The 243,793-nt window shown below is 42.4% G+C and overlaps 2 protein-coding genes and 1 long non-coding RNA gene across 4 annotated transcripts; 1 reads left to right on the forward strand and 2 right to left on the reverse strand.

The window, feature by feature from the left end:
• Nucleotides 1-15,913: 15,913 nt before the first annotated feature.
• Nucleotides 15,914-20,995, reverse strand: LOC117520602. The gene is made up of 3 exons (XR_004563701.1): nucleotides 20,703-20,995; nucleotides 16,942-16,947; nucleotides 15,914-15,924 (listed from the first exon to the last, which is right to left on the reverse strand). It is a non-coding gene; the product is annotated as an uncharacterized LOC117520602 (long non-coding RNA).
• Nucleotides 20,996-60,381: 39,386 nt separating this feature from the next.
• gabrp (gamma-aminobutyric acid type A receptor subunit pi) lies at nucleotides 60,382-118,422 on the forward strand. The gene is made up of 10 exons (XM_034181935.1): nucleotides 60,382-60,444; nucleotides 61,577-61,656; nucleotides 64,228-64,340; nucleotides 64,478-64,545; nucleotides 64,649-64,866; nucleotides 90,808-90,890; nucleotides 91,089-91,226; nucleotides 97,047-97,199; nucleotides 117,427-117,620; nucleotides 117,696-118,422. Exons 2-10 carry the CDS (start codon nucleotides 61,598-61,600, stop codon nucleotides 118,038-118,040), a joined length of 1,371 nt encoding a protein of 456 aa, XP_034037826.1. The 5' UTR covers nucleotides 60,382-60,444; nucleotides 61,577-61,597; the 3' UTR covers nucleotides 118,041-118,422.
• Nucleotides 118,423-125,292: 6,870 nt separating this feature from the next.
• Nucleotides 125,293-243,588, reverse strand: afap1l1a (actin filament associated protein 1-like 1a). Of its 2 annotated transcripts, none has more exons than XM_034181228.1 (19): nucleotides 243,552-243,588; nucleotides 174,009-174,134; nucleotides 168,426-168,509; nucleotides 163,972-164,051; nucleotides 161,821-161,956; nucleotides 161,413-161,508; nucleotides 161,114-161,328; nucleotides 160,854-161,033; nucleotides 159,139-159,222; nucleotides 156,843-156,918; nucleotides 156,598-156,717; nucleotides 156,306-156,517; nucleotides 156,078-156,223; nucleotides 155,909-155,966; nucleotides 155,321-155,435; nucleotides 150,183-150,350; nucleotides 127,536-127,711; nucleotides 127,329-127,451; nucleotides 125,293-126,158 (listed from the first exon to the last, which is right to left on the reverse strand). In XM_034181228.1, the coding sequence occupies exons 1-19, from the start codon at nucleotides 243,571-243,573 to the stop codon at nucleotides 126,132-126,134; spliced, it is 2,244 nt and encodes a 747-aa protein (XP_034037119.1). In that variant the 5' UTR covers nucleotides 243,574-243,588; the 3' UTR covers nucleotides 125,293-126,131. The 2 variants fall into 2 exon arrangements, with proteins under 2 accessions (XP_034037119.1, XP_034037118.1); XM_034181227.1 differs by lacking the exon at nucleotides 243,552-243,588 and adding an exon at nucleotides 186,853-187,030.
• Between the last annotated feature and the right edge of the window lie 205 nt (nucleotides 243,589-243,793).

The following is a 243,793-nucleotide window of genomic DNA, read 5'->3' on the forward strand; positions in this document are numbered from 1 at the left end:
GAAGGAGCACCTGGTGGCTAAGGACGAACCGCGAGATTTAGATGGGCTTATCAATCTCGTTATACGGTTAGACAATCGGTTGGAGGAACGCCGTCGGGAGCGAGACGAAGGACGTGGCCGGGTACGCGCCGTCCCTCTCCCTTCCGGTTCCGAAAGGGTTCTGCCCTCCCCACGCTCCACAGCCGCAGCGCTCCGTGTGGCAACAGCTCCCCCTGCTGACGTTGCTAGGGAAACGCACAGGGCCAAAATGAGAACAAATGACAGAATGAGGAGGCTGGTCCGCGGGGAGTGTTTTCTCTGCAGCTCAAAAGAGCACATACAGAAAAACTGCCCCAAATGGCCAAAACGACAACACTCGCCCTTAGAAACTGGGCTAAGGGGGGGTCATAACATTCATGTGGGACACACACGTATTGCCACACGACTCCCAGTTACAATCCTGAGCGGGGATTTAACCCTTCAAGCCCCAGCACTGGTGGACACGGGGTCGGAAGGGAATCTGCTAGACAGCAGATGGGCTAGGAAGGTAGGGCTCCCTCTGGTGGCGCTCCCTTCGCCATTGCAGGTGCGGGCACTAGATGGCACCCTTCTCCCTTTAATCACGCACAAGACACAACCAGTAACTCTGGTGGTGTCTGGAAATCATCGGGAGGAGATCGAGTTTTTTGTGACTCCTTCTACCTCCCACGTGATTTGAAGTGGACGCCTCTGACTCAGGGATAGGAGCCGTGCTTTCCCAGAGCGGAGAGACTGATAAGGTTCTTCACCCGTGTGCCTATTTTTCCCGCAGGTTGACCCCGGCCGAACGGAACTATGACGTTGGTAATCGAGAACTCCTTGCGGTGAAAGAGGCTCTTGAGGAGTGGAGACACCTGTTGGAGGGAGCGTCTGTGCCATTCATGGTTTTCACTGACCATTGGAACCTGGAGTATATCAGGACTGCCAAGCAGCTGAACCCCAGGCAAGCCCGCTGGTCACTGTTCTTCGGTCGTTTTGACTTCCAAATCACTTACCGCCCCGGGACCAAGAACCAGAGATCGGATGCCTTGTCCCGGGTGCACGAAGATGAAGTCAAAACTGAGCTGTCAGATCCACCGGAGTCCATCATTCCAGAGTCCACTATCGTGGCAACCCTCACCTGGGACGTTGAGAAGACTGTCCGGGAGGCCCTGGAACAGAGCCTGGACCCCGGAACTGGTCCGAGGAACAGACTTTATGTCCCACCAGAGGCTAGAGCTGCAGTTCTGGATTTCTGTCACGGTTCCAAGCTCTCCTGTCATCCGGGGGTGCGAAGGACCGTGGCAGTTATCCGGCAGCGCTTCTGGTGGGCGTCCATGGAGGCCGACGTCCGGGAGTATATCCAGGCCTGCACCACCTGTGCCAGGGGCAAAGCCAAGCACAAGAAGACCCAAGGGCTTCTCCAGCCGTTGCCAGTGCCTCATCGCCCCTGGTCCCATATCGGCCTGGATTTCGTCACGGGCCTCCCGCCGTCCCAGGGCAACACCACCATCCTCACGATAGTGGACCGATTCTCCAAGGCGGCCCACTTTGTGGCCCTCCCCGAAGCTCCCTACTGCCCAGGACGCTGCTGACCTCCTGGTCCACCACGTCGTCCGGCTGCATGGGATACCAACTGACATTGTCTCGGATCGTGGTCCCCAGTTTTCCTCTCAAGTCTGGAGGAGTTTCTGCAGAGAACTGGGGGCCACCGTGAGCATCTCATCCGAGTACCACCCACAGACAAACGGACAGGTAGAACGGGCCAACCAAGAGCTGGAACAGACCCTTCGCTGTGTGACATCCGCGCATCCGACGGCCTGGAGTAACCATCTGGCCTGGATCGAGTATGCCCATAACAGTCAGGTGTCTTCTGCCACCGGCCTCTCCCCATTTGAGGTGTGTCTGGGGTACCAGCCCCCATTGTTTCCCGTAGTGGAGGGAGAGGTCGGTGTGCCCTCAGTCCAGGACCACCTGCGGAGGTGCCGTCGGGTGTGGCGCACCGCCCGTTCTGCCTTGTTGAAGGCCCGGATGAGGGCTAAGGCCCATGCAGACCGCCGGCGGACCCCGGCCCCTGCATACCAGCCCGGGCAGGAGGTGTGGTTGTCTACGAAGGACATTCCCTTACAAGTGGACTCCCCGAAATTGAAGAACAGGTACATTGGCCCCTTCAAGATCCTCAAGGTCCTCAGCCTGGCTGCAGTGAAGCTCCAACTCCCAGCTTCACTGCGGATCCACCCCGTGTTCCATGTTTCCCGGATCAAACCACACCACACCTCACCCCTCTGTGCTCCCAGTCCGGCGCCGCCTCCTGCCCGCATCGTTGACGGGGAGCCGGCTTGGACCGTGCACCGGCTCCTGGACGCCCGTTGGATGGGCCAGGGGTTTCAGTATCTGGTGGACTGGGAGGGGTATGGACCCGAAGAACGCTCCTGGGTGAAGAGGAGTTTCATCCTGGATCCGGCCCTCCTGGCCGATTTCTACCACCGCCACCCAGACAAGCCTGGTCGGGTGCCAGGAGGCGCCCGTTGAGGGGGGGGTCCTGTTGTGTGGGCCGCCAGAAGAGGAGGTACTGCTGGCCCACCACCACCAGATGGCGCCCTGCCTGGAGTGCGGGCTTCAGGCTCGAGAGGGCGCTGCCGCCACGGACACAGCCGGGGGTGACAGCTGTTACTCATCATCTCATGACAGCTGTCACCCATCTACACTTCATCATTCTCCTCCATAAAAACCGGACTTCATCTCCACCTCGTTGCTGAGATATCATCTACCAGTAGAGGTAACTTTCTCAGCCGTTGTTTTTGTCTTTTCAGACAGTGTTTGCTTCTGTATTGTTTGCAGTCAGTTCTGTGAGTGCTCGCAGCTGGAGGCTGAGTTTGTGATACGTGGAGAGCTGACGTCTTCGCTCCCCATGCCAAACTGTTGATAAGTACTCATTACTACTGCACGTGCCAGTTTTCTGGATTAGAGGTGGAGGTGGAATTCCCACCATTTGTTATTACTGGGTGTGCACACACCCACCTTTGATTGTTTCTGCTCCTCACCAGCAGTACCAGATCCGACGCTCGGAGACGGTGGCCACCTGGGGACTCGGGACTTGGCGGCTCCAGTATTCTCCAGGTTCAGTGGCGGAGGAAATCATGTGGTTCCGGTTCTTCTCAGGACAGACGTCTTCTATCCTTGATCCTGCCCACACGTCACCTTTGTGATTGACTGTCTTACATTCTGTAATCTGTTGTATTGTGGTTGTACTCATTCACAACAGTAAAAGTGTTCATTTTTGACTCGATCATTGTCCGTTCATTTACGCCCCCTGTTGTGGGTCCATGTCACGACACTTTCCCAACAGTCTTTGCAGTGCCTTCTTTATCAAATGTGTGGTGTTCCTGTCCCATGTCAGTTTCTCCTCTGTGCAGACTCCCAGGAATCAGAAGTCCGTGAACCTTTCCACCCTGTCTGTTTTGTTTCTCCTGAAGTCTATGATTAGCACCTTGGTTTTGGATGTGTTCTGGAGCAGGTTATTTTCTCTACACCACACCGTCACCTGTTCCACCTCATCCCGATATCTCCTCCAGTGATACAGCCTACCACTGTGGTGTCATCAGCATACTTAATGAAGGTGTTGCTGTCTGAGGTGTAAGGGGTGAAGAGCAGTATGCTCGGCACACAGCCTTGGGGGGAACCGGTGCTGAGTTTGAGAGCTGTGGATACAAGGGCCAATCCTGATTCTCTGTGAGCAATCTGACAGAATGTCCTTAATCCAAAGACGTGGAATGAAGGAGACCGAGGTTTCAGCAGTTTCCTCACGAGGCCAAGGAGGAGGATGGTGTTGAATGCTAAACTATAATCTATGAAGAGAAGACGGGTGTGGTTACCCTGTTGCTCCAGGTTGGTCCATGTGATGTGGAGGGCAGCAGTCATGGCATCCTCTGTTGACCTGTTGGCCTTGTAAGTAAATTGGCTGGGTCTGAAGTGGGGGTTATGAATGACATAATGTGACATCTAACCAGAATTTCAAAACAGTTCATCACCACCGGTGTGAGTGCAATGGGCCGGTAGTCATTGAAGTTGGTTATGGGGGATTTCTTGATTAGGGTGACTATGGCAGAGGTCTTAAGACATGATGGGACAGCAGACTGTGTCAGGGACCGGTTAAAGATTTTCATGAAAATCCCAGCAAGCTGGTCTGCACAGTCTGCACCCATCAAGAGATGACGTCAGGGCCCATTACTTTGCATGGGTCAACACCCCTCAGTGTGCGCCTCACCTCGTGCTCCCCCACCATGAAGTTGCTCCTGGCCACTGGCGGTGACGTGGCTTCTCCTGATGCCACAGTGTTGAAGCGAGCAAAGAAGAAATTTAACTCTTATGCCAACACAACCTCACCTTCAGCAGCTCTGATGCCGGGTTTGTAGTTGGTGAGGTGCTGGACTGCCATCCATGCCTGCCTGCTGTTCTTGTTGGCCAGGTGGTCATAAATCCTCCTCCTGAAATCCTCCTTGGGCTTCCTGATGCCTCTTTTCAAGCTGGCATAGGCTGTGCTGTAGAGAGCCCTATCACAAGCTTTAAAGGAGTTTCTCTCTTTCAGCAACTGCTTCACCTCCATGGTCATCCTTGGTTTCTGATTAGGGTAGACACAGATGCTTCACCTTTCAGTTTGTTTTTTTTAATTATTATTATAAATTTGCAAGAATCTCAAAAAAAAAACAAAAAAAAAACGTTTTCACATTGTCATTAGGTACTGTGTGTAAAATTTTGAGGGAAAAAATTGATTTATTCAATTTTGGCATAAGGCTGTAACATAACAAAATGTGAATACTGTCTGGATGCACTGTGTGTGTATGTTTTTTAAAGCATCTTCTGATGGCCTCACTTTGACATATCATCAGTATTATTTCCTGGAATCATTGGGTGCTTTGGGTTTTGTTAAAGACACCCTCGTCCAGCTGACCTGACCAAGGCTGGTCAGACCTCGGCCTGTGTCCAAGTGGCCACTAAACCCACTGCTCCCCCTCAGCCATAGTCATCTTGTAGCTTTTTCACCTGTCTCCACGTTGTTGTGGATGGCTCTTCTTCTGCTGAAGCCAGGTATACCTATGGTTCCATAGGCCTTGTTCAGGTATTTGCCAGTGAAACCCCAACTGCCCACCTCCACTGGCACACACCTCATCTTCCATCTGTTCCTCTGACAACCTTCCACCAGCTCTTGATACGTCTCCCTCTTCCTTTCTTGAGCTTCCTCCATCTTTTCCTCCCAGGGCACCGTTAGTTCCAGCAGGATCAGCTGCCTTTGTAGCCTCTGAGACTAGAATGATGTCAGGTCTTAGTGCGGTTTGGATAATGTGTGGCGATATGTTTAACTGCCTTTCCAGCTCTACTGTCATCACCTCATCTCAGGCCTTGAACAGCAAACCGGGAAAGAAGCCCTTTGCTGTTTTGTTTGGTGTCTGCTCCTCCTTGACAAAGTGTATATATATATATATATATATATATATATATATATATATATATATGTAGGTACAGTTTTAATCCCACAATCTGACACATTTGATAAATACACCAAAGTGAAACACTTGGAAAACTATGAAAAATGCAGGCTGTTATTTTTCTTTCCTGACAGAAACACTTTGCCGACTTGTAAATTGAATTTTAACATTTAAATTGATTTTGGTTTGCTGAGATAATAGAAAAAAACTTTCAAAACACTTTGAAACCCCACAAGTGCATGGTGGCGAATGAAATGTTTTAGTTGTTTGATTGTTTTTTGTTGTTGTTGTTTTCTTCTCCTTTTGTCCCTGGAAACCTTGTAGTTTGTTGAAGCAGCAGAAATAATAGACCACCCCAGCGACATGTGAAAATATGCTCATTTTCTCATGCCGTCTTCTCTGCATTCATTCATCTCTACAGAAATGGAATTGTTGTAAAGATCAAGAGGGCCTTGACAGTGAGTATGTGAGTTTTACTGCCCATTAGTCAGTAACGGGCTTTTTAGCTGTAATTCCCTCAGATGCCATTACACATTCACGAAAATAAAACTGTCGTCCTAATTATTCGTACTGCAGCAAAACACGGCTTTTCCTCGATACAGATGCATAGATTTGTCCTGGTGAGCCTTCATCTTCTTATTGGGCTTTCCTGCAATGCCTGAGTAGATCAACTGGTGCATGCTAATCGGTGTGCCTTTATCCCTATGGCAAAAGCAGGAACTGTGCATGAGTGTGTTTCAGAGGTTGTGCAGGAGTGTCCACTGGACCAGGCACATCAGGTGGGTCCTGCAAAAATGTTTCCTTCAACAGTGCACATCAGTATAGCGTATCTGTTAGACAATGATGGTGTTTGCAGCTTGTGCTGAATCCACTTTTTCTTTCTGTAGTACAAAATAGTACTTAGTAATTGCATGTTGTGATTTACTGAAACCCAAAGAATATTTAAAGGCATAACTGAGCTACAATGCACCAACCAAACAACACAATCATTCATTTCAGACTGTTTAACTACAGACAGTCAACATATCATCTGTTTAATTACAGCCACTTGTAGGAATTTTATCCACCTGGAACTAGAGGTGGGTGATACAGGGAATTTTGGTATTGATCCGATACCAAGTAAATACAGGCCCAGTATCGCCGATATCGATACTGATACTTTTTCATATTTAAGCTTCATAGATCCAAAGGATCCAAACGACCTAGGATAGAATTTCGCCAAATATTGTGCGTGACAACAAAATACTTTATTATCACAATCAACATGTTTGTTTAAAAAATATCACTCAACACAACTTAAAACAAAATTTCCTGAGGTAAAGGAGAGCACTGAGTGGGCGGGCCAGGCTGAGCCTACCTGCAAGGCTGTTGGCTGGTGCTGCTGAGCCACATGACGGCACAACAACAAAAGACCAGAGGGGGGAGGGTGCGCTGCTCCGTGTTGTGTGGCACAGCGCAGCGCTGCTCTTACATACAGCAAGTAGACTTTGATGAATCTGTGTGCACAGCAGTCAGTGCGTGCGGGAGAGAAAAAAGATTGAGTATCGAGGATCGTTCAATATCAATACCAGCGTTGGTATCGATATTATCGATATTAGGATCGATCCGGCCGCCTCTACCTGGAACCTTGACATTTGTACTCCAGTTTCTGTTGAAGGCTTTGATTCAGTGAATGGAAGATACTACGAGGTCTGTTAGAAAAGTTTCCGACCTTTTTATTTTTTTCAAAAACTATATGGATTTGAATCATGTGTGCTTGCATCAGCCAAGCTTGAACCTTCGTGCACATGCATGAGTTTTTTCACGCCTGTCGGTTGCGTCATTCGCCTGTGGGCAGGCTTTGAGTGAGCACTGGTCCACCCCCCTCATCGGATTTTCATTGTCAGGGAAATGGCTGAGCGACTGCCGCTTTGCTCCATGAAAATTTTTTCAGAAACTGTGTGAGACAGCCAGGTGGAAACCATTCGGAAAATTCACATGGCTTTTGGTGAAGATTCTATCGGCGTTACACAGATTAAGGAGGATTACAACCGGATTAAAGATGGCCCACAGCGGCAGAGGGCGCGCTGTGCTTTGAGCGGCCATCGACAGGCTGAAATGACCAGATCATTTCCAAAGTGAAGGCTGTGTTGATCCGGGACGTTGTGTGACTACCAGAGAAATCGCAGAAAATGTGGACATCAGCACTTTTGCGGCACATTCCACTGTTACAGGAGATTTTGTAATGAAAGAAGTGTGGAGGAATTCGTGTGTCGGGACGGAGCCGCTCATGGCGCACAACAAAAAACACCGTGTTGGAAGTCTCACAGGACATGTTGTGGCATGCCCAGCTGTTACACAATTTCTCAGATACTCACTCGACTGAAAAGCCACCAAAAGCTGTCTGAATCTTCCGAATGGTTTCCAACACGGAGGTGTTTTTTGTTGTGCGCCATGAGCGGCTCCGTCCCGACACGCAAATTCCTCTTTCTGTGATTATTATAATTACAGTATGAAATAATAAGTTGACGCTAAACCGCTGAGCACATTTTCAGTGGCTGTCCACACAACGTCCTTGCCTTTCCCACCACCTCTTTGTCACATGACTGTCACACCTTCTAGCAAACATCTCGTCACTTGTATCGTCATTTAGTCATTCATTGTTTCCCTCGAGTGTCGTGTTCGTCAGCCTCAGATTCCACCTTCGAGTCAAGTTGCTAGTCCTGCTCTCTCAACCTTGTCTTGACCTTGACATTTGGCTAACCTCTGATACAGTGTTTGGTTTTTGCCTGACCTCAGCTTTATAAGATCTTCACCACAATCATGGTCCAAGCAAGCTCAGGGCTGCTCCCAATGTGCAGCTTAGCTCCTTGAATGGTGGCTCCTAACTTTGATATATATATGTGTGTGTGTGTGTGTGTGTGTGTGTGTGTGTGTGTGTGTGTGTGTGTGTGTGTGTGTGTGTGTGTGTGTGTGAGAGAGAGAGAGAGAGAGAGAGAGAGAGAGAATGTGAGGCAAATGTAAAATGCTTTTTACATCTACCATAGATGGAAAAGTGCTATAGAAATGCAGTCCATTTACCATTTAGTTTTGCCTGCAGCACAAACTGGCCCAGAATCAACTATAATGGACCAAGTGGATTATGCAAGTTTTAACTTTCCCAACCCAGAAAATCTCCTGGAGGCAAGAATAGCAATGCATGAGTTTAGTGAATTCCTGTATTTATTGACCTGTGGCTAATCAGAGGTTTATGTACGCTCGTAAAAAAAAAAAACCAAAATGGGTATTTGTTACATGAACCTAAGTCTAACATGTAGCTGCTATGATATAAAATAATGTTTTATAGTTGAACACTTTCAAATCATGTATCTTAACCATATCTTAATCATGTGTGATGCACTGTTTCTTTCTCTTTTTGCTCTGTATGCACCACTCTGCATTTAATCATTAGTGATCATTAGATCATCATTAGATGACCTCTAATTTCCTGCTTTTAAACTCAGATAAAACTGAAGTTATTGTACTTGGCCCCACAAATCTTAGAAGCATGGTGTCTAACCAGATCTTTACTCTGGATGGCATTTCCCTGACCTCTAGTAATACTGTGAGAAATCTTGGAGTCATTTTTGATCAGGATATGTCATTCAAAGCGCATATTAAACAAATATGTAGGACTGCCTTTTTGCATTTATGCAATATCTCTAAAATCAGAAAGGTCTTGTCTCAGAGTGATGCTGAAAAACTAATTCATGCATTTATTTCCTCTAGGCTGGACTATTGTAATTCTTTATTATCAGGTTGTCCTAAAAGTTCCCTAAAAAGCCTTCAGTTAATTCAAAATGCTGCAGCTAGAGTACTGACGGGGACTAGCAGGAGAGAGCATATCTCACCCGTGTTGGCCTCTCTTCATTGGCTTCCTGTTAATTCTAGAATAGAATTTAAAATTCTTCTTCTTACTTATAAGGTTTTGAATAATCAGGTCCCATCTTATCTTAGGGACCTCGTAGTACCATATCACCCTAATAGAGCGCTTCGCTCTCAGACTGCAGGCTTACTTGTAGTTCCTAGGGTTTGTAAGAGTAGAATGGGAGGCAGAGCCTTCAGCTTTCAGGCTCCTCTCCTGTGGAACCAGCTCCCAATTTAGATCAGGGAGACAGATACCCTCTCTACTTTTAAGATTAGGCTTAAAACTTTCCTTTTCGCTAAGGCTTATAGTTAGGGCTGGATCGGGTGACCCTGGACTATCCCTTGGTTATGCTGCTTTAGACGTAGACTGTGGGGGGGTTCCCATGATGCACTGTTTCTTTCTCTTTTTGCTCTGTATGCATCACTCCGCATTTAATCATTAGTGATCGATCTCTGCCCCCCTCCACAGCATGTCTTTTTCCTGGTTCTTTCCCTCAGCCCCAACCAGTCTCAGCAGAAGACTGCCCCTCCCTGAGCCTGGTTCTGCTGGAGGTTTCTTCCTGTTAAGAGGGAGTTTTTCCTTCCCACTGTTGCCAAGTGCTTGCTCACAGGGGGTCGTTTTGACCGTTGGGGTTTTTCATAATTATTGTATGGCCTTGCCTTACAATATAAAGCGCCTTGGGGCAACTGTTTGTTGTGATTTGGCGCTATATAAAAAAAAAGTTGATTGAGTTGATTGATTGAGTGATCGATCTCTGATCCCCTCCACAGCATGTCTTTTTCCTGGTTCTCTCCCTCAGCCCCAACCAGTCCCAGCAGAAGACTGCCCCTCCCTGAGCCTGGTTCTGCTGGAGGTTTCTTCCTGTTAAAAGGGAGTTTTTCCTTCCCACTGTAGCCAAGTGCTTGCTCACAGGGGGTCGTTTTGACCGTTGGGGTTTTACATAATTATTGTATGGCCTTGCCTTACAATATAAAGCGCCTTGGGGCAACTGTTTGTTGTGATTTGGCGCTATATAAAAAAAATTGATTGATTGATTGATGTGTCTTAACATAACATGTAAGAACTTCAAAGTTAAGTTGCTCAGTCAACATAATAAAATTATGGACAGTAATGTCACCCAAGTAAAATGCATTAATTTAGCCAGAAACAATTTTGCTGAGTGAACCAAATGTAAATTTGTTGGGTCCCCATGGTGAATATGTGTTACTATTACTTAATTACCATGGGTCAGGTCAACTAGATTTGTAAGGGTAAATGTAAGGTCCCCTTCACACATAGTATGAATAAATACAACTCAGGATGACTCACGGTGAAACAGCTCGTATGAGCGAGCCACGAAACATCGCGCCGACGGGCAGGCATGCACGATCCTGGTGCGACGGTTCCTGCATGCGACGTTGTCTTTTGAGCAGGAACACAGTGCGAGCAGCTGCACCACATCATGCCGGTGATGTGGAGAGCAATAAAATAAAAACCAACTGTATAATTAGTGAATATCACTGGGTTGATATAAATAATACATAAAAGGGGACGCAATACAGAACACCGCAGTTAAATGACACTGGTTAAAAAAATGTCACTCACAAGATTCAAACCCATAAGCTCTGATTACCAGATGGAAACATTATCACTGAGCTATCATCATAGGATCACTGGCCTGTAATCAATGCTGAAAAATGCCTGAAATCAACAACGACATGGAGGAGGTACGCTGTGTGCATCCACTGCAGCCCGTCGCACAGGTGAAAGGTGTTTTATGTATTTCCACATGAGGACAGCAGGCAAGACACTCACCTCACGGAGGAATGTTGCCAGTTCATGTCCTTCCAAACACGGAACATGTTCTCAAGCTGGGACGTCCAGGAGCAGAGATCTTTACAGTCGCAGCTGTGAGCGGACATGCCCCCCCCCCCCCCGCCCGTTCAGTGCCCAGACCGTGTCACTCTCTGTGTTATGTGGTCATTCATTTTTGTTCTGTGTTATGCAATTGCATATGTAGGTATTGTCGTAATTATTTATATAACTGTCCTGGCGGTGGACATGTAGAACTTGTTTCATCATGAAAACACAGGGAGGGGCTGCTGTTGTTGAATCCTGGGATAACTCCCCATCCTCTGCCATGGCTCAATCTCCATAACACTCGTGTCACAGTGACAGTTGTTTTGATGAAGTATGTTCCACAAATCTGTTATGTCCTTATTGGGATTAGTCATTTTCAGAGTAAACAAACTGACCCACGTCAGGTCAAGATGGTGCCAGAGTGGCCTCCAATGTCTTTTGGGAAGTTAGCATTCAGAAATCTGATGTTCTCTGTGGTGCTCTATGCACAGTTTCTCCAACCACAATCACAGAAATCAATAATTCCTTCAGAGTTGTCTTGGTGCCTTGGTGGCTTACTTCACTAGTCTCCTTCTAGCAAGGTCACTCAATTTTTGACAGTTGTCTGCTTGGCAATATCATAGCACCATACTGTGTGTATTTCCTGACAGATTTAAATTAAGTCAAAGACATATAGAGTTACTTAGAAATGTCCACATGTCTATCTCCTGGCTTGTCTCAAGAAACCTGGCTGTAAAAGTCATAACTTAATCCTAATATTCAGAATAAATGGCCCCAGTCACAAATTTTTGAATGTATTGCAGGCCTTAAATGCATAAATGGATACATATAAATAAATGACATGAAGCTGAGCACACAAAAGATGAAATATCTTGGGTTCATAGTGTCTGCACTGAAATAGAAGTCAAAGTCTAAGCAGTCAAACTCTTGATATCTCACGTTACTCCTTAAAGTATGTATTCATCAATGCTCAATTTGAACTCAATCAATCAATCAATTTTTTTATATAGCGCCAAATCACAACAAACAGTTGCCCCAAGGCGCTTTATATTGAAAGGCAAGGCCATACAATAATTATGTAAAACCCCAACGGTCAAAACGACCCCCTGTGAGCAAGCACTTGGCTACAGTGGGAAGGAAAAACTCCCTTTTAACAGGAAGAAACCTCCAGCAGAACCAGGCTCAGGGAGGGGCAGTCTTCTGCTGGGACTGGTTGGGGCTGAGGGAGAGAACCAGGAAAAAGACATGCTGTGGAGGGGAGCAGAGATCGATCACTAATGATTAAATGCAGAGTGGTGCATACAGAGCAAAAAGAGAAAGAAACAGTGCATCATGGGAACCCCCCAGCAGTCTACGTCTATAGCAGCATAACTAAGGGATGGTTCAGGGTCACCTGATCCAGCCCTAACTATAAGCTTTAGCAAAAAGGAAAGTTTTAAGCCTAATCTTAAAAGTAGAGAGGGTGTCTGTCTCCCTGATCTGAATTGGGAGCTGGTTCCACAGGAGAGGAGCCTGAAAGCTGAAGGCTCTGCCTCCCATTCTACTCTTACAAACCCTAGGAACTACAAGTAAGCCTGCAGTCTGAGAGCGAAGCGCTCTATGGGGTGATATGGTACTACGAGGTCCCTAAGATAAGATGGGACCTGATTATTCAAAACCTTATAAGTAAGAAGAAGAATTTTAAATTCTATTCTAGAATTAACAGGAAGCCAATGAAGAGAGGCCAATATGGGTGAGATATGCTCTCTCCTTCTAGTCCCCGTCAGTACTCTAGCTGCAGCATTTTGAATTAACTGAAGGCTTTTTAGGGAACTTTTAGGACAACCTGATAATAATGAATTACAATAGTCCAGCCTAGAGGAAATAAATGCATGAATTAGTTTTTCAGCATCACTCTGAGACAAGACCTTTCTGATTTTAGAGATATTGCGTAAATGCAAAAAAGCAGTCCTACATATTTGTTTAATATGCGCTTTGAATGACATATCCTGATCAAAAATGACTCCAAGATTTCTCACAGTATTACTAGAGGTCAGGGTAATGCCATCCAGAGTAAGGATCTGGTTAGACACCATGTTTCTAAGATTTGTGGGGCCAAGTACAATAACTTCAGTTTTATCTGAGTTTAAAAGCAGGAAATTAGAGGTCATCCATGTCTTTATGTCTGTAAGTAATGGTTTAATTACTGCCACCTTAAAAGCCTGTGGTACATAGCCAACTAACAAAGATAGATTGATCATATTTAAGATCGAAGCATTAAATAATGGTAGGGCTTCCTTGAGCAGCCTGGTAGGAATGGGGTCTAATAAACATGTTGATGGTTTGGATGAAGTAACTAATGAAAATAACTCAGACAGAACAATCGGAGAGAAAGAGTCTAACCAAATACCGGCATCACTGAAAGCAGCCAAAGATAACGATACGTCTTTGGGATGGTTATGAGTAATTTTTTCTCTAATAGTTAAAATTTTGTTAGCAAAGAAAGTCATGAAGTCATTACTAGTTAAAGTTAATGGAATACTCAGCTCAATAGAGCTCTGACTCTTTGTCAGCCTGGCTACAGTGCTGAAAAGAAACCTGGGGTTGTTCTTATTTTCTTCAATTAGTGATGAGTAGAAAGATGTCCTAGCTTTACGGAGGGCCTTTTTTATAGAGCAACAGACTCTTTTTCCAGGCTAAGTGAAGATCTTCTAAATTACTGAGACACCATTTCCTCTCCAACTTACGGTTATCTGCTTTAAGCTACAAGTTTGTGAGTTATACCACGGAGTAAGACACTTCTGATTTAAAGCTCTCTTTTTCAGAGGAGCTACAGCATCCAAAGTTGTCTTCAATGAGGATGTAAAACTATTGACGAGATACTCTATCTCCCTTACAGAGTTTAGGTAGCTACTCTGCACTGTGTTGGTATATGGCATTAGAGAACATAAAGAAGGAATCATATCCTTAAACCTAGTTACAGCGCTTTCTGAAAGACTTCTAGTGTAATGAAACTTATTCCCCACTGCTGGGTAGTCCATCAGAGTAAATGTAAATGTTATTAAGAAATGATCAGACAGAAGGGAGTTTTCAGGGAATACTGTTAAGTCTTCTATTTCCATACCATAAGTCAGAACAAGATCTAAGATATGATTAAAGTGGTGGGTGGACTCATTTACTTTTTGAGCAAAGCCATTAGAGTCTAATAATAGATTAAATGCAGTGTTGAGGCTGTCATTCTCAGCATCTGTGTGGATGTTAAAATCGCCCACTATAATTATCTTATCTGAGCTAAGCACTAAGTCAGACAAAAGGTCTGAAAATTCACAGAGAAACTCACAGTAACGACCAGGTGGACGATAGATAATAACAAATAAAACTGGTTTTTGGGACTTCCAATTTGGATGGACAAGACTAAGAGACAAGCTTTCAAATGAATTAAAGCTCTGTCTGGGTTTTTGATTAATTAATAAGCTGGAATGGAAGATTGCTGCTAATCCTCCGCCCCGGCCCGTGCTACGAGCATTCTGACAGTTAGTGTGACTCGGGGGTGTTGACTCATTTAAACTAACATATTCATCCTGCTGTAACCAGGTTTCTTTTAGGCAGAATAAATCAATATGTTGATCAATTATTATATCATTTACCAACAGGGACTTAGAAGAGAGAGACCTAATGTTTAATAGACTACATTTAACTGTTTTAGTCTGTGGTGCAGTTGAAGGTGCTATATTATTTTTTCTTTTTGAATTTTTATGCTTAAATAGATTTTTGCTGGTTATTGGTAGTCTGGGAGCAGGCACCGTCTCTACGGGGATGGGGTAGAGACGGTGCAATGCAAATCTCCGTTGCAAACAAATACAATCACAGTGTGTGTGGTAGGCTTGGTGGGTGTGATGTATTGATGGTGGCGCCACATCACATACAGTAGGTGTATGTCAGTCTGACATGAGTGATGGATGATGGAAGTGTCCAACTGACCAAACCCATTGATTACTTTTAGCAACTGACAACCTCGTGTTGACCTTGATTTTTAGCTAATCTCTGACACGTTGTGTGCTAATCGCCCGACTACATCCTGTTTTTGGGATTTATTTATGTTTGCCCACCAATGGAGTGAGAATGAGCACCTGTTTGCAAACTGATATGTTATGTCACTGAAGACTGTTTAAATTTAACGTCCGGTTCAGAGTCTGTGAATATCAATGTTTGATTTCCAAAACAACAAAACTGACTATACAACCCCTGGCAAAAATTATGGAATCACCGGCCTCGGAGGATGTTCATTCAATTGTTTAATTTTGTAGAAAAAAGCAGATCACAGACATGACACAAAACTAGTCATTTCAAATGGCAACTTTCTGGCTTTAAGAAACACTATAAGAAATCAAGAAAAAAAGATTGTGGCAGTCAGTAACGGTTACTTTTTTAGACCAAGCAGAGGAAAAAAATATGGACTCACTCAATTCTGAGGAATAAATTATGGAATCACCCTGTAAATTTTCATCCCCAAAACTAACACCTGCATCAAATCAGATCTGCTTGTTAGCCTGCATCTAAAAAGGAGTGATCACACCTTGGAGAGCTGTTGCACCAGTTGGACTGACATGAATCATGGCTCCAACACGAGAGATGTCAGTTGAAACAAAGGAGAGGATTATCAAACTCTTAAAAGAGGGTAAATCATCACGCAATGTTGCAAAAGATGTTGGTTGTTCACAGTCAGCTGTGTCTAAACTCTGGACCAAATACAAACAACATGGGAAGGTTGTTAAAGGCAAACATACTGGTAGACCAAGGAAGACATCAAAGCGTCAAGACAGAAAACTTAAAGCAATATGTCTCAAAAATCGAAAATGCACAACAAAACAAATGAGGAACGAATGGGAGGAAACTGGAGTCAATGTCTGTGACCGGACTGTAAGAAACCGCCTAAAGGAAATGGGATTTACATACAGAAAAGCTAAACGAAAGCCATCATTAACACCTAAACAGAAAAAAACAAGGTTACAATAAGCTAAAGAAAAGCAATCGTGGACTGTGGATGATTGGATGAAAGTCATATTCAGTGATGAATCTCGAATCTGCATTGGGCAAGGTGATGATGCTGGAACGTTTGTTTGGTGCCGTTCCAATGAGATTTATAAAGATGACTGCCTGAAGACAGTATGTAAATTTCCACAGTCATTGATGATATGGGGCTGTATGTCATGTAAAGGCACTGGGGAGATGGCTGTCATTACATCATCAATAAATGCACAAGTTTACGCTGATATTTTAGACACTTTTCTGATGTTTAAGGATGATGAATCATTTTTCAAGAAGATAATGTATCTTGCCATAGAGCAAAAACTGTGAAAACTTTCCTTGCAAAAAGACACATAGGGTCAATTTCATGACATAGGGTTAATGTCAATGAGCAGATGTGATTTGATGCAGGTGTTAGTTTTGGGGATGGAAATTTACAGGGTGATTCCATAATTTATTCCTCAGCATTGAGTGAGTCCATATTTTTTTCCTCTGCTTGGTCTAAAAAAGTAACCGTTACCGACTGCCACAATCTTTTTTTCTTGATTTCTTATAGTGTTTCTTAAAGCCAGAAAGTTGCCATTTGAAATGACTATAGTTTTGTGTCATGTCTGTGATCTGCTTTTTTTCTACAAAATTAAACAACAGAATGAACATCCTCCGAGGCCGGTGATTCCATAATTTTTGCCAGGGGTTGTATTAAATAAAACAGTGAAACCAAAAGACTGTTCTCTATTAAAAGTCCATATTGGTTCACAGATGCTTGAACTGGCATATTAAAAAAAAAATTTCAATGCCCTTAGCCATTCATAGCTTGCAGGGTAAAGGTGACGCTGCAAAGTGTCCCCTCCTCACCTTTCCTCCCTCTTGTGGAATTAAGAGATGTCACCCAGGTTGAGACATTAACCACTGCTGACACTAGCTGCCCTGATCTGAATTTCAAGTAGAAGGCAAAAGGGACAGAACGTGCTCTGGGGAAAAAGTAAATCTGGAAGAAGGTACTATGGGTCAGTAGACTAATTTGATAAAGGTAAGGAGAGATTAAAGCCAAGAAATTACACTGGATTTAGGTCAGGGCAAAACCTAATGCCATAAAAATAGAAAGCTACATGGTTGTCCAAAAGAAAGGGCAATGTTAAGAGGAAAAAAATATGTGACTGGTAAAAAAAAACATTAAGTACAAAATAAGATTCTCACCATTATGTAATTTCATAATCACCCAAACATAGAACTGCAAATATTCACATTTACAGGGATGGCTTGTCCTTTCTCCTGGTTTTCAGCTAATTGAATTGGACTTTGTAGATCAGTGAACCCATGAGAAACACCAAGCTGGCTGATGGATTCACACATTCAGGATCTCGAGAAAATCAGACTGAAGCACTCAGAGCAGCATGGCAAGGGACAAGATTCTTCTTGATTGACACAAAGAGGGATGACGGATGGAAGAGTGGTGAGAATGTTTTTTTCAATCGTTTAATGGAAAAATACTTCATGCGGTGAAAGACGGAAGATCTCATCTTTCAGCTCATGAAATATTCTTACCATTGCACTCATAAGCATTAATTATTTGAATAATATCACAGCAGGAACTGACTTGCTGTGTTCTTAAAATAACTTTAAATTAATTCCTCTGTTCACTAAAATATTTGAATATTTTTATCATCAGTGTTTGTCGTCAACCTGAGAATGTGAAGGCTTGAACCCAATTAATTTCCCTGATTTTATATATATATATATGGAAGACATCTGTGTGATGATCCTCTGAGATTGGACTAACAAATCTGTTAATCCGTGTCAGAACATGACACCTTTATTATATGTTCAAGAGTCAGAAGCCTTTATATTTGGGAATATTTGAGGGGAAAAGTTCATAAAGGTCATGAAATCCAAGCGTGCAGCCTGTAACTTATTTTGGGATGTGTCTCCACTGTCCACTAGGTGGCACAGTCATAGTTTTTCAAGTATTTTGAAAGTGAATAATTTCCCTCTCATTTAGTGTTTAGACTGAGCTTTGTGAAATAACATAATTCTTTAGTTTACTGTTTCTAGCATCTTAAAACAATGAATCACTTTCTTAAGCATTTTTCTTTATTTAGATTTTTTTGTTGTTTGTTTGGTCTTTGGGAAAATAGTGAATTATTTAGTGACAGAATTGTTTGACTTTTTGAACATTTGAAAAACTAAGTTATTTTCCTAAAACAACAGTGTTAATTGGGGTTTCAAGGATTTTAAAACAGTGAATCACATTCACAAATCTCACAGCTGTTTTATTTAATTTCTTCAGCATTTGAAAATGGCAAATTATTTTCTAAAGCAACAAAGTTTTGAGCATTTTGGAAAAAATATATATATAAAACAAAACATAATTTCCTATTATGTGTTTTACTTTTTCAAAGCATTTTATGATTGAATAGTTCCCCAAAGCATTTATTTCATTTAGCGTTTTAAAACCTGAACTTGAAGGCAAAATTTACCGTTTCAAGTGTGTCTCACAGGGCCACATATAGACAAACACATTCCCACCCGCCTATGGACAATTTAAAGTTTCCTATCCACCTAACCTGCATGTCTTCAGATGTGGGAGGAAGCCGGAGCACCCAGATGGAACCCACGCAAACACAGGGAGAACATGCAAACTCCACACAGAAAGGCCACAAGTCGTAATTGATGCCATGACCTTCTTGCTATGAGGCAACAGTGCTAAGCATTAAGCTGCCATTTCACCACATAACAAGCCACATAATTCCAGTTGTTTGTAATAAATACTGCAAACAGACACAACAACAAAACAGCGAGTGGCTCTGTTACGGTCGGAGGTGGAGTTGAAGGGCACAGCCCCTGTCACTCAAAGCATCCACACAAACATACTGAGTTTTATAGATTCAAATGTCTTAAACCAATAAGTTAGAAAAAAAATTCACCCTCTGTACTGTTTTCATGGAGGAAGAAACTACCTCTCTGTTGTTAAAAAAAAGGTGGTTCCCATGCGAATTCTGTAAAAAGTACAGTGAATATGTAAATGGTTTTGCATAAAATATGTAAATTTTTCAGTGTAAACCTGCTGTAATTTCATTGCCTATTTAGAAGATAAAATCTCTTTCAAACCCATAACTATCAATATTTTACCGTATTTCTGAAAATTCTCATCTGTAAAGTCTAAATGTATTAGTTTTTCTGTGTTTAAACTGTAGTCATTTGTAAATTTCACAATGGCATATGAATATTTTAATATATTTATACTGTTAAATTCACAGTTCAGTTTCCTTCCACATTTTACACATTTTGTTATAAATTAAACACCACTCCATTGTTTTTCCTTTTACAGGGTTTTTTATGTTGTGATTTTACAGGATTTCGCTATTAATTTCACAGACTTTTTGTTACTATAGTACGACGGCGTTTTAGGGCCACATAGATTTTTTTTTTTTTTTTTTGGTAAGACTTCGAGAATAAAGTCATAATATTACGAGAATAAAGTTGTAATATTATGAGAGTAAAGTCATAATATTACGAGAATAAAGTCGTAATTTTATGAGAATAAAGTCGTAATATTACGAGAATAAATTCGTAATTTTACGAGAATAAAGTCATAATATTACGGGAATAAAGTCATAATATAACATTTTGACTTTTTTCTTGTAATATTACGACTTTTTTCTCATAAAATTACAACCTTATTCTTGTAATATTATGGCTTTTTTCTCGTAATATTACGACTTTATTCTCGAAGTCCAAAAAAAAAAAGAAAAAGAAATTCAATGTGGCCCTAAAACTCCATTGTGGTGTAGAGACCAGAACAGTTTTTTTTTTGTTTTTTTTGTGCCAGGCTGTAAACATGTTTATTTCTTCTCTAAAGTTGGACAGTTTAACCCCTTAACGCCTGAATTTATATAGCTGTATATAAAAAATGTTTTGTGTGTTTTTGCCTTTAAGTAGATGGTAAATAATGTTGAGATTATTAATTTCACTTTTGCACAAAAAATAAATAGTGATTTTGGTATTTTGGTAATCTTTATGTTATAATGTTATAATAATAATAATAGTATGTTGCAAATTTGTGACAACAGGCATACTGATCAATTTGGTATGTTGCATATTTGAGTCAAATATTGTAGCATATATGCGACAATAAGCGTTAAGGGGTTAAAATGGGCTTCTATGGGAATGTGCTCTATTTTTGAAGCCAACCTCAAGTGGCCAGTCAAGGAACTGCACTTCCGAGTTGAGGTCAAAATGCAGGATTGAATGTTGCTACTTGGTGTTTACCTGGCCTTTTCCAGCTGCTGGAGACTTCAACGCTGAGTTACCTGGAAACGCACTACATGGCCAAAATGCCATAGAGCTGACATTCCCTCACAATTCTATAAGCACAAGAATTACACAGTGGTCAAAATTTTAAATGCCCCAGTCATATTGAAAAGTACACCACATTATTTGTCTGGTCATAAAAATTCCCAAAAAATATTCTCTGTATTATCTATGACTGAATGTTATGGAGTAAAAACAGCAAAAATGGTGACAAACGTCAATTTCAGTTTGGATAGGGGTCAAAAGGTGAAATTGCTCTAATTTTGGTAAAAAGTGATGAAAATTATTGGTTGAACTAATAGGATTAATAAAGGGGGTAGTTTGACCGCGTTGAATATGTGGTCTCCAAAGTAAATGTCAAACAAGGTCAATGCCCATTGGATTACATGACATATGCTACCCCATAACTTAATAACTAAGTATAACAGATGGTCCAGAGTATTCTTTTTGAATACTATGTCAGCTCAACCAATAATTTCCACCACTTTTTGCCATACCTGGAGCAACTTTAGTTTTGGACCCATGTATAAACTGAAATTGACCTTTGTCACCATTTATGCTGTTTTTACCCCATAACATCTAGACAGGGGTATAATAAACTATACCTTTTTGGAATCTTCATGATCAGAGAAATAATGTTTTATACTTTTCAATATGATTGGAACATTTTTCAATTTTGACTCCTGTGGAATTCTTCAGGCAGCACAGTGGCTTAGACCTGGAACAGTTACTTCATCCAAACCATCAACTTGTTTATTAGACCCCATTCCTACCAGGCTGCTCAAGGAAGCCCTACCATTATTTAATGCTTCGATCTTAAATATGATCAATCTATCTTTGTTAGTTGGCTATGTACCACAGGCTTTTAAGGTGGCAGTAATTAAACCATTACTTAAAAAGCCATCACTTGACCCAGCTATCTTAGCTAATTATAGGCCAATCTCCAACCTTCCTTTTCTCTCAAAAATTCTTGAAAGGGTAGTTGTAAAACAGCTAACTGATCATCTGCAGAGGAATGGTCTATTTGAAGAGTTTCAGTCAGGTTTTAGAATTCATCATAGTACAGAAACAGCATTAGTGAAGGTTACAAATGATCTTCTTATGGCCTCGGACAGTGGACTCATCTCTGTGCTTGTTCTGTTAGACCTCAGTGCTGCTTTTGATACTGTTGACCATAAAATTTTATTACAGAGATTAGAGCATGCCATAGGTATTAAAGGCACTGCGCCTGCGGTGGTTTGAATCATATTTGTCTAATAGATTACAATTTGTTCATGTAAATGGGGAATCTTCTTCACAGACTAAAGTTAATTATGGAGTTCCACAAGGTTCTGTGCTAGGACCAATTTTATTCACTTTATATATGCTTCCCTTAGGCAGTATTATTAGACGGTATTGCTTAAATTTCATTGTTACGCAGATGATACCCAGCTTTATCTATCCATGAAGCCAGAGGACACACACCAATTAGCTAAACTGCAGGATTGTCTTACAGACATAAAGACATGGATGACCTCTAATTTCCTGCTTTTAAACTCAGATAAAACTGAAGTTATTGTACTTGGCCCCACAAATCTTAGAAACATGGTGTCTAACCAGATCCTTACTCTGGATGGCATTACCCTGACCTCTAGTAATACTGTGAGAAATCTTGGAGTCATTTTTGATCAGGATATGTCATTCAAAGCGCATATTAAACAAATATGTAGGACTGCTTTTTGCATTTACGCAATATCTCTAAAATTAGAAAGGTCTTGTCTCAGAGTGATGCTGAAAAACTAATTCATGCATTTATTTCCTCTAGGCTGGACTATTGTAATTCATTATTATCAGGTTGTCCTAAAGTTCCCTAAAAAGCCTTCAGTTAATTCAAAATGCTGCAGCTAGAGTACTGACGGGGACTGGAAGGAGAGAGCATATCTCACCCATATTGGCCTCTCTTCATTGGCTTCCTGTTAATTCTAGAATAGAATTTAAAATTCTTCTTCTTACTTATAAGGTTTTGAATAATCAGGTCCCATCTTATCTTAGGGACCTCGTAGTACCATATCACCCCAATAGAGCGCTTCGCTCTCAGACTGCAGGCTTACTTGTAGTTCCTAGGGTTTGTAAGAGTAGAATGGGAGGCAGAGCCTTCAGCTTTCAGGCTCCTCTCCTGTGGAACCAGCTCCCAATTCAGATCAGGGAGACAGACCACCCTCTCTACTTTTAAGATTAGGCTTAAACTTTCCTTTTGCTAAAGCTTATAGTTAGGGCTGGATCAGGTGACCCTGAACCATCCCTTAGTTATGCTGCTATAGACGTAGACTGCTGGGGGGTTCCCATGATGCACTGTTTCTTTCTCTTTTTGCTCTGTATGCACCACTCTGCATTTAATCATTAGTGATCGATCTCTGCTCCCCTCCACAGCATGTCTTTTTCCTGGTTCTCTCCCTCAGCCCCAACCAGTCCCAGCAGAAGACTGCCCCTCCCTGAGCCTGGTTCTGCTGGAGGTTTCTTCCTGTTAAAAGGGAGTTTTTCCTTCCCACTGTAGCCAAGTGCTTGCTCACAGGGGGTCGTTTTGACCGTTGGGGTTTTACATAATTATTGTATGGCCTTGCCTTACAATATAAAGCGCCTTGGGGCAACTGTTTGTTGTGATTTGGCGCTATATAAAAAAAATTGATTGATTGATTGATTGATTGATTAGTCGTTAGCACTGCTTCCTCACAGCAAGAAGGTTGTGGGATCGCTTCCCACCTGATGGCCTTTCTGTGTGGCGTTTGCGTGGGTTTCCTCCGGGTGCTCTGGTTTTCTCCCACATCCAAAGACATGCAGGTTAGGTGGCTTGGAAATTTTAATTGACTTTAGGCGGGTGTGAATGTGTTTGCCTGTTGTGTAGCCCTGCGACAGACTGGTGTCCTGTCCAGGGTGTACGCCACCTCATGCCCTATGACTGCTGGGATTGGATGGATGTGGTGAAATGTCCAACCAGACCACCTCTTATTTAATGTTGTGTACTAACGGCGTTGGCACTTTTTGCAGCTGTCCGTAGGCCCACTTAACGCACAAAATATATGGCTCATAAATTTTACTGTCTACACCAAGGTAAAACATTAGGAGAACCACTGCGCAGTCCCCAAAAATATGAATTAATAAACATCTAAACTGAGGTTAGCCTATTAGCTGGTGGTTTGGACTCAAAGAGAGGGGCGTATTCAGGCTTTTTCATCATACTCCACCCCTTTATGCATTAATGAGTTCATCGTGTATCAGTGCAGATGGGGCTCTCAACATGGCGACACCCAGACATGGGGGTCATTTCGGCTGTTCCAGGTCTCTATAGAAAACCAGCGGGTGGCGTCACACATGCTTTGTCCAGTATAAATACAGTCTCTGGTGCAGCCTATGTATCACCTGGCTGTGGCAGATCTCCGGTGGGGATGGACTGATTGTCCACAACTCAGGGCAGTTCCTTTGTGTTGGAGATCCAGCAACGTGCAGCACCAGTGCATGATGCCAGACTTGGCCTGACTTTTGAGTATTTTGAAAAGCTGGACAATTTTCAAAATCTGTTTACATATTTTTAAGCAATCTATGATTTCCTGAAGCAATTGTTTCATTTGTTTTAAAATCAGTTTAAACAGTGGCCTTGATAACCAGCGGCTTTGTTGAAGTCTGTGCTCAGGGAGAGCGAAAACTGAGTTTTTGATATAGGAGGAAAATATGAAGAATTTCTTTCTTGGTAAGTCCTGATTTAGTTTGCCCACAGACACGCTGTCAGACATTTCAGCTGCTGACAGCTCTAATAACAGTCCCAGTGGATTTCAAAGCAGACAGGAGGTATGTGGTCTGAAAAAAATGCAGCTGTAGTGGCATCCTAACTGCATATTTATTCAAACCCTGAGCACAGATCAGTTTAAAATAAATATTCTGTTATTAATATTGAATTAATACAAAATCTGTCTTTTCCAGAACATGCAGTTCAATGGATAATGGGTGGATTGAGAAGGACAGAAGATTTGGTTAGCAGTTTGTTAAAATCGTACAAATTTCCTCTTCCCTACCTATCAGCTGTATTTCAGATTAAAGGCTTGCTTGGTTTGCTTTGTGTCCAAGATATGCAGCTTTACTGTGTGTAGCTCTCTGCAGTGATTACATTGTATTGTTTTGTGGACAGCTGGTTTACTCTCTGCAGACATGATGGTTCACAGTTTGTAGACTTTAAGGGTTTAAAACTGGAATACCCCAAACAAAAGGTGTCTGAAGACCTGCTAGAAAATATTAACAGCAAGAGAGCAAGCAATGTATTTAACACTGGATAATGTTAGTTTCAGCAACTCCAGCTAGGATTTTAAATCCTGAAGCTACAGCAATCCAAGAAGCTTGACAAAATTTCAAGATGACAGATCCCAATGCAACTGCATAAAAATTTAATTCACATTACTAATGTAAAGTTACACTAGTAGGCACACAGTTAGATGATTTATAGAGTCTTCAGGGATTAGCAGTATTCAGAGAGTGCTCTACCCACTCCTTATGGGTTTGACACAGATTCATATGTGCTCATATCATATCACATTCATATCAGGTGCTCCTGACATGACATTTTTGCCAGATGTCGGTAACAACCAAAGTAATCCACATATACAGAGAAATCAAACCATAGATGTTCATAAATTATGTGTAAAATGACACAGGGAAAAGTATTGACCACCTGAAGAAAGGGAGGTACAGAAAGGCATGGGAAGCCAAGACACCAGCTGAAATGTATCAGTAATAAGAAAGCAATCCTGCCACCTGTCAGTGCAAATTGATATCAGCTAGTTTAGTCCCAATTGGTGGCCTGTAAAAACAGGTGTCATTACCAAGGTGTCACACAAGAAACATCTCATAATGGGTAAAAGCAAAGAGCTCTCTCAATGTCTTCACAACCTTATTGTTGCAAAACATACTAATGGCCTTGGTTATATGAGGATTTCTAAACTTCTGAATGTTCCAGGGAGCACAGTTTGGGCCATAATCTAAATGAGAATCATTTTACCATAAAGCAGCCACGACCAGGTGCTCTTCACAAGATTACTGACAAAGGAATGAAAAGAATTATCAGGAGTTGTCCAACAGGCAAGGAACACATCAGAAAGTCCTGCAATTAGCAGGTGCAGTTGTTTCAAAGAAAACAATAAGTGATGCACTCAATCACCATGGCCTGAATTCATGTTCACCACAGAATACTCCATTACTGAAGAAAAAGCATGGTGAAGCTCATTTATTTTATTTATTTATTTTTCTTTTCTTTTCTTTCTACCTACCCCTGTCTGCATATATGGTAATGGTAAATGCCAGACTGGCAGAACCATTTATATACATATACGAGGGCTGTCAATAAAGTAACGGTCCTTTTTATTTTTTTCAAAAACTATATGGATTTCATTCATATGTTTTTACGTCAGACATGCTTGAACCCTCATGCGCATGCGTGAGTTTTTCCACGCCTGTCGGTGACGTCATTCGCCTGTGAGCACTCAAATTGTGGGAGGAGTCGTCCAGCCCCTCGTCGGAATTCCTTTGTCTGAGAAGTTGCTGAGAGACTGGCGCGTTGTTTGATCAAAATTGTTTCTAAACCTGTGAGACACATCGAAGTGGACACGGTTCGAAAAATTAAGCTGGTTTTCAGTGAAAATTTTAAGTAATAATAATAAATCAATAACACTAACAACACCGTTAAACTAAGATAAACCACAATAACAACATTTAAAACCTCAAAACCCTGAACTCCCATGGTGCATTGCAGCACAGCATCCATTGTTTATTGGTTAGCCAAAATTGCTAATTTCTCCGTAACTATTTGTCCTATCAGCATTCCGTTTTCAGAGTGTTAATCCTTGACCCAAAATACATAAGCATGCCAAACGGCAAATGTCAGCTGTCCCCGGGTTTTGTGTGATCAAAGCCAAACACACACGCACAGAGGCCACTTGGCTATTATGAAATAGATTTACTGAGAAAAATAGTGACATGTTCAATACTTCATTTACCCGCTGTATATAAGTACAGAAATCTGTTCTTATTCAGTGGCTTGTCTCTTGTATTCATTAAATGGAGCATCTCATGATTCCTAAGTCAGGGTAGTATATGCTGATCCAGTAGTATATCTTAAAAACTAGAGCCAATCAACAATTTCAAACATCGTTTTCATTTTCAGTGGCTAAAAGTTTCAGTAAATGAATTTCGGAACCACTTTGCCTATAGACCAGTGTTATTGGGCACAGTGGTCTTGTTTGAGGGTGGGTGATAAAGGGGTTAAATGAAAAAGCATATGATGCAAAAAAATATATCTCAGGGGACAGCCTCATTATCACCCATTCACTCGTCTGTCCCCATCGGAAATATGGCACTTTCTCTGAGACACTCCGAAATGATGCATGCGCAGTGAAGGCAAGGGGAATGCCCACATTATATCCAACACCATCAGGAGCAGCACAGGGGCACCACAGAGGACTGTCCTGTCTGCCTTTCTGTTCAAACTCTGCACCTCACACTTCAGGTTCTGGTCACAGTCCTGCCACCTGCAGAAGTTTCTGGACGACTCTGCCATTGTGGGCTGCATCGGCAGGGACCAGGAAGCTGAGTACAGGAAAGAGGTGGACAGGTTTGTGGAGTGGTGTGGACTCAACCACCTATAGCTCAACGTATCTAATATGAAGGAGCTGGTGCTGGACTTCAGAAGACGAAAGACCCGTCTGAACCCATTTACCACTAATGGAACTGAGGTGGTCATTGTGGGCTACTACAAGTACCTGGGTGTCCACATAGACAACAAACTGGACTGGACTGTAAACACAGATGCTGTGTGTATAAGAAAGGTCAGAGCTGATGTTCTTCCTCAGGAGGCTCAGATCTACAGAAATATGTTGTTTCTTTCTTTCTTATTCTTATTGAGACCTAATACAATGCTAACGGTGCTAGCATGTAAATTAAATAACATGAAATTTCAGTTGATGTAATTATTGGAGAACATACTTCTTCGATGGTCCTTTAGTACAATTAGCCACACAGGAAGTCAGATATTTCTAATATGCTCACAAATGACAAAAGCATTAGGTCAGAGCGCTTCCGCCCATAATTATTCAGAACTTTATGGATTAAAAGATGTTGAACTGGTGTTTTTATTAAACCACTCCCTGTACATTTGCCGTGAAGGTGGAAACTAGACTGTAAACATGTTTATTTCTGCTCTAAATTTGGGGATTTTAACATGGGCAACTATGAGGAGCAAGATTTTCCACTGCTGTGTTTGCTTCATTAAAGAGGACCGGAGGTTGGAGCTTGCTGAGGTGTTGTGTGATACACAATGCCACTCAGGTCCAAAAGTGTTGTGGCTCATCTGGCAGACACCTGCGATTTTATTTTTATCAAATCATGTAAAGCATTTTGTTGTATTACTGTTACTAGTTGGTAAAGAGGTGCAGCATGGAGCAAAATTACATTTGAGTGTTGATTTTTTTCTCTTCTGTTAGTACTGCAAGAGAGTGCATTTTCATGAAGAGAGCCACCAAAAAAACAAACAAAAAACTTCATGATGTTGAACAACGGCAATGTGGACTGGAGTTAATATGGTAGAAGAGCCTGTTGTGCCAGGACAAAGGGATGCATGTAGAAAATTGGCAACATGACGTGACTGTGTATCGATTACAATGAACACAAATAAATTAAACAAAACAGGTCTTGTGTGAGTGGAGGTTTTTTTTGTCCTCCAGCGGTTCTTTTCTCAGGTTCGTGTTCCTTTGGTGGTGGTGGGGGGTTACTTTTAATAAGGTGCTTTCTTGATGTATGAAATGTAGTTTTGCTTCACAGTGCTGAAGGCTGTTTTGTGCTTGCGGTCCCGTTCCCAAACAGCAGGGTGTGACATGCTTTATGATTACACTGTTGTCAACATGTTTAATGACACTACTGAGAACATGTTATTCTTGAGGGATCAGGTAGCTCAAAGCACCAGTGGCCAAAGGTAGGAAAGGGATTAATTATATATATAAATTTGTAACAACACAGGATTTACTGCAGTACTGATGTTTCTCTGTATCAAAGGAGATGAGAATAGACAGAAACTGACAGTTTATAGTCGGCCTGGCATTGCTCTCCAGCTTTTGTCACTATGTATTTGTTATAGGGGAGCACAGTGGCTTAGTGGTTAGCACTGTTGCCTCACAGCGAGAAGGTCATGAGATCGATTCCCACCTGTGGCGTCTCTGTGTGGAGGTTGCATGTGTTTGCGTGGGTTCCCTCTGGGTGCTTCAGCTTCATCACACATCCAAAGACATGCAGGTTAGGCAGGTTGTCTGTAAGTGCGTGAGCAGGTGTGAATGTGTCAGTCTGTCTATATGTGATCCTGTGACAGACTGGCGTCCTATCCAGGGTGTACCCTGCCTCATGCCCTGTATCTGCTAGGATAGGCTCCAGCCCCCCGCTGTGACCCTCAGTTGGAGTAAGCTGTTGATTGACTATTTGCTATAATGTGGTAATGTGGGGACATTCTGAACAATTGTTCAGAATGTCCCCACATTACCACATTATAGCAAATGCTCACTCACTCACTCACTCACTCACTCACTCACTCACTCACTCACTCACTCACTCACTCACTCACTCACTCACTCACTCACTCACTCACTCACTCACTCACTCACTCACTCACTCATTATTCTTCTTATGATGTCCAGTGTGGCTTTAAGCATGAAGACTTTGCAACTGGTATCACAGGTGGTGGTACTGCACCTTTATGTACATTACTACTAGCCATTCAATAAAAAGAAGACTAAATGTTGTTTGTTTGTTGTTTTTTTTAAGACTGAACATTACCAAGTAAATTGCAAACACCCATCAGTAGCTGTTTTGCACCTAAAGCTTGACCAACATGGGGCTTCTTTAAGCAAGTAAGGGACTCTACCCGCTGCATGAAAAATCAAACTCCACAAACTCGAACCTTCTGCAGGCTTAACCCAGTACAGCGCAGATTCTGGAGGTTCATCAGGATGACGCTCACTAAACTATGCACCAACAAATCACTGTTTAAATGTATTGATATGTGGCCGCTTATTTTGATCTTTTATCGGGAAAATCTGTGAGAGAATACATCGATTCTGATGACAGTGATGTCAGTCCTAGTTTAGAGTGCAGCGGGGATCTGAATTAATCTTTGAAATGTTGGTACAAGCACCAAATTTGATTTAAATGCTCCTTAGAGATTACACTTTTGAGAAAGCCCACTTGCCCTCAAAATATGAAAATGGCCACCATTCTGACAGATGGGATTGCATGGGACTAATTTTAATGATCTTGGCATCCATAAGTAGGTTTTTGACTATGAAGACATAAGTCTGATACGGGATTAGAGGCCCGTTAGACATCAGTGACAAGATAAAACAACGACTCAACGACGACTCTCGATAAAAAAATGACAACTGTGCAGGAATTGCAATCGGATGGCTTTGCACCCACGTTTTCAACAACGGAGACCTTCAACACAAGATGAAAATCCTCGTCTACAAAGCTGTTGTCATGCCAACCCTGTTGTATGGATCTGTGACCTGGGCCACCTACCACCACCACCACCTGAAGACCCTTGAACAATTCCATGAACACTGCCTGAGGAGTGAACAATGAGCCGCACTGGAGTGGAAGTCTTTGAAAACATGTGGACGAACAACACAGAGGAGAAGGAGAAGTGAAGAAAGAAGAAGGAGAGAGAACAAGATCCTGACTGACAGAAACTTTCTTCAGCAACTATGTGCAGCGTCAGAATCAGTGCACATCAAGACTGGGCCTGTTCAGGCATCTCTGCATCCACCATCCCATCCAGGAATCCATCAACAGACAATCTTCCTCGCCACTGAGGGATTGCAATGACAGGCACCACAAGTTACTTCGTCAGTGAAGGATGGTGACCATTTACAACTGATTGATTGTGCAATGATGTCCAAGGACACAGGCTGGTAGTGTGATTGGGAACTGAAACCAGGTCTACATAACAGTAGGGAGATAGTGCTACATGACATAAAGAATGGCTTATGGAGTTCTCTTTGGATTTTACATGGTTAAAGCTATAATTTGATGTTAGGATCATCAATATTTACCAAGTCCATAAATATTTATCACCAAAAGAAACATTTCCATACCAAGCAACCATCCTGGAAAATGGCTGTCATTTAAAAAAAACATTGAGTAGTCTGTGGGCATTTCCAAAAGAGTAATATCTGGGGAGTATTTTATTTAATTCCATTTTTTTGCCTAATACGGTGCTCGTACCACCAATTGAAAGATCCCCCTGAAATATTGTTTCAACATTCCTGAAATGAACTAATTTTGCAAAATATGGCATTTTTAGAGATGTTCACAGGGAGAGAGACAGCTCAAGCAAACGGGGAGGGAACCAAGAAACAGGAACAAAGAGTTTAAGTTCAAATGCAAATGACAGAGAGTGTAGTTTATTTTATTCAGAGTTGGAAAGAACAACGGTGAGAGGCTCACAAATGAAGATGTAGGAAAGGCCTAGGGCATAATCTAACCATCTGGGTGAGTAGGCATGCTGGGAAATACAGAGCTGCGAGGAACGCTTAATTACAACCTCATGCACGGTGCAGTGCTTAGAGGAGATGGCGAAGACAACTAGTCTGTTTCCTCATTCACATGCAGACAACAAACAGTTACGGAGCAGATGATAACTGCTGGCACAGCAGGGGCACGGGCACGTGGCCGAGTCCATGCCATGTTTATTCATACGTGCTGGTTCTGGACGTGGCAGCCATCACAGTCATTTAGCAAAGATTTATCTCTGTCGCTCTCGTGGGTTTCTGTGTGGCATTCCCGTTTGTCACATGAAGATTTACCCACATTACCTGACATGTGTTTGTGTGTGTGTGTGTGGTGGGGTGGGGGGCATATGGTTTGAAGTTCTTGAGGGACAATGGTGTGTTCAGTTATGTGTAAATTGTACAAAAAGAGCTGGTGGATGAATGAATGGACAGAGAGACGGGAACAGAGGAAAGCTATTAGTTGGGGGAGCTTGGGGGAGGTGATGGTCGAGTGGTTGAGGTGTTGGGCTTGAGTTCAGAAGATCATGGGTTCAAATCCCCGCCTGACTGGAAAATCACTAAGGGCCCTTGGGCAAGGCCTTTAATCCCCTATATTGCTCCCGGTGTGTAGTGAACGCCTTGTATGGCAGCACTCTGACATCGGGGTGAATGTGAGGCATAATTGTAAAGCGCTTTGAGCGTCTGATGCAGATGGTAACGCGCTATATAAATGCAGTCCATTTACGATTTAGCTGGTGTGGCTGTGTTTGGGAAACTGTGCATAGTGCAACATTTGTCACAGCTTCATGGTGGAGTGGCACACAGAAGGATTTTAATACAAGAAAACAGATCCAACCTATGTTCAAGTCTATGTGCCTTCTGGAAAACTGTAGCTGAAAATTCATATTGTTTTTGGAAAATCCTTCTCTGTTGGGTAACTGGTGAAGAAATAGATAAAAAATGCACTATGTGCAGTTTCTCCAATCACAACCACAGAACTCCTTCAGAGTTGTTAAAGCTGGCTTGGTGGCTTCCCTCACTTGTCTCATTGCCTGGTCATTCAGGTTTTTGTGTTTTTGTTTTTTTGTACTTTATTAAAGTGTTTGTATTTCTTAATGATTGATGTTAATGTTAAGTCCAAGGCAAATTAAGTGACCTGGAAATAAAAAAGGATCAAGTTTATTTATCCCAAAGGAAATTATTTTGCCAGAGTACCGAAACAGTGACTTTTTTTTTTTTTTTTTTTTTAGACATTTGCACAAGATGTTCAATAATATTGCACATAAATCTGAGTAACTGAATAACACTGAATAACTCTGTTTATTATGTATTCATCCTGCAGAGGGGGAGGAATTCTGACTTTAGAATAAATAATTAGTTTTAGAATAAAATTAGTTTTTCCAATTACTTGTGGGCTCTGAAAATGCAGGGGTGACAAATTAAAACATGTCCGAATTCCTCAATGGTCAACTCAACTCCACTGTGGTTAAGTACAAATGCAAAAAAATTAAAAGTCATTAAATAAAAGTGGTCACTATCCAATCAGCTCTTCCCACAATTCCCTATATGGGCTAAATCCTTCAATTCTTCCAGGGAGATCCTGAGGCCTACCCAAGCCAGCCGGGAAATATAATCTTGCCCAAATAAATAGCGGAATAAAATATTGCTTTAAACCCAAAGCATGTTCCCTTAAAGACAGCAAACAGGACAATAATAAACAAATAATGAATTTATCATATTAGAGGGTCGCCCCTTTGAGTCTGGTCTGCTTGAGGTTTCTTCCTCAAATCATCAGAGGGAGTTTTTTCCTTACCACTGTCACCTGTTTGCTTGCTCTGGGGGTTGGTAAGGTTAGAATTTACTTGTGTGATTTACTTGGCGCTATATAAAATGAAAATAAATTGCAATTGAATTATCAGCATGATGTCCTTGTAAAAACACAGGACAGCTGACCCAGTATAATTTGGTTATGAAGGCAATAATCAGCTGAATAAGATCATTTTATTTGGTCTTTATTCCTTATGGATCTTGATTGTAAATTCTTTGATATTTATAAGCATTTTCTTATTGTGTAGTGTCTTATCTTAACAAACTTGGCTTTTCTATCACGCTGAAGATATTTTATCATTATTTTGTGTGTGTGTGTGTGTGTGTGTGTGTGTGTGTGTGTGTGTGTGTGTGTGTGTGTGTGTGTGTGTGTGTGTGTGTGTGTGTGTGTGTGTGTGTGTGTGTGTGTGTTATTTTTATTTTATCTGTTACATCATAAATCGCCCATGGTATTAGGGTTTTTCTTGTCAAATATGTGTTTGGAAAAACCGCTGTAACATTAAAAAAAAAAAAAAAAGAAAACCTCCAATGTTGACATTTCCTGCCAATGCTGATATTTGTCATAATTCATAATTCATAATTCATTTTATTATGTGAAATAGTATATACATAGTATAATAAAAGCATCACATCAGTACATCAGTACATTAAAATACAATATTAAGCACTCATAAAAACATTAATTTAAAATCCCGGCAATATTATAAGGTTAAAAAGAAGCACACATCAAGCCTCAAGTAATCTTGATATAAAAATACAATCTTTTGTACCATATAAACTTAAACTGAGGTGGTATAATATCTGTCATAATTAATTTTAAAAGAATTTGCATCAGGTGAGAGTACAGTGTGATCAGGGAGGCTGTTCCAGAAACATACAACTCTATTACTAAAACTAAACTTTCTAATATTAAGACGTGATCTTTTCACTTCCACAGTGAGTTCATGGCCTCTAAGGCCAAGATACCTTCATCTAGAAAATAAAGTATTGGGGTCTATTGCCTCAAAACCATGTAGAATTTTATACATTTCAATTAGGTCACCCTGAACTCTTCTATCCTCAAGAGTTGTTAAACCTAATTCACTTAATCTTTCCTCATAACTCAAATTTTGCAACCCAGGTACTAATTTGGTTGCACGTCTTTGAACCTTTTCCAGTAACAATTTATCTTTTTCAAAATATGGTGACCATACTTGTACACAATACTCAAGATGTGGTCATACATAACTTTTATACAAAACTAAAAATGACTCTTTGTCAATAAATGTAAATGCTCTCTTAATCATACCTAGAACACTATTAGCCTTAGCGGCAGCTTTGGCTATGTATTTTGAGAAAGACAATTTGTTGGTAATTAAAACTCCTAGATCTTTTTCCTCACTTACAGAATTTAACATACTACCATTCATAAAGTACTCGACATGGATTTTGATGACCTACATGTAATACTTTATACTTATCTTCATTAAAACCTAATGACCATTGTTTTGATCATAACATTAAATTGTCGATATCTTTTTGCAAATTTTCTGAGTCATCTAGGGACAAGATTGGATGATACACCTTGGTGTCATCTGCAAAGAGTTTACATTTAGTTGATATTGCACCAGGCAAGTCTTTAATTATAGTAAAAATAAGACCGGCCCTAGGACCAATCCCTGAGGCACCCCACTAGTTACACTTAACCATTTTGACTTTGCACTGTTAACACATACCCGTTGTTTCCTGTCTCTAAGGAAATCTTCAACCCAATAACAAAGTTTACCAACAATACCATAGGTCTGAAGATTATAAATCAATATGGCATGAGGGATGGAATCAAAGGCTTTTTTGAAATCAAAATATAACACATCAAATGGTAAGCCCTCATCATAAAAAGTGGTCCACTCTTCTAGTGTGGTAAGCAAATTAGTGAGACAGGATCTACCTTTTCTAAAACCATGCTGCTCATCATACAGCTTATTAATAGTGTGAGTAACAATGCTATCTCTAACACGTTTTTCACAAATCTTACATATCTGAGAAGTGAGACTTACTGGTCTATAATTTCCAGTTATACACTTGTTGTTGTGTGGGCCGCTGAAGAAGAGGTACTGCTGGCCCAACACCAGAGGGCGCCCTGCCTGAAGGCAGGCTTCAGGCACTTCTTCTCTGGACAGGCGTCTCCTATCCTCGAGCCTGCCCACACGTCACCTATTGTTTAATTGACTGTTACCTAAAGTCGTATCTGTATTCCGTTGTGCACATTTCACAACATTAAATTGTTATCTTTGGCATTTTCATTGTCCGTTCATTTACGCCCCCTATTGTGGGTCCGTGTCACTACACTTTTCCAACAGGATTTCTCGGCCAATCGTCATGGATCTCGAGGGGCGTCAACCATCGAGTGAACCACCAATGGAAATGCTAGGTGCACAGGCGCCAGCAGGACGCGTATTAGGTGAGCTGCAGCAAATCTTAACCACCTTCACTGCTCGGTTGGACTTAGTAACCGAGCAGAACATTATACTCAATCGGAGGATGGAGGCTGTCACCGCTCAGGTGGAAGCGCACACGCAGGGCGCTGCTGCAGCACCTCCTCCTGCTGACCGAGTGCCGAATACAGACATTCCAGTGGTCGCTCAACAACCCCCGCCCCCCTCCCGTCCCCTGAAGCATACATAAGCCCTCTGGAACCGTACGGAGGTTGTGTCGAGACGTGTGCAGACTTCTTGATGCAGTGTTCGCTCGTCTTTGCACAGCGTCCCATCATGTACGCGTCGGATTCCAGCCGGGTGGCTTATGTTATCAATTTGCTTCGAGGTGAGGCATGCGCCTGCGCTACGGCGCTTTGGGAACAGAACTCACGGCTTCTATCAGCATTCACTGAGTTTGTATGGGAGTTCAGACAGGTGTTCGATCGCTCTAATAGAGGCGAGACCGCTTCAAGTGTGCTGCTGTCGATAAGGCAGGGGTGTCGGAGTGCAGCGGAGTATGCAGTCGACTTCCGCATCGTGGCAGCGTGAGCCGGCTGGAATACTGTTGCGCTCCGCGCTGCCTTTGTACACGGACTGTTTCTGGTCCTTAAGGAGCACCTGGTGGCAAAGGACGAACCGCGGGATTTAGACGGGTTTATCAACCTGGTAATACGGTTAGACAACAGATTAGCAGAACGCCGACGGGAGCGAGACGAAGGGCGTGGTCAGGCACAAGCCGTCCCTCTCCCCTCCGGGTTCGAAAGGGAGCCGTCTTCCCCACGCTCCAAAGCCAGGGCACTCCACGTGACGACAGCTCCCCCTGCTGACGTTGCTAAGGAAATGAGCAGGGTCAAAAGAAAATCAGATCAGAGACAAAGGAGGCTGGCTCGTGGGGAGTGTTTTTACTGCAGCTCAACCGAGCACACGCAGAAAAACTGCCCCAAATGGTCAAAACAACAACACTCGCCCTTAGAGACTGGGCTAAGGGTGGATCACAACACGCACGCAGGGAATGCACGCAAATCTGCACGAATCCCAGTCACGATCCTGAGTGGGGATTTAACCTTTCACGCCCCAGCACTTGTGGACACAGGGTTGGAAGGGAATCTGCTGGACAGCAGATGGGCAAAGGAAGTAGGGCTCCCTCTAGTGGCCCTCCCTTCATCATTGAAGGTACGGGCACTAGATGGCACCCTTCTTCCACTAATAACACACAAGACACAGCCCGTAACATTGGTTGTGTCTGGAAATCACAGGGAGGAGACTATGTTTTTTGTAACACCTTCTACCTCCCGAGTAATTTTGGGTTATCCTTGGATGATAAAACACAATCCCCGGATTGATTGGCCGTCTGGGGTTGTGGCTCAATGGAGCGAAACCTGCCACCGGGAGTGTTTAGGATCCTCGGTTCCACCTGGTGCGACTGCTAAAGAGGAGGTTCAAGTCCCCCCCAATCTGGCGGCGGTGCCAGCCGAGTACTACAATCTTGCTGACGTCTTCAGCAAAGATCTGGCACTCACGCTGCCCCCGCAACATCCGTACGATTGTGCCATTGATTTGATCCCGGGCGTCGAGTACCCGTCCAGCAGGCTGTACAACCTCTCACATCCGGAGCGCGAATCAATGGAGACCTACATCCGGGACTCTTTAGCTGCTGGGTTGATCCGGAACTCCACCTCCCCGATGGGTGCTGGTTTCTTTTTTGTGGGCAAGAAGGATGGCGGACTCCGTCCATGCATTGATTACAGAGGGCTGAACGAGATCATGGTTTGCAACCGATACCCGTTACCTCTGTTGGATTCAGTGTTCACGCCCTTGCATGGAGCCCAAATTTTCACAAAACTGGATCTTAGGAATGCATATCACCTGGTTCGGATCCGGAAGGGAGACGAGTGGAAGACGGCATTTAACACCCCGTTAGGTCACTTTGAGTACCTGGTCATGCCGTTCGGCCTCACCAATGTGCCCGCGACGTTCCAAGCTTTGGTTAATGACGTCTTGCGGTACTTCCTGCATCGGTTCGTCTTTGTATACCTTGACGATATTCTCATCTTCTTCCCAGATCCTGAGACTCATGTGCAGTATGTACATCAGGTCCTGCAGTGGTTGTTGGAGAACCGGTTGTTTGTGAAGGGCGAGAAGTGCGAGTTCCACCGCACTTCTTTGTCCTTCTTGGGGTTCATAATCTCCTCCAACTCCGTCGCCCCTGATCCGGCCAAGGTTGCGGCGGTGAGAGATTGGCCCCAACCGACAAGCCGTAGGAAACTGCAGCAGTTCCTCGGCTTTGCAAATTTCATAAAGGGCTACAGCCAGGTAGTTAGCCCCCTGATGGCCCTAACCTCCACTAAAGTCCCCTTCACCTGGTCGGATCGGTGCAAAGCCGCGTTTAGGGAGTTGAAACGCCGGTTCTCGACTGCACCAATTCTGGTGCAGCCCGATCCCAATCGCCAGTTTATTGTTGAAGTGGATGCCTCTGACTCAGGGATAGGAGCTCTGCTGTCCCAGAGTGGGGAGTCCAACAAGGTTCTCCATCCTTGTGCCTATTTTTCCCGCAGGTTGACCCCGGCTGAAAGGAACTATGACGTCAGCAATTGGGAACTCCTGGCAGTGAAAGAGGCCCTTGAGGAGTGGAGACACCTGTTGGAGGGAGCTTCGGTGCCATTTACGGTTTTCACGGACCATCGGAACCTGGAATACATCCCAGGGCATGACGGCCATCTTCACGATAGTGGACCGGTTCTCCAAGGCGGCCCACTTCGTGGCCCTCCCAAAGCTCCCGACAGCCCAGGAGACTGCAGACCTCCTGGTCCACCATGTCGTGCGTCTGCATGGGATTCCTACTGACATCGTCTCCGAACGTGGTCCCCAGTTCTCTTCGCACGTCTGGAGGAGTTTCTGTAGTGAACTGGGGGCCACCGTGAGCCTCTCATCCGGGTATCACCCCCAGACCAACGGGCAGGCAGAGCGGGTGAACCAGGAACTGGAGCAGGCCCTCTGCTGCGTGACCTCCGCGCACCTGATGGCCTGGAGCAACCATCTGGCCTGGATCGAGTACGCTCACAATAGCCAAGTATCATTGGCTACTGGCCTCTCCCCGTTTGAGGTGTGTTTGGGGTACCAGCCCTCATTGTTCCCGCTCGTGGAGGGAGAGGTTGGGGTTTCCTCGGTCCAGACCCACCTGAGGAGGTGCCGTCAGGTATGGCGCACTGCCCACTCTACCCTGCTGAAGGCCCGGATGAGGGCCAAGGCCCATGCAGACCGCCAGCGTTCCCCGGCCCCTGCATACCAGCCTGGGCAGGAGGTGTGGCTATCAACGAAGGACATACCCCTCCAAGTGGAATCCCAGAAATTGAAAGAGCGGTTCATCGGACCCTTCCCGATCCAGAAGATCCTCAGTCCAGCCGCAGTGAAGCTGAAGCTGCCAGCTTCACTGTGGATCCACCCGGTTTTTCACGTGTCATGGATCAAACCTCACCACACCTCCTCCCTCTGCACCCCCAGACCGGCGCCGCCGCCTGCCCGGATCATCGACAGGGAGCCTGCATGGACGGTTTGCAGGCTCCTGGACGTCCGTCAAAATGGCCGGGGGTTCCATTATCTGGTGGACTGAGAGGGTTAGGGACCCGAAGAGCGCTCCTGGGTGAAGCGGCGCTTCATCCTGGACCCGGCCCTCCTGGCCGACTTCTACAACCGCCATCCCGACAAGCCTGGTCGGGCGCCCGTTGGGGGGGGGGGGGGTCCTGTTGTGTTGGCCGCTGAAGAGGAGGTACTGCTGGCCCAACACCAGAGGGTGCCCTGCCTGAAGGCGGGCTTCAGGCACCAGAGGGCGCAGTCGCCTACCAGGACCACCAGGAGCCCGGAGCTGAGAGCTGTCACCACTCACTCATCATCACCATCCACCATATAAGCCTGGCAAAGACATCACAACCTTGCCGAGAAATCAGCTTATCCGACAGGTAAACCTCTCAGCTGTTATCGTGCTGTTTGCACATTTCTTGTTTCTAAGTTTGGCAGTCATAACCGTGTATACTCGCAGCTTGGAGCTGGGTGGTGGAAGTTGGAAGGAGTTGGCGTTTCCCACTCCTCACTTATCACTTAACTATACTATTGGTACTGCACGTACTTAGCGTTCCTGTTTCCTGGGAGTGGTGGATTATTCCCTCAGGAAGGGACTGTGAGTTTTGCTGACTGTTTGCTGGGTGTGCACACACCCACTTGATCTGTTTGTTCTTCCTGCCAGCAGTACCCGATCTGACAGCCGGAGGCAGTGGCCACCTGGGGACTCAGGACTTGGCGGCTTCGGTGTGTTGCAGGTCTCCGCTGGCAGTGGAAATCGTGTTGGGCCCGACTCTTCTCTGGACAGGCGTCTCCTATCCTCGAGCCTGCCCACACATCACCTATTGTTTAATTGACTGTTACCTAAAGTCGTATCTGTATTCCGTTGTGCACATTTCACAACTTTAAATTGTTAGCTTTTGCATTTTCATTGTCCGTTCATTTACGCCCCCGTTGTGGGTCTGTGTCACTACACTTTTCCAACACTTATCCCCCTTCTTAAAAATGGGAATTACATTAGCAAACTTCCAAATATCAGGTACTTTACTTTGGTCAAAAGACTGTCTAAAAATACAAAACAGAGGAAAGTATAACTCATCTGCACATTCCTGAACGACACGTGAGTGGATCTCGTCTGGACCCATAGCTTTGTTAGGATTGGTTATAAGTGACAATTTCTTGACATCATTAGGTGTAAAAAATATGTTTTCAAGAATGGTTTCATAACTCATTCTATTATCAATCAATCAACTTTTTTCTTGTATAGCGCCAAATCACAACAAACAGTTGCCCCAAGGCGCTCCACATTGCAAGGCAAGGCCATACAATAATTATGAAACACAGTCTACGTCTAAGCAACATAACCAAGGGATGGTCCAGGGTCACCCGATCCAGCCCTAACTATAAGCCTTAGCGAAAAGGAAAGTTTTAAGCCTAATCTTAAAAGTAGAGAGGGTATCTGTCTCCCTGATCTGAATTGGGAGCTGGTTCCACAGGAGAGGAGCCTGAAAGCTGAAGGCTCTGCCTCCCATTCTACTCTTACAAACCCTAGGAACTACAAGTAAGCCCGCAGTCTGAGAGCGAAGCGCTCTAATGGGGTAATATGGTACTACGAGGTCCCTATGAACAAAACAAATTATGAACAAAAGGTTCTGATACATCATCTCCATATATACAATGCATGAAATCGTTAAACCAAATCAAGCTTTTATAGTCCTCATGGACAAACAGACTGAAAAAAACTGTTCAGTTAATCTGCTATATCACAATCGTTATTAACATCATCACCATTTGTATTTCTCAATTTGGCAATGGATGATCTAGATTTTGTCTTACTATTTACATACACATAGAATGCCTTACTGTTTTTCTTAACACGTTTATACAAATTCTTTTCATACTCTCTCTTTACCTTCCTTACTTTCTATTAACAGAATTTCGTTCCTTTACAAACTCTTGGTATCTAACGTATGATCTACAGTTCTGATATCTCTTCCAAGCAAAATATTTTCTTCTTACTGTTGGGAAAGTGTAGGTACACGGACCCACAACAGGGGGCGCAAATGAACGGACAATGGATGAGGTCAAATAACAACACTTTACTGTTGTGAATGGGCACAACAAATACAATCAGATTACAACAATAGACAAAAGCCAAATCACAAAAGGTGTCGTGTGGGCAGGCTCGAAGATAGGAGACGTCTGTCCAAAGCAGAACCGGAACCACACGATTTCCTCCGCCACCAGACCCCGGGAATACTGGAGCCGCCAAGTCCCGAACTCCCAGGTGGCCACTGCCTTCGCGTGTCGGACCTGGTACTGCTGGCGAGGAACAAAAGAACAATTAAATGTGGGTGCGTCTGCACCCAGGAATCCGCACGGCAGGAAAACTACCTCCACCACTCGTTGGAAAAGGAGTCAGCTAAACAACTCACAAAAATCACAAAAGATCACTGTTAACCAGTCAGCTGAGCACGTTACCTTCCAGGTAGAACGATATCTCAGCAAAGAGGTGGAGGCGTCGTCCTGCTGATATTCCCCTGCTGATCAGATGATGGGTAACAGCTGTTGCAGGTGATGCGTGACAGCTGTCACCCTGGCTGCTCCTGTGAGGCGACTGCGCCCTCTCGTGCCTGAAGCCCGCACTTCAGGCAGGGCGCCCTCTGGTGGTGGGCCAGCAGTACCTCCTCTTCTGGCGGCCCACACAACAGGACCCCCCCCTCAACGGGCGCCTCCTGGCGCCCGACAAGGCTTGTCCGGGAGGGCCGGGTCCAGGATGAAGCTCCTCTTCACCCAGGAGCGTTCTTCGGGGCCGTACCCCTCCCAGTCCACCAAATACTGGAAGCCCGGCCCATCCTACGGACATCCAAAAGCCGGCGTACAGTCCAAGCCGGCTCGCCATCGATGATCCGGGCAGGAGGCAGTGCCGGACCCGGAGTACAGAGGGGTGAGGTGTGATGTGGTTTTATTCGGGACACATGAAACACAGGATGGATCCGCAGTGAGGCCGGAAGCTGAAGCCTCACTGCGGCTGGACTGATGACCTTAAGGATCTTAAATGGGCCGATGTAACGGTCCTGTAGCTTGGGGGAGTCCATCTTGAGGGGAATGTCCTTTGTGGATAACCACACCTCCTGCCCTGGCCGATACGCAGGGGCCGGGGCCCGCCGACGGTCTGCATGGGCTTTTGCCCTCGTCCGGGCCTTTAGCAAAGCAGAACGGGCGGCACGCCACACCCGACGGCACTTGGGCCTGGACCGAGGGCACACCGACCTCTCCCTCAACCACCGGAAACAACGGGGGCTGATACCCCAGACATACCTCAAAAGGGGAGAGGCCGGTGGCTGAAGACACCTGGCTGTTATGAGCATACTCGATCCAGGCCAAATGGGTACTCCAGGCCGCCGGGTGCGCGGCAGTCACGCAGCGCAAAGCCTGTTCCACCTCCTGGTTTACCCGTTCTGCTTGCCCGTTGGTCTGAGGGTGGTACCCGGACGAGAGACTCACCGTGGCCCCCAGTTCCCGGCAGAAGCTCCTCCAGACTTGCGAGGAGAACTGGGGACCGCGATCGGAGACGATGTCTGTTGGAATCCCATGCAGCCGGACGACATGGTGGACCAGGAGGTCCGCTGTCTCCTGGGCTGTTGGGAGCTTCGGGAGGGCCACGAAGTGGGCCGCCTTGGAGAACCGGTCCACTATCGTGAGGATGGTGGTGTTACCCTGGGACGGCGGGAGGCCCGTGACAAAATCCAGGCCGATGTGGGACCAGGGGCGATGAGGCACAGGCAGCGGCTGGAGTAGGCCTGGTGCCCTGTGATGGTCAGCCTTGCCCCTGGCGCAGGTGGTGCAGGCCTGGATATAATCCCGGACGTCGGCCTCTAGGGACGCCCACCAGAAGCGCTGCCGGACAACTGCCACGGTTCTTCGCACCCCTGGATGACAGGAGAGCTTGGAGCCGTGCCAGAAGTCCAGGACTGCAGCCCTAGCTTCTGGTGGTACGTATAGTTTGTTCTTCGGCCCAGTTCCGCGGTCCGGGCTTCGTGCCAGGGCCTCCCGGACGGTTCTCTCTACGTCCCAGGTGAGGGTGGCCACGATAGTGGACTCCGGGATGATGGGTTCCGGTGGATCCGACAACTCCGCTTTGACTTCATCTTCATGTACCCGGGACAAGGCATCCGATCTCTGGTTCTTGGTCCCGGGACGGTAGGTGATCCGGAAGTCAAAACGGCCGAAGAACAGTGACCAGCGGGCTTGCCTGGGGTTCAGCCGCTTGGCGGTCTTGATATACTCCAGGTTCCGGTGGTCAGTGAAAACCGTGAATGGCACGGACGTTCCCTCCAACAGATGTCTCCACTCTTCAAGAGCCTCTTTCACCGCAAGGAGTTCTCGATTGCCGACGTCATAGTTCCGTTTGGCCGGGGTCAACCTGCGGGAAAAATAGGCACACGGGTGAAGGACCTTATCGGTCTTCCCGCTCTGGGAAAGCACAGCTCCTATCCCTGAGTCCGAGGCGTCCACTCCAACCACTAACTGGCGACTAGGATCGGGCTGCACCAGAACGGGTGCAGACGAGAAGCGCCGTTTCAACTCCTTAAACGCGGCATCGCAACGATCCGACCAGGTGAAGGGGACTTTTGGTGAGGTCAGGGCTGTCAGGGGGCTAACTACCTGACTGTAGCCCTTAATGAACCTCCTGTAGAAATTTGCAAAGCCGAGGAACTGTTGCAGCTTCCTACGGCTAGTGGGTTGGGGCCAGTCTCTCACCGCCGCAACCTTGGCCGGATCAGGAGCGACGGAGTTGGGGGAGATGATAAACCCCAGGAAGGACAAAGATGTGCGGTGAAACTCACACTTCTCGCCCTTCACAAACAGCCGGTTCTCCAACAACCGCTGCAGGACCTGACGTACATGCCGGACATGAGTCTCAGGATCCGGAGAAAAGATGAGTATATCGTCTAGATATACGAAGACGAATCGGTGCAGGAAATCCCGCAAGACATCATTAACTAATGCTTGGAACGTCGCGGGGGCGTTTGTGAGGCCGAACGGCATGACCAGGTACTCAAAGTGACCTAAGGGGGTGATAATGCCGTCTTCCACTCGTCTCCCTTCCGGATCCGAACCAGGTGATACGCATTTCTAAGATCTAGCTTAGTGAATATTTGGGCTCCATGCAGGGGCGTGAACACTGAATCCAACAGGGGCAACGGGTATCGATTACGAACCGTGATTTCGTTCAGTCCCCTATAATCAATGCATGGACGAAGTCCGCCGTCTTTTTTACCCACAAAAAAGAAACCTGCACCCATCGGGGAGGTGGAATTCCGGATCAACCCGGCGGCTAAAGAGTCCCGGATGTAGGTCTCCATTGATTCGCGCTCAGGTCGTGAGAGGTTGTACAGCCTGCTGGACGGGAACTCAACGCCTGGAACCAAATCAATGGCACAATCGTACGGATGGTGGGGGGGAAGGGTGAGCGCCAGATCCTTACTGAACACATCTACAAGGTCGTGGTACTCCACCGGCACCGTCCCTAGATTGGGTGGGACTCTGACCTCCTCCTTAGCCTGGGAACCGGGAGGAACCGAGGAACCTAAACATACCCGATGGCAGGTCTTGCTCCACTGAACCACTACCCCGGACGGCCAATCGATCCGGGGATTGTGTTTTAACATCCAGGGGAACCCTAGTATCACGCGGGAGGTAGCAGGAGCCACAAAAACTCGATCTCCTCCCGGTGATTTCCTGACACCACCAGAGTTACTGGTGGTGTCTTATGTGTGATTAGAGGGAGTAGGGAACCATCTAGTGCCCGCACCTGCACAGGCGAGGTAAGCGCCACTAGAGGGAGCCCTACCTCCCTGGCCCATCTGCTGTCTAACAGATTCCCTTCAGAGCCCGTGTCCACCAGTGCTGGGGCCTTCAGCGTTAAATCCTCATAAAGGATTGTCACTGGGAGTCGTGTGGCAATATGGGTATGTCTCATGTGAATGTTTTGGCCCACCCCTAACCCAGTGTCTAGGGGCGGGCGTTGGTGTTTTAACCGCTCGGGGCAGTCCCTCACTTGATGCTCTATTGAGCCACAAACAAAGCACGCTCCGCGGACCAGCCTCCTCTGTCTATCTGGTGCCCTAAATGTGGCCCTGCTCGTGTCCATAGCTTCGTCAGCAGGGGGAGCTGTCACCACACGGAGCGTAGAGGCCGTGGAGCGTGGGGAGGGCGGAACTCGGTCGGAACCGGAAGGGAGAGGGATGGCGCATGCCCGGCCACGCCCTTCGTCTCATTCCCGACGGCGTTCTTCTAACCGATTGTCTAATCGTATAACGAGATCAATAAGCCCGTCTAAATCCCGCGGTTCGTCCTTGGCCACCAGGTGCTCCTTCAGAACTAACGACAGTCCGTTTACGAAGGCGGCGCAGAGGGCAGTGCTATTCCAGCCGGACCTCGCAGCCGCGATGCGGAAGTCGACTGCATAAGCAGCTGCGCTCCGGCGCCCCTGTCTCATTGACAGCAGCACGGTTGAAGCGGTCTCTCCTCTATTTGGGTGATCGAACACAGTTCTGAACTCCCTCACAAACCCATCATATATCAGAAGGAGCCGCAAATTTTGCTCCCAGAGCACTGTAGCCCAAGCGCATGCCTTGCAGCGAAGCAGATTAATCACATAAGCTATCTTACTAGCGTCAGTCGCATACATAACGGGACGTTGTGCGAAGACGAGCGAACACTGCATAAGAAAGTCCGCGCATGTCTCCACACTACCCCCGTACGGCTCTGGAGGGCTTATGTATGCTTCAGGGGAAGGTGGGAGGGGTCGTTGAACGACCTGTGGAACGTCACTGTTGCGCACAGGATCGACAGGAGGGGGAGCCGCAGCAGCGCCCTGAGGACGCGCTTCCACCTGCGCGGCGAGAGCCTCCACCCTGCGGTTAAGGAGGACGTTCTGCCCGGTCATCTGATCCAGCCGAGCCGTAAAAACGGTGAGGATTCGCTGCAACTCACCGATCATTCCTCCTGCAGACGCCTGTGCGCCCTGCTCTTCCATTGGCCGTTCAACAGCCGGTTGACGCCCCTCGGGGTCCATGACGTTGGCCGAGATATCCTGTTGGGAAAGTGTAGGTACACGGACCCACAACAGGGGGCGCAAATGAACGGACAATGGATGAGGTCAAATAACAACACTTTACTGTTGTGAATGGGAACAACAAATACAATCAGATTACAACAATAGACAAAAGCCAAATCACAAAAGGTGTCGTGTGGGCAGGCTCGAAGATAGGAGACGTCTGTCCAAAGCAGAACCGGAACCACACGATTTCCTCCGTCACCAGACCCCGGGAATACTGGAGCCGCCAAGTCCCGAACTCCCAGGTGGCCACTGCCTTCGCGTGTCAGACCTGGTACTGCTGGCGAGGAACAAAGAACAATTAAATGTGGGTGCGTCTGCACCCAGGAATCCGCACGGCAGGAAAACTACCTCCACCACTCGTTGGAAAAGGAGTCAGCTAAACAACTCACAAAAGTCACAAAAGATCACTGTTAACCAGTCAGCTGAGCACGTTACCTTCCAGGTAGAACGATATCTCGGCAAAGAGGTGGAGGCGTTGTCCTGCTGATATTCCCCTGCTGATCAGATGATGGGTAACAGCTGTTGCAGGTGATGCGTGACAGCTGTCACCCTGGCTGCTCCTGTGAGGCGACTGCGCCCTCTCGTGCCTGAAGCCCGCACTTCAGGCAGGGCGCCCTCTGGTGGTGGGCCAGCAGTACCTCCTCTTCTGGCGGCCCACACAACACTTACACTCCTCTTAAGTGCTACATTAAACCATGGAGGATTAACTATACCACCACCGTTTATCTTAACCAAAGGTACACATTCGTTTACAATTTTAACAATATGGTTATGAAAACAATCCCAGGCTACATTAACATCAGTGGAATTTATCACTGATGACCAGTCAGCCTCTCTCAAGAGCCTTCGTTGTTTCTCAAAATCTGCCTTGTTGTAATCATACTTATATATATCTTCCTTACATGATCTATTTATACTTGTATGGAATTCCCATGTTATCACACTGTGGTCCGCTTTACCCATAGCCGGCGCCACGAGGGGGAGTTTGGGGTGACGCCCCCTCACGTCATCAACCTCGCCCCCTCAGATGTTAGAGTTATCAAAAAAATAAAAAAGAAAGAAAAAGAAATACTGGAAAATATAGCAAAATATTAGTTATTCAATAATATCACATATTTAACAAATAAACCAAATTAATTAACTAAAGTAATTAATTTTAAAACAAACGGATATGGCGTGTGTCTGTGTTCAAGGGATTTGATAGGTTGAGGGTTGCGCTTGTCAGTGCGGCAGAGGGCGGTGCGTTTCCAACGCGTCGTGACGTCAGACGAGTCGCTTCGGAAGCGGCAAGGGGAGATTGCTACGTCACACTCTGGCTGTTTCCACAACCTGAATAAAGTTCAGCAATCATCATCTTGAATTTGCGTCGCCTGAACCACAAAAAACCTTTAAAAAACAGCTGTAGAACAATTCTCCCATCACCCTGTTGGGAGAAGCTTTTTTCAGCTACTTTTCGGAGTGACACCAACCAAGGGAGGTCTGACGTCTTGGTGGGATATCAATCGAACCGCAACAGCGGGCCGACTTGCACGGAGAAGCCAGCCTTCAGGCATCATCACTGGGCAGAGCGATCCAGGCCGCCGAGGTGATGGAGCAAACCCACTCAGTCCGAAATCTTCCACTTTTTGGATATATGCGAAGTCCCAGTTTGCCCAACGGAGTTTAGTTCTGCAGCTTTACTGAGGTGAGAATAATGTAAAAATAAAAAAGTGACGTTTACTGAACTGTGAAGGTTTAATGATCGGCTAACGTTAGCTTAGCCCTTTAGCACAGTTGATCTGAGTGAACACTTTTAATTTGTAAATGGTCTTTTTTATTTTTACCAAATAAAGCTACAGCTTTTTTCAGACACCACAAAAGCTCAGCTTTAAATAACTTATTTTTTCGGGCGTTTTTTTTTCCATCATTTTTTTTGCCGTTTTTCCCCCTTTTTTTTATGTATAAACTGTTTAGTGTTTCTTTATATTTAAAGAAATATTTTTATTTGTCCCAATCAGGAACATTTGCTGTGCAGACAACCAAACTTCCATTGATGAGCTGAACACCGCGAAGTCCAGTCAAAAGAAAACATCTCTGCTTTTCAGCAACACCACCAGTTAAAAACTGCAGAAGAGACCTTCATCTGGTCCTGAGAATCCAGCAGAACATCACCTGCTTCTAAATAAAAGGCTCTTTGAACAGCAACTATTTTATTATTTTTAAAAAAGCTGTTTCATTATATATTTTAACAATAAATGAACGGATAATTAAAAATGTCCACGAATCAAAGTCAAAAGACATTTGCACAAGTAGAAACTCTCCACTTATTGTGCTCAAATTCATAATTTAGAAATGACTCTGTCCTGATAACATTAAAGGCAATTACATATTTTGACGAAATTACAAGTTTAAATGACTATAAAAAAAATTCATCATGAGGTTTATGTCACAGAAATCCTACAATCACACTGCAGTCATTGTTAAATTATTACCTTTTGCATTTATAATAAACATTTGTATTTATTTAGTGTTTGTTTTTCTGGTTGAAATGAGATATAAATAATCTACCAGACTTAAAAAATATACAAGTTTCCATGTTATTTTATTTGTCTGAAAAATAAATGTCTGAGGTTGCTTATGTTAAACAAGAAATTATCTTATCTGAAATAACAGGTGGTTTTAATTTACAGATAAACGGTTTCTAAAGAACCATTTATTGATTTATTTAGCTATTTTAATTACAAGTGTTCTAAACTTTTTTTAACAGTAAACAGAAATTTTGAGGTAACAAACAACAACAAAAAAACATTTCCAATGATTTTTCTTCAGAAAACTGCTCTCTAAATGAGCAGTCCTGTCACATGTTAATGTTTTGTACAGATCAGTGATTTCTGCACCAATCGGATTGGTCCAATCCATTTTGTACACATCAGTGGTTTCTGCCACGAGGCTTCCGTGTTTTGGCCCAACACGTCGTTCCTATTGGACAACACGAAGTTACGTCACAGCTCAGTGTCGAAAGTTGCTAGTGGGTTCTTGGACATGTTGAACCAGGTACAAATCACACATTTTGTCAAAGAATCTATGAGAAAAAGCATTATCACCATCATTAACCATACAGTTAACTCAATCAATATTAGGCAAATTAAAATCACCATTTATAAGTAATTTACCTTTACAAATATTGCATGCAATATCAAACTGTTCTAATAATCTTTCATTGAATTCGTCATTTGCATCCCCTTTTCTATACACAACTCCTAACAGATCATCATTAGAATTATTGTTTTTCAACCAAACCCATAAGGTATCTTTAACGTTCATATCATTTAGTTCATTGCAAAGTTTAACATCAATATGATCTCTCACCATTAATAAAACACCACCTCTGATTTCGTGAGTATCCTTATGCAACATTTTAAAACCAAGCACATTTAAAATACAGTCATTAAAATCAGGTTTCAACCAAGTTTCGGTTCCAAAAATAATGTCAGGCTGCAGTTCATTAATACGAATTTAAATTCGTCAGGTTTACTCTTAATACTCTCAAAAATAGTTGCCATGCACCTCACATTACTAGATGCAATGGTATCACAGTTAAAGTTATAGTCAACAAGAGTTGGATGCCTGGGAGGCATGTGGGTCTCTGGGATAACATGTGTGGCACGATGTATGCCAAGGTCCTATGCAGGGCCCTGGGCAGCTGTTGATGCGTTGCCTTGTTCATCTCTGTGGTTTCTTCTGTCAACAACCACTTTAAAATTCCTGATGGTTAAATTTGTTTCGCCTTGATTCCTTCTGCGTTTAAGTTAATCTCTGGCTGATTTATCAAGGTCTCTTTGTGCTTTTGTCAGATCTGGGTTGACAAAAACCCTTTTGTGCCATTGAGTGGTTGACTGCTTCAGCTGTTTTGCACTGGGGAGTAATCGTCTTCTTGTCTCGAGATAACAGAGTTTCGAGCATATCGGTCAGGGTTTGCCATCATCCCTGATTACTCCTATGCGAAATATGCTGTCTATGTCCTGTTCACTCATCCTGACGCTAGGGTTATTTGTACCAATCGACAGTAGTTTAGTCCTATCCTCATCCCGTCTCTCCTGTCCTGTAGTAGCTCTAGTCTCACCATCTGCACTTTCTGTTTCAAATTCAGGTTCAAGCAGACCATGGATAATTACGTTGAACTTCCTCTTCTCGATCTCGGCTTGCTCACTAAAGTGATCCTTGACACAAGCTTCAACCATAGTCTACTGAATTTGCATCAACTAATCTCTCAAGGGCAGACAGTCTTCCCTTCATGTCAGCTAACTCATTAGCAAACTGGATAATGTTTTTGTCACTTGACTTGCAGAACCACTGGACTACTATTTGTCTCTATCAATATTACAGTGGGCAGCACGGTGGATTAGTGGTTAGCACTGTTGCCTCACAGCGAGAAGGTCGTGGGTTCAATTCCCGTGGCCTTTCTGTGTGGAGTTTGCATGTTCTCCCCGTGTTTGCGTGGGTTTCCTCCGAGTGCTTCGGTTTCCTCCCACATCCAAAGACATGCTGGTTAGATGGATTGGAATCTTTAAAATTGTCCGTAGGTATGTGTGTGGGTGTGTCTGTGTTTGTTTGTCTATTTGTGGCCCTGCGACAGACTGGCGTCCTGTCCTGGGTGTACCCCGCCTCGCGCTCTATGACTGCTGAGATAGGCTCCAGCCCCCGCGACCCTTAATTGGACTAAGCAGTAGAAGATGAATGAATGACTGAATATTACAGCATGGGTGAAGATGAAACCAGGCAAAACATGCCTCACATTGCATACTGGGGGTCAGATCGTCAATGCCAGTATTACACTCACCACATTGTGTATCATCATTCTAGTGATCGTTCTGTTATTCATATTGCTGTTGATTCTCTGCTGATCTTGTCTATTTCCTCCTGTCCTCTCGTCACGAGCTTCAATTATTGCTGCGCCATTACGTACGCCACCATCTTGTTCCCTTGCAGCCGCAAGGCACTTGAAATAACACACACCTTCGGCATTGAGTTTTCGTGATTTTCCTCTCCCACAGCGAACACAAGCTCCTTTTCTGTCACCAGCCATTCTTTATCTTGTAGTATGTACACAGTCACTTTTCTTGCTGAATGGATGGTCCAACACCACCCCGCCAGCTAGCTACCTAGCTAGCCGGCTCCTTCGGTGCCAGTGACCAAGGAGCTGGCGGCTCCCGGCGGCAGGCAGAGCAAGTTCTTCTCGTTCGGCTCTCACAGTCTCTGGACCTGTTCGCGGAAGCCGTATCCTCTGGATTTGCCGGTCTGTCTGTCCGTTATGACCACCAGTCTGATGTTATCTCTATGTTTATATTCCTTCTCAGTACGTCCGGGTACAGAGTTGGTTATACACGTTAAATTTGGCGTAGATTGTTGTTTTTAAAGTAATTTTCTTCCTAAAACTTACACTCAGGACACAAGTATGCACAAATGTTTGTAAAGGTGTCGACTTTCCGCGGATCGGAGGAAACTGTCAAAATGGCTTAAAAAAGTATCCTCACTCCCTTAAACTTACATACGTCAAGTATAATATTCTCATTGCTGTGAAACGTTTCACATTTACATTTGGCTGCCTTGACACTTTCATCAGATTTAACTCATTTTCTGAAACATCCACTTTGAATTTTCTTGTTTGTTTGTTTCTGCTACATTTTCAGTTTCCCAATCTTAAAACAAAAGTTGTGGGTTTCCAGAGAGACTGATTATTGCAACCTCATTCTACAGTTGTGTTTCACTTTCAGCCAATATTGTGGCCAGTATTTGATCTTTTTTTTTCTTTATTATTTGAATTTGATATATGTACTGTATTCACCTCTATGTCATGTTTTCTGTATTGTCCATCCTCAAAATTTAGATGATTAAGGTAAAGGGATTAATCCTGCTGCATAATATATAATAACAAGCTTATACAATAATTAGTTCTAACCACAACCCTCCATTAATACAGCATTCAATGTGATGCATCAATTTTTTTTGGACAGCTCATTCGTTGACCTGACCAAAGGTAGGAAATGACTGAAAAGGAAATTATCACATAATCTGCCACAGGATGAGTCACAAAGAGACAGGGACGAAACTATTTACAAAGGAGGAGAGACTAAGGTGGATGAAATTTATTTCATTTCAACTCATTTTCAAGACTGTTTGTAGAGGATCAAATTGGGTGTAAAAGTCCAACCCCATCTCCAAGATGTAGCAGCCGGGTAACAAATCGAGCAGGGGATTGCCTGTTGGGGTGAAATACGGTGGGGACCTTGTGTGCCCTGCGGCCACTACAGTAACTATGAATGCCCAATGGGAACCCTGCACACAAGATGGCTAATCAGGCTCTGGTGAAACAAGAAGTCCTCAACAGCGGATTAGGGCGGAGGAAGTGATGGCCTGTAACCAAAGGGCTGTGGAGGCAGATGAAGGCTGCCGCAGGGCCTTAGAACCCAATCATCTGGGATTTCCCAGCCATGGGACCACTCTAAGGGTCTGTCAAGGACCCTGCAATAACATGACCATGTTAAACAAACAGACACACAGGCATCACTAGATTGATCCTGGATGTACGGTGCATCCAGAAAGTATTCACAGCGCTTCACTTTTTCCACATTTTGTTATGTTACAGCCTTATTCCAACATGGATGAAATTCTTTTTTCTCCTCCTCAATATTCTACACAGAATACCCCATAATGACAATGTGAAAAAGTTTTTTTTTTTTTTTTTTTTACATTGTTGCAAATTAATTAAAAAAAGAAGAAGCCATATGTACGTAAGTATTCACAGGCTTTTCCTTAGGTGCATCTTGTTTCCACTGATCATCGTTGAGATGTTTCTCTAGCTTAATTGGAGTCCATCTGGAATAAATTTAGTTGATTGGACATGATTTGGAAAGATACACACCTGTCTACATATAAGGTCCCACAGTTGAAAGTTGAAAGCATGAAGACAAAGGAATTGTCTGTAGACTTTTGAGACAGGATTGTCTTGAAGCACAAATCTAGGGAAGGGTACAGAAACATTTCTGCTGTTTTAAGGTCTCAATGAGCACAGTGGCCTCCATAAATAGAAGTTCTGATCCACCAGGGCCCAGTTTCATAAAGTGGTCTAATCTTGTTAAGTTGACCAAACTCACTTAGTCGACTAATCTTTTGATGTTAGTCATTGCACAAAGTGCTGAGTTGGTTAAAGTTCCGCAATAGTCGACAAAACGTCAGTGTCTTACTTCAAAAATGGCAGCTGTAATGTAGCACCAATTGATGGAGCAGAAAGGAAGCAGAGCCTTGCGGTGGAAACGGGTGTTCCAGGACCGGAATAATCCATTGGAGATGTTTACGGATGCCATGGCCGGGAGTGCTTCTCCTCTGGTGTTGCGGGCTCGGCCATGTTTGTAGCAAACAACCAACCCGGAAATAAACAAAAGATTTAACTCATTTTCTGAAACATCCACTTTGAATTTTCTTGTTTGTTTGTTTCTGCTACATTTTCAGTTTCCCAATCTTAAAACAAAAGTTGTGGGTTTCCAGAGAGACTGATTATTGCAACCTCATTCTACAGTTGTGTTTCACTTTCAGCCAATATTGTGGCCAGTATATGATCTTTTTTTTTTCTTTATTATTTGAATTTGATATATGTACTGTATTCACCTCTATGTCATGTTTTCTGTATTGTCCATCCTCAAAATTTAGATGATTAAGGTAAAGGGATTAATCCTGCTGCATAATATATAATAACAAGCTTATACAATAATTAGTTCTAACCACAACCCTCCATTAATACAGCATTCAATGTGATACATCAATTTTTTTTGGACAGCTCATTCGTTGACCTGACCAAAGGTAGGAAATGACTGAAAAGGAAATTATCACATAATCTGCCACAGGATGAGTCACAAAGAGACAGGGACGAAACTATTTACAAAGGAGGAGAGACTAAGGTGGATGAAAAAGATGAGCGAACTCGGTTATAAAGAAGCGAGGAGCTCGACAGACATGTTGAAAATGAGAGAGATAAAGGGGAAGGTTAGAGTTAGGGGAAGGGAGAGGGTTAGATTGTTGTTAGAGGTAGGGAGAGGTTTAGGTTATTGTTAGGGTTAGGGGAAGGGAGAAGGTTAGGTTATGGTTAGGGAGAGCGTTAAGTTGTGTTTAGGGAGAGGGAGAGGATTAAGTTATTGTTAGGGGAAGGGAGAAGGTTAGGTTATGGTTAGGGAGAGTGTTAAGTTATGTTTAGGGGTAGGGAGAGGGTTAGATTGTTGTTAGGGGAGGGAGAGCGTTAGGTTATGGTTAGGGAGAGGGTTAGAAATAGTGAAATAATGAAAATGTTGCTTATTTGTGAAAGTAAAATCCAATTATTCTCTGACATATTTACAGTTTTATGAAAAGTTTGGGCACCCCTGATAATTTTCATGATTTTCCTTTATAAATCATTGGTTGTCTGGATCAGAAATTTCAGTTAAATATATCATATAGTAGACAAACACACAGATATTTGAGAAGTGAAATGAAGTTTCTAGTATTTACAGAAAGTGTGCAATAATTATTTAAACAAAATTGGGCCGGTGCATAAATTTGGGCACCCTTGTCATTTTATTGATTTTAATACATTTTGCACTAATTATTGGAACATAAAATTGGTTTGGTAAGCTCATTGACCCTTGACCTCCTTACACAGGTGAATCCAATCATGAGAAAGGGTATTTAAGGTGGCCTTTTGCAAATGTTTCCCCTCTTTGCATCTCTTGTAATGAGCGGCATCATGGGAGCCTCTAAACAACTCACAAATTACAAAAAATGTGCCACTATCAAACTCCTTATACACCTGACTTTACAAGCCTGCAACGGATAAATCATGGACACACAATTTCATAAGGCGTTACTGAGTGATATACGAGGGTAGGCTGAAAAGTTCTAAGGCTCACCAAGAAGGAGAAATGCCATTTCAATAAAACTTGGCATGCATTAAGTTCAACTCTTCTGATGACTAACTGTGTTTTTTTCTTCCAGGTTGTGAGGTAGTTTGTGGTTCATAGCCAAGTTTGAAAGTTTGTGGTAGAGGGAAACGGCAAAAATGGACAAAATCTGGCATTGCGGTGTGACTAAGTACCTGCATAAGAAGGGGTTAAAGCCCAAGGACATTCATGCGGATATGGTTGCTACATAAGGGGATGAAGCTCCCGCCATATCTACAGTGCAGAAGTGGGCAGCTGAATTTAAGAAGGGCAGAGAGAGCCTTGAAGACAACCCAAGGTCTGGGCGGCCTGCAACAGCCACAACCCAGAAAAACATTGACCTTGTTCATGAAATGGTGATGGACGACAGACGATCGATGATTAATCAGCTAGCAGATGCTGTGGGAATATCCCGCGAGAGAACTGAACACATTCTGCATGAAGAACTTGGAATGTCAAAGGTGTCAGCTCGGTGGGTGCCACGTCTTCTGACGCCTGATCAGAAATGCACCAGGCTAGTCATGTCGAAGGCAAACGTGGCACAATTTGAAGAGGATCCAGCCAATTACATGGAACATTTTCTTACCCAGGATGAATGTTGGGTTCACCACTTTGAACCAGAGACAACAAAACTGAGACAGTTAAGTGAGGCTATCAAAAAGAAGCGACCAGGAAAGCTGACGGAAGGGGTGCTGTTCCATCAAGACAATGCCCTAGCTCACAAGTCAACAGTGGCCATGGCCACTATCCATGAGTGTGGATTCGAACTGGTAGACCACCCACCATACTCCCCTGACTTGGCATCCACAGACTTTCATCTGTTCCCAAACCTGAAAAAAAACTTGGCTGGGAAGCACTATTGGAGCAATGATGAGGTGATGGCTGCCGTTGAGGACTATTTTGACTCTCAAGATGAAAGCTTCTATGCCAAGGGAATCGAAGCACTCAAGCACCGCTGGAAGAAGTGTGTGGAGTTACAGGGAGACTATGTAGAAAAATAACCCTGAATTTGTTCAATTCGACAACTGCATCATAGTCAGCCTTAGAACTTTTCAGCCTACCCTTGTATATCCTCCAGGCTTTGCCATGCGTGCCGATTCCAGTAGTGGGCTGTTAGAGGTCATGCGAAGTAATTAGTGTTGAAGCTCATTCTGAGGAGCATTAACAAAGATTAATCTCACTGTGTCACAACCTCTGGAGGTGAGTGCCCGACCATTTAACACAGTAATGTGCTTGCAGAGCAACTGATGGCTGAGTGTAGATGAGAAAAATAGCTGTTGTCATCATCATCAGTAATGTCAGAGTGCTGTCAAACTGCTCACCAGTGCCACAAAATTGATCTGACAAGTCCCTATCATCATATCTCAAGAATGTCTGGCTATGTGGTCTTAATTTATTTCATTTCAACTCATTTTCAAGACTGTTTGTAGAGGATCAAATTGGGTGTAAAAGTCCAACCCCATCTCCAAGATGTAGCAGCCGGGTAACAAATCGAGCAGGGGATTGCCTGTTGGGGTGAAATACGGTGGGGACCTTGTGTGCCCTGCGGCCACTACAGTAACTATGAATGCCCAATGGGAACCCTGCACACAAGATGGCTAATCAGGCTCTGGTGAAACAAGAAGTCCTCAACAGCGGATTAGGGCGGAGGAAGTGATGGCCTGTAACCAAAGGGCTGTGGAGGCAGATGAAGGCTGCCGCAGGGCCTTAGAACCCAATCATCTGGGATTTCCCAGCCATGGGACCACTCTAAGGGTCTGTCAAGGACCCTGCAATAACATGACCATGTTAAACAAACAGACACACAGGCATCACTAGATTGATCCTGGATGTACGGTGCATCCAGAAAGTATTCACAGCGCTTCACTTTTTCCACATTTTGTTATGTTACAGCCTTATTCCAACATGGATGAAATTCTTTTTTCTCCTCCTCAATATTCTACACAGAATACCCCATAATGACAATGTGAAAAAGTTTTTTTTTTTTTTTTTTTACATTGTTGCAATTAATTAAAAAAAGAAGAAGCCATATGTACGTAAGTATTCACAGGCTTTTCCTTAGGTGCATCTTGTTTCCACTGATCATCGTTGAGATGTTTCTCTAGCTTAATTGGAGTCCATCTGGAATAAATTTAGTTGATTGGACATGATTTGGAAAGACACACACCTGTCTACATATAGGGTCCCACAGTTGAAAGTTGAAAGCATGAAGACAAAGGAATTGTCTGTAGACTTTTGAGACAGGATTGTCTTGAAGCACAAATCTAGGGAAGGGTACAGAGAACATTTCTGCTGTTTTAAGGTCTCAATGAGCACAGTGGCCTCCATAAATAGAAGTTCTGATCCACCAGGGCCCAGTTTCATAAAGTGGTCTAATCTTGTTAAGTTGACCAAACTCACTTAGTCGACTAATCTTTTGATGTTAGTCATTGCACAAAGTGCTGAGTTGGTTAAAGTTCCGCAATAGTCGACAAAACGTCAGTGTCTTACTTCAAAAATGGCAGCTGTAATGTAGCACCAATTGATGGAGCAGAAAGGAAGCAGAGCCTTGCGGTGGAAACGGGTGTTCCAGGACCGGAATAATCCATTGGAGATGTTTACGGATGCCATGGCCGGGAGTGCTTCTCCTCTGGTGTTGCGGGCTCGGCCATGTTTGTAGCAAACAACCAACCCGGAAATAAACAAAACTCTCACCCATTGGAGATGTTTCTTGACAACTGCATTGATGAGGCTGCCAAACATTACATGGCTAATGTACACGTTTAACCGTCAATATGAAATGGAGATTAGACGACTAAGTTGGACTACTAACCTTAGTCGACTAAGTGCATTTAGTAGGCAAAAAGATTAGACTGCTTTATGAAACCAGGCCCAGGACTCTTTCTAGAGCTGGCCACACGTCTAAACAGGGTGATCAGGGGTGAAGGGCCTTAGTCAAGGAGGTGACCAAGAACCTGATGGTCACTCTGTCAGAGCGCCAGCATTCCTCTGTGCAGAAGGACAACTGTCTCTGCAGCAATCCACCAATCAGGCCTGAGTGGTAGTGTGGACAGATGGAAGCCACTCATTAGTAAAAGGCACATGTCAGCCCACCTGGAGTTTTCCAAAAGGCATCTGAAGGACTCTCAGACCATGAGAAACAAAATTCTCTGGTCTGATGAGATAAAGATTGAACTCTTTGGCATGAATGCCAGGTGTCATGTTTGTATGAAACCAGGCACCATCCCGACAGTGAAGCGTGGTGGTGGCAGCATCATACTGTGGGGATGTTTTTCAGCAGCAGGAACTGGCAGACTAGTCAGGATTGAGGATTGAGGGAAAGATGAATGCAGCAATGTACAGAGACATCCTGGATGAAAACCTGCTCCAGAGCGCTCTTGAGCTCAGACTGGGGCGACGGTTCATCTTTCATCAGGACACTGACCCTAAGCACACAGCCAAGATATCAAAGGAGTGGCTTCAGGACAACTCTGTCAATAATGTCCTTGAGTGGCCCAGCCAGAGCCCAGACCTGAATCTGATTGAACGTCTCTGGAGAGATCTGAAAATGGCTGGGCACCAAAGCTCCCCATCCAACCTGATGGAGCTTGAAAGGTGCTGCAAAGAGGAATGGACAAAAGTGGGCAAAAAAAGGGACGTCAATCTTGAAGCATCATATTCAAGAAGACTTGAAGCTGTAATTGTTGCCAAAGGTGCATCAACAAAGTATTGAACAAAGGGTGTGAATACTTATGTACATGTGATTTCTTAGATTTTTATTTTTAATAAATTTGCAAAACATTTCCAAAAAATTTTTTTATCTTGTCATTATGGGGTGTTGTGAATAGAATTTTGAGGTGAAAAAAATTACTCCATTTTGGAATGAGGCTGTAACGTAACAAAATGTGGAAAAAGTGAAGCGCTGTGAATACTTTCCGGCTACACCGTAGATATCCCAACCGATCATGACACGGTCTTCCTCACCACAGAGGGATTGCTACGGCAACAACGACTGAGTGGAACATCTTGGAAACTAATGCCATCATGGTCGCACATCAGTTCCATTCGGGGTGATAAAATAAAGTTGAAGTTGATGGTCATGGCCAAAACCAAAAGTCACCCATTACTGTAGACACTGAGGCTAAAAAGCAAATTTTCACTTAAAGTACTTGGAGACCACAAGTTTTGATCCAGTTGAATATTTGACTTTCTCTACAGCAACATTCAGCTCCAGGTCTGTGCTTTGCTCTGCCTCTCTGTGTCCTGAGACAAGTCTATCCAGCTGTACCTGGTTACGGGTTATGACTGTGGACGTTACCTGCATGGTGCTGGCGTCCTATTCAGGGATTGCTGGAGACTCCCATCCACTGCATGCTATGTTATTGAGGGATAAGCACCAGCCCAATGGGCTGCAGGACCTTCATCTGCTACTTCCTTAACTGTTACAAAATCACCCTTGACAGGTCATTGAAGAGATGGAATCAAAGGGGATTCCATGGTGATGTATTGCAGAAGGGGAATAATTAAGTATGCTGGGAATAGTTTGACACCAAATCCAAGACACAGCCTGTCTAAAAATTTGCTTAGGGGCATTTTATGATTAGTCATTATCATCAATCTCTTCAATGTCAGTAGTTAGAAGAAGTATGAGTTGGGTTTGATTTAAAAAAAAAAAGAATCAGAAATTAGCCTGTCTTAAGGAATCAACCATGAGACCTCTTTTAAATAACTTGTAATGACACGTATAAAGAGAAAAGTTGCAGAAGTATGAAAATTATCCTTTAAAGGTACATGGAAGACACTGCAGATATTTCATGGCTCTAAAGTTATGGACAGCAGGGCAGGGACAGCAATCGATTGGGATGATGACATTGATGTAAAGGAGCGGAGTTAGTGGTGATGAGTGAGGCGAAGAAGAGTGTAGAAAACCAGAGGAGGTGCAGTGTCGGTGCAAATTGGCACACGGGGAACTACATTGAGATTAAGGGAGAAAAGAATGCAGGCAAAGAGTATTATGTGACATAATCGTTCTGACAATAGAACCCTAGAAAACATGTTCGATTTATCTGTGGATTCAAGTTATGTATAGAAGTGAGTCGATAGGTGGGGGGCCGGGGGGAGCAGGGGAAAAGAAGACATGCAGTGCAAATGAAATGCAATAAACGGTGATAGAAAGAAGGGGAGGGGGCTGCACAGCTGCAGCCGCCACCACAGCAGGAGCAGCAGGAGCAGTGCTATGGGGAGATACAGCTGTGGAGCGAGAAGATGCAACACTGAAACAGCCAGCGTTCAACACAGCAGGACCAAATAATACCAAGAAACTGTGGTGGTTTTCTTCATTTTCTTAAGTAAATGGAGTAAAACCTGGAATATATTACGAAATAACCCAGGAGGAAAAACAGTCTGTCCCTGGGAGCAGAGGAAGAGAAGAACAAAGCAGGGAGAAGACTTTTGCAAGTGGTGCAAGACTAAACCGGGTAAGAAAAAGATGCAATAAATAGAATTAGAGAATAAGGAAATAGTTCATTAAAAATAAATTTAAGAGTGTGTGTGTGAGAGCTGTAAAGATTACAGAAAGCTTATTTGGAAGTGCATTCAGTGAGAAAGAGAAACAAAGGGAAGATGTGCTGCAGACCGCTGCATTATTCTATATAGTTCAATACATGGCTGCAGGCGGTGAGGTGCTGAATGAAGAGTAGAATGAGAGAGGACTGAGAGCGTGAAGCCAAGCATGAAGGGAACAGATGTAAAAACATTACAGAAGAATTGAAACCAAGCTGCAGGGGTAACAAAAAAAAAATCAATGAACAAAACTAATGAAAAAATCTGTGATTGCATCAATTACAAATGTGCTTCCTTAATTTTAATGCTGGAAAGGAAATCAGTGGTGTTGCATTTTTTCAGATGTTTCATCAAAAGGGTCTTCTATTCCTTTTTGCACTCGTTCACTATCAGTTTGCAAGTGGAGATTGCTTTGGGAGAAACAAGCGCAATAACATGAATGACAGAATAAGGAGTGATGAAGACTCACAACCGACAGAAGGATTGGAGGAGGGGGATGCAGTGGTGAGCAGGGATGATGGTAACTCCTGAGGGATAGACAGGATTATACTCCGAATAAATGGAGGGGGATAGTAGCCACAGGAATCTACGGGTGACAGAGCTTCTGCGTGTAGGGTTAAAGTTTCCAGAGCATTTTCAAAGTAACCGAACAGGGAGGGGGAAATAAGCGTGCAGTTTTTAAGCATCAAACAGCAAGAGCAGCTTCTGTGTTGCACATTACTCCTCAGGCTTGTAGTCACCCTTATCTGCTGCCACCCTATGGTGGAAGACTTATGCCATGCAGTATGCTGGCTTGAGACCAGAGGATCCTCGGTTCAAACCACTGCCTGCCCGGAAGATCACTAAGGGACCTTGTCAGTGTGTGAGTGTTTGAATGGGTGAATGTGAGGCATTACTGTGAAGTGCTTTGAGCTTCTGATATAGATTAAAAAGCACTGTATAAATGCAGTCCATTTACCATATGTGCTGCTGCTGCTGTAGAACTATTTGTGAACAGTGCATTGAGGTGCTCACCCTGTGGCTCCTGTGGCATTTCCCTGAGCTCAGCTGCTGGCCTCTGTCTGCTGAATGACAATGTTTGACCATCTCCAGCCCCTGCTGATCCTCTGCCTGACCTTCAAACACAGGTGAGAGGCCATGTGCAGAAAACAAATAAATAAAGTACAACCCCAAGTTTCAGGGAGACTCCCATTCATTTTCCAGAACATGAATTCAATTCTGTTTATTTATACAGTGCCTAATCATACCCTACAGTGAGTCATCTCAAAGTGCTATACACATGGAACATCCACACCTTGCCCAACCTATAAGTAAGCACACTGGTGATAGTGGTATGGAAAAACTACATTAAGGATTTTGATCATATGAAGAAAACGTAAGCAGACTAGACTCTGTGGGGTGACCATCTGCTATGGCTAAAACCAACAATAGAGCCCTATGTAGACACCCCAGATACCAAAGCATGAAGCTGATGAGAGCCTACAACTCCCCCTAGACAGAAAGCCAATCCATCGTAGGTTACTTCTTTTAACCAAAGGTGGCACCCATTTAAAGGTGGTTAGACTAGCACAAAGATCAAACAAAAACACAACACAACACTGACAGAGCATGCAATGACAGAAATGTTGCAGATAAACAACCAAATATTAGCCAGTGTTCACAATAATGGGGCAGTTGAAAATACATCAACAAAGTGAAGATAAGAGGTCCAGTGAAATAGACTGTATAAGTAAGTCAACGATTGTGTTGATGCCCGATCTGTCACTGAAGCAGAACATTGCTCATCCTAACACAAATGTATCCCCAAGATGTCCCATGATGCCTCCTCATCCAGCAAAGGGGGTTCTCAAGTTCAAATGACCCAAACAGTAAACGTACCAGTGTCATAGACTGAATAGTCCCCCCCCCCCCAAAATTGGTCCGCCCTTCCTCCACTGAGCATGCTTCATTTCGGAGCAGCTCGTCTAAGACAGAGTCTCTTCATCCAAAGCGATCAAATGGATTCATGGGATTATTAACCATCAGATGACAAGGTAAAATGTCTTATTCTAAAGTCATTTTTAAGCATAAACAAGGTGATACTTGGTGATGCTTTGAAATGACCGACGCGCAGTGAATGCATCAGCTAGCCGCTCATATAGCCATGGCGCTCTGATCACTTGTACAAAAGCTTCAAATATCTGTTGCTGAGATAGATGATAACTGGAGTGCAGTTTTAAGCAGAAACAAGGTGGTAATCCATGAACCGCGGCTAATGACGCATGCCCAGTGAAGGCGGGGCAGACTGATTTTTAGGGGGGACCGTTTGGTCGATGACACTGGTATGTAAGTACACTCTCATTCAAACATGATATAACCATGAGTTCATCCTACACATATTAGGAATCCTTAATTCTTTCAAGGGGAGGTGATGGTCTAGTGATTAAGCGTTGGGCTTGAGACAGAGGATCCTTGGTTCAAATCCTAGCCTGACTGGAAAATCACAAAGGGCCCTTGGGCAAGGTCCTTAATCCACTAGTTGCTCCCATTGTGTAGTGAGCACCTTGTATGCCAACACCCTAACATCAGGATGAATGTGAGGCATCATTGTAAAGCGCTTTGAGCATTTGATACAGATGGAAAAGCGCTATATAAATGCAGTCCATTTACCATTTCAATGCCTATCCAGTCACTTCATGGCATGTGAAGCTTGCATATAGTATCAGCTGAGATGACACATGGTGTATTGCGTTCAACAGACCATAATACACCATGGATAATACTAGAAACAAATTCAGCTGACTTGGGGAGGCAGATGTTGATGACGTAATACATTGTGGTTTGATTTTGCCTATATGTGATAAGGAGAACTGACCCGACTTATCCTATCCGAAAAGCAACATTAGACCAGAAGAAAATATACAAACCCCAGTGTCAATATTAATCTATCCTTAACCTCCCCACTTAACAAAGCACGGGTTGTTTCTCATGGCTGTAAAACCTTTTAATTATTATTATTTGTCATAAATATGCAGAAGGCATGTTGCAAAATTGGTCAACTAATGTCCCATAAAGGTGCAAGGTCCAAATGTACAATGTCTAATACACCCAGAGCAATATACACTGGTCTTCAAAATTATTGTGTCAAAACAAGAGTAGGTGCAAATGTGAGTCCTGGCAGCTGTTCAGTGTCCCACTTGCCACATTTTATGTGTCCATGTAGTCAAACAAATTCTGTCGAGGTGTTTGTGAGTCTCCAAGCTTAAAGTTGCACTCCTTCATAACTGCTCAAATGCACAACAGTGCCCTCTAAAGGCAACATTTTGAGCTCCCAAGCATTGTTTTTGTTTCCAAATAGTAAACAAAACAACAACAAAAAAACAAGAAAGAAAATGAGAGAACTCAAAGAGACTCCATCGATGCCCAACATTCCACACTTTAAATTAGGAAAAAAGGCAGATAGGCGCACTGTTTTGCCAAAGTGTAAAAACATATTAAAAATTTATATGACTTAAAAAATGAATATGAATCTGCCTCAAAATCTGATCAGTGACACCAAATTTCATTGTCACCTGTTTATTTCCCCAGTAATGTCACCTCATTGGTGACTTTGCACATTGGGGTTCCACTTGAACACTTTTGGTGGAGTCTCAAAGTTCAGGATGCTTATTAAAAAACCAACCCGTGACTGAATTTGTTTTCCTGGTTATTGTTGTCAGTGATTGTATGCATCATACCCACCACTGGGGGGACTGGAACGATTCTCAGCTTCATCCAACGATCCAGAAGCTGATGAAAGGTTACAATCGATACCTCAGACCCAGTTTCAATGGTAGGGTGGTTTTATTTAATATTCATTTACAACAGCAAAAAAACTTTTGAAGAAAAATTCCATATTTCTGCTGGATGTGTGTCTCGTCACACTGCATCCATATTCAAAGCCCTATACTGTATGTCCTTATCTGTCAGAGGGTCCTGTGGAAATTGGAATGAGTCTTGATATTGCCAGCATTGATGCCATTTCCGAAATCAATATGGTAATCCAAAACGTTTTCTAAAAGTTTGTGAGTAAATTCAAAAGTTTTGTCTTTTGTGAGACATCAGCAGATTGAAATAATTTCTTTCATGTCAACTTCTCAGGACTACACAGCAACTATCTTCCTACGTCAGCGGTGGCGAGATTCCAGACTGGTGTTTCCAGGAAATGGGAGCGTTAGTGTGGATGGACGCCTGGTGTCATTGCTGTGGATTCCTGACACCTTCATCCCTGACTCCAAACGTTCCTTCCTGCATGACGTCACAGTGGACAACCGCCTCATACGTATCTTCAGCAATGGGACTGTTCTCTATGCCCTAAGGTACATTCCAAAAATTCTGCCATTTGAGTCCTGCAGTTTATTCTGGTTATTATAAATGTAACAGCAATAAAAAAATAACATGAGCTTACAGACGCAGCTTTTTAGGCGCAGCCAGGGTGTAGAGGGGGTCTGGTTTGGGAACCACAGAATCTCGTCTCTGCTGTTTGCGGACGATGTGGTTCTCTTGGCTTCGTCAAATCAGGACCTTCAGCGTGCACTGGGGCGGTTTGCAGCTGAGTGTGAAGTGTCCAGGATGAAAATCAGCACCTCCAAATCCGAGGCCATGGTTCTTGACTGGAAAAAGGTGCCTTGCCCTCTTCAGGTCGGTGGGGTGTCCTTGCCTCAAGTGGAGGAGTTTAAGTATCTTGGGGTCTTGTTCACGAGTGAGGGATGGATGGAGCGTGAGATCGACAGATGGATCGGTGCAGCATCTGCAGTGATGCAGTCGCTGTATCGGACCGTCGTGGTGAATAGGGAGTTGAGTAGGGGGGCAAAGCTCTCGATTTACCGATTGATCTACGTTCCGATCCTCACCTATGGTCATGAGATTTGGCTCATGACCGAAAGAACGAGATCGCAAGTACAAGCGGCTGAGATGAGTTTCCTCCACAGGGTGGCTGGGCGCTCCCTTAGAGATAGGGTGAGGAGCTCGGTCACTTGGGAGGAGCTCGGCGTCGAGCCACTGCTCCTCCACGTCGAAAGGAGCCAGTTGAGGTGGCTCAGGCATCTTTTCCGGATGCCCTCTGGACGCCTCGCTGGAGAGGTGTTCCGGGCACGTCCCATCAGGAGGAGACCCCAGGGAAGACCCAGGACACGCTGGAGGTACTACGTCTCTTGGCTGGCTTGGGAACGCCTTGGGGTTCCCCCGGAGGAGCTGGGGGAGGTGTGTGTGGATCGGGAGGTCTGGGCAGCTTTGCTTGAGCTGCTGCCCCCGCAACCCGACTCCGGATAAAGCGGTAGAAAATGTATGGATGGATGGATGAGCTTACAGACCTGCAATTATAGACAGCTGCAGGGGAGATAGTGGTTGAAGTAGGAGAACATGCCAACCAGATGAGGAAACAGTTTGTCTTGTGTAAATTCACTGCTTATTTGGAATATGTCAGTTTCCAGAAGATGCCGTATCATGGTGACGATCAGAAACAATTAGTTTTGCCTGCAGTTATAACGTGCTTTTACCTTTTGACTCTGCCAAAATGCAACTGTATACACAGGCTGGTGGATAGAGCTGCTGATATTTTTTGTTGATCACAATAGGTTTACTGTCTTTATCTGTGGGTAGTCTGCCTGTGAGACTGAGAGATGCCTGGGTAGAGCATATATTTATGGAAATACTGGAGGAGTGGGGTACAATTAGTTATACCTAATAGCTAACGTTAGCTTATCTAGCCGGCTGTAGCACCGTTTATCGTAGCTTACAAAATAATTGGTTCTTTTCTGTTTGATAACCCACATTCATACTTTTGTCTACATTTATTTTTATATGTATTTGTTAATACCCTTATTGTAGGTTTAACTACACTATTATACTTTATACACTAATTACCGTTTTTGTTTATCTTGTTAGCTTGCTAGGTACGGTTGGTTTATTAACAGCTAATTTAGCTCTTCTAACTAGAACTAGCTTATTTTTGTTATTTACAATTTTATCTTACATGGTGTAGATTTTTAATGATTCATCAGTTTATGTGTTCTTTTTAAAGATATCAAAATATAGTACCTAAGTTCTTAGGTTTCCATTTGATAACATATAGTTTATGCTTTTTATTTTCCTATAGTATGCTAGCAGTTACTTTAGATAGATAACAATACACATTACATCATAGCTTCTGTTTCTGTAATAAAATACCATGACCATGACCAAATCTTCTCCTGTATTAATATTTAGGTTTTAATACCTACTCCTGTATATTACCCTTAATATTTAAATATATAAAACTATATTTAAATATATATATATATATATATATATATATATATATATATATATATATATATATATATATATATATATATATATATATATATATATATATATGATATATATGATGTCTTATCTTTCTTATGTCTTATTATTTATCATTATATATACTTTTTTCTTGAGCTGCTTGGGTGGGTAGGGAGAGTTCCCATGGGATAAAAAAGCTTTTCAGCCTACTATCCCTGGTTGTCAAGACCAGGCACCTATGTGGCTCTACTCTACTCTTTTCTACTCTTCTATTTTACTCTTCCGTTTTAGATATTTAGATAAACCTTAGTATACTAGCATAGTTACATCTTAGAATTAGAATATAATATATGAGATATACCTACTGAATTTTCATGAGACTGCTGGACAGAGGTGTTTGGCGATGTCGATACATATGCAGAGGAATGAAGTTCCAACTCTTTAGGGGACTTGTGGTTCTAGTCTTAATGTGTGGTTGTGACAATTCTTCCCACCACATATCGTCACATTCATTCAAATACAATAACCTTGCTATCTCTCTCTCTCACACAGACACACACATCACCTGTCATCAATGCCAAAAATGTATGTATTTATCAATCACAGCGTACAGTCACTGTAAAATGCAAGGGCGCAATTTCGAACTAGAAATTGGGGGGGAGAAAGTGCGAGGCCCGCAGGGCCAAAGGCCATAGGCCGGGGGTCTGGGGGCCGCTCTAGGCCCCCAGGAGCCAGCGGTCTCTAGATAAGCTCAGATGCATTCTGAGCATCCAGAACAGTAATTTTAATGTTTTGAGAAGACCATAAAGTGGACACCATTTGACTTATGCAATTTGAAACTGTGGATATAAGTACTTCATTCTGAGAATAGCCAACACTGATTTTATTAACATCCTGGTGTAAATAAGGTATCACCACATGTGTAGAACTCAAAAAGAATGACAGGTTGAGTTTTCATTAAACAAAACAACTGCAATGTGGTAAAATGTATTCATAAATATGAAAGAACAGGCTCTTAACAATTATTAACAATCACATACTGTATATTTTTCTCAAGATTTGTTTTTGCATAAGTTTGAAAAAACAACAGATCATAAGTTTAGGATAAATTACTTATCATGAATTTAATTTTTGAAGTGGCACTAATGACAACACTCATACTGAACATAATTTTGCTTGCATAGACTGATTTTGGAGATCAAGCAATAATTGCAGATGGGCTTTCTGAGGTCCCAGATAGCTTTTCTGATTTCCTTTTCTAACTTTCAGAATTTAGTAAATTAGCATATGGTCCACTGATACTCATGTGTAGACACTAGTCCCTAGAGGCAGCTATTTTTAATTGGTTTCAAATCTGGGCAAATGCAGTCCCAGAAAATTCCGAATGTGACAAACAAGAAACAGGTGTTGTAAACAAGTCAATGCTGATAAAAGTACAAACTTGCAGAAACAAAGATACTATTCTGACATGGTTTTGCACATAAGACTGACATGGTTTGCACATAAGACTGGCATAGCATGTTTCAAGTACACACATATATGACAGAAGGTGGGGGGGCATACATATTCTGTCCCCCCTGGTTGAAAAGGTGGGGGGGCATGTCCCCCTATCCCCCACCAAATTGCGCCCATGGTAAAATATTCAGGCGGCCTTTCAGTGTTATGTGTCGGACGCGGTCGGAGCACCGACCCAGCGTTTGACAGGACCCAGCACGAAATAAGCAGAGCACGGTTCAAAAGATAACAGAATTTAATAATCATAATAAGTGCAGTGATAAACAACCAAAAATGTCCGCGGTCTGGTGAGGTGAAAACACGGCGCGCTCTCAGCAGCACAAACGGTCCGGAGCCACAGCAGTTCGGACCCAGGGACCCCGCCGACACGCCCCAGGTGGCCGCGACAAACCGAGTCTGTGAAGAAAGAAAACATGAGGTGAGTCCAACACTCTCCACCCAGAGAGACACAGCTCAAAAGGTGCACACAATCAGCAAACACTTCCTGGCTTAAATATACGAGGGCTGTCAATAAAGTAACGGTCCTTTTTATTTTTTTCAAAAACTATATGGATTTCATTCATATGTTTATACGTCAGACATGCTTGAACCCTCGTGCGCATGCGTGAGTTTTTCCACGCCTGTCGGTGACGTCATTCGCCTGTGAGCACTCCTTGTGGGAGGAGTCGTCCAGCCCCTCGTCGGAATTCCTTTGTCTGAGAAGTTGCTGAGAGACTGGCGCGTTGTTTGATCAAAATTTTTTCTAAACCTGTGAGACACATCGAAGTGGACACGGTTCGAAAAATTAAGCTGGTTTTCAGTGAAAATTTTAACGGCTGATGAGAGATTTTGAGGTGATTCTGTCGCTTTCAGGACTTCCCACGGTGTGAGACGTCGCTCAGCGCTCTCAGCCGCCGTCGTCAGCCTGTTTCAAGCTGAAAAACTCCACATTTCAGGTTCTATTGATCCAGGACGTCGTGAGAGAACAGAGAAGTTTCAGAAGAAGTCGGTTTCAGCATTTTATCCGGATATTCCACTGTTAAAGGAGATTTTTTTAATGAAAGACGTGCGGACGGATTGCAGCGTCGGGACGCAGCCGCCGCGACGCTCCGCCACAGGAAAAACACCTCTGTTGAAAGCCTTAAGGACAAGTTGGAACATGTCCTGCCTGTTAAACAATTTCTCATATACTCACTCCACTGAAAGCCATCAAAAGCCGCCTGGATTTTACAAATGGTTATCAACACGGAGGTGTTTTTCCTGTGCCGCCGCACAGCGCCGGCTGCGTCCCGACGCGCGGATCCGTCCGCACGTCTTTCATTAAAAAAATCTCCTTTAACAGTGGAATATCCAGATAAAATGCTGAAACCGACTTCTTCTGAAACTTCTCTGTTCTCTCACGAAGTCCTGGATCAATAGAGCCTGAAATGTGGAGGTTTTCAGCTTGAACAGGCTGACGACGGCGGCTGAGAGCGCTGAGCGACGTCTCGCACCGTGGGAAGTCCTTAAAGCGACAGAATCACCTCAAAATCTCTCATCAGCCGTTAAAATTTTCACTGAAAACCAGCTTAATTTTTCGAACCGTGTCCACTTCGATGTGTCTCACAGGTTTAGAAAAAATTTTGATCAAACAACGCGCCAGTCTCTCAGCAACTTCTCAGACAAAGGAATTCCGACGAGGGGCTGGACGACTCCTCCCACAAGGAGTGCTCACAGGCGAATGACGTCACCGACAGGCGTGGAAAAACTCACGCATGCGCACGAGGGTTCAAGCATGTCTGACGTAAAAACATATGAATGAAATCCATATAGTTTTTGAAAAAAATAAAAAGGACCCTTACTTTATTGAAAGCCCTCGTATATCAGCTTCTAACCCTGCAGGCACAGAACAACTCAGTTCAAATCTCCACTGCAGCAGAAGCTGATTAGACAATTAGCATAACGTGACAGCTCAATAACACAAGGTGTGAGGGACACCAAATCCACTGTCATTACTTCATAAAAGTCACCAAAACCAAATTACCTCAGGAAGTGTGCTGAAGAGCGTGAGACCTCACCCAATCCTCCTTCACAGACTGTGGCGTCAAACCTGGAGCGGTCTCTGCGTCCGTAATGGTGAGATTGTTCTCCTGACGTCGATCTCACACGTCTGCTCACAAGGCCGAGTCTCTGGCAATCACACACTGCATTCAAGGTTTAAATGCAGCAATCTCTGATCAAGACAGAATACACCACAGCTGTGAGTCCTGATGACCTGCACATGAAAACAAGCCTCAGGTGTTCAGGGTGAGGTCCTAATGCTCAGCCACTCAGTCCTGAATGCATACCACCTGGTGGGAGAAACAGAAAACAAAAACAAAGCCAGCCATACACCCCAGCCCACAACAGCACCCCACCCTCACGGGAAGCCTCCCGGCGACCACATGAACCTGGGCCAGGAAAAACACCCCCCTCCAGGGACCATGGCTGGAATGTCGGCTGGGAGCAAAAAAAAAAAAAAAGAAAACACACCTCCTGCAGCTTCAGTCTCAGCTCCGTGTGCTGACAATCCAGCTGGGAAAGCCTGTCTCCAAAAGCCGAGCGTTACTGCGCTCTGAAGACAGCTCCGTCGTCAGCTGCTCAACCTCATGTGAATTTCATCATGCGGTCATTGACCCTCTCAATGTTGAGCTTCTCTTCTAGTTTTTCCTTCAGCTGGATGATACGAGCTTCCAGCCGCCTCTTCTCTGTCAACAGGGAACTCTGTGTTGAGACTATAGATCTCATCCTTTCACTCCCTGAGCCTGTCTGCAGTAGACAGCTCCTCCTGGATGTGTAACATGTCTCCCTCCATGGCTTTAAGCTTCTTATCACTGTCTTTAGCATCATTAACTGCTTCATCCCCGAACATTCACAGCTCTTCCAGTCCTCTCATCTGGTCTTTCATTCGGGCCTGCAGTTTCTTCAAGTGCTATATGACATTATCGCGATTTTCAGTAGCATCTTCAAGATGGCCTTCAAGCCCTCCCAGATCCAGCTCCCATTTCTTCTTGGCAGAGTGGGCCTGGAAACATTACCTATATACATCCCCCAGCTGAATCTTCATCTCCTCCAGTCGCTGCTCCATGGCACGGTTGGACCTCTTCAAACTATGAACTCTTTCCAAAGTTATCCGTCTCGGTCTTGAGCACTTTATTAAATCAGTCAAGTTCATCTTTCAGGTCTGTAAGAGTCTTTAACTCTCTTGCCAGGGTCAACACTTTTGTCTCCTCCCTGGCCTCCGTTTCGGCATGATCATACTCCTCTGCATGTAGAGTAGCAATACGTTTCTCTTTGGCCCACATCGGGTCAGACTTTCTTTTTTTTTTTGCTTCCTCTCCAGATTGGAGACGATCTGCCGAAGGTGGTCCTGGTCCACCAAGAGGTCATCCATTTCTCTTGCTGCAAACGGATTTCTGTCTTATCCAGTTTGTCCATAGGCTGAACTTTTCTACTCCAGCTGCTGCTGAACACCGTCCAAACTCCCATTGGACTCACTTGAGGCCCTCTTCAGCCCCCTCTACTGACAAGGCGTCCTATCCTGCCTTTGTCTTCCTTTCAGCCAGCTGAGTCTAGAGAGTAGAAACTGGCTTCTCCACAGTCTTCCTGCTCTCTTCCTCTTCGTTCAGCATCTCCCACAAAATATTCCCCTCATCCTCCATCTGCCCTAGGCGGATGGAGAAGGAAGGTGTCCCATGGATTTCCTCTTGGAGCAGCTCCTGAGTATCCTGCAACTGAGACTCCAGTGCAGAGATATCTTTTGTTGAATTTGATGATCTTGCCTTCTGCTTCAGTTAGCAGACCTGTTAGAGTCTCCACCTCTGACTGCATCTTTGCATTCGTTTCTGTCAACTCTTGCTTCTGTCGTTCACTTTGCTCAATTTTGGCCAGGAGTTCTTGAACCTGTGCATTCAGCCATCTTTCGACTATGTTTTAAAGTCTGCTTAGTCATAAAACAAAAGAAAAAAAACCTAACCCCCCCTCCCCCGGATGACATGTAGGGACCAACACCCCCCAGAGGACATCCCGCCAGCTCCAGGAGTAATAACCACAGCCGAGGTCCCTCTGGGATCCAAAAATCACCCACGGGGGCTCCCAGCGCCTCCCAGAGGACCGTTCCATCAAACCCCAGGAGACACCCCCCCCCCCATGACTAACAGACCCAGCCCCGGCCGTCTACGGCTAGATGGTCCCACAGTCATTTCCCCCCCAGAGGACACCACAGTCACACCCTGAGGGCGGAAACTGGGGAAAAACAAACAAACAAAACAAACAAAACAACAACCCCAACCCTACCCCCTCAGCGCAGGGGAAACTGGAAGTACGTCCAGTGTCACCAACCATGACTATACCCCAAAAGTCAACCGGGAGGAGTGGAACAGCGGTAATGGCGTACGGCACAAAATGGCACCACCCCTCCGACTTTTAAACCAGCCACCAGCTGTGGGTATATTCCACTGCCCCAAACCTCAGCTACGCCAATGGCGTACGGCTCAAAGGTGCGCTGAAGCCAGAGGTGGAACAGGGAATTAACAAAATACACCCCTAAACCCCCCCCCCACCCAGGTGCAGAGGTTACCTGGGAAACGCCCAGCATAACCGAACTGCACCACCCCAGCAACGCCAATGGCAAACGGCACAGAGGCGCGCCAAGGCTGGAGGTTGTAAAGGGAATTTAAAAAAATAAATAAATACTCCAACCCCCCCCCCCCCCCCTCTCGGGTGCAGAGGTCATCTGGGAAACGCCCAGCATAACCAAACTGCACCACTCCAGTAACGCCGACAACTTACGGCTCACACGGCTGGAGCCAGAGAAGAAGAGAGGGAACAACAAAAACAAAAAAAAAAAGAAAAAACCCAATTACCCCCCCCCCCATCACCCCCCAGAGGACCGTCCCATCAAACCCTGGGAGGTGAAACCAAAAGAAATAAAAAAGAAAGACCAACAGACAAACATAAAGTCACCTGGGTCAAACTATGCTCCAGACAGCCTGCATTTTCAACTCCAGACCACAGACAGTGCTTTAAACCCACAAAAACAACAAATTAACTCCTGATAAAAACACCTCATACTAAAACAAGAAACAGATAATAGACCAATAAAAAAAAACTAACATTGGCCTACATCATCAAGTGCAAAGAATGGAAAAACATTGTGTTTTCCATCCTTTGAACCTGGATGGTAATGTGACTCTGTCACCAGAGGGAGCCAAAGTGCCAAATAAGAAAATCCCCGTGGTAACAGAGTAAAAACCAATTCACACTGCTGTTAACGACAGCAGGTTATAACAAACAGCTTAAAGTGCAAACTAAATACCACCGGGGCTGCTACAACAGGCGTCGGAGCCAGCTGCACGGGAGGAGACGGGGCTACAGCCATAACAGCGGGGTGCAACGCGACCCAAGCTGTGAACTCCGCCATGCGCGCACCAACGCGCACAACCCGGGCGGAGAGCACCCAACACTGATCCCGGATCAGCTCCAACATCTGCTGCAGCCTTCCCGGCAAAAATACCCTCTCTGCTTCTGCTGGTCCATTGTTAAATGGCCAGAGACTACTGTTATGTGTCGGACGCGGTCGGAGCACCGACCCAGCGTTTGACAGGACCCAGCACGAAATAAGCAGAGCACGGTTCAAAAGATAACAGAATTTAATAATCATAATAAGTGCAGTGATAAATAACCAAAAATGTCCGCGGTCTGGTGAGGTGAAAACACGGCGCGCTCTCAGCAGCGCAAACGGTCCGGAGCCACAGCAGTTCGGACCCAGGGACCCCGCCGACACCCCCCCAGGTGGCCGCGACAAACCGAGTCTGTGAAGAAAGAAAACATGAGGTGAGTCCAACACTCTCCACCCAGAGAGACACAGCTCAAAAGGTGCACACAATCAGCAAACACTTCCTGGCTTAAATATATATCAGCTTCTCACCCTGCAGGCACGGAACAACTCAGTTCAAATCTCCACTGCAGCAGAAGCTGATTAGACAATTAGCATAACGTGACAGCTCAATAACACAAGGTGTGAGGGACACCAAATCCACTGTCATTACTTCATAAAAGTCACCAAAACCAAATTACCTCAGGAAGTGTGCTGAAGAGCGTGAGACCTCACCCAATCCTCCTTCACAGACTGTGGCGTCAAACCTGGAGCGGTCTCTGCGTCCGCAATGGTGAGATTGTTCTCCTGATGTCGATCTCACACGTCTGCTCACAAGGCCGAATCTCTGGCAATCACACACTGTGCATTCAAGGCTTAAATGCAGCAATCTCTGATCAAGACAGAATACACCACAGCTGTGAGTCCTGATGACCTGCACGTGAAAACAAGCCTCAGGTGTTCAGGGTGAGGTCCTGATGCTCAGCCACTCAGTCCTGAATGCATACCACCTGGTGGGAGAAACAGAAAACAAAAACAAAGCCAGCCAAACACCCCAGTACACACAACACACAGTGTGTTATTATGTATGCTGCAAAATGTAGCCGAACCATGGAAATTCTTTAAAACATACTGATTTGTGAAGCTGTTGAAGTTTGGCGAAGTTGCTGCACACCACTAACCACTGGCTTCTTGTTTTAAATTCAGCCTGTAAGACTAGCTTTAATTCAAAGCTTCAATTCAAGGCTTCTATTCAAAGCTTCAAATACTCCAGAGTGCTTCGTCTGTGATCTTTGCTTTGAACTATGTGTTATTCTACGTTGATATTAATCTATAACTAGGTATCGTAGCTTATTTTGTCTGTGTTTGGCATCTTGTTTAGAATTCAGGCAGCAAAACATTTCGAGTCAAAGTTTTAAGACTCCAAAGACTGCTTCATGATGATCTTTGCTCTGAATTATGTGACGTAACAATCACAAAGCACATGAACAAAATAAGAGAATGTAGCTGATGGTTGAACGTGGATAAATAAAGGCCACGTGGTGGTCATCAGTGTCCCTGAGGAAAAGTTTGATGCTCAAAATGAAACAGCCTCAGTCCACATGATTGTGGAAAGTCTACGACCTTTCATATGAGCAGTGACCCAACCAGGAAATGGGTGTTACTCGCAGTAACTGAAAAAAAAAAAAGAAATTAAACCACTGAAATGACGTGTTGGAACATATTTACATAAATACACATCAGTAAACCATACTTGTTTCTCAGTTATGTTGAGTATATTTTCCTTTCTCAGTATTTTGATGGGGTGCCCTGGTGCCCTCTAGTGACCAGCCTCCTCTGTTAAAAACACATCAGGATAGTTAACAGCCACATTGTTTCTCTGATTATTGTGACGTTGCTTTTATGGTATTATAGATTCAGATGTAGTAATTACACATAAATTGACCTGAGATTAAAAAACAAAAACAAATGCTGCATGTTTCATCACTCGGTCATATAACTGAAGGGGATGGCACTCAGTGTGTGTCGTCATGGTTTGGCCATGCCCTTTAGATCAGCTTGTGCTGGTGAAGATTCATGCTGTCCCCTGAGGCCACAGTTAAAACGTGCCCTGAAGTTTGTGCACCACGTCACACCGATGCATTGAATTATTATGATGAGTCAACTTTATTGTGGACAGAAACAGCAGTTTTATGCAGTGCACTGAAAGAGTTGTGTGATATGTTTTTCTTTCTTTTATATGGTGGCCCTGAAGTGCAAACCACAACAGCAAATCGCACAGCACAACAGCAAATCAAAAAAAGCACAACAGCAAATCACACAGCACAACAGCATATCACACAGCACAACAGTATATCGCACAGCACAACTGCATATCACACAGCACAACAGCAAATCAAAAAAACACAACAGCATATCACACAGCACAACAGCAAATCAAAAAAACACAACAGCAAATCACACAGCACAACAGCATATCACACAGCACAACAGCAAATCAAAAAAACACAACAGCAAATCAAAAAAACACAACAGCAAATCAAAAAAACACAACAGCATATCACACAGCACAACAGCAAATCAAAAAAACACAACAGCAAATCAAAAAAAACACAACAGCAAATCACACAGCACAACAGCATATCACACAGCACAACAGCAAATCAAAAAACACAACAGCAAATCACACAGCACAACAGCATATCACACAGCACAACAGCAAATCACACAGCACAACAGCAAATAAAAAAACACAACAGCATATCACACAGCACAACAGCATATCACACAGCACAACAGCAAATCACACAGCACAACAGCAAATCAAAAAAACACAACAGCATATCACACAGCACAACAGCATATCACACAGCACAACAGCAAATCACACAGCACAACAGCAAATCAAAAAAACACAACAGCATATCACACAGCACAACAGCATATCACACAGCACAACAGCAAATCAAAAAAACACAACAGCAAATCACACAGCACAACAGCAAATCACACAGCACAACAGCATATCACACAGCACAACAGCATATCACACAGCACAAGAGCATATCACACAACACAACAGCATATCACACAGCACAACAGCAAATCAAAAAATCACAACAGCAAATCACACAGCACAACAGCAAATCAAAAAAACACAACAGCATATCACACAGCACAACAGCAAATCAAAAAAACACAACAGCAAATCGCACCGCACAACAGCATATCACACAGCACAACAGCAAATCAAAAACACAGCAGCATATCACACAGCACAACAGCAAATCACACAGCACAACAGCAAATCACACAACACAACAGCATATCACACAGCACAACAGCAAATCAAAAAAACACAACAGCAAATCACACAGCACAACAGCAAATCAAAAAAACACAACAGCAAATCACACAGCACAACAGCAAATCACACAGCACAACAGCATATCACACAGCACAACAGCAAATCACACAACACAACAGCATATCACACAGCACAACAGCAAATCAAAAAAACACAACAGCATATCACACAGCACAACAGCAAATCAAAAAAACACAACAGCAAATCACACAGCACAACAGCAAATCGCACAACACAGCAGCAAATCACACAACACAACAGCAAATCACACAACAGCAAATCGCACAGCACAACAGCAAAAGAGAAACGACAACAACATTAACCAAAACGGAAAAGGTAGGTACCTTCGGGCGACACGAATCGTCGCTGATTGGACGGTGGTCCGTCCTGTCCTGTGAACCAGAAGGTTTACATGTTTTCCAAATATGAGTGCCGCTAGTGAAAACGTAAGTGCTCTTAAACTTGAAGGTCGCGCGTGAGTGTCATCACCGTCTTCTTTTAGCCTTTTCCCACAATCACTGCAGAAGTTTGTTTTTTTCCTCGAACTCTTTGCCACAGTTTTGGCAATATATCGCGGCATGTTCATTTGTTTCTGTTCATCTGGCGCCTGAGTATACGGTCTTCCGGTTCACAGGACAGGATGGACCACCGTCCAATCAGCAATGATTCGTGTTGCCCGAAGGTACCCACCTTTTCCGTTTTGGTTAATGTTGTTGTCGTTTCTCTTTTGCTGTTGTGTTGTGCGATTTGCTGTTGTGTTGTGTGATTTGATGTGTTGTGTGATTTGCTGTTGTGCTGTGCAATTTGCTGTTGTGTTTTGCACTTCGGGGCCACCATATTCTCATCAACAGCTTTGATTCCAAACTGCAAAGCAGAGTGTGAAATATTGAATGAACAGCAGTCAACACACGTACTGGTTTCAAGGTGTTTTGGACGCATTCAGTTGTCATTTTGTGTCATATACAACTTTTCAACATGCTAATATAGTTCACTAAAACGATTTATATTCAGGTCCAGAAGTATTTGGATGACGATGAAATTTTGCCGCTGTACAACAATGCAGCGGTGTTGAAATGAAACAATAAAGCTGTGCTTGTACTGTGACTCTGAGGTTTAATTCAACTGCTTCAACAAAAATATTGCATTAACCATTTGCAGTATAGGTATTAGGATCATTTCTAAACACAATTACTCCTTTTTCAGAGGCCATAATTAAGAGGACAAACTATATAGGTACATTATTTTAAACAGATATCTTATTTTTTACAGGGAGTCTTCTTTAGACGGGTCAGGGAATGGCCACGTGAACATTTTCAAGTCACTGAATAGTCCTGGATTTACATAAATCATTAAGAAAAACATTAGAAACAAAGGGAAAAAACAACACTGACAGTAGGTAAAACACAATATAAAGGATCCCCATTCCCCTCCATGCTGATGCAGCTCATGTTCTGACTCACTCGTCGTGCTTCTGTACCACAGACACAAAGGCGAGAGGGTTAACTCGTATGTTATTGCAGAATCTGACCGTTGTTTTAATTTTATGTTACCACCCAATGATTTTTAACTGAAACTTTAGGGCCAATGCCACCAGGTGAGGGCACTCCAACCCTCTAGATTATGCCCCACAGCCCACAAGTAGTTCTGGAGCTGAAAAGCTCCAATCTAAACAGGACCCAGTTCTATGCAGAAGACTCACATCCCGACATGATATATACTAGAGGCGGGCGGATCGATCCTAATATCGATAATATCGATACCACCGCTGGAATTGATATTGAATGATCCTCATGTAAAAAGATCGATACTCAAGCTTTTTTTCTCTCCCGCATGCACTGACTGCTGCGCACACAGATTCATCAAAGTCTACTCTCTGTCTGTAAGAGCAGCGCTGCACTGTGTCACACAACACAGAGCAGCACACCCTTGTATTGTGGTTTGTCAGCCCTCTACCTCAGGAGATTTTGTTTAAAGTTGTGTTGAGTGATATTTTTTTAAACAAAAATGTTGATTGTGATAATAAAGTATATTTGTTGTCACGTACAATGTTTGGTGAAATTCTGTCCTAGGTCTTTTGGATCCTTTGGATCTATGAAGCTTAAATATGAAAAAGTATCGGTATCAGTATTGATATCGGTGATACTGGGCCTGTATTTACTTGGTATCGGATCAATACCAAAATTCCCAGTATCGCCCACCTCTAATATATACCACAAGTTCATTCCATTTCAGATGCAGTGTGCTACAAAGCACATGGGAGCCCTGAGCCTTGATTTGATCTGTTTTCTTCTATGACAAACCTTCTCTGTGCCAGTCTGCCATGAAGCAATGACTGGTAACACAAAAGACGAAGGTTGCTCTCTCCAATCAAAACCACAGAAGCCTTTAACTCCTTTAGAGGTGTCTGAGTGTTTTGGTGGCTTCCCTCACCCGTGTCCTTCTTGCACAGTCATTTAATTTTTGAGAAATTCCTACTCCAGACACATATACCTTAGAATACCATGTTGTTTGTGTTTCATGTTGATTGATGTCATTGAAGTCCAAGACATATTCAGTGATTTGCTGACTTGTCCAAAGAAAACTGACTGTAAAAGTGATGATGTGGATTAAAAACCCTTAAATTTAGTTTTCCCAATTACTTAAGGCCTCTGAAAATGGAGGAAATGTACATGAAAATGATTGTAATTCCTAAAGGGTTAATATATTTTTGTTGACTCAAAACATCAACGTGACAAGCACATCTTGTCCCCAAACTTGTTGTGTGTTGGGGGGTTTAGCTGGACATTTGGGTGCTGTTTTCTTTTCTTTGCTCTCCAGGTGGTATGCAAACTGTTTTTTTTCTGTGGAGAAGGTGCTGGCGGAAGAGTCCTTCACCCTCATCAGAACTATTGGCTGCACCTGTGGAGGATGTTCACGTGCAGGCCTAACAACTTGCAGCACCTGTGGATGATGCTCACGTGCAGACTTAAAGACTTTCAGCTGAAGCAGATAATGAGATGGCGTTCTGCATTTAAGCCATGAGTGATTTGAGCAGAATTGCCGGGAACTTGACCTTGTGATGTTCGGTTGTGAGACGCTGAGGACCGCGCCAGGGTTTGACACATTGTGCCTGTGAAGGAGGACGGGTGAGGGACACATGCTGTCAGCACACATCAGAGGTGATTATCGTCTGAATAATCGTTAATAGTAATTTGGCGTTTTGTTACGCAGTATATTTGAACATTGATGAGAACTGTGCAGTTTGCTTCTCACTGCCGTGGCGTACGGATTGATGATCCTCCACCTGTTGTGAGAAGCTGCTCATTTACATAAGGCTTAAATTCAGACCTGAATGTGTTGCTGATAGTGTGTGCCTCTGAAGGATATTTGTTGTAGCTCTGTTGACTTACCTCACCTTTTCCGTCCTTCACAGAGTCAGTTTGTCGTATCCACCTGGGGGGTGTTCGGCGGTGAATCTGAGTCCAGGCTTTGATCCATTTGGGCGCTGGAGAACGCGCCGTCCTTCACCTTGCCAAGACAGCTGACTATTTATGTTGTACACGAATTATTGCACATGAGGGGGAATAAATTCGTTTCTTGGAACTGTTATTTAGCGCTAGGTCATTGTCAGATGCTGGTTCGGTTCTCTGAACCGCGTCAGCACATAACAAAACTTGCAGCTTTGTGTTAAAACTATACAGTAAAGGTGGCCGATACCGGGAATTTTGGTATTGATCGGATACCAAGTAAATACAGGCCCAGTATCGCTGATATCGATACCCATACCGTTACCGTACTTTTTCATATTTAAGCTTCATAGATCCAAAGGATCCAAAAGATCTAGGATAGAATTTCGCCAAACATTGTACATGACAACAAAATACTTTACTGTCACAATCAACATTTTTGTTTAAAAAATATCACTCAACACAACTTAAAATCTCCTGAGGTAGAGGGCTGACTCGAGGAGAGTGCTGAGTGGGCGGGCCAGGCTGAGCCTCCATGCATGGCTGTTGGCTGGTGCTGCTGATCCACGTGACGGCACAACAAAAGACCAAAGGGGGGAGGGTGCACTGCTCCGTATTGTGTGACACAGCGCAGGGCTGCTCTTACAGACAGAGAGTAGACTTTGATGAATCTGCGGTGTGCCAGCAGTCAGTGCGTGCAGGAGAGAAAAAAAGCTTGAGTATCGATCTTTTACACAAGGATTGTTCAATATCAATACCAGCGTTGGTATCGATATTAGGATCGAACCGCCCACCTCTACTATACAGGTTAACAAATCTTTTTATTCTAGCATATAAGGCTGCAAGCAACTGTCATTCCTCTGCTCCTTGACATGTTACAAATCAAAGGTATGAACTGAATGATTGCATAATTATGTGTGGCTGAGGTTAGGTGACTGACGTTACAGTATGTCACTCTATATTTAAAGTTACAAAAACAAATTGCTGCTGATAAAACAATGTACTTTGACTGGCAATTGCCATGGGCTATAATTTATAATAGGTTGTGTTTGTATTTGTATGATTTCTGGGCAAAAGCAGGTGCAGTGCTGGCAACCAATTTCTCACTTCAACTGAGGTGTGCAATGTTCTCATTAACACAAAAAAACAATATGCTAATGCAGAGGATGAAAAATCAATTTTTGAAATAGATAGAAAATGAGCCCAAATCATTCACATTTTGATGGGAGAAGAACATGGAAAAATAAACCTAACCTTCACTGCATCATTGTAACTGAAATTACTTTCTTTTTGCACAAGTGAATATTTGCTTTTACAATTTCAAACACTATTCTCCCAAATTTCGCAAAAAAAAAAAAAAAAAAAAAAAAAAAAAAAAACCCTGTGAGCTTCTACAACATGGAATTGCCCATTTGCAGTAGTTAGTTGCATGTACCAGTTATTTCCAAGGCAATATGCAAATGAATTTAAATTTACTTCTTGAATATCCTGCATGATCAATCCAGTCCAGTATTTTGATAATCAGTAGATACGGGAGGGAGTATTTAACCACTTTAGTCCCCAGTCAGTGGAAAACAAGTACCTCAAAGCACAGACAGTGGTCCTAAACAAGCTCACAGGTCAGCAAAAGAAGCATCTGTGAGACTCAGCACAAGATAACAAAGATGATCTAACAAGCAAGTGAGTCAGGTAAACAAACGGTGGAGGGGGTGTAGTGTGAATGACAATAAAAACCAGCAGAACAGCAGGCTACGGTGACGTGTTTCAGTGACTGCACAGATGGGGAATGACAGATTCTGATTTAACTGATGGATGTGAACACAAGACACAACACTGTGATGCACAAGCAGACACTTAAATTAATGCATTCATTGTGCCAGACCTTGATTTTAAGTAATCTCCCTGTACAATCCAGTCAGGTACAGTGAGGAATTTTGATTTTGCAAGTTCTCGCACTTAGAAATCATGGAGGGGTCTGAAATTTTCATCTTAGGTACATGTCCACTGTGAGAGACATAATCTAAAAAAAAAAAAAAAAAAAAAAAAATCGGAAAATCACAATGCATGATTTTTTAAATAATTTATTTGTATGTTACTGCTGCAAATAAGTATTTCAAAACCTGTGAAAATCAATGTTAATATTTGGTACAGTAGCCTTTGTTTGCAATTACAGAGGTCAAACGTTTCCTGTAGTTTTTCACCAGGTTTGCACAGACTGCAGCAGGGATTTTGGTCCACTCCTCCATACAGATCTTCTCCAAATATTTCAGGTTTGGAGTTTCAGCTCCCTCCAAAGATTTTCTATTGAGTCTGGAGACTGGTCAGGCCACTCCAGGACCCTGAAATGCTTCTTACGGAGCCCCTCCTTAGTTGCCCTGGCTGTGTGTTTGGGGTCATTGTCATGCTGGAAGACCCAGCCATGACCCATCTTCAATGCTCTTACTGAGGGAAGGAGGTTGTTTGCCAAAATCTCGCAATACATGACCTCATCCATCCTCCCTTCACTACGGTGCACTTGTCCTGTCCCCTTTGCAGAAGAGCACCCCCGAGTATGATGTTTCCACCCCCATGCTTCACGGTTGGGATGGTTTTCTTGGGGTTGTTCTCATCCTCTAAACATGGTAAGTGGAGTTGATTCCAAAAAGCTCTATTCTGGTCTCATCTGACCACATGACCTTCTCCCATGCCTCCTCTGGATCATCCACATGGTCACTGGTGAACTTCAAACGGGCCTGACATGTGCTGGCTTGAGCAGGGGGACCTTGCTGCACTGCATGATTTTATACCATGACAGCATCATGTGTTACTCAAGTAATCTTTGTGACTGTGGTCCCAGCTCTCTTCAGGTCATTGACCAGGTCCTCCTGTGTAGTTTCTGAGCTTTCTAAGAATCATCCTTACCCACAAAGTGAGATCTTGCATAGAATCCCAGACTGAGGGAGATTGACAGTCATCTTTGTTTCTTCCACTTTCTAATAAATAATCATAACAGTTGTTGTCTTCTACCAAGCTGCTTGCCTGTAGTCCATCCCAGCCTTGTGCAGGTCTACAGTTTGTCACTGGTGTCCTTAGACAGCTCTTTGGTCTTGGCTATGGTGGACAGGTTGGAGTGTGATTGATTGAGTGTGTGAACAGGTGTCTTTTATACAAGTAACAAGTTCAAACAGGTGCAATTAATACAGGTAAAGAGTGCAGAATAAGAGGGCTTCTTAAAGAAAAATTAACAGGTCTGTGAGAGCCAGAATTCTTGCTGGTGGGTAGTCAAAGTCAAAGTGTCTTTTATTTGTCTCCCTAAGGAGAAATTTGCCTTGGACAGGGTCTGCTACACAACAACACATCCAGTACATAGCACCCATACATTAAAAACAACACAGTAAGTCAAAGGATAAAATATAAATACACATTATTAACATCTTTGTGCAAATTCCGCAATACATACCCTTAGGCTATCTTCCCTGAACTATCTGCTGATTTATGAGCTTCACTGATAATGGAATAAATGAATATTTATATCGATTATATTTACAAAGAGGAACCCTGTACCTCCTTCCTGAGTGAAGTAAAGTATATTCAGAGTGCAGAACATGAGACTCATCTGTTAAAATATTGTCAGCACATCTGAGAACTGCCTGTTCAAACAACTCTTGGGGAGTTACAGGTACCACCATACCCATGATTTTGCCAGCTATCTTAATCAGATTTAATATTTGAGTTTTTGATTTAACCATTAAATTACAAAACCAGCTAGTAATACCATACCGTAACACGGACTCAATCGTTGCTCTGTAGAAAATCAGCATAATATTCCTACATACACCAAACAGTCGGAGTCGACGAAGAAAGTGCAAATGCTGGTGGATTCGGGCACAAACACTTGACACTTGCATGTGCCAGCTTAAGTTATTATCGATATAAACCCCCAGATATTTATATGAATCCACCTGTTCAATGTTACGTCCATGTATGGTGACCACACTACGGTCTCCAACAGCCCGAGGGTCCACCAACATCTCCACTGTTTTATTAACATTAATCTGCAATTGATGGACATCACACCAGTTCACAAACCTGTCCACTCCAGATTTGTGACAACTTGAATTAGTACTAGTGTTCAGCAGACTGAGTATTACCGTGTCATCTGAAAATTTAACAACATACTGGTTTGGCTGATAGCTGATGCAGTCATTGGTATACAGTGTAAATAAAAAAGGTGAACTAACACAGCCCTGAGGGGCACCAGTGCTACTTAATGCAATATCAGAGCAGACAGAATTGACCTTCACCTGCTGTGACCTGTTTGTCAAGATACCACTTAATTAAAAAAGGGTTCACATTCAACTGAATCATTTTTTGAAGAAGGATATGTGACCGGATACAGTTAAAAGCAGAACAAAATCAATAAAAACTAATTTGGCATATGAAGAGGAACTCTCAAGATGCTTTAAAACCAAGTTCATTATAGTTAAAATGGCATCACTCGTACTCTGCTTCCTTTTGTATGCAAACTGATACTGATCCAGTTGTGGCTCCACCTCTACAGTAAGCTCCTGAATTAACAGTTTCTCCAATGCTTTCATTACATTAGAGGTTAGGGCCACTGGCCGAAAATCATTATTCACTTGGGGGCATGATTTCTTGGAAACTGGAATAATAACTGATCTCTTCCAAAGCTCAGGTACTGAATAAGTATCAATAGAGAGCTGGAAGAGTTGATGCCAAGCTGGAGTGAGCTCCTCTGCAAATGTTTTTAAAAGAAAAGCAGACATATTGTCTGGCCCTGTAGCTTTATTAGTATACATTGATTTAAAAACTTGAGTAACTGATTGTGAGTCAATTAAAATTCTGTCCTCATGCAAATTACACCTAATCTCTTTTAAAATGTCCCTGCACTCTTCCTGATTATTCTCTCAAAACGCAAATAAAAATCATTTAGCTCATTGGCTTTTATAAATTCATTATTGTCAATTACAGGTTTCCTTTTTGTGTCCATGTTTGTCATGCCCCGAATAGAATGGATGGATTATGTCTGTCACAGTGGACATGCACCTAAGATGAAAATTTCAGACCCCTCCATGATTTCTAAGTGGGAGAACTTGCAAAATCGCAGGGTGTTCAAATACTTATTTTCCTCACTGTATGAATGAATGAATGAATGAATGAATGAATGAATGAATGAATGAATGAATGAAAACTGTTTATTTCGAACATTTGATACAACAACAATTACAAGATAGATCAGTAAAGACAACAACAAAAAAGTTCCTACTGTGTACCCAACATGTCCGAAAAGGGGTAGGGTAGGTATGTATTTGGACTTTGAGACAATTTTGACCACAATGGAGTTGAAATGAAACAAGCAATATGTTTTCGTAGTGCAGAGCTCCAACTTTAATTCAAGATGCTTTACAAAAGTATTGAATTAACCATTTACAAATTATAGGCATTCATCCTGACATTTTCATAGTCTATAGCTAACTGGACAAATGAAATATAATTATTCACCTGATGGTGGGCTGGACGCCTGCATGGACTCTTGTCAGTTGTTCTTGTGTTGTATTCTGTATTGTAAATCTTTTTGGTAGCATGGCCTAAGCAGAGGGTCACCCCTTTAAGTCTGGTCTGCTTGAGGTTTCTTCCTCAAATCATCAGAGGGAGTTTTTTCTTACTACTGTCCCCTGTGTGCTTGCTGTAGGGGTTGGTAAGGTTAGACCTTACTTGTGTGAAGCACCTTGTGGCTGATGATCTCAGCTTTCAAAAGCATCTGAAATGATCCAAATGTGCTTAAAAATATGAGCTTACTATATCATGAAAGTTATTTAAACATAGTGTCTTGCAAAAGTATTCAGCACCTTGGTATTTCACACATTTAAATTTGTTTATGGCATTTCAAATACAAAAAGTAAATCAGCCTTCTCACTATAAAAATTTCTAAAATTATCTTTCTTAGACTCAAAATGAAAGTAAATCTCTACAACTTTATATAAATTAATTAAAAATATAAAATCCAAGATGATGGGTTGCATAAGTAATCAGCCCCTTTGGTATAATACCTGTAAATAATCAGTTTAATTACCAGTTTTCTTCAGACACGTCAGGGGATGGATACATGAACATTTCCAAGTCACTGAATATCTCTTGAACTTTATTTACATCAGTTATGAAGAAATACAAACAGTATGGCCTCTATGATAAATCTGTGTGGAGTAGACAGTTCGCAAAAACTGCGTGACTGTGCAATAAGAAGAGTGAGGAAAGCCACCAAGACACCCAGACAACCCAGAAGAAGTTACATGGTTCTGTGACTGTGACTGGAGAAATTGTGCATAGTGCATGTTTTGCATTTTGTATCCTGAGTTATACAGCTTCATGATGACATGGTACAGAGGAGGGTTTTCTTTCACCAAAACATTAAATCTAGGCTTGCATCTCAGATGTACCTTCTGGCAAATTGTGGCTGAACTTTCAGGTCTTCTTTTTAGTAGAAATTTTTATATTGAGAAGCCTGATTTACTTTTTGTATTTGAAATGCCATAAACAAATTAAAATGCATGAAATACCAAGGTGCTGAATACTTTTGCAAGCCACTGTAACTACAAAAGTCTTGTGGCATTAACTTAGTTGAAAGTTGAAATAACTAAGTTGAAAGAACTTTTAAAAAATCTATGCAAATTGTTCCATGAGTTTTTCTCATTGAGACAGCAGTTCCTTTTTTAGAGTGTAGTCATGTGACTACACCCTTGCAAAATACACATTTTAACCATTTTGGCGAATTCACTGTTAAAGTCCACAACACTGACTTTATATTGTAAAAAAATGACATTTTCCCCCCATTCATTTTAGAGGCAGGACCTGAGATGATGTCACCAAAATTCATATTCCTCACAGTGTGAGGTGTTGAGCATTTATCATCATTAGATGAAATCAAGCTAATGTCCCCGTGTTTATGAGTTAATTTCTCTGGGCATGTGGCACCAAAAATAAAATGAAATACACCAATATTTTCATAATTCTTAATTTATTTAGAATAGTGAGTTCATTTGACATTTTATTTACCAGTGATATGCACTTCAAGCATACTTAAACATGAGAGAATAATTTGATGCATTATTTATTTGCAAAGATTTTGAAATCAAATCAATTTTACATAATTACAGGGTGACCCTCAGGACAAATATATAAGAATAATGGTGTAATGGTGGTATATTCTTGTTGTTTTATGAATTTTCAGATTTTATTGCATAGCTGATGGCTCAGTGATATTGGAGTTGGGCTAACATCTGTCTTTGGACAAGGCACTTCATCTCCATTGTCCCAATCTACCCATCTGTAAATAGGCACCAGCCTTGGCTGGGGAAGTATGAATGAATGAATGAATTTATTCGGCACACAGAACAACAACACAAACAATAACACACTCATAAAAGAAGCAACGTACAATAAATCCGTGTAGCTGAAAGGGTGAAGGCAGAAACAAAGCTTATAGATACCCTCCCCTTATACCGTAAAAAATAAAGTAAAGAAGGTATACATATACATATGCGGAAACAAAACAACTCTGCACCAGAATTTGAAAACATAACCCAACGAGCAACAGTACATAAACCCAAGCACAACAGCAAAATGGTAAACCTAATTTTCCAAACTATAACAAGTAAGTATATTATTTTGTAATGTCTTTTAAAGCTGACAAAGGTACCTAGTAACTTAATATTATCAGGACACTTATTCCAAATATCAACCCTTAACGGAAACACACTAAGTTTTTGCAGTAGTTCTGATTCTTGGTTTTTCAAATACTAATGTCCAATTTCAATAGCAATTTATTTTCATTTATATAGCGCCAAATCACAACAGAGTTGCCTCAAAGCACTTCACACAGGTAAGGTCTAACCTTACCAACCCCCAGAGCAACAGTGGTAAAGAAAAACTCCCTCTGAGGAAGAAACCTCAAGCAGACCAGACTCAAAGGGGTGACCCTCTGCTTGGGCCATGCTACAAAACATAAATTACAGAACAATTCACAGAACAATTCACGGACGAATATCCAAGAAATGCTGTTGGCGCACAGGACAGGAGGATCGCCAACACGAACACAACTCCCATCTCTGGATGGAGTTGCACCTTAAACAGACAGAAAAAACAGAATCAGGCATCAGAAAGACAAGAAATACTGTATAATTTGTCAGCATTAAATAACAAGAAAAACAGAGAAATACTAAGGTGATCGCTAGCCACTAGCCCTAAACTTCACTAAAAGACCCAGAATTTAGGTAAAGTTGAGGCCGCGGTCCGCTCCAATTACTAATAAAATGAATTAAAAGAGTAAAAAGCGTAAACCAAAACTGTACCAGTATGCCAGCCATATGAAAGGGAAAATAAGTGCGTCTTAAGTCTGGACTTGAAAGTCTCCACAGAATCTGACTGTTTTATTGATGCAGGGAGATCATTACACAGAACAGGGGCACGATAAGAGAAAGCTCTGTGACCCGCAGACATCTTATTCACCTTAGGGACACAAAGTAGTCCTGCACCCTGAGAATGTAAAGCCCGGGGCCGGTACGTAAGGTTTAATTAGGTCAGCTAGGTAGGAGGGTGCCAGTCCATCAATAATTTTCTAGGTTAGTAGCAGAACCTTAAAATCTGATCTCACTGGGACAGGAAGCCAGTGAAGGGATGCCAAAATGGGTGTAATGTGGTCAAACTTTCTGCTTCGTGTCAAAAGTCTGGCTGCAGCATTTTGAACCAATTGGAGACCCCTAATGCTAGACTGCGGTAAACCAGAAAATAGAACATTGCAGTAGTCCAAGGGTGCTCAAGTTCGGTCCTCGAGAGCTGCCTTCCTGATACTCTTAGTTGTCTCCCTGCTCCAACACACCTGAATCCAATAAAAGGCTCATTAAAAGCCTGATAACGAGTCTTTCATTGGATTCAGGTGTGTTGGAGCAGGGACACAACTAAGAGTATCAGGAAGGTAGCTCTCGAGGATCAAACTTGAGCACCCCTGCAGTAGTCCAATCTAGAAGAGATAAATGCATGGATCAGGGTCTCAGCATCAGCCATAGACAGGATGGGACGAATCTTCGCTATATTTTGCAGGTGGAAGAAAGCAGTCTGAGTAATATTTCTAATGTGGAGGCCAAAGGACAACGAAGGATCAAAAATTACCCCAAGGTTCCTCACTTTGTCAGTGTGATGTATGACACACGAGCCGAGGCTGAGCATTAACTGGTCAAATTGAAGCCAATGTCTCACTGGACCAAGAACCATCATTTCAGTCTTATCAGAGTTTAAAAGTAGGAAGTTTCTAGACATCCAACTTCTCACTGCTGCAAGGCAACCTTCTAAGGATTTATGTGAATGAGATTACCAGCAGTGTCCCTCTCAAATTGGAGCAGGAATCCCTCATTTTAAACAGATCCTGGACATGTTTAGGCAAGACTTTATTTTTGACTTTATACATAATTTGTATTGTGATATAATCAACAAAGTCCCAGAATTTTTAAATTTGCAAACCAACAAATAACGGATTTGTTGACTCCCGATATGTTTTATTACTGATAATTCTTATAGCTTTCTTTTGCAATAGAAATATTGGATTAGTATTGGTTCTATATGTGTTTCCCCAAACCTCAACACAGTATGTCATATATGGAACAAGTAATGCATGATACAAAATAGCCAAAGAATGTTGGTAGAGGAAGTTTTGTACTTTATGCAGAATTGCAATGACTTTTTAAATTTTAGATTTAACATACTTAATGTGTTTTCCAGCTTAATTTATCATCAATATAAACACCAAGAAATTTTCTACTTGTTACAATTTCAATTTCAGTATGATCTAATAATAAATTTCTATTTACGTTCCTGGTCTTATTACCAAATATGATACACTTAGTTTTACCATAATGGAGCAATAATTAGTTTGAATCGAACCACAGTTTAAATTTATGTAATTCATTCTCCATTTTGTCCAGGAGCTGTCCCAAATGATCCCCACTACAAAACACAGTTGTATCATCAGCAAACAAAATACAACTAGCAGACTTGGAAACCAAACATATATCATTAATGTACAAAAGAAACAGCAATGGCCCAAGGACAGAACCCATGGACAGTAACCTGTGACTGACTCATAAACAAGGAGTTGGAGTCTCTCATCCCCTTAAAGTTGAGTATTCTGAAGAACATTCCTGCCACCAATGAGCCTCGCTTGTATCAGACTTAAGTCTTCTTCTTGTTTAGTTATTTCTTATAGATACAGCTTTAATAATGTTACTATAAATGTGCACAGAATCACTGCTACTATCGCCTGTAACATGGACCTGACTAAGTACCCGATGGACAGACAGGAGTGCACGCTACAGCTGGAGAGCTGTGAGTATCTGTGAACTCCGTCTTCGATATATCCTGTGTAGCTGGACGTAAATCATCGTGTTCATCATCTTCACTAACATCTCCATCGCCATTCTTATCCCCACCATTGTAGTGAGTATCAGAGTGAGTGAACAGGGTTGTTTTTGGGAGATTGCATGCTTCAAAATGTCATTAACCCACATTCATCTGTGTGTTCAGGGGGGTATAATCTGCAGGACGTGATGTTCTACTGGACCAGAGGAAATGACTCTGTGAGGGGTCTCGACACACTGCGACTGGCTCAGTATAGTGTGGAGAGCTACTATACGTCAGTGTCTGAGGCTGTGTATGAGACAGGTAGAAATACTGCAAATCCTGTATTTTCACATCCGTGTGAATACAGTGGTATGCAAAACTGCAGGAACCATTGGGCTTTTACACATTAAATTTTCATAATGTCAAACTTTAGAAAAAGAATTCATTCTCAACACTCAATTTTTGAAAAAATAGGTCCTTTAAGTATAAGTCATAAGAAATATCTTTGTCACTGTATGAATACACAATAAAACAGCTAAAAAAAAAAAAAAAAAAACAGTAAAAAAATAAATAAATAAAAAGAAACAATCTCCAAAACAGAACATTTTAAGGGCAAACCAGTGTCCTAGTAGCAATGGAATACACTGTAAAGTTGCAGCTCAAAAAAATTTGAAAAGTGAGAAAAAAGTTCAATACTTAGATGTTTCAGAAAGTGAACATTTTACATATTCTAGACTCATTACATACTGTGACGGCCCCGCCGTCTTGTAGCGGGGCGGGCCCATAATCAGGGGCACCTGGGCCCGGTGTCCCTGTCTCTTAATTAAGTGGGCCCAACTAATTCATTTTGTTCTCTCCCTCTCTCTTTTTAGGACGTCTCGCTGCGCCAACCGGTAACAGAGCGCCTTTTTGCACAGCTGCACATCTTTGCACCTTTTAATTTACTGACTTAAACTATTGTAAATTAATACTTCTATTTTTCTAATCTTCTCGTTTGTGTCTCCTCCTTGTCACTGTCCTCTGAGCCACGGGCACGTGACAAGAGTGGGGGCTCGTCCTTTAAATTTAATTTTTGTAGTCAGCGCGTTTAGTTTTTGTAAATTTATTTGGTTAAAGTTTGTTTTTAGGCCTGTTTTTGTGTTGGGGCTTTGCCGCACGCTGATTACGTGATTAGAATCCGGTGCGCACCTGCTGATTGCGCGTTCGTTTGTTTGTTTGTGGGGACACGCGAGAGGTTTGAAGCCAAATTGTTTTGTTTTTTTTGATCCGAGGTGAAGGTAAGTGCTGTCTCGTGCTGCATGGTGTTTTGGAGTCCTTCGTTAGGCTTTAGTGGCTTTTCTCATAAGGAGATTTGCCTGCTTTTATTTTGTGAGGGCAATGGTGAACGTGGCTACAAGCTTCGGCTTGGGAGTGCGTCCGTGGTGTTCTGGGGGTTGTCAGCTTGCTGGTCGCTGCTCAGACCCATCGGGTTTTAGCGCATAAATACCCACCATATGAGACCGCAAGAAGACTAGGTTAAGCAGGTAGATTTGGGTTAAGTAGTTCAGGGCGAGGGACTCCGAGGGACGCGCTGGCCCTCAGCCTCGGTTATGTGAGCTTGGCAGTTTGCATTCAGTTCGGTTCACATTACTTTTTTTTTTTTTTTTGTAACCATGGCTTCTGTTTCGCATTTTTCTCCACTCCTTCTGAAAGTTTTCTTTTGGAAAATTGTCAAAAGAAACACTTATTGCAGATAGCTGAACACTACGGCATTACAGTGGGAAATAATATACGCAAAGATGATGATAGAGATATAATCACTGCTGCGCTTTTTAATAAAGGCGTCCTGAGAGGGGGAGAGCAACAGTCGGGTTTATATGTCAATTCTAAACCCGAGCTGTCTGTTTCGTTTAATGGACTGAGTTTTGAGCAGCGTAAGGAATTAATGTTGCTGCAAATTGAACAAGAGAAAAGCAGAAAAGATGCTGAAATTCAACTGGAACAAATGAGACTGAGAACTGAAGCTGAAAAAGAGGTTCAGTTAGAACGTGTCAGACAAGAGACTGAAAAAATGAGATTGGAATTGGAACACTATAAATTGAATTTGATTCGGGATGGTAAGGTTATAGGCGAGGTGAGTGAAGAATCATTTTCCTCTGCTGTATAGGCCTGCTCCTAACACGTTTGACGTGGGTGCTAGTCTGCACCTAATGCCAAAGTTTAATGAAAAAGATCCAGATACTTTTTTTTGTTCTGTTCGAGCGCATTGCAGATGTTAAAAATTAGGCGGATTGTGATAGAGCTTTGTTGTTGCAGTCCGTGTTTACTGGTCGTGCCCAGGAGGCTTATTCTGCATTGAACGCTGCAGAGTGTCTGGATTATGCCAAAATAAAGGCTGCGGTTCTAAAATCTTACGAATTAGTCCCAGAAGCTTATCGCCAGAAATTCAGGAATTTTGAGAAAAATGAATGTCAAACTCAAGTGGAATTCATTAGATTTAACCTGTCAATTTAATTGTTGTTGTTCTGCTTTAAATATTGACACTTTTGAGGGTTTGTCAGAGTTGATGATCTTGGAGCAGTTTAAGAACTGTATTCCTCAGCATGTAGCTACTTATGTTACTGAACAGAAACCCAGCACTGCTCTGAAGGCAGCTGAGCTGGCAGATGATTTTGTCCTGACTCTCAAGGGGGCTATGGCTGAAATTTTTCCATTTAGGACCAAGCCTATAGTCAGTGAAAGTCGCTCCTACTCGCAGACCTTTGCACAGGGTCGCTCTGCTTCATTCAGAGGGCACTCTAGCAGGTGTAATTACTGTCAGGCAACGGGCCACTGGAAGTCTCAGTGTCCTGTGCTCAAGTCTAAAAGTAGGTGTAAAATGTACGTCCCTTCAGCTCCTGCTCTGTCAGCTTCAAATAATAAGTCCAGGAAAAGGTTCGATAAAGCTTTTGCTCCTTTCATCCATGATGCGTATGTGTCCATTGTGGGGAGCGAGCAGCGTGTTCATATTAAGATGCTGCGTGACACAGGGGCTAAACACTCATTTATAGTGGCTTCTGTCCTTCCATTTTCCTCTGCTACAGAAACGGGTGACTGTCCTTATGCATGGGATGGAGCTGGGTGTGGTCTCCTTGCCGAGGCACACAATTATGTTAGAATGTGGGTTTATTAATGGTCTGGTGATTGTAGGCGTGCGCCCCACTCTGCCGCTTCCTGGGGTTTCATTGATTTTAGGCAATGATTTGGTTGGTAGTGCTGTGTGGCCGAGGTCTCCTTTGCCCGTGGTGACCCCTGAGCCACGCTCGTCATCTCTGCTTGAAGAGCAGTGTCCAGAGGTGTTTCCGGCTTGTGTCGTGACGTGCACTCAATTTCGTGCGTCTGAGTCGGATGTGCTTGAGAGCTCAGTCTTGTTGCCCGAGCTCCCAGCATCTGTCTCTGTGAAGGAATGGAGTCAGCATCAAAAGTCTGATCCAGCTCTTTCAGTTTTGTTTGAAAATGTTCTTCCAGGTGACAAGGTACAGAGTGCTGCTCATGGGTACTTCATGCAGGAGGGTCTGTTGGTGCGCAAGTGGGTCCCATGTCATGGTGACTTCATTGGTGAGCCCATTTTTCAGATTGTTGTTCCTGAGATGTTTCATGATGTGCGCAGAGTTGCCCATGATGACGTTGGTCACGTAGATGTGAAAAAAACGTTGAAAGTGCTGTTTCTACAGGCGTTCAGTTTAGACATTCGTCATATTAAAGGTTCTGATAACTTGTTGGCTGATGCTTTGTCACGTGCGCCAGTTTAAAAAAGGAAAAAGCAAAGTTGCCGTCATTTTTGTGCCTGTCTCTCTTCTGCCTGTCCTCAGTTTCAGGCGCCAGAACTCTGGAGGTGCAGCAGAGGATGTGTGCTAAGCTTGTGACTTTACCAATTGGTGTCATCTTTAGCCTTGTATAGCTAAGTAGAACTTCTCTTGTTTGATAATGGAAAATAGAAGAAAAAACTTAGTCCTATCAGATTTTAAAGTAGTTTGTAAAGGAAAAAAATGTATAGCTGAATATAAGTAAGCTGTAAATATTGTAATTTTGGTGCAACAAAATATAATGTAGTACTACTAACAAAAAAGAAAAAATTGTGCTGTTCGCGATTGGTTTGGAAAGTCCTTAGGTGGACTTCCCTTTTGAAGGGGAGGGTGTGACGGCCCTGCCGTCTTGTAGCGGGGCGGGCCCATAATCAGGGGCACCTGGGCCCGGTGTCCCTGTCTCTTAAGTGGGCCCAACTAATTCATTTTGTTCTCTCCCTCTCTTTTTAGGACGTCTCGCTGCGCCGACCGGTAACAGAGCGCCTTTTTGCACAGCTGCACATCTTTGCACCTTTTAATTTATTGACTTAAACTATTGTAAATAAATACTTCTATTTTTCTAATCCTCTTGTTTGTGTCTCCTCCTTGTCACTGTCCTCTGAGCCACGGGCATGTGACAATACAAACTAAAATGTTTTAAGTATTTTTAATTTATTTTGATAATTACAGTTAACTGCTCCAAAAAATACAAATACGTATAATGTGCAGCTCAAAATATTAGAATATTTCGGAAGATCAGCTGAAAACAAAGGTTTATAATTCAGAAATGTCAAACTTTTTATAAGTACATTCCATTACGGTTTTGAACATGTGCAGCACACTGGGGGCCGCCGGCCGATACTGCCTTTTACCACCTACGACAGGTGAGAGTTTGGTTGAAGTGGTGGACAGGCTGGGTTGAGTCCTGGTTCACACTGGAAGCTTTGACAGTGGGCCTGGTTAATGTCTGAGCTGCCATCAGCTGCACTGTTCAATGATGTTTTGAGCAGGGAATTCAAGTCCTTCCTAGTACAACTGAAATATTGTAATTCCTCCCAGTTCATTTTGTAATACACTGCCCCTTATAAAGAACAAAATCGATACATTCCTCAGTTTGAATTTATTCAAAGTCACGCTGAAAACCAGGCCCAGGTCCCCAGAAACGGAGCCCACACACGGACTCCATTTCCTGAAAACACCTAGAACATGGGCGGCATAAATGCTTTTGTACAAAACAATACAGGCGGTACAGTGGGTGGATTTTAGTCTCACAAACCTATTCTTACTGGCTCCCCACAAACAGAGGGAAGTCCTCCCTTTATCTTAAACTTGCGCATGCGTGATGGAAGTGAAACCTAACTCTTCTGTTGAGACCTTCAACCAGTTAGAACCAGGCACTTCTAAACAGGTAACAAAAGCAAATACTTTAACTAACATAAAATAAGGAATTAGCACAGATATTATCTAACAATATGTTGTGATGCAGTAGGTCCAAATACCTTCCACTCTCCAACTCACATTGAAACACTATTTTTGACATTTTACAAATATGCCCCAAACTCCAACATCAATTCCTTGACGATATTGGGGTTAATGACTCGGTGTTAAGTTGTACCTCCTTCCTTTATGATGTGAAGTCATTATGGCTCCAAGCTTCTCATGGTTTTGTGGAATAGATTATACAGTTGCTTGAGGTACCAATAATCCTTATCAGATGGCTCCAAAGGAGAAACCTGACTTATGAGTTGAAATTTTGTTCCCAAAAGCTTGTCTTAATTCTTCACATTGTTTTCATGCTCAAAGGCACTGGTCCTTCCATTAGGTCCTTAAATACAGACAAATGTCCCCCAATTAATCCCAAATTATGTCAATTGGTCATCCAGAAGCTTTTACAAGTTATTCCACCATTTTCCTGGAATCTTCTATGCTGTTTTAAAAGGCATTCATCCTCAGGGAAATAAACTGGTGGCACAGTGAAGACAAACTGAAAAATATATCTCAGTTGTATAAAATAAACAGACATTCTGATTTAAAACACATTGTCTGATCAAATAGAAAATGTATGGTTGGAGAAAAATGTGTTCAAAACTCTATTTACAGGTACATGCTTTACAGCATTTTATGTATTTTTATAATGTTGTAGACATTTGTATTTACATTAAGATGAAAGAGCAGAATTTTAAAAATGAAACATAAAATTATATATACTTTTTAAATGTAATAAAAGTAAAATGTGTAAAAGCCTCTTTCTTGAACTTGTGCATGCCACAGTGAAATGTAATTGTGAAATTAATGTATTTGTTGTGTTTGGTGAAGCACTGTCTTTTTGTCTTGACAGGAACATATCCCAAACTGATGTTGCACTTTGCACTTCGTAGAAATGTTTTGTTCTTTATCTTGGAGACATATGTCCCCTCTACTCTGCTTGTGGTTCTGTCCTGGGTTTCATTTTGGATCAGCCAGTCCTCAGTACCAGCAAGAACCTGCATTGGTTAGTATCCATGTATTGTTTCAACAGTACAACCAATCCTCCTGTGAGCAACGGCCTGAAGTCAACAAGTTAACGCTTGTTCAGTCACTGTCCCAGACTAAACCATTGTTTAAGTCTAGGACAGAGAACAGAAAGCAGTCTGGAGAACTTTGAATTATTAAGGAAGCTACAAGTGTGCAAAGTTCACAAAGTGAGTACTACAAACCCCTGGCAAAAATTATGGAATCACCGGCCTCAGAGGATGTTCATTCAGTTGTTTAATTTTGTAGAAAAAAAGCAGATCACAGACATGACACAAAACTAAAGTCATTTCAAATGGCAACTTTCTGGCTTTAAGAAACACTATAAGAAATCAAGAAAAAAAGATTGTGGCAGTCAGTGTTGTGTGGGCCGCTGAAGAGGAGGTACTGCTGGCCCACCACCACCAGAGGGCGCCCTGCTTGGAGTGCGGGCTCCAAGCCCGAGAGGGCGCCAGACCCAGAAGAAGTGACAGCTGTCACTCATCCTCTGCACCAGCTGTCACTCGTTATCATCACTACCATAAAAGCCGGACTGCAACTCCACCTCCCCGCTGAGAAAACGACTACCAGAACCAAGGTAATTTCTCTGCTGACTAATACGCTGTCTAACTTTGTTCTGTGTGCAGTCGCATTCCTGTGAAGACCCAGAAGAGGGACAAACAGGAGCTGCACGAGTGTGTGTGATTTGGAGGTGGAGGTGCTCCCTCCTAACGGTATCTGGACTATAGATTACTGAGTGTGCGGACTCACACTCACACATCATATTTCTGCTTTCTGCCAGCAGTACCAGGGTCGACAGTCGAAGACAGAGGCCACCTGGGACTCGGGGACTTGGCGGCTCCGGTGTTCTTCAGGCCGTTGGTGTGGAAGCCCGTGTGGACGCGGCTTCTCTCTCGTCGGCGCCTTCTATCTTCGAGCCTGCCCACACTTCACCTGGTGTTTATTGACTGTGAAATTAAGACACGTTTCGTTGTGTAATATCACAACATTAAATTGTTACCTTTTGGCTTACTCATTGTCCGTTCATTTGCGCCCCCTGTTGTGGGTCCGTGCTACGACACCTTCCCAACAGGATTTCTCGGCCGGGGAGGTGGAGTTGCAGTCCGGCTTTTATGGTAGTGATGATAACGAGTGACAGCTGGTGCAGAGGATGAGTGACAGCTGTCACTTCTTCTGGGTCTGGCGCCCTCTCGTGCTTGGAGCCCGCACTCCAAGCAGGGCGCCCTCTGGTGGTGGTGGGCCAGCAGTACCTCCTCTTCAGCGGCCCACACAACAGTCAGTAACGGTTACTTTTTTAGACCAAGCAGAGGAAAAAATTATGGAATCACCCTGTAAATTTTCATCCCCCAAATTAACACCTGCATCAAATCAGATCTGCACATTGACCCTATGTGTCTTTTTGTAAGGAATGTTTTTGCAGTTTTTGCTCTATGGCAAGATGCATTATCATCTTGAAAAATGATTTTATCATCCCCAAACATCCTTTCAATTGTCCAAAATATCAACATAAACTTGTGCATTTATTGATGATGTAATGACAGCCATCTGCCCAGTGCCTTTACCTGACATGCAGCCCCATATCATCAATGACTGTGGAAATTTACATGTTCTCTTCAGGCAGTCATCTTTATAAATCTCATTGGAAAGGCACCAAACAAAAGTTCCAGCATCATCACCTTGCCCAATGCAGATTCGAGATTCATCACTGAATATGACTTTCATCCAGTCATCCACAGTCCACAATTGCTTTTCCTTAGCCCATTGTAACCTTGTTTTTTCTGTTTAGGTGTTAATGATGCCTTTCGTTTAGCTTTTCTGTATGTAAATCCCATTTCCTTTAGGCTGTTTCTTACAGTTCGGTCACAGACGTTGACTCCAGTTTCCTCCCATTCGTTCCTCATTTCTACCAGTATGTTTGCCTTTAACAACCTTCCCATGTTGTGTGTATTTGGTCCAGAGTTTAGACACAGCTGACTGTGAACAACCAACATCTTTTGCAACATTGCGTGATGATTTACTCTCTCTTAAGAGTTGATAATCCTCTCCTTTGTTTCAATTGACATCTCTCATGTTGAAGCCATGATTCATGTCAGTCCACTTGGTGCAACAGCTCTCCAAGGTGTGATCACTCTTTTTTAGATGCAGACTAACGAGCAGATCTGATATGATGCAGGTTGTTAGTTTTGGGGATGAAAATTTACAGGGTGATTCCATAATTTTTCCTCAGAATTGAGTGATTCCATATTTTTTTCCTTTGCTTGGTCTAAAAAAGTAACCGTTACTGACTGCCACAATCTTTTTTTCTTGATTTCTTATAGTGTTTCTTAAAGCCAGAAAGTTGCCATTTGAAATGACTTTAGTTTTGTGTCATGTCTGTGATCTGCTTTTTTCTACAAAATTAAACAACTGAATGAACATCCTCCGAGGCCGGTGATTCCATACTTTTGCCAGGGGTTGTACTATAGATCACTTGGCAGTAATGGATGATTGTCATCCTGTTAAAACAAAGAATGTTCCATCTGCACATTGGCATGCCCAGGGGCCTTGAGCGTGAAATTCTGCCTGAAAAGGGAGGAGGGAGTGCACGATAGTGCAGCCAGTTTACATTTGTCAGAGTGCCCACCCTCTATAGTTCAATAAAATGCCTGGTTTCATCTCAAATAACTCACCTGTTCAGTGCCAGATCCATTCTGCCTTATGCGTAACTCTCATACTGCAAACTCTCAAACTGACACCATTGTCATGTGACTACCGATAAAAACAAATCACCAAACACCAAATTTTGGTGCTTTGACTAACTATGTAAAACCAGCTGTTAAGAATTTGTGATATTTGACAGCTGCTTGAGGTTTGATCAACAGATAAACCCTGTTGTCAAAGCTAGTTTTTTCCAACTTAGACTTTTGGCTAAAATAAAGCACTTCCTCAGTAGGCGTGATCTTGAGACAGCCATTCATGCTTTCATCAGCTCCAGACTTGATTATTGTAATGCACTTTATTCGGGCATTAATCAGTCTCTTGCACGTCTCCAGTTGGTGCAGAATGCTGCTGCTCATCTTTTAACAAACGCTTTTAGATGTGAGCATATTACGCCTGTCCTGTACTCACTCCACTGGCTTCCAGTTCATTTTAGAATTTATTTAAAAATTTTAGTGTTTGTTTTTAAAGCTATTTATGGCCTTGCACCTCCCTACTTGTCTGAAATTTTAACTTTGCGCTCCTACACTAGTACATTAAGGGTATCTGGCCAGCTTTACTTAGATGTTCCGAGGTCAAGATATAAACGCTGGGGTGATCATGCTTTCGCGGTAGCCAGCCCCAGACTGTGGAACGAGCTACCTTTTGCGTTACATACTATTCCTGACCTAGCACTTTTTAAATCCAAGTTAAAGACTTATTTAATTAAACTCATTTTTAACACTTAGTGTTGAGTTTTTTATGTGCGGTTGTGAATTTGTGTTTTTAATATTAAGCACTTTGGACACCAGTTGGTGCTGTAAAGCGCTTTATAAATAAATGTTGATTGATTGATTGAAAACATTGCATGCATGTGCAAAAAGTTATTGTTGGTCACTCGGGACATCTACGGAACTTGGGAAAGACCAGCACACACTGTTGATGTTGTTACAGGTAAGTTGTAGAAATGACAAGTACGTCATGAAAAATCATTTTTCCTTTTACGAAGTGTTGGGGTAAGAAAAGTAATTTAATTTAGGGTTGGTCTTTAATCAACTTTCATAAAAACCTAATTTATCTCAAGCATTTTTTTTTCTATTTTTAAAGCAACATTTAAGCAACTTTCATTAAAAAAAGCAGATAGATTGGGGTTTGAACATGTAGATATGGTTTGTGTGTATATATACACACCCATACATATCTTTTAATCGAGGGTCAAAATAAAATGTGAATAAATTCATGAATTCTAAAACTGAGCATGTTATGGTTTGTGCTTCAGGAGTGACAACAGTTTGACGATGACTACCCTAATGATGGGTGCCCGCACTTCACTGCCCAATGCCAACTGCTTCATCAAGGCCATAGATGTTTACTTGGCATCTGCTTCACCTTTATCTTTGGTGCACTTCTGGAGTACGCCTGTGCCCACTTCTATACCATGCAGCATCAGACCTTAGAGGATTTACACAGGGTGAGCAACAGAATCAGTCTCTCAGCCAATCTACTTAATCGATCTATTTATCACTTTCTCTATCTGTGCGAATAGGACCTGCTGAGGGAGTTCATTCAATCCAACGGAAAGGTTTCCATCCCTATCGTCAGTGCCAACCAACCAACCAGTCTGTGGAGATCGACTCCACTGCAGAGGAGTCCACGACGCAGCCCACAGAACAGTCAGCAAAGACTGACACAAGGAGCGTGGCGCCACCAAAGAAAGATGACTGGGAACGGTTGTGGCCTGTCATCAGTCAAGGATGCATCTCGTAGAGCAGTATCTGTTTTCATTGTGGAAAAACCCACACAACATTGACCGCCATTCCCGTACTGTTTTCCCCGATGGCGTTTCTCATAGTCAATATCTTCTACTGGCTTTACTATCTCTTCTTTGAGTCCCGGTTCCAACCCATTGCCTGTCTTCACTATAATTAGGCGGTTCTTAGTCCTTGATTGTGGTCCAACAACAGTTGCCACCACTGGTCAAAGTGACAACACCACCTGCCACAGAGGTTGTTTGGGTGAAATGTATAAAACCCGGCATTCTTATTTGCATTACGCTGATGGAAGTTACTGTTGTTCATGTACTGTATGAATAGATGGCTAACACCTTATTAATCTACTAAAGTGAGGATGCAACCATGCCACATAACCTATCTGCTGATAAATCCAGAGAAAAAAGCGAGGATAAGTTTAAGCTCTTTATTAGCTGTAAAGAATAGGCTGCCTGAACTGCATCCCGCTATGCTGCGCTGCGCTGAATTGCCTTCATCAAGAGAATAATATCGATGTACATTTCTTTTATTGGCTTTCATACATTGTATGAGAACTTAAATATTTGCTTTGCAATACTGTATGAAACTTACAATAATAAATAATTAACTGAAGGGGGGGTTGTTGCATTTTTACTCAAGGCCATCAAATATGGCCATCAGGTATTGCAAAGGCTTTTCATCCGTCTGTCCGCCTGTTTGCACGCAGTATAAATCCAGTCCTGTTACTGCCAGGGTTTGCTAATTCACAGGGAACATTTTAGGACACAGACCTTGGACAAGTTAAAAGATGGCAAACCTTGATGTATTTTAAGAGGTTAAAAAGTCACATTCTGTTTCAGTTGGATCTGTTTTGGTTTTGAGTGATGTGAGTGACAGCCAATCAGAGTAGAGCTGTACCGTGACGTCAGTCGCTGGTCTCTTCAAAACTGTTTAGTTTTCTGTCTTTATATACATGTTTCTCATATATTATCAAATCAAATCAATTTTATTTATATAGCGCCAAATCACAACAAACAGTCGCCCCAAGGCGCTTTATATTGTAAGGCAAGGCCATACAATAATTACGGAAAAACCCAACGGTCAAAACGACCCCCTGTGAGCAAGCACTTGGCGACAGTGGGAAGTCTAAGTCTATAGCAGCATAACTAAGGGATGGTTCAGGGTCACCTGATCCAGCCCTAACTATAAGCTTTAGCAAAATGGAAAGTTTAAGCCTAATCTTAAAAGTAGAGAGGGTGTCTGTCTCCCTGATCTGAATTGAGAGCTGGTTCCACAGGAGAGGAGCCTGAAAGCTGAAGGCTCTGCCTCCCATTCTACTCTTACAAACCCTAGGAACTACAAGTAAGCCTGCAGTCTGAGAGCGAAGCGCTCTATTGGGGTGATATGGTACTATGAGGTCCCTAAGATAAGATGGGACCTGATTATTCAAAACCTTATAAGTAAGAAGAAGAATTTTAAATTCTATTCTAGAATTAACAGGAAGCCAATGAAGAGAGGCCAATATGGGTGAGATATGCTCTCCCCTTCTAGTCCCTGTCAGTACTCTAGCTGCAGCATTTTGAATTAACTGAAGGCTTTTCAGGGAACTTTTAGGACAACCTGATAATAATGAATTACAATAGTCCAGCCTAGAGGAAATAAATGCATGAATTAGTTTTTCAGCATCACTCTGAGACAAGACCTTTCTAATTTTAGAGATATTGCGCAAATGCAAAAAAGCAGTCCTACATATTTGTTTAATATGCGCATTGAATGACATATCCTGATCAAAAATGACTCCAAGATTTCTCACAGTATTACTAGAGGTCAGGGTAATGCCATCCAGAGTAAGGATCTGGTTAGACACCATGTTTCTAAGATTTGTGGGGCCAAGTACAATAACTTCAGTTTTATCTGAGTTTAAAAGCAGGAAATTAGAGGTCATCCATGTCTTTATGTCTGTAAGACAATCCTGCAGTTTAGCTAATTGGTGTGTGTCCTCTGGCTTCATGGATAGATAAAGCTGGGTATCATCTGCGTAACAATGAAAATTTAAGCAATGCCATCTAATAATACTGCCTAAGGGAAACATGTATAAAGTGAATAAAATTGGTCCTAGCACAGATCCTTGTGTAACTCCATAATTAACCTTAGTCTGTGAAGAAGATTCCCCATTTACATGAACAAATTGTAATCTATTAGATAAATATGATTCAAACCACCGCAGCGCAGTGCCTTTAATACCTATGGCATGCTCTAATCTCTGTAATAAAATTTTATGGTCAACAGTATCAAAAGCAGCACTGAGGTCTAACAGAACCAAGCACAGAGATGAGTCCACTGTCTGAGGCCATAAGAGATCATTTGTAACCTTCACTAATGCTGTTTCTGTACTATAATGATCTAAAACCTGACTGAAACTCTTCAAATAGACCATTTCCTCTGCAGATGATCAGTTAGCTGTTTTACAACTACCCTTTCAAGAATTTTTGAGAGAAAAGGAAGGTTGGAGATTGGCCTATAATTAGCTAAGATAGCTGGGTCAAGTGATGGCTTTTTAAGTAATGGTTTAATTACTGCCACCTTAAAAGCCTGTGGTACATAGGCAACTAATAAAGATAGATTGATCATATTTAAGATCGAAGCATTAATTAATGGTAGGGCTTCCTTGAGCAGCCTGGTAGGAATGGGGTCTAATAGACACGTTGATGGTTTGGAGGAAGTAACAAATGAAAATAACTCAGACAGAACAATCGGAGAGAAAGGTCTAACCAAATACCGCCATCACTGAAAGCAGCCAAAGATAACGATATGTCCTTAGGATGGTTATGAGTAATTTTTTCTCTAATAGTTAAAATTTTATTAGCAAAGAAAGTCATGAAGTCATTACTAGTTAAAGTTAAAGGAATACTCGGCTCAATAGAGCTCTGACTCTTTGTCAGCCTGGCTACAGTGCTGAAAAGAAACCTGGGTTGTTCTTATTTTCTTCAATTAGTGATGAGTAAGATGTCCTAGCTTTACGGAGGGCTTTTTATAGAGCAACAGACTCTTTTTCCAGGCTAAGTGAAGATCTTCTAAATTAGTGAGACGCCATTTCCTCTCCAACTTACGGGTTATCTGCTTTAAGCTGCGAGTTTGTGAGTTATACCACGGAGTCAGGCACTTCTGATTTAAGGCTCTCTTTTTCAGAGGAGCTACAGCATCCAAAGTTGTCTTCAATGAGGATGTAAAACTATTGACGAGATACTCTATCTCACTCACAGAGTTTAGGTAGCTACTCTACACTGTGTTGGTATATGGCATTAGAGAACATAAAGAAGGAATCATATCCTTAAACCTAGTTACAGCGCTTTCTGAAAAACTTCTAGTGTAATGAAAGTTATTCCCCACTGCTGGGTAGTCCATCAGAGTAAATGTAAATGTTATTAAGAAATGATCAGACAGAAGGGAGTTTTCAGGGAATACTGTTAAGTCTTAAATTTCCATACCATAAGTCAGAACAAGATCTAAGATATGATTAAAGTGGTGGGTGGACTCATTTACATTTTGAGCAAAGCCAATTGAGTCTAATAATAGATTAAATGCAGTGTTGAGGCTGTCATTCTCAGCATCTGTGTGGATGTTAAAATCACCCACTATAATTATCTGAGCTAAGCACTAAGTCAGACAAAAGGTCTGAAAATTCACAGAGAAACTCACAGTAACAACCAGGTGGACGATAGATAATAACAAATAAAACTGTTTTTTGGGACTTCCAATTTGGATGGACAAGACTAAGAGTCAAGCTTTCAAATGAATTAAAGCTCTGTCTGGGTTTTTGATTAATTAATAAACTGGAATGGAAGATTGCTGCTAATCCTCCGCCTCGGCCCGTGCTACGAGCGTTCTGGCAGTTAGTGTGACTCGGGGGTGTTGACTCATTTAAACTAAGATATTCATCCTGCTGTAACCAGGTTTCTGTAAGGCAGAATAAATCAATATGTTGATCAATTATTATATCATTTACTAACAGGGACTTAGAAGAGAGAGACCTAATGTTTAATAGACCACATTTAACTGTTTTAGTCTGTGGTGCAGTTGAAGGTGCTATATTATTTTTTCTTTTTGAATTTTTATGCTTAAATAGATTTTTACTGGTTATTGGTGGTCTGGGAGCAGGCACCGTCTCTATGGGGATGGGGTAATGAGGGGATGGCAAGGGAGAGAAGCTGCAGAGAGGTGTGTAAGACTACAACTCTGCTTCCTGGTCCCAACCCTGGATAGTCACGGTTTGGAGGATTTAAGAAAATTGGCCAGATTTCTAGAAATGAGAGCTGCTCCATCCAAAGTGGGATGGATGCCGTCTCTCCTAACAAGACCAGGTTTTCCCCAGAAGCTTTGCCAATTATCTATGAAGCCCACCCATTTTTTGGACACCACTCAGACAGCCAGCAATTCAAGGAGAACATGCGGCTAAACGTCACTCCCGGTCCGATTGGGGAGGGGCCCAGAGAAAACTACAGAGTCCGACATTGTTTTTGCAAAGTTACACACCGATTCAATGTTAATTTTAGTGACCTCTGATTGGCGTAACCAGGTGTCATTGCTGCCGACGTGAATTACAATCTTACCAAATTTACGCTTAGCCTTAGCCAGCAGTTTCAAATTTTCTTCAATGTCGCCTGCTCTGGCCCCCGGAAGACTACTGACTATGGTTGCTGGTGTCGCTAACTTCACATTTCTCAAAACAGAGTCGCCAATAACCAGAGTTTGATCCTCGGCGGGTGTGTTGCCAAGTGGGGAAAAACGGTTAGAAATGTGAACGGGTTGGCGGTGTACACGGGGCTTCTGTTTAGGGCTACGCTTCCTCCTCACAGTCACCCAGTCGGCCTGCTTTCCCGGCTGCTCGGGATCTGCTGGAAGGGAACTAACGGCGGCTAAGCTACCTTGGTCCGCACCGACTACAAGGGCCTGGCTAGCTGTAGAATTTTCCACGGTGCGAGCCGAGTCTCCAATTCGCCCAGCCTGGCCTCCAAAGCTATGAATAAGCTACACTTATTACAAGTACCATTACTGCTAAAGGAGGCCGAGGAATAACTAAACATTTCACACCCAGAGCAGAAAAGTGCAGGAGAGACAGGAGAAGCCGCCATGCTAAATCGGCTAAGAGCTAGTAGCTGCGCTAAGCTAGCGGATTCCTAAAACACATTCCTAAAAATAATGTGTAAATAATTTAGAGGTGATTCAGCAGAGGGAGTGCTTTAGTTAAGGCACATGAAGATTACACTGTGAAACAAATCGTTATCTAGTTAACTAGATCAATCTAACTGCGCAGATTAAACAGCTAACAGACAGCAAACACTGCTGTGCTCCGGAACGGAAGTGATAAATACCGCAGTGAGAGCCAACCACCAGTAGAGCCAAGCCACTCTTGCTAGTATTATGTAAAGGCTAGTGAGAAATAAACTGAAAACACCATTTTGTAACCCGATAAGATGGAGTCATCTTACAGTTTTAGCTTACTTTTGCTAACTTAAAGCTAATTCCTATGAAGTTAATTTGTCTCAATAACTGCAATTCTAATCCAATTACATTTTTTTTTCCGCAAATCTGATTGGTTAATCGTGTGAGATTTCAGACTGTATAATATCGGGGTAACGGTGGCAAAATTTTCAACCATTTCACATTTGGATGTATTACGCTGCGCCTTGACTGGCGTTCTGACGAGATGTCAGACCTTACTTGTGTGAAAGCCTTGAGGCAACTTTGTTGTGATTTGGTGCTATATAAATGAAATAAACTGAAACTGAACTGAAAATTTAATTGAACTGACAGGCCACCCTCCGTGCACTGCGCATGTGCAATATTGTCGGGACGCGGAACTGTCAATTTATGTGATGAGACACACAATTCGACAGAACACCGGTTGCGCGCGCTGCTACGCAGATGTCATAATGGCGCTATTTGAGAGTGAGAAAGTTGCGTATCAACGCCCAAATGGTGGTTTATTTTAGGTAGCATACGAAAGTACTGATGTGGATTCTGACACAGAATTACCATGTCAGATTTGATGGATTTCACATTTGCTGGATTACTCTGCGCCCTGACCGCTGTTGGAGCGACGCTGCTCACTGACTGACTACCTACAGAAAAATAAACCGTGCAAGCAATGGAATGGGTTAGAATGAGAATAACCCCTTGTGTCTGATGATTTGCGGACATGCATGCTGTTATACGGTCCGCAAATACTGTATATGTTTAACGCATCACCAGTAAAACTCCTTTTTACTCACTTTGCGACCGTATAACCAGCGGTGAACATCCACAAATCATCAGACACAACAGGGTTATTCCTAAATGCACAGAGGGTATATCAATATCCTTGATTTGCACAACATGAAAAAATGATGATTTGATTTGAACATATGCAAACTGATGTAAGACATCCATCCATCCATCCAGCCATCCATTTTCTTCCGCTTTATCCGGAGTCGGGTCGCGGGGGCAGCAGCTCAAGCAAAGCCGCCCAGACCTCCCAATCACACATACCTCCCCCAGCTCCTCCGGGGGGAACCCACGGCACGTGACGAGTGGGCTCGTCCTTTAAATTTAATTTTTGTAGTCAGCGCGTTTAGTTTTTGTAAATTTATTTGGTTAAAGTTTGTTTTTAGGCCTGTTTTTGTGTTGGGGCTTTGCCGCACGCTGATTACGTGATTAGAATCCGGTGCGCACCTGCTGATTGCGCGTTCGTTTGTTTGTTTGTGGGGACACGCGAGAGGTTTGAAGCCAAATTGTTTTGTTTTTTTTTGATCCGAGGTGAAGGTAAGTGCTGTCTCGTGCTGCATGGTGTTTTGGAGTCCTTCGTTAGGCTTTAGTGGCTTTTCTCATAAGGAGATTTGCCTGCTTTTATTTGTGAGGGCAATGGTGAACGTGGCTACAAGCTTCGGCTTGGGAGTGCGTCCGTGGTGTTCTGGGGTTGTCAGCTTGCTGGTCGCTGCTCAGACCCATCGGGTTTTAGCGCATAAATACCCACCATATGAGACCGCAAGAAGACTAGGTTAAGCAGGTAGATTTGGGTTAAGTAGTTCAGGGCGAGGGACTCCGAGGGACGCGCTGGCCCTCAGCCTCGGTTATGTGAGCTTGGCAGTTTGCATTCAGTTCGGTTCACATTACTTTTTTTTTTTTTTTGTAACCATGGCTTCTGTTTCGCATTTTTCTCCACTCCTTCTGAAAGTTTTCTTTTGGAAAATTGTCAAAAGAAACACTTATTGCAGATAGCTGAACACTACGGCATTACAGTGGGAAATAATATACGCAAAGATGATGATAGAGATATAATCACTGCTGCGCTTTTTAATAAAGGCGTCCTGAGAGGGGGAGCAACAGTCGGGTTTATATGTCAATTCTAAACCCGAGCTGTCTGTTTCGTTTAATGGACTGAGTTTTGAGCAGCGTAAGGAATTAATGTTGCTGCAAATTGAACAAGAGAAAAGCAGAAAAGATGCTGAAATTCAACTGGAACAAATGAGACTGAGAACTGAAGCTGAAAAAGAGGTTCAGTTAGAACGTGTCAGACAAGAGACTGAAAAAATGAGATTGGAATTGGAACACTATAAATTGAATTTGATTCGGGATGGTAAGGTTATAGGCGAGGTGAGTGAAGAATCATTTTCCTCTGCTGTATAGGCCTGCTCCTAACGCGTTTGACGTGGGTGCTAGTCTGCACCTAATGCCAAAGTTTAATGAAAAAGATCCAGATACTTTTTTTTGTTCTGTTCGAGCGCATTGCAGATGTTAAAAATTAGGCGGATTGTGATAGAGCTTTGTTGTTGCAGTCCGTGTTTACTGGTCGTGCCCAGGAGGCTTATTCTGCATTGAACGCTGCAGAGTGTCTGGATTATGCCAAAATAAAGGCTGCGGTTCTAAAATCTTACGAATTAGTCCCAGAAGCTTATCGCCAGAAATTCAGGAATTTTGAGAAAAATGAATGTCAAACTCAAGTGGAATTCATTAGATTTAACCTGTCCAATTTAATTGTTGTTGTTCGCTTTAAATATTGACACTTTTGAGGGTTTGTCAGAGTTGATGATCTTGGAGCAGGTTAAGAACTGTATTCCTCAGCAGTAGCTACTTATGTTACTGACAAGCAACCCAGCACTGCTCTGAAGGCAGCTGAGCTGGCAGATGATTTTGTCCTGACTCTCAAGGGGCTAGGCTGAATTTTTCATTTAGGACCAGCCTATATCAGTGAAAGTCGCTCCTACTCGCAGACCTTTGCACAGGTCGCTCTGCTTCATTCAGAGGGCACTCTAGCAGTGTAATACGTCAGGCAACGGGCCACTGGAAGTCTCAGTTCCTGTGCTCAAGTCTAAAATTGAGTGTAAAATGTACGGCCCTTCAGCTCCTGCTCTGTCAGCTTCAAATATAAGTCCAGGAAAAGGGTTCGATAAGCTTTTGCTCCTTCATCCATGATGCGTATGTGTGCCATTGTGGGGAGCGGAGCAGCGTGTTCATATTACAGATGCTGCGTGACACAGGGGCTAAACACTCATTTATAGTGGCTTCTGTCCTTCCATTTTCCTCTGCTACAGAAACGGGTGACTGTCCTTATGCATGGGATGGAGCTGGGTGTGGTCTCCTTGCCGAGGCACACAATTATGTTAGAATGTGGGTTTATTAATGGTCTGGTGATTGTAGGCGTGCGCCCCACTCTGCCGCTTCCTGGGGTTTCATTGATTTTAGGCAATGATTTGGTTGGTAGTGCTGTGTGGCCGAGGTCTCCTTTGCCCGTGGTGACCCCTGAGCCACGCTCGTCATCTCTGCTTGAAGAGCAGTGTCCAGAGGTGTTTCCGGCTTGTGTCGTGACGTGCCACTCAATTTCGTGCGTCTGAGTCGGATGTGCTTGAGAGCTCAGTCTTGTTGCCCGAGCTCCCAGCATCTGTCTCTGTGAAGGAATGGAGTCAGCATCAAAAGTCTGATCCAGCTCTTTCAGTTTTGTTTGAAATGTTCTTTCCAGGTGACAAGGTACAGAGTGCTGCTCATGGGTACTTCATGCAGGAGGGGTCTGTTGGTGCGCAAGTGGGTCCCATGTCATGGTGACTTCATTGGTGAGCCCATTTTTCAGATTGTTGTTCCTGAGATGTTTCATGATGTGCGCAGAGTTGCCCATGATGACGTTGGTCACGTAGATGTGAAAAAACGTTGAAAGTGCTGTTTCTACAGGCGTTCAGTTTAGACATTCGTCATATTAAAGGTTCTGATAACTTGTTGGCTGATGCTTTGTCACGTGCGCCAGTTTAAAAAAGGAAAAAGCAAAGTTGCCGTCATTTTTGTGCCTGTCTCTCTTCTGCCTGTCCTCAGTTTCAGGCGCCAGAACTCTGGAGGTGCAGCAGAGGATGTGTGCTAAGCTTGTGACTTTACCAATTGGTGTCATCTTTAGCCTGTATAGCTAAGTAGAACTTCTCTTGTTTGATAATGGAAAATAGAAGAAAAAACTTAGTCCTATCAGATTTTAAAGTAGTTTGTAAAGGAAAAAAATGTATAGCTGAATATAAGTAAGCTGTAAATATTGTAATTTTGGTGCAACAAAATATAATGTAGTACTACTAACAAAAAGAAAAAATTGTGCTGTTCGCGATTGGTTTGGAAAGTCCTTAGGTGGACTTCCCTTTTGAAGGGGAGGGTGTGACGGCCCTGCCGTCTTGTAGCGGGGCGGGCCCATAATCAGGGGCACCTGGGCCCGGTGTCCCTGTCTCTTAAGTGGGCCCAACTAATTCATTTTGTTCTCTCCCTCTCTTTTTAGGACGTCTCGCTGCGCCGACCGGTAACAGAGCGCCTTTTTGCACAGCTGCACATCTTTGCACCTTTTAATTTATTGACTTAAACTATTGTAAATAAATACTTCTATTTTTCTAATCCTCTTGTTTGTGTCTCCTCCTTGTCACTGTCCTCTGAGCCACGGGCATGTGACAATACAAACTAAAATGTTTTAAGTATTTTTAATTTATTTTGATAATTACAGTTAACTGCTCCAAAAAATACAAATACGTATAATGTGCAGCTCAAAATATTAGAATATTTCGGAAGATCAGCTGAAAACAAAGGTTTATAATTCAGAAATGTCAAACTTTTTATAAGTACATTCCATTACGGTTTTGAACATGTGCAGCACACTGGGGGCCGCCGGCCGATACTGCCTTTTACCACCTACGACAGGTGAGAGTTTGGTTGAAGTGGTGGACAGGCTGGGTTGAGTCCTGGTTCACACTGGAAGCTTTGACAGTGGGCCTGGTTAATGTCTGAGCTGCCATCAGCTGCACTGTTCAATGATGTTTTGAGCAGGGAATTCAAGTCCTTCCTAGTACAACTGAAATATTGTAATTCCTCCCAGTTCATTTTGTAATACACTGCCCCTTATAAAGAACAAAATCGATACATTCCTCAGTTTGAATTTATTCAAAGTCACGCTGAAAACCAGGCCCAGGTCCCCAGAACGGAGCCCACACACGGACTCCATTTCCTGAAAACACCTAGAACATGGGCGGCATAAATGCTTTTGTACAAAACAATACAGGCGGTACAGTGGGTGGATTTTAGTCTCACAAACCTATTCTTACTGGCTCCCCACAAACAGAGGGAAGTCCTCCCTTTATCTTAAACTTGCGCATGCGTGATGGAAGTGAAACCTAACTCTTCTGTTGAGACCTTCAACCAGTTAGAACCAGGCACTTCTAAACAGGTAACAAAAGCAAATACTTTAACTACATAAAATAAGGAATTAGCACAGATATTATCTAACAATATGTTGTGATGCAGTAGGTCCAAATACCTTCCACTCTCCAACTCACATTGAAACACTATTTTGACATTTTACAAATATGCCCCAAACTCCAACATCAATTCCATGACGATATTGGGGTTAATGACTCGGGTTAAGTTGTAACCCCTCCTTTATGATGTGAAGTCATTATGGCTCCAAGCTTCTCATGTTTTGTGGAATAGATTATACAGTTGCTTGAAGGTACCAATAATCCTTATCAGATGGCTCCAAGGAGAAACCTGACTTATGAGTTGAAATTTTGTTCCCAAAAGCTTGTCCTTAATTCTTCACATTGTTTTCATGCTCAAAGGCACTGGTCCTTCCATTAGGTCCTTAAATACAGACAAATGTCCCCCAATTAATCCCAATATTATGTCAATTGGTCATCCAGAAGCTTTTACAAGTTATTCCACCATTTTCCTGGAATCTTCTATGCTGTTTAAAAGGCCTCATCCTCAGGGAAATAAACTGGTGGCACAGTGAAGACAAACTGAAAAATATATCTCAGTTGTATACAAATAAACAGACATTCTGATTTAAAAACACATTGTCTGATCAAATAGAAAATGTATGGTTGGAGGAAAAATGTGTTCAAAACTCTATTTACAGGTACATGCTTTACAGCATTTTATGTATTTTTATAATGTTGTAGACATTTGTATTACATTAAGATGAAAGAGCAGGAATTTTAAAAGGAAACATAAAATTATATATACTTTTTAAATGTAATAAAAGTAAAATGTGTAAAAGCCTCTTTCCTTGAACTTGTGCATGCCACAGTGAAATGTAATTGTGAAATTAATGTATTTGTTGTGTTTGGTTGAAGCACTGTCTTTTTGTCTTGACAGGAACATATCCCAAACTGATGTTGCACTTTGCACTTCGTAGAAATGTTTTGTTCTTTATCTTGGAGACATATGTCCCCTCTACTCTGCTTGTGGTTCTGTCCTGGGTTTCATTTTGGATCAGCCAGTCCTCAGTACCAGCAAGAACTGCATTGGTTAGTATCCATGTATTGTTTCAAACAGTACAACCAATCCTCCTGTGAGCAACGGCCTGAAGTCAACAAGTTAACGCTTGTTCAGTCACTGTCCCAGACTAAACCATTGTTTAAGTCTAGGACAGAGAACAGAAAGCAGTCTGGAGAACTTTGAATTATTAAGGAAGCTACAAGTGTGCAAAGTTCACAAAGTGAGTACTACAACCCCTGGCAAAAATTATGGAATCACCGGCCTCAGAGGATGTTCATTCAGTTGTTTAATTTTGTAGAAAAAAAGCAGATCACAGACATGACACAAAACTAAAGTCATTTCAAATGGCAACTTTCTGGCTTTAAGAAACACTATAAGAAACTCAAGGAAAAAAAGATTGTGGCAGTCAGTGTTGTGTGGGCCGCTGAAGAGGAGGTACTGCTGGCCCACCACCACCAGAGGGCGCCCTGCTTGGAGTGCGGGCTCCAAGCCCGAGAGGGCGCCAGACCCAGAAGAAGTGACAGCTGTCACTCATCCTCTGCACCAGCTGTCACTCGTTATCATCACTACCATAAAAGCCGGACTGCAACTCCACCTCCCCGCTGAGAAAACGACTACCAGAACCAAGGTAATTTCTCTGCTGACTAATACGCTGTCTAACTTTGTTCTGTGTGCAGTCGCATTCCTGTGAAGACCCAGAAGAGGGACAAACAGGAGCTGCACGAGTGTGTGTGATTTGGAGGTGGAGGTGCTCCCTCCTAACGGTATCTGGACTATAGATTACTGAGTGTGCGGACTCACACTCACACATCATATTTCTGCTTTCTGCCAGCAGTACCAGGGTCGACAGTCGAAGACAGAGGCCACCTGGGGACTCGGGACTTGGCGGCTCCGGTGTTCTTCAGGCCGTTGGTGGTGGAAGCCGTGTGGGACGCGGCTTCTCTCTCGTCGGGCGCCTTCTATCTTCGAGCCTGCCCACACTTCACCTGGTGTTTATTGACTGTGAAATTAAGACACGTTTCGTTGTGTAATATCACAACATTAAATTGTTACCTTTTGGCTTACTCATTGTCCGTTCATTTGCGCCCCCTGTTGTGGGTCCGTTGCTACGACACCTTCCCAACAGGATTTCTCGGCCGGGGAGGTGGAGTTGCAGTCCGGCTTTTTATGGTAGTGATGATAACGAGTGACAGCTGGTGCAGAGGATGAGTGACAGCTGTCACTTCTTCTGGGTCTGGCGCCCTCTCGTGCTTGGAGCCCGCACTCCAAGCAGGGCGCCCTCTGGTGGTGGTGGGCCAGCAGTACCTCCTCTTCAGCGGCCCACACAACAGTCAGTAACGGTTACTTTTTTAGACCAAGCAGAGGAAAAAATTATGGAATCACCCTGTAAATTTTCATCCCCCAAATTAACACCTGCATCAAATCAGATCTGCACATTGACCCTATGTGTCTTTTTGTAAGGAATGTTTTTGCAGTTTTTGCTCTATGGCAAGATGCATTATCATCTTGAAAAATGATTTTATCATCCCCAAACATCCTTTCAATTGTCCAAAATATCAACATAAACTTGTGCATTTATTGATGATGTAATGACAGCCATCTGCCCAGTGCCTTTACCTGACATGCAGCCCCATATCATCAATGACTGTGGAAATTTACATGTTCTCTTCAGGCAGTCATCTTTATAAATCTCATTGGAAAGGCACCAAACAAAAGTTCCAGCATCATCACCTCTGCCCAATGCAGATTCGAGATTCATCACTGAATATGACTTTCATCCAGTCATCCACAGTCCACAATTGCTTTTCCTTAGCCCATTGTAACCTTGTTTTTTCTGTTTAGGTGTTAATGATGCCTTTCGTTTAGCTTTTCTGTATGTAAATCCCATTTCCTTTAGGCTGTTTCTTACAGTTCGGTCACAGACGTTGACTCCAGTTTCCTCCCATTCGTTCCTCATTTCTACCAGTATGTTTGCCTTTAACAACCTTCCCATGTTGTGTGTATTTGGTCCAGAGTTTAGACACAGCTGACTGTGAACAACCAACATCTTTTGCAACATTGCGTGATGATTTACTCTCTCTTAAGAGTTTGATAATCCTCTCCTTTGTTTCAATTGACATCTCTCATGTTGAAGCCATGATTCATGTCAGTCCACTTGGTGCAACAGCTCTCCAAGGTGTGATCACTCTTTTTTAGATGCAGACTAACGAGCAGATCTGATATGATGCAGGTGTTAGTTTTGGGGATGAAAATTTACAGGGTGATTCCATAATTTTTTCCTCAGAATTGAGTGATTCCATATTTTTTTCCTTTGCTTGGTCTAAAAAAGTAACCGTTACTGACTGCCACAATCTTTTTTTCTTGATTTCTTATAGTGTTTCTTAAAGCCAGAAAGTTGCCATTTGAAATGACTTTAGTTTTGTGTCATGTCTGTGATCTGCTTTTTTTCTACAAAATTAAACAACTGAATGAACATCCTCCGAGGCCGGTGATTCCATACTTTTGCCAGGGGTTGTACTATAGATCACTTGGCAGTAATGGATGATTGTCATCCTTGTTAAAACAAAGAATGTTCCATCTGCACATTGGCATGCCCAGGGCCTTGAGCGTGAAATTCTGCCTGAAAAGGGAGGAGGGAGTGCACGATAGTGCAGCCAAGTTTACATTTGTCAGAGTGCCCACCCCTCTATAGTTCAATAAAATGCCTGGTTTCATCTCAAATAACTCACCTGTTCAGTGCCAGATCCATTCTGCCTTATGCGTAACTCTCATACTGCAAACTCTCAAACTGACACCATTGTCATGTGACTACCGATAAAAACAAATCACCAAACACCAAATTTTGGTGCTTTGACTAACTATGTAAAACCAGCTGTTAAGAATTTGTGATATTTGACAGCTGCTTGAGGTTTGATCAACAGATAAACCCTGTTGTCAAAGCTAGTTTTTTCCAACTTAGACTTTTGGCTAAAATAAAGCACTTCCTCAGTAGGCTGTGATCTTGAGACAGCCATTCCTGCTTTCATCAGCTCCAGACTTGATTATTGTAATGCACTTTATTCGGGCATTAATCCGTCTCTTGCCGTCTCCAGTTGGTGCAGAATGCTGCTGCTCATCTTTTAACAAACGCTTTTAGATGTGAGCATATTACGCCTGTCCTGTACTCACTCCACTGGCTTCCAGTTCATTTTAGAATTTATTTAAAAATTTTAGTGTTTGTTTTTTAAAGCTATTTATGGCCTTGCACCTCCCTACTTGTCTGAAATTTTAACTTTGCGCTCCTACACTAGTACATTAAGGGTATCTGGCCAGCTTTACTTAGATGTTCCGAGGTCAAGATATAAACGCTGGGGTGATCATGCTTTCGCGGTAGCCAGCCCCAGACTGTGGAACGAGCTACCTTTTGCGTTACATACTATTCCTGACCTAGCACTTTTTAAATCCAAGTTAAAGACTTATTTAATTAAACTCATTTTTAACACTTAGTGTTGAGTTTTTATGTGCGGTTGTGAATTTGTGTTTTTAATATTAAGCACTTTGGACACCAGTGGTGCTGTAAAGCGCTTTATAAATAAATGTTGATTGATTGATTGAAACATTGCATGCATGTGCAAAAAGTTATTGTTGGTCACTCGGGACATCTACGGAACTTGGGAAAAGACCAGCACACACTGTTGATGTTGTTACAGGTAAGTTGTAGAAATGACAAGTACGTCATGAAAAATCATTTTTCCTTTTACGAAGTGTTGGGGTAAGAAAAGTAATTTAATTTAGGGTTGGTCTTTAATCAACTTTCATAAAAACCTAATTTATCTCAAGCATTTTTTTTTCTATTTTTAAAGCAACATTTAAGCAACTTTCATTAAAAAAAGCAGATAGATTGGGGTTTGAACATGTAGATATGGTTTGTGTGTATATATACACACCCATACATATCTTTTAATCGAGGGTCAAAATAAAATGTGAATAAATTCATGAATTCTAAAACTGAGCATGTTATGGTTTGTGCTTCAGGAGTGACAACAGTTTTGACGATGACTACCCTAATGATGGGTGCCCGCACTTCACTGCCCAATGCCAACTGCTTCATCAAGGCCATAGATGTTTACTTGGGCATCTGCTTCACCTTTATCTTTGGTGCACTTCTGGAGTACGCCTGTGCCCACTTCTATACCATGCAGCATCAGACCTTAGAGGATTTACACAGGGTGAGCAACAGAATCAGTCTCTCAGCCAATCTACTTAATCGATCTATTTATCACTTTCTCTATCTGTGCGAATAGGACCTGCTGAGGGAGTTCATTCAATCCAACGGGAACGGTTCCATCCCTATCGTCAGTGCCAACCAACCAAACCAGTCTGTGGAGATCGACTCCACTGCAGAGGAGTCCACGACGCAGCCCACAGAACAGTCAGCAAAGACTGACACAAAGGAGCGTGGCGCCACCAAAGAAAAGATGACTGGGAACGGTTGTGGCCTGTCATCAGTCAAGGATGCATCTCGTAGAGCAGTATCTGTTTTCATTGTGGAAAACCCACACAACATTGACCGCCATTCCCGTACTGTTTTCCCGATGGCGTTTCTCATAGTCAATATCTTCTACTGGCTTTACTATCTCTTCCTTTGAGTCCCGGTTCCAACCCATTGCCTGTCTTCACTATAATTAGGCGGTTCTTAGTCCTTGATTGTGGTCCAACAACAGTTGCCACCACCTGGGTCAAAGTGACAACACCACCTGCCACAGAGGTTGTTTGGGTGAAATGTATAAAACCCGGCATTCTTATTTGCATTACGCTGATGGAAGTTACTGTTGTTCATGTACTGTATGAATAGATGGCTAACACCTTATTAATCTACTAAAGTGAGGATGCAACCATGCCCATACCTATCTGCTGATAAATCCAGAGAAAAAAGCGAGGATAAGTTTAAGCTCTTTATTAGCTGTAAAGAATAGGCTGCCTGAACTGCATCCCGCTATGCTGCGCTGCGCTGAATTGCCTTCATCAAGAGAATATATCGATGTACATTCTTTTATTGGCTTTCATACATTGTATGAGAACTTAAATATTTGCTTTGCAATACTGTATGAAACTTACAATAATAAATAATTAACTGAAGGGGGGGTTGTTGCATTTTTACTCAAGGCCATCAAATATGGCCATCAGGTATTGCAAAGGCTTTTCATCCGTCTGTCCGCCTGTTTGCACGCAGTATAAATCCAGTCCTGTTACTGCCAGGGTTTGCTAATTCACAGGGAACATTTTTAGGACACAGACCTTGGACAAGTTAAAAGATGGCAAACCTTGATGTATTTTAAGAGGTTAAAAAGTCACATTCTGTTTCAGTTGGATCTGTTTTGGTTTTGAGTGATGTGAGTGACAGCCAATCAGAGTAGAGCTGTACCGTGACGTCAGTCGCTGGTCTCTTCAAAACTGTTTAGTTTTCTGTCTTTATATACATGTTTCTCATATATTATCAAATCAAATCAATTTTATTTATATAGCGCCAAATCACAACAAACAGTCGCCCCAAGGCGCTTTATATTGTAAGGCAAGGCCATACAATAATTACGGAAAAACCCAACGGTCAAAACGACCCCCTGTGAGCAAGCACTTGGCGACAGTGGGAAGTCTAAGTCTATAGCAGCATAACTAAGGGATGGTTCAGGGTCACCTGATCCAGCCCTAACTATAAGCTTTAGCAAAATGGAAAGTTTTAAGCCTAATCTTAAAAGTAGAGAGGGTGTCTGTCTCCCTGATCTGAATTGAGAGCTGGTTCCACAGGAGAGGAGCCTGAAAGCTGAAGGCTCTGCCTCCCATTCTACTCTTACAAACCCTAGGAACTACAAGTAAGCCTGCAGTCTGAGAGCGAAGCGCTCTATTGGGGTGATATGGTACTATGAGGTCCCTAAGATAAGATGGGACCTGATTATTCAAAACCTTATAAGTAAGAAGAAGAATTTTAAATTCTATTCTAGAATTAACAGGAAGCCAATGAAGAGAGGCCAATATGGGTGAGATATGCTCTCCCCTTCTAGTCCCTGTCAGTACTCTAGCTGCAGCATTTTGAATTAACTGAAGGCTTTTCAGGGAACTTTTAGGACAACCTGATAATAATGAATTACAATAGTCCAGCCTAGAGGAAATAAATGCATGAATTAGTTTTTCAGCATCACTCTGAGACAAGACCTTTCTAATTTTAGAGATATTGCGCAAATGCAAAAAAGCAGTCCTACATATTTGTTTAATATGCGCATTGAATGACATATCCTGATCAAAAATGACTCCAAGATTTCTCACAGTATTACTAGAGGTCAGGGTAATGCCATCCAGAGTAAGGATCTGGTTAGACACCATGTTTCTAAGATTTGTGGGGCCAAGTACAATAACTTCAGTTTTATCTGAGTTTAAAAGCAGGAAATTAGAGGTCATCCATGTCTTTATGTCTGTAAGACAATCCTGCAGTTTAGCTAATTGGTGTGTGTCCTCTGGCTTCATGGATAGATAAAGCTGGGTATCATCTGCGTAACAATGAAAATTTAAGCAATGCCATCTAATAATACTGCCTAAGGGAAACATGTATAAAGTGAATAAAATTGGTCCTAGCACAGATCCTTGTGTAACTCCATAATTAACCTTAGTCTGTGAAGAAGATTCCCCATTTACATGAACAAATTGTAATCTATTAGATAAATATGATTCAAACCACCGCAGCGCAGTGCCTTTAATACCTATGGCATGCTCTAATCTCTGTAATAAAATTTTATGGTCAACAGTATCAAAAGCAGCACTGAGGTCTAACAGAACAAGCACAGAGATGAGTCCACTGTCTGAGGCCATAAGAAGATCATTTGTAACCTTCACTAATGCTGTTTCTGTACTATAATGAATTCTAAAACCTGACTGAAACTCTTCAAATAGACCATTCCTCTGCAGATGATCAGTTAGCTGTTTTACAACTACCCTTTCAAGAATTTTTGAGAGAAAAGGAAGGTTGGAGATTGGCCTATAATTAGCTAAGATAGCTGGGTCAAGTGATGGCTTTTTAAGTAATGGTTTAATTACTGCCACCTTAAAAGCCTGTGGTACATAGGCAACTAATAAAGATAGATTGATCATATTTAAGATCGAAGCATTAATTAATGGTAGGGCTTCCTTGAGCAGCCTGGTAGGAATGGGGTCTAATAGACACGTTGATGGTTTGGAGGAAGTAACAAATGAAAATAACTCAGACAGAACAATCGGAGAGAAAGAGTCTAACCAAATACCGCCATCACTGAAAGCAGCCAAAGATAACGATATGTCCTTAGGATGGTTATGAGTAATTTTTTCTCTAATAGTTAAAATTTTATTAGCAAAGAAAGTCATGAAGTCATTACTAGTTAAAGTTAAAGGAATACTCGGCTCAATAGAGCTCTGACTCTTTGTCAGCCTGGCTACAGTGCTGAAAAGAAACCTGGGGTTGTTCTTATTTTCTTCAATTAGTGATGAGTAGTAAGATGTCCTAGCTTTACGGAGGGCTTTTTTATAGAGCAACAGACTCTTTTTCCAGGCTAAGTGAAGATCTTCTAAATTAGTGAGACGCCATTTCCTCTCCAACTTACGGGTTATCTGCTTTAAGCTGCGAGTTTGTGAGTTATACCACGGAGTCAGGCACTTCTGATTTAAGGCTCTCTTTTTCAGAGGAGCTACAGCATCCAAAGTTGTCTTCAATGAGGATGTAAAACTATTGACGAGATACTCTATCTCACTCACAGAGTTTAGGTAGCTACTCTACACTGTGTTGGTATATGGCATTAGAGAACATAAAGAAGGAATCATATCCTTAAACCTAGTTACAGCGCTTTCTGAAAAACTTCTAGTGTAATGAAAGTTATTCCCCACTGCTGGGTAGTCCATCAGAGTAAATGTAAATGTTATTAAGAAATGATCAGACAGAAGGGAGTTTTCAGGGAATACTGTTAAGTCTTAAATTTCCATACCATAAGTCAGAACAAGATCTAAGATATGATTAAAGTGGTGGGTGGACTCATTTACATTTTGAGCAAAGCCAATTGAGTCTAATAATAGATTAAATGCAGTGTTGAGGCTGTCATTCTCAGCATCTGTGTGGATGTTAAAATCGCCCACTATAATTATCTGAGCTAAGCACTAAGTCAGACAAAAGGTCTGAAAATTCACAGAGAAACTCACAGTAACAACCAGGTGGACGATAGATAATAACAAATAAAACTGTTTTTTGGGACTTCCAATTTGGATGGACAAGACTAAGAGTCAAGCTTTCAAATGAATTAAAGCTCTGTCTGGGTTTTTGATTAATTAATAAACTGGAATGGAAGATTGCTGCTAATCCTCCGCCTCGGCCCGTGCTACGAGCGTTCTGGCAGTTAGTGTGACTCGGGGGTGTTGACTCATTTAAACTAAGATATTCATCCTGCTGTAACCAGGTTTCTGTAAGGCAGAATAAATCAATATGTTGATCAATTATTATATCATTTACTAACAGGGACTTAGAAGAGAGAGACCTAATGTTTAATAGACCACATTTAACTGTTTTAGTCTGTGGTGCAGTTGAAGGTGCTATATTATTTTTTCTTTTTGAATTTTTATGCTTAAATAGATTTTTACTGGTTATTGGTGGTCTGGGAGCAGGCACCGTCTCTATGGGGATGGGGTAATGAGGGGATGGCAAGGGGAGAGAAGCTGCAGAGAGGTGTGTAAGACTACAACTCTGCTTCCTGGTCCCAACCCTGGATAGTCACGGTTTGGAGGATTTAAGAAAATTGGCCAGATTTCTAGAAATGAGAGCTGTTCCATCCAAAGTGGGATGGATGCCGTCTCTCCTAACAAGACCAGGTTTTCCCCAGAAGCTTTGCCAATTATCTATGAAGCCCACCTCATTTTTTGGACACCACTCAGACAGCCAGCAATTCAAGGAGAACATGCGGCTAAACGTCACTCCCGGTCCGATTGGGGAGGGGCCCAGAGAAAACTACAGAGTCCGACATTGTTTTTGCAAAGTTACACACCGATTCAATGTTAATTTTAGTGACCTCTGATTGGCGTAACCAGGTGTCATTGCTGCCGACGTGAATTACAATCTTACCAAATTTACGCTTAGCCTTAGCCAGCAGTTTCAAATTTTCTTCAATGTCGCCTGCTCTGGCCCCCGGAAGACTACTGACTATGGTTGCTGGTGTCGCTAACTTCACATTTCTCAAAACAGAGTCGCCAATAACCAGAGTTTGATCCTCGGCGGGTGTGTTGCCAAGTGGGGAAAAACGGTTAGAAATGTGAACGGGTTGGCGGTGTACACGGGGCTTCTGTTTAGGGCTACGCTTCCTCCTCACAGTCACCCAGTCGGCCTGCTTTCCCGGCTGCTCGGGATCTGCTGGAAGGGAACTAACGGCGGCTAAGCTACCTTGGTCCGCACCGACTACAAGGGCCTGGCTAGCTGTAGAATTTTCCACGGTGCGGAGCCGAGTCTCCAATTCGCCCAGCCTGGCCTCCAAAGCTATGAATAAGCTACACTTATTACAAGTACCATTACTGCTAAAGGAGGCCGAGGAATAACTAAACATTTCACACCCAGAGCAGAAAAGTGCAGGAGAGACAGGAGAAGCCGCCATGCTAAATCGGCTAAGAGCTAGTAGCTGCGCTAAGCTAGCGGATTCCTAAAAACACATTCCTAAAAATAATGTGTAAATAATTTAGAGGTGATTCAGCAGAGGGAGTGCTTTAGTTAAGGCACATGAAGATTACACTGTGAAACAAATCGTTATCTAGTTAACTAGATCAATCTAACTGCGCAGATTAAACAGCTAACAGATACAGCAAAACACTGCTGTGCTCCGGAACAGGAAGTGATACAATACCGCAGTGAGAGCCAACCACCAGTAGAGCCAAGCCACTCTTGCTAGTATTATGTAAAGGCTAGTGAGAAATAAACTGAAAACACCATTTTTGTAACCCGATAAGATGGAGTCATCTTACAGTTTTAGCTTACTTTTGCTAACTTAAAGCTAAATTCCTATGAAGTTAAATTTGTCTCAATAACTGCAATTCTAATCCAATTACATTTTTTCCGCAAATCTGATTGGTTAATCGTGTGAGATTTCAGACTGTATAATATCGGGGTAACGGTGGCAAAATTTTCAACCATTTCACATTTGGATGTATTACGCTGCGCCTTGACTGGCGTTCTGACGAGATGTCAGACCTTACTTGTGTGAAGCGCCTTGAGGCAACTTTGTTGTGATTTGGTGCTATATAAATGAAAATAAACTGAAACTGAACTGAAAATTTAATTGAACTGACAGGCCAACCCTCCGTGCAACTGCGCATGTGCAATATTGTCGGGACGCGGAACTGTCAATTTATGTGATGAGACACACAATTCGACAGAACACCGGTTGCGCGCGCTGCTACGCAGATGTCATAATGGCGCTATTAGTTGAGAGTGAGAAAGTTGCGTATCAACGCCCAAATGGGTGAGTTTAAGGTAGCATACGAAAGTACTGATGTGGATTCTGACACAGAATTACCATGTCAGATTTGATGGATTTTCACATTTGATGGATTACTCTGCGCCCTGACCGCTGTTGGAGCGACGCTGCTCACTGACTGACTACCTACAGAAAAATAAACCGTGCAAGCAATGGAATTGGGTTAGAATGAGAATAACCCCCTTGTGTCTGATGATTTGCGGACATGCATGCTGTTATACGGTCGCAAATACTGTATATGTTAACGCATCACCAGTAAAACTCCTTTTTACTCACTTTGCGACCGTATAACCAGCGTGAACATCCACAAATCATCAGACACAACAGGGTTATTCCCTAAATGCACAGAGGGTGATATACAAATATTCCTTGATTTGCACAACATGAAAAAATGATGATTTGATTTGAACATATGCAAACTGTATGTAAGACATCCATCCATCCATCCAGCCATCCATTTTCTTCCGCTTTATCCGGAGTCGGGTCGCGGGGGCAGCAGCTCAAGCAAAGCCGCCCAGACCTCCCAATCCACACATACCTCCCCCAGCTCCTCCGGGGGAACCCCAAGGCGTTCCCAAGCCAGCCGAGAGATGTAATCCTTCCAGCGTGTCCTGGGTCTTCCCCGGGGCCTCCTCCCAATGGGACGTGCCCGGAACACCTCTCCAGCGAGGCGTCCAGGGGGCATCCGGAAAAGATGCCCGAGCCACCTCAACTGACTCCTTTCGACGTGGAGGAGCAGCGACTCGACTCCGAGCTCCTCCCGAGTGACTGAGCTCCTCACCCTATCTCTAAGGGAGCGCCCAGCCACCCTGCGGAGGAAACTCATCTTGGCTGCTTGTACCCGCAATCTCATTCTTTCGGTCATGAGCCAAATCTCATGACCATAGGTGAGGATCGGAACGTAGATTGATCGGTAAATCGAGAGCTTTGCCCCCCTACTCAGCTCTCTCTTCACCACGGCGGTCCGATACAGCGACCGCATCACTGCAGACGCTGCACCGATCTGTCTATCGATCTCACGCTCCGTCTGTCCCTCACTTGTGAACAAGACCCCGAGATACTTAAACTCCTCCACTTGAGGCAAGGACACTCCACCGACATGTGGGTTCACCACCTGCAGAGGGGGCCATGGGGGTCAGGTGCAGAGAGGATTGGGTGGCGGTCGAGGGCGGGGGGCCCGGGGGCCCGGTCCATGCTCACAGCCCCTGGCTGTTGGGACGTGGAATGTATGTAAGCCAATAGGATCTTAATAATTAATTAAACTGAAAATTATAAAGAACACAATGCTCATATGGCTGAGGGTATTGCGTTATATTGAATAATTCTGAACATAATTTCATTCCCGTAGGTTGAAAATGATGACACCATGATGTTTGGGGAAGACAATTTTATTATTCCCTTATCCAGGTAGAACAGTAAAGTGCAAAAGTCTCAGGTTCAGATGAGAACGTGTTAAAAGGGTTTTTTCTTTCTTTCTTTTTTGTTTGTCTCTGAATAGCACCATTTTGTTAGTCACGCATTTATTTATAGCAAGACTGTTCTACTGCGTGTCACTGAGGGTCCGATGATCAAATACTACAGCAGATAGAATCGTACAGCTCCAAAAAAGCTGCAAAGTGCAGTTAAAAAAATAATAATAAAAAAAACTATAAAAAAGTAAACCCATGACGATTGCAAGAATGAAAGAAACATTAGTACAGTATAAAACAAAAACAGTAGTCATGACTCATTATATACAGGCATTAAAATAATCTGTCTAACAAAGGGCCCGTTGAGGCCTTCCACAGGCTTATTTTCCAACACATCACATTTTGTAGGTCCTCTCTTCCCACTTGGCACCAAAGCATGTTACTGGACATGCTGCAAACACAAGCTGCTCTATTCTATCTTAACACTTTCCTCATTCCTTTCTTTCATGAATGATTTTATTTTATTATACCACCTGGTCCATGCCTGTTCAAACAATGAAAACTACATGCGAAGAAGATGCAGATCCTTGGCATTTGTAATTGTCTTTTTCAGAAACATAACACAGAAAGGCTAAATATTCATTGAGAGGTACCTCCACCTAGTGGCTGACTCCTTGCATCGGGACGTAATTTCCTCACTATATAAAAAGGGGAAACCTTCGTAATGTACATCGGATTGCAGGTCATATTTGCCACCTCCTGATGTCCACTTTTAAAATCTCCAGTCCTCATTATGTTGTAGTTCTTATGTTCCTTTCTTTGCCTCCCATTCCTGTGAAATAGACAGGAAAGAAAACCCTTACTCGGCTGCAGACATGCACAATAATGAATATGACTTCAATTATCTTTTATCTGTGCATAAAAATAAATAACAACATGTACATAAAAACCTTAAAATAATGGGAGCAGTGCACATCTGCTGTATTCTTAATTTACAACAAAATTATTTTGCATACACTGTATTCACCAGATTATTGTGATATCAAAGATAATTTTGATCATGAGAATGAAAGCAATGGTGCTGAAATAAACCATTAAAACTAAAACAAAAAAAATCCTCAAACATGCACACAAAGTGTTGATAATCTTACAAAATGATGCCATGTGATAAAGTCTTAAACACGGTTTCAGGCCCATTACCGCTGGTGGACTGCGTAGCGTGAAGACAACAAGAGTCTACGACTCCCAGTGGACAAGGTGCAAGTCAACTACAGGTTACTTACGGTTGGTACCAGTTTAAAACCGGGTAGAGACAACACATTCTTACTCCTAACCCGTCACATGTGACGAGTTAGGGATCCTTGTTGCGTCATATAGAGAAGGGGAGAGGGGGGTGGGGGGAGGACACTTTTTTCAGTTCTCTCTAAAACTGTATGTAACTAACATTCACTTCCTCTTCATTGGGGAACATTCATCTGTGTTTTGGTTATGGTTAAGGTTATGGTTAGGGTTAGCATTTCTCCATATGTCAATGTGTCCCAGTGTGTTACATTATTGATGTTAGGACAAAATCACCTGTTTATATCAAAATGTGAAGACTTGGTTGTGAGAATGGGTTGTCAAGAACACAGACAGGTCGCATGATGCAATGACCTGGAATCGAATCCTGGTCTACAGATTGGCAGACAAAACGAATACCCCATTGACCATTGCAATGTTAGATGTAAAGACGTCATATAAATGCCCTGACGCCCATTGGTTCCAATGATTATCCCATTATTCCAGAGCATAAAACAGACAAGACTGTGGTTGGAATCCAACCACAGTCTTAAGATGGGTAGTCCAACTCCTGTCTCACTGAGATACCTTCTGTACTGTGCAATGCTATGTGTCACCTGTCAGAAATTACACTGTGACACATGTTCCCTTCAACATGACACACTGTGGGAATGGTTCACACAGTAACTGAAGGAAACAGGATAGACTGTGACAGCACTGTTACCTTAGCCTTCTGCATGACTGTTCCACTTGAAGCATAAACAGATGGAGGCCTCCTACGCATCTCTGTGGCACAGTTCACTGGTAAAGACTCACTGTGCAAATTGTGGGTCTTTCTGCTGGAAATCTAGCAAAATAAATAAGTAAAGATGGGTTGGTGTGCACTTAAGTATGCATTTCTGGCATTTTCCAAACCAATCAACAACAGTACCTTAACAGGTGGTTTGGCTACAACTGGTGCACCCAGCACCCCTCCTGCCAGGCTCTTCTTGATGTTTTCTTTGACCTGGCTCAGTCGAAGTTCCAAGTCAACCCTCTCCGCCTCCTTACTCCGGCAGGCTTCCTCCAGCTGGGACACGCGGTCATTCAGGATGGGCTTCCTCCTCTCTGCTCCACACAGGAGAACCACAGTGAGTGCAACACAAACACCACAAGTTTTTGTAATTTTGCCTCTGTACCCCACTGCAAAGCAGTTGAAATGAAACATTCAACATGTGGTTGTTGTGTGCATTTTTAGCTGTAATTCAAGTAGTCTGACAAAAATATCACTTTCACAATAACTGTAATTTTTGTCCACATTCCCTCCATTTTCAGAACTCACATGAACATTTTCCAAGTCACTGAATGTGTTTTGGAGTTGGTGTACATTAATTAGACATACAAACGGTATGGTGCTGCAAAGTAAATCAGTCTGGAGTAGGCACTTATCAAAAACTGAGTGACTGTCCATTAATGAAACAAGTGAGGGAAGCTATCAAAACATGCACAGCTATGACACAAAACAGCCACAGAAGCCGTAAACTATTTCAAAATTGAGGGAATTGTGCCAGATTTTTTTTAAACAGCAGGCAAAATTCACATTTTCAGTGCAGACGGTTCCCGGTGCAAAATTCACCCCTGCATATAATTTTTTACTTTTTTTTACTTTTTCACCGTGCTCCAACGCCTAAAGAAGACCTCTAACGGTCGAAGCATCGCGACGGAGCTCTTTTATCAGCTAACCTTCATCAGCGTTGGCAAGCTAACTAGCTTGCTAACGCTTTCGTTTTTATTTTTATTTTATTTTTTAGCACTGTTGTCGTGCTGCTCCACAGCCTGCCTAGTGGATTTTTATTTTATTTTAGCACTGTTGTCGTGTGTTACCTGTGCTGCTCCACAGCCTGTTCAGTGGATTTTTGTTTTGTTTTTTACCACTGTTGTCGTGTGTTACTACCTGTGCTGCTCCACAGCCTGTCCAGTGGATTTTTATTTTATTATTTTATTTTATTTTATTTTTTTAGCACTGTTGTCGTGCGTTACCTGTGCTGCTCCACAGCCTGTCCAGTGGATTTTGATTTTTATTTTATTTTTTTGGGCGCTGTTGTCGTGCGTTACCTGTGCTGCTCCACAGCCTGTCCAGTGGATTTTTATTTTTATTTTATTTTTTAGCACTGTTGTTGTGCGTTACCTGTGCTGCTCCACAGCCTGTCCAGTGGATTTTTATTTTTATTTTATTTTATTTTTTAGCACTGTTGTTGTGCGTTACCTGTGCTGCTCCACAGCCTGTCTAGTGGATTTTTATTTTATTTTAGCACTGTTGTCGTGCGTTACCTGTGCTGCTCCACAGCCTGTCTAGTGGATTTTTATTTTGTTTTAGCACTGTTGTCGTGCGTTGCCTGTGCTGCTCCACAGCCTGTCCAGTGGATTTTTATTTTTATTTTATTTTATTTTTAGCACTGTTGTTGTGCGTTACCTGTGCTGCTCCACAGCCTGTCTAGTGGATTTTTATTTTATTTTAGCACTGTTGTCGTGCGTTACCTGTGCTGCTCCACAGCCTGTCTAGTGTCGGATTCCCTGTTTGGGAATCCGCTAGCTTAGCGTAGCTACTAGCTCTTAGCCGTTTTAGCATGGCGGCTTCTCCTGTCTCTCCCGTACTTTTCTGCTCTGGGTGTGAAATGTTTAGTTATTCCTCGGCCTCTTTTAGCAGTAACGGTACATGTAATAAGTGCAGCTTATTCGTAGCTTTGGAGGCCAGGCTGGGCGAATTGGAGGCTCGGCTCCGCACCGTGGAAAATTCTACAGCTAGCCAGGCCCCTGTAGTCGGTGCGGACCAAGGTAGCTTAGCCGCCGTTAGTTCCCCCCTGGCAGACCCCGTGCAGTCGGGAAGGCAGGCTGACTGGGTGACTGTGAGGAGGAAGCGTAGCCCTAAACAGAAGCCCCGTGTACACCGTCAACCCGTTCACATCTCTAACCGTTTTTCCCCACTCGACGATACACTCGCCGAGGATCAAACTCTGGTTATTGGCGACTCTGTTTTGAGAAATGTGAAGTTAGCGACACCAGCAACCATTGTCAATTGTCTTCCGGGGGCCAGAGCAGGCGACATCGAAGGACATTTGAAATTGCTGGCTAAGGCTAAGCGTAAATTTGGTAAGATTGTAATTCACGTCGGCAGTAATGACACTCGGTTACGCCAATCGGAGGTCACTAAAATTAACATTGAATCGGTGTGTAACTTTGCAAAAACAATGTCGGACTCTGTTGTTTTCTCTGGGCCCCTCCCCAATCAGACCGGGAGTGACATGTTTAGCCGCATGTTCTCCTTGAATTGCTGGCTGTCTGAGTGGTGTCCAAAAAATGAGGTGGGCTTCATTGATAATTGGCAAAGCTTCTGGGGAAAACCTGGTCTTGTTAGGAGAGACGGCATCCATCCCACTTTAGAGGGAGCAGCTCTCATTTCTAGAAATCTGGCCAATTTTTTGGGATCCTCCAAACTGTGACTGTCTAGCGTTGGGACCAGGAGGCAGAGCTGTGGTCTTATACACCTCTCTGCAGCTTCTCTCCCCCTGCCATCCCCTCATTACCCCATCCCCGTAGAGACGGTGCCTGCTCCCAGACCACCAATAACCAGCAAAAATCTATTTAAGCATAAAAATTCAAAAAGAAAAAATAATATAGCACCTTCAATTGCACCACAGACTAAAACAGTTAAATGTGGTCTATTAAACATTAGGTCTCTTTCTTCTAAGTCCCTGTTGGTAAATGATATAATAATTGATCAACGTATTGATTTATTCTGCCTAACAGAAACTTGGTTACAGCAGGATGAATATGTTAGTTTAAATGAGTCAACACCCCCGAGTCACACTAACTGTCAGAATGCTCGTAGCACGGGCCGGGGCGGAGGATTAGCAGCAATCTTCCATTCCAGCTTATTAATTAATCAAAAACCTAGACAGAGCTTTAATTCATTTGAAAGCTTGTATCTTAGTCTTGTCCATCCAAATTGGAAGTCCCAAAAACCAGTTTTATTTGTTATTATCTATCGTCCACCTGGTCGTTACTGTGAGTTTCTCTGTGAATTTTCAGACCTTTTGTCTGACTTAGTGCTTAGCTCAGATAAGATAATTATAGTGGGCGATTTTAACATCCACACAGATGCTGAGAATGACAGCCTCAACACTTCATTTAATCTATTATTAGACTCTATCGGCTTTGCTCAAAAAGTAAATGAGTCCACCCACCACTTTAATCATATTTTAGATCTTGTTCTGACTTATGGTATGGAAATAGAAGACTTAACAGTATTCCCTGAAAACTCCCTTTTGTCTGATCATTTTTTAATAACATTTACATTTACCCTGATGGACTACCCTGCAGTGGGGAATAAGTTTCATTACACTAGAAGTCTTTCAGAAAGCTCTGTAACTAGGTTTAAGGATATGATTCCTTCTTTATGTTCTCTAATGTCATATACCAACACAGAGCAGAGTAGCTACCTAAACTCTGTAAGGGAGTTAGAGTATCTTGTCAATAGTTTTACATCCTCATTGAAGACAACTTTGGATGCTGTAGCTCCTCTGAAAAAGAGAGCTTTAAATCAGAAGTGTCTGACTCCGTGGTATAACTCACAAACTCGTAGCTTAAAGCAGATAACCCGTAAGTTGGAGAGGAAATGGCGTCTCACTAATTTAGAAGATCTTCACTTAGCCTGGAAAAAGAGTTTGTTGCTCTATAAGAAAGCCCTTCGTGAAGCTAGGACATCTTTCTACTCATCACTAATTGAAGAAAATAAGAACAACCCCAGGTTTCTTTTCAGCACTGTAGCCAGGCTGACAAAGAGTCAGAGCTCTATTGAGCTGAGTATTCCATTAACTTTAACTAGTAATGACTTCATGACTTTCTTTGCTAACAAAATTTTGACTATTAGAGAAAAAATTACTCATAACCATCCCAAAGATGTATCGTTATCTTTGGCTGCTTTCAGTGATGCCGGTATTTGGTTAGACTCTTTCTCTCCGATTGTTCTGTCTGAGTTATTTTCATTAGTTACTTCATCCAAACCATCAACATGCTTATTAGACCCCATTCCTGCCAGGCTGCTCAAGGAAGTCCTACCATTATTTAATGCTTCAATCTTAAATATGATCAATCTATCTTTGTTAGTTGGTTATGTACCACAGGCCTTTAAGGTGGCAGTAATTAAACCATTACTTAAAAAGCCATCACTTGACCCAGCTATCTTAGCTAATTATAGGCCAATCTCCAACCTTCCTTTTCTCTCAAAGATTCTTGAGAGGGTAGTTGTAAAACAGCTAACTGATCACCTGCAGAGGAATGGTCTATTTGAAGAGTTTCAGTCAGGTTTTAGAATTCATCATAGTACAGAAACAGCATTAGTGAAGGTTACAAATGATCTTCTTATGGCTTCGGACAGTGGACTTATCTCTGTGCTTGTTCTGTTGGACCTCAGTGCTGCTTTTGATACTGTTGACCATAAAATTTTATTACAGAGATTAGAGCATGTCATAGGTATTAAAGGCATTGCGCTGCGGTGGTTTGAATCATATTTGTCTAATAGATTACAGTTTGTTCATGTAAATGGGGAATCTTCTTCACAGACTAAAGTTAATTATGGAGTTCCACAAGGTTCTGTGCTAGGACCAATTTTATTCACTTTATACATGCTTCCCTTGGGCAGTATTATTAGACGGTATTGCTTAAATTTTCATTGTTACGCAGATGATACCCAGCTTTATCTATCCATGAAGCCAGAGGATACGCACCAATTAGCTAAACTGCAGGATTGTCTTACAGACATAAAGACATGGATGACCTCTAATTTCCTGCTTTTAAACTCAGATAAAACTGAAGTTATTGTACTTGGCCCCACAAATCTTAGAAGCATGGTGTCTAACCAGATCGTTACTCTGGATGGCATTTCCCTGATCTCTAGTAATACTGTGAGAAATCTTGGAGTTATTTTTGATCAGGATATGTCATTCAAAGCGCATATTAAACAAATATGTAGGACTGCCTTTTTGCATTTACGCAATATCTCTAAAATCAGAAAGGTCTTGTCTCAGAGTGATGCTGAAAAACTAATTCATGCATTTGTTTCCTCTAGGCTGGACTATTGTAATTCATTATTATCAGGTTGTCCTAAAAGTTCCCTAAAAAGCCTTCAGTTGGTTCAGAATGCTGCAGCTAGAGTACTGACGGGGACTAGCAGGAGAGAGCATATCTCACCCGTGTTGGCCTCCCTTCATTGGCTTCCTGTTAATGCTAGAATAGAATTTAAAATTCTTCTTCTTACTTATAAGGTTTTGAATAATAAGGTCCCATCTTATCTTAGGGACCTCATAGTACCATATTACCCCATTAGAGCGCTTCGCTCTCAGACTGCGGGCTTACTTGTAGTTCCTAGGGTTTGTAAGAGTAGAATGGGAGGCAGAGCCTTCAGCTTTCAGGCTCCTCTGCTGTGGAACCAGCTCCCAATTCAGATCAGGGAGACAGATACCCTCTCTACTTTTAAGATTAGGCTTAAAACTTTCCTTTTCGCTAAGGCTTATAGTTAGGGCTGGATCGGGTGACCCTGGACCATCCCTTGGTTATGTTGCTTTAGACGTAGACTGTGTTTCATAATTATTGTATGGCCTTGCCTTGCAATGTGGAGCGCCTTGGGGCAACTGTTTGTTGTGATTTGGCGCTATACAAGAAAAAAGTTGATTGATTGATTGATTGATAATTAGTTATGCCAGGAAGGACATCCAGTGCAAAACCTGTGCCAAATCAACATGCAAATCCACCTCGGATTTGCTGTGGCGACCCCAAAACAAAGGAGCAGCCAGAGGGACGTACTCTATTATACTATATCCACTTCCATAGGAGTGAATCCAATTATTGCCAAATACATGACCCAAGTCTGCATGAGTCCCATTATACTGCTGGGTTTTACCCACACTTTGCCAAAAAGCTAAAATCAGAGGTGGAGCAGAAGAAGACTTTTGCTGACAGAACAGTACAGTGGTGTTTGCCTTTCCAAATCACATCCAGTCAACTGAATTTACCCAAGTGGAGACCAGTTAAGCTGTAGAAACATCTCAAGGATGACTCAGCCAGCATGTGCAGCTGGTACATTCTGAGTGCCGGTCCAAAGCCTGAATAAATGAATAGGGTTATGTTAAGAAGGCCATCTGGTGTAAAACAACACAAAATAAAGATGAGGAGTAACTCGAATTTCCAAGTCAGATTGGTTGGGGCCCGGATTAATAAAGGCGGCCACCGGTGCTGTCGCCCAACAGGGTGCTGCCAGAAATTTGGCTACTGCTGGGCGAAGAAGTAGAGGAGGATAACATGTCCATAGGCAGAGGGAGAAGAGGAATACTACAAAGGTAGAAGTGACAGAACTTTGAATATTAGGAATATGACTGGTAAAGGGAGAGAGCTAGCAGACATATTGGAGAGGAGAATCATGGTAAACATACTGGGTCTGCAAGAGACCAAGTGAAAGAAAGTAAGGCCTGGAGCATAGACGGTGGGTTAAAGTTGTATCAGAGTGTGGACAGGTAGAGAAATGGTGTTGGGGTCATTTTAATGAAAGAGTATGTTAAAAATGTGTTGGAAGTTAAGCGAGTGTCTGACAGGGTGATGAGTGTGACATTGGAAATTGAAGCGGTGATAATACAATAACATGCTTTTGGAGGGCGGAAAATGCATACCGCACGACAACAGCATGTTATTTGCATTATTATCACTTACTGACATACACAAAACGTAACGTGCACATAAAAATTTGGCTCACTTTAACTTTCGTCGTGTCGGCTGGCGTGCGCTGCTCTCCAAATTCGGCAGTGCGTCCTCGTCAAGCTGGCTGCTTTGGCTGCTGTTCACTGTCATACTATCCATGAGGAAATCATCCGGAATATCCATATTGGGACCAATACACACTTCTCACTTTTTTATCTTTTCCTCTGTGGACAGTTCTTGGGCTGCGCACTATGACGTCATTTGTTTATGCACAGCGGGCGGGTATAGCCAGGTAGCATCGACGTAAATCTACGATACCGGCCTAGCAACACCTCAGTAAAGTGATAATAATGATGAATATCATCAGTGCATATGCCCCGCAGGTACTGTAGGTTGTGGAACGAAGGACAAAGTTTTCTGGAGTGAGTTAGATGAGGTGGTGGAGAGTGTGCTCATGCATGAATGAGAATGATTGGAATGGACTTCAATGGGCATGCCATCAAAGTGAACAGAGGTGATGAGGAAGTAAATCCGAGACATCACTTTAGAATGAAATTTCAGTTTTCAATTTATTTTCATTTATATAGCACCAAATCACAACAAGGTTGCCTCAAGGCTCTTCACACAAGTAAGGTCAAACCTTACCAACCCCCAGAGCAACAGTGGTAAGGAAAAACTCCCTCTGAGGAAGAAACCTCAAGCAGACCAGACTCAAAGGGGTGACCCTCTGCTTGGGCCATGCTACAGACATAAATTACAGAACAATTCACAAAACGAACATACAGGAAATGTTGTCGGTGCACAGGACTGTTTCTGGAACAGATGCAACACCCATCTCTCAATAGAACCACATCTCAAACAGAGAGAAAAGAAAAAAGCAGAATCAAGCATCAGAAAAACAAAAAATACAGTGTAATTTATCAGCATTGAGCAACAAAAAAAACAGAAGAAATACTAAGGTGATCACCGGCCACTAGCCTTAAGCTTCACTAAAAGACCCAGAATTTAGATAAAGTTGAGGCCACGGCCCGCGCAGTTTCCTAATAAAATGAATTAAAAGAGTAAAAAGCATATAAACATACTTTGTGTGTCTTAAGTCTGGACTTGAAAGTCTCTACAGAATCTGACTGTTTTATTGATGCAGGGAGATCATTCCACAGAGCAAGGGCATGAAAGCTCAGAAGTGTCATTTTCGGACAGAGCAGGTTTGTTTCCCTCTGTCTGTCAGTCATCAGTATGTTTTTGCTCACTCTAAAATGTATGTCACATGCCGAAAAATGCCAAGAATTGCTGAGTGAGACATTTTTTGGAAATGCACCTGCTAAGGCTCAGAGTGAGAGGAATAAAATACACTAATTATTAACACGTGTGTGGAGAGACTTACAATCATCAGTATGTTTATGTTGTCTTGCTAACTGGGATGTTAAAAAACATGCAACATATCCTTTAAATTGTTACTAAATTATTCTTGTGCATGTTTTGGGTAGAACATGAAATAAACCAACCAATGTGCATTCTTCCATTCCCTTTAAGAGCCAGAGTATTTCAGATTCCTGCTGTACTCCTGTTTTCAAGTGAAAGATTTACTCTCATGTTCACGGATCTGTGCCAATGCATCACAACATTCAAGCAGAAAGCAGCCACCAAAGCTCCCTGAGCTGAAGCCATGAAGCAGTAAGGTGATGTTTTGTATTTTTCTATTAACGTTTACATTTTTCCATTTAATTGTTGTGTTCAGTGGAGGAAGGTGCACACAAGTGGACTACATTCTTTATAGGAGATGCAAGCTAAAACAAATCAGAGACTGTAAGGTGGTGGCAGGAGAGAGTGTCGTTAGACAGCATAGGATGGTAGTTTGTAGGATGACTTTAGAGGTAAAGAAGAAGAAGAGAGTGAGAGCTCAACAAAGGATGAGATGGTGGAAGCTGAAGGAGGAAGACTGTTGTGTGAAATTTAGCGAGCAACTGAGAGAAGCACTGGTTGGAGGGGAAGCAATTTTGGACAACTGAAAAAGTACTGCAGATGTGGTGAGGGAGACAGCTAGGACAGTACTGGGTATGACATCTAGACAGTGGAAGGAAGACAAGGAGACTTGGTAGTGGAATGAAGAGGTCCAGGAAAGCATAAGGAGAAAGAGGTTGGCGAAAAAGTTTTGGGATAGTTGGAGAGATGAAGAAAGTAGACAGGAGTACAAGGAGATGCGGCGTAAGGCGAAAAGAGAAGTGGCAAAAGCAAAGGAAAAGGCATATTGCAAGCTGTACAAGAAGTTGAATAGTAAGGAAGGAGAAAAGGACTTGTACCGATTGGCCAGACAAAGGGACAGAGCTGGATGTGCAGCAGGTTAAAGTGGTAAAAGATGCACATGGTAATGTGCTGACAAGTGAGGAGTGTGTGCTGAGAAGGTGGAGGGAATATTTTGAAGAGCTGATGATGTGGTGAGAGTAAATCAGCAAGGAAGTGAGGGCTGCTATCAATCAATCAATCAATTTTTTTTTATATAGCGCCAAATCACAACAAACAGTTGCCCCAAGGCGCTTTATATTGTAAGGCAAGGCCATACAATAATTATGTAAAACCCCAACGGTCAAAACGACCCCCTGTGAGCAAGCACTTGGCTACAGTGGGAAGGAAAAACTCCCTTTTAACAGGAAGAAACCTCCAGCAGAACCAGGCTCAGGGAGGGGCAGTCTTCTGCTGGGACTGGTTGGGGCTGAGGGAGAGAACCAGGAAAAAGACATGCTGTGGAGGGGAGCAGAGATTGATCACTAATGATTAAAAGCAGAGTGGTGCATACAGAGCAAAAAGAGAAAGAAACAGTGCATCATGGGAACCCCCCAGCAGTCTACGTCTATAGCAGCATAACTAAGGGATGGTTCAGGGTCACCCGATCCAGCCCTAACTATAAGCTTTAGCAAAAAGGAAAGTTTTAAGCCTAATCTTAAAAGTAGAGAGGATGTCTGTCTGTTGGGGAAAGTGAGGAACACGGACCCACAACAGGGGGCGCAAATGAACGGACAATGAAGAAGTCAAATAACAAGGTTTTACTGTTGTGAATTCTTTGGCTGCTTTCAGTGATGCCGGTATTTGGTTAGACTCTTTCTCTCCGGTTGTTCTGTCTGAGTTATTTTCATTGGTTGCTTCGTCCAAACCATCGGCATGTTTATTGGACCCCATTCCTGCCAGGCTGCTCAAGGAAGTCTTACCATTATTTAATACTTCAATCTTAAATATGATCAATCTATCTTTGTTAGTTGGTTATGTACCACAGGCCTTTAAGGTGGCAGTAATTAAACCATTACTTAAAAAGCCATCACTTGACCCAGCTATCTTAGCTAATTATAGGCCAATTTCCAACCTTCCTTTTCTCTCAAAGATTCTTGAGAGGGTAGTTGTAAAACAGCTAACTGATCACCTGCAGAGGAATGGTCTATTTGAAGAGTTTCAGTCAGGTTTTAGAATTCATCATAGTACAGAAACAGCATTAGTGAAGGTTACAAATGATCTTCTTATGGCTTCGGACAGTGGACTTATCTCTGTGCTTGTTCTGTTGGACCTCAGTGCTGCTTTTGATACTGTTGACCATAAAATTTTATTACAGAGATTAGAGCATGTCATAGGTATTAAAGGCACTGCGCTGCGGTGGTTTGAATCATATTTGTCTAATAGATTACAGTTTGTTCATGTAAATGGGGAATCTTCTTCACAGACTAAAGTTAATTATGGAGTTCCACAAGGTTCTGTGCTAGGACCAATTTGATTCACTTTATACATGCTTCCCTTAGGCAGTATTATTAGACGGTATTGCTTAAATTTTCATTGTTACGCAGATGATACCCAGCTTTATCTATCCATGAAGCCAGAGGATACACACCAATTAGCTAAACTGCAGGATTGTCTTACAGACATAAAGACATGGATGACCTCTAATTTCCTGCTTTTAAACTCAGATAAAACTGAAGTTATTGTACTTGGCCCCACAAATCTTAGAAGCATGGTGTCTAACCAGATCGTTACTCTGGATGGCATTTCCCTGATCTCTAGTAATACTGTGAGAAATCTTGGAGTCATTTTTGATCAGGATATGTCATTCAAAGCGCATATTAAACAAATATGTAGGACTGCCTTTTTGCATTTACGCAATATCTCTAAAATCAGAAAGGTCTTGTCTCAGAGTGATGCTGAAAAACTAATTCATGCATTTATTTCCTCTAGGCTGGACTATTGTAATTCATTATTATAAGGTTGTCATAAAAGTTCCCTAAAAAGCCTTCAGTTGGTTCAGAATGCTGCAGCTAGAGTACTGACGGGGACTAGCAGGAGAGAGCATATCTCACCCGTGTTGGCCTCTCTTCATTGGCTTCCTGTTAATTCTAGAATAGAATTTAAAATTCTTCTTCTTACTTATAAGGTTTTGAATAATCAGGTCCCATCTTATCTTAGGGACCTCGTAGTACCATATTACCCCATTAGAGCGCTTCGTTCTCAGACTGCGGGCTTACTTGTAGTTCCTAGGGTTTGTAAGAGTAGAATGGGAGGCAGAGCCTTCAGCTTTCAGGCTCCTCTCCTGTGGAACCAGCTCCCAATTCAGATCAGGGAGACAGATACCCTCTCTACTTTTAAGATTAGGCTTAAAACTTTCCTTTTTGCTAAGGCTTATAGTTAGGGCTGGATCGGGTGACCCTGGACCATTCCTTGGTTATGCTGCTTTAGACGTAGATTGTGGGGGGGTTCCCATGATGCACTGTTTCTTTCTCTTTTTGCTCCGTATGCATCACTCTGCATTTAATCATTAGTGATCGATCTCTGCCCCCCTTCACGGCATGTCTTTTTCCTGGTTTTTTCCCTCAGCCCCAACCAGTCTCAGCAGAAGACTGCCCCTCCCTGAGCCTGGTTCTGCTGGAGGTTTCTTCCTGTTAAAAGGGAGTTTTTCCTTCCCACTGTTGCCAAGTGCTTGCTCATAGGGGGTCATTTTGACCGTTGGGGTTTTTCATAATTATTGTATGGCCTTGCCTTACAATATGGAGCGCCTTGGGGCAACTGTTTGTTGTGATTTGGCGCTATATAAGAAAAAAGTTGACCGGGCTTGCCCGGGTGGCGGCGGTAGAAGTCAGCCAGGAGGGCCGGGTCCAGGATGAAGCTCTGTTTCACCCAGGAGCGTTCTTCGGGGCCGTACCCCTCCCAGTCCACCAGGTATTGAAAACCCCGGCCCATCCGTCGGACATCCAGAAGCCGGCGCACGGTCCAAGCCGGCTCGCCGTCGATGATCCGGGCAGGAGGTGGCGCCGGACCGGGAGTACAGAGGGGTGAAGTGTGATGTGGCTTGATTCTGGACACATGGAATACAGGATGGATCCGCAGTGAGGCCGGAAGCTGAAGCCTCACTGCGGCGGGATTGACGATTTGGAGGATTTTATACGGTCCTATGTATCGGTCTTTGAGTTTCGGGGAGGCTACTTGCAGTGGTATGTCCTTGGTGGATAGCCACACGTCCTGCCCGGGGCGATACGTAGGGGCCAGGGTCCGCCGCCGGTCTGCATGGGCCTTAGCCCTCGCACGGGCCCTCAATAAAGCAGAACGGGCGGCACGCCACACCCAACGGCACTTCCGCAGGTGGGCCTGGACCGAGGGCACACCGACCTCTCCCTCAACCACCGGGAACAATGGGGGCTGATACCCCAAACACACCTCAAAAGGGGAGAGGCCGGTGGCTGACGACACTTGACTGTTGTGGGCGTACTCGATCCAGGCCAGATGAGTACTCCAGGCCGCCGGGTGCGCGGCTGTCACACAACGTAGTGTCTGCTCCATCTCCTGGTTGGCCCGTTCTGCTTGCCCGTTGGTTTGGGGGTGATACCCGGACGAGAGACTGACCGTGGCCCCCAGTTCCCGGCAGAAACTCCTCCAGACGTGCAAGGAGAACTGGGGACCGCGATCGGAGACGATGTCTGATGGTATCCCATGCAGCCGGACGACGTGGTGGACCAGGAGGTCCGCTGTCTCCTGGGCCGTTGGGAGCTTCGGGAGGGCCATGAAGTGGGCCGCCTTGGAGAATCGGTCCACTATCGTGAGGATGACGGTGTTTCCCTGGGACGGCGGGAGGCCCATGACAAAATCCAGGCAGATGTGAGACCAGGGGCGATGAGGTACGGGCAGCGGCTGTAGCAAACCCGAGGACATGCGGTGGTCGGCTTTGCCCCTGGCGCAGGTGGTACAGGCCTGGATATAGTCCCGGACGTCGGTCTCCAGGGATGCCCACCAGAAGCGCTGCCGGACGACCGCCACGGTTCTTCGCACCCCAGGATGACAGGAGAGCTTAGAACCGTGACAGAAGTCCAGGACCGCAGCCCTAGCTTCTGGTGGGACGTAGAGCCTGTTCTTCGGCCCGGTTCCGGGGTCCAGGCTTCGTGCCAGGGCCTCCCGGACGGTCTTCTCCACGTCCCAGGTGAGGGTGGCCACGATAGTGGACTCCGGGATGATGGGATCCGGGGGATCCGACGGCTCCGTTTTGACCTCATCTTCATGTACCCGGGACAAGGCATCCGATCTCTGGTTCTTGGTCCCGGGACGGTAGGTGATCCGGAAGTCAAAACGGCCGAAGAACAGTGACCAGCGGGCTTGCCTGGGATTCAGCCGCTTGGTGGTCCTGATATACTCCAGGTTCCGGTGGTCCAACAACCGCTGTATGACCTGACGTACATGCCTAACATGGGTCTCAGGGTCCGGAGAAAAGATGAGTATATCGTCTAGGTATACGAAGACGAACCGGTGCAGGAAATCCCGCAAGACATCATTAACCAACGCTTGGAAAGTCGCGGGAGCGTTGGTGAGACCGAACGGCATGACCAGGTACTCAAAGTGACCTAACGGGGTGTTAAATGCCGTCTTCCACTCGTCTCCCTTCCGGATCCGAACCAGGTGATACGCATTTCTAAGATCGAGCTTAGTGAATATTTGGGCTCCATGCAGGGGCGTGAACACTGAATCCAACAGGGGCAACGGGTATCGATTGCGAACCGTGATCTCGTTCAGCCCCCTATAATCAATGCATGGACGAAGTCCGCCGTCTTTTTTACCCACAAAAAAGAAACCTGCACCCATCGGGGAGGTGGAATTCCGGATCAACCCGGCGGCTAACGAGTCCCGGATGTAGGTCTCCATTGATTCGCGCTCAGGCAGTGAGAGGTTGTACAGCCTGCTGGACGGGAACTCACTGCCCGGAACCAAATCAATGGCACAATCATAAGGACGGTGGGGGGGAAGGGTGAGCGCCAGATCCTTGCTGAACACGTCGACAAGGTCATGGTACTCCACCGGCACCGTCCCCAGATTGGGCGGGACTCTGACCTCCTCCTTAGCCTGGGAGCCGGGAGGAACCGAGGAACCTAAACACGCCCGATGGCAGGTCTCGCTCCACTGCACCACTACCCCGGATGGCCAATCGATCCGGGGATTGTGTTTTACCATCCAGGGGAACCCTAAAATCACACGGGAGGTAGCAGGAGTCACAAAAACTCGATCTCCTCCCGGTGATTTCCTGACACCACCTGTAACTCTGGTTAACTGTAACTTATGCGTGATCGGAGGGAGTAGGGAGCCATCTAGTGCCCGCACCCTCACAGGCGAGGTGAGCGCCACCAGAGGGAGCCCCACCTCCCTAGCCCATCTGCTGTCCAACAGATTCCCCTCCGAGCCCGTGTCCACCAGTGCTGGGGCCTTCAGGGTTGAGTCCTCATAAAGGATCGTAACTGGGAGTCGTGTGGCGATGTGGGTGTGTCCCACGTGAATGTCTTGGCCCACACCTAGCCCAGTCTCTAGGGGCGGGCGTTGGTGTTTAACCGCTCGGGGCAGTCTCTTACGTGGTGCTCTATCGAGCCACAAACAAAACAAGCTCCGTGGGCCCGCCTCCTCTGTGCATCTGGTGCCCTAAATGTTGCCCTACTCGTGTCCATAGCTTCGTCAGCAGGGGGAGCTGTGGCCCCACGGAGCGCAGGGGCCGTGGAGCGTGGGGAAGGCGGTGCGCGGTCGGAACCGGAAGGGAGAGGGACGGCGCGTGCCCGGCCACGCCCTTCGTCTCGTTCCCGCCGACGTTCTTCTAACCGGTTGTCTAACCCTATGACAAGATCGATGAGCCCATCTAAATCCCGCGGTTCGTCCTTAGCCACCAGGTGCTCCTTAAGAACCAATGACAGTCCGTTTACAAAGGCAGCGCGGAGGGCAGTGCTATTCCAGCCGGACCTCGCAGCCGCGATGCGGAAGTCGACTGCATAGGCAGCTGCGCTCCGACGCCCCTGTCTCATCGACAGTAGCACAGTTGAAGCGGTTACTCCTCTATTAGGGTGATCGAACACGGTTCTGAACTTCCTCACAAACCCATCATATGTCTGAAGGAGCTGTGAATTTTGCTCCCAGAGCGCTGTAGCCCAAGCGCGTGCCTCGCCGCGAAGCAGGTTTATTACATAAGCTACCTTGCTAGTATCAGTCGCGTACATAACTGGACGCTGTGTGAAGACGAGCGAACACTGCATAAGGAAATCCGCGCACGTCTCCACACAGCCTCCGTACGGCTCTGGGGGGCTTATGTATGCTTCCGGGGAAGGTCGGAGGGGTCGTTGAACGACCAATGGAACGTCAATGTTACGCACAGGGTCTACGGGAGGGAGAGCCGCAGCGGTGCCCGGAGGGCGCGCTTCCACCTGCGCGGCGAGAGCCTCCACCCTGCGGTTAAGGAGGACGTTCTGCTCGGTCATCAAATCTAACCGAGTCGTGAAAGCGGTGAGGATCCGCTGCAACTCACCGATTACCCCTCCTGCGGACGCCTGCGCGTCCTGTTCTTCCATTGGCCGTTCAACAGCCGGTTGACGCCCCTCGGGATCCATGACGTTGGCCGAGATATCCTGTTGGGGAAAGTGAGGAACACGGACCCACAACAGGGGGCGCAAATGAACGGACAATGAAGAAGTCAAATAACAAGGTTTTACTGTTGTGAATTCGCACAACAAACACAACAGATCACAATTGTAAAAATAAACCAATTCCACTGGTGTCGTGTGGGCAGGCTCGACGATAGGAGACGTCCGTCCGAGTCGAACCGGAACCACCCGATTTCCTCTGCCACCGAACCCCGGGAATACGGGAGCCGCCAAGTCCCGAACTCCCAGGTGGCCACTGCCTCCGCTCGTCGGATCCGGTACTGCTGGCGAGGAACAGAAACAGTCAGATGTGGGTGCGGCTGCACCCAGCAACACGTAGGATGGAAACACCACCTCCACCTCTAGTCACAAACAATACTGCAGTGTAGGGTACTTATCCGATATGAATCTAGTTCAGTCTTCAGCTGTCTTAAGCACAAGCAAAAAGGTTATTCCTCAGAAATGAGATGACTGGCTGAGTGCGTTACCTTCCTGGTAGAACGATATCTCGGCAATGAGATGGAGATGCCATCCAGCTGATATACCCCTCAGCTGATGGATGTCAGCTGTTTCAGGTGATGGGTGACGGCTGTCACCTGGGCTGCTCCTGTGAGGCGGCAGCGCCCTCTGGTGCCTGGAGCCCGCACTCCAGGCGGGGCGCCCTCTGGTGGTGGTGGGCCAGCAGTACCTCCTCTTCAGCGGCCCACACAACACTGTCTCCCTGATCTGAATTGGGAGCTGGTTCCACAGGAGAGGAGCCTGAAAGCTGAAGGCTCTGCCTCCCATTCTACTCTTACAAACCCTAGGAACTACAAGTAAGCCTGCAGTCTGAGAGCGAAGTGCTCTATTGGGGTGATATGGTACTACGAGGTCCCTAAGATAAGATGGGACCTGATTATTCAAAACCTTATAAGTAAGAAGAAGAATTTTAAATTCTATTCTAGAATTAACAGGAAGCCAATGAAGAGAGGCCAATATGGGTGAGATATGCTCTCTCCTTCTAGTCCCCGTTAGTACTCTAGCTGCAGCATTTTGAATTAACTGAAGGCTTTTTAGGGAACTTTTAGGACAACCTGATAATAATGAATTACAATAGTCCAGCCTGGAGGAAATAAATGCATGAATTAGTTTTTCAGCATCACTCTGAGACAAGACCTTTCTAATTTTAGAGATATTGCGTAAATGCAAAAAAGCAGTCCTACATATTTGTTTAATATGCGCTTTGAATGACATATCCTGATCAAAAATGACTCCAAGATTTCTCACAGTGTTACTAGAGGTCAGGGTAATGCCATCCAGAGTAAGGATCTGGTTAGACACCATGTTTCTAAGATTTGTGGGGCCAAGTACAATAACTTCAGTTTTATCTGAGTTTAAAAGCAGGAAATTAGAGGTCATCCATGTCTTTATGTCTGTAAGACAATCCTGCAGTTTAGCTAATTGGTGTGTGTCCTCTGGCTTCATGGATAGATAAAGCTGGGTATCATCTGCGTAACAATGAAAATTTAAGCAATACCGTCTAATAATACTGCCTAAGGGAAGCATGTATAAAGTGAATAAAATTGATACCTAGCACAGAACCTTGTGGAACTCCATAATTAACTTTAGTCTGTGAAGAAGATTCCCCATTTACATGAACAAATTGTAATTTATTAGACAAATATGATTCAAACCACCGCAGCGCAGTGCCTTCAATACCTATGGCATGCTCTAATCTCTGTAATAAAATTTTATGGTCAACAGTATCAAAAGCAGCACTGAGGTCTAACAGAACAAGCACAGAGATGAGTCCACTGTCCGAGGCCATAAGAAGATCATTTGTAACCTTCACTAATGCTGTTTCTGTACTATGATGAATTCTAAAACCTGACTGAAACTCTTCAAATAGACCATTCCTCTGCAGATGATCAGTTAGCTGTTTTACAACTACCCTTTCAAGAATTTTTGAGAGAAAAGGAAGGTTGGAGATTGGCCTATAATTAGCTAAGATAGCTGGGTCAAGTGATGGCTTTTTAAGTAATGGTTTAATTACTGCCACCTTAAAAGCCTGTGGTACATAGCCAACTAACAAAGATAGATTGATCATATTTAAGATCGAAGCATTAAATAATGGTAGGGCTTCCTTGAGCAGCCTGGTAGGAATGGGGTCTAATAAACATGTTGATGGTTTGGATGAAGTAACTAATGAAAATAACTCAGAACAATCGGAGAGAAAGAGTCTAACCAAATACCGGCATCACTGAAAGCAGCCAAAGATAACGATACATCTTTGGGATGGTTATGAGTAATTTTTTCTCTAATAGTTAAAATTTTGTTAGCAAAGAAAGTCATGAAGTCATTACTAGTTAAAGTTAATGGAATACTCAGCTCAATAGAGCTCTGACTCTTTGTCAGCCTGGCTACAGTGCTGAAAAGAAACCTGGGGTTGTTCTTATTTTCTTCAATTAGTGATGAGTAGAAAGATGTCCTAGCTTTACGGAGGGCTTTTTTATAGAGCAACAGACTCTTTTTCCAGGCTAAGTGAAGATCTTCTAAATTAGTGAGACGCCATTTCCTCTCCAACTTACGGGTTATCTGCTTTAAGCTACGAGTTTGTGAGTTATACCACGGAGTCAGGCACTTCTGATTTAAAGCTCTCTTTTTCAGAGGATCTACAGCATCCAAAGTTGTCTTCAATGAGGATGTAAAACTATTGACGAGATACTCTATCTCACTTACAGAGTTTAGGTAGCTACTCTGCACTGTGTTGGTATATGGCATTAGAGAACATAAAGAAGGAATCATATCCTTAAACCTAGTTACAGCGCTTTCTGAAAGACTTCTAGTGTAATGAAACTTATTCCCCACTGCTGGGTAGTCCATCAGAGTAAATGTAAATGTTATTAAGAAATGATCAGACAGAAGGGAGTTTTCAGGGAATACTGTTAAGTCTTCTATTTCCATACCATAAGTCAGAACAAGATCTAAGATATGATTAAAGTGGTGGGTGGACTCATTTACATTTTGAGCAAAGCCAATAGAGTCTAATAATAGATTAAATGCAGTGTTGAGGCTGTCATTTTCAGCATCTGTGTGGATGTTAAAATCGCCCACTATAATTATCTTATCTGAGCTAAGCACTAAGTCAGACAAAAGGTCTGAAAATTCATGTTGTGTGTTGGGGGGTGTGGCTGGAGGTTTTGGTGTTGTTTTCTTTTCTTTGCTCCTCAGGTGGCATGGAAGCTGATTTGTCTGTGGAAAAAAGGTGCTGGCTGAAGAATCCTCACCCTCGTCAATATCATGTGAGGCACCTGGGACTGGTGCTCATGTGCAGCCCTAAAGACTTTCAGCTGTAGCGGATAATTGGATGGCGTTCTGCTTTTAAGGCATGTGTGAACCAAGCAGAACTGCCGGGAACTCGACCTTGTGATGTTCGTTTGTGAGACGCTGAGGACCGCACCTGGGTTTGACACATTAAGCCTGTGAAGCAAGGAAGGGTGAGGACACATGCTGTCAGCACACAGTAAAGGTAATTAACTGTTGGACTAATTGTAGATAGTAACTTGATGTTTCGCTACATAGTATACGTGAAATTGTGATGAGAATGGTGTGGCTTGCTTCTCACTGCTGTGGCGTGCAGGATAAGTGATCCTCCACTTATTGTGAGAAGCTGCTCATGTGCATAAAGATAAAAAGTACAGACCTTGATGTGTTGCTGATAGCATGTGTTTTGTGAAAGAAATTGCTATAACTGCTAACGTACCTCACATCTTCTGTGCTTCAACAGAGAGTCAGTTTGTCATGTCCACCTGGGGGGTGTCTGTTTGATGGTAGTGAGTCCAGGAGCACCGGACTTCTCTCCCCATGAACACTGGAGAGCGTGCCAGCAGTCACTCCTCTTGAAGGACATTGGGTTGGGGTTTTTTTGTATAATTTATTTAGGCACAGGTGAAAAATAAATTGTTTTTTGTTGATGGAACCGCTTTCTGGTTATTTTTAGTGCTGGGTCCTGTCTGACGCAGGTTCGCTCCTCAATCTGCGTCGACACATAACAATTCACAGAGAAACTCACAGTAACAACCAGGTGGACGATAGATAATAACAAATAAAACTGGTTTTTGGGACTTCCAATTTGGATGGACAAGACTAAGAGACAAGCTTTCAAATGAATTAAAGCTCTGTCTGGGTTTTTGATTAATTAATAAGCTGGAATGGAAGATTGCTGCTAATCCTCCTCCCCGGCCCGTGCTACGAGCATTCTGACAGTTAGTGTGACTCGGGGGTGTTGACTCATTTAAACTAACATATTCATCCTGCTGTAACCAGGTTTCTGTAAGGCAGAATAAATCAATATGTTGATCAATTATTATATCATTTACCAACAGGGACTTAGAAGAGAGAGACCTAATGTTTAATAGACCACATTTAACTGTTTTAGTCTGTGGTGCAGTTGAAGGTGCTATATTATTTTTTCTTTTTGAATTTGCTATGAAGAGGATGAAGAGTGGAAAGGCAGTTGTTCCAGATGACATTCCAGTGGAGGCATGGAAATGTCTAGGAGAGATGGCAGTGGAGTTTCTAACCAGATTGTTTAATAAAATCTTGGAAAGTGAGATGATACCTGAGGAGTGGAGACGAAGTGTGCTGGTTCCTATTTTCAAGAACAAGGGTGATGTGCAGAGCTGCAGTAACTACAGAGGCATAAAGTTGATCAGCCATAGCATGAAGTTATGGGAAAGAGTAGTAGAAGCTAGGCTTAGAAAACAGGTGAAGATCTGTGAGCAGCAATATGGTTTCATGCCAAGAAAGAGCACTACAGATGCAATGTTTGGTCTGAGAATACTGGTGGAGAAGTACAGAGAAGGCCAGAAAGAGTTACACTGTGTGTTTGTGGACTTAGAAAAAGCTTATGATAGGGTGCCAAGAGAAGAGCTGTGGTATTGTATGAGGAAGTCTGGAGTGGCAGAGAAGTACGAGGTCTATTAGAAAAGTATCGGACCTTTTTATTTTTTGCATAACCTTATGGATTTGAATCACTTGTGATTGCATCGGCCAAGCTTGAACTTTCGTGGGCATGCGTGAGTTTTTTTCACGCCTGTTGGTTGCGTCATTCGCCTGTGAGCATGCTTTGAGTGAGCACTGGTCCTCCCCCCTCGTTGGATTTTCATTGTGAGGAAAATATCTGAACGGCTGGAGCAGCGCTGCATCAAATTTTTCCAGAAACTGTGAGAGACAGCCAGGTGGACACCATTCGGAAAATTCAGATGGCTTTCAGGGCTGATTGTACAGGCATCACACAGATTAAGGAGTGGTACAGCTGGTTTAAAGAAGGCGCACAATGGCAGAGGGTGCGCTGCACTCCGAGCGGCGATCGACAGGCTGAAATGATCAGATCATTTGCAAACTGAATGCTATGTTGATCCGGGACATCGTCTGACTACCAGAGAAATGGCAGAAAAGGTGGACATAGCACTTTCCCGGCACATTCCACTGTTAAAGGAGATTTTGTCATGAAAATAGGAGCGGAGGAATTCGCCACGGAGCCGCTAATGGCGCGTAACGAAAGCACCTCCGTGTTGGTCTCACAGGACATGTTGTGACACGCCCAGCTCTTCAACAATTTCTCGGATACTCACTCAACTGAAAAGCCACTCAAAGCCGTCTGAATCTTCCGAATGGTGGAAGAGCTGGGCTGTCCCGTGAGACTTCCAACACGGAGGTGCTTTTTGTTCTGCACCATTAGCGGCTCCGTCCTGACGCGCGAATTCCGCCGCACGTCTTTCATTACAAAATCTCCTGTAACAGTGTAATGTGCCGAAAAAGTGCTATGTACTCCTCTATTGCCATTTCTCTGGTAGTCAGACGACGTCCCGGATGAACACAGCCTTCACATTGGAAATGATCTGGTCGTTTCAGCCTGTCGATGGCCGCTCGAAGCGCGGCGCGCCCTCAGCCGCTGTGGGCCTTCTTTAATCAGGTTGTAATGCTCCTTAATCTGTGTGATGCCCATAAGATTTTCACCGAAAGTCATCTGAATTTTCCGAATGGTTTCCAACTCGCTGTCTCTCACAGTTTCTGAAAAAATTTTGATGCAGCAAAGCAGCAGTCGCTCGGCCATTTTCCTGACAATGAAAATCCGCCGAGGAGGCTGGACCACTCCTCCCACAAAGTGTGCTCACAGGCGAATGATGCAACCGACAGGCGTGAAAAAACTCACACATGCGCACGAAGGTTCAAGCTTGGCTGATGCAATCACACGTGATTCAAATCCATATGGTTTTTGCAAAAAATAAAAAGGTCCGATACTTTTCTAACAGACCTCGTATATTAGGGTAGTGCAGGACATGTACAAGAATAGTGTGACAGCGGTGAGATGTGCAGTAGGAATGACAGACTCATTCAAGGTGGAGATGGGATTACACCAAGGATCAGCTCTGAGTCCTTTCTTGTTTGCAGTGGTGATGGACAGGTTGACGGATGAGATCAGACAGGAGTCCCCGTGGACTATGATGTTTGCAGATGACGTGATCTGCAGTGAGAGTACAGAGAAAGTTGAGTCTAGTCTGGAGAAGTGGAGATATGCTTTGGAGAGAAGGGGAATGAAAGTCAGTAGAAGCAAGACTGAGTACATGTGTGTGAATGGGAGGAAGCCCAGTGGAATAGTGCAGTTACAAGGAGTAGAAGTGGTGAAAGTAGATGAGTTTAAATATTTGGGGTCAACTGTTCAAAGTAATGGAGAATGTGGTAAAGACAAAGAATTGTTGTGTTCAGTTGTTTCAAAGTGCATACAAGCAAAGTGTACCTGATTTCTGCACCTTAAAATAGGAAAATTGTGCAGTCCACTTCAGATCATGAGCGCTAAGTGCATTTTCCATCATAACACATTAATACAAGCACACAATTTTGCTATGTTGCTGAGCTCCGTCATTCCCGTGCTCCCTGTTTTACTGTATTTTCCTTACCTGTGGCCATCTTCAAGTCTTCCTTCAGCTGTCTCTTCTCCTGTCTGAGGGTGACCAGGGCATTTCTGATGTCATCTCTTTCTCTCTCCATCTCCTCCTTCTCTTTCAGGTAGCGCTTGGCGTCCTCCTCTGCTCGCGTTTTCCCATACCGTCCGTACTGGTTGGCATCTGGGTGGAGATGTCATCATCAACAAAAGCACAATGGTCAAAATTGCTGGCTGATGTGGGAACGTGGCTCAGTATCTCACATCAATCTGCCTGCTTGTCTGAGGCGAGGGGCGTGACTCTAACAATAAATAAACAGTAACACAAACCATTTGACCTGCGTCGTAATTCAACCATGCAACTGGAGCAGAACATCGATACGATTTGAATAAAGAGTGAACACACACACACTCGTTCAGAGGGAGAGGGCAGGAGGTGAGACAGCGGATCTAATGGGAGTGTCCAATAAATCTCAGGTTACATCCTGAAGCTCTGAGCCCTGCAGAGTGCTGAGTCCTTAATGTGTAAGAACATCACAGGTAAGACCCGTGAAACAGAGGAGGGCACCGACCACACTCACATTACCTTCCAAATACAATTATTTTCTCATACAGGACGGGAAAACCAAGATATGGTTGAGATGAAAGGAGGAATGTTCCGATCACTGACATTAATATTGCTTCTTCTTTTCCTTGAACTACCATGATTTTGTTCTTTGTTTATATTAGATTACTAACTCTGGTCCTCGGGACCTAATGTACTGCATATTTTCATCATCATCATCATCATCAATTTTATTTATATAGCGCCAAATCACAACAAACAGTTGCCCCAAGGCGCTTTATATTGTAAGGCAAGGCCATACAATAATTACGTAAAAACCCCAACGGTCAAAACGACCCCCTGTGAGCAAGCACTTGGCAACAGTGGGAAGGAAAAACTCCCTTTTAACAGGAAGAAACCTCCAGCAGAACCAGGCTCAGGGAGGGGCAGTCTTCTGCTGGGACTGGTTGGGGCTGAGGGAGAGAACCAAGAAAAAGACATGCTGTGGAGGGGAGCAGAGATCAATCACTAATGATTAAATGCAGAGTGGTGCATACAGAGCAAAAAGAGAAACACTCAGTGCATCATGGGAATCCCCCAGCAGTCTAAGTCTATAGCAGCATAACTAAGGGATGGTTCAGGGTCACCTGATCCAGCCCTAACTATAAACTTTAGCAAAAAGGAACGTTTTAAGCCTAATCTTAAAAGTAGAGAGGGTGTCTGTCTCCCTGATCTGAATTGGGAGCTGGTTCCACAGGAGAGGAGCCTGAAAGCTGAAGGCTCTGCCTCCCATTCTACTCTTACAAACCCTTGGAACTACAAGTAAGCCTGCAGTCTGAGAGCGAAGCGCTCTATTGGGGTGATATGGTACTATGAGGTCCCTAAGATAAGATGGGACCTGATTATTCAAAACCTTATAAGTAAGAAGAAGAATTTTAAAATCTATTCTAGAATTAACAGGAAGCCAATGAAGAGAGGCCAATATAGTCCAGCCTAGAGGAAATAAATGCATGAATTAGTTTTTCAGCATCACTCTGAGACAAGACCTTTCTAATTTTAGAGATATGGCGTAAATGCAAAAAAGCAGTCCTACATATTTGTTTAATATGCGCTTTGAATGACATATCCTGATCAAAAATGACTCCAAGATTTCTCACAGTAATACTAAAGGTCAGGGTAATGCCATCCAGAGTAAGGATCTGGTTAGACACCATGTTTCTAAGATTTGTGGGGCCAAGTACAATAACTTCAGTTTTATCTGAGTTTAAAAGCAGGAAATTAGGGGTCATTCATGTCTTTATGTCTGTAAGACAATCCTGCAGTTTAGCTAATTGGTGTGTGTCCTCTGGCTTCATGGATAGATAAAGCTGGGTATCATCTGCGTAACAATGAAAATTTAAGCAATGCCGTCTAATAATACTGCCTAAGGGAAGCATGTATAAAGTGAATAAAATTGGTCCTAGCACAGAACCTTGTGGAACTCCATAATTAACCTTAGTCTGTGAAGAAGATTCCCCATTTACATGAACAAATTGTAATCTATTAGATAAATATGATTCAAACCACCGCAGCGCAGTGCCTTTAATACCTATGGCATGTTCTAATCTCGGTAATAAAATTTTGTGGTCAACAGTATCAAAAGCAGCACTGAGGTCTAACAGAACAAGCACAGAGATGAGTCCACTGTCTGAGGCCATAAGAAGATCATTTGTAACCTTCACTAATGCTGTTTCTGTACTATGATGAATTCTAAAACCTGACTGAAACTCTTCAAATAGACCATTCCTCTGCAGATGATCAGTTAGCTGTTTTACAACTACCCTTTCAAGAATTTTTGAGAGAAAAGGAAGGTTGGAGATTGGCCTATAATTAGCTAAGATAGCTGGGTCAAGTGATGGCTTTTTAAGTAATGGTTTAATTACTGCCACCTTAAAAGCCTGTGGTACATAGCCAACTAATAAAGATAGATTGATCATATTTAAGATCGAAGCATTAAATAATGGTAGGGCTTCCTTGAGCAGCCTGGTAGGAATGGGGTCTAATAAACATGTTGATGGTTTGGATGAAAATAACTCAGAACAATCGGAGAGAAAGAGTCTAACCAAATACCGGCATCACTGAAAGCAGCCAAAGATAACGATACGTCTTTGGGGTAATTTTTTCTCTAATAGTTAAAATTTTACTAGCAAAGAAAGTCATGAAGTCATTACTAGTTAAAGTTAAAGGAATACTCGGCTCAATAGAGATCTGACTCTTTGTCAGTCTGGCTACACTGCTGAAAAGAAACCTGGGGTTGTTCTTATTTTCTTCAATTAGTGATGAGTAGTAAGATGTCCTAGCTTTACGGAGGGCTTTTTTATAGAGCAACAGACTCTTTTTCCAGGCTAAGTGAAGATCTTATAAATTAGTGAGACGCCATTTCCTGTCCAACGTACGGGTTATCTGCTTTAAGCTGCGAGTTTGTGAGTTATACCACAGAGTCAGGCACTTCTGATATAAAGCTCTCTTTTTCAGAGGAGCTACAGCATCCAAAGTTGTCTTCAATGAGGATGTAAAACTATTGACGAGATACTCTATCTCACTTACAGTGTTTAGGTAGCTACTCTGCACTGTGTTGGTATATGGCATTAGAGAACATAAAGAAGGAATCATATCCTTAAACCTAGTTACAGCGCTTTCTGAAAGACTTCTAGTGTAATGAAACTTATTCCCCACTGCTGGGTAGTCCATCAGAGTAAATGTAAATGTTATTAAGAAATGATTAGACAGAAGGGAGTTTTCAGGGAATACTGTTAAGTCTTCAATTTCCATACCATAAGTCAGAACAAGATCTAAGATATGATTAAAGTGGTGGGTGGACTCATTTACATTTTGAGCAAAGCCAATTGAGTCTAATAATAGATTAAATGCAGTTTTGAGGCTGTCATTCTCAGCATCTGTGTGGATGTTAAAATCGCCCACTGTAATTATCTTATCTGAGCTAAGCACTAAGTCAGACAAAAGGTCTGAAAATTCACAGAGAAACTCACAGTAACGACCAGGAGGACGATAGATAACAACAAATAAAACTGATTTTTGGGACTTCCAATTTGGATGGACAAGAGTAAGAGTCAAGCTTTCAAATGAATTAAAGCTCTCTCTGGGTTTTTGATTAATTAATAAGCTGGAATGAAAGATTGCTGCTAATCCTCCGCCTCGGCCCGTGCTACGAGCATTCTGACAGTTAGTGTGACTCGGGGGTGTTGACTCATTTAAACTAACATATTCATCCTGCTGTAACCAGGTTTCTGTTAGGCAGAATAAATCAATATGTTGATCAATTATTATATCATTTACTAACAGGGACTTAGAAGAGAGAGACCTAATGTTTAATAGACCACATTTAACTGTTTTAGTCTGTGGTGCAGTTGAAGGTGCTATATTATTTTTTCTTTTTGCATTTTTATGCTTAAATAGATTTTTGCTGGTTATTGGTGGTCTGGGAGCAGGCACCGTCTCTACGGGGATGGGGTAATGGGGGGATGGCAGGGGGAGAGAAGCTGCAGAGAGGTGTGTAATTTTCTATTACTACCTTGTCTAACTGCACATAATGAGCCATATCAGGTGTGTTAGCTGATCTGGTCTGAGTTAATCAGGGACAAATGCAAAAAGTGCAATTCTTTGGGTCCCAAGGACCAGGATTGGGGAAACTCTGGTATCACTGAATCACAGCTAGTTTAAAGTTTTTCATATTTTCACATTTTCTGACAGTGATGATGACAATAACACTGACAAAGACTACCTAACAGTTACTGTTTCGTAGTGCAGAATAGAAGTAAGCAAGCGAGTAGTGGGGACACAATTTGGACATATTATACGTGACTTTTGACCCAGACGTTTACAGGTGCATATGTGCAAATCTACATACGCTGTGAAAATATTTTGCAAAGGCATACTTTTTAAAAATGGCTCCTTATGTATATTTGTACTGTGTCACAGCCTCCAGGATGCTACTACGACATTCATGTATGTCCACTGTCTTCTTTGAATTTTCATTGGAGAGGCTCCAGCTGCAACAGGGATCGGGTACTATAGTTTCTTTGAGCACTATGGATGTAGTAAATCATCTGGGTACTGCTCGGCTATGACTAAATGCATACTGAGTATTTAGACACCCTACAGAGTGACATCGTATGTGTCTTCAGATCCACCCCAGATCTACAACGACACTAATTAGGACTATGGAGAGAAAACAAACAACAAACTGTGCTTAATAGAGGATTTGGTCATGGTGAGAACAGTAATCATACAAATAGGCAATTGTACATGGGTTCATGGGTACAACGAGAAGACATCAGTTACATGAGTCTACCTATAGGTGTATGTGGGAAAACTTTCAATGTATGTGGACAGTGTGAAAGATAAAATGTGATGTGAGCAGTTGCATCAGTGCCACATGGCCACAGTCATATAGCAAAGCAGCCATAGCGGCATGAAATACAGAACACAGATGCCCAGTCCCAACATTGAACAGAACACAAAACCCTACAGAGAAAGCAGGCCAATGGCCTGTACGCAGCAACAACTGTGCGCAGCAATGTTGCTTTAGAAAACAAAACAAAATTGCTTACTGGAGCCTGAACGCTTCAAGGAGATCACCGGCTTTGTCTTTTCCAAATCACTGCTGGATATGCTGGAGCGGCGCTTTCCCTGAATCCCAGAATGCTGCCTGTGGTTCTCCTTTGGCTGGAGGAGACAGAGACAGAGGGGATGTGGGGTGATACAAAGAAACAATAATCACAGAGGACCATTGGGGGAGGGGGGCTACGCTTAAGCTAACCATAAACGTAATGTTATGATATATTGGCTCCAGGCCACTGAGGTGTATGTTTATGGCGTTTGGTGGTGAGAACTCTGTTTTAAAAGCTGGGTAAGGAAACAGTTTACATGCTGTAAAAGCGCCATGACCTCATGGCTTTCTGTCGCCAGTCTTTATTTTTTCCCATGCATCGCGTTTCCTCGGGCCAAGGAAAGAGCTGACATTGATAGGCGTGTAACAGAGCGCTGTCTGTCTGGTTGAGTGATCGGCAGTGTCGCTTTCAGACACTGACGATCTCCCCAACAGCTGCATGCACACAAAGACTTTGATTCTCAGCACTTCAAAGTAAAACGTTAAAACAAGACTTTTATGAACGTGACGGATGTTGACGTCATCCTACCTGCATTTCCTCATTAGGAACCTCATCATACGCTCTGCAGTCTGTGGACGTGGCCCACCTGCAGTGAGACAGGAACGAGCGCTACATGAGACATCACGGCTCAGGTTGTCAACCTCATCCAAATATCCCTCCCCTGCCCCTGCCCCCGCCCCCGCCCCGTCTCACTCACAGGAAGGAATGGCGGGCAGCATCGCGGATATTAGCAATGGTCTCTACATCAACGTAGTCGTAATGCAGTGACTCTGGATCTGTAGAGGAACCTGTCTCGGCTAAGAGGACTCCAAGCCACCTGCCCAGCTCCTCTGAGCTTCCTGCCTGTAAAGAATTCAGACACTTCAGATGTACTCATGAGTGTGAAATATTAGAAATTGGGAGGGAAACTCAGACAGGACTGTACCTCCAAAGCAGCCACCTCTGTGCTGGCCCGTAGGATGCGAAAGGCAAAAGGGTGCTTGGGCCCTATTCCTGGGACCACCTCGCACCCGTGGAGAAGAAGGGAAGGCAGGGAGATCCGTGAGTCTCCTCTGTCGTGGTAGAAGTGCAGGGAGCCTCTGCACACGCAGCACCACTGCTCCCGCCACGTCTGGTTCACCAGGACTGATAAGTAGCCTGAAAGACGAGTATAGGACAATTAAGGCACAGCAGTGGGTTAAAAACAAGGATGTGGTGTTAGGAGGTTAGGGTCTGACCTTCCCGCGGGTCACTGTGGGCTGCTCGCGGGTCTCCTGGACGAGGGGGCTTCTTCTTGGAGAAGCTGATTATACGTGTGATTTTTCGGCCTGCAGCAAAAGCCCCGCGCTTCACCTTCCCTGCACCAAACACAGACGTGCATCGTGTTTACTTTGGACTTTATCTTAGACAAATGGCAAATACACTCGAAAAGCATTATACAATCATCACAACTGTTGCAGACGTCCCAGGATGTGTCTCTCACCATTCTCCCTGCAGTTGTCACCTGTTGAAATACCAACGCTGTCTGAATCTGACATGTTCTTCTCAGCAGATAACCTCTGTGGACACAGATTCATTCATTACGCATACGCTCTAGGTGTACAGAGGAACCTAGAATATTTACTTTTATTTTTGGCAAATTTTTCAAATGAGACACGTTGAATTAAGTGATTTTGATGAAATATCTCTATTTTAAATTTAGATTAGATTTTTCTTCCTGATAGCAGTGTTCTGTGTATGGTTAGTTTAAACATGATAAAAATGAAAGAAAACCCGATGACAGTGACCATTTTTTACCATTTCAGCCTATAAGAAACAGTGTCATTTTGACTTTTTTTTTTTTCGAAAACATTCTGGGGAAACACTATTTTGTAGATTCACACAAAATGTTGTGGAGAAAATCTCTTCATTATTTTGTCAGTACTCCTGTTGACAATCCAGCAAACGGACAAAGATATGATCACCCCACTTCCCCGTCCCCCAGGTTGGACTTTTCCTTTTTTCCTTCAGGAAATCAGAGGGTGGAGAAAATCCCTGATGCACACACAAACAGTAACATTATTGATGATACTGAGGGCTTCGTACGCATTCCACATTTGTATTTTATTTCAGCTATTTAATCAAACAAGCAATGTGTATGTATTTGCTAGTGCACATACAGACTCCGTGCTAATTGTAGCCTTTGAATATTCATTTTGAAAAACATTTCAATCCCAGTTCATTCATTCTTGTTTTGACTAATTTGTAAAACCAATGGAAGATTTTGGCACAATCGCCAGTCACACGTTCTATCTATTATTTAATTCCTGTTTCCTGTCCTGTTGTATATGGGTGATTCTTAGACTACGGGCACTTATTATGTCCTTTGATCATACTGTATGAAAAACAGAAAAAAGGGGAAATTTCACACTTTTATAGTTATCTTTACAATGAACGTGTGTTAAGAAATTTGTTCTAGTAGTCTATGATGACTTTTTCACCTTTTTTCAGCATCATTATATGCAAATATTGCTGTATTGTGCTTGTACCACACCCAGACTTTTGATCTTCAATGATAAAAATGAATGGTAAAGAAACGTTTTTTCTAATGTTTTAAAATATCTCTGAATAAAATATCAGTAAAATAATCAAAACATAATTGGGGTATTCAATGTCATACAACTGTTGTGATTTTTTTTAAACAAAATGTAGTTGTCCCACACTATTGCCGTAATTTCCACCACAACACTGTAATGTCCCTTTAAACAGTTTGTATGAAAGATTGTTTGGGTAGTTTCTATGGAGATAAACAGTGACATCAGAGCACATGTATATAGCACAAATCACAACAAACAGTTGCCCCAAACGCTTTATATTGTAAGGCAATGGTGTGGTGGAAATTACATTTACAAGGCCAATAGTGCCCGTAGTTAAAGAATCACCCATATATCTTTGAGAATATGCCTAAATATTGTATTTCTCCCTTCAGTTACTAGGTTCCTAAATGAGCACAGTGCAGCAATGAGCACACAGCATGGTCAGTAAGCAAAAATAAATAAATAAATAAAAACAAACAAAAAAACCACAACTGTTTGTAATTTTCCTCAATTTGTCCAGCATCACCTAACTGTCCTTCACTTGTTAACTGATGCTTGTGAAAGCAGGTGTTTTACTAACCATCCAGCAGGTGGCGGTACACCTATGAAACATTACATATGCAAAACAAGTTGTTCTTTTGATGGATGTTATGAATCAAAGTTCACCAGAAGCAATTGGGTGTGTCTCCGTGATATGTTCTTATAATTTTGTGAGAGCCAAGATGATAAGCTGGCTGGAACGGACTCACTCACTCACCCGCTCAATTACATTTTTGCTATTAACAGCACAGGGAATCATTTTTCCACTGGTTTTGAACTGTCTGCTTGTTTCCTGCATTGTATCTCTCCGGAAGCTGTCCAACAACCTCTAACACGACTCTGCTTTCATTTTTGTACTTGTTTTAATGTTCTGACACGTTGTCAAACTTTAAACAGCGTGCACCTCTTCCAGCACTGACTTAATCAGTGATAGCACCCTATCATTGCTGTCTTAGCACCCAATTACACTCACATGTCTCCTCTTTGTTGTGCAGTGCAAAAACAGGCATCGCTGCGTTCAATGGCATGCCAAACTATTGTTTAGGAAAATTGATGATGACAACAAAATTGCAACATGCCACTGACATTCCCGCACCTCAGCGGTGTGGATAAATCACGAAGTGAAGGACGTGCTGACACAAACATCCTTTTATTCAGACCTACCTTGTCAAGTTCAGTTTTTCTCGGAATAAGTGGAGACCCAGGTTCTTCAGGCCCCGTGCTCTGGCCGCTCACCTCCCTCACAACCTGTGGAGAGATTATATGTGTCAGCAGTGGAAACAAGTACTGTCCACACTGTCAGTGTGCAATTTGTCTGACTATCAATGTGCTTTTCAGGCCTACACACCAAGCCTTCAGACACTTTAGAAAGTAGCAATGAGTGACAATTCTGCAGTGCCTCAAATGATAGTGGGCGTGGTAGTGGAGAAAATGTCATCAAATTATGTTGCACTGGTGCATTCTGCATCAATTTCATGCAATTTTGCTGTTATAAGATGCAATTTTGTACATTAGGCAGTTTTGATCTAATATGGCGCAAAGTTGATAGAATGACCGATGGTCTTAAAAAGAATAAAGCTGTTTGATTGTGAGAAAAATTATTTAAAAATGAAGGTCATGGACCAAGGTCATATTTTTGACCAAATGCTTAAATACATGAGTGTTGAGGACCCCAGTGGATGGAGAAGGCTGAGGGGACAGCCATGTTTCACCTGGCTGTGGAAGATAAATGGTGACTTTTGAGAGGTGGGGATGGCTTCCATCCATGACTATGATTATAACTATCGAACCACCTTAACTGGATGGCTGCCATCCAGTTAAGGTGTTCCATAGTGTGGTGGATGCAGTAACCTGTGGTACCAGAGCATGCTCAGAGCCATGACCTGACCTTTGTGTTCGCGTACTTACAGACCCCGTTCTGACTGGAGCCTTAAAAATATAAAATTCATGAATTCATATTTATTGACATTCCAGAATTGTCCAGCAGGTGCCAGTGTTCATGTGGCGGCAGCACAGCAAATAGTCTTTTTTATATGGGCTCCAGAACAATATTCAAAATATAGGTGTTTTAAAAGTGTTTCAAGTTAGGATCACTCATTTTCAATACAGACAGAATTTCTGGCACCATCCCAAGACACACATTCTATCTATTCCTGAATTCCAGTTTTACTTTCCCATTCTGTTGTATATTTTGTCTCATATTTGCCCTTATATTGGCTGTTATGCTTCTCACCACAGTTGCTAGTACTTGTATATCTCAGGTGGTATGAAGGATGGAGCAGATGTGTACATGGGATTTCCTGCCACCTATCTGGGTCCAGGTCAGGGTCACGGTGAAGAGCAGACTATGCAGCTCATCCCACGCTTCCCTATCTTTGAGTCCTCTAACTCCTCCTGAGAAATCTCTAGGCATTACCAAAGGGTGGGCCATTAATAGGAAGATGTAATCCCTCTAACTTGTCCTGGGTTTTCCCCATGGCTTCCTCCCAGTTGGACATGCTTGGAAGACCTCCATGTGCACCAAAGAGCAGTTCGGCGTATTCAGCCTTCTTGGAGTCCCTGGCGGGAGTCCTGCATGGGGTTCCGGTGGGGGAATCCATTGGGAATCAGCCTCCCTGGTAAAGTCTACTCCAGAGTACTGGAGAGGAGGGTTCAGCTGATCGTCAAACCTCAGAATGAAGAGGAACAATGCGGGTTTCGTCATGGCCATGGAACAACTGACCAGCTTTTCACTATCACAAGTATCCTGGAGGGGGCCTGGGAATATGCCCATCTAGTCTACATGTGTTTTGTAGACTTGGAGAAGGCATATGATTGGGTACCCAGTTCAGTTCAGCCTCATAATATGTTCTTTTTAATTTGGTGAGTTGCACACATACCCTCATCCATCTATGGGCCTGCTCTTGGCTTTGTACCGCCAGAACCAGGGCATCTCCATTGGGTAAAGTGAACCGGAGTTCATGGTGCTTCCTCTTGCTGTCTTTAGGAGAGTAGACGACAGTGCACTGGGGCAGCAGCCAGTCCACATAAGGACATGTGTCCTTAGAACTCTTATAGCACTGCAGACACGAGGACATCCAGTTTAAGTAGACTTCATAGATGCTTGCCTTAGTGAAGACCTCAAAGTACACATTCCGACCTGTAGTCTGTTCTCCCGTATGACCGTCAGCTGTTTCGCCCATTGGCCAAAGCGTTTCTTGCGCAGAAGGAAGGCGCAGATGTGACAGTCCCTGACGGGAGGCATGGAGCTCTCATCCGACGGCCACTGGTGTGTGAGTTGGACACCAGGGCTTCTCTCTTCCTCGTCCTCCTCGTAGGACTCGTAGGAGCTGCTCAGAGCGTCAGAGTCATTATCTGGGAGAGCAGTAAGAAAATGAATCCTTCTCCTTTCATGCTCCCAATTATATTAATTTGTGCGTAAATGTGTTCTTTGCTTACAGGAGTTTTTGCGATGCGAGTTTAAGCAGGTGGTGGGGTAGTTATTTTCTGCATCTTTGTAGCCATCCTCAATGGAGTTTGGAGGGCTGGACCTGACTAGAAATGGAACACACACACACACACACACACACACACACACACACACACACACACACACACACACACACACACACACACACACACACACACACACACACACACACACACACACAAAACCATCCTAATTAGTCCCTAAATGCTAACATGTAATTGAAAGCTACTCCTACCTTGTAATTATTGTGAAACATGCAATATGAGTGTTTCTATACCACTCAAATGCTTCACTAGTGACACCTTCAAGAATATAGTCGTTTTTACAACAAAATGACACAAAGGTTATTGAATCAAGTGAAGGGGGAAAATGCTGACCTCGCGTGATGATGTACTCCGGCATCTTTCCAGGACTGAGGGGCACTGCCTCCTCGTAGTACTCCTCTGGAGGAGGTGTTGTGGGCAGAGGGGGAGGAGAATCGGCTGAGCGTGGGGCTGGGAATTCTGCACTGTTCTGAAAAAGGAGACACAGAAAAAACTAAATTAAAATTTTATTCCTTAACTGAGAAGGACTTTTTTTGGCTACAAATTATATTCACAACTATGTGCAATATAAAGTATAACAGATGACATGAAAGCTATAAATATTCAACACTGAATCTCTGAGCATGAGTGACTCCCTAAACCATGACTCTTTCAACAGCTCAAAGAGAGAGTGTTATGTGTGCATGGGAAAATCCCGCTAAATATCCCCCTTTCCCTCTCTTTTTCCTCTGCCGTTTAATTATCCCCCGCCTGCCTGAACAAAGTTTCAGCAGTGATAAAGCCGACAGCACCGGACTTCCACGCATCTTCATTTCTTAACATTTTCCACTATATCTCCAAGTCTTGGGCCAAAACTAACCATTCTTGGCAAGTAGATTGTCCCAGTAGGGGGCATGATCACCATAGCAACTGTGACCTGACTTGCATATTAATTAGGTCACAGAGTCAGTACCTGGTGTTCCCTGAGAACTTTCAGGAGGTGGAGATAGACCAGTTGTCTGCCTGGGTGTTTTCCCTACTGGACCCGGGGTGGTTCCATGGTGTGGTGTATGTCACCACCACATGCTCCCAGACCTGACCTGATGGGTCAGTCAGTGCAAAATCATATAATGGCTCATCAACACTAAATGATGTAAGCTCGGCACACAATATTTTGATACATTCTACAAAAGACTCCAAGGTACCCACTAGATACCAGGTGATTTTACTGTTTAGCTCATGAGGTCATCCAGTGGAGACTTTTAGCAAGATCTAGTTCACAGAGATTATTCCTTGCTAACTGGATTTGGACACTGAATACTGGGGGGAAAGAAGATGCATTCTCCAGCTCCCTTTCAAGGACTTGTGCATATTTAAATGACTTCTGAGCAACTATTAAATATTCACTGTATAACTGAAATCCAACATTATAAATGATTTATGAAAAAAAAAGCCCACATTAGGGTCGTTTTCCATTTCTTATGGCCCCTTCACACATAGTGCAAAGTTTGGACGAAAACGGTGAAACAGCACGTAACAGTTCGAAATCAGCACATAAACATCGTACCTATGGGCAGGCATGTATGAATCCGTTGTGAGAGTGCAGCACATGGCACCGTTTATGTGGAAGAAAACCAGACGGTACTTGTGGAACCAAAATAAAAAAATAAAAAGAAAAAAACAGAGAAAAACACACCACCCACTGGATGCAAACTCACGCCTTTCAAAAGCTCTGATTCCCAGTCAGAGACTTTACCACTGAGCTACACACCATATAAAAACACCGCATTTATCAAGCGAGCAATACAAATACGATCCCTTCAGTTCCTCTGTAAATGACCCATGGTCACAGACATACAGTCATGAAATGACATGAATGAGAAGCAGTTCACTTGTCTCATTCATGTCCACATCTGCTGCTGCATCTCCAACCGGCCATGCGCGCGTGTCTTGTGGACAATGCGCCGCAGGACACCAGGTCATGTGGAACAGAGCTCACCTGGGTGACGTGACAGTGAGATCGCCTGCTGCGTGTTCTGCTCTGACGGTCCGTTTCAAACTGGGAGCAGCCTGTCCATGTGCAAGTGCTCGCTGCAGCACGTTGCCACAGTGACATATGTTTTTATTTATGTCCAGTTGAGAACAGCAAACAGACACACGCATGTCACAGTGGGCAGTTGTTTGTCCATGTCCGTCCAAACACAGTACATGGTGTCCAGTTGACATGTCCAGATCCACAGAGTAACACAGTTTCAGTAGGAGGACACACACCAAAGCCATACTCATGTGGGACTTAGACAGATTTCCCTGTGAGTACAAAAGTAATTGTCTGCAGTCTGTTATCATGCTTTACCTCCAATTAAAGCCGTTCAGGTCCTGAATGGGTGTACAATTTTTTTTTATTTTATTATGCACCAAAAACGTAGAAAATCAGATATCAAAAATCAGCAGTGGAAGACTGCCCCTAGGGCATTAACTCTATGTTCAGTCAATCTGTCAGTGTACCTGTTTTAAAGTGTCCATTTCTGTGGCTTTGTCTTGATCCAGATTCTCTGTAGCATCCTTCAGCTCTCCAAGCTTGCAGTCTACAAATGACAATAAAACTCGTACACCATTTATACATAACAAATTGGTCCATGTAGTTATTTATTGGTTACTTTTCGTAAATTCGTAGCTTTGGCGGCAAGGCTGGGCAAACTGGAGACTCGGCTCCGCACCGTGGAAAATTCTACAGCTAGCCAGGCCCCTGTAGTCGGTGCGGACCAAGGTAGCTTAGCCGCCCTTAGTTCCCTTCCAGCAGATCCCGAGCAGCCGGGAAAGCAGGCCGACTGGGTGACTGTGAGGAGGAAGCGTAGCCCTAAACAGAAGCCCCGTGTACACCGCCAACCCGTTCACATTTCTAACCGTTTTTCCCCACTCGGCGACACATGCGCCGAGGATCAAACTCTGGTTATTGGCGACTCTGTTTTGAGAAATGTGAAGTTAGCGACACCAGCAACCATAGTCAATTGTCTTCCGGGGGCCAGAGCAGGCGACATTGAAGGAAATTTGAAACTGCTGGCTAAGGCTAAGCGTAAATTTGGTAAGACTGTAATTCACGTCGTCAGTAATGACACCCGCTTACGCCAATCGGAGGTTACTAAAATTAACATTGAATCGGTGTGTAATTTTGCAAAAACAATGTCGGACTCTATAGTTTTCTCTGGGCCCCTCCCCAATCGGACCGGGAGTGACATGTTTAGCCGCATGTTCTCCTTGAATTGCTGGCTGTCTGAGTGGTGTCCAAAAAATGAGGTGGGCTTCATAGATAATTGGCAAAGCTTCTGGGGAAAACCTGGTCTTGTTAGGAGAGACGGCATCCATCCCACTTTGGATGGAGCAGCTCTCATTTCTAGAAATCTGGCCAATTTTCTTAAATCCTCCAAACCGTGACTATCCAGGGTTGGGACCAGGAAGCAGAGTTGTAGTCTTACACACCTCTCTGCAGCTTCTCTCCCCCTGCCATCCCCTCATTACCCCATCCCTGTAGAGACGGTGCCTGCTCCCAGACCACCAATAACCAGTAAAATCTATTAAGCATAAAAATTCAAAAAGAAAAAATAATATAGCACCTTCAACTGCACCACAGACTAAAACAGTTAAATGTGGTCTATTAAACATTAGGTCTCTCTCTTCTAAGTCCCTGTTAGTAAATGATATAATAATTGATCAACATATTGATTTATTCTGCCTTACAGAAACCTGGTTACAGCAGAATGAATATGTTAGTTTAAATGAGTCAAAACCCCCGAGTCACACTAACTGCCAGAACGCTCGTAGCACGGGCCGAGGCGGAGGATTAGCAGCAATCTTCCATTCCAGTTTATTAATTAATCCAAAACACAGACAGAGCTTTAATTCATTTGAAAGCTTGACTCTTAGTCTTGTCCATCCAAATTGGAAGTCCCAAAAAACAGTTTTATTTGTTATTATCTATCGTCCACCTAGTCGTTACTGTGAGTTTCTCTGTGAATTTTCAGACCCTTTGTCTGACTTAGTGCTTAGCTCAGATAAGATAATTATAGTGGGCGATTTTAACATCCACACAGATGCTGAGAATGACAGCCTCAACACTGCATTTAATCTATTATTAGACTCAGTTGGCTTTGCTCAAAATGTAAATGAGTCCACCCACCACTTTAATCATATCTTAGATCTTGTTCTGACTTATGGTATGGAAATTGAAGACTTAACAGTATTCCCTGAAAACTCCCTTCTGTCTGATCATTTCTTAATAACATTTACATTTACTCTGATGGACTACCCAGCAGTGGGGAATAAGTTTCATTACACTAGAAGTCTTTCAGAAAGCGCTGTAACTAGGTTTAAGGATATGATTCCTTCTTTATGTTCTCTAATGCCATATACCAACACAGTGCAGAGTAGCTACCTAAACTCTGTGAGTGAGATAGAGTATCTCGTCAATAGTTTTACATCCTCATTAAAGACAACTTTGGATGCTGTAGCTCCTCTGAAAAAGAGAGCCTTAAATCAGAAGTGCCTGACTCCGTGGTATAACTCACAAACTCGCAACTTAAAGCAGATAACCCGTAAGTTGGAGAGGAAATGGCGTCTCACTAATTTAGAAGATCTTTACTTAGCCTGGAAAAAGAGTCTGTTGCTCTATAAAAAAGCCCTCCGTAAAGCTAGGACATCTTACTACTCATCACTAATTGAAGAAAATAAGAACAACCCCAGGTTTCTTTTCAGCACTGTAGCCAGGCTGACAAAGAGTCAGAGCTCTATTGAGCCGAGTATTCCTTTAACTTTAACTAGTAATGACTTCATGACTTTGCTAATAAAATTTTAACTATTAGAGAAAAAATTACTCATAACCATCCCAAGGACATATCGTTATCTTTGGCTGCTTTCAGTGATGCCGGTATTTGGTTAGACTCTTTCTCTCCGATTGTTCTGTCTGAGTTATTTTCATTAGTTACTTCCTCCAAACCATCAACATGTCTATTAGACCCCATTCCTACCAGGCTGCTCAAGGAAGCCCTACCATTAATTAATGCTTCGATCTTAAATATGATCAATCTATCTTTATTAGTTGGCTATGTACCACAGGCTTTTAAGGTGGCAGTAATTAACCATTACTTAAAAAGCCATCACTTGACCCAGCTATCTTAGCTAATTATAGGCCAATCTCCAACCTTCCTTTTCTCTCAAAAATTCTTGAAAGGGTAGTTGTAAAACAGCTAACTGATCATCTGCAGAGGAATGGTCTATTTGAAGAGTTTCAGTCAGGTTTTAGAATCTATCATAGTACAGAAACAGCATTAGTGAAGGTTACAAATGATCTTCTTATGGCCTCAGACAGTGGACTCATCTCTGTGTTTGTTCTGTTAGACCTCAGTGCTGCTTTTGATACTGTTGACCATAAAATTTTATTACAGAGATTAGAGCATGCCATAGGTATTAAAGGCACTGCGCTGCGGTGGTTTGAATCATATTTATCTAATAGATTACAATTTGTTCATGTAAATGGGGAATCTTCTTCACAGACTAAGGTTAATTATGGAGTTCCACAAGGTTCTGTGCTAGGACCAATTTTATTCACTTTATACATGTTTCCCTTAGGCAGTATTATTAGACAGCATTGCTTAAATTTTCATTGTTACACAGATGATATCCATGAAGCCAGAGGACACACACCAATTAGCTAAACTGCAGGATTATCTTACAGACATAAAGACATGGATAACCTCTAATTTCCTGCTTTTAAACTCAGATAAAACTGAAGTTATTGTACTTGGCCCCACAAATCTTAGAAACATCAACGTCTAACCAGATCCTTACTCTGGATGGCATTACCCTGACCTCTAGCAATACTGTGAGAAATCTTGGAGTCATTTTTGATCAGGATATGTCATTCAATGCGCATATTAAATAAATATGTAGGACTGCTTTTTTGCATTTGCGCAATATCTCTGAAATTAGAAATGTCTTGTCTCAGAGTGATGCTGAAAAACTAATTAATGCATTTATTTCCTCTAGGCTGGACTATTGTAATTCATTATTATCAGGTTGTCCTAAAAGTTCCCTGAAAAGCCTTCAGTTAATTCAAAATGCTGCAGCTAGAGTACTAACGGGGACTAGAAGGAGAGAGCATATCTCACCCATATTGGCCTCTCTTCATTGGCTTCCTGTTAATTCTAGAATAGAATTTAAAATTCTTCTTCTTACTTATAAGGTTTTGAATAATCAGGTCCCATCTTATCTTAGGGACCTCATAGTACCATATCACCCCAATAGAGTGCTTCGCTCTCAGACTGCAGGCTTACTTGTAGTTCCTAGGGTTTGTAAGAGTAGAATGGGGGGCAGAGCCTTCAGCATTCAGGCTCCTCTCCTGTGGAACCAGCTCCCAATTCAGATCAGGGAGACAGACACCCTCTCTACTTTTAAGATTAGTCTTAAAACTTTCCTGTTTGCTAAAGCTTATAGTTAGGGCTGGATCAGGTGACCCTGAACCATCCCTTAGTTATGCTGCTATAGACTTAGACTGCTGGGGGGTTCCCATGATGCACTGAGTGTTTCTTTCTCTTTTTGCTCTGTATGCACCACTCTGCATTTAATCATTAGTGATTGATCTCTGCTCCTCTCCACAGCATGTCTTTTTCCTGGTTCTCTCCCTCAGCCCCAACAGTCCCAGCAGAAGACTGCCCCTCCCTGAGCCTGGTTCTGCTGGAGGTTTCTTCCTGTTAAAAGGGAGTTTTTCCTTCCCACTGTCACCAAGTGCTTACTCACAGGGGGTCGTTTTGACCGTTGGGGTTTTTCCGTAATTATTGTATGGCCTTGCCTTGCAGTGTGGAGCGCCTTGGGGTGGCTGTTTGTTGTGATTTGGCGCTATATAAATAAAATTGATTTGATTTGATTTAATTTTTGTTTTACTAATTTGTGTCTGAACCTGAACTCACCAAATGTGTCAAAGAGGGATTCCACAAAACTGGTGCCATTCCTGTAGATTGCAGAGTTCACATAGATGTAATCAGCTCCTGAAACTAAATTAGGACAAGAAGCAAATGTACATTTACTACAAGGTTTGTACAGGCATGTCTGTACTGATTGGACATTGATAGTTTTTATAACTTGAGCTTTCCATCATTGCATATTAAAGTGGAACACAAATGAAACATCATGTCCCCTCTTTTTTTAGTATCTAATGGGGTGTTCTCAGTGATGCCGCTTTTGGTTAAGTTTGTGTTCTTTGTTACAGTAGTAATTTCTGAGTTCTTCCTTATGACTCTTTAGTACAACTCCAATTCCAGTGAAGTTGGGACATTGTGTGAAATATAAATAAAAACAGAATACAATGATTTGCAAATCCTCTTCAAGCTATATTCAATTGAATACACCACAAAGACAAGATATTTAATGTTCAAACTGATAAACTTTATTGTTTTTGTGCAAATATTTACTCATTTTGAAATGGATGCCTGCAACACATTTCAAAAAAGCTGGGACAGTGGTATGTTACATCACTTTTCCTTCTAAAAACTCAATAAGCATTTGGGAACTGACAACACTAGTTGCGAGTGTCATGACTGGGTATAAAAGGATCAACCCCAAAAGACTCAGCCGTTCACAAGCAAATACGGATGAGGATCACCACTTTGTGAACAACTGCATGAAAAAATAGTCCAACAGTTTAAGAACAATGTTTCTCAACATTCAATTGCAAGGAATTTAGGGATTCCATCATCTACAGTCCATAATTTCATCAGAAGATTAAGAGAATCTGGAGAACTTTCTACACATAAGCGGCAAGGCTGAAAACCAGCACTGAATGCCCGTGACCATGATCCTTCAGGTGGCACTGCATTAAAAACCAACATCATTGTGTAAAGGATCTTAACGCGTGGGCTCAGGAACACTTCAGAAAACCATTGTCAGTTAGCACAGTTCGTCGCTATATTTACAATAGCAATATATATTTACGCTATATTTTCTCTGGGCCCGAGCTCATTTGAAATGGACAGACGCAAAGTGGAAAAGTGTGCGGTGGTCTGATGAGTCCACATTTCAAATTGTTTTTGGAAATCATGGATGTCGGGTCCTCCGGACAAAAGAGGAAAAGACCATCCAGATTGTTATCAGTGCAAAGTTCAAAAGCCAGCATCTCTGATGGTATGGGGGTGTGTTAGTGCCCATGGCATGGGCAACTTGCACATCTGTGATGGCACCATCAATGCTGAAAGGTACATCCATGTTTTGGAGCAAGACATGCTGCAATCCAAGCAGTCTTTTTCAGGGACATCCCTGCCTATTTCAGCAAGACAATGCCAAGCAACATTCTACACGTGTTACAACAGCTTGGCTTCATAGTAAAAGAGTGCTGGTACTAGATTGACCTGCCTGCAGTCCAGACCTGTCGCCCATTGAAAATGTTTGGTGCATTATGAAGCGCAAAATATGACAACAGAGACCCCAGACTGTTGAACAACTGAAGTCGTACATCAAGCAAGAATGGGAAAGAATTCCACCTATAAAGCTTCAACAATTAGTGTCCTCAGTTCCCAAATGCTTTTTGAGTGTTGTTAGAAGGAAAGGTGATGTAACACAGTGGTAAACATACCACTGTCCCAGCTTTTTTGAAACGTGTTGCAGGAATCCATTTCAAAATGAGCAAACATTTGCACAAAAACAATAAAGTTTATCAGTTTGAACATTAAATATGTTGTCTTTGTGGTGTATTCAATTGAATATAGGTTGAAGAGGATTTGCAAATCATTGTATTCTGTTTTTATTTACATTTTACGCAATGTCCCAACTTCATTGGAATTGGCGTTGTATTTTAGGTTTTGGTTTATTCTTATGTGTATCCAGTTTCAGTCTTGTTTCAAAGTTTTATTGAGGTTTCCATTTATTCCTTCTTTTTCCAGTGTGGGTTTTGTATATTGTTCGTTTATGGGAGTGTCATGTCTTTTGTCTTTTGACTGGGATTTTATTTTATCCCAGTGGTTTCCTGTGTTAGGGTTCTGTTTTTCTTGTGTCTAGTAGAGTTTCTTATAGGATTTTTTTATATTGGTTTTGGTTTACTGCAATGTTTAGTGTCCATTTTATTCATTGACCTGGTGTTGCATTTAAAATTCAGGTTAAATTGTGTTTCTGTTTATTCACCTTCTCATCTTTCTGGGTGACAGTTATTTCTTGTGTTGGGATTTGTTCTGTTCCTTTCCCTCATGTCTTCAGTTTTGTTTACTTATTGATTCCTTTATTCTGTCTGTCTTGTCGCTGTCCTGTTTCATTTGTTCTGAGTTCCTTTGATTGTTGGTAATTTGAGATACCCTCTTGTGTTTGTTAAGGCCTCCTGACACATGCACGACTTTGATCCGCGCACTTGCACGCACTCTGCCGTGCAGGAGAGTAAACTTGTTGTAAACTCATTGTAAACCGTTGTAAACTGTGCGCAGCTTCATGTACGTGCAGAAAAAAATTTTGAAGTGTTCAAAATATTCATCACGCATTAATTATGTGAACTTCAAGTGAACACTGCGCAAACAAGTCAAAAACACTGCATTTGCGCAGCTTGTCTGAACGATCATAACGAGATGTTAAATCCATCATAAACATAATTTTACAGCTACTCAAAGGAAAGAACATGCAACATAAACATTACAAATAATTACCTTTTAGACGGTTCCTCTGTGATTCCGAAAGCGATTAGAGGTGCTTTCAACAGCCAACATGGAGAGAAAATGATTAATCCGCTACAAAATAATTATTTTACATATGCAGTGTCCAGCGCACAACCCGCGTCATCCAGTTGGAAAAAAGCACAGCATCCAGCTGGGAACACAGCAGGTGGAATCGTCACAACAAAGTGCGTGAAAATGCGTGGATCAAAGTCGTGCAAGTGTCAGGGCACCTTTACTCGGGTCTTTTGAGTTTGTCTTTCTGCTTTTTCCCTTGTGCTTGTGGGTCTTTTCACATGTTAATATGTCTGGATGCTCCTGGTGACATACCATGATGGTTGTGTTTCCCTGTATTTGGCCCCCTGGTCTTTGTCTCTTTGTGTCTTGCTCCCCTAGTGTTGTGACATTTTCCTGTGTTCTTGGTTCTCGGTGTTTGAGTTTAATGGTGTTCTGCCCCTGAGTTTGTAGTTTCTCTTTTGTGTTTTGTTCTGTGGTGTTTGACTCCCCGATGATCGGTTGGCCTCTAGGGTTCCTTTCTCTTGTGGTTTTGTTTTGCCTTCTGCAACCTTTCTCATTGGTTGTTTTGGGTTTTGGTGTCCCTTCTTTGTTGTTCCCTTGTGGTTGCCCATGTTCCGGCCCCCTAATCCCTCCCAGCTCTTGTTACTGGTTTTGGTCCAAGTGTTCTTGTCTTTGAGTGATTGCTGCCACCTTTTCAGGTGGCGGTACTGTTGTGGTTCATGTCCCTGCTGTCTGTCCACTCTGTTTTTCGCACCTAATGGTGTGTTCTCATTTTTTTTTCTTTTTTCTTTTTTTTAAATGCCAGTTTTGGTTAGGTTTGTGTTCTCCGTTCTAGTAATTATTTCTGAGTTCTTCCTTATATTTTTAGTTCTGGTTCTTTAAATGTGCATCTGGTCTCAGTCTTGTGTGTAAGTTTTATTGGGGTTTAGGTTTATTTTTAAATGTCCTCTCTTTGAGTTTATTTTGTAGGTCTGTCAGGTTCACCCACTTCCTGTTTTACTTTAATAGTCTTCTCTGTTCTTTTTTTGGTTTTCTTTCTTCCTGTTTGCTCTCACACCTGAATTTACTCAGCCATCAGTGCACCTGCTATCAATTGTAATCACCTGCCAGTCTACTTAAACCCTGCTTTTCAGTTTCTTGATGGCTTGTATGTCATTTGTTTTTACTGTAGTATTTCAGTGTCTATGACCTTGGACTGAATTTTGGGCTTTTATTAAAAAACAATGTCTGAATACATCCTGCCTATTCTCTGTATATGGGGTCATATTAGAACTCAAGCGCAACATTGTGAACAGTGCAGGAATAACAACACTACTGTAAGGTAATGATGGTGAGATGGAGCTTCATGAAGCATTGAAGCTTTCCAGCAAATTGGTTAACAAAAGGGTTCATTTGTCGAGGCTTCATGCACACGATACCAGCTGATGGCCAAAGTGTGTAAAACAGGCAACTGTGATCTTAAATATGTAATCTGTGATGCTCTGCATTTTGTGTCAGTAATGGCTGTTGGAAATGACTATAAATAATGAAAAAAGTATGACCATATAATCTGTTTATATCAGTATAGTGTATTTTCTAGTGAGCATATTATTATTATTATTATTATTATATTGTATCATGTACTTGTATAATAAACTGTAATTATTTTGTGAATGTGTCCTATGATCATGTGGCTAAAAACTGTATTGAGGTGTAGAGTTGCATAACATAAGGTTAGGTATGTGTTATGTCATTTTGGAAATGGGCATTGGTTTAAGCAGGTGGAGGACAGTGAATGTGCCTATCCCAGCAGTCATATATGCATTATAAAAATAATACATTAGAAATTCACTCTTTTGCATTGCTTGAACCTTAAATACACTGTAAAAAAAAACACAAAAAAAAAAACAAAAAAAAACATGTTTATTCCACTGAATTCAGTCATCTTGTTGAGTTACATATTCACATTCATATATTTGAAAGAATTTCCCTGCATTTTAAAATGTTGCATAAAATATCAGTAAAATTTGAAGTCTACTGAGAATTTCACAATATATTACAGTATTTTTATAGGAGCCTAGATGCCCAATTATTACTTTTATTTTTACACTTTATATTTCATCATAAGTTATTGGAAAGTATCAAATTCTGTTTATTTTAGTATTTTTGTCATAGAGATATATTATGCAGGGCAGCACGATAGATTAGTGGTTAACACTGCTGCCTCACAACAAGAAGGTCATGGGATCAATTCCCACCTGTGGAGTTTGCATGTTCTCTCCGTGTTCGAGTGGGTTTTCTCCGGGTGCTCCTCTAACATCCAAAAACATGCAGGGCAGTTGGGCTGGAAATGGTAAATTGTCCGTAGGTGTGTGTGTGTGTGAGTGAATATATTTTTGTCTATATGTGGCCCTGTGACTGTTGGGATAGGTTACAGCCCCCCCCCGGTGATCCTTAACTGGAGTAAGCGGTTTAAGATGAGTGACTGAGATATTTCATGCATCTTTAAAATACTGAAAAATGGGGGAAAAAAACACGGCCATGGTTGCAGCACAACTCAATAAGCAACAGGATGACTTGTCAAGTGGCATATATATATATATATATATAAATTGTTTGGTTTTTTTTTTTTACAGTTTATCTGATGTTCCACCAAGGTTTCCTAATATCTGAATTTTATATGCATTTATAATAATTTTGGAGTGATCTATTAAAAATATATTTTATAAAACACACATATTTAGATCTCCATGCCAAGTTCTATTTCAGGTCATGCCTAACTTTGCCCAGGTTTTTTGTGAAAAGGGAGCAGCCGTGTCCACCCTTTTTACACAATAAAAAGAAAGAAAGAAACGCTTGTCATTTGACCTGAAGGCTGTATCTGCTGCAGGAGGTTCCGGACAGACGTCTTCTTCTCTTGGGTGGAGGAGCTGAGGTTCTCCTGGTCCAGCATCTTTAGCAGCACACCCAGTTCACTCACCAACACCTCCATGGCTACACAGCAGGCAAAGGTCAGAGGGCAAAGGTCAAACTGACAAGTCTAAACATACCCTGGGTGTCAAAGAAGCTCCTTCTGCTTTGCATTTGTGTCCTCCTTTCATTTGCTCGGCATCAACCTGCCACCTTATCACAGACTTCTCCTTTCCTGCTGTCTTTGTGACAAGTCAGACCAAACAAAGGCCAGAGGGGCAGGAAGTAAGTGTGCTAATTAACCCTCAAAGAAAATGGGACTGTTTCACACAGTGCATCGACATGCTTTGCACAAAAGAACTCAAAACGCAATTGTTATGTTATGTAGCAGCTATGAAATAATGTTGGCACATGGACAAAATGGCAAAAATCCAACTTTGAATCAGTCGTCCCTCTTCAAACTAAGGAGCTAATGTGTCTGTTCCACACAGACTGCGTCAGAAATATAAAATTTTGACATGGAAGAGCCATTTCCAGATCTGTCACAGGAACCAAAGGGACCTCAAAGGGACATAGTCATGTTTGTTATGCAATTTCACTGGAGTTTTGTAGAGACTGGCTCTTGCATGCGCTTTAGACAAATGCTAGTCTATGGCAGCCATCTTGAATTTGTAAAAAAAAATGGCAGCTTCTAGATGATGTAGGATCTTAATTCCAGTTGCTTTTTCGGAGCCAAGGAAGTCAATGGTGCCAGTTACAAAAAAATGTACATGTGGGAGTCCCATTTATGGGTGGATAGCTTGGATTCTTGTTACTTCAACAAAATAATATATTTTGTAATTGGCACCAATGGATCCCCTGTGCTTTAGCCACTGGAATCAAGATCCAAGGTCACCTAGAAGCCAGGATATTGCAAAACATGAGTTTTAATCTGCCATTTTTCTTTTTACCTCCGCCAAGGAGGTTATGTTTTCGGTCGAGTTTGTTTGTTTGTTTGTTTGTCTGTCTGTCTGTTTGTCAGCAGGTTAACTCAAAATATTTTGAACAGATTTTGATGAAATTTTGTGGAGTGGTTGGAAATGACAAGAGGAAGAAGTGATTAAATTTTAGCGGTGATCCGGATCCAGGAATTTTTTTAAGGATTCTTCACCATTGCGGGATAGGGGGAATTTTGACATTCTAGTTTCTAACTCCACAAAAACAAAACAGAAAGGCTTGAAAAAGATTAGGGTGTAACATAGTCAAATATTCTATCAAACAACAAAGTTTGGTGATGATCGGATCCGGATTCCGGATCTGGTGATCCAGAATATGCAAAAATATAGGGAAAATAGAAAATGTGTCAGTGTGAGGTGACAAATGAAGCTAGAGATGCACAACTAACACCAAATTGTAGTTGAATCTGTACTGATTCAGTAAGGTGTCATCAGATTTGATGTAGATTCGAATGGTATGGAGCTAGATCCAGAAGAAAACCGCCATTACCGAAGAATCATTTTTATACAATAACCTTTGAACTAATAAAGATATAAAAGTGATTCCAAGTTCTAGTGGTATGTTTTCATGGTCAAGGATGTCAAATATACAGGAAAGAAAAATGTATGTATCATAGTTTTGGTTGTAACACTGAATTGTTGAATAGATCACTGTGCCAAGGAGGGAATCTCTTTAGGGTCAGTGACCCCATGGCCTTGTTAGTAAACGATGTCAAATACAACACACTGCAAAGAGGAAATCCCTCATGACAAACTATACAGGGCTGGGGAGCACAATGAATTTATTAGGTGAAGGACTATCATTTGGCATTATTATATTTTAGTGGCAATGAATATCACTATCCAGATTACTTCACTTAGCAAAAGCAAAGTGATGAGTCAGCAGTATACTCAGCAGTGGTTAAGTTCTGGTTCAGTGCACATCACTGAACAAAGTACACAAGGTGCAAAGCCCACTCCCATGTGTTGATGAATCACGCCTAGGATCCAGAAAACCCAGAGGCTGACATCAGCACCTTACTGTTGCATATATTCTGCTTCGGTGCACTTCACTGAATATATAGAAGGTGCACTTCATTATGTAGCACATGCAACACTTAAAAAATAGTTCTATTTCAGAATTTACTGTTATTTATTTAGAGAAGTTTTTCATAAATGTTAAAAAAATTCATATATTTGCAGTTTAGTTGAATAACAAATTGAATTTTGTCTCTTGTTTTTGTCTATAAGCACATGCAATATCAATATCAGTGCTCAGATGACAGTAGCTTCTGGGAAAGGTGCAAGTTGCAATAAACTGTGATGCCAAGCACTAAGGATACATGCTGTCCAGTCACAGCAGATGAAACTTTTTTTACTACTGAGCAAACATCATTGTTAGACTTTTTTAGGTTCAATGATTCCACAGCGTGTAGATGTTATGGCGTCAGTGACCCCATGGCCTTGGTGGAGGTTTGCACTCTCTGAGTGCTTCTAGTTTTTTTCTTTTAAATCCGAGATAGTTACCATGGTGGCTTCTGGGAAAATAAACTCATACATTTCTGATTGGAACTGATAAGCACTTTTCAAAAGTGTCTAGTTTTGCAAATCTCCACAAAATTCCAATGAAAGCTTGTACCTGAACATATACTCAACAAAAATATAAACGCAACACTTTTGGTTTTGCTCCCATTTTGTATGAGATGAACTCAAAGATCTAAAACTTTTTCCACATACACAATATCACCATTTCCCTCAAATATTGTTCACAAACCAGTCTAAATCTGTGATAGTGAGCACTTCTCCGTTGCTGAGATAATCCATCCCACCTCACAGGTGTGCCATATCAAGATGCTGATTAGACACCATGATTAGTGCACAGGTGTGCCTTAGACTGCCCACAATAAAAGGCCACTCTGAAAGGTGCAGTTTTGTTTTATTGGGGGGGGGATACCAGTCAGTATCTGGTGTGACCACCATTTTCCTCATGCAGTGCAACACATCTCCTTCGCATCATCCGTGAAGAGAACACCTCTCCAACGTGCCAAACACCAGCGAATGTGAGCATTTGCCCACTCAAGTCAGTTACGACGATGAACTGGAGTCAGGTCGAGACCCCGATGAGGACGACGAGCATGCAGATGAGCTTCCCTGAGACGGTTTCTGACAGTTTGTGCAGCTGTCCGAGTGGCTGGTCTCAGACGATCTTGGAGGTAAACATGCTGGATGTGGAGGTCCTGGGCTGGTGTGGTTACACGTGGTCTGCGGTTGTGAGGCTGGTTGGATGTACTGCCAAATTCTCTGAAACGACTTTGGAGACGGCTTATGGTAGAGACATGAACATTCAATACACGAGCAACAGCTCTGGTTGACATTCCTTCTGTCAGCATGCCAATTGCACGCTCCCTCAAATCTTGCGACATCTGTGGCATTGTGCTGTGTGATAAAACTGCACCTTTCAGAGTGGCCTTTTATTGTGGGCAGTCTAAGGCACACCTGTGCACTAATCATGGTGTCTAATCAGCATCTTGATATGGCACACCTGTGAGGTGGGATGGATTATCTCAGCAAAGGAGAAGTGCTCACTATCACAGATTTAGACTGGTTTGTGAACAATATTTGAGAGAAATGGTGATATTGTGTATGTGGAAAAAGTTTTAGATCTTTGAGTTCATCTCATACAAAATGGGAGCAAAACCAAAAGTGTTGCGTTTATATTTTTGTTGAGTGTAGTTAACCTGACTGACTCACACAGGACGGATTTATGTCAGAGACTCCCAGAAGTACAAGCTGACACAGATAATGGATGAACGTCATTTGATCTGAGTGCAGAATTTTTTTTCCAAACACACATCACATGTTGATGTGAGATGTTGGACTAGCCCACTCCCTGTTTTCAGAGAAGAATTCAGATAAACCCTCTTTTGTTTTCTTCTCTCACCCGCTGAACACTGTGAGAACAGGTCTGAGAATGGAGTCTGTGGATTCACCCTTTTATTTGTTATTTTCAATCATTTCTTTGCTTTCCTTTTATTCAATAGCACTGCAGATCTGTAATGTCTTACTGCTGCTAGGATCTACAAAATCCTCTGTGAAATCTGACAACAGGCTGAGTCACTGTTGGCCGGCTTGTGGTCTCCCCACCTTCCAGCCGTCCGATTTGCTTCATTGCCTTCACTCCTCTCGACTGCTGCCCCGGTTTCACGGTCCGGCCACATGAGAGCTGCTGAACCGTGCTTGTTGCTGGGGTCGGCCACAGTACAGCCACTGAGCCAGAAACCCCCCTTTGGTGGGTGATCGCACAGCACATAGACCTGTGTGCCGCACTAAACAAACACATGCACACGTGCTCAGGGTGGGGGGGGTCCGTGCAAGCACGCACACGTCTGTGAAGTATTTAAAGGGGCACACCTTAAAATCTTTGAAAACAAACCTCCCGAACCCTGGTTTGTAGGGTTATGAGTGTGCACCTCTTCACATTTCATCCATTCATGCACAACTCAAAAATGACACAACGCCATGTGCTTGTGTTTAGTGAAAACCTGTCGCCAAACACAAGGTACTGTTTGTTTTTAAAGTTACACGGAACTACATTGCAAATTCTTCTCATGTTTGTGCTTGAAAATTCTTTTCATTAGCACAAACCAGGCGACTCGACACACAATAAGACACAATTACACCTCATCAAGTAAAAGTACTGTATCAACATAATGCACAAACCCATTAAAAAAAAAAAAAACAGCATATGGTTTGCATCTGTACCCAGGCAGTGAGCATTAAAAATTCTACTATGTGTGTATACAAGATACAATCCCTTCCCACTAGGGGTGCTGGAAAAAATCGATTCACGTCCGAATCGCGATTCTTATTTATTAAGATTCTGAATCGATCCAAAATGTCCAAGAATCGATTTTTAAAAAGCATTTTTTTTTTCCATTTTCTTGCTTACTCGCTGCGTGTACTGTTTGTCAGGCAACGGCCTCCGTACTACAGCGTCCCCACTAGGGGAGGGTCCGACGTGCTTCAAACATTTGTGAGCTGCAGCTTAGCATGGCGGGCGAAGAGCTAATTCAGCCAGGACCGTCTTTGCTGAAGGCAAATGTTTGGGCGCATTTTGGATTTTATTATTTGCTGCGTAAGAAGGAGTTTGACGTGACTTATGCAGTGTGCAAAATCTGCAAAATGAAAGTCAAGTACTTCGGAAACACTTCAAATCCGCAAGCCCACATGCTACGTCATCAGCCGGAGCTAAAAGAAGTGGAGCAGCGGTATCTGCCAACTACTCACCAGCGCTTTGCTAAATTGCCAGCCAACTTTGAACGAGCAAAGCGGATAAGTAAATTTACATCTTTAGAATCACTTGATTAACCTTGTAAAGCTGCATTTTCTTAAACATAAACATTTTTTAAGTAATATAACTATTTCTCAGAGCTCTTTCAATCGAAAATCGATTCTGAATCGAATCGTCACCCCAAGAATCTGAACTGAATTGAATCGTGAGTTGTTGTAAGATTCACATCCCTACTTCCCATGTTTGATTAGTACATGTGCGCCTGATAAGCATCTGCCCCGTGCCAAAGAGAGTAGACAGAGACCAAAAACGTACACCGTGTCACAGACTCTATTGTGTGTGTGGATAATAACAATCACAAAATACATTTCTTAGGCACGCAATGGATTTTGTTTGCGTAGAGAGAAAGGTGCATGTGAGCCAGCACCTCACTTTTTTCCAATGGTCACATGCACAGACAAGAAAGCAGGATTTGTCACATGCTCACAAATTAATCAAACCAGTGAAAATGAGTTACATGTCAGGTGCATGCAATAAAAATTTAGGTGAAATACTTTTTGGAATTTTGTCTTCTCCACGGACGCACTAGAACTGCATGGATGCTTTTATGTGCATGCCTTGGAAGTCAGGCCCTTTAAAGATTCCCGTCTTTTTTTTTTTTTTTTTTGTTCTCCTCACAGAGTTATTTGGGATTTTAACAACAAAAACATGCATCTCCAAATAAATTCATTATGGATGTGTGGTTTCTGTAGGGTCCTGCTGGAAAGCACATTTATTTCGCATCACCGTCTCGTGTATGGCAAACTGAACGTCCCCTGTGTGTCCCAACAACTTGGGACACACAGGGGACATGCTGTTATACAGTAGTTGCAATCAAGAAGTCCAGAGTCAGAGAAACGATTAAAGACCCTTTGTTCACCACTTAAGGTGACCTGACACTTACATGCATTTAACCCCCGCACTGCCGCGCAATTCGTTGTGCCGACGCCACACGCTGTGTTCCCAGATGGATGCCACGCTTTGTGCGCTGGACGCTGCGTTATATAAAGTAATTATTTTGTAGTGGATTAATCATTTTCTCTGAGTTTGACTGATGAAACCACCTCTAATCGCTTCAGGAATCACAGAGGAATTTTCTAGAGCTGCAGCTTTTTCTCTCTCTCGTGCGCCTCATGAGGTGGAGAACGCATTTGGAATCGTCTAAAAGGTAATTATTTGTAATATTTGTATTGTAATAGTTTGGTAAAACAGTTGCATTTTCATTCCTTCTTATGAGTAGCTGTAAAATTATGTTTATTATAGATTTTACATCTCATCATAATTGTTCAGATGAGCTGCGCTGAGACTCGCGCTGACACTCAGTGTTTTGTTTAACTGTTTGCACAAGTTTGCGTGAAGTTCACATAATTAATGTGTGCCAGAGATTTGGAACATTTCAAAATTTTCTTTCTGCACTTGCACAAAGCCACGCACAGTTTACGAGTTTACTCTCTGGCATGGCAGATTTGCAATCAAATTCCTGCAAGTGTCAAGGCACCTTTACGATGGGAAAAGCAACAAAATCACTGCAGAATGAGACGTGTCAGCTGACTTCTGCCCCCATTCTCCACACAGACCTATCCATTATCCAGTTGTTTGTTGTGTACACGTCACACCACATCTGTGTGGGTGTGTTTTACATCTGTAAGACTTTAACTTATGTATGAGCCTAAACAGAATTTTGGACTGTTGTGGAGTTCAATCTAACACATCGTGTAATGATTGCTGACAAGGCAAACCTCTTGATAAGCTGGGAGGTGGTTCTGGTGTCTGTCAAGTGTGTGTGTGTGTGTGTGTGTGTTTGAAAGCACGAGCGCTCCCACTCCTCCTTATTGACAGACATACTTTTCTAAGGTGGGTCTTCCTATGGGCTTAACAATGTCCTGCCCAGAGCTGCAACTATATTCAGTGTATATTTGCCTGTGTCTGCTCCACCGCTTTGTTTCCGTTATTAGTGCAGTTTCCTTGCATTGTCGTAAAAAAAGCCTGCTGGCACATAAACGCTCTAAGAAGTGGGCACGAGGAACCACTTCATGCAGAGACCTGGAATGCCTCCTCTTTTCATTATGGACCAATTCACCCTGGGGATACGAAGAGGAAGGCGAAAGGAAACTAATGAAAGTAGGCTGGGCCGGCTTGGTCATTGTTGTCCTTCTGCCAGCAGTTCCAGCTGTTCATATTCTGGCTCCAACGTACAACTGGGTTTCCCCTAACCTAAAATCGGATCCACAACGTGACTCAGAGTGGTGTTTGCATAGAGGCAAATGAAATTCACACCAGTGACACAGAAATTTGGGCAGAAGTGTTGTGATGAAATCAGACCCAACGCTCCAACATTAAACGGTTTGTCTTGGACAAGCTCTCCCAAGAGCTGATGATCCAACTGGACAATTACAGAATTATTCTACTTCTGCCAGTATGAGTGAAGCAGTGTTACCTCAGTGTTTGACAACTTAGACTGCCCTTAAATCCCAGCTCATGCTGTTATAATCAACTGTTTAACGATGTTGCAACTGCAGAACATTCAGAGTTATTTTGTGTGTGATTCTGTTTTTAATGTTAAATGAAGCAGATTTGGAGTGTAAAACCTCTGGAAAAACTGAGCTCACTGAAAATGCTATTAAAAAAAGTCTTGTTTTAAAGTTATATTGGACCAGTTGCTAAACCTTGTTTTGACACTTTTTGCCATTTGGCACATATTTATAGGGTGGTAGCAGAAGTAGTCATTGGATGAATGCAGAATGAAAAAGATTCAAACATAAATGCAGTCAGCATATTATATCAGTCAGAATAAACTCTAAATACTGGCCATGGGTGCTGTCAATTTTGTGGGAAAGCAATGGTTATTGTCATCATCTTTGAATTTACTGTTAATACAATAACATGCTTTTGGAGGGTGGTATGCATTTTCAGAGGCCCAACGTCCAAAATGAACGATATTTGCCCGAGTTCGACGAGTCATTTTGGGCGACTGGGCATGGACGGAGGGACTCTGAAAATGCATACCGCACGACAGCTGCATGTTATTTGCATTATTATCACTTACTGAGATACACAACACGTGGAATCACATTAACAATATTTAATGTCATTTCAAAACACACGACACCCAGCAAACGCATACATAAAAAGTTGGCTCACTTTAACTTTTGTCGTGTCGGCTGCTACCGCGCTGCTCTCCAAATTTGTCAGTGCGTCCTCATCAAGCTGGCTGCTTTGGCTGCTGTTCAGTATTGGACTATCCATGAGAAAATCGTCTGGAATATCCATATTGGGACCAACACACGCTTCTCGCCTTTTCATGTTGTTGTCTGTGGACAGTTCTTGGATTGCGCGCTATGACGTCATCACTTTATGCACAGCGGGCAGGTATCCCAATACCTGCCCGCTACTGGGATTTACAGGGATGTAAATCTATGCTACCGGCCCAGCAATGCCTCAGTAAGTGATAATAATAATACAATAACATGCTTTTGGAGGGCGGTATGCATTTTCAAGTGGCCCGATGTCCATGCCTAGTCACCCAAAATGACAGCTATTCGCCCGATTTAGATGAGGGCGAATAGCTGTCATTGCGGGTGAGGGGATGGACGGAGGGACTCAGAAAAATGCATACCGCACGACAACAGCATGTTATTTGCATTATTATCACTTTTTACTGAGATACACAACACGTAACACGTACATAAAAAGTTGGCTCACTTAACTTCTGCCTTGTAGCCTGGCACGCATGCTGCTGTTCAGATTCAGCAGTGCATCCTCATCAAGCTGGCTGCTTTAGCTGCTGTTCACTGTCGTAGTATCCATGAGAAAATCATCCAGAATAGCCATACTGGGACCAAAACACACTTTTTGCCTTTTCATCTTTTCCTCTGCGGACAGTTTTTTTTTTTCCCCTCTGCGGACAGTTCTTGTGCTGCGCGCACGCTATGACATCATTTGTTTACGCACAGCGGGCGGGTATAGCCAGATAGCATCGACGTAAATCTATGATACCGGCCCAGCAACGCCCCGGTAAAGTGATAATAATAATAATACAATAACATGCTTTTGGAGGGCGGTAAGCATTTTCAGAGGCCCGACGTCCATGACCAGTCACCCAAAATGACTAACTCGGGCGAATATGAGAGACCAACACCGAGGTGGTTTTGTGCCGCGTCCCTTCTTTTTCCATGAAAAAAAAAACTCCTGTAATGGTGGAATGTGCCGGAAAAAGTGCTGATGTCCACGTCTTTTCACAATTCCTGTGCTAGTCAGAGGACATACCGGATCAAGACAGCGTCCAGTTTAGAAATGAATGGCACATTTCACTGTTACAGGAGTTTTTGTCATGGAAAGAGGAACAAAGGTGGAGGAATTCCGCGCGTCGCAGCGGAGCTGCATGGCGAAAAGAAACGCCATGATGAAGCCTCACAGGACATGTTCTGGCATGTCCAGCTCATGCACAATCACAATCGGATATTCACACGACTGGAAAGCAACCGGAATCCGTCTGAAATCCTCCTTTAAGCCGTCCTGTGAGACCAACACCGAGGTGGTTTTGTCCCGCGTAATGAACGGCTCCGTGGCGCGTCCCTCAGCTTCTTTTTCCATGAAAAAAAAAACTCCTGTAATGGTGGAATGTGCCGGAAAAAGTGCTGATGTCCACATCTTCTGCCTTTTTGTGAAAGTCAGACGAGGTCCCGGATCAACAAAGCTTTCACGTTGGAAATGATCTGGTTGTTTGTGCGGGGTGTCAGCCTGTCCATCGGCGCTGGGAGCGCTCTCAGCAGTTGTGGGCCGTCCTTAAAGGGGCAGTAACACTCCTTAATCAGTTTAATCCCCATAAAATCGTCCCTGAAAGCCATATTAATTTTTCGAACGGTGTCCACCTGGAGGTCTCTTACAGTTTCTGGAAAAAAATTGATGCAGCAAAGATCCAAATCGTTCAGACATTTATTCGCAATAAAAAATAGATGAGAGGGGTGGACCACACCTCACTCAAAGCCTGCTCCCAGGCGAATGAAGCAACCGACTGGCATGAAAAAACTCACACATGCGCACGAGGGTTCAAGCTTGGCTGACGCAATCACATGTGATTCAAATCCATATGGTTTTTGAAAAAAATAATTAGGTCGGATACTTTTCTAACAGACTTCGTATATACATAAATACATGTCAAATCAATGCCAGTGATATAATTTAAATCTGTATTTATTGTCTTTCAGACATCATCATGTTCATTCTCTCGGGCACTAAAGCATTACACATTAAAGGTGTGGCTGGTTTTAAGTAAAATTTTGTATATTGATGCTTTTTAAAATTTATTTTCTCATGTGTTAATGTTGCAGTTGGCCAGAGGCTCGTGAAAGCTTGTCCTTGTCTCTCTTTTTTAGCATTTTATTACAAGTATCTTTGATAAAATAGATTGCTGTGAGCTTAACTGTCACAAGAGATCACCTAAGACGTGTGTGTGTCTATGTCATATCTGCATCAAGTTAAATTATTGTGATGTCATTTTGGAGTGCAAATGTGTTAGCATGTATAGCAGCTAACGGCACGTTCATGACATTAGGTCATTAATCCATCAATTCTGAGAAAATAAATGGGTCATAATTATTATTATTTTTTCCCCACACCAAAGCCAAACTATTATGAAAATCACCATTCAACCCCCCCCCCCAAAAAAATATAATTATAATAAACACCTGAACAGAGGTTGGCTTTTTAGCTGAGCTAGTCAGAAAGATGCTAACAGTGTTAGCATTTGTAGCAGTTGTTGGCAGCTTGAAGATGTTAGGTTGAGTTAATCCTCAATTACTGATGAAACAAGCAAGTCCTAATTTTTAATGCCCACACCAAAGCAAAATTGTTATTAAAACCACCAGTCAGCCCCCCAAAAAATGATTTAATAAACACACCAACTAAGGTTAGCTTGAGGTGTAAGACCTGCCATGAAGAAACAAGACAACACTCTTCTATCGGAATGCATAAGTTAGAAGCTATGTGTGTGCACATACAAAAAAAATGAACCACACTGTGGCAGAAACATTCAGAAAGCTCAAACACAGCCGAGATCAGCACAGTGATCCAACATGTGCATTGTAAAGTGCCAGGCAAAATGATAAAATATTACATGGGTTTTTAAACATTAATGTTCGCGAACAAGACGAGTGCCAATGCACTCATTTCTACAAGACTGGCGGCCATTTTCCATTATAAGCCTGGAAGTTTTATCATTATGTCTGACTTTGATCAATAATCGATCGTAACAAAACCAAACCCGTTCTTCCCATCCACAGACCCAATGCACCTGCCCAGTTTGATCAAAACCACATTAGATATTCTTAAGATATGTTTGTAGCATTCACACATCAGCCTCTATTCTCTTCATCTTGCATCAACCTGATGTATTTGTCCAGTCCGACCACAGGGGCGCACTTCCTTTGACAGATATGGTATTTATTCCTAGTGTCAGCTGTAGTGATGCTGCCTTTCTGCTGAAGGCAGCGTGAAGTAATTATTCATAATGAAGTTCATGTTTAAAACTGTAAAAGCATCAAGCCTCATTTAAATTTTTTTTTCATAAGGATTTGCTAAACAAATGTTAGGAATCGTCATTTTTATGTGAATATCGGCAGATTTGTAGGTATCGCAAATTTTGTATTCCCTAATATCATTATTGTATCGGCCTCCAAAAAATCTATCTGGGTTTGTCTCTACTTAACAGACATTATAATTTTAAAAAAAATGCATAAATACATAAAGGAAACATAACCCACCAATCAAAATAAATAAATAAATAAAGAAGGATGTAAAAGGCTTTTTTTTTAATGCCACAAAGTCAGCAGGATTTCGTTTGTGAGCATTTCACCTCATCACACTTTCCTGACAATTGATGTTAGACACGAGAGACATTCCTCACCTGGTTAAGAGCGACAGACTCAGCAAAAGCACCTCTGCGACGCCGTGTAATTGTCTTCCCGGACAGAATCGTTTAACAGCGGGGACCAGAGCTTTAAACAAGCGTTACTTTACACGCAAACACTGAAAGAAATGCACAATGTCAGCAAGTTGAACACCTGTGCTAACATGTCAGCAGCACACCCTGATATCAAGGATAATGTGACCTTACTCGGGTGCATGGATTTGGTTTTCCCTTCTCTTTATCACTCTCACACGCAGACACACAAACCTTTATAGAATCCAGAAAGAATCGAGGGTTAAAAAAACTGAAAAGCGACTTTGTTTCGCAATGTTGTTGGCTGGCAGAAACGTCTCAACTAGTTGCACAAGTGTTTCACAAATTGACAAAGAAACACCACTTTCTACACATGGCAGTGTTACCCAACACGTCTTGTTTTGTCTCTCTCTTTTTTTTTTGATACCGTTTTTGCTGATATTTCGTTAAGCTCCTATGATACTTGAAATAACACCAACAGAAAGCAACCGTCAGAATCACCTGATGGTTTGACCTTACAAATCTCTGATGCACTTGCTTCCTTCCTCCGAGACTTACCCTCCACGTCGGTGGACGACAGTCCTACCATCCTCCAGAGTTCAGAACGTTCATGTACTGCGCTGATCTGAGATATTGCCGACTCAAAGCCTCTCTGTCCTGCAGAGTCCTGAGAGTTTGGTCTGCTGGCTGCTGAATTCACACTCCCTCACTTCTTCCGTTCCTCCCTCTGATCTATAATCTCGCTCTCCCTCCCTTCCACACTTTACCTCCCCTCCTGTCTTTTCTTTCTAGGGGGTAGGGCGATGATGGTGCTCTGTGTGTAGATCCCTATTGGACTCACCCTCCCCTCACCATCATAATCTAAGGGATCGGGTAGCACCTGGGAATGGTGTGCTGTGTAAACATACACATGCCCACTAATGGATAACTTGCATTCTTTCCCCATTCTTTCTCTCTATGTGCATTATTAATGTTTAACTAGCTGCACAAAGAATCCAACGCACACAGTCTGCCGGCAAACCTGCTGAATTTTTACAGGCTGCAAAAGGCATTACTCTATTTAAGCATTGTAAGAGCTATAATTCAGTACAATAATAAACTATAACATATTCCCACTAAAGATGTGTGAAACGGAACTCTGTCTGTCCTACGCGTGTCAAGGTTTTCTGAAGCATCCTTTGTCATGCTTGGTCACACATTGTTTAAAATGTTCGGCCAAACGGATTTAAATGCTATGCTTCAGAATAACAAAATGATACAGTAATAGTGCAGCAGATGACCGATCATGCAAATGGTGATAAAAGCATCAAATTTAGCAGAAATACTCCTTAGACACTCCTCTTTTGAAAAAAACGATTGGCCACTTGACTTTTCAATTGGTGGTCAGGTAGGGGTCAATTGAAGAATTACACAGAGGTCAAAATTAAAAGATGCTCCAATCATATTGAAAAATATTCCACATTATTTGCCTGATCATAACGATTCCAAAAAGGTATAGTTTGGACTATCTGTGACTGAATTCTATGGAGTTACGGGATAAAAACAGCAAGAATGGTGACAAAGGTCAGTGTCATTTTGTACAGGGGTCAAAAGTTAAAGTTGCTCAAATTTTGGTAAAAAGTGATGCAAATTATTGGTTGAGCTAATAGGATTAATAAATGGAATAGTGTTGACAGTGTTCAATGCTTGGTCTCCAAAGTAAAGGTCAAACAAGGTCTACGTCTATTGGATTCTATGACATGTGACATATGTTACCCCGTAATGTGATAAGTAAGGATGATACATGGTTCAAACTATTCCTTTTTAAAACCATGTTAACTCAACTAGCAATTACATAATAGTGGGACTTAAAAAACCTTGCCTTACAATATAAAGCGCCTTGGGGCAACTGTTTGTTGTGATTTGGCGCTATATAAAAAAATTGATTGATTGATTGATTGATTGATTAAAAAAATCTGCTTCTTCCAAAATCTATTAGTTTATATTCCAGGTTCAGACAAAATGTTTTCCTCAGTTTTTGTTCGATCTGGTTCAGTAGGTTTTGAATAATCCTGCCAACCGTCTTTCTCGCATACAAGTAAAAAAAAAAAAAAAGAAATACAGCAAATTGTGCTGTGAAGACAAGTTGAGACTTTTCAGAGTACCACATGGATGACTTTTTGCCTTGAGACAGATCTGTAGGCCCCAAGCACGACATAACATGCTGCCTTGGATCAAACATACACAAACACTGAACAAGCAAATCTTTAAACATGCACAGACAGATCTACAGCAATAGAAACAAATGTACCAAAAAAAAAAAAAAAAACAAGCAGAAAAAGCACTCCTAATCTCTCCTATGAATCAGTTTCATCATCACATTTTATCACAGTACAAACATCATCTGCGTTCCACTAGATTACATTTATAAAAAACTGGCAAAATAGTATCACCTGTATTTGTATCCTTGGGTGAACAAATCTGACCCTTGTGACTTCTAGTTGATGCCTGTAGTAATGGACAAAGCAGGAAAATACATGTCAGGGACGGTACCACAGCAACAGCACCAAGAGGACATTTTATTTTTCAGGAGGCATGCAATTTGTCACTGAAACAGAACCCAGAGACGTTTTGTAGCAGATGACTATTTTCAGACATAATTAAATGCTGGTTATAGTGCAATGTGCTTTGACCAGCTAGCATACTCGCACTGCAATGTTACCACTAAGTGGTTGCAACCTCGTGCTGAGGCCTAACAGCATAGAGGCGTGTCCCCTGGGTGGTGGATAGGGGAAACTCTTTTTCCTTTGGATGTTGGGAGGGCTTCCTTTGGCTGCTTTGGGCTAAGACTGGCTGTGTGGGCAGATCCTCCTGACCTTGGTCAGCAACTAGACCTGGCTTGCATGACTGGTCCTGCTTAGGAGCTTCTAGTGGGAGGCTAACTCTCATTCTTCTTAGGGATGGGAGAGCTTCCTTTGGTTACTGTGGACTCAGCTGGCTGTGCAGGCAGGGTCTGTTGCCTTGGTCAGTGTTCAGGGCTGGCAGGCTGGCCTGCATGGCTGCTACTTGATCGCGGCTTCATGGGAGACCATAAACCAAAATGGCCAGGTAGGTGGGACCTGTTAGTCTCGGTTGACCACCCATCTAGGAGATGGAAAACTCTTCAAAATTCAAACGCAGATGTAGTCAGCATCCGTTAGTTGTGGGCCCTCGACCTGCAGCAAACTGACTAATACAATCATGGGTAGCACTTTAGAGACCGGCCCTCAGTACCTGGCAATTGAGGGTTCTAAAATCACCGGGGACCCAGCCCAGGGTGTGGAGGGCGCAGGCACCCTGGGTGGCCATACATCTGAGCCCCTGACTTGTCCAGCAGGGAACCCAGGTGGGCCTGTCAGTAATATTACTGGAACATCTTGTGCCCCGCATGCGGGAGCTGGAAGGGAGTGCTGCGACTGAGGCTTTGTCTTCAGATACTGCTAACCCTGACACTACTTCTGAAGGGGATTATGTCCATCCATTGTTGGAAGGCGTGGAAAAAAGGGCAAGGGACTGGGGATGGCGCATCAGCACTCGCCTCTTCAGAAGTGGGAGCTGACCATATGCCACCTCCTGGTACTTCACAGGATGCCCCTGGTAAAGCTGTCACATCCACTGAGCATAACCAAAAGCGGGCTGTTGACACCAGGCCAGGGAGTGCTCAGCAGCCCACAAAGAAACATACAAGAGGTTCCATGTGTCTGCCAGTTGGGGAAGACTTGCAAGTTGTCTGCTGTCTACTGCTGAAGCAGAGCACATTAGGGCTGGTCTGGAAAACCTGTTAGATTGGGTGCCCCCTGAAGAGGAGGAACCTTGGTTTCATGAGTCTGGACTTGTGAAGAGGACCTTTCGTTAACCAGCGCTAACGAGTCCTTACTGACTCATGAGAACTGTCTTGGCAGTTCCTGAGTGGGAGGGCCACGCTTAGCTAAGAGGGTCCGGGACCTTCCGATACTCAGGAGAATTTTTGCATTCATTCCTGGTTCCTTGCAGGAGTCTAGGATTGTTTTGCTGAGACTCCATAGGCAGAATGCAGGGCTTCGTATGGAGGTTTGACGATTCCTCCACACCCAACCCCAAGAGGGTGGGTAATTTCTTATGCTCGGGGTGGACAAGGACTCCATGAGGTGCCTTGAGGGACTGGAGAAAAGAATTGTCAGAATTAAAACTGTACAAGCTATAGAAACTGAAGTTTCCAGTTTACAGGACACTGTGTTGATGGCCTACAAGACGGCTTGTCCGCAGAAGACCTGGAAGCATGGTAAGAAGCCATCATGGACACCAGAGCTAACAGGACTCCGGCAAGAAGTCAGGGCCAGTGGCGCATATACAGAACTCAAACATCTGGAAAAAGATCGGAGCAATATGCTGTGACTAGAAATAGTTACAAGGACCCATTAAGAAAGCCAAAGGACTTTCCTGGATTACCTTCTGTGGAGAGGTGGAGGGACAAAGTGCCTCCTTCAAACTGTACAGAACCTTGGGAAAGGATCCAGTCAATTACACTCAAAAATGGCTCTTTGTATGTACTCAATTCAATTATGTGCAGGATTTCCATCAAATAAATATATGTAGCCCCAACTCAAATAAAGCACATCAATGCAAGACAATGTAATTTAATTTAGTTGGGATTACTTATATTTATTAGATGGATCCTAACCCAATGAGTCAAACAAATAACTCATTGGATGAATCCAATTCAATTATGGGCTATTCTTACTTATTCTTACTTAAACAAAAGATTTAAGTAAGAAGGTTTATTTATTTATTTATTTTTATTTTTTTATTGGGGGGGATTTGTGGCCTATGCACTGCTGGGTTGATAGTCCACCCCTTCTTTCCTAACCAAACCTATGTGGTCATAAAACCATGCACGAATGTGTTCTTTGGAAAGGTCAGTTTAATAATTGACCATAAAACCATACAATTATAACTTTGTCAATCTGCTATATCAGTGTTTAAAATATTAAAGTTTATTGAGAAACAGCCAAATCATCAGTAAAATCTAATCAACTATTTCCTGGTCATAAGATAATTTCTATAACATTTTTTGTCAATATCCAGCCAGTACTCGTTGAGAAATCCTGTCGATAGACAAATAAACCGGGACAATCACATCACCTTTGCCCCATCTCTACTGGGTGACAGTGACAATAACTACATGACACTCAGTGGCAATGGCTTTGGTGGAAGTTTGTGCTAACACCTAGTTCCAGATACCTCAGAAGTCATAACACGTGACTGGGAATGGTGTCACTCCCAAGTTAAATGTGTTCCATGTTCCTCATGATACTACAAGCTAGACTCCTTCAAGAACACCACTGCTGTGCTTGCCCGTTTGGAGAATGAAGAAATAACAAAACAACTATGTGGTCCATCAAAGAGACCTCATGGAAGAGAACAGATGGCACAGAAGTTATGTCTGTGTTTTAATTTACTGCTCATTTTTCTCTCAGGTCTTTAATAGCCAATATTAACACCACCAACGGAAAAATGAGACATTGCAAGGTATTACAAGGTATACACATAAAACACCATAACAACGTCCACAGACTGTAGTAAGGTAGTACTGTGAGTGTAATTTATTAAGCTGGACACAAAAAAGAAGCACTAAGTGAAAACAGTAAAAACTGCAGCTTTCACTTACTGCTGATGGTCAGAGTGGTCATCTTGGATTTTGAACTAGTTTGAATAAGTTGATGAGCTGGGGGTGTTCCAACTGAGACCGACCACTCATAACTCAGAAAGTATGACCCCTGAATGCAATTGGAACACTAACACGAAACATAAGGAAACTGTTGTGAGGCTGGCAAATCTACTTTAAGCCATGAGGATCATTATTGAATAAATATGTCTTTGTTCATCTGGAGAACTGCAGAATTTCTCCAAAAAATTTCCAACTCACAAGGCTGGAAAAATGCTACAGCTCACATATTAAAAGATATAAGCAAAATATATGAGGCAAATACACATCACCAACAAAATTCCCATCAACATTTCCCCAACTGGAGCATCACCTCTCAGGAAAATTTAATTCACATCTGCCATTTACTTTAGGAATTATCTTTTCCACAGACTAACAAATCGGTCCTCAGCATGACCCGTTGGGAAGAACAGAGAATGATCTGTTCTCTTCATTTTTAATCTACCAAATTTTGTCATCTATTGTTTTTTGTAGTGTTTAATGAGTGCATGTCTTCTTGAACAGACAGGACAACCAGAGCAGACTGTTATCAATGAACAAACAAGTTGCCACAGAAACACAATCTTCAACAGACCAATTCACGAATGAAGTAATAATGACACAATGTGTTGATTTCAGTCACATTTATCTGTTGCGTATGGCGGAGAAAACCACAAAACATGAATAACGCACAAGTGAAACACTGTACTGTACATGGAGGATTTCAAAATATGGTCAGTGTGTAATAAATGCCTTATCCTGTGGACAAAATATTGTTCTGTCTTCTAAATTAAGAATGTTAGGTTAGCAAAAGGTCTGATTCTTCTTCGGTGTTTCTGCAGTATACAGATACAACTTTGATTTTATATATATATATATATATATATATATATATATATATATATATATATATATATATATATTAAACATTTGAAAATCACCTTGTCCCTAGGTTTATTTTGTTACACTGCCCAAGAAATTACTATAGCACAAATTTTAGCAAAATCAAAATACATTTAAGGGGACCACCAAAGCTTTGAAATTCTTCAAAAACCATAAAAAACTAAATGTATGATTTCAAAGAATTGCTAATATACACTTTGTTTATTGTTTATATTGTCTCTCAACACAACAGAAGGCAGAGATGTTTCCTCTCCAAATTCTGTAGTCTGTGGTAATTTTTGTAACAAATAGAATTATATGAGGTGTGAAACTGATGATGAAAGTTGTAAAACTGCCTGAATTTTTTTTTTCTAGATGTTTCAATAGGCAGACAACACTGTCTTTATTTTATCTAAGGATCAGATAAAATATGCAACTAGCCGATCATCAACCAGGAAAATTGCAAACTTAAATTTGTGGAGAATTATAACCTCACTGTGGTCTTAAACATGAACCAAATGACCTTAAAATTCACAATTGATGTTATTTTCTGAAATGGAATATTTTAAAGTGGGGACATACAAATCTGTGACTAAACGGGAAAATGATACAACATGATTATGATGCAGATCTGAGTTTTAAACTGATTTTGGAAAAATTTTAAAAGCAATCACATGGACTAAGGGAGCTGTTTTCTCAGACCTTTAAAGTCTATTTGAATTCCCCCACAGAGATCAGCTCTGCCAGTTTCAGATCCTTCTGTAAGTTGTTACAGGATGAAGGAGCAGTGAAGTTAAAAGCTGCTTTGCCAAGTTCCATTCTCACTTTTGGAAACAGCATCTATAAAATATGATGGTCCCAAGAGCAATAATCGAGTTAGAATTGTTAAATTCAAAAGGACTGTGTCATCTGTGATACCTCAAGAAATAGGTATAGAATGAACCCTCCAGGTTTTTCTTGGATGTCTTTCCTGCGCTTTGTATGGTCTTTGGAAATGAAGGCTCTCGAGCCATCTCCTGAGTTGATATGACATAAAAGAGAGCCGCAAAATAAAGATTTGGAGGTGTCTAGAGACTCTGTGGGGGAGTGTCTCTCTCTCTCTCTGACCCATCAGTCCAGCCAGCTGCATGACATGAAAAAGCACATTTCTGAAAGGAGGGTACAAAAAGCTTATTTGTGCAAATGCATTAAAAAAAGCATCATCTTATCTCATGTCATGTAGGTCACGGGAGAGATTTTGGTAAATGCACTGCCGGGCTGGAACTTCTTGATAACTTATCTCCATGCTGTGTGAGGGTTATCTAAATACCGTCACTCAGCTGAATCATCCAAGATGGGACATGCATGTCCAAATAAGAAAAAGAAAACTCAATTGTTTCACAAAAGCAGCTGTTCTACCTGCCGCTGGGAATGTTGGTGGCTTACCTCACCCAGTTATCAGAGTGCAAAGCTGCATGCTATCACAGGCGAAGCGCATGAAACAGACAAACATCAGGTGTGCTCAAGGGTTTTTCAGTGCATTAAGAGTCAGGCCAGCAGAGCCTTCTATGACTAGTCCACATCCCATTGTGATGAAATCTCCTCCCACTCCACTCCTCAGATTCCATGCATTTTCCAAGTGTGACGGCTTTCCTCACCTGAGCACAAAACATGTCTGGACATTAACAAACCCATCAGCACGGGCTGTGACAGACAAATAGAGGACAGGGAAGGATCATTTGGACAAATCAGCATGTTGAATCCATGGAGTCGTAATCTCGTGTGTGAGTTGGGGTGTATGAACGTTAGATAGATAGAGAGAACTTTATTAATCCCTTGGGAAGACTCCCTCAGGGAAATTGAGCTTCCTTCAAGACAGTAGCACACAGGGTTATGCTGCATTTACACATAAGTCATGAATGCCAAGTATACATTCTTGGTCGCTGATCCCGAATGTGATGATTCGGGGCAGAGGCATCAGGAGTGCTCAGGAACTGTTGCAACCTGTTACCATGCGTTACAATTAATGGCACATTTTGCTGCCGAATTATCAGGAACCATTACGCACAATCAAGAACAATGTCCCGCGCTGTTGCGCGCTATGAATCAGGTGAATGGTCTCCACCTCATATTCATGCTTCCGTCAGCTGCTGAGTTGCGCAGAAAGGAGGAGGAAGAGACGGAGAGAGCCAGATGTGTGGCTGCATGCGGCTCGCCTCTGGCTCAGACTTGTTCTCTCGAACATCAGGCACAACAGTGGGTGGAACGCAGGAGCGTGCTGAGGAGCACTGGAACAAGACTTAGCCAACTTGGCATCAGTGTCCTTCATCGGCAAACTGCAGCAATGTTCTATTTTCTGGAATACCGCAGTCCAGCATTAGGACTCTCCAACTGATTCAAAATGCTGCTGCCAGACTTTTAACAAGAAGCATAAGGTTTGACCACATTACACCCATTCTGGCATCTCTTCACTGGCTTCCTGTCCCTATGAGATCAGATTTTAAGGTTCTGCTACTAGCCTATAAAACTGTACACGGACTGGCACCTCCCTACTTAGCTGACCTAATTAAACCCTACGTACCAGCCAGGGCCCTGCATTCTCAGGGTACAGGGCTACTTTGTGTCCCTACGGTGAATAAAAAGTCTACGGGTCATCGAGCTTTCTCTTATCATGCCTCTGTTCTGTGGAATGATCACTCTTCGTCAATAAAACAGTCAGATTCTGTAGAGACTTTCAAGTCCAGATTTAAGACACACTTATTTTCCCTTTCGTATAGCTAGCATACTGGCATAGTATGTTACTATGCCTTTTACTCTTTTAATTCATTTTATCAGGAAACGGAGTGTGCAGCGGCCTCAACTTTATCTAAAGTCTAGGTCTTTTAGTGAAGTTTAGGGCTAGTGGCCAGCGATCACCTTAGTATGTCTTCTGTTTTTCTTGTTGCTTAATGCTGACAAATTATACGGACAATACAAGTATGAACCTTCTGTTCCTCTGTATATGACCCATAGTCATAGACATACAGTCATGAAATGACATGAATGAAGCTATGTGCTCTTATCATGTCCACATCTGCTGGCTCCACGCGCATATCCAGCCGGTCCCGCGTGTCCAGTCAGTGCGTGCCAAAGGACAGACACACGTGGACTTATTTTCCATTTCATATGGCTAGCATTCTTTTAAATTAATTTTATTTAGGAAACAGCATGGGCTGTGGCCTCAACTTTATCTAAATTCTGGGTATTTTAGTGAAGCTTAGGGCTAGTGGCCAGCGATCACCTTAGTATGTCTTCTGTTTTTCTTGTTGCTTAATGCTGACAAATTATACTGTATGTGTTGTATTTCCTGATTTTGTTTTCTTCTCTCTGTTTGAGGTGCGGCTCCATCCAGAGATGGGAGTGGTGTCTACTCCTGCAACCCTCCCGTCCTGTGCACCCGCAAAATATCCTGTATATTTGTTTTGTGAATTGTTTTGTAATTTGTGTCGGTAGCATGGCACAAGCAGAGGGTCACCCCTTTGAGTCTGGTCTGCTTGAGGTTTCTTCCTCAAATCATCAGAGAGAGTTTTTCCTTACCACTGTCGCCTGTGTGCATGCTCTGGGGGTTGGTAAGGTTAGACCTTACTTGTGTGAAGCGCCCTGAGGCAACTTTGTTGTGATTTGGTACCATATAAATGAAAAGAATTTGAAGTTGTTTTTTACACTGCATTATCTTTTGTTTTTGTAAAAAAAAAAAAGTGTTGCCTAATTATGGATTGAGACTTGAGATGTGTACACATCCTTGGATAAGGTTGTTGGAGTGCACTTGTTAAAAGGAAGGTATCTGATGTGAAGAACTGATTGTCAGAGGTGAGAGTTTCTCATCTGACTGCTCGTTAATATTTTTTAACACTGGAACTTTTGTTTACCAATCACACCATTAATTTTGAAGGATGGGGACATGCAAGGAAGAATAAAATACGAGTACAACTTTGAACTATGGATATTTCAAAATATTACAAATACACTCAGGATATTTAATGGCCATGCAGACACCAGTACATAATGTAATCAGTGACAACCCTGACAAATCTGATCTTATTCTGCATGCAGCATGAAGAAAAATGCGTTTCCTGTTCTCCATGAGTTAATGGGCTGCCCTCCACTGCGGGGATGCCCCATGAGCTGCCAACATAAATGGGCTTCCTCCTTCCACTGATGACATCACCTATCACCTCCGGCCTTCTGTTTCCTCTTCCTGCCAGATGACCTACTCCCATTTTTTTTTTTTTACTGTACTGTTTCCAGCAACCTCATTCTCCATTCGCTAGATCCTACGTCAGATAGAAGTGAATGAAGCTGCTGCAACAGCTGCATTTCAGCAGAAAAACAAAGGAGCACTTGACTATGTCATTATTGTAAACCAGCGTTTCTCAAAGAGTGGTCTGCAGACCAGTGGTTGTCTGTGAGTCAACCCTAGTGGTCCGTGAGTGTGTAGGTAAAATATCATGTTGTAAAGTAACATATTATAACTTAAGTGTTTCTGAAAGTGTTTTTTAAAATGACTCCAAAATTTAATAGACAGTAATAAACTGTTGGAATGGTCAGCAGACCTACTGTTTTTGTATATTTAGGGAATAACCCTGTTGTGTCTGATGATTTGTGGATGTTCATGCTGGTTATACAGTCACAAATTGAGCTTTACCAGTGACACATTAGCGGAGCTGGTAAAAAGGACTTTTACTTTTTTGGATATTTGCAACCGTAATCCAGCATGAACGTCCGCAAATCATCAGACACAACAGGGTTATTCCCATTCTAATCCAATTCCATTGTTTGCACGGTTTATTTTTCTGTAGGTAATTTGGTTGGCGAGGCTTACAGTCGAGCCGAGGCAGCGTCACTCCAACAGCAGGCAGGGCGCGGAGTAATCCATCAAATGTGAAAATCCATCAAATCCATCAAATGTGAAACGGTAATTCTGTATCAGAATCCACATCAATACTTCCATATGGTAGCTTAAATTCACCCATTTCGGCATTGTTGTCGGTACGTGACTTTCTCTCGGTCTCATCTAACAGCGCCATTATTGACATCTGCATAGCAGTGCACGTGGCCAGTCAGGGCGCGTTGTAATACATTAAATGTGAAACGGTTGAATATTTTTGCGACCTTACACCCAATATTATACGGTCTGAAATCTCACACGATTACCCAGTCAGATTTGCGGGAAAATGTAATTGGATTAGAAATGGGTCGTTAGGTGGTCCATGAGAAGTTGTTATTTATTTATTTATTTGCTTAAGTGGTCCTTTGTTTGAAGATGTTTGAAAATCCCTGACCTCGAACATCAACGGATCTTTTTAAGGGAGACAAATAAGAATAAATTTGATCTCTAATACAATCTGGATTAAATGCATTTGTGGAAAGTCTTTTGGGTGAAACAGAGGACTTCTAATTTTTATAAAGAAATGTTTTGTTTGTTTGTTTTTAAGCTTGTAATGTTCTGATGAATGTTTGGCAGGCTTTCCCACAAGCAACACCTAGTGATCCAAGAGTATATTGATAAAATATCACATTTTAAATTAATATCATATTCTAACTGAAAAGTGTTTCTCAAGTTATATAAAAATTGCTCCACAGTCTAACAAATAGTAGTCTATGTATTATTTTCATTATCAACTTGCATGTAAATTATTAGTTTTTGGATAGTAAGTCCCTTCGGCTGCTCCCTTGTTTGCACTTGGGGTCGCCACAGCAAATCCAAGGTGGATCTGCATGTTGAATTGGCACAAGTTTTACGCCGGATGCCCTTCCTGACACAACTCCACATTACATGGAGAAATGTGGCAGGGGTGGGATTTGAATCCGGAACCTTATGAACTGAAACCAAGAGCATTAACCACTTGGCCACCACCCCTAAATTATTAGTTTTTGGATATTTTGGGAAAATTCTTTTGTATGGGATAAGTGGTTCACAGTCTGAAAAAGATTGACTACAAGCGAAGAGAGCCATCAAGAACACTCTAGAGCAGGGGTGGCCAAGTTCGGTCCTCGAGAGCCACATTCCTGACACTCTTAGTTGTCTCCCTGCTCCAACACACCTAAATCTAATGAAAGACTCGTTAGCAGACTTTTAATGAGCCTTTCAAGGATTCAGGTGCGTTGGAGCAGGGAGACAACTAAGAGTGTCAGGAAGGTGGCTCTCGAGGACCGAACTTGGCCACCCCTGCTCTAGAGGCTGCAGAGAGGGCCTCAAGGTGGCAGTGGATCCAAAGGGGGGATTCGTGGAACAACGTGCCACTTGGATACAAGTCGGGGACTGATCACCCCTGGCTAGGTCGCCCAGGCGAGGGTGTATGAAGATTAAAGACCTGAAACACCCTATGACCCTGGGTTCTTCACTGATGACATGTCCAAGTATCACTGGAAGGTGTATTCAAATCCAAGAAGCACTGATGTGGGATTAATGCCTACGCTATACGTTGCTTTATTAGGTACACCTGTTCAATTGCATGTTAACACAAATAGCTAATCAGCCAATCACGTGGCAGCAACTCAGTGCATCTAGATGTGAAGAAGACTTGCTGAATTTTAAACTGAGCATCAGAATGGAGAAGAAAGGGGAATTAAGTGACATTTGAATGTGGCATGGTTGTTGTTGTCAGACAGGCTGGTCTGAGTATTTCAGAAATTGCTGATCTACTGAGATTTTCACACACAACCATTTCTAGGATCCAAAAAAGAGAAGCTATCCAGTGAGCAGCAGGTGTGTGGACAAAAATTCCTTGTTGATGTCAGAGGAGAATGGGCAGACTGGTTGAATAGGCAACTGTGTGATGCTACTGTGTCAATATGGACCAACATCTCTGAGGCATAGATTCAACAAGGAGTTGGAAACGTTCCTCAGAGAATTAAGGCAGTTCTGAAGGCAAAATGAGGTCCAACCCAGTACTTGCAAGGTGTATCTAATCAAGTGGCCCATGAGTGTATATATGATTTGGTACAGTGTCCTCACGTTTAATCACAGGCTGGGGATCCTTTGTTGGTAGTCTCTCCACATCTCCCTCCCTGTTTGCTGTCAGTATCGTACTCCAAAACAGGCTGGTGGGACATTACCTTTTTAATTTTATGCCATTTGGATAAACCTTTTAAATGTAATACTGTTCCTCTTTGTAAAACAAGCATTTCTACTGGGTTTTTGTGTGTGTTTAGTTTTTTAAGTAATTTTGCTCAACAGATATGTACATGGGGGCAAAACCAGCTTCCTCAGTGATGATGACAAACGCAGTTGTAATCAGATGAGCAAATGAGCAGCAGTGCCCTCTGACAGGTCCTTAGAACGGGCTCCATGACTGTCGCACTGCTCCCTGAGGTCTCTGTTGTCACCACCACTTCCTAAATTGCACAAGCGCAGACCAGTTGGTTAGTTATGGACTTGTATTCTGTGCATGTGCACATTAAACTCTCATTTTGTCCATGGCTGAACATCAAGCATCTCCATACTTCAGCATTTTCCATCCCTGGTGTATTTCCATCTGTATCTGTAGATGCTTGCAGCATTTTGTCATAACCCCAAATGTCTTCCAGGATACAATAAAAGCAGTGGGGAAGAACATCTTTGTTCCTGTCTCTCCTTAATTTGTGTATTTACGACACCCCCAAACCAGATAAGTTCTACCACATGCTCAGCTCACCTGCCACCCAAGCTGACTATGCAGCATGATGTGCCTTTTGCATGTTGGTTATTGTTTGCTGTAATTGCCTAAATGCCAAGCTGTAATATATATTATACAGTATGTCCACCTGAAACCCTCAAGAAAGAAATTCCAAGTCTCAAAGGAACCATGGAAATGTTTACAGCAGTGTGGCTCAAACTTTTTCAGACCTAGAACCACAAGAAAAATAAATAAGTGAATAAATAAAAAAATCTTGTGGGTCTCCCCAAATATCCAAAAATATGTGTTCTGGTCACTCCAACATTGCAGTAATAACGTTGGAAACATTTTTAAACAGTGTGAAAAACACTTTTACATTAGAATATGGCATTAATTTCAAATGTGATATTTTACCAATATACTCACAGACCACTAGAGGTCACTAACAAATTACTAAGGGTTGCTCACAGACCACCAGGGGTTTGTAGACTGCTCTTTGGGTAAGGCTCACTTAGGTCCTTAGGACATTTTGGTGGGGTATGCGTGCAAGGGAATATACTGTCCACAAAAGACATACGGCTTTGAAGTAAGTTCTCATGTAGTGGCAAAACTGTCGTGTTACTGCCATGACACCACCTTAAACTCTGTGTATAAAGGTTTGTGCAAAGTGTTGTGTCTACCACACTTCACACTCTATCAATGTGAGGACTATGATCCAGATTTGTGCATAGCACGGAATCTACTAGCACTCTGGGAGTACACCAAGGTGAAATTCCATATCAGTCTAAGAAATGAAACATACACTCTTAGGCATAAAACGTTGAATTTAATTGATAAAGTTAACTGTTTCCACAAAACACTGTCAATTAAGTGCAAAACAATATTGTAGTTGAAATTAATTAAACCAAATGAAACATTATGACTTAAATCCCAATATTGTAAAAAGTTACTTTAACTATTAAATTCTACATTTTATTTCTTAGAGTGTAGTATTGTCAAATTAATGATTGATACATTGCATATATTTTAGGGCTGAGACAATACAATTATCTCCTGATTCATTATGTATCACAGTACATAGTTCATTCACAGTACATAAGTATTGAAACTTGATATTGTCAATTTTGTTTGCTTTTTGAAAGATTAATTTAAAAATTGTGCCAATTCAACATGCAGTTCCACCTTGGGTCTGCTGTGGTAACTTTGAGCAAAATGGGAGAAGGCAAAATAACTTACAACCCCAATTCCAATGAAGTTGGGACATTGTGTAAAATGTAAATAAAAACAGAATACAATGATTTGCAAATCCTCTTCAACCTATATTCAATTGAATACACCACAAAGGCAAGATATTTAATGTTCAAACTGATAAACTTTATTGTTTTTATGCAAATATTTGCTCATTTTGAAATGGATGCCTGCAACACGTTTCAAAAACTTTGGGATGGGTCAACAAAAGACTGGGAAATTTAATGAATGCTCAAAGAACACCTGTTTGGAAACAGATGGGTGTCATGTGTTGTGAAAGTGTAGGTACACGGACCCACAACAGGGGGCGCAATGAACGGACAATAGAGAAAGGTGAATAACAAGTTTTACTGTTGTGAACAGGGCACAACCAATACAACAATTAATACTTTGTAAGTCGAAATCTGCTGGTGTTGTGTGGGCAGGCTCGAAGGTAGGAGACGTCCGTCCCCGTCGAACCGGAACCACCCAGATTTCCTCTGCCACCGAAAACCAGGAGTACTGGAACCGCCAAGTCCCGAATTCCCAGGTGGCCACTGCCTTCGCTCGTCGGATCCGGTACTGCTGGCGGGAAAGAGCACAAACACACAGGTATGGGTGCGACAGCACCCAGTAGACGGAGAGGGGAGAAGCCGCCTCCACCTCTTGAAATAATGAAGCAGGAAGGTGAGTACTTATCCAAGCAAGGTGCTTTCTGTAATCAGCTGTCCTGAAATAGTTTAGCAAGGTTTATCAGAGTCCTCAAAATATATACTAGCAGAGTAGGTTACCTTAATCTCAAGGCGATATCTCGGCACTGAGGTGGAGACGCTGTCCTGCTGATATACTCCGTCCTGAGTGCAGTCAGCTGTGTCTAGTAATGGGTGACAGCTGTCAGCCTGACAGCCTTCGTCGGCGGCAGCGCCCTCTGGTGCCTGGAGCCCGCACTCCAGGCAGGGCGCCCTCTGGTGGTGGTGGGCCAGCAGTACCTCCTCTTCAGCGGCCCACACAACATCATGATTGGGTATAAAAGGAGCATCCCCAAAAGGCTCAGCCATTCACAAGCAAAGATGGGGTGAGGATTACCACTTTGTGAACAACTGCATGAAAAAATAGTCCAACAGTTTAAGAACAATGTTTCTCAATGTTCAATTGCAAGGAATTTAGAGATTCCATCATCTACAGTCCATAATATAATCAGAAGATATAGAGAATCTGGAGAAAATTCTACACATAAGCGACAAGGCCAAAAACCAACACTGAATGCCCGTGACCTTCGATCCCTCAGGCGGCACTGCATTAAAACCCGACATCATTGTTTAAAGGATCTTACTGTGTGGGCTCAGGAACACTACAGAAAACCATTGTCAGTTAACACAGTTTGTCGCTACAGCTACAAGTGCAAGTTAAAACTCTACCATGCAAAGTGAAAGCCATACATCAACAACATCCAGAAACACCACTGCCTTCTCTGGACCTGAGCTCATTTTAAATGGAAAGACGCAAAGTGGAAAAGTGTGCTGTGGTCTGATGGTCTCAATATTTATTTCATTCATTTAAAAGAAAAACAGAAAAGCAGAAATGAATATATTACAAGACATTGTGTTGTGAAAGTGTAGGAACACGGACCCACAACAGGGGGCGCAAATGAACGGACAATGGAGGAGTCAAATAACACTGTTTTTACTGTTGTGAAACAGGCACAACAAATACAACCGATTACAATATTGAGACTGAGTTCAATTACAACGGTGTCGTGTGGGCAGGCTCGACGATAGGAGACGTCTGTCCAAGTCAAACCGGAACCAACCCGATTTCCTCTGCCACCGAACCCCGGGAATACTGGAGCCGCCAAGTCCCGAATTCCCAGGTGGCCACTGCCTCCGCTCGTCGGATCCGGTACTGCTGGCAAGAAACAGAAACAGTCAGGTGTGGGTGCAGCTGCACCCAGCAACACGGAGGGTGGAGAGTCCACCTCCACCTCTCGTCAACAACAATCAAGGAGTGTAGGAAGGTGAGTACTTATCCAAATGCTGTCCGGTAGTCAGCTGTCCTACAAATAATCAACAAGAATACAATTATAGTCACACGTATGTGTAGGCGGAGATTGTTACCTCTTTGGTAAGGCGATATCTCGGCAAATGAGGTGGAGATGCCGTCCTGCTGATATACCTCCTTGTTGATTGGGATCAGCTGTCTCCAGTGATGGGTGACAGCTGTCATCCTGGCTGCTCCTGTAAGGCGGCAGCGCCCTCCGGTGCCTGGAGCCCGCACTCCAGGCAGGGCGCCCTCTGGTGGTGGTGGGCCAGCAGTACCTCCTCTTCAGCGGCCCACACAACACATTGAATGAAAAGGAGCAGAGGGAAGAACAAGTCTTATATTTTCTGCCCCTTTTTACAATACAATCTTTCAATTTTAAGAATCATTATTCAACATTATTTAACAGATTACATTTTTGACTTTGTCACATACCACTGACTTATTTCATAATTTTAGCGATTATTTAAAAGATTACATTTTTAACAGGTTACATTTTAGACTTAAACATTTTAGACATTATTAACAGATTACATTTTAGACTTTGTCACAACCCACTGACTTATTTCATAGTTTCATACTTACTTAATACATCTAGTTTAATACATTTTTTAAATAATTTAAGAGACCTTGATTCTTTGATTTCTTTGTTGAGGTTGTTCCATAATTTTACACCATTCACTGCAATACTCTGTTCCTTTACTTTGGTTCTGAATCTTGTTTTTTTTTTTAAAGACTTCTATTCCTTTCTAATTATAACTACTTACTCTTTTTTCAAACATATTCTGAATGTTTATTGGTAAGGTATTTTTATTAGCTTGGTGCATTGTTTGTAATATTTTCAAATCAACTAAATCATGAAATTTAAGTACCCTATACTTAATGAATAATGGATTAGATGGATCTCTAAAACGACTATTGCTAATCATTTTTAAAGCTCTTTTCTGCAGAATAAATAATGGTTGTGTATAAGTTTTACATGTTGATCCCCAGATTTCTACACAATAAGTTAAATATGGGACAATCAATGAATTGTACAATGTTAATAAACCATAAATATTTAGCGAAAATTTTACTTTATGCAAAACAGCAATGGCTTTTGCTACTTTTCCTTTTATGTAATTTATGTGTGACTTCCATGTAAGATCTTCATCAATCATGACTCCTAGAAATTTTGTTTCTTTTACCCTTTGTATGTCCATTCCATCTATTTTTAATGACACATCATTTTTTTCCACTCTGTCATTAAACAATATGAAATTTGTCTTAAGATTTAGTGACAATCTGTTTATATCAAACCAATGTTTAACTTTTTCCAAATCTGTATTTATCACTTGTACTACTTCCTGTATATCTGATCCAGAGTAAAATAATGTTGTATCATCAGCAAATAATATGCTGCCAAGTACTTTAGATACATTCACAAAGTCATTGATATACAAAATAAACAGTTTGGGTCCAAGTACCGACCCTTGTGGTACTCCATAAATAATGTTACACAATTCTGATTTAGTATTATTTATCTGAACAGACTGTTTTCTATTTTCTAAGTAGCTTTTTACCCACTGATGTGCAATACCTCTAATTCCATATTGTTGTAACTTGTGAAGCAATCTTGAGTGGTCGATAACATCAAAAGCTTTTTTCAGGTCGATAAAAATACTTACAAAATAATCCTTATTATCTATTGTTGTTGATATTTTCTTTGTTAATTCCATAATTGCCATAGCTGTTAAATGTTTTGTTCTGAATCCATACTGAGCATTATTTAAAATATGATGTTTCTCAATGAATTTGTCCAACCTTGTCACAAAAACTTTTTCCATAATTTTAGAAAACTGTGGAAGCAATGACAATGGCCTGTAATTTGAAAAATTATGTTTGTCTCCATTTTTATATAATGGGACTACCTTGGCAATTTTCATTTCGTCTGGGAAAATTCCTGTTGACAGAGACAGATTACAAATGTAAGTGAATGGTTCAATAACAGTTTCTGTTATACTTTTTACAGTCATCATGTCAAAATCTTCATAGTCAGTTGATCTTTTGCTTACACAGTTTTTTTACAATATTTCTTATTTCATCTTTTTCCACATTGTCAAGGAAAATACTATTGACCGTATTTACAAGTGTATTTATCTTCTACTATTAATTTCCCAGCAGACTTGATCCCACATTTGAAAAATAATCATTAAACTCATTTGCAACTTCTTTTATGTCACTTTGTTCCTTGACAAAGTAATTTGGAAAAGTTGATTTCGCTCCATCACTTTCAATCACACTATTTATAATTCCCCATGTTGCCTTTATATTATCTTTACTCTTATTTAATTGTTCACTATAATAATCTTTTTTTTGTTTCCTAATTATTGTCAATAGTTTATTTTCATATTTTTTGTATCTGTGTTCTGTTTCCTTTGTTTGCATTTTTAAAAAAGCACCTATATAAATAGTTTTTCTTTACACAAGCATTTTTTATTCCCTTAGTAAGCCATGGTTTATTTACTCTGTTCTTACTAATTTTTATTAATTTACAGTTTTTATTATATGATTTCATCAGTATTTTCATGAATGAATTATATGCTACATTAACGTAAATTCCAAATTGTTTTTGGAAATCATGGACATTGTGTCCTCTGGACAAAAGAGGAAAAAGACCATCCAGATTGTTACCAGCGTTAAGTTCAAAAGCCAGCATCTGTGATGGTATGGGGGTGTGTTAGTACCCATGGCATGGGCAACTTACACATCTGTGATGGCACCATCAATGCTGAAAGGTACATCCAGGTTTTGGAGCAACACATGCTGCCATCCAAGCAACGTTTTTTTCAGGGACGTCCCTGCTTATTTCAACAAGACAATTCCAAGTCACATTCTGCACGTATTACAACAGCGTGACTTCATAGTAAAAGAGTGCAGGTACTAGACTGGCGTGCTTGCAGTCCAGACCTGTTGCCCATTGAAAATGTGTGGCGCATTATGAGGCGAAAAATACAACTGCTGAACAACTGAAGCCGTACATCAAGCAAAAATGGGAAAGAATTCCACCTACAAAGCTTAAACAATTAGTGTCCTCAGTTCCCAAACGCTTATTGAGTGTTGTTAGAAGGAAAGGTGATGTAACACAGTGGTAAACGTACCACTGTCCCAGCTTTTTTGAAATGTGTTGCAGGCATCCATTTTAAACTGAGCAAATATTTGCACAAAAACAATAATGTTTATCAGTTTGAACATTAAATATCTTGTCTTTGTGGTGTATTCAATTGAATATAGGTTGGAAAGGATTTGCAAATCATTGTATTCTGTTTTTAAGTGTTTTTTGTCTTGTTTTTGTTTGTTTTTTGAGAACAATACTGTATATTTGGTCATTAAATTTATCCATGTTTTGAAATAAACTACTTGCCTCCCCACATATCTGCGACCGCGGATGGCTGCATGAAATAGTTTGAGGGCCTGGAAATGTCTGCATAACTGGTACATCACCATGTCTGCCACAGAACATCACACAGGGAACTATTTTCAATCTTGGATTATCTTTTCTATGCTCAAAGTGAAATATGAACATGATCTTGTGTGTCCAGCCCTGCAATAGGCCAATTTCTTGCAGTCTGCTTTTATTTTTATTTTTTCTTCTGTAGGCTTAAAACAGATGATATCACATAATATTGCTGAATAAAATAGGTACTGCATGTCCACCATCCATCCATCCATTAGCAATTCATTTTGAATTATCACAATTCTGGACTTAAAAAATCTATTTCAATGTATACAATTAAATATTGCAATACAGTAGAGTTTTCTCCCACTCCTATAAATTACAGTGTAACTCACTGTATTTGTTTAAACCATCACTGTTGTACACAAGCATGAAATAAGTCCACACTTTGCACTTAGATATTCAAAACACAGCCCTGAACCAGTATGAGTGTTGTTAAAGACGTGATTCACACTTCTGATCTCAAGGAGGCTGTAAAACATCATGATGACGCTATGCTCTCTTACGACAAAATGTAGTGAATATGGGCTGAACTTTTATCACAATTACCAATAACATAAAAACAATAATGTCTACGGTCATTCTCCAGTTGCCAAATTTTGCATTGCTGATAATAAAGAAATTAGGCCTAGTTCATCACAATACCAGTAAAAACCTATTCTGTCCTAGTAATGTACAGAATTATGCAGTAGGACACTGCCGATTACAAGCAACATTTCCACAAAACAGTTAAAGACCTCAGCAAAAAGTCTATGAACATTGTACAGACAGACCGCTGCGCTCCGCTGACTGCTCCAGTCAATGAAATCGCTCTGCTCCAAAACAGAAAATAATCTGCATTGTATTTTAATTTTAGCGGGTCTGTTCAAAGCCTGATTCATATGTAACGCCACCCCCACCCCCTGTGAGCTTCATGCAGTGACAGCTGTGTGACTCTCTCCCACGCACACAACCTCACAGGAGAGTGACTGCGAACAAACAAATAGAACAACACCACACACAAAGAATGCAACCAGTTCGCACTCAAGTAGAAATTATTTATTTTGAGATGCAGTAACAAAATACTGCGACAGACTGGCGTCCTGTCCAAGGTGTACCCTGCACTGCCCTCTATGACTGCTGGGATAGGCTTCAGCCCCCCGCGACCCTTAATTGGACTAAGCGGTTGAAGATGAGTGTGTGTAACAAAATAAAAACCAAAGCCATCTGTAAAATTAACTTTTTTTTTAACATGTTCCCATTTGGCGCCTATGATCTACAGCACTACTGTTCCCACAGACAACACACTGGTGACACATATAGGAGGTGTGAGTGCAGTTCTTTTTCCTGTCTGCATTAAAAACAGTTTTATTTATGTTAAAACTGAGAGGAGACCATATATAGCAGCCTCACACATTGACTTGTATGTCCTCCCCTTTGTTTATCTCATGTGACAGTATTCCCTCCCCCAAAAACCTGATAAGCTCTCCACATTCATTCTTCCTTTTCGTTTCCCTTCAACATATAATTTCAAGCCTTTAGTGTCTGGTGACCCACACAGATCAAAAGCTGTTTATCTGTTAGCCTTGTTACAGACTGGAAACTTGCGCAAACTTGTCCCTGCCTTTTCAGCAATACATTCTGGGGTATGCGTATCTACTGTAGAACAGATGCCATCAGCTGGATAGATGGATGGAGGTCATCTGTTAACTGAATATTATCAATGCACAGGTGGTAAAAGATGCATTTGTCAAGTGTCAGGTCAAATGTTGCAGCATTGGACATGGGTTTTGTCTTCAGCTCTCGCCTCCCTGTTTTGTCCTTTTTTTATCTGCCTGATTGCTGTCTGATTTATTCATGTCTGGAATCGCACAGAGGGCTTGACTCAGCCTGCTGCCAGACAAAGACGCCACAGTGCACTCAGTGTTACTCAGATCCCCTATCTGCCCTCAGTCCGATGAGATCACCACAATGCTATGTCTCACTCACAGAAAAGTATTCACACACTGAGAAAGATGCTATTCTGAAAGTGGAAGCACTGTAGCATGATGTTGCGCGGACAGTGGTTAAGAAACACTGAACATACAGTACATGCATGCAAAAAGACTCTTTGTGTCTTTAGGATTTTTCAAGTCAACAGGAGATTTGAGCAGGATGCACTCTCTGTACCCTTTTGGAAGATATCGCTATCATTCCATAATAAGACAAAAATATTCCTGGATACATTTCAAGGTGCCTTAAGCATTTATCTTTTTCCTCCCAAATAGAAAGAAAGGTTCCCAGTTCAAAGACACCTGTGCATAAATCATGCACACCTGGAGTTATGTCATTAAGGGCATCTGCTGTAAAACTTGTGTAAAATCCAAGTGATAATCCATGCTGGATCTGCTGTGGCAACCCCAAACACAAACAGGAGCAGACTAAAGAAAAAACACTTGTACGCATTTATTGATCTCTGTGAGGTCTGACTGAGTTGATCTCCATATACTGAAGAAGTGACTTGGAATACTGGGATAAACACTGCAATGAATTTCATCCTGTCTTGTTTCTGGGAGTGTGCCCCAAGGATCTGTCCTGGAACCATTTTTATCTGCTTTGTGTCCAGAATGCTTTCCTTTGGACACATCTGATCTCAAGTAATAATGAGATTAACTACCTCATGGTTAGCGATCTATACCAGATCACGGAATTATCAAAGTACCAGTACAGGATATTTGCTATGTGTACTGGTAATCCCGTCCCCATATTTTCAATATATCAGAGTTGGATGTGGCAAGCAGTTTATCCGCTGTTTCTGCAGCAGCTCAGAGTTGGAAAAAAAAGAGTTTGCTTCATGTTGCTGTGTATCACAACGTGGTGACAATGCAATAAACAATCGTGGTACATCCACGGTGAGTTTTAGACACATATTTATGCTTTACTCTTCTTTCAAAGTCTGTGTGTGTCCTCTGGCTCTGTTAGTGCAGCTAAACCATAGAGAACTGCGGTGAAAAACAGAACAGTAGCACATCTGCAGCAAGTTAAAAAACAAAACAAAAACAATGGCTTTTTGAGGATGACTCAAGATAAAAGCATAGTTAAGACCTTCTTACCTGTCAGTCAGTAGGGTGTTTCACATAAATACACATTCTTCCAGACTGTGCATGCCAGGGCCTCATCCAGAAAGACAGAGGACAGAGTGGCCACCCACAACATCCTTTGAGTAAATGTCCACTTTTAAAGACTTTTTTCCTCATCTACTACTACTACTACTACTACTAATAATAATAATATAATAATACTAACTTTAACAACTAAAATGTTTAAACAGTTTTACTATAGGCCAGGGGTGGCCAAGTTCGGTCCTCGAAAGCCACATTCCTGACACTCTTGTCTCCCTGCTCCAACACACCTGAATCTAATGAAAGACTTGTTAGCAGACTTTTAATGAGCCTTTCATTGGATTCAGGTGTGTTGGAGCAGGGAGACAACTAAGAGTGTCAGGAATATGGCTCTCGAGGACCGAACTTGGCCACCCCTGCTATAGGCCTAAGTTTTACTACAGTTCTGCACTAAGTGGAACTGATGAGCCATATAAAATATGTTTACTTTTATTTACCTTTTCTGCATAACTAAAGTGGGACAAAGAAATATGTTTTTTTCACAAGCAAATGAAAATGATTAAGGTTTCTTGGGTTAGGAATCATATCAAACAAACATGCAGGGTGTAATGTCAACTTAGGATAGGTGAAAAGCAAAGAAAAGGTGAAAATGTTCCAAAGAAAAATTCCATTACCACACACACATTAAGCAATATAACTAAAGTATTTAAAAAGCTGGGTAACACACCAAAAATCATGAATGCATTTAAATAAAATTAATATAAGCAATATTAAGCACATAAATGTATTGATATTGTAATGTGTATCAGACGTGCAATGTATCATATTGAATTTGGAGAAACAATATAGAGCCCTACTACTGGTTGATGGACTGGTGTAAGGAGGACAGTCTAGGTCTCAATATCAACCAAAGTAAATCCCCTTTACATAGGGACGGGGTCTGTGCAGCAGTTCTTTTGTGGTCATGAAATCGCACTGAACGCCCCATGACGCCAAAGAGGTGCTTAGCTGCCACCAGGACCTTAGAAGGTCCTCTTGGTATCCTCTCATAAACCGCCATGATTGCAATGGTCACAGCTAAGTAGGAAACTGCGCCTGATTCCCACAGAAGAGTGACCCATTCTGGAAGATGCACATATACCACCTAGGCCATGTAAAAACACCTCACAGTGTGCCCCTGGGCCGCTTGACAGGTGTGTAAAGGCAACAGCAGATCATCCACTGTAACGTGACCAGAGTGATGTGAGTTTGGACATGAACTCAGGACATGAACTGAGCAATCACAAGCGCAATCAGAGATTTCTGACATCCGCAAATCTGGATCCAGATCACGTCCAAAATTCAATAGCGTCTTCCATGCCCTAATATCTATTTGTGGTGCAAATTTGGTGAGAATCTGTGAAGTAGTTAAGATGTAATCCTTCAAAGCCTATATAAAGTCAAATCTTGAACCAGAATCCAGATCCAGATCACCTCCAAAATTTAATGGAGTCTTTCATGGTGTTCCATGTAGTTGTGGTGCAAATTTGGTGAGAATCTGTGAAGTAGTTTTGACGTGGAGTCTTCTATGGCCTAGTTTTGATGTACTCCTTCAAAGCCTATATAAAGTGAAATCCTGAGCCAGAATCCAGATCCATTGAAACTTAATGGAGTTTTCCATGGGATAATATGTATTTGTGGTGTAAATGTGGTGAGAATCCGTGAAGTAGTTTTGACGTGGAGTCTTCCATGGCTGAAGTCACTTTATCTGATCACTTTTACATCCCGACAGTGTATAACATCCCGGCAGTGCAGCACTGAACTGAACAATGGTAGCCTTAGCTTTACCTGGCACTCAGTGCTTTTTTTAGTTCTTAGTTTAGATACTTGTTTTATTGCATGCCCTTCTGTCTATTCCTACTGTTCTATGCTGCGATGTGACACTGAAATTTCCCCATTGAGGGATGAATACGGCTTTTCTTATCTTCTTATGGCCTAATCTGTATCTGTGGTTAAAAATAAAAAAATGTGAGAATCTGTGCAGTAGTAAAAAAAGTAGTTTTGATGTAATCCTGCTAACAATAATCCTTCAAAGCCTATATAAAGAGAAACTTGATCCAGAATCAGGATACAGATCACCTCCAAAATTAAATGAAGTCTTCCTTGGCCTAATATCAATCTGTGGTTTAAATGTAATTAAAATCTGTGCAGTAGTTTTGAAATAGTCTTGCTAAAAGAAAGACAGACAAATAAATACATAAATGCAGATGATTTTATTACATCCTTGGCAGACGTAAAAAGAGCAATATCATTTCCGTATCACAGCCAACAGGCACACAATGATCAGGGCTGCGCGCTGTGATTTTTATGAATGAAGTTGGAGTTCATCAGAGTTTTGTGCATGTTCAAATTTGAACAGATCAGAGATCTGTTGTCCATTAATGTGTTATTATAAAATATTAAAACCATTCACACAAGGGGTAAATAATAAAGTCTTACCTGCCCGTTTCAGTGAGATCATCGCTGATGAAAACGTTAACGAATCCACATAAAAGCTGATTTTGGAAAATGACATCTGAAAATAATCAATTTTGTCGTGGCTAAAGAAAAGTCCTCCCAATACCAGCAGTTTGGTGCCAGGTTACAATGCTGGCACAGGTGTAATCCACTTACTGCATGATGGTTTGAGTCTTCTCTGTGAATGGTGCGTCCTCTCCTCCAAGATGGGCCGCTCTGCACTGCAAGTTGAAAGACTCACAGCACCTCATCTGTGAACGGAGCATCCTTTTCTTCCACCGGGCCCCTCTGTTAGTTGAAAGTTGAAAGACTTGCAGCACCTGATCTGCAGCACGTGATGAAATTATCCCATGATCCACAAAAAATAAATAAATAAATAAAACAAAATAATGTGAAAATACTCAGTTTTGCCTCCGTGTGGAGTGGAGATGGTGCGCAACAGTGTGCACAAGCACTTGTCAGCAAGGTTGGATAGGATTACTTTGAAATATTACATGTGGATTACATGTATGTATGTACATACATTTGAATTACTTGTAATCTGATTACTTTTGGATTACATTTCAAAGTAATCCTACCCAACCCTGCTTGTCGGTATACTATAAGTGTTTCACCTGCCAATCAAAAGGGTCCATGGCCAGACTTAACCCTTCCAGTGTTCTTGCAAGAATCACCAAGTTAAATTTTAGACCTTTTTTTAGACCTTTTTAGACCATTATGAGAAAAATTTTAGACCAACCTCAAGACCCCCCGCCCCCCAAAAAAGGACGATCACATTTGATTCTCAAAACCATGTCATTTTGTACTGGTTTCAAACATGTCAAAGTACACCAAAAGCAGAAAACAAGATTGAGTGATAATACACAACATATACAATATGATAAACAACATTGACCAACCAGAAAAAAGTTAAATTCTCAAAAGGCACTATACAACCATATATCTCAGCTCCTCTTCTTTTGCGCTAATCTCAGCCTCAATTGCTTTCACTTCAGCGACTTTGTCTTTGTGTGCTCTTCTCAGAGCGTTCGACTTCGAAAGCAGCTGAGCCATCTTTGAGCCAGCTCTCTTCTCTGCCTCTTCAGCGAGTGCATCTGCCTCACTGGAAAGACAGGCGGACACACGTTCCAGACTCATCTTCCTCTTCTTCAGGTCCTCCAGAGCCTGCTCAGCCAGCTTTCTTTTCTGGCCCTGGGTTTCCTTGTCTTTTCTGACATGCTCCTGATCCAGAAAGAGTCGGTATTTTGACCGGGCTGCACCCACAGACGCCATAAGTTCCTTGGTGAGGGGGACCTGAGTGACACCTCCATGCATTGCAACAAAGTCACATATGAGCCTTTGGGCAACAATTGTGTCCTCTTGGAGGTTTTCAGTCAGGATCTCTGTTGATTGAAAATCCCCTTTCAACTGAGGCCTGACCATGGGAGAGCAAGAGCAATTTCTGGCAAAAACCCCAAGCAGCAGGATAGGGACGGCTTAACTGCTCGCATAAGAATGAGGCTAGATGTCTCTCGAATGGCTTGAAGGCGAAAAAAGCTTCATTTCTGGCCTCAACAGACAGGAACGCCTCAAACTCCTACACAATGGCATCCCCTACAAGAAAGTACAAGAACATAAGAAGTCAGTGAAATACGCAGTCAAGACTGAAAATGTTGGCACTTCTGTACTGTTTCCTTGGCAGGTTTGTATTGTGCTAAGATGTCTAGATGTCTGCATTAGCAAAAAAAAAAAAAAAAAACTGTATAAAATTATGAAACTTATTCAATATGGTCAGCCACTGTGCACAGAACAGGTACAGGACCATCAAAAGAGGACTAAGTGAATCATCTATGCTCAACTAACACCCTGTAGGACATTGAAAAACTGTCAAAAAGCAGAGCATATGTATGCATCTGAATAAAAATGTAATTAACAAAATCAAATGATAATTGAGCATGGTATTTGGTTCAAAACCCCTTCCACAACTATTCCTACCAGCAGGTACACCTCCTGTCAGCTGCCTGTTCTTCAGGAATGTCTGGACAAGAGCCTTCATCTCATTTTTGCATCGGTCTGGGTCCCAGAACATGAGAGATGGGTCCAGACACTCCATCTGCCTAACCGTTGCATACTTCATCAAGGGGCTCTTCTCCTATGCTTTTCTAATGATGTCTGAGAGGCCCTGCATACAATCCCTCCTAAATTGAAGGGCAGCTAGCTCTGCACTCTTACTGTCCTGGACAATAAAAAATACATGTCATTAATATCAAAATAAAGTTTAAGCATCACAAGGCATGACAATGTGGAATTTATCAATTATGTGATGTTATGCAGTGAGACAGCGTACATACTGATTATAAATAAATCAACATACAAACACTTACCTTGATTAATGCTTCAGCACCTGGGCCAACGTCAACCCTTTGGGGGGGGGGGAGGAGCAGATTCTTGTCCGACACATCAATTTTTGTGAGTTGAAGGGGAGAGATATCTTGAAGCGCCTCTCTCTCAATGCACCATAAGCAAAACTGCCATTAGGATTCAAGGGGGCAATTAACCTCAACTTAGCAATAAATGTTCTATCTATCTAACTTACACTTGGGGGCGCAATTAACCTGGTCTTATTACATTTTAAGTACAATCCCCAACGTGACAAAACAACTTGCTATTGTTATTTTTGGAAATTTCTCAAAGATGAATAAACAGACTGATAAACTAAATCCAAAGCACTCACCTCCAAGTCAAGGTGGTAGTGTTATTTAACTGTTTTTTGTTTTTTTTTTATCTCTGTACACCCCAATGTGAAATAAAGGTTTTTTTTTTTAAAGGAATAACCAGATGCATCCCTTCTACCTGGAGAAAAGACTTTAAAGCACTCGTTATTTTCCTTTTGTCAATCAATAAACAGAAATAAGAGAAGCTCATGCACACAAGTTATAGCCATGAAGCAGAACATAGTTACCTTAATCAACTCAGCCAAGTCTTTCGCAAGGAAAGGCATTACAGGTTCTTCGGTTTGATATTTCTTCATGAAAGGGTGGAAGGTCCTGTCAAGTCAAGTGTACTTTATTGTCAAAAATCTATGTAACAAGGCAAGGGTTAGCACAGAAGATTTAAACTGTGTTTCACCAGTCTCCAATGTGCAGTTTAACTAAACATATAGGTAAGACATTCACAATAATCACACACACACACACACACACACACACACACACACACACACACACACACACACACACACACACACACACCTGGCCACAGACATGAAGAACTGCAATTTTGCAGGCGTCAAAGGATCTTTGATTGCTCCTTCGATGGTGTCAAATGATGCCGTCCTGGGGTTTGGAAGCTCCTTTTTGTGCACAGCATCTACACAGATCAAAAGAGATGGCCATACCTCTACTGCATGCTCAACCACAGGGAGATTTTCAAGCCATCTGTGGCCACAAAATGGCTTTGGGAACAGCGCAGATTTGGTGACTCTTTCGTAGTCTTCCCGCCGTGCAGGAACTTGGTGGAAAAGTTGGTGCATGGCTTTCAAAAGCTTGTCCAGATTCCAAATGCAAAATCTGGCCTTGAATACACTGTGCAGTGTGTGGAGTCCACAGCTACCTACAGACACCAGCCCTTGTCCATGGCCCTCTTGGTTTTGTTGGTAGGCCTATAACAATAATCAATAAATCAATTAATCAATTAATCGTCACTATAGTATTTTAACCATAACAATCATAACTTTTCTAGACACAATAATTATTATGTTAAGAAGTAAATTTTACTTTTTGTCCTTTTAAATGTGGTTTCATTGCAAAATGTCAATATGATCATTTATCAAAATAAATTCTTGCTTGATTAATTGTTCAGTAAAATATGGTATATCTTTTCAGACTTACTTGTTGGAGAAGTTCCAAAAGCTTCCAATTCACATTGGGCCCATCCATAGAAACAGAGAGCAGCCTGCTGGGGTCCAATAGCTGCAATGCCTCCTTTATGGAAAATAAGAAATAAAAACATTACATAAATGAATTAATACAGTCAATAAAACACATGCAGTAATGGCAACATCTCTGAAAAATACTATTTAGCAGAAATTTAATTCATTTTCTCCTCTTAATCAGAATTCAATACTTGCACAAAATCATGCTGCAAAACTGTAAACAAACAAATAAACCTCTTCAGCTTACAATGTCAACACAATTTCAGCATTCAAATGCAACTGATGTTTTTTTTTTAAACTGTGCACAGTTGTTTAACCGTGCACAACTAATTCTACATTAACTTTGCAGCTACCACTAGCGAGCAGTAGATGGCGCTTGGACATTATGCTACACATTCACACACATCGCTACTAGTTACTCGCTCAGTGAGAGAATGTTTATGTGATCCAGCGAAGCGAGGTCTGGACAGTGGACAGGAGAATCAAAACATATTATTAACTTACTTGTATATGCCTCAGAAGGTCCTGTGCTGTTCCATGTCCCATGAACTTCGAGTCCATGTAACGTGATTGCACTTCTCCCTTGGCCCAGAAACGAATGTGAACGTCCATCTGCTTGGACTTGGTGGTTGCGTTATAGCTCTCGTCAAACATGAGCACCTACGGTCCGGTAATGGATTTAACCAGCTGGTTCTTAATGTAGTCTGCAATGCCAAATTGTGTAATGTAGGCAATCTTGTTTGGCCCGCAGGTGAATTTTTTCGCAATGTTAGAATCCGGGAACATTGCCTGAAAAAGTCGCCTGAGTGGTTGAAGGTTGAACTGCTGCAGATGGACCAGACAGGGAGGGAGCCAAAAAGCTTGAAATCGGCTGACATACCGCGCTTTTCACAGCAAGCTGATGCTTCCCGGCTTTCGTGTGTGACTGGAGGGCCTTCATGCCCAAAGTCCCCAACTGTATATTTTTTTTTTTGCATACTTTGCAACGAGCCGAGTGCTTATCGCCGACTATCTCTTCCAACCAGCTGGAAAACTCGGTACTTTCGAGCCAATTCTTCTGGAAATTACATTTACCCATTTCACAAACACGTTGTCCACACTATCAATTCTTGACTAACGGCAGTGGCATACACTTGGCGGAAACGAAAATGACGAAAATTTGAAAAGTACGGAACGTGGTAATGGACATACCGAGCCAACTTATTAGTGTTTCATTTTTCTGTTCTACAGACACTTCTCGGAATGGACGGAGCAAATATAATTTTTTAAGACTTGAGTAAATTAAATTTTAGACCTGCGATGAAAATGTGGGTGTTTTTAAGACATTTAAAGGCCTAACGTTTCTGAATTTAAGGCTTTTTTAGAACCTGCGGGAACCCAGCCGTTCTGACGTATAAAAAATGTGCAGCACCGACCCAAACCTCTCTGTGGAAACGATGCTGTCAGTAGCCTGTCAAAATCCATAAATTTTCTGTATCACTGTTTAAGTGTTCAAAGCATGCAAAAAAAAGTGCTGCTGGTCCACAATACAGTCCCCACAAAACACTCATTCCGATGCATGTGATCCTTAGGAAACTGAAACCAATGGACTCCACCTGTAATAGTGTTTTAAGAAAAACTTGCAACAAACTCATGCAGCCAGAATAACTCCAGAAATGAAGCACTTAAAAACAGAAATAAGTCTGATTGTTAACCAAAAAAAAAAAAAAAAATGGGGCTGTTAAGATAATGGCTCTCCCGCTGTGATCACTTCCCCCTTCTTCTCCAATGTCGTGACTTCCCCAGATGTTCCTGGTTTTTAGTGGCGCGCAGTTCAAAATCCAAATATTTATCTCTTCAGTAACCACACACCAGGAAAGCATTAATTTCAAACTGTTGTTTAATTTTAGTCTTAAATCAGTGATGTCTAAACTATTCCAGAAAGGGCTGAGAGGGTGCAGGTTTTCTTTGCAGCCAATGACTCCAGCAGGTGATTTCACCGATGAACTCATCCCACCTGTTCAAAGGGATATTAATCAGTGAAATCACCTGCTGAAGTCATTGGCTGCAAGGAAAACCTGCACCCTCTCAGCCCTTTCTGGAACAGTTTGGACACCACTGTCTTAAATACTCAAAAAAAACATTGCATATCATGTCACCCACACTTGTTGATTTATAATGGTTGCCTTTTTAGAATTTATACCCCGGATAGGTGCATAGGTTTTTCAATGCGCATTTTACCATATTTTCTGGAGTATAATTTGCACCTGTTAAGAAAAGGAGTTTTGAAAAGGAAAAACCCATATAAGTTGCACCCAAGTATAAGTCAAACTGGAGTATAACATGTGGCTTTGTTGTTCATTTTATCACTGGCTAGGGTTCGGGCTTGTGTAACTGATCTTGAGTTTTCTTCACTAACTCAACAGAACCTTCAGGTTCCAAGTCAAGATTTTGGGGATGACTTGATGATTCACTGATCAGATGCCTTTCTACATTAAGAATGCTTTATAATCTTATCATTTGATCATGTCACTGGAAAGGTTGTGGCTCCAAAATGTAGGAAAACTCAAATTGGACTCACCATTCGTGAATAGGCTGACACAGTTAGTAATTAACAAATAATTGGACATATTTATTCTGTATATTAACCTTTTTTTATTTGAAAAGTGTGAAAAATAAATAAGTTCATCTTAGTTACTAGTGTTCCTGTGCTGATGCTGCATGTTGCTGCATCCAACAACTTACAGAAGCACAGAGTCCTGATTGGCAACTGCCAGAAAAGCAACCCAGCCCTATCTTTTAAAGTAGCCATCTATTTTCCTCAGCTAGTAGGTGGTGAATTTTATGGCTCATCTGAGTCTGCTCGGGAACTTCCCACTAGTCCTAGGGTCCACTAGGTCCTAGGGTTAACTAGTCCTGGTATTAAGGAGAGCATGTTGAAGTTGTTTTTACATTTATGGTAGGCTATATGTTGCACTAAAATAGGTTAAGTAATATTACAAAAGTGTTGCAATTAAAAAAAAAAATAATTACAGTGAATTACCATTATTTGCTGATTTTCAATTCAACAGATTTATAGACAACAGTAATATTGAATGTGATTAATGGTGTACGGCAACAGAATCATATGTTTTATTTTCATTAAATTGAACAAAACTGGATCTGGTTTGTTAGCTATTTGAAAGTATTACATTTACTTGTGAACTTTAATATCAGTTTGGGGTTGTAATATATATACCATCAATTAATAGAGAGGTTAGAACCTGTGGACCCTAGGACTAGTTGACCGTACCCACCTCCTCAGTCATTTGACACAAAGTCCTTCCAACAGTAACCAAAGACTCTCTAGAGGAAGCAAGTAACAAACACAGCAGGTGTTGTTGTCTTTGGTCACGTCTTAGTTTCCATTCAAGTCTTACAACCATACTATAAAATGGGAAGTAGCAACACTTTAAGGACTTTGACGTTTGTTGTATTGTAAAAGTCCAATGGTCTCAAGATGCCATAATCTCTTCCGGGACAACAACCTCACAGGCAGAGCTTCTGGAGGTCCACTGAAGCTGGGGGTTATTTCAATTTATTAATACACAATCGCAACATAAGTCACCTCACAGCGCTTCATAAGAGCAAGGTGTCACCTTAAGGGTGACACCTTACCCTAAGAGTAAAGTGTCATATTGAGCCTGACTCACCAGTAAGTGCAGATGCTCAGTGAATGGATAAATGCTAATTTAATGCAAACAGAACAAACAGACATCCTGTTGTGTGTAACAGTATATCATTCATGATCCCACTTAAAAAATAGCTTTGTTAAATATCTGAGTCAAGTATTAATGAGGTTGATTTGGTACATCAGCAGTGATGATCCTGGGGCTGTGGAAGGCAGCTTTTCTGCATTGATTTCCTTAAAGGATGCATGGTTAAATCCACTGTGTGCACTGCTGGTGCACAGATGGGTGTCCCATTCTGATCAAATCTGATTGGAATTGGCCCAATAAAGGTGTATTTTGATTGGTCAGTATGGATTAAATTAAACCTGATTAACTAAAAAAAATATGTTTCCTCTGGTTTTGTTTGATATGTGAGGTATCAGTGGAGCAAGAAAGTAGACTGTGCTGCAGCTGAGGTCGGCACAGGGCACAGTGGATGTTTTAAAAGTACATTAACACATCTTCACTTTAACTATGCAATAAGTCTATTTTATTCACATAGATCATCAACAGTGCATGTCAGTTTTGCGCTTTCATAGCATGGCGCATAACACACGGTTTTCTCATCATGCCCGTCGTCCTGCTGCTCACACAGACTGTGCTACTACAAAGCCAGAGGAGTGAGGGGAAGGAACCCCCCCCCAACTCCCTTACCTTTTCAAAGTACTAGAATCCCTGCTATCGTGTATATTGTGGATGTTATGATGAGTGGGCCTTTGGCCCATTGGCATTTTTATCCAGGAACATATCTGCTCAGTGTACTATTTCCAGAATTAATTGGCCCCCGCAGCTACTGAATTAATGTAAAAGCAAGAACAATAAAAAATAAAAATTGCATAAAATTATATTAGTTAAGTACCAGCATGAGTCCCAAATTCAGCTTCAATGTTCCCTTGGACTTCTTACAATTCTGATTTCTCCTGGAGGGCGATTTTCCATCATTTGATTCTTTTTATAACAAGAACACAGCCTGGCAGCCAGTCCACAATATCCCATAAGTATTCAGTTATGTGAAAGGGTGAAACAGTAACTGAGATGGCAAAAGCATATGAATTACATTATTTTTGAACTATTCAGTGAAAACTCAAGCTCTGTGGAAGAGGCATTATCATGGTGGTAAGAGAGGAGTTCCCACCAGAACACACAGTGGCAAGAACACCTTTGGGTATCCTTGTGCTTCAGCATGTTTAAATACTTTTATTACATAGAATTTTAAAGAAAAAGGAGATTTCTATCTATTATAATGTTTAAAACTATGCTCTTTAAACTCTTAGACTATCTTACTGAGAATAATCTCTTTGAGCCACTGCAGTCTGCTTTTAGAAAATATCATTCCACAGAGACGGCTCTCACTAAAGTGGTGAATAATCTTCTGCTTACAATGGATTCGGACACCACTACGGTTCTGTTGCTGTTAGATCTCAGTGCTGCATTTGATACAGTGGATCATCATATTCTACTTGATAGGCTGGAAAATCATTTTGGGATTACTGGGAGTGCCCTTGCATGGCTGATGTCACACTTGACCAGTCGTTCTCACTGTGTTTTGTACAGTAACACTACCTCTAACCTTAGTGACATGAAATTTGGGGTTCCACAGGGGTCTGTCTTAGGCCCCCTGCTTTTCTCCCTTTATATAGCACCCCTTGGGCACATATTGCGGCGTTTTGTGATTACCTTTCACTGCTATGCAGATGATACTCAGTTATACATGCCGATAACTGCTGGTAATCTCGTTCACATAAAATCCTTAGAAGATTACCTTGCAGCAGTGAGAAGTTGGATGCCTAGAAACTTCCTACTTTTAAACTCTGATAAGATTGAAATGATGGTCTTGGTCCAGTGAGACATTGGCATCAATTTGACCAGTAAATGCTCAGCCTCGGCTCGCGTGTCATACATCACACTGACAAAGTGAGGAACCTTGGGGTAATTTTTGATCCTTCGTTATCCTTTGGCCTCCACATTAGAAATATTACTAGGACTGCTTTCTTCCACCTGCGAAATATAGCGAAGATTCGTCCCATCCTGTCTATGGCTGATGCTGAGACCCTGATCCATGCATTTATCTCTTCTAGATTGGACTACTGCAATGTTCTATTTTCTGGTTTACCGCAATCTAGCATTAGGGGTTTCCAATTGGTTCAAAATGCTGCAGCCAGAGTTTTGACACGAAGCAGAATGTTTGACCACATTACACCCATTTTGGCGTCCCTTCACTGGCTTCCTGTCGCAGTGAGATCAGATTTTAAGGTTCTGCTACTAACCTATAAAATTATTCATGTACTGGCACCCTCCTACCTAGCTGACCTAATTAAACCTTACGTACCGGCCCGGGCTTTACGTTCTCAGGGTGCAGGACTACTTTGTGTCTCTAAGGTGAATAAGAAGTCTGCAGGTCACAGAGCTTTCTCTTATCGTGCCCCTGTTCTGTGGAATGATCTCCCTGCGTCAATAAAACAGTCAGATTCTCTGGAGATTTTCAAGTCCAGACTTAAGACGCACTCTTTTAATTCATTTTATTAGTAATTGGAGTGGGCCGCGACCTCAACTTTACCTAAATTCTGGGTCTTTTAGTGAAGTTTAGGGCTAGTGGCTGGCGATCACCTTAGTATTTCTGTTTTTCTTGCTGTTTAATGCTGACAAATTATACAGTATTTCTTGTCTTTCTGATGCCTGATTCTGTTTTTTTTCTCTCTGTTTAAGATGCAGCTCCATCCAGAGATGGGAGTTGTGTTTGTGTTGGCGATCCTCCTGTCCAGTGCACCAATAGCATTTCTTGTATATTCGTCCGTGAATTGTTCTGTAAGTTATGTTTGTAGCATGGCCCAAGCAGAGGGTCACCCCTTTGAGTCTGGTCTGCTTGAGGTTTCTTCCTCAGAGGGAGTTTTTCCTTACCATTGTTGCTCTAGGGGTTGGTAAGGTTAGACCTTACCTGTGTGAAGCGCTTTGAGGCAACTCTGTTGTGATTTGGTGCTATATAAATGAAAATAAATTGAAATAAATTGAAAAACTGAAATTGCAATGAAAACCAATTTGTGTGACATGATGAAGTAAAAATATCAAAGCCAAAATAATGCGATGCATAAGTGGGTCAGCCACAGCAAAATTGGCACTATTATGGCCAAATTACCTTCCAGAAGTCAGTTGACAGATTAACATTTCACTGAATGCCTTGGAGTTTAACTGTACCACTCAATCACTCACTCACTCACTCACTCACCTTCAACCACTTATCCGGAACCGGGTCGCTGGGTCAAAAAATACAAGCAGGATAATATTGTATGTTAAAGCTGTCTAGAGTTGGCAGTTGTCAAAAACTGACTGGACAAGAAGGTGACAGGTGAGGGAAGCCAACAAGACATCCATGACAACTCTGAAAGAATTCTAAATTTCTATGAGTGTGACTGGCGGTGCTGGACTCAATCATAGACTGTGTGTCTATGGACTGGATAAACCCAGCGTGATGTCACCTATGTTTTCAAGAGAAACCCAGAACAGCCAATGTGAAGCCCGTAAAGGTGGAAGCTGATTCTGGCTATGTCACGACGTACCCATAAATGGATAAAATGGATAAAATCGTGGGTTGTGTGGCAAAAGAAGCCTGAACGTGCCCCCATCTTTCGTGCTGACAACTACTTTCTGAACTCACACCATTCCAGCAGGGGGCGGTAAGTCATCTTTATATTAAAAGTGTGAGAGTGGTGAGTGATTTTAAATTCAATGTAAGTAGATAATATAATTGTAAATATGCTAAAAATACATGGATGACACAAAAAACTGAAAGCACTAATTTCCATTGTGGTCCATTTAAAAATCAAATGACAAAATAGAAGTAGAAATAAAATAATAACAATAACAGTCTATATGATAACAAGAACCTAAACAATTTATAAATACATTAAGACAGTAAATTAATACAAAAAAATCACATAATTAACAGGAAATAAAAGGGCTGAGTTCTAAAAATTGTTGAGATCTGAAAACATTCTGGACTCGCACGACCATTCCAACTCATTATGCAAGCTTTGCTTAATTTATTACCACCCTGACCACAAAAATGTCAGCTACCTATTTGATAAACGCTACCCAATCTAGAGCCTGTGCATCCCTGCAGGCAACATGCTGGTTTTACATTAAACATAGTTCAGTGATAAAATATAGCTGGTGTCAAGCCATACACATATTAAGTCTTTTGATCCGAGCTGATAATGGGTCAGGTGAGTCCTGTTTGACGCACAACTCGGGTTCTGCCAAGTGTCTCGGAGTTCACCAGTAAATCTGTATTTTCTTTTTGCCGTTGCCTGTACCTGTGTGCATGCACACCCCTGGCAAACAGACAAAACACTGCAAGTCTAATTTTCATGTACACTCTACAGTACTGTGTACTAATGTTGAGCAGAATATCTCTATGGAAACCCTATATAAACAGCTGTGAAGGAAATACCCATAATGCACTCATGTAATGCATATGTGGACACACACACACTCTCACATCTTAGCCACATGAATCACCGTGATCTCCTCATCTCACTGGGGTTACAGAGGGGGAATTCCGCTTCTTATAGGGTTGGGCCATAATCAGCCATGATTTAGAGTTAATGCATGAGGTACTGTGCCAATATAACATACACATCACCGTCAGCTTGTCGGCAAGCTTAGTATGTCTAAAAACTCTTGATCAAATTGGGTTGTGCAAACAAAACAAGGGCTTGATGACGTATAAACCCGACACCAAGAAATAAAATATTGCACTGAAGAAAGATTCATTCTCTTTACATCACTGGGTTTAACCAGATATTCTCATAGGCTACGCCAACAATTAAAGGAACCAGCTTTACAGGAAAGGCTAAAGAATCTCACAAAAAGCACTGGATTTAATTTCCATATGAAGATAAAGACTACTGTCATATTCCTAACTGGAAATGATCAATTATTATCAGAGTTGTTTTGTAATGAAAAGGATTTTCTTCAAAGCAGTTTGCCCAAAGGCAAATGGGAGACTTGAGCCTAGATTTGATCTGATGTTTTTTTTTTTTTTGAATCTCTTTTCTTGGGTGAAAATCCTTCCTTGTGCAACTCCACCATGAAACTGTGACTAGTGGTGCAACAAAAAAGGTTGCACACTGCACAGATTCCCCTATCACAGCCACAAAAGTCTATAATTATCAGGTTCCAACCCCGGGGTGGGGTTGGTTCTCTTATTTCCCCTTTCCACAGCTCAATTTTCTAGTTATTAGTTTCATTCTGAGATCACCATTTATTTTTTGTTCTATATTCTGTAGTCTCTGATTTTGTTTTCTGTTTATTTTTGGATTTTCTGTTTTTCATATTTTAGTCATGTGGTTTATTCATTCATTGTTTCTGTCCAGTTGTGGTTGTTTCCATTGTGTTAGCCATTCTGGTTTGTCTCCTGATTCTTATAATGTAGTCTTTAGTTGTTTCAGTCCTCTTGTGTTCTTCACATTGCTGTTGTCTTGTGTTTTGTTTTCTGTTTTACAGTTCAGACTGTAATTTATAGGTTCTTTGCTATGTTTATTATCTTCTTGACTTTAGCCATGTGTTTAGTTTGTTCCTTTATTGTCACTGATTTTGGTCACCGATTGCATTTCCTTCACTTCCTTCCTTCACTTGTCTGTTTCATCTTTCTCAGTCCCCCTGAATCACTCTCTTGCATCTTTTCGCTCCTCTTGGATTCACCCAACCACACCTCCCTTCTGGAACTTTCATCCACACATGCACCTTGTTAACCTAATTACCTCACCTGTGTATTTAAGGCCTTCACTTTCTCCATTCCTCTGCCAGTTTGTTGTGATCCATGTATCCACATTCCAGCCTCCTGATTCTGTATTGTTTTTGCCTCAGTGTATTACGACCTTGCTTTGTGTACCGTACCCTGTTTTTGCCTCTGCCTTTGATACAGTATTTCTCTGTGTTTTTGAACCCAGCCTGTCTCTTGACCATGTTTTTACCTCGCACTTATCTGTATCTCTGCTTCGCTGCCTGCCTTCCTGTGTACCGTACCCCAGCCTGTGAAAATGATAAAGCTTACTTTCTACATATAACACCTTGTCCTTGAGTCTGCATTTTGTGCCCTCCCATATTCTGTGCCATGCATCCTCAAGCCTGTAGTAGAGGACCCTCCCATTGAGTCCACACTCAATTTTCCAGGAGTAGGTTTTGAATGCAGAATCTTAGAGTTTGGCCCAAAAAATTTTGATTTTAGCAAGGGTAATTTCTTTCTAAGTGTGGGCTAACTTCACAAGGGGGCGCTAAACAAAATGGCAGCCAAAATAATGTACTCAATATGTAAGCCAGAGGTCTCAAACCGATTCTAGAAAGGGCCAAGAGGGTGCAGGCTTTCTGTGCAACCACCCACTGCAGCAGGTGATTTCACTGATTAACATCACTTTGAGCAGGTGGAATCAGTTAATCAGTGAAATCACCTGGTGGAGTGGGTGGTTGCACAGAAAGCCTGCACCCTTTTGGCCCTTTCTGGAACCAGTTTGAGACCTCTGATATAAGCATATTGACCTCACATAACTTGATATATGACTGATATTGTCATTCCAGTAAAGTTAAGTTTCAAGACATTTTCATTGTGAAATGTGACTTTTCTTGTGATTTGAATGGACTGGAAATACTACCTGTTACGTATTCAACATATACGAGGTCTATTAGAAAAGTATCCGACCTTATTATTTTTTTCAAAAACCATATGGATTTGAATCACGTGTGATTGCGTCAGACAAGCTTCAAACCTCGTGCGCATGCGTGAGTTTTTCCACGCCTGTCGGTTGTGTCATTCGCCTGTGAGCAGGCTTTGAGTGAGGAGTGGTCCACCCCCTCTGTGGATTTTCATTGTCAGGAAATGGTGGAATGATTTGGGCTTTTTTTCCATCAGAATTTTTTCAGAAACTGTTAGAGACTGGCACCTGGAAACCATTTGAAAAATGTATCTGGCTTTCCGTGAAAATTTTACGGGCTTCACAAAGAATAAGGACTTACTACAGCTTTAAGGATGGCTTTAAGGACGCTCGGCGCGCCGCGCCCCGTACCACCATCGAGAGCCACAAACCACCAGATCATTTCTAAATGGATGGCTCTGTGGAGCCGGACCATCGTGTGCACTTTCTCTGGTTATCACAAGAGCTGAACATCAACCATTTTGTATGTTTTTGTTAGCTGATTAGTTTTTCAGATAAGTTTTAAAACCATCATTGGACCAATTATCTTCTGATAAATGTAGATCTGATAACTCAGACTGCTAACATTTTTTTTTTTTTACATAGCTAGTAATGTTGAAAAACATTTATAATCCCTTTTGCTCCTGTCTGCTATGTGTTTTGCAGCAGTGAGGTAGCTAAGAGGAGCTGAGCTCAACTCTACCCCTACCAGAAAGGGCCTGGCTACTAGACTGCCACAAAGAAGAAGTCATTATTCTTTAACCTTAACTAATTATTCCAGCCATGAGGCAGAGGTCTTGAAATGGGAAGCAGATTTGACTTATGGTTTTGATTTACAAATCAAATTATTCCGGATAAAATAACTACATCAATGTAAACTCTTAAAATGTACAAAGTGGATAAATAACACATATCTGTTAATATCTGGAGCCTATACCAGCAGTCATAGAACGCGAGGCAGGGTACACCCAGGACAGGATGCCAGTCTATCACAGTGCCACAAACAGACAAACGAAGACATTCACACCCACTTGCACACCTACGGACAATTTAAAGATTCCAATCCACCTAACCCGCATGCCTCTGGATGTGGGAGGAAACCAGAGCACCCAGAGAAAACCCATGCAAACTCCACACAGAAAGGCCACAGGCAGGAATTGAACTCATGACCTTCTCGCTGTGAGGCAACAGTGCTAACCACTAAGCCACCGTGCTGCCATGTAAAAACCAACACAAGTGAATCAATGTAACGTGTGTGCTGCTGTTTACAAATAAATGTGCTTTTCTAAAATATCTCAGTTTTTTTCATTTGTGTAAAAAAAAGGCATTTGCAAAGCCGAAACGTCTATTAAATTGTGATTCAGGCCGTGTGATATATGGATTGAAATGGGACGCAGATTTGACTCATGGCTTTGATTTACAAATCAAATTATTCCGGATAGAATAACTACATTAATGTAAACTCTTAAAATGTACAAAGTGGATATGTAACACATATGTGTTAATTTTAAAATAATGCACTAATTCTGAAGATTTAAACATTTACACACAGGTGCCCAAAGGGATTATTGGAAAACTTAGCCTCCGCTCACACTGATTGGTTGACTAATTCATTCTATGTAAAAACCATACACTCACACTCATCTTCAACCACTTAGTCCAATTAAAGGTCTCGGGGGGCTGGAGCCTATACCAACAGTCACAGAGCGTGAGGCAGGATACACCCAGGACAGAATGCCAGTCTGTCACAGGGCCACAAACAAACACATTCACACCCACTTGCACACCTATGGACAATTTAAAGATTTCAATCCACCTAACCCGCATGTCTCTGGATGTGGGAGGAAACCGGAACACCCAGAGGAAACCCATGCAAACTCCACACAGAAAGGCCACAGGCGGGAATTGAACTCATGACCTTCTCGCTGTGAGGCAACAGTGCTAACCACTAAGCCACCATGCTGTCATGTAAAAACCAACACAAGTGAATCAATGTAACATGTGTGTTGCTGTTTATGTATGTCTCTGGATGTGGGAGGAAACCAGAGAGCCCGGAGGAAACCCACGCAAACATGGGGAGAACATGCAAACTCCACACAGAAAGGCCACAGATGGGAATTGGACGCATGACCTTCTCGCTGTGAGGCAACAGTGCTAACCACTAAGTCACCGTGCTGTCATGTAAAAACCAACACAAGTGAATCAATGTAACGTGTGTGCTGCTGTTTACAAATAAATGTGTTTTCTAAAATATCTCATTTTTTTCATTTGTGTAAAAAAAATGCATTTGCAAAGCCAAAACGTCTGTTAAATTGTGATTCAGGCCATGTGATATAACCGGCGTCAAAATGCATAGAACACTGCCATCTACTGGTGACCCGTTATATCACAGTGTTGTCGACCGCAGGATTTTAAAATTGTGTGTAGGTTTCCAAAACTGAGAGATCACACACGTGGAGTAAAAAAAAAATCATTGATCTGACAGGTTTCCGTTGTGACACCGCACCAAGCCACTAACCAATTGGATGTTATGATGCCTCACTGATTGATTCATTGTTATGACATCGCATGGAGCAACTGATTGATCCGATGTTATAACACTGCATACAGCGATTAAGTGATTGGAAGTTATGACGTCTCACGGAGCGACTGATTGATGCATTATTATGACACTGCACCAAAATAACCAACATTCTGGGTGCAATGAACATGTTCTCACTATTATTTGATTTCTTTGTGCAACTGACATCATTATTCAAGCATTCAAAAGGCGATTCCTATCGCCACACAACTCCAACCACACAGAAGAAAGTTTTTTGACAGTTCTTGTTATTGAAAGAAATAGCGTCTCCCTAACTGGATAGAGTTGTGACGTCATCACGCATGTGCTTAGGCACTCTCTAAAAGGATCTTGAAAATCCTCCATTACAATTTAACAGACCTTTCGGCTTTACAGATGCCTTTTTTTTTTTACAAATTAAAAAAATACATATTTTACAAAAGCACATTTATTTATAAACACCAACACACATTACATTCATTCACTTGTGTTGGTTTTTACATAGAATGAATTAGTCAACCAGTCAGTTTGAGTGGAGGCTAAATTTACCCATAATCCCTTTGGGCATCTGTGTGTTAATGTTCAAATCTTCAGAATGATTGCATTATTTTAAAATTAACAGATATGTGTTATATATCACTTTGTACATTTTAAGAGTTTACATTAATGTAGTTATTCTATCCGAATTAATTAAATTTATAAATCAAAACCATAAGTCAAACCTGCTTTCCATTTCAAGACCTCCGCCTTATGGCTGGACCACTGTATGCTATAAATGATAAGGTAAATGATGCTTCCCTACAGCAGTGGGCAGGGCGCACAAAGACAGAAACGCTGGCTCACTGGCTGTGTTTGGGTTTGTGATCACCTTTGATTCTATTAGAAGTTTAGGGGGTGTTTAAACTCGAAATCGGCTTGTTAGTAGCTGAGAGCATACGGGAGACAAAATTGAAAGTTATCGGTTTGCTGTAGCTTCCAAAACATTTTTAGGCAGTTTATCGATTCAGCATTTTAAAAGATAACTTTTCAGTTAGCTGATTACCAGTTATCAAATCTAGCTTTTTGGTTAGCTGTGCCCACCAATGAGAGCTGCACAATAAATGTTTGCAAAATTACATTATATCTGTTTTTGATTTTTTTGTTGTCATTTTTATTTATTTTTATCAATTTAGCTTTGCTAAAGGACCCACTGAGAAACACTTACATTATAAATTTTACACTTATGTTTATATTGTGATATATACTGTTACGGGATTCAATTTATCCCGCAATATGAATTTTAGGTCATATTGCCCAGCCCTAATATAGTCCATCGGTTATTCACAGCCATATCTACCACTAATGGGTGACAGATATGGAGACGTGTTGTAACAGCACATGATAACCAGACTGAGCTGATCTTTGTTTTTGCACATTACCTTATGTCAATTATACCTGGTATTGCCATGAAGCAGCAGCTTGTCACAGCGTATTGGTTAAAAGTTGGTATGAACATATATACATGTTTTTAATCCAAACCATTAATCTTGGTTTTGGTATTTATTACATCATATTTTTGGGAGCTGCATGGTGTTTCAAACAAAAGTTGGCTTTGTTGTGGGCATTAAAAATCATAACCCACTTATTCTGTCTGTAATGAAGGACTAACTGGACCTAAAGTAATGAAGTTATTGATAGTTGTTAAAAGTGCTAACACTGTTAGCATCGAAAATTAAACCACATGATATTTTCACTTGATACAAATATTACAGTACAGAGAGCTGTTCCTACCTATTTAAACCCCTTTTAAACAGGGATGCGGTCTGTCCAGCAGTCCGTGTGTCGACATGATGTCAAACAGGTGCTCAGCTGCTGCCAGGACCTTACAAAAACCATCTGGTATCCTCACAAACCATCATGATCACAATGGGTGCCATGAAGTATGAAGCTGCACCTAATTTCAGGATAAGTGATACACAGTAAATTTTGCTGAGTAAAATATACTGTGCCGGGATAACAATTGGTCCCAGTCTAAAAGTAGAGTAAAATACATTGTATTATAGAGTGAAATCAGCTCTGCCATCTTGGCAAATTCTCAAAATTGTTTCTACTCCAATAAGAGCTGATTTCACACTGTGATAGAGTATATTTAACTTTATTTGGACTGGGATCAAATGTTAGGCCCCTTACAGTAGTACGAATGTGGTCGAACTGCCCATGAAGTGCGCATGAATCAGGAATCGTATGCAATACGTGTAACATTGTAGCTGCCTCCAACGCGTCGTACACCTGTTGCTACAATTATTTGCGCACAGCAGCGGCTGAAAGCCAGAGTGTGGCTGGGAGAGCCCATTCCCTTCTCGCAGCAGTAAAATTTACTGTGTTCGCACTTTAACTTTATAGCCAGGGGTGCACATAACTGGTACTCATGGTGCTCGTGTGTGTGAAACAGCAGAGAGAAACACTTTTCCAACAATCTGTCATTGCTTTCCTCTTATGAAGCACTTCCCTTGTGTTTTCTGCTGCACATCATTTATTTTTGCACGCACAAGCACCATGAGTACCAGTTATGTGCATACCTGTTTATAGCTTAACAAGTCTTAAAGTAAGGAGCTGGGAAAAAAATTCACACTGCGTACACTTGTCATGGAGGAAGAAACTAGCCTAACTAGAAACTAGGACGGTGATGGTATAGTGGTTAAACGTTGGGCTTGAGACCAGAGTATCCTTAGTTCAAACCCCAGCCTGACCGGAAAATCACTAAAGGCCCTTGGGGCCCGCATCATAAGCCATAAGTCCAAATTTCTTCTTTCATTTCGGCTTCACTATCCTTCCGTCTGACTGGATTTGCTCTTGGTGTGCAGTAAGCGCCTTTGCATGGCAGCACCCTGACATCAGTGTGTGAGTGTGATTGGGTGAATGTGAGGCTTAATTGTAAAGCGCTTTGAGTGTCTGATGCAAATGGAAAAGCACTATATGAATGCAGTTCATTTAGCCACAGAAAACAAAAACATTTTTAGTATCTGGCTGTAAACATGTTTATTTCTGTTCTAAAATCTAGACATTTTACCATGGGCTTCTATGTGAATCTGCTGTGTTCTGGACTCAGCTTCAAGCAGCTAGTTAGGGAACTGCAACTTCTTCTAGTTCTGGGTTTACCTAATTTGGGACTGTCAAAGCTTACCGCTTGATTATGAAAAGACTTTTCCACAAGACAAAAGCGAAACATCCTTTTCATGGGTTTTATGTTGCAGAAAAGAATCAGAAGGAGACTTCTACAAGAGAATGGTATGTCCCTTTCACTGCATGGTCTACTCACAAGTCCACCATCATCATCTACTTTTTCCACTAAGATATGCATTCGCCAGAGTAGTGAGCAGCGCATTGTTCCCCAAAAAGAGCTGTAATAATGGAGCTGTCCCGGTCTCTCCCTGCACCCTAGTGCACAACGCTGCAGTGTCAACTTGCACCAGCTGCAAAGTCATCATGGAACGACACTGCTCAGCACTCACTCCAAGACAGAAAACAATCTGTACTGTATTTTCATTTTAGTGCTTAATTGTAAACTGCCATTAAAACTGTGGTACACTCAAGAGTGTGTGATGACTTTGGGATGCATTCAGAATTTAATTAATAAAGAATTAATTTCTCTTGACTTTGAGGCAAGATGTCATCCTGGGAAAATTATGAATTTTTCTGATGGTTAATTTTGTATTGTGGAATGTGCAGAGAGACAATGAAGTTCAGGAACATATCAGGTGGAACTCTTGGCACATGAACAGTTGACCCTGGGTTGCTCAAGGGGAAAACCTCCACCCACACCCCAGATGTTATCTGGAAGACTAACTGAATGCTCTGTGTCTTCATTCTTGCTGCACTTTACCTGAAATTTGGAGGTATTTCATTTTTGTTGCTGTGGTGCCAAACAGCCAAATCCACATTCACGCAGAGATGATTTATTTTAAGATGTACTAACGGAATCAAAAGTTATATGTAAAATAAAAAAACAATATGTGCATTACCCCGACTGCACAAATTACATCTGATAATTCATATTCTGTGGATCATGATGTGTCCAGATGTCACAAATTCTTAAAATGTTTAAAATTTTCCAGATTTTTTCACAGTGTTTTGCAAAGCTGCTTTTACCACAGGCTACACTTGTTGTCAGGACCTGACTGGGTATCTGATTGTTCTTTGCACCACAAAGGCACAAACTCTGGTGTCAAATCAATCAAAAGGAGCACACTTTTAGACAGTTACAGATGCTTTTCAAATTTTCTCTGCTCACACATACAAACTGAAACCATCTTTTAATGCAACTGCTACTAATTGAAAACTTTGTTTACACTGAATCTTCTCCACAAGGTCTTTTGTGTGGTGTAAAAATAAACTGTTAATCAGAGTCATGGGCTGCCTTTGTATGCAGATAACAAATTTGGGGGAAAATAATCACATTCCCATATGCACACACTTATGCACAGAGACACAGAGGATCTCTCTTCACAGATTTCTCTGTGGAATGCTGATACGTGAAGCACTTCGTCCATCTCATGATAGGAAAGACGTGGACTGACGGATGGAGGGTTCATGTGAGAGCCAATGATAACACGAGCAATATGTTTCATCTGTGCGTCATTGTGGTCACAAGTTCTTCCATAAGCTCCAAAACATCCTGACAATAACGTGGCTAAATCAGAGACAATCCCATCACAATAATGTGTCTCCGAGGGAACAACCTCTCGCCTCTCACACCCACCTGACACTCCGCACCTCACAAAAAAACAAACCCTTTATTACGCCGCACCTCCAGCTGGCTTCATAGTGTGTATTAAGAAGGTCCACTCTGCTCCAGCTCCAGTCAGTCTCATCCATATCTTCACACAGAAAGATTTTAAAGCCAGAAATAAAACCAAAATAGCCATTGAACCTGACACAATCAGATGGTAACTGGTTTAAACAGTCATTTATCAAACTCTAACACTTAGAAATGGTGTGCAATGGAATGGAATGGAATTGCCTGATGAAAATGTGAGGTTTGAAGATAAGAACAGACTCTCTAAGGACGTGTGCTACTATATTTCAATAAAGAAAACCATAAATGACCATTATATAATGGCTGAGTGGAGCCTTGTCATTGATTGGTGGGTTGTATGTCATGTGACATGGATTATTTGTACCATTTGCAGCTGTGTTTCATGAACCGTGCAATAGTTCTTTTTTAGTGTACAATTTTGGTGCTATATGAAATGCACTATTGCACGCCCCGACCACCGTGCACCCTCACACTACCGGGGGCAGCATTTAGCTAAACTTTGCAGTGTTTTTTTTTTTTTTTTTTGCTGGCTGACGATGATTTGAAGAAACTAATTGACACTGCTAATTCTTCTATACACACACACACACACACACACACACACACAAACAAACAAACAAATCCACTATGCTGAAAGCCATTTGGTGGCATGAAGAGCGGTTACGATGAAAAGCTGGACATATTTATGAGGGGATTTTTTGCTGGACTGTGATTTTTCGCTGGACTGAGCAACTTCATAAAGTCTTTTCTTTTTTTGGAAGTACACAAAGTTGGTGCATGGCATCACAGACATCATCGTTGCAATTTTGGACTCCAATTTAGAGTTTGTGTTGGATTGTTAACCCTCTGGGGTGACGCCGTCATATACGATGGCTAAGACCAAGCTTTACTAAATTATAAATAACTTTTTAATAATATGAGATAGAAACTTACTTTTTTTTTTTGCTGAAAAGTTAACTCCGCAGACTTTTGAGCCAGCCATCGGCCATCTTTGTACTCCTCATAGAAGCTGTGTGATGACGTGCGCAATGTGAGTGTCCAATCGGAATTGGTTCACTGTCACATGGTTTTCCAAAATCCAATTATAGGGCAGATTTACCTCACGTGAAAAGCCAAAGATCATTTTCAGGAGTGATGTGTTACTAGTTGGCCTGTTTGAATAGCCCCGTGGGTGCTCCAATGAGTACATACTATTGGTCTCCAATACGCGCCCTGCGCCATTATGCACAGCAATCAGTGAAAGCAGATGGAGAGCCTCTGATGACAATCTCACGTGCTCAAACAAAGAGTGTGTAACTATCAGGATTGCACCACTAGTTTGCATGTGAATGTTACTGGATAACTCTGTTGCTTTCTCTGCGTAAAGCACTGTTTACCATATCAGTGGACAACAAAATGCATAGACCATTTTGTATATATTGTTCAAAATGTGCATTTGTGTTTATTGTTTGAACCTTTTTGTTGTACAGTCTTTCACACAAGACCTCAAATTACCTTTATAAAGTGTCAAAACAGTTGTTTATTATAGTTTGTTTATGATTACTAAGGTCTTAAGGGTTAGATCAGATATTTGCTGTTTCAGTTTCAAGATATGCATATGCATAGCAAACAACATAACACTTGTACGAATTAATGTTAGCACCTCTCATTACATGTGTAATATCTGGGGCTGAAGCCGTCTGAATAATGATTCAGATGGCTGTGATTTCTTTATAAAACTATTTAACAGCTCAGACAAATTTGTGACTGTCCATCACTGATCCCCAGCCCCCTGCTAAAACTGCCTGTGTAAGTGACGGGTAATGTAGCTGGCTCCACTTTGGAGGATTACTACTCCAGTCACTTAAAAGGTAAAACGTTTGCGCGTACATCATCGTGATGCACACAAGTGTGCACACGGACTGTGCTGCACTAATGCATGCATAATGGATAGAATTTATTGCACTGCTGATTTGTTGACACTCTTAAAACTGCAGAAAACATGGCATGTGACATCTGTTCTCATCTTGTGCATGAGTAGTAGTAACAGATGGCTCTCCAGTCCTCAGTGATTGGGGCATGTCACTGTATTCTCTAGTTTTATATGGGGCTGTTTCTGCAAGCACATCTTCAGTGGGTGCCCATCGTGTGTGACACGTTCTCAGTCAGCAGGTGCCTTCATGAAATAGTATCCAAATAATGAGTGTTTATGAGTTCAATGGTACGAATATTTTATGAGGTGGAAGTTGGAGCAATATTTGTCCCATTGAAAGAATGTAAAAAAAAAAAGTCATAATTTGTTTTATATAATGGCTAAAATAGATCCTTGCCATTTTATATTATATTAATTTACATACAACAGAAAAGGGACTTAGATTTTGGTACCTCCTCAGTGCAGGGAAAAAAATAACGTTAGAAATTAATCCATCTTTTGTGCGTCTCTGTTGCTTTGACATCATCAACACACCAACACAAACTTTAAATAGGAGTCCAAAAATAATTCTGATGATGAAGTCCCGCCATGTTTGTTTTAAAGCTAAGGACCACACGGCTTGTGTGATCGTGAGCGTAGTGCGCGCTCACACAAGCGGGAAGGAGCGTGTGCGCTCGTGTATTACCAAAAAAAAAAAAAGACTGTATTTTCTCAGTGCAGCAAAAAAAAAAAAAAAATCATGTCACATGGCATACAGCACAGTGGATTTGTTTTATGTGTGTGCACGCGTATTGTGTGCGTGTGTAGTGCATGCATGACGTACACGTGCATGCGTGTGTATGTGTGCGCATGTGTAGGTGTAGGTGTGTGTGTGTGCGCAGAGTGTAATGGTACCAAACGTATGGAACCAAATTTGCACTCTAAATGGAACCAAATTCCACTCTAAATGCAATGCAACACAAATGGAATGAATTAATCCATGTCATGTAACATACAAAGCACCAATCAAATGACAAGGACCCACTCAGCCATAATATAAATGGCACTCACACCCCACTCAGTGATGTGATATGGATTGACTTGACGTGCCAATGAATGATCAAAACGCAGTTTGTGCAAATGAAAGCCACCCCCTCAAAGCTGTCACCCTGGGTGGGTGACCATATCACCTATCAAAAGCCACCTGTGTTGTGTTTTCATAGACTAGTGCAGTGCCAGAAGGAAGTATGTATGACTATAGAAAAGTGGGAGCTTTGTTGACGATCTGTGTTCAAGCTGGCGCGTGAGAATATTCCGCCTTGTGCCAATAATGATGATGACTTCAAAATAAAGGTTTTGAAAATTAATCCCACATATTTTCAGAATAAAGGATGCACATCATCATGCCATGCACAAGCCATATCCAAAAGCTGAGGCTGATCTAACAGTGAGAGAGATATGTGAGACACACACACACACACACACACACACACACACACACACACACACACACACACACACACACACACACACTCAGATGCTTCTTGCTTTATAGATAGATATAAACATCTGGAGACACACACACTAATGCGCACTCTATAATTACCTTTTCCTCTTGTCAACAAAACATGCAAAATTACTGAAGACTAATGGAATGAGATTATTGTGAGAAGATGAGCTCAAAATAATTGGCTGTAGTCTTTCAAGGTTGCTGGCAAATCACCTCTCACTCATGTAGGTGCAAATTGCACAAAGCATTCCCCTTTTATCAAAGTAAACCTATTTTGTAACCAATGTTAAGCAAAAATGAGCATATGGAAAACATTACTATTAGCTCTGGGAGCTGAGAATTTGATCTGCCATATCTCTAATGAGCACAGATTATTCAATTATCTGACCAGTCATCACAAGAACAATCGTGTTTTAGTTTGATGAATAATTTAAGTTACAGTATTAATTGTGGGAAAAATGTTCTGGCAGTGGCAGTGATTCTGGCGGTGTTTTCTCTGATTTAAATTGCTGCAAATTTAATAATGCTGGGTTTTGTATTAGCTGTTCATAGATTGTTTAATATGATAAACCTGAACCAATACATTCTGGTTTCTCCAGACAAGCATGTTTTAAATATTAACATCTGCTAGTCTGTCAGCTTGTCCACCCACCTCTTGCCACATGATGACATAAATCAACACTAACTTCCTTTGCATGTATGATATTTTTAGATGCAGCCATGTACCATATCTGTTTCAAGCACTGGCTTCAGACAAAACTTACTAAAGGACATGTCACACAGAAATCATAATAGCTTCAGGTTGTTAGGGACAAACAGCTACGGAGACACTCGAAAGCTGAGTACACTTGAGTACTCGTTTTTCTGAGTGTTTCTGACAGTGTTTACGTAGCTCTGAGGAAACGCCACAGCACACTGTTGAATGGTAGCTGCTAATGTTAAACACAGAGCTGCAGATTAATTGCATAGTTTATATAAGTGTGATGTTGTGTTATGATAATTCATTTTTAAATGATAACTGCTCATTTTGATGCAGTCATGGTAAAAGCAGAAGTCGTTCTTCACATTGAGACTTAGTGCACGTGCATGTCCATCATGAATGCAGCCTATTAAAAACACTCTCTGCTAGAGGCTCAGGTTTGTGCATGATTAAAAGTGTTGTCATCGATATAACTGTGAAAAATGTAAGTAGTACATCTGTGTGATCAGAAAGCTCAAAAAACAGTGGAGAGCTCTGCGTACACATTCATGGGGTGAAAACAGCGTGCTGCTCTGGTACAGAAAACAGACTGCACACACTGAGATCTGAAATCTGACAGACTCTCTCAAAGTAAAATAAAATTAATAAAAACCTACCAGCTCCACTGAGGAGAGCAAAATACAAAAGGAAAAGCCTGCACAGGGCACTCACCCACTTGTAGAATGATTTCCAATACTAAATATGGAAAGGTCCACACCATCAAAGTCATCATGCATGGATCACATGCAATTGCCAGCAGGTTAACAATGTCCAGGTCCACTTCATCAAAGAGGTCCCAAGTGGCACCATCAGGTATGGATGGCATGTGATCACCAGCCAGAGAACCATATCTGGGTCCAGGCCATCCTCCTGTGCACAGATGTCTTCCATGGTTCTGCTGTGATTAAACCCACCTCTGTGTGTGAGGGCTGGCCATGGCCACCAGCATGAGATGTTTTCCCATTATGGCCCTGATTTACAAGCAGAAGAAAAAGGATAATCCCATCTGATGCGGACAAGTGTGTCCAGCCCATTGGCCATGAGCCACGGCTGCTGGACTCTCTTGGGCACTTCCAAAAGTGGCTCTCTCTCTGATTATCTCTGGCATGCTCTCACAGCAGCTCTGCTGTCAGCTCCTCAGAAAGTTTTCTCATGATTCTGGCATGTGAGATAGAAAATCGATTATCTCCTGAAAATAACATATTCCGACTTTTTCCAACGTAAGAAATCCATCTGTATGTTCAGGCAGCCTGTAAAAACAGCGCTATGGAGACGTTCATCATGTGTGTTCACGGCCACAGTAAAATATTGTCCTGCGACACAGACAGCACACAGTAAAATCGCCAGTGTAAAACTAACACTGGCAGTGTTAAATTAATACTGCCAGTGTACATATGGTCCTACTCTGGTCAGAGTGGGACCATATGTATACTGGCAGTGTTAATTATCACTGGTGATTTTACTGGGCAGAGTCAGCACACATTAGGATCCAAAATCCAACAGACTCTGAAAGAAGTACGAGTTTTGGGGTAAAGTGTGTCGTCTCCTCTCTGTACATCCTCTGTAAATCCAAACCATCACTTTCAAATGAAAGCTCAAAAGTTTTGGCAACAGACGTAGCAGTGTTCGATTCACTCTGTCTGTCGGCCATCGGGATAGCTCTGCTTTTCCTAAAATGTGTGTCACATACCGAGAAATGGCGAGAAATGAAGAAGAAGGCTTTTTCCAGAAAAACACCTGCTAACTTGCAGAGCAAGAGGGATAATTAGCAATAAAATACATCAGCGACCACTAATTATTACCACGTGAGCGGATAAACTTCCAATCATGATTACTTTGATGTGTTGCTAAAAAAAAAACCCTTGTGTTATTTAACATGGCGCTTTCTCAAAAGTTTGATTCAGGCTGCGACGGAGCCTCCACCTTCCCCCAGTGCGTCCGCTGCAATAAATAAACTTCGGCTTTACAAATATCAGTGACAGAACAGGCATCTCAAAACTTACATGAACAGCAGTGAGAGTCACTCACCTCAGCTCAAAACACCCCTCTGCGGCACAGCAAACTGGTTCACACACACACACAGCTGCTTCACATGAGTTTTCCTGGATCGAATAGACTCTGTGGCCGTTATCGCGATTTGTCGGCGGAGTCCAAATCTCTATCGCTGGCCAAAATTATACCATGTAACGGATAAACCGGCTAAACCGCACAGGCCTAGTTGCTAACCGGGGCGTTAAATAATGTGTGTGACATGTCCTTTAACATTTACAACATTTTGTCTGAATCAGAAATTGCAGTTAAATATATCATATAGCAGATGAACACACTGATATTTGAGAAGTGAAATGAAGTTTCTAGTATTTACAGAAAGTGTGCAATAATTATTTAAACAAAATTGGGCAGGTGCATAAATTCGGGCACGCCTGTCATTTTATTGAATGGAATACATTTAGCACTAATTATTGGAAAACAAAATTTGTTTGGTAAGCTCACTGACCCTTGACTTCCTTACACAGGTGAATCCAATCATGAGAAAGGGTATTTAATAACCTCTTAAACCCTAGAGTCCCCAAATTTGGGGACTTGCCCTGTTTTGGAACATTTGAACACTCATAACTAACCAATGCTGACACCAACATACACTGACACCAACATACACCATAACATCCCCTAGGACCTGTCTTTGAGCTGATCCAAACTTTTGCATTTTTGACCTTGTACAAGCTGAGACATCAATCATAATGTATGGGTATGTGATTTTGGTGAAATAGGCTCTAGGGCTTAAGGGGTGGCCATTTGCAAATGTTTCCCCTCTTTGCATCTCTTCTAATGAGTGGCAACATGGGAACCTCGAAACAACTCTCAAATGACCTGCAAAGACTGTTCAACATCATGGTTTAGGGGAAGGATACAAAAAGCTATCTCAGAGATTTCAGCTGTCAGTTTCCACTGTCATGAACATAGTGAGGAAATGGAAGACCACAGGCACAGTACTAGTTAAGGCCTGAAGTGGCAGGCCAAGAAAAATCTCAGATTAGCTGAAGCAAAGGATGGTGAGAACAGTCAAAGCCAACCCACAGACCTGCTCCAAAGACCTACAACATGATCTTGCTGCAGATAGTGTCTCTGGGCATCATTCAACTACACAGCGCACTTTGCACAAAGAGATGCTGTATGATGCTGTAATGCAGAGGAAGCCTTTCCTGCATACACCCCACAAACAGAGTTGCTTGAGGTATGCTGAAGCACATTTGGACAAGCCAGCTTCATTTTCAGATAAGGTGCTGTGGACTGATGAAACTAAAATTGAGTTATTTGGACATAACAAGGGGCGGTATGCATGGCTGAAAAAGAACACAGCATTCCAAGAAAAACACTTGCTACCTACAGTAAAATTTGGAGGTGTTTCCATCATGCTGTGGGGCTGTGTGGCCAGTGCAGGTACTGGGAATCTTGTTAAAGTTGAGGTTCACATGGATTCCAGTCAATATCAGAAGATTGTTGAGAACAATGTTCATGAATCAGTGACAAAGTTGAAGTTGCGCCAGGGCTGAATCTTTCAACAAGATAACTTTTTTCTTTTTTTTTCTTTTGGCTATTCCCATTGGGGGTCGCCACAGCAGATCAATCGTTTCCATCTCACCCTGTCCTCTGAATCCTCCTCTGTCACACCAACCACCTGCATGTCCTCCCTCAGCACATCCATAAACCTCCTCTTTGGCCTCCCTCTTCTCTTCCTGCCTGGTGGCTCCATCCTCAGCATCCTTCTCCCTGTGTACCCTGGGTCCCTCCTCTGCACATGTCCAAACCATCTCAATCTCGCCTCTCTGACTTTGTCTCCAAACCATCCCACCTGAGCTGTCCCTCTGATATGTTCATTCCTAATCCTGTCCATTCTTGTCACTCCCAAAGAGAATCTCAACATCTTCAGCTCTGCCACCTCCAGCTCTGCCTTCTTTTTGTTAGTGCCACCGTCTCTAAGCCATACAACATAGCTGCTCTCACTACTGTCTTGGAAACTTTTCCCTTCACTCTTGCTGATATTCAACAAGACAAACGACCCTAAACACTGCTGAAAATCTACTAAGACATTCATGCAGAGGAATAACATCCTGGAACGGCCATCTCAGTCCCCAGACCTGAATATTATTGAAAATCTGTGGTGTGATTTTAAGCGGACTGTCCATGCTCGGAAACCAACAAACCTGACTGAACTGGAGATGTTTTGTAAAGAAGAATGGTCCAAAATACCTTCAACCAGAATCCAGACTCTCATTGGAAGCTATAGGAAGCATTATTTTTGCAAAAGGAGGATCTACTAAATATTGATGTATTTTTTCTGTTGGGGTGCCCAAATTTATGCACCTGTCTATTTTTTTTTTTTAATTATTGCACACTTTCTGTAAACCCTATAAACTTTATTTCACGTCTCAAATATCACTGTGATTGTCTGCTATATGATATATTTAAGGGAAATTGCTGATCCACACAATAAATGATTTTTAAAGGAAAATCATGGAAATCATCAGGGTGCCCATACTTTTACAACTGTAGATGTGTTTGTATATATATATGTGTGTGTGTGATTGTGTGTGTGTGTGTGTATGTATATACACACAAAACAGCTGTATCACATCTTACCCTGGTTATATTTTCACTTTTTCGCTTTCAGATTTTTTGCAGGTTGGACAAATAACACTTTGACTATTTCTGACTATTTCAACAGAAATCACTGCGAATCTCCGGCAGTAAGGATCCACATTCAAACTTTTATCAACTATTACAGTAAAACCCGGAGTGCTGTGAGTGCCACAGGCAGCGTGCACACTGTGCACGCTCATACACCATAAACAGTCAACAACTCACGCATGCAAACCTCAATCCGCTCCTGCAGCGTGCACGAAGAGGAAAGAGGCTGTTACCTGAACAGCAAACTCACATTTGGTGCCGTTTGTGTCCATTGTGCTGGTGATGCTGTCCACGAGGACAGGCGTTCTGGACTCCACGCACACTGTTTAAGTCAAGCGCAGGACCATGAGTGAGCGCGTGAACGACTGACAGATCCACATCCACAGCAGGTCCTCTGCCGGGTCCTAGTGTCTGCCTGGTTCAGTGAGCAAAGCCGGTGTTTTGTCGAGATGAGGTGCGCCGTCAAGATGAGGTGCCTCGCGTAACTGAAAA

This window comes from Thalassophryne amazonica, chromosome 11, assembly GCF_902500255.1.
Source record: "Thalassophryne amazonica chromosome 11, fThaAma1.1, whole genome shotgun sequence".
Lineage (NCBI taxonomy): Eukaryota > Metazoa > Chordata > Actinopteri > Batrachoidiformes > Batrachoididae > Thalassophryne > Thalassophryne amazonica.

Bases quoted from the DNA above. Each gene is read 5' to 3' on its own strand.
- gabrp (XM_034181935.1), top strand. From the start codon at position 61,598: ATGACAATGTTTGACCATCTCCAGCCCCTGCTGATCCTCTGCCTGACC. The intron at 64,341-64,477 runs GTAGGGTGGTTT...CTTATCTGTCAG, and splicing joins CCTCAGACCCAGTTTCAATG to AGGGTCCTGTGGAAATTGGA. The intron at 64,546-64,648 runs GTAATCCAAAAC...TCAACTTCTCAG, and splicing joins CCATTTCCGAAATCAATATG to GACTACACAGCAACTATCTT.
- afap1l1a (XM_034181227.1), bottom strand. From the start codon at position 186,883: ATGGTAGGACTGTCGTCCACCGACGTGGAGG. The intron at 156,224-156,305 runs GTACAGTCCTGT...AATTCTTTACAG, and splicing joins CAGAGGTGGCTGCTTTGGAG to GCAGGAAGCTCAGAGGAGCT. The intron at 127,712-150,182 runs GTAAGGAAAATA...TGTGTGGAGCAG, and splicing joins AGACTTGAAGATGGCCACAG to AGAGGAGGAAGCCCATCCTG.